Source organism: Dicentrarchus labrax, unplaced genomic scaffold (genome assembly GCF_905237075.1).
Source record: "Dicentrarchus labrax unplaced genomic scaffold, dlabrax2021, whole genome shotgun sequence".
Lineage (NCBI taxonomy): Eukaryota > Metazoa > Chordata > Actinopteri > Moronidae > Dicentrarchus > Dicentrarchus labrax.
This window is the reverse complement of record NW_026136706.1, coordinates 27,406,533-27,694,890: the sequence shown is the minus strand read 5'-3', so window position 1 is coordinate 27,694,890 and position 288,358 is coordinate 27,406,533. Positions and strand designations below refer to the sequence as shown.

The 288,358-nt window shown below is 40.6% G+C and overlaps 4 protein-coding genes across 29 annotated transcripts; 2 read left to right on the top strand and 2 right to left on the bottom strand.

Annotated features, from left to right (window-relative positions):
• The first annotated feature begins 27,341 nt into the window (after positions 1 to 27,341).
• Positions 27,342 to 31,812, top strand: LOC127365846 (coiled-coil domain-containing protein 106-like). Its single transcript, XM_051404385.1, has 5 exons — positions 27,342 to 27,435; positions 27,822 to 27,911; positions 29,923 to 30,114; positions 30,303 to 30,446; positions 31,544 to 31,812. Exons 2-5 carry the CDS (start codon positions 27,824 to 27,826, stop codon positions 31,810 to 31,812), a joined length of 693 nt encoding a protein of 230 aa, XP_051260345.1. The 5' UTR covers positions 27,342 to 27,435; positions 27,822 to 27,823.
• Positions 31,813 to 51,045: 19,233 nt separating this feature from the next.
• rubcnl (rubicon like autophagy enhancer) lies at positions 51,046 to 134,835 on the bottom strand. 20 transcript variants are annotated; one of them, XM_051403242.1, is made up of 18 exons: positions 134,791 to 134,835; positions 134,073 to 134,133; positions 127,939 to 128,085; positions 127,281 to 127,665; positions 125,819 to 126,057; positions 105,786 to 105,883; positions 104,985 to 105,342; positions 102,455 to 102,500; positions 102,223 to 102,328; positions 101,560 to 101,696; positions 100,707 to 100,771; positions 100,315 to 100,354; positions 99,059 to 99,136; positions 97,792 to 97,912; positions 97,577 to 97,638; positions 95,526 to 95,679; positions 90,690 to 90,780; positions 51,046 to 51,381 (listed from the first exon to the last, which is right to left on the bottom strand). In XM_051403242.1, exons 1-18 carry the CDS (start codon positions 134,794 to 134,796, stop codon positions 51,287 to 51,289), a joined length of 2,289 nt encoding a protein of 762 aa, XP_051259202.1. In that variant the 5' UTR covers positions 134,797 to 134,835; the 3' UTR covers positions 51,046 to 51,286. The 20 variants fall into 20 exon arrangements, with proteins under 20 accessions (XP_051259202.1, XP_051259203.1, XP_051259204.1 ...); XM_051403243.1 differs by lacking the exon at positions 90,690 to 90,780 and adding an exon at positions 52,595 to 52,685; XM_051403244.1 differs by lacking the exons at positions 90,690 to 90,780; positions 95,526 to 95,679 and adding exons at positions 52,595 to 52,685; positions 57,437 to 57,590.
• Positions 134,836 to 136,387: 1,552 nt separating this feature from the next.
• On the top strand, positions 136,388 to 273,755 carry lrch1 (leucine-rich repeats and calponin homology (CH) domain containing 1). 7 transcript variants are annotated; one of them, XM_051403234.1, is made up of 20 exons: positions 136,388 to 136,796; positions 181,783 to 181,927; positions 192,143 to 192,269; positions 194,979 to 195,084; positions 204,599 to 204,735; positions 205,737 to 205,867; positions 210,310 to 210,397; positions 211,720 to 211,825; positions 216,403 to 216,518; positions 225,976 to 226,046; positions 226,415 to 226,501; positions 227,433 to 227,510; positions 228,137 to 228,173; positions 228,995 to 229,111; positions 231,588 to 231,660; positions 233,020 to 233,142; positions 251,870 to 251,979; positions 252,475 to 252,612; positions 252,857 to 252,934; positions 269,296 to 273,755. In XM_051403234.1, exons 1-20 carry the CDS (start codon positions 136,571 to 136,573, stop codon positions 269,407 to 269,409), a joined length of 2,208 nt encoding a protein of 735 aa, XP_051259194.1. In that variant the 5' UTR covers positions 136,388 to 136,570; the 3' UTR covers positions 269,410 to 273,755. The 7 variants fall into 7 exon arrangements, with proteins under 7 accessions (XP_051259194.1, XP_051259191.1, XP_051259197.1 ...); XM_051403231.1 differs by lacking the exon at positions 269,296 to 273,755 and adding an exon at positions 256,254 to 268,259; XM_051403237.1 differs by lacking the exon at positions 269,296 to 273,755 and adding an exon at positions 254,789 to 256,247.
• A 2,846-nt stretch (positions 273,756 to 276,601) lies between these two features.
• LOC127365382 (acyl-CoA-binding protein-like) lies at positions 276,602 to 285,405 on the bottom strand. Its single transcript, XM_051403428.1, has 4 exons — positions 285,247 to 285,405; positions 281,769 to 281,886; positions 279,834 to 279,896; positions 276,602 to 276,942 (listed from the first exon to the last, which is right to left on the bottom strand). The coding sequence occupies exons 1-4, from the start codon at positions 285,259 to 285,261 to the stop codon at positions 276,869 to 276,871; spliced, it is 270 nt and encodes an 89-aa protein (XP_051259388.1). The 5' UTR covers positions 285,262 to 285,405; the 3' UTR covers positions 276,602 to 276,868.
• Between the last annotated feature and the right edge of the window lie 2,953 nt (positions 285,406 to 288,358).

The window sequence follows — 288,358 nt, the reverse complement described above, 5'->3', positions numbered from 1 at the left end:
CAGCTGTGAAGGTCACTCATCCATCGCTCTGGCTTCGTGTCTCACTTTGTGCGAAAATATCAATGACAATTGCGTGAATGTTTCTTGCTTCAGTTAATGCTTCAAATGTCAATGATGAAAGTGTTGCTCATACAGTACGGGTTGTCTTTTTGTTATGATACAATTAGTCTTGTGTTACAATAGTGCGTACTCTGCAGGAGATCAGTCTGAGAATTATTAACTGTCTGGAGTTTCTACCCAGGGCATAAAAAGAATATGATAATGATTCATCCCTCCATTCTTTGTCTGACCTTTGGCAGTGAAGGCCAAGTGCTGTTGTGGAGTTTCAGGGTGGCCTGTTTTACAGCCATCCTGCTCCACTAATCGTAATTAACTGTCAGCAGCTGCACGCTGGTTGTCATGCAGAAGATGCCTGCATCTCATTAATTTTAAGTCGAAATGCAAATTTTCATCTCATGTAGTAATTTATTTCATTACCATTTGGGTCTAAAGCAAACGTGACAAAAAAAAAATATTGTGTAAGCCATTATGAGAAACCATATAACAATATTTGCACTTAATATCTCAAAATATTGACTATTGACTATTTTTTACATTAATTATTTTCATTATATATTCACAGAATCCTTTTTTTCCCCCACATTGGCGGAACCGTGTTTCCATACGTGACAGTCCTAGACTCATGAAGCACAGAATATTATACACACGTGGACAAAATTGTTGGTACCCTTCCATTAACAAAAACCCCCCCAAAAAAACCACAAAGGTCACTGAAATAACTTGAAACTGACAAAAGTAATAATAAATTTAACTAAAAAATTAACTAATGAAAATCAGATATTGCTTTTGAATTGTGGTTCAACAGAATCCTTTTAAAAAAAACAAACTAATGGAACTGGCCTGGACAAAAATGATGGTACCCTGAACTTTATTTTATATTTTGAGGCAATCACTGCAATCAAGCGATTTCTGTAACTCTCAATGTGACTTCTGCACCTGTCAATAGGTATTTTGGCCCACTCCTTGTGAGCAAACTGCTCCAGCTGTCTTAACTTTGAAGGGTGCCATCTCCAGACTTCATGTTTCAGCTCCTTCCACAGATGTTCAATAGGATTTCGATCAGGGCTCATAGAAGGCCACTTCAGAATAGTCCAATGATTTTTATTAGTTAATTTTCAGTACATTTTTATTTATTACTTTTGTCAGTTTCAAGTTATTTCAGTGACCATTGTGGGTTTTTCATTCTTTAACGCAAGGTTACTAACAATTTTGTCCACGTGTGTAACTGAAACTGTTTCTGTACATATGTTCTTGGTGTCTGACTTCAGGCCTGCAGCAGCCGCAAGCAGACAGGGTTAACACAGGGTTAAATGTGGCATGCTATGGTAGACTAAGCCGTGCTGACATGAAGACAATCTGCTGAACAGCTGACCCGCAGCGCTACTGGACGACAAGGCTTTGATGCAGGCCATCTGATCAAAGAGGTGCAGAATTTATGAGATTTTCATCTCATCTTTCAACATCTTTCACTGTGTGACCAATAGATTAATCAATGTAGCTGAAGTGTTATGCTAAACATCAAATCCCAGCATCCCAGCTAGCAAAGACTTTTTTCTGTTTTAAAATATTTATCCCTTGAAGATTCTGATTAAAAAATGACAACAAAAAAAGTACATGATTGTTCATCTTGCCTGCTAATGCTTAATGTCTAAATCTGTATGAATAAAATATACTGCTCAAACACCTCTATCACTGCTCAGTTCTGATGTCTGAAGTTTAAAGATAGTGAGCTCAGACCAATAAAATGATACAAGTTCCAAGACTATATTTAAAGAGTTTATTTTCCACTTCCACATTGCCACCATTAACATAATGGACATTCAGTGCTATTGACTACATTAAACGCCAGTCAATCCACATCCCTCCCAAGCTGTCTGTTTTACAGGAAATATGCATATGCAGAAGCAAATAGCAGTCTGCTAGCCTTTCCATGGGGACTTTAGGACAAAAGGCTAAAACAAAAAGCCCTGGGATGCTACAAGTCCCATAGAGACAGAGTGCTACACGTCATACTCTGAAAAGCATGGGGAAAACAGTCAGTGCCACAATATGTAACCAAGGGTTGAGACGCTAACCGAATGCCTGCAGCTAGCTAAAAATATTAAATTTAAGCCTTTCAAAAGATTATTTTTGTACTCTTTGCTTACCAGAGAGGAAAATATTGACAAACTTAACATTGTCAGTTTATCTATCATCGTCCCTTTCTCCTTACCATGATTGTTTTTGCATTTCTACTATACTATGATATTTACTATTATTTAATCTGATCAGGTGAGATCAGAATTTTATTTGACAAAGCTCAAAACCAGACTTTGAATACCTTTAAACTCTACAGTTTTAAAAAAAAAAAGCTTGCCGTACGTACGTGGGCATGTGTCAGGATCCTTCAGTCTTCCCATTCTCGCTGCTGATGCCTCAGGTCTGTATCCACTTTTGTCTCCTTAAAGGCTCAGTTTTCTGTTCAGCATCGTATAAAAACCCTGTATTGTCAGAAATGGAATATAATAGTATGTTTCATGAGTGTATAACCAGCTGAATATAAGAATTGTTGTGTTTTTGTTACCTTAGAATGAGCCAATTGTTATCTACAGAGGGAGCAGGTTGCCTTCCATGGAGTCCACCATGTTTCTACAATAGCCCAGAATGGCCAGAAGAAGATGGGTGGTAAAGAGAGAAGGACAGGGACAAAGGTGCACAGCAACAATAATAGCAACAACTATACAAGTAGAAATGACTAATGATGATGATGATGGTGACAACGATAATAACCACAATGATGGGGGGATGAATAATAATAATAATAATAATAATAATACTATAAGTAATATTGGCAGCAGCTCTTAAATGTGGAGAGGGTGTCTGCCTCCCGAACCACAACTGGAAGCTGGTTCCACAGGAGAGGAGCTTGGTAACTGAAGGCTCTGGCTCCTGTTCTACTTTTTGAGACTATAGGAACCACAAGTAGCCCAGCATTCAGAGAACGTAGTGTTCTAGTGGGGTAATAGGGTACTATGAGCTCTTTAAGATATGAAGGGGCCTGACCATGAAGAGCTTTATAGGTGAGGAGGAGAATTTTAAATTCTATTCTGAATTATATATACAGGAATACCGGAGAAACATTTTCCTAGTTCCTGTCAGTACTCGTGCTGCAGCGTTCTGAATAAATTGTTGCGTTTTAATGGACTTATTGGGGCAACCTGATAATAAAGAGTTGCAATAATCCAGCCTAGAAGTAACAAATGCATGGATTAGTTTTTCTGCATCTGTCTGTGACAGGATGTGTCGGATTTTTGTTGTTGCCTAAGTGAAAAAAGGCAGTCCTACGAGTTAGTGGGAGTTGAAGGACATATGCTGATCAAAGATAACTCCAAGATTCCTGACGGTGGTGCTAGAGGCCAATGTAATACCATACCATTATTTTATACTAATATCAACAAGACATCGACTGCTAAATATTTATTTACTGAGGTCAAAGGTAAAGCTGTGTGCTTAGTTTGTGGTACACAAGTCGCTGTCTTCAAGGATTATAATTTGAATCGCCACTATGTGACCAAACACGAGGAGAAATACAAGAACTTGTCTGATCAAGAGCACACAAGGGAGTCGGATGCTTTGGTAGCTCAGCTGCAAAATCAACAAGGACTTTTTAAACTTTGCACATCCAGAGATATGCTGTCAAAACAAGTTATGTCATGGCTAGAAAAAGTAAACCGTTTTCTGACAAAGAGTTTATTAAGGAGTGTTTGTTGGACTCTAATATGCCTGGAGAAAAAAAAGAGCATTTGAGAACGTGCCCCTCTCCCGACGTACTGTAACGAGGAAGATTGAGGACATCGTGGGAAATCTGGAGCTCGGCTGAAGAACAGAGCAGTCAACTTTGACTATTTTTTTCCTGGGTTTGGATGAGAGCTGTGATGTACATGACACTGCCCATCTACTCATCTTCTTACGTGGGATAACTGCAGACTTTAAAATCACGGAGGAGCTGGCAGCCATGCAGTCAATGAAGGGACAACAACTGGGAGTAATTTGTTCACGGAGGTAAATGCATGTTTGGACAAGTTGGGACTGAAATGGGACAAGCTGGCAGGTATGACAACGGATGCTTGTCCAAATCTGACGGGGAAAAATGTTGGACTTTCGAAGAGAAAGGAAAAACCCAATATATATCATATATCCTGGGTTTTTCTGTGTGTTTTTATTAGAACATATTTTCAATATGTTCTAAGGTTTTTAATAATAGTTTTTCATCTTTACTGTAAAAGATAGGGAGGGCTTAGCCCTGTTAGCCCATATATACCAGCCGTCCCTGGTCATTAGTAACTTTAACCAGAGCTGTCTCTGTGCTGTGATGAACTCTAAATCCTGACTGAAAATCCTCAAATAAGCTGTTGCTATGTAGAAAGTTACACAAATGTTTGGCGACTACTTGCTGAGGGTTATAGGAATACAGGGCTTAATAAAGCTGTGACTCTCTTTGGGGATTATACCACAGCTCTGGCCTCCTATATCTTAATACATTCTTTTCTAGAGGGGCAATACAAATAAAATCAGAGTACGGGCCAGGAGCGCGGTACACTATAACAAACAGAACTGGCTGCAGTGTTTTCCAGGTCGGGTGAGAAAGACTAAGACTTATAATTTAGTTTAGGTTTAGGATTATTTAATACATTTAAATTGAAGATTGCTGCTACCCCACCTCCTTGGCTGGTGTCTTGGGGAATGTGAGTATTATTATGACTGGGGGAGTGGATTTATTTAGGCCAACATATTCTTCATGGCACAGCCAGATCTCAGTAAAACAGAGTAGATCACTATCATTATCTGATATTAATTCATTAACTGGAACAGCTTCAGAAGACAGAGACCTGATGTTTAATAGTCCACATTTAATTATTTTATTTTGTGCTACTGTAGTTAGTACATATGTCAATATGCTCTTGTGTCCGCCACAAACCATTGGTGAAACGTGAACCTTTTCACTAGCGCCATCATGAGGCCTCATGCTAAAGGTCTCGACAACTATTAGATGTATTGCCATGAAATGTGGTTTACTTCACTTTATTTTATCTTTTAGAACCTGGGCATGATTCCTGAAGCTCTGGGTAAAGTGGGTGATTTGACTTACTGACTGCAAACACTGGACTTTGATCATATAATGTTCTTTTTGTCCTTTTTTGTTAGCGTCTAATTTAATCTAGTAAAGAATTTGTCATTTTACCTATACTTTCCCCAATAATCTCTAAATCTCGTTTGGCTGAAAGCTGATCTTTGATGTTGACTTGTACACCTGATGAAGTGTGTGTATAAAGAGATTTTGAGGGGCTGGTATTTCACATTCAGTGAGTTACACTAAGCATCACTTATTGTCTGAACCTGTGAGGGATTCAGCTTCAGTGATTTCAAAGAGCTTTTGATCTCTGAGGCAAAGATGGTTCAGTCAAGGAGACAGCCATACTTATCCCCAAATGTCCTGATTCTGTTGTTTGCTGATTGATTGTTACAAATAACTCCAGAAATAAAGTTGCTTGGTGTGGACTTTCTGTGGACAAGAAGTCCCAAGAAGTTTAAAGGAATGTTTCAACATTTTGGGAAATGTGTTGTAGTATGTAACTTTTTCTTGCCAAAGGCTAGATAAGAAGATTGATATAATTTTCTCTGTCCATCCATATGTGAATCTTCAGCCAGTAGCAGGTATTGTTAGCTTAGCATAAAAACTGGAAACAGGGAGAATCAGCTACCCTGGCTCTGATCAAAGGTAACAAAACCTCTAAAGCCATGAATCAGACACTGTAACATACCTTGTTGTTAAATGTGAAACTAACGTGTGAAATAACCTGGGTGGTTTCACGGGTAATGTGCAGAACTATTTCTTGGCCGACACAGTGACTTCCTGGAGCCTTGCCATCACCATGAGGCTTTCATGTGGTTTACATTTGGGTTTCAGAGAAATATCTATTATTATTATTAATTGTCATGAAAATCCTCATGACTTTTAGTACAGACATTCACGTCTATACCAAATGATGCTCTGACTTTTAATCCATCATCGTTTAAAACTTTTTCTGGAATTTGTCCAGTACTATGGTTTATTACCAGAATACCTCCAAAACAAATCTCTATAAACACATGTCTGGATGAAATCAGAATCTGTTCGCAAGGGACCACGAGTTTGTTATTGGAAACGTTCTCGTTTCCCGCCCATAGTTGATTAATATTGACCAATTACTTTTGAGCAGGCTTTGTTTGCATGCAGGTAAACAGTCTGTATGGAGAGCAAAAGAGGCATAACACGAAATATAATCTCTGAACCCATTGGCTAGTGTCTGGCAACAATTTGCTTTTAAAGACAGAAGGGAATAACCACCCAAACAACCCGGACAGTGACAGACAGGAGTCCCAGTGTGAGACTGTGCAGGCACCAGAAGCATATCACATCATAACCAGTCTGTGCAGCTGTGATGGATGTGTGCTCAGTCTCCCTCCTAGGGCTGTGTCAGCTCTCCAGCCATTCTCAATTTATGCAGTTCCAAAACTGTTTACAGACCCCAGTATGCAGAAATATTCAAATACACTAGGCAAAAATAACACATTTGTACCACAAACTACATGGGATTACCATACAGTGGCCATTTCGGCAAAGTAGAGACTTGTGGGTACCCATAGAACCCATTTTCATTCAGACATTATGAGGTCAGAGGCCAAAGGAAATGTTTTTTAAAAAATAAAAAAATAATAATAAATTTAGCCTTTTTTTGCCTTATTTAATCCCTTTCCCACTTTAAAATGGACAGTATCTGAAAGACAGTGTGGAGTGAAAGAGGGAAGAATAATGGGTGGCACTTGGGGTAGCCAATCAGATTTCAGGGGTGGCCACCCCAGGCCCCCCCTCTGGAAATGGCCCTGCTCCTCCCTTCTTCTGGTGACCTGGTTCCAATGACTGAGTTCACTGGGAGGATCTGGGTGACACTTTGTCTTCTAAGTGTGTGAATCTCATGGCTCATATCCAGCCATCACAGTTGCTGAAGCAAATTGGATTATGTTTCTGTGTTCAAAGAGGAAGGTGGGCGTTGGAAGGCATGAGCCTACAGGTATACAAATTAAAAATAAACAACAGAGCTCAAAACTGTAAGACATTAACTCTAAAGTATGTGAGAGTCCATGAGGTCAATGGGTCAGAGGGGGGCTGTAAGTTAACAGGTTTAAGTTCAGCCTGTTAATATGAGCACAGCAGGAGTCTCCTGCAGAGTGCCAGTGAAGAAGCTTTTTGTTTGGGAGCTTGACCTGCATTGCACTTTATCGGTTGCAGCTGGCCAGCCAATCAGATGAGCCGTTCAGTGTGGAGTCACAGATGCAACATCCAGTCCCTTTCAACACTGCCGCATGTTGCCAGGGTTATTTGTGCCCTGCAGGGGGTTGAGGTGGAAGTAGAGCAGAAAATGTTAACGGAGAATAGACAGGCAGTAGATCTGCCACCTGAGAGCAAACATCACACAGATACACACGTTGTTGTAGAGCAGTAATGAGAGGCGGAGAGGTTAAAGGAGTTCAAAAACCAGCAAGTAGATTAAACTGAGAGAGCAAAACCATAAAAATGATGGAATGCCACATGGTCCCATACAATTACAAAACTTCTCCCTTCCTCACCTGGCACATTTCATAGAGGCCATAAAGGAACCCACACTGTCGCAAGTCCCAATTAGGAGTTAATGCACTTTTACTTTTGTATTTTTTTTCAAATGTACATGTAGCAGAATGTAGAAAATTACAGTCGAATTTACAGTAATAGTAATATTAGTGTTATGTTTTGAAAAAATTTACATTTTTGCGAGGGGTAACAACAGTGAGCAGGAATAAGAAACTGAACTAAAAAGTCATTTTAAAATTGGCCACATTTGTGACTTATCTTGTGATTCAACACAGTCTCAATCCCAAACACTATACCTTGGTCAGTGGCCCTCTGCTTTAAAATAAGACACTGTAGGTGTAGGTGCTGTGCACCTGTCTGTCTGTCTGTCTCTCTCTCTCTCTCTCTCTCTCTCTCTCTCTCTCTCTCACCCCAACTGGTCGAGACAGACGACCACCCACCTAGAGCCGGAGGATCTGTCCTAGGTTTCTGCCTTTTAACAGGCAGTTTTTCCTTGCCCTTGTCGCCAAGGTCTTGCTCATGGTGGTACTGTTGGGTCTCTGTAATTAATGTTATAAAGAGTTCGGTCTAGACCTGCTCTATTTGAAAAGTGTCCTGAGATAACTTCTGTTATGAATTGGCGCTATACAAATAAAATTGAATTGAATTGAATTGAATTGAATTGAATAGGGTATCCCTCTATATGATTTCTGGACATGCCCATTGTCAAAGTCAGGTGACGTAGTATAAAGAATAAGAAAGTCTGCATATGGAGGTGGTGGAGTATATGGAAGGCTCAAACAAACACAGGACTTTATCTGAGGAGACCGTTGCTTGTGTCCAGTGTGAAACCAAAAGAACATCAGGTGTATAATATAACTTACAATCTTTTGTTACCTAACCAAACTGCAACTGTTAAACAACATTAACCTTGGAAGCTTGATTTTGAAAGTCTATTTGCATATTTATTATTGCTACCTCGAGTGGAAGTTACAGATATTATGACCCCTGTACATCCAGAAATGACACTAGAGTTCCGGAATGTATTTGTATGCAGAAGTCATGTTTAAGGCTTGCTGCTAAACAAAACGCTTGTTTTCTGTCCAAAAATTGGATAAACACCGACTTTTTATGAGAAAAATGCAAAAGGAGTGACCACAATGCACCAGAAGAGAGGAAAAGAGGAAAAAGAAGGAGAAAGAAAGAGAAAGAAGGAAAAAAGATAGAGTTGGAAGAAGGAGCTCAGAAACAGAGCATCAAGCTGAAGAGAAACAAACAAGGAGAAAACAAAAAACAAACAAAGAAGAGGACAGGGGAGACTGAAGCAAGTAACAGCAAACTACTGGACACTGACATCAGTAAGTTTTTGCATTTATTACTATAAAACAAGTCCCAACTGAAACACTCAAGCTAATAGCTAACAAGCTAACACTGGACTGTGGTTACCTAGCAACGGCATCAATAACAGCAGTAGTGCTGTTTTAAACACAAACACAGAACCTCGAAGATCAACAGCTGTATCATGATGTCTACACACTCTGAAGCCATTGAACATCCCCCAGCTATCAAAAGCAAAACTGCAAAAGGAAAATATAAACAAACAATACTTCGAGAAAGACCAGAAATCCTATTCCTGGACCATTACAAAGATGAAAGGTCCTACAATTTAATCTTCTGGACTGATGAACCAATCGCCTGGCTGAATGTGTTCAGATCTCATTACCCAGCAATAAAGAGAACAGGTATTTGTAATGGATGGAAAATAAGTGTACTCGAAGAGAATGACTCTGACACCATCAGAATAACAGTAAACCTGTTCAAAAATGGAACTGCCATGATACAAGGCGACCTGAGACAGTTTGAACTCGACTTTCCTGCTTTGAGACTGAGTGCTGATAAGGAAAAGGAGATCCTCACAAGCATCGCTCCAGTCCTGGGAGCCAAACCCCCCTGTTCTGTCCCTGCTCCAGACAGACAGCCTGCAGATGCTGACACTGATCTTCTCCTGCTACAGCACTCTGAGGCCCTGGACATCAGAGAGCAGCTGGACCAACAGCAGCCTACTTCTCCTACTGTCAGTGACTTCCAGGCAAAGAAAGAACAGAACAATGTCAACTCACAGCTGAGAGTGTTTCAACAAGAACTAGCTTGTCAGAGAAGACAGCTGGACCATCTCAGTGAGGAGGTGAAGGAACTTAGGAAGGACAGAGACAACTGCAGAACTGAGTTGGCTACTCTGAGAGAAGAGCTACATGAGAGGGACAGAACAGGGCTCAGTCTACAAGCCAGACTGAACTCCACACAACCCCCTGTGCTCACCTTTCAGACCCAGACCACATCTAGCCAAACTCCCACTACACCTGCTGAAGTACAACAGGGCCCTTTCCTCGAGGACTCACCCCCTCTCACCCAGCCTGGTGCAGACTCTAATCCCCCCCCGTACCAACCAGCTGCCTCCATACACACATCCCAAGCCAAGACGCCAGTCACACCCCTGCACCTTTCCAAAGCCCGGCCTCTAGCCAGCCTCCAACTAGGAACTCCAGACCTGAAACCACCACCGCAGCTCCACATCCAGACCCAACAGCTGAGACTGAACAAACACACACAGGCAAAAGGGCTGACATTATCCTCCTTTTGGACTCTAATGGAAAGTTCCTGGATGAAAATACCTTATTTCCAAGACATAGAACGGAGAAGATCTGGTGCCCCAACACCAGGAGAGCCCTGGAGCTGTTAACAGTGCCTGAGCTAGGCTCACCTAGCCACATCATCATCCATACAGGCACCAACGACTTAAGGTCCCAACAGGACAGACTGGCAGACTCTCTGAGGGGAGTCATTGAGCAAGCTTCCACCAATTTTCCTACCAGCAAGATAATCATATCCACACTGCTGGACAGGAGAGACTTCCACCCCCACACCATTCACAGAGTGAATATCAGCCTCTCCAGGAACTGTGCCCTCAAACCCAACGTGTTCTTGGCCCACCACCCGACTCTCCACCTGGACTGCCTGTATGATAACATACACCTACACAGGAATGCAGTCCCCATCCTTGCTGGGACCCTGAAGGATGTTGCCCTTGGAAGGAGCCTTACTACCACTCCAAGGGGTAACCACACAACGCAGACCCCACGCAGACCGCCAGGACCTCCTCGACCTTCAAGACCATCCAGACCTCCACCATGCTTCCACCCCCGGCTGTCAGAGAGGATGACCAGGCCACCAAATCCACCGCATCACCAACATCACAACCCACAGCCCACCCCACAGCCAACACAACACTGGCTTCTGATACCCAGCCAGAGAGCCCCCCAGCCTGGAGGTCCTATACCCCCCTTCCTCCCAACGGCAGAACCAAGACTACAGGAGCAGCAGCCTATTGGGCTGAACTATGCTGCAGCGGTGAGAAGGACCACAGCCCCACCCCCCTCTGGTGAACTCATAGAAATATTACACATGTTAAACCTGCTCTGCTCTCGCCTGATGTAGTTACATGGTGGAAGAGCAGAGACACCACAATAATTAATAGTTTAACATGTTGTATATCATTTTAAATGAATAGTAATATAAGGACAATTCTTAACAGTATTTCACACATGATACACTCTAAAATGTCACTCAAAGTTTAATATTTTATTCATTTACCTCTTTTCGTCTTTTTACACTTTTCATTTATTACCATTATTATTTTTTAATATCTAGTTTATTATTATTATTTTTCTTTTAAGGTGTTTGTCTAATTTTTGAACGGATCACACTTAGAGATGAAATCGTTTACAATAACATGTTGGAACATTCAAGGTCTGAGATCATCAGCTTTTGGTTTAAAGAGCAGAAATTCCGATTTTAATAGAGAGTTAAAAGACTCTGACATCATAGTTTTACAGGAGACATGGTGCAGAGAAGATGTTTCCACTGGTCGTCCTCACGGCTACATTGAGATTATTATACCATCAACAAAACATCCCACAATAACCCAAGGCAGAGATTCAGGATGTGGTGTAAATCAGAACTGAGCCAGTCCATCACAGTTATTAAAAAAGAAGAATCTTATATATGGTTGAAAATTAACAAAAAGATTATTTGTGCTGAGCAACATGTCTACATGTGGTCCATCTATATACCTCCATCAGAATCCCCCTATTACAACCCAGATATTTTCTCTGTTCTTGAGGAGGAAATTAACCATTATAAAACCATGGGAAATGTATTACTCTGTGGGGACTTGAACGCTCAAACAGGGGAAAGAGCTGACACTATGAACACCCAGGGAGACAAACACTTACCTGGAAGCACCTGCTTCCCCCTCCCTGAATGTCCTACTAGAAAGAGCTTTGACAAGCTTACTAATACAAGCGGTATGCAGCTTTTACAGCTCTGCCGTACACTAGGTCTGTACATAGTCAACGGCAGGCTACGAGGGGACTCTCTGGGTCGCTACACTTACAGCTCAGCTCTTGGCAGTAGTATGGTAGATTATTTCATTAAAGATCTAGATCCAATGTCTCTCAGAGCTTTCACAGTCAGCCCCGTCACACCCCTCTCAGACCACAGCAAAATCAAACGTTCTATCTGAAAAGGGCCCAGTCTAACTCTGGAGCCCCTACTGCCTGTGAACTGTTTAACAGCACATACTCATACAGATGGACACCTGACAGCATGGGGGCGTACCAAAAGGCACTGGAAAATCAAAACATATATGATTTAACTCATTTATTTCTAATTGAAACATTTCCCCATAATAATTCTGGTGTAAATTCTGCTGTTGACAAAATCAATTCAATTTTTCATCATTTGGCTCTATTGTCTAATTTGAAAGCCTCCAAACCAAAATCTCAACAAATGAACAATGACAAATGGTTTGACACTGAATGCAAAAACCTATGGAAAACTTTAAGGAAATTATCAAATGAAAAGCATAGAGACCCAGATAACCACAACATACGCTGTCAATATGAGGCCACTCTGAAACAATACAAGTACACCCTAAAAACAAAGAAAGAACAACACAGCAAGAACCAGCTCTGTGAAATTGAGGAATCCCTCGAATCTAACCAGTTCTGGGAGAAATGGAACAACCGAAACAAAACCCAGCAGGATGAATTGGCGATCCAAGATGGAAATACTTGGATTAATCACTTTAGTGAATTATACAGTAATATTACAAAAAATTATGATCAGTACAAGATATTCATGAAATGGAAAACTCTGGAGGCGGTGATAAAAAACAACCAAAACCCTCTAGATTACCCAGTAACAGAACAAGAATTAACAGAAGTCATCCAGTCCCTGAAAGGAAAAAAGGCTTGTGGTATTGATGGAATCCTCAACGAAATGATCAAATACTCAGACCATAAAATCACATTGGCTATACTAAAACTATTCAATACTATTCTGTCAACTGGAGCTTTTCCAGACATCTGGAACAAAGGTTTAATAACCCCAACTCATAAATCCGGAAATAAATATGATCCAAATAACTACAGAGGAATATGTGTCTCCAGTAACCTGGGAAAAATATTCTGCAACATCATTAATAAACGACTTGTCAACTTTCTTGATGACCACAATATTCTGCATAAATGCCAAATTGGCTTCTTGCCAAAATGCCGCACAACGGACCATATATTTACCCTCCAGACTTTAATTGATCAAGAATTAAAAATTAAGAAAAGAAAGGTATATGCATGTTTCGTTGACTTCAAAAAAGCCTTTGATTCCATCTGGCACGAGGGCCTTTTCTATAGGCTACTTGAAAGTGGCATTGGAGGAAAAACATATGATCTGATTAAGAATATGTATACAAAAAGTGAATGTGCCGTAAAGATTGAAAACAAACAAACAGCGTTCTTCTCCCAGGGCCGGGGAGTGAGGCAGGGATGCAATCTCAGTCCAGTTCTCTTCAATCTATATATCAATGAATTAGCGAACCAACTAGAGCGTTCCACGGCACCTGGCCTCACCCTGAATGACACAGAGATCAGAGGTCTGCTATATGCAGATGACTTAGTGTTGCTTTCACCTATTAAAGAAGGTTTGCAGCAGCACCTTAATCTCCTGCAGAGATTTTGTCAGACCTGGGCCCTGACAGTAAACACAGCAAAGACTAAGATAATGATCTTTCAGAAACAATACAGAAATCAGGTTACACACAATTTCTATTTAGACACCACTAAATTACAACATACAAAAAACTACACTTATCTTGGCCTCAACATTACATACACAGGAAACCTCAACATGGCTGTGAAAGATCTGAGGGAAAAAGCAAGGAGAGCTTTCTATGCAATAAAGAGAAACATTAAAATCTATATTCTAATCAAAATCTGGCTTAAAATTTTCCAATTTGTACTAGAACCAATAATTCTATATGGCAGCGAAATTTGGGGACCAAAACTAAATAATGAATTTGACAAATGGGACAAAACAATCATAGAATCTTTCCACACCGAGTTCTGTAAGAGCATCCTGCAGGTGCAGAGAAAAACACCAAATAATCTGTGCAGAGCGGAACTCGGCCAATACCCCCTCCTACTAAAAATACAGAAAAGATCAATTAAATTTTACGATCACTTAAAATCAGTTAACCCCCAGACATACCATCACAAAGCCCTAACATACCAGGAGCTGAAACCAGAGAAGAGTCCCCTCAGCCAGCTGGTCCTGAGGCTTTCTGCAGTAACATGTCCCCAACAACCTCAGGACAGCAACACCAACTCAAGCAGACCAAACCAAATTATCAACAATCAAAAAGAAAAATATATTGAATACTGGAAAGAAACGACCAAAACACAAAGTAAGTTACAATGTTATCTGACCCTAAAAAGAGAATTCAAACTGGCAAATTACCTGATCACAATAAAATGTCCTAAATTAAGAAAAATGTTGACAATGTACAGACTGAGTGAACACAGCCTGGCCATAGAAAAGGGTCGTCACAGACAGAACTGGCTACCAGAAGAGGAGAGACTCTGCTCCCAGTGTGACAGAGGACAGGTAGAGACAGAGCTGCACTTTCTAATCTCATGCCCTAAATTCAAAACTTTAAGAGAAAAACAAACAACAAACATTTCCCAAATATACCCCGAATTCGAATTATTATCAGACACACAGAAACTCCCCTATTTACTGGGAGAAATGCCAAAAAGTCAAATTATTGCAGCAAAAAATGTCTCCTCATGCCACAAACTGAGGACGACCAGTGGAAACTCAGATAAATTTATAAAATAATTGATTGTTTTAGTTGTAGTTGTTTTTGTTGTTGTTGTTGTTTAATACACACACACACACACACACATTTAAATTTTAATATATTTTAATATTATATATATTATATTTAATAATTTGTTATTACTGTTATATTGACAACAGACTACTTGTTTTAACTGTAGTCTGTTACTTTACTACTGTTTTAATTGACTGATTGTGACTGTGATTGTGATTGAGTCAATCATAGTTACAGTATTACCAACAGTATAGATTATTGATTATTATTAATTTATTGTAAATATTGTTTTCCTTTATTGTTATTATTATTATTATTAATTCCAAACGCTTGCTTTGGCAATATGTACAGTGGTACGTCATGCCAATAAAGCCATTTGAATTGAATTGAATTGAATTGGATACATACAGTTGGGAGTGAGAGCAAGGCTTCGCTTGTCCCCTGTCTGTATGTGTGTGCGTGTGTGTGTGTGTGTGTGTGTGTGTGTGTGCCACTGTAATAATTATTAGTGAGAGCTCTGATCCCGTTATTAGGAGATAATCTCTGCTTGTTGCCTTTATCCAAAACACAGACTAGCCCTGGATTGGAGGAATGATAGCATATTAAGCTTTAGGTTAAAGCTTGTGAGGAGAATTTTGATGTCATATGATTTAGATTGTAGGACAATTAGGGACAGGGCCAGTTAAATCTTTCACACAAAGGCCTTTGTGTCATTGTAAAAACATGAACATTTTCCCTCTCTCTTAAAAATCAGTTACTCCAGATTCACTTTTTTTTTAAATTCCTCTATTGTAATGATACTACGAGAAAAAGAAAGTATATTAAAAAAGGTCAATGACATATCTTACTAGCTTGTCTGTCGGATCAGACCACACGGGCCAGCCTTCACTCCCCACGTGCATCAATGAGCCTTGGCCACCCATGACCCTGTCTCCAGTTCACTGTTTTCCTGCCTCATCTGTGGATGGCTCTCTCACACGATGAGCCTTCAGGGGTCACAGTGGCCTGTGGCCTCCTAACAGCTGATGGAGGAAGCTTTGTCTGACCCAGGTTCAGTCAGAAGGGGTGGGCAGGAATCCGGAAGTTCCTGTAACCCAGCAGGGGTGCTTCATAATTGGAGTGTCCTGTTGATTTTAATGTAGTTTCTACTATTCACACTTCAAAGGCTTATCCCTGTTCAAAGTCCAGGATAGAGAGGGGAATATGAGACTCTCACTTTCTTTAAACACAAACATAAATATGTTATAAATATAGCCATTGGCTATTAAGGAGTCATACATCAATCATTAGCTAGCTTGTTACATCTGAAAGCTAATGTTAGAAAAACACTACCTAAATAGCTAGCTAACTTACATAAATTATTAGTTCACTAGTTAGCGGTTTGCTAAACTCATTATGTTACTATATATATGTTGTTTCTGTAAAATGTAATTTAAGATTTTAGTCTTTTCAATATAGACAAGCCTAGCACATAGCATTTCCTCAGCATGGCAAAGTCATGACATACTCTGCCTCTGATTGGCTAGAGCTTCTTGTCTTCATTGGTTTAGTTGGTTAGGTTTAGGCGTGAAGAGTGAGATTGGTTAGGGTAGGAATGTCAAGGTACACCAATCAGAGGCAGAGTAGGGCAGGTCATAACTTCTCCATACTGGAAAGAAGAAATTACGCGTACAGGAAAGGTGAATGTTAGCCAAGGTTATATATATATAGCCAATATATATACATATATAGTAGTGCTGTCAGTTAAACGCGCTATTAACGGCGTTAACGCAAACCCTTTTTAACGGCGTCAATTTTTTTATTGCAAGATTAACATTATTTTCGGCCTAGCACACAACATGCTGTTGCAACAACTAGTAACGTTAGAAAAACTACAACACCGGATCTAGCTAGACTGGAAACAAAACAACAGGCACGCCGCACACACTTGTTTAAGAGTAGTAGTACGTTTTGAGTGGATGGCGAACGCGAGACGCCGAAATGGATGCCAGTAATATTCTGAATGGAAAGTTTACTTTTAAAAAGTTGCCAAATGGTTCCATTGATAAGACCAAAGTGATCTGTGTGTTTTGTCGTTGTGAACTGAGCTATCATCGCAGCACGTCCAGTCTGAAATACCACTTGATGGCCAAGCTGATGCGAATTCTCCATCCCCTCGTCAAAGCCAGGCGACAATGGATGACTTCAGACAGAAGCACATGGATACCACAACTAAGAACAAACTTACTGCAGCCAAAGCTAAATGGATTAAATGAGGGAAAAATAATGGGACAAAAAGAAATCAAGGGACATTTAGAATAGATAAAAATGTGAGATTAATTGCAATTAATTGCGAGTTAACTATGACATTAATGCGATTAATCGCGATTAAATATTTTAATCGTTTGACAGCACTAATATATAGTGAAGTAGTATATAGCAAATTATGGTCCAATTTAATTTATAATAGATGACAAAGCAGTGTATGCTTTTGGGCGGGGCTACCTTCTGATTGACAGGTAACTCTCAGTGAGTCTGTCCAGCGCAGCGCACGAAACTCAGATCAAACTGTCAAACTAGACAGTGCTAAACAAATACGAAGCAAGATTCTGTTACTGCATTGCCTCTTTCTCGTTTCAGAAACTTATTTTAGTGTACTGTTTAGCTGTAATACGAGACTGTGTGTGACCAGGTGAGCCACCATTGTTTTCCGGCTACAGACTGCGCAGCCAATGAGCACAGATCAATTACATCAGACATCCGCTGGCTTGCGCTGGCTTTGTATAACTATCATGGTGGTGGCCAAAACAACGAACTCAAGCTTCAAAACGGTACTCCACAAACCAATGGGTGTCGTCACGAAGCCTTGAGTTTGGCGTTATGGTTGTCAGCATTATGGATTGCCAAAGCCAGCGAAGGTGCAGACCCTCACACACACACAGGCAGATGAACCCTCGTGTATATGAGATGTAAGTATTTTAGCCAATGAGAAATAAGAATTTTCTGTGACAAAAGTTAAATATAGTGGATAATTCTGTGTGATTGCAGATATGAATGGGCCCTAACACAGTTGAGCACTACAGCTACTAAGCAGCCCTACAGCTGTTTAGTACGAACAAGGTGGATTTATGTTCTTCATGCCTTTAACTCATTCATCAGTTTGCTTGACAGCCTCCAGCATGCTAGAACACCACTGCTCCTGCTACTCTTCTCCTACAGGTTAGCTATGTGCTTGTCACATGAAGTGTTTTGGTTGTTGACTGAGACATGTCTCCACATATTAGGTTCTGTTCTATGACAACATTATGACTTTATTCGTGAATAGTGCCCTTTTTGTGACATGTGATTGTCTCTTTAAATGATGTCCAATGGGCAACATGCAAATAAGCGTTGGGCGGGCAAATTACAGGCGGAAATGGGCGTGGCCTATACCGGGAGATGCAGCTCCATTCACCGAATGTGTGGATATAAGGTTTTTGAATGTGCAACAAACGATGCGGGAGTTATTAAGAAACTAAAAAGTCACACACTTTTCTTAATAGTAGCGCCACCTAGTGGCCGACCCGAAAGCGACGCAATTCAAATTCAAATTTTTCACCAGGCCCGACAAATTGAGCTTTCGAATATGTTCAGAGGGTGAAAAATGCCGTCAAAGGGGTCAAAAATAATAATTCTAGCGAAAACAATAGGGACCTTCCAGCAGATCGCTGGCTGGGTCCCTAATAAAACAGGAATGGTTTTCAGGCTCTGGTAGCATTTCATTTCAAAATGGACTGTCTTTGCAAAAGGAGACAAGGTTAGAGATGCCGTCCCTCAGAGGAATGTCAGCTCTCATTTGAGTGTGAGGTGGTGGAGTGTGTGTGTGTGTGTGTGTGTATTTGTAGACACCCCCTGGCATGAATAAAACACACTGATCCTCAGCCAAACCATCAGTCTGACACGTTGCCACCCCTCCCTCGTCTCCTCTACTGAAATGAAAATGATGTCCTGATTTCACAAACATGTTCGGCCTTGTAGTTGTTACAGGAAGTGAGGAGCAGCCAGGACAGAGAGGGATGGCGTAATAACTTAGTTTCTCTTGAGGAGGTGTGGAGGCAGAAATGACTATTTTTTATTAATCATTTTGATTTCCTGTGAGTCAGTCTTACAGCCATATGGCAAAATTAGATCGTTGTTCTTTGTTTTCAGAACTTGAATTAAAATGTTATCTAAAGTTTTGGTTGGTTATTCATATATATATATATATATATATATATATATATTCATATTGATTCTATTGTTTAGCCATAGAGACTACTATACACAAATAACATAAGACCACATTGTTTAAATTGTTATAGCGTTAAACCGGTCAGACAAAAGCCACAGTATGTGCGCAGGGAACTCCACGTACTTTTGACTATATACTGTAAGAGATTTGTTGCAGATCATCTCCTCATTAACTGATAATGAAAACAGTTGCTCATTTACACTATAGTAGCAGGTAGTAGTAGTAGGTTACACTATAGTAGTTACTGTGTGTGTGTTTGCTGCAATAGAAAAGATAAAAAAAAGTAATTTATGTAACATTACTTCAGGGTCTTCTTGCATTCTTCACAACACTGTTGATGCTAATGATTATGCTAGCTAGTTAGCAGCTATCAGGCTAAAGGCAATTAAAATCGCTTAATACCAGATGTCTCCCAGATACATTTCGCAGCTGTGGAGCTGGAGGCTGATCAGATTAATTTTGTTTTCTCTTGTGATTTTTTTTCCGCAATGAAAAAAAAAGAAAAAACACATTAGAAATAATGACTACCACAACTACAATACTAATAGAAAAAGTTCTGCAAGTTCTAAACCTTACTATGGTATGTAAGCATTATATTAGATTTTTATTATTATATATACTATATATACTTAACATAGTTATTGTGCAGTTAAATTGGCCAAATGACTGTTTTACTTTTATTTCTGCTATAAATGCTATATTACTGCTGTATTAAGGTGTATGTTGCATTTTACTGATGGAGATGTTTATGGTTATGCTTTTTTTACATACTGCATATACTTTTGGTACTTTTGGCCACAGTGCACTACATTTTGGCCTTGACCTAAAAATGACTTAATTCTAGGCCTACAACAGTTTTGCTTTTTGCTGCAATAACGTTGATAACCACTGTTGTAATCCCCATTATCTCTGACTGAGGTTTTAGGTTGTGGGGTTTCAGGTTTTGTCAAGCCAGTTAATGCAAAGAAACCCTGGCTATATCCAACTTGCTTTGTAATACAACCCTGTGAATGGAATGTATGACAGACAGTTTTGTAATGCCGTGAGTTCTGTGGTAAATGAAAAGTAGAAGTGGAATGATTCATGCAGTGAAAAATACATGTGATATGCGATATATGTGATATACTGTATTTGATGTGTCTACCAAGCTTCACTGTGATTCTGAGCTGTTGCTGAGCCTCCTGCCTGTTAAACAGCCTGATTCTCCAGTTGACAGCAGGTAGATGGAGGAATGTGCAGCAGCAGCTCCAGACATGTTGAGATAAACACAACCACACAGGCCAGAGCGGTGTGTTTGTGTGTACAGTGTGTAGCACATCCTGGCGGTGTGTTTGAACATTGTTTTAATGATTGTGTTTTTTTAGGTTTCACTCCAACCATAGAAGTACATCAGACTGATACAGGTCATTAGCACGAGTGCTAGACTGCTTCAGTATGTCTACGCAGACATGTTTTTGTCCCATATCTTTGTTTGTATGAAGAAGAAAAAACCTGCCCACATACTTCATTAAAATATGTAGAAACATTTAAATCTTATGATGCTGAATTTGTTCATTTTTGTTTGGATCAGGTTCCCAGCATCTGGGCCACAACCCAAAAAGTCCTCTGAACATTTAGAATCTATGTTGAAAATAAAGACATTTAATGTATGAGACAGACACACTTTAACAAGACAACACACTGTGAACCACAGACTTTATTTCTGCAGAAAAGAATGAATGTAGCAAGGCAAGCTTTGACTCAAACAACCCATAACACTCCATTGGTTACCATGTTTAAGCATATTCACAAAGTCTCGGTTTTAGTCCTTTACTGTTGTAATGGTCCTTGTCAAAAAAGCTGATCTTAAATTTGTGTCCACTTTTCGTTTCAGGCCAGAAAGCCTGATGACATGTGTCGACACAGTAAACAAACATGGAGCTGCTGCTCTCTTCCAGCTTGCTCAGACTCAGGCTAAATGTACGACAGACTAGGGGGTGCTTCAGTCCAGATTACGTGCTCAGACAGGAGACAGGGCTGCACGTAAAAGAAAATTGGTGGATGCGTTGTTGTTTTCTCTTTTATTGAAAAAAGGTTAAAAAAAAACAGAACAATATTTACACATTATTTACAAATTACATTTTCAGACATAAAGAGGAAACCATATCAGTGAAATGAACTAAAGATGTATCTAATAATTTTCTAAATGTAATATATTCACAACCATTAAATCACATTTTTACAACATAAACTCCATTATATATCCTGCAGATACTGTGAAGATTATGTTATTGTTCTGTTTCATACTAATTTTTGCTTTTCCAAAGAAAGCTGGGAATCATGTTGTGCAAACTGTTTAGATCACAACTGAGCAAAGAGAGAATGTGGTTGATTTTAGAGACAATAAAAGTATTTATTACAACAACCTTTCCTTTTAGATTCAGGCCACTAGCCCTACTCTAGTTGCATTTATCCTGCCTTAATGTCCTCCTAGTTCTTTTATCTAAGTGTAGTTTTCTTTGTGTTTTGTTTTTTTTGGGGGGGGCTAAGAAGTAGAACTTCTCTGATGTATTTTCTCTCCTTCTAATTAAGTGTTGTATATACATATGTGCAGAGTGCAGAGAGGGAAATGTAGAGACCTCTATGGCAGAGAGAATCACAACAGCAGTGACCATTATTTACAGTGGAAAAGGTATTTATCCAGTAGTGTAGTGGTGCCTGAAGAAGTTGGTATATTTTTAATTTATGCCCAATCAGGATCATTCTAAAATTAACATGAGCTACAGAAGAGGAGCCAATTTTGCATCTATACTGGCCCACAGATGGATGAGAAATACATTATTCCATACACCTGAAAACTGGACAACTATAATTATATTACCAAAAAAATCAACTCACAAAACACTACTGAATGATGCAAGATTTAGATAGATAGATAGATAGATAGATAGATAGATAGATAGATAGATAGATAGATAGATAGATAGATAGATAGATAGATAACTTTATTAATCCCACAATGGGGAAATTCACTTGTCACAGCAACATTTGAGTAAAATAAATAGGCTTCAGATATAAAAAACAGCAACATTTGCCAACAGCAGGACCAAGGTCTTATTGTCTCTGGTGGTGCATGTGAATACAATCTACACTAATATTGATATTTGCAAACTAAAAACTATTTTACCCAGTGTCAGTTCTTCTGTGAAGAAATCCCTCCAGGTGCAGGATCTCCTTCTCTTGTTTTTTTTTTACGTTAACCAGGTTTATGCCGACTTTACCAAAGTGAGCAATTGTTTTACTATGCCAGCCCAAATTGAATGTTACATGCTATAATGTTGGTAACAAGCACATCTGAAATAAACTTTGAAACCATGATGGTGGTTTGGTGTGCCGTTAGGCAGCCCTGCTAACAATACATCACATTTATCATGGATTGTCCTACAAATACAGTTTAGTTGGTGGATTATATGAATGCTGAAAGCACTTTTAGCCCATTTTAATTACAATATATATAATAACACTTAGATGGTGATTGTGATTTTTTTCATTTAAGGCAAAAACAAAAATTGCAGTTTGACTAACAGCTGGGGTGTGGCTCTAATGTAACATTAGCTAAAGCTCACGGACCAAAAGCTGATTTATAACATTGTAACAGAACCAGATAGTGATAGTTTTCACTCGTATGTGACTTTGTAAAAAAGTGTAAAAAAGTGAATACAAACTTTTTATTTGACTTGACCTTTCCCTTTATGAACAAGGATGATGCACTGCTTCATGAGTAGTAGGGTGCCAACAGGAGACGACACAGCGGCTGGGTAGATGTGGGAGAAGAGCAGGGACGGTCTTTTCTCTAATGTGTCAATCATCGCTCTGGGTGACCCAACCGCTAACCCAGCAGCTGGGTTACACAAAAACTACCCAGCAAAATGTCCCAACAGCCTCAACCCCGCTTTTGGGTAGAAAAAAAAAAAAAAAAAAATTAGTGTGTAGGCTGCAGCTGTTACTACAATGTGTCAGATACATATCACCATGTAGGTCAATGTACCTGGTCAGACTCTGTATGAGAAGATGACCAATGTAAAAGGGCTTTGATTGGGACCTTCCTAGTAGCTAGCAATTTATCTTACTAGCTAGCTAACAAGCTAGTATACAACAGATTATGTCAACAGAAGCAAAGTTCTGTGGAAATAAATAAATATTTTTTTAGATTTCGGATACAGATCACATTCCTTTATGTTTTACATTCTAGGGTTTCTTTCATATGACACAATTATGTCCATAGTCAGCTGAAAGCAAACATAATAGTTCATCAGCTTGCAAGTGCTATTATCACAGCCACAATAACTTAGTCTTCAATATGACCTTTGATCGTTCATTCCCGATTCCCGAAATGATATGTATTTTTCTCTATAAACACATATGTATATATTTTTCATCACTGGCAGGTGAAGTGGTGCCACACACACAACTTTAGCATCTGTAAAAGGCACTGCCTTGCATTTTGTTTACCTCTTGGACATCTGGCTCTTTGCCTCTTCCGAGTATTCCTTCTTATTACAGAAATTTGCAATAAGTTGTAATCAATACATACAGCTGACAATGGGTAGAGGAAGTATATAAATATTGTTTATATACAGAGCGACAAAAGGAATTTCACTTACAATTTTAGGGGAGATTTTGGATACAGTGACTATGTTTACATGCACATTAATTTCCCACTATTATTAAGAATATGACAGTATTCCACATTTTATGAGGGTGATGTAAGCAGTATATTCCATTTGGATATTCAGTAACCCTTCCTTTTACAGTCCCCTAATTACCAGGTATTTACCAGGTAAATATATGGTAATTCATAGCATCTTCTTGTGTAATTACCAACCAGTATAAGAAGGTAAATACATGGAAACTACAGCTGAAGTACAAAGTATTTATCTGGTAAAATATTTTACAGTGCACTGATTACCAGGTAGTAACCGGGTAAAACATAGAATGTTCTTGCGTAATTTACACTAGTAAAAGAAGGTCAATACAGGGAAACTACAGTCAAAGTACAAAGTATTTACCTGGTAAAATATACTGAAATTACAGTGTATTATTGGGTAATTACTGCTGGTAACAAGTAAGTTAATACTGAGAAACTACAACTGAAACACGAAGAAAAAAATCTCCACTACTGCCCATCTTTTCAACTGAGTACCATGTAGTTAACAGGTTTAGGTTGGTAATTACTCAGATATAATTGTATAAAATATGGAATTGTTTCTATTTAAGTTGAACATTTTTTCCCGTATTTACCTGTTATCATCCTCTGCAGGAATGGTTTTCCTCTGCTGCCGTGGCCCAGTATATCTTCTTAAATATTGGGTACGTTCTTGCATATGGTTTTAGAACTTACCCAACATGTACGCTGAAACTGTACTGTAAAAGGAAGCCTTGCTTGTTTCCATGCTATTAACAGGATCTTGCTATACAATTTGTAATAGATTACTCCCTTTTCCATGCAATCAACACAAACTTGAACCACATATGTTCCTGGACATTATCAAGTAAAACATGTCAAATTATCCAGTAAGTAAGCTGAACCTGTACTGTAAAAGGAAGCCTTGCTTGTTTCCATGCTATTACAATGTTCTTACTAAATCCTTTGTAATAAAACATTCCGTTGTCTATACAGTTAAATGAATTTGTACAATATAAGTTCCACAATATTACTAAGTAAAACATGTCAAATTACCCAGTTAGTAAGATGAAAATGCACTGTAAAAGGAAGCCTTGCTTGTTTCCATTCTATTAACAGGCTCTTGCTATACAATTTGTAATAGATTATGCCCTTTTCCATGCAATCAACACAAAGTTGAACCTTAAAAGTTCCACAACATTACTAAGTAAAACATGCCAAATTACCCAGTGAGTAAGATGCAACTGTACCACACAAAAAGGAATGTTTAATACCAAGATATAACAAAGGCACAGTGGAAAGTAACAAATTGTGCTAAAGTTTACATGGTTGCAACCATGAACAATCAATAACAATTAAGAAATTAATATAAGGTTAGAAGTTGTACCTTGTGTAATTTATGAGATCATGCTTTTTTCAGTTTTTGAAACAAGAGAAAGGATTGGAAGGTTGTTACACTTTGTAACATGCTCTTATGTCTTATGCTCCTTTCCAAGCCAGTGGTTCCATTCTATGAACCGTAAGTTCATTTTTAAGGCCATCTCTGTCAGGTTTCTCCTGTATCTGTAGATGCCTTCTTTGAAACTTTGCCATGCCCGTTCAATGTGCTGTGTGTGAGCACCACTTCCAGGGTGTACAAAATGTCCTATGGTGATTCACCTGATAGTGAATGTATCCTTCACGTGACAATCTGTTGTAGGCACGCCAGGAATCACTAATCACCTCACTTCCAGGTCTGATATATTTTCGGATTATTGCAAGTAATTGCATCCTGGATCGATTTTCCACCAGCTTTAAGACAGGACGTCTACGGGACCTCTTCACTTCCAGCATTCCAAAGACCCACGAGCGTCTTCGCCAGGTAGGTCCATGTCGTCCACGTCCATACTGAAAATAAGCAAAATGTCATGCTTTTATGAAATTCATCTGAAATTATAGTTAGACTCACTTCAGGGCTGTCTGATTCACCCCCATGTGCTACCTGGCATATGACATTTCATAGGGCTAGTGTCCAAATCCAAATTTTTAGGTGTCATATTTTTCTAAGCAGACTTAATTATATGTATTTGTATGCTATGCAATAGACATATGTAATGCAGTATTACCAGCAGCATTGAGGCTGATCAACAGGACCTGATTCTAATCTTAGATTAATATAGATAAATTTGGGTGGAGTATTTTACTCTATGAAAACCTGTTTCCAATGTATTTATAGTACTGTAGTAATTCAGATGTACTGTACTTTCACAACAGAAATGACTATTTTACTTACATAAACAAACCTTACCTTCTGTTTGTGTCTGAATTTACTCTCATCTATTGCTACAAAAGCTCTCCTCCCTCCAATTCTCATTTTCCGTCTTCTTTCCAGTCACCTAACTGCTTCACCACAGATTTCTCGCAACAGCGTAGTTACTCTGGTCAGTGATTTGCTGCTTCCACATACTCCATCCTCTATCATGTCTACTTGTCTCTTCCTCAAGTCCTGTGACAAACTGAGACAAAAATGACTAAATATGACAACTATCAACATATCATCAATTGGGTTTTTCTGAAACACTTAAACACAACAGTGTAAGACAGACACAGAGAGAGAGAGAGAGAACCTAACCTGTGCATAAGTTTCATCCATGATGGTAATGGAATATGTGATCTGGAGAAAACTGAGCCCTCTCTGATGGACCTCGTAATGGCCCTGCCCTTGTGAGTTCTTCTTCTACAGCACCTGTACATAACAGTTTGTCATAGTATCGCCATGGTTACACTTATATATATTTTTATACTAAAAAAATTATAATGTTAAATGAATAAATAAACAAACAAATAAATAAATAAATAAACCTACATAAAGATAGCTCACATAAGTTAATTTTGTCTTCTTTCTTTCACTATTATAGTCTGATATAAAAGAAACAATAGCTAGAGTAAAATCTACATGAAGATAATCTGTTAAGATTTGATCAATTTAAATGTTACAATATAATATAATGGCATATTGATCCTTACTTACCACCTATATCCATCCTTGGTTGTGTTGGTTCTTTTGAATTTCATTCTGTTGTTGCACACAGGGCATCGTTTCTTCCTTGCCAACAACCTCTCCGTCTGCATCCATCTTATTAACTTTTTACCCCCTTGCGCTGTCTTCTTAATTAATGTTCTTGTCAATGTCATATTATATTAGGCCTACTGAAATATTCACACATTAAGTGCTCTGTGCGGGCATTGTTCTTCTTCTTTGCTTTTTTATGGCAGGGGGGCACCAGCTTTCCGGGTGTATAACCGCCACCTGCGCGGGCATTTTTGTACAAATTTCCACCTGATCTCTAGGAACATACCATTCTGAACTTGGTGTTAGGGGGAGGGGGAGTAGGATAGCGCAAAAACAGATAGTGTTAAATCATTAGATCGCGGTAATACCAAGTACACGTTTACTGTTAATACGCAACTACTCTTACCAACTGTTTAATGCCATTTAATGGACTATTCCATTCATTGGCTCCCCCCATAGTGGGTCGCCAGGTAGAAAGAGAAGGCGCCGGCGGAAAGTGGCAAAACACATCACGTTTTCATACTATCGTGGCAAGAAGAAGCATTTTGTCAAGGTATTTTGATAATGCAAGATAAGTTAACTGTTTTGTCTCGAGCGAAAATTTAGTCTCCAGCAAGGGCTGGCTCAATTCTCCGCGGTGTTTGAGGCTACTGCTCCCTCAGACACCGGCAGGTCAGTGGCAGCTGCCACCGGAAGTGCTACTACTATCTACCGCTGCCACGAATAGAGCCAGCCCTTTCTCAAATTTAGATGCATAACGTTATTCCTTTATTGTACTGCATTTTGATTACCGTAACTGATGTTCATTAAACACAACAGAGAACAAACGTTACCAGAGCAGTGGATTCTCTCCATGGCTCTAAGCTCCTGTTAGTAAGTACAGTCCAAGTTCTAAAACAGACTAACTAGTCTTTCTTTCTTTCAAACTTTTACATTTAGTCATGCCATTGACACGGGGTAAGAGACAAACTAAGTCGAAACAAACCAGCAACCCACCAGATGATGACATGCTGCAGTCTGGTAATGAAGGTGACTTAGTTTTTTATGGAAAAGGATGTAAATACTACAAAAGTATTTTATGTTTAGCTTTTGGTTGCAGGAAGGGTTTTTCCTGGCTCAAAAGGGGTAATTGGTGCTGCCCCTGTCACGAGGGGTAGTGCCCTCGGTTGGCATTTACTGACCTGTACTATCCAGTATATCCAGGCATGGTCTGAAAATAATAGAATAATAATACACAACTAGAAAATTCCTAAAGCAATTTTGATTGTGCCTTGCTCTGGCCCATATGTTAATACCATGTCTACGTGCTAACCGCTAGCTCTGTGCTAATCGCTAGCTAAGTGCTAACCGCTAATCGCTAGCTAAGTGCTAGCTTTGGTTAATGTGTTTAATTGTATTATGCTCCTGAAGGAGTGCTAATGTAAATGAAGGAACAGCTCATAGTAGGGTAAAATATTTAAGGTGTATTGAACTTATTTTGTGTAAATATTAAAATCATTCAGCTTTAAATTGTTTGCTTGTTAGCCACCTTCTAATTAACTTTAGCTAGCCAGCTAGCGCTAGATTATTAATGCCATGTAATCCTCCCTATAGCATATTGATAACCTGTCATCCTCCTTAGCTAGCGCTAGCATATTAATGTCATGTCATCCTCCTTAGCCAGCTAGCTAAAGCTAGCACACATAAACACATAAACCAAAGCTAGCACTTAGCTACGTGCTAATCGCTAGCTAACCGCTAATCGCTAGCTACGTGCTAATCGCTAGCTAACCGCTAATCGCTAGCTAACCGCTAGCTACATGCTAATCGCTAGCTAAGCGCTAATCGCTAGCTAAGTGCTAGCTTTGGTTAATGTGTTTAATTGTATTATGCTCCTGAAGGAGTGCTAATGTAAATTAAGGAACAGCTCATAGTAGGGTAAAATATTTAAGGTGTATTGTTCTTATTTTGTGTTAATATTAAAATCATTCAGCTTTAAATTGTTTGTTTGTTAGCCACCTGCTAATTATCTTTAGCTAGCCAGCTAGCGCTAGCTTATTAATGTCTTGTCATTCTCTGTAGCTAGCTGTGTGTGTGTGTGTGTGTGTGTGTGTGTGTGTGTGAGCAGGCTTTGGTTGTCATGGCAATCAGGGGAGCCCACAGCAGCTGCGCGCTCTCTCTCTGTCTCTAACTCCTCAGAGAGACAGAAAACAATTAAAACGAATCCCCTCAAAAGGATGGCCAGGAACGACCGAAATGAAAACCGAAAACACCGTGGGCGTCGTCATCTTGTTGACTATAGCGCTACCGAGTTTCAGTGGCTAAAGTTAAAAAATGTGACCTGGGGAGATTGAGAGAGAAGAGGTTCAACGAGCATCTTTCAGGATTTGTCCTCTAAAATTAACATGGGAGTAGATGGGGCCGTGAGAGGGAGTTGTTGGCGCATCAGTGCGTTTCCCGCCAAAACTATTTGTCTGACAGCTTCAGCAGTAGTATCACTGCGACCCCAACGGATTTACCTACGTTTCTATCTATAAATTATTTCTGTAGAGTGAGATTTGTGGCCATGACAGCAGTTTACAAATTTATTTTTCGACAAATTTTTCCCTTCTCCCCACACTCTAGCGATGATGTCACGCACTCTGGCGGTTTTTTTCAGTTGGAGGTTCTCGCAATACACACCCATTCATTTTTTGGACCGGTTTTTGGCGATTTACCGGCAAACCGTTTGGCGAAACGCTTAGAAAAGTCATAGCACACCATTCCCGGCCGAGCCGCACGTTTTGATACCTTTTTTGTGTATGTGCGAAAAGCTGCGGGAGAAGAAGCGCCCAAAACGTACGGAAGAATAATAATAAGTATGGGGAAGAGTAGTATTGTGCTTGCTTATGCAAGGCACAATAATAATAGAATATAATATACTGCAAGTAAAAACATTAAGTGTATAATGGCCGCCCGGTGTAAACCTTTTATCATGCACACTCCTCTGGTTGATAATTAAAACAGGTTTTGGAAATACACTAACAGCGAGCACCTGCCCTTGTCTTTGCATCTTTTTTAGTGGAAGAGATTGCACAGCCATCTGCTCCAACCACTGCCCCAACCATGGCTAAGTTTAAGGAGGATTATAGATTGCTAAAAGAGGAGAACCGCCTTCTGAAAGAGGAGAACCGACTTCTGAAAGAGGAGCGGGATTTCCTTAGGCAGAAAGGTCTCAACCCAGTGAAGACCAGACCCTCAACATCTTCAAAAGGTATCCAGACAGTGTTCTTCCCAAAAACAACATGGAAAGCTATTTCTATAGTCTAAATGAGTTTTGTATCCATATCATACAAATAATATAAATATGCTACAATAAGATAATTTTTTTCAAGCGCAAAATCAGAAAAGATAATTATTAGAAAAAATAATTATTTCATCATTTTTGTTACTCTGTTTAAGGGTCCGACAAAAGGAGGCGCATGGATTCCTCAGACTCTTCAACATCTGACTCTGAGTCAGACTCCTCCTCTGAAGAAGAAAAGAGGAATAAGAAGAAGAGAAAGAATAAGAAGAAGGAAAACCCTGCAAAATTTGGAAAAAGAGGTAACTTTCATCATTATGAAAAGGATAGCTCACAATCATCTTATATTATACAGTCATATTAGGCTTGTACGTTATCATAGTTCAGGGTATTGCCAAGGGCAGGGTATCGTGAACAACTATGATGCAAGCTGATTTTCAATATTGACCATGTCCTACACAGAATTTAGTACGATTGCTATTTGTTATAAACACTGTATATTAGTTAAACAGAACAAGAACAATTAAGGCCCACAGAGATCTTCAAAGTAAAGTCAGAAATGTTTTAAACCCACAGTTTTTGAATGCAAATTATTATTTTTTTAAAACTTCAAATGGCCTTTTCTGTTTTATATTTTTCCGATTTCTTGTGTTGATCCGGGACCATCTGTATTGATATGTGCTTCAGTATGGAGTCGGTGGGTGGCTAATAGCTTTTCGCATGAAGCCTTCAGATTATTGTACATGTTCCAGGTGACAAAAATGGACCTAGTTTAGTCTATGGAACATTTTCATCTCAGTGTTACAATCTTTTATATTCATAAAGCATAGGGTTAGTTCAGGCAGGCCACAACGACACGCTCTATATCAGCTGTCAGCAGCAAGCAAGCCTAGCCCCATCAGCTGATCACTCAGCTGACTTCACCAATGCTCCTATTGGCTAAACACTTTCAAAGCTCAGTATTTAAACTGCTCTCGCCTGGCTTCTCTTGCTTCTTCCTCCACTAGCTGACTTCAACCCATCGCCGCCCCCAGCTCCCCCTGTTGTGCTTTCCGCCTGTTCATTGTCATTGCTGCTGTCTGCTCTGTCTGGGTTTTGCTGCTGCACTCCCTGCTTATAGTTTCAATGTATCACCCTCATGTGTTGACTGATTTTCTTTGGGGAGAAGTTCAGTGCCAGCGTGCACACACGCAATAGGCTGGGCCTATCATAAAGCACTATTTATTGAATTAATCACTTTTATAACAGTAGAGTGAAGGAGAGGAGTGCAGAGACTAGATTATGTACGTTATTTACCTCTCTAACTCTAGAATGTCCTGTTATGTAAAACCAAGATTATTAATGTTTGTGTGATTATGATATAATGTTAATAGATCATATTTTATAATCTGTCTTGTAGTTCAGGGTCCAGAGGACGTCGTACACCGATACAGAGCTGTTCTAAAAGAATTTCGGTGTACAAGGAGCATCAGCCTCAGCTGTGAAACGCTGAGTGTTGACAGAAATACAATCGCCTTAATGGCAATCATTGCAGAGGTGTGGATTGCTGCAGAGGGTGAAGATTTCGGGCTGCTGCCAGAGTTCACTGAGGAGGACACTTTAGGAAACTACGCCAAAACCTGCAAGACCTTCCTGGAGGGTAACAACCCGCTTGAAGAAAAAATTTAACAAATGAAAAAAAAGTCTGAGCTGCTACCCATAAAATGCAAATTTAGGAAGTGAGGGTTCACATTACTACTTTCCCTATGGTAGGGAGTTGAAGGGTAGAAGGGTTGTTGAAAGGTAATATGTTTTTGAGTTTGTCTTTGCCTACTTTCCAGTCGTAAAGCTTGTGTACGGCAGCATACTTTATTTCAGATTTTAAACATTTTGAAGAGTTCTGTTTTTGTTTTTCTGTTTAAGTGTTGTCTTTGAACCCCGAATCTTTAGTAATAAGTATATATTACTTAACAATGTTCATGGTAACTTTGGTACATCTTGTTACTTTCCACTGTGCCTTTGTTATATCTTGGTATTAAACATTCCTTTTTGTGTGGTACAGTTGCATCTTACTCAGTGGGTAATTTGGCATGTTTTACTTAGTAATGTTGTGGTTTGTGTTTGTGTTGATTGCATGGAAAAAGGGCATAATCTATTACAAATTATATGGCAAGAGCCTGTTAATAGCATGGAAACAAGCAGGGCTTCCTTTTACAGAACAGGTTCATCTTACTAACTGGGTAATTTGTCACGTTTTACTTAGTAATGTTGTAGAACATGAATGATACAAATTAATTTAATTGCATAGACAATGGAATATTCTATTACTAAGAATTTAGTAAGAACATAGTAATAGCATGGAAACAAGCAAGGCTTCCTTTTACAGTACAGTTTCAGCGTACATGTTGGGTAAGTTCTAAAACCATATGCAAGAACGTACCCAATATTTAAGAAGATATACTGGGCCACGGCAGCAGAGGAAAACCATTCCTGCAGAGGATGATAACAGGTAAATACGGGAAAAAATGTTCAACTTAAATAGAAACAATTCCATATTTTATACAATTATATCTGAGTAATTACCAACCTAAACCTGTTAACTACATGGTACTCAGTGGAAAAGATGGGCAGTAGTGGAGATTTTTTTCTTCGTGTTTCAGTTGTAGTTTCTCAGTATTAACTTACTTGTTACCAGCAGTAATTACCCAATAATACAGTGTAATTTCAGTATATTTTACCAGGTAAATACTTTGTACTTTGACTGTAGTTTCCCTGTATTGACCTTCTTTTACTAGTGTAAATTACACAAGAACATTCTATGTTTTACCGGGTTACTACCTGGTAATCAGTGCACTGTAAAATATTTTACCAGATAAATACTTTGTACTTCAGCTGTAGTTTCCATGTATTTACCTTCTTATACTGGTGGTAATTATACAAGAAGATGCTATGAATTACCATATATTTACCTGGTAAATACCTGGTAATTAGGGGACTGTAAAAGGAAGGGTTACCGGATATTCCTAATTAGGCCTTATTCCGACTGAAGCATTTTCCGATTAAAACACAGTATAAAGTTTATGGTAAGCTCTGGAAAAAAAGGTTGAGTTGAGATGCATGCATGCATGCATGCAAAAAAAAAAAAAAAAAACAGGCCACATTTCTGTACAGAAGGAGAAACATGCCTACTTTTAAACATTATGAAAGACTTGAGAAGACTTGGATACCAGAAGGTTTACAAATATGCACTAATATCAAAACGCCAATAATATACAGCACAAAGCTTGCAGATGAAGTACTAAACACATCCCCTGCAAGAGTTGCACAGTAATATGGGCAGAAACATATTAGAAATACGACTACAAGAATACCAAGAGTCCTGGCTGCTTTCAGCTCAGATTTTTTTGTAGTTAGAGTCACTTTTGTCTTACATCTTTACAACAAAAAACACTGTCCTTTACTGTCTTATCTTTGATTCACGTTCAGTTCTGCATCTTTTAAGGGATTTTCTTTCCAGTTGATCTTTACTGTTTGATTAATAATTGTTCTTTAATGTTTAATTAAACAAAGGCACAATAAAGCTACATTTCTGATTGAGTCCTTGGATGTTACTACTGTTTTAGGTTAGACTTATTTTATCTGAGCAATTCCCACATGCTTTCAGAGTACATGAATTCAGTATATGGCAAGAGGAGAGATTCAGAGGAAGGACTAGTGACATGGGATTTTCAGCATCAAGTTTTCAATAACATGAACTGTTTTAATGCAATTATATAGTATAACATCCAACTTTACACAGGTTGAATGATTTAGCAAACCACATTTCATAGTGATATACTGTATATCAGATGAACAAGCCAACGTCAAAACGTATGTAACATGTAAAGAAAAGACTTAAATAAAGTAAAAGTATCTCAAATTTGTACTTAATTACAGTACTTGAGTTAAAGCACTGCATTACATTCCACCACTGGTGACACATTGACACAAAGGCATATGCAAAGCACCCAGTAGATTCAAATGACTATAATTAGGATTATGACCAAATAATATATATATATATTACCGCCCCCCACACAGACACACGGGCATGGGCCTGCAATCTACAAGTGCATGACCATAAAGTAGATTTTTTGGAGGATGTGGTGGCATATTAGAGGTTTGCTGCCTGTTGAAGAATGCTCTTTATTATTATTTATGTGGTGCATCACTTGACTGTATTCTTTAAATATGTGTTAGTGTTAGGCAACATGGGCCAAGTGAGTGCCCTGCTGTGGGTGTATGCGATGTTGGCATGTCCGTGGCGAGAGGACCATTGTCTCATAATCTGCCTATAGGTAAAATAAGGTCTACACTAGCCCAGATCCCAAATGATGAATGTGATTAGGAAAAACATCAATACCTTGAAGGTTCTACCAAACATATAAGCAAAAAATCCAAAAACTTGAGTTCATCCAGGCTGGAGTCTCAAATGGTCTCAGAAACTACACCTGAAAGAGGCTGGCACCAAACAGAGGTGAGAATTAAACTTTGTCCTAGAACAAAATTAAAGACATTATTGGAAAGGCCTCGTCCTGGTGAGTAACATATGTCAGTTTGAAGATTTTAAGTGTCTCCTACTGTGAAATATATTGACCTCTGAACCTTGACCTCAGTGCATATTGGAAGGCTTGTCATTCAGCAACAGAAGAGGCTACAGACATGGGACCAACTGTTTTAGAAAGCTCTTGACTTCAGCTGTGTGACTATATTCATATAAATATAGTCACCAAGTGGGGGCACTGTCATGTATGATCAAAATGAATTTTCACCAATTTAACAATTGCATATTTACAATCTGATCACATAAATGTGTTTCCCACCCCTTTAAATCTATCAGTATAGTGTTAATTTAATATTTACAATTTCCATTTTGTACCATTAAAAACAAAAACTACAATTCCCTTGTGCAGCTTGATACAAATAAGCACCATGTTTGTAGTTCTTCTGGTTTGCAAAGTATTGTTAAGAATAGGGTAGTAAAAAGATATATTTAATGAATATATTGAACATTAAGTGCAGCCGAATTAGTAATTACACTCCATCTATGTGATTAATTTTAAGAAAAAGTAAAGATGTTGGCTTATGTCAGATATACTAACTGTTATTCTATAAATGTGGATTTGGGTTAGCTAGTTCTTCCGGTTTTCAAAGTAGGGTTGTAAAATAGGGTCATAATATCATACATCTATTGAATATATCAAACATTTAGTGCAGCCGAATTAGTAATTACACTTCATCTAGATGATTGATATTAAAAAAAAGTTAATATGTTTATTTCACATAGTTTTACAGCCGCTTCATATATTTTTTTTCTGTTTTCTTTTTTGACTTCTTTTTTAATTTACATATATACATATTTTTAAATTCTCTTTACTGAAATACTGTTTCTTATGTTTTATGATTTAAAGTGCAAGCGACGAGAAGTGACGTCATTCACCACGTCTCGTTCGCGGTACTTGGTAACGCGGGTACTGTCCTCGCGCGGGAAACGGAGAGAAACACAGGTTTAGAAAATCTTTAGTAGAAGGAAGAAGCAGGTAAGAAACACAGTTAATGTTTTGAGTGTGTACCTACAAATGTAAACTATAAAACAATATAGTTTGTATATTTACAGATGCAGCAATATTACTTTTGTGCTACACACAGGTATAACACATTAAAAACATTTCAATGTAACATCAGCATTTAGCTAATGCATGCTATGTTATGCACATTATGCTGGTCAACGGGAAATTGGTGTGTGCTATCGAGATTGCTAGCTGTATTTAGACAGCCCTTGCAGTCAATTGTAACTTAGTTCTTTTTATGTGTCACACTCTTATTTGCTTTTCCATTCATCTTGCTCTCAAAGTCATGACGAAGCCCAAAGCAAGAAGCTGTCCCTATTGTGGAGCAAGCATCATGCCAATCAGAAGACCTGTGCCAGCTGCTGTGTTTGCCTCCTGCAAAAAAAGTCATTCAAAGAAAAAGAAAAGGCAGTGAGTATTGACTTTGATGTGTTGTGTGTGCGCATCCATTGTATTCATTAAAGGTTGTTGAACATAATGCCGCCACTTTATATGAGCCACCCCTAACCTTAAATTTAGCTAAAGATTCAAAATCAGTTGGCTCATTATTGACATATGGGCTTGTGGTCCAAATAGCATTTTTTTTCTGATCAATAGCACATTTTTCACCAATGAGGAGAGAGCTAGGCCCGGTTCCAGAACCAAATGACTTCAGGTGCATCTCAAATTAGTGGTGGTACCCTAGTAGTTACAGTGCGAGCTGCCAACAGCTATTAAAGTAGAATAGTGTATGATGATCCAGAGTTGGGTCCCAGATAAACAGATTATGCTGAACACAGACGAATAAAGTTGTAGACAGCAGTAAGTTAAACAGGGTGTCAGTCATTTTCAGCAACAGTTTGCTTTACGAGTCAGAAGGACACCCATACCCTCAAACTCCAGTCCTCAGAGGAATCATGGCTAAATACTGTGACCAGTGCAGTGCAAACACAGTTGTATATCATTAATTACTAAACTATGTGACCATGTATGAGGTGGGATACATTCGAATTCCAAATAAAACAGTCTTTGTCCGAAATAATCATATAATCAATCAGTTTATATATTATTATATTAACTATTTATGGGAAAATCATACTTCATTTGTCATTGGCTGCAGATTCATGGTGAGGTGTGTTCATGTTGTGACTGTCTGAACCATCCAGACATTTCCTGAGACGAAGATTTCTATTTGTTGAGCTGTTGCTATCATGTTTAACTGATTAGCTCAGTTGTTTCAGAGCTATGAGACCAGTGATGTGACAAGCTGGGAGAGTATTTATTAATCACCACACCCGCTGACCTTTATTAATCTTCATCCAACTCTTTTGCTGATTGAGCTGCTGGTGAGCATGAAGATGCCCAAGCAGTCCATGTGCCAGACCACCTTATGCTTGGCATTAATATGCAATTTGAACTGAAAGTGCAAAATATTAAAATGAGGGTGCAATGCATGTGTTTGCATCTCCGAAGAACTAAACTAAAAAGAAATGGAGGGAAAACTTGTTTCGGCCATGTCTGTCTCCTGAGCTTTATGATATTTCAGACAGAAACTATAATAACAGAGACAGTGAACTCTCTGTTAACAAGTGCTTCATCCCAGCACTCCACAGAACCCTGTCCACACTTTTCTGTCAGAAAGAATGTTATATGTACACACACCTACAGTTCATTAGAAAATTCTCAAGAAACCCTTGAAAAAGATTATAGACATTAGCAAACACTGGTGCACACATAACATTCAAATAAAGTGAAAAAATTGTAACATGTCAGTGTGTAATAATAATGCCATGTTAACATTTTGTGTAATTTATTGTGCACATTTCAGGTGAGCAAGCTTGCTGCCTTGGGCTACAACCCAATTTTGTTCATCAGAAAGAAGAAGAAGGGGGTGAACACAGTAAATGCTGAAATGATGACCTACATGTGCCCTGGAGGGGACGGGCCTGTAAAACCCTTCTTAGAAAAGATGAGCAGGGCATATAAGTATTTTATTAAAATTAAGGCAAACATCTGTTTTTATGATTTATGCTTTGGGATATTCTGTCATTGTGAGTAATATTTATATTTATATTTTTTCAGATTCTCAAAGGATGCAATTGCCAGAAGCTCCCAGCCCATCTCCAACTCCACAGTCTACCTCCTCTCCCTCCCAACCCTCTTCTCCTCCTCATCCTCCAGACTCTTCCACCTTTCTCCCATCTACTTCTCATCCCCAAATGGACTATGAGGAGGAGACTTACACCCTAACCCTCGTCCCTGTCCAGCCTCCAAGCACCGCCTCAGCATCTCCCTCTCAAAAAACCATGACTGAAAGTGAGTGTTAGCATTAATCACCTTCTGCCATATTTTAAGTAATGTGTCTAAAGTCATCCACCTTTGTCACAGGTGTGTCTGCACAGTGCTCCTGCTCTCCCAGACCTACTATCTCCCTGACCAGTGCAACAGGTGAAGGGAAGAAAAAGAGGAAGAGAGGTATTTTTAGTTTTTGTGGTACAGCCTACTCATCAAATTAAATGTGCAATGCAATTCCTTGATAGCAGCATGATAATATTGTTTGTGTGCATGTAGACACAATGAACCAGACACATGCAAAGAAAGATGCAAACAGAAGACTTTTTGGAGAACAGTTTTTTTTCCCTAATCCCTGTTATTATCAGTAACAATAAAAAAACATAAAGGATTACTCACTAACTTGTCCTCATCTACAGGTAGAAGATAAATTATTCATGAGATAAAACAAAAACTAATGTGGACACATATGAGACAAGATGGACACTTTTTCTCTTCTTCTATGCGTCAGCATTGTACAGCTCAACTCTACTCTATTCACTTTTGGGTCCTCGACTTCCTTTTCCACTGTGGATAGAACTTTGGATGGGACCCCCCCTGTAGGCAGAGGTGATTGTCAGAGCAATGAAGTTGGGAAACAAGCTTTACTTTGGTCTTGAGAAGCTGCAGCCTTTATTTATTGACAGACTCTAAGCTACACTGTACATTTACTGCCACACTGACAACACACTACGCACATAAACAGCTACGCTACTCATAACAGAGGATATGAAGCCATGTTCTGGACAAGTCTGGACTTTGTCAGTTGACCACAGCATGGTGTTGTGGGCTGCCATTTTTGAGTGAATAAAAAAAACGTAACTATTAATGATAGTTTGGCTATTAAAAAATCTAGGCTTTATGCAGGATAACTGTGGTGTGACTAATCAGTGGTTGGCAGTAATGTCACACCACCTTTTAGTGTCAGCTCAGCTAGCTTGGAACGTTGACCAAGGTGTACCAGGTACTATCCTCAATAAAAATCAAAGAACAGTAAATAGGTGAGATATCATGATCAAGAAGGTGGTTCACCCAGGGCGAAGCTCAGCCATTGCTTCGGTTGTGTGGAAATGCAGCTGTATTCACCTGGGGGATGTCAAAGTCTGTTTCTAAATGTATTCTCCTTCTTTCTTCTTTTCTTTTTTTTGCATAATTTTAGGCTGCTGATAATGTTAGAAGCAAAAAATATTTCACTACATGAAATAAAAGAAACAACTAAAGGAAGTAAGTAACTGACTGAGTGAAATAGCAGTTCATTTAACAGTGGTTGCTGGAATGGCTAACACTTCTTTTTGTCTGTGTTTCTGTGTGTGTGTGTGTGTGTGTGTGTGTGTGTGTGTGTGTGTGTGTGTGTGTGTGTGTGTGCAGAGAAGAGAAGAGGTAAAAGTGAGCTGGCTGCCTTGTTCCTCATGGTAAGAGCTCAGAACTTTGATCCACATTAGCTGATTTTAAAGCTGTTAGCTTTTTTTACAGTATGCTTTATAAATATATATGTACTTACTTCCATACTGGTTAGTACCAGGCTTCTGAAAAAACAATCCTAAGTCATTTGTTGTTCTATGATACCCCATTCATATAAACTAATATTGTGGTATATGCAATGATCTTACACTTGTTTGCATTCATTCTTTTTTTTCAGTGGCAAACCTTGGGAAGACACCTGGGAGCCTGCCAGCAACTTTATAGGCTCCATTTAATGTTTTTGTTTGTGTGTCTTTAAGACACCTGTATGTTGAATGTTGTTCTCTCTCTGTCTCTCTCTCTCTCTCTCTCTCTCTCTCTCTGCATGAATAAAAATTTGTTCATTTGTTTTATTTCAGTTCAGTTTGTTTGCCTTTTTCATTACATTTTGAATGTTTCTTTCACACACTCATCCACATCTCCTTTAGTTTTTAATATGCAAGTCATATATACAATGTTTTATCATAAGCAATGAAAAAAATATACATAGGGATGTGTAAAAACATCAGTATGTACAGAATCAATGGAGCAGGAGTATATGCAGTCAGTGTTTGAGTGAAGAAGACTAATAAATATGTCCATGAATATTTGTTCATGTATGAACAGTGTTGCAATTACTGTCTGTGATGTGCCATGTTAATTAAACTTAAATTATATTTATATTTAACATATTCATATTTCGTATTTAATTATATTTAACGACACTGGCAGTGGCTAAAGTAAACCAATGTGACACACATACAGGAAATTACTAAAACCGCTCTGTCGTCCAATGGTTTGTATATTTGAATGTTTTTTCAATAATTATTTTAAGAAGAAATCTACAACAAACGCAGAGGAATAAAAATGAAACGCATTCATGATTGTGCTTATAAAATCCTGTGATTTGATGAATAAAATATGCTTCATCTATACAGAATATTAGATTATTGGCCGTTTGGGTTACATAAAACTCTCAGTTTACAGTTTCTAGCTGGTAGAATTTGTCTGTTGTCTGTGGACAAATAAAATATTAGCAGAGGTTCAGTTATAAGTATATAATAGATAATAAACATTATAATAAACATGAAACGTTTCTCTTCTGGCTTTATTTTGACAGTGCCACGGTCTCATATCAGCCGGTCCTCCGCTCAGCCAAACACAAAGGTTCCGGATTTAAAATTAAATTACGAGCAAACTCTGAAATGTACGTTTTTTATTTTTAAGATCGTCATTGAGCAGTTACATAAAATAACACGAATAACATTACAGCTCCGATGCAATTATTAAAACAATATTCACGTGTTTCAGCGATAAGACGCCCATAGCAACTGCATAGCAACCATAAACAGAACAGACACCATAGAAGCCTGAAAAAACGAAACATCATAGGCATTCATTCAACAGAGATTATGGAAATAATGTACACATTTCCCGCTAGAAATGTTATCACAACAATTCTAATGCCAAAAATATCTTAAAATGTTGTTTTTCCACTGAAAATAAAAGAAAATGCAGCCATTTTGAATTTTTCCGCAGACAGAAATCTGACAGTCACGTGACTGCTCTGCTCGATAACACACCTTCTGTACCTGCTGGGCTTGAATAGCATTGGATCAGCCAGATGAATGGGTGATAACTGCCTCCTGCACCTACTAGGTAGAGTAGGCCCCTACTGGCCCATATCTGTGGGATGATTGTATCAGGATTACGCTTATTCAATGGTATGATAACAGTCAAATCGGGTGGCGACAGCCAGAGAGAGCAGGAGGATGTTGGTGGGTGCGTGGAGCTGCCTGAGGAGGGGAAAGAAAAGTCAATAAGTCATCTAAATGACAAAACAACAATATCTTCTGGTCATCTACATTTATAAATATACAGTTGAGATAAACAGACATTTAAGTTTTGTTGTGCATTAAACAGTCAGCAACAAAGAATATAAAAGTCAAGTGTGCCAAGGAGCAAAATTATTCAGTACTGACACTAGTACTTGTGAATCTACAGTAGCTGTTCACATTTTTAAGCTACAAAGATTGGAGTTAGGAGTAAGGAGTTATTCTGTGCCTGAAGTGGGAGACTGAGATGATGACAAGCAGGTTGAGAGCCACAGTGAGCAGACAGATGGACGACAGCACAATGTGAAGGAGCACAGCTTCAGACCAAAGAGACATGGGCTTCCTGCAGGAGGTGTTGAGGACTTGTGGAAAGCAGAACTGCCTTCCATCCTCAACCTCCATCCTCAGAGATGTGCAGATAGCTGCAGCTATGGCAGTGTTGTGCACAAAACTGAGTCATGTAACTGATTTATCTCTCTCATATTCTTAGTTCCTCCCCTCCTCTTTTACTATCTTCATCCCTTTGCCTTTTTGCCATCATGTGCATCTCCCTTTTCTCTCTCTCCTATCTCCCCTCCTACTTCTCTGTGTAAACATTGCTTATGTCGGGCTCCATGTCGTAGGATGTTACAGTGGTTTAACTGTATTAGGTTAATCAATTAATGGTTATCAACATTTATAATTATCAAAAGATAATAGAAAATGACTTTAATTAATATTAAAGGTCCACGGGTCACCACCCTTAAATAAGGGAAACGATAGCCAATAATTGATTGATCAGTTTCATTAAAATACACTAAACTATTAATTCAGAAGTCAGATTAATAATTAAATTAATAACTACAACCAAAATCATAAATAAATAGCTAAAGTGGGAGCTTTGGAGTTCTGCATAGAAGAGGTTGGTATCACTCACTCTTATACTAAATTAAATAGGCCAGCATATATAAACACAAGCATTTATAAAAGTGATGTAATAAAAGCAAACAGAGGAAAATACACTATATACAATCTAACTTAAAGGAACTAAACTAGAGGTAAAGGTGTGAGTCTGTGTGTGTGTGTGTGTGTGTGTGTGTGTGTGTGTGTGTGTGTGTGTGTGTGTGTGTGTGTGTGCGCGCATGGGGGGTTGCGCGCCAGAAAAGGTGTGTGTCCTTTGTCCTCTGACCAGATGTCTCAATGTATGAAACACTTGTTGGTGAGAGATAAAAAGTATGGAAAAGCGTGAGGGTTTGAGTTCCCTCTCCTTGTGTGTGTGCTACGATTTAGGCTGAATATGTGTGTGTGTGATTGTAGATTAACGGTGCTGTTAAAAGGGAGTTTGTGGCATGCAAAGACGGGGTCTGTGTGAAGCAATACATTAAACCAACATCACCTTAGTTCTGTCTGAAAGACTACAGTTACTACAGTAACCCGAGTTAATCAGAACAACAACACAATACAATAACCATAATAACCTGAATAAAACACATCAGCAACATTAACAGTAATTAAACAGTCCTTGTTTAGCCGTTAACTCTGTTAAGCTATCTGTCTATGCCAAGTACATTTACAGACGGTCCAAAGGAAGATGAAGAAGAGTTGCGGTGAGCTGCATGGATCAGCTGGTGGTCCTGTGAGCTAGGTAGGTAACTTTAATTTTCACAGGGCTGGTAGCACGCTGTGGCTCTATCTGAGGAGGCGTTTTGGACCTTGGCAGGTTGGGCTGCGCCAAGATCCAAAACTTATTGCCTTATCACTTATCACTTTGTCTGAAGGATTCAGCTGGATCTTCACAAATAATGACAAACTCCTGTACGTCATCCATCTTCTAGATTACTTTCTCATCAACATCTTCACCCCCATCATATGGTCTCTCTCTGGCTACCACTTTTCATGAACCTGGAGTTCCTCTTTACCCGAGGGTCCCTACACATCCCTGTAATTTCTCAGCATCACCCATGAGTCCCTCTCATTCCAAGCATCCCTGGCCACTGAGAATATTCATCAAATTCCCTTAGTCATTTCAAATTTCCTTCTGGCTCACAGATGCACTAAACGTCAACTTGTCTCGCTGCTAACCTCAACTGCGCCATCTGCATCATCCCCCAAGGTCAATCCTTCTTGTCACACCTCCTTTCCATAGCCTCCTCTGTCCCATCTCTCCATGACCATGTTACGCTAGATGAAGCATGTAAGATAGATCTACAACAGTGGTAGAGTCTCATTTTCCATCTGGCATTGCTTGGCTTTTTGCAATGCTCCGAGTTGACCACTTCTGCCCTCAACTACTACCCTTGTTGTCATGCAATGTCCGACATTTCCATTAAGTCTTCTGACACTCTCATCTACCACCTCAAATCTAGCAAGACCAACCAGTCTGGTCTACCTACACCCATCTACTTCCTTTAACTAGACTCATAGCTAAGCACATTCAAACCCATACAAGACTAAATTAACTCTAGGGGGCTAGCTACCCAAGCTTCCCTCCAGCGTGTCTCCACAGAGACAGGACATTCCTTTCGCATTGGAGACTCCTCCACCACTTCAGCTTCCCCACTCTGAACCTTAACTCCCACGTGGTTCTCTCCAATCTTTTCGCCGACGGCCGACACAGTCCATCTCCACCCTCCTCCATCCGTCCGTCCGTCCACAACACTGATTTCTCCCTTCATACCTAGCCTTTCCTTCCCATACCCCTTCATATCTCGAACCCCAACCTTTACACAACATCCCTTATCCCCTATCTCTTGACCCTTCATCCCTCAACCTTCTCTCCATCCCCTTATCCCTCATCCCTCCTACAGTCTTGGTTCACCTTTATCCATTATATGCAATAAACCATTCTAATTCAATATGTTCATTGGTCTTTGTTAGTGAATCTAAATAATGTGTTTTTTGACAGCATTTGACATCAGGCTGTGGTAGCTGGAGTGGCAAGGCATTTTAGATCTAGATCCGCCCCAACCACAAATCCAGCGTGGTGATAGATCTTCTCCCTAGCTGACATTGGTTAAGGTGTACAGGTGTACATGGGATCAGTGTTTTGTCTTGAGAATATCATATAGACAACTTTGTTTTACTGGCATTCAACACCATTTTAAAACAAGCCAAAGCTTGTTGGATTGAGTTAAATGAGCAGCCTGTAAACATAAGAGAGCTTGTCTGTATGAGGGCGCTGAGGAATATAGTATTGTATCATCAGCGTAGATCAAAGATGATTTTGACTTTTTTCTAATTCCATAATAATATCGGTTTTTTTTATATATATAAATGTATACAAAGTGAACAGTAGAGGTCCCAGAATAGATCCCTTTGTTTATCACTAGGAAGGGTGATTTGACCTCATCTGCTACTACACCAGAAGTAATGCAGTGGCTAAAGTGAAGCTGTTGGGCAGCAACAGTAGATGAGGCAGAGCCTTAGAGAAAAGGGGTGCATTTAAGATAGGATGAGTAACACTAGTTACATAGGGATTATGGGGGGTTGTAGGGTTGGGAAAGAGAGGTGGAACAGAAAAAACAGGAGAAAACAATGGATTTAAGCCAATGGCACCACCATGGATGGCTGTTGTGGGTGCGGTCTATGATGGCCAGTTTCCTGGTGGGAGGAGCTGAGGTGGCCAAAGAAGATGGAATTGAAAAAGTAGAAGCAAGAGAAGAGGAAAGGATGTTGGGATGCAGGGATGCATGGGCTTGGCATTGATACAGTTTGTATCAATATGAAAATAAACAAAACTTTTCACATGTAGTACTTATGTAGACTATAATAGCAACACAGTAGAAATACAGTATATTATGGCAGGATAGCTATAATTCAATTCAATTCAATTCAATTTTATTTGTATAGCGCCAATTCATAACAGAAGTTATCTCAGGACACTTTTCAAATAGAGCAGGTCTAGACCGAACTCTTTAACATTCATTACAGAGACCCAACAGTACCACCATGAGCAAGCACTTGGCGACAAGGGCAAGGAAAAACTGCCTGTTAAAAGGCAGAAACCTAGGACAGATCCTCCGGCTCTAGGTGGGTGGTCGTCTGTCTCGACCAGTTGGGGTGAGAGAGAGAGAGAGAGAGAGAGAGAGAGAGAGAGAGAGAGAGAGCGACAGACAGACAGACAGGTGCACAGCAACAACAGTATTGGCAATGGCAGTCAAGCAGGACCATGGCAGGAGGCTCCACCAGGATCCATGAGAACCTGCGAGACGAGAAAGCACAAGAACTCCGGGGAAGAAGTGGAGTTAGTAACATGCATTAAAGGGACATGAATGAGTGCAGAAAGAGAGAGGAAGAGAGTAGCTCAGTGCACCATGGGAAATCCCCCGATAGTCTAGGCCTATAGCAGCATAACTAAGGGATGGTTCAGGACTCACCTGATCCAGCCCTAACTATAAGCTTTATCAAAGAGGAATGTCTTAAGCCTACTCTTGAATGTGGTGAGGGTGTCTGCCTCCCGAACCACAACTGGAAGCTGGTTCCACAGGAGAGGAGCTTGGTAACTGAAGGCTCTGGCTCCTGTTCTACTTTTAGAGACTATAGGAACCACAAGTAGCCCAGCATTCAGAGAACGTAGTCTTCTAGTGGGGTAATAGGGTACTATGAGCTCTTTAAGATATGAAGGGGCCTGACCATGAAGAGCTTTATAGGTGAGGAGGAGTATTTTAAATTCAATTCTACATTTTATAGGGAGCCAATGCAGAGTAGCTAGTACAGGAGAGATGTGATCTCTTTTTCTAGTTCCTGTCAGTACTCGTGCTGCAGCGTTCTGAATTAATTGGAGCGTTTTAATGGACTTATTGGGGCAACCTGATAATAAAGAGTTGCAGTAATCCAGCCTTGAAGTAACAAATGCATGGATTAGTTTTTCTGCATCTGTCTGTGATAGGATGTGTCTAATTTTTCTAATATTACGTAATAATAATATTACATAATAAACTCACATTATACTGTAGACTGCCGGAATGAATTGTTACAGTGAGTTACAGTAGTGGCATTGCAAAATAACAGGAGGAGGCTAGCATTTACCCACACAATGATGATACAGCAATGAAATGATGACATATTTTACCCAAAAGGTCAACTTCACTGTGACATCATAATGTCCTCAAAAAACACTTTTTCGTTATTCAACAACCTAACTCAGACACAGAAGAGAGGATTGTGACCATATTTCACAGTTGGTCAGAAACTTTGACTGAAAAAAATAGGTTTTTAGCCATAATTTAAGAATGAACAGGGCAATCCCAATTCAATTCAATTCAGTTTTATTTGTATGGCGTCAATTCATAACAGAAGTTATCTCAGGATACTTTTTAAATAGAGCAGGTCTAGACCGAACACGTCATAGCATTATTTACAGAGACCCAACAGTTCCCACCATGAGCAAGCACTTGGCGACGGTGGCAAGGAAAAACTTCCTTTTAAGAGGCAGAAACCGCGACAGACCCTTCGGCTCTAGGTGGGTGGCCGTCTGCCTTGACCAGTTGGGGAAAGAGAGAGAGAGAGAGACAGAGACAGACAGAGAGAGAGAGACAGAGAAAGAGAGACAGAGAGGGAACAGAGGGAACGACAGAAGGACAGAGACAGAGACAAAGGTGCACAGCAACAACAGTATAGTAGTAATAGTAGTGACCGATGATGAACATGAAGAAGATGATGGCGACTGTAAAATTGCTCGGAGGCGAAGGCAGGAAGGAAGGGATCTTGAAACTGTTCAGTCAGTCCAAATTTCTTTATTTCCCTTTTTTCCAAGCAGTGGATCAGTGCATCTTATTTACAGTGAGGATCAGCTTGGCCCAAACTGAAGAAAACAACAAGCTAACTAAAAAAACAACTTAGGAAAAAGGAAACTAGAGGTATGAAAAATAACCTCAACTCTGCTCAGGGCTATACACCTTTTAAACTGGGGCCTCTGGCTGCTCCCAAACCGTGTGGCCTGCTCACCAACATCCTCAAAAGTAGCCCCCCCTGGAGAACCCTCAACTGCTGCTTATATCCTATTACCACAGGAAGCAATTAAGAAAACAATTAACCTTTAGCATTAATTTATCTAATACCCAATAGTTAAGTTTTATAGGTCAACAGTAGAAAGAATTCACTACACATATCAAAAGAGTAAAATAGATCCCAACTGTTCAAAATAGCAAATCTCCCAAACGCCTCCTAAATCTCCCCCTCCATCTATACTACACTTCCCACACACATTCCCCCAGGAACCTGACCATAAAAGGAGTCCACCTGGGCGGGGACTGGTTTGCCAGTTCCTGGGTCCAAATCAGAAGATGGCCAAGTGCAATCATGTTTCAACCCAACATCTGAACTAATTACCAAACCCCAGACACCTGCCGGCTAGATGGTATGTAAAACGTGGCTGAGGTGGACAAGCACTCTATGTTGTGTTACATTTAAGTTACAGGTCACGGGGCATCCCCATGACAACGACGACGATGACGACAACAATGATGGGGGACAATGAGCAGCGATTATAGTAAAATAATAGTAACTGTAGTAATAATAAATCAGTGATATTAGCAATGGGAGTCAAGCAGGACCATGGCAGGAGGCTCTGTCAGGATCCATGAGAACCTGTGAGATGAGAAAACACATAAGAACTCCGGGGAAGAAGTGAAGGTTGTAACATGCATTAATAGGACATGAATGTGTGCAGAAAGAGAGACAGAGGAAGAGAGGAGCTCAGTGCATCATGGGAAGTCCCCCCGATAGTCTAGGCCTATAGCAGCATAACTAAGGGATGGTTCAGGACTCACCTGATCCAGCCCTAACTATAAGCTTTATCAAAGAGGAACGTCTTAAGCCTACTTCAGAGAACGCAGTGTTCTAGTGGGGTAATAGGGTACTATGAGCTCTTTAAGATATGAAGGGGCCTGATCATGAAGATCTTTGTAGGTGAGGAGGAGGATTTTAAATTCTATTCTAAATTTTACAGGGAGCCAGTGCAGAGAAGCTAGTACAGGAGAGATGTGATCTCTTTTCCTAGTTCCTGTCAGTACTCGTGCTGCAGCGTTTTGAATTAATTGGAGCGTCTTAATGGACTTATTGGGGCAGCCTGATAATAAAGAGTTGCAGTAATCCAGCGTAGAAGTAACAAATGCATGGATTAATTAATTAATTTCATCGGGCTTGATCGATAGCTATAACTGCGTATCATCTGCATAGCAATGAAAGTTAATGGGGTGATTCCTAATAATGTTGCCTAAAGGGAGCGTATATAATGTAAACAGTATTGGTCCATGTACAGAACCTTGTGGAACTCCATGACTAACTGTGGTATTTATGGAAGATTCATCGTTAACATGTACAAACTGCAAACGATCTGATAAGTATGACTTAAAACAGCTAAGAGCGGTTCCTTTAATGCCAATTTGATGCTCAAGTCTCTGTAAAAGAATATTATGGTCAATGGTGTCAAATGCAGCACTAAGATCTAATAATGCAAGTACAGAGACAAGTCCATTATCAGAAGCAATCAAAAGGTCATGTGTTGTAATGTGTGGGCACTGAACAAGTGCATGACAGTATTTCCTTCGTTATTACTAAATGTAACTGTAATCTTATTGTCTTTTTTCTGTAACGTTAACAGAATATAGTTACCTTTCCTTTTGTATCCTAATTACGTAACTCCATTATAGGGATGCACAATTCATCAAAATATTATCAGAATCACTCATCAATCATGATGAAGGTAAAATTTGTGACCAACAGCATTATAATGAAGTACTTTGGAGCTGCAGAGATACCCTGGCTTACAAATCTTCTCTAAAATTGTGATGCAAAAAGGATCATTTCCACAATAATCATTAATCATATTGCAAGTCCTTCTCTGTTACATGTTTTCCATTAGTACTGACTATTCACTAACAAAGACCACGGCAATGAACGTATGGAATTTAGAACAATTTTTTTGCATGTAATGAATAAATGTAAACTGATGTGGTGTACTGTAGGAGGGATGAATGGATCGGGAAAGGGTTGAGGGATGAAGGGATGAGGGTCGAGGGATGGAGGGTAGGGGTCGAGAGTTAAGGGATGGGGGTAAGGGTCGAGGGTTGAGGGCTGAAGGGTTGAGGGATGAAGGGATGAGGGATGAAAGGAAGAAGGGAAGAGAGTTCAGGGATGAAGGGTTGAAGGTTGTGGGATGAAGGTTGAGGAATGAAGAGGTATCGGAAGGAAGTGTGAGGGAAGAACAGATGGAAGAAAGGTGGGTTTGTTGGCAGATTGATGAATGGATGGAGGGAAAGGGTTGAGGGATGAAGGGATGAGGGTCGAGGGATGGAGGGTAGGGGTCGAGGGTTAAGGGATGGGGGTAAGGGTCGAGGGTTGAGGGCTGAAGGTTTGAGGGATGAAGGGATGAGGGATGAAAGGAAGAAGGGAAGAGAGTTCAGGGATGAAGGGTTGAAGGTTGTGGGATGAAGGTTGAGGAATGAAGAGGTATCGGAAGGAAGTGTGAGGGAAGAACGGATGGAAGAAAGGTGGGTTTGTTGGCAGATTGATGAATGGATGGAGGGAAAGGGTTGAGGGATGAAGGGATGAGGGTCGAGGGATGGAGGGTAGGGGTCGAGGGTTGAGGGATGAAGGGATCAGGGTCGAGGGATGGGGTAACGCTCTAAGGATGCGGGGTAAGGGTCGAGAGTTGAAGGGATGAAGGGTTGAGGGATGAAGGGATGAGGGATAAAGGTTGATGGTTGAGAGTATTGGAAGGAAGGGCGAAGGATGAACAGATGGAAGAAAGGTGGGTTTGTTGGCAGACTGATGAATAGACGGAGGGGTTCGGCAAGATTGTAAGAGTGGGTTGTGAGACTGAGTGGGGGAGCTGTCTCTTCGTATATATTGTAGAGAGCCCCCCAAAACCGGTTTTGTGTGGGTACGATAATCTTAATGATGGAACGGGCGAATGTGATGAAGCTGAGTGGTGCAAGGACGTTGAGCAGAAGAAAACGGAGACCAGATTGTCCTTCTGGGGAGTCATTTTCTTCGGCGAGGTTTTCTAAATGGGCGAGGTCGACGTGTATACCTAACTAATCTTACAATGATGACTGAAATAAAACTATTAACTGTTGCAGGGGCTTCCTTGCTTACCTGGACTGAATAAAATTGAATTGAATTGAATTGACTGAAAGGTGAACTGGTATTTTAATTGGACATTAAAAATCCGCTTGTGTATTTTCACAGCCGAGGGACGGCCGGAGAGATGGTGAGGTGAAGTCGGGTCGTGGTGGCTTTGCCCGAGGCGGCTGGAAGGATGCCGAAGACCGAAGACTCCCCTGGAGTTGTTGGTGGATGAAGGCTAGAAGCGTCGGGGCACGTGGATTGTTGAGCGGAGCCGAGGTGGCTGACGGGAAGGAATGGTAGGCGAAGAAGAGGACTCTGAGATTTTGGGAGCTTCCTATTCAACTTCAAAACATGTCACTGTCTGAAGGGTTGAGGATGAGCTTGTTCTCTCTGGTTCAAGGTTTTCATTTTTTTGTTTCTGCCGATCATGTGGAAACTGAATCGAGTGGGGAGTGGATGGATAAGGTGTGCTTAAGTAAGTGCGAGGCGTGGTTGTTCCTGAACCTAGTTATAAAACTTCATTTATACACAGTATTTGGCAGGCTATTTCTACCACTGCCAGTCTAACCATCAGTGTTATGCACACTGTGGAACACCATACATACAACACATATTCCTACATTCATGCAAAAACAAAAAAACAAACAAACAAGAAAAAGACTGCAAACAAAATGAAATGGTTTGCATAGAAACACTCTCCCACCAGTTTTATTTCCACAGGAAATGTTTAACAACATTTAAATGTTTAACATTGTGGGTTTGTATTCCCTGGTGTTAGCAATGATTATTTAGGTGAGCACTAAGACAAGATGAGTATAGAAATTAAAATACATTTCATGTACAACAGTGTCATATGTAAAACTGTGGTGAAGGTGATGTGAATCAGGAGGTGAGTTGCAGTTGGTCAGATGTCGCACTTCATGGATCTTTACGTTTTTTGCGTGATTGGATCCGTGCACATTTCGGACACTTCTTTTCCAAAAAACAGTGTTTGTGAAAGCAGGCCCTGCATGCTGTTAAAAGAGAAGCACTATTAATACAGCACTATTTATTACTGTAATGGTTGTGTCCCTGTATTACGCTGTGAATATAACAGCAAAGCCTTCTAAACATGTGGGACCAATGACAGTGGCCGCCCTATCTAGAGCCAGTGTTTGGTTTGTCTGTTCTGGTGTACTGTAGAAACATGGCAGTTCAACATGGCAGACTGTAGTAGAGGACCCCCTCCCTTTGTAGATAAAAACTGCTCAATCTAAGGTAACAAAAACACGATTCTTATTTTCAGATGATTATACATTAATGAAAACATAGCTATCAATATTATATTCCATTTCTGACAATAGATCCTCCTCAGTGTTACACACTGCACCTTTAATCTGTCAATAACTGATTTTTGGACACAGATACTTACAGGCAGTGGAAGCAAGCTGCAAACAGAACACTGACATATCAGTTTAAATTGATATGGGTGAACCATATCCAGCAGACACAGAGCGACATTAGCATTTACGCTCATGAATTTAAAGCTGCAGTAGGTAAATATAATTTTTGTTATACACACTGAAACTTTCACTATATGCTGACAGTATATAGTCCATGAGACAGATAATCTGTGAAAAAATTTGCTTCCTCTGGCTCCTCCTAGTGCTCCTAATGGTATTTGTAAGAATCTACCAGGGCTAAACGAAAACAATCAATTAAAGCTGAGAAAGATATAAAGATGCTTTGGGTGGTGGCTTGAAGATAGTTGATTGTTGAGTCTTATTCCCAGGGTCAGTATTTGACGATTTGGGAATGAGACTCAACAATCAACCATCTTTCTTGGCTCTGATTGGTTGTTTTTGTTCAGGCCCGGTAGATTCTTGCAAAGGCCACTAGGAGCACTACAATGACATTTTTTCACAGATTATCTGTCTCATATACTACTACATGTCAGGATGTAGTGAAAGGATATATCAAAGTTACCTACTGCAGCTTCAAGTCTAATATTACTGTTTTTGGTCCCCACAAACATCTGAGAAAAATATCTGGTTCTTGTAGTTTTATTACCCACTTCCTACTGTAATATTAAACCTGTCTGAATTAAGCTTTTATCTACAAACAAGCATGCAATTCCTGCCCATTTGCCTTAATTTTACAGTATATGTATACAGTTTAGGACATCTGATATCTTGCACATACTGTATCATCTATTTTATTTAGTAGTCAACATCTGTCAGCTCTTACCTGGACAGCGCTTACATATGTCACTCTGAAAAGGAAAGATGATGTCTCTTTCTCGGCAGAACTCGCAGATAAAACCTCGGGCCAGACACAACTGTGGAAAAAGTCAGAAATAATTGTCAGAATTAGAGGTTTGATTCCACAGAGTGCAGTGATAGCAGGAGTCCCTCCTCTAAAACAAAAATGTCCCAGAGTAATATAGTTGAAGAACAAGCTATGGATGTGTCATTTTAGAGATACAGCCTATGATCATCATGATCATTAGGAACTGTTTGGATGAAGTGAAAAACAGACAGACAGAATCCCAATGAGATTAAGAGGTATGTTACCACTGGCATATTTTTCAGTGACCCTATAGTAGGCCATTATTTAAAAGATCTTTGCCAATAAGCACACCCAGAACCAAAGGGACATCTTGGTAAGGGGTGATTGTTGTGAACCACCCCAACATTTTCTATCTAACCTACCATGTGGGAATTTCCAGATGTGTAGTGGCATTTTTTAAGCATCGGAGGGCACCCACAATGCATGCATATCTGTGCACGGACTTGTTGTGAAGGCTATATAACTACTGTTCCTATGGTGGTAGGTTTACATACATTAGTCACGATCCAATAGGCTAGGCTATGAAAAAAAAGTTTAACAGGCTGGCTTTGTAATGTTTCTTTGTGAAGGGGATGTCAGAAGAGCCTGCAGCTACCAGAACCTTTTAAGGCGGAATGTTTTCTTGCATGTTAGTTGATGCACAAGTTGTTGTCATTAAATAATCAACACTTTAAAAAGAGTTATTCAGGGCGCCTTCTAGCTGCTTTAGCCTTTAGTCTACCCTTGCTGCTTCCTCTGCAAGCCGCTTTCCAACCCACCTCCACTCAGCTCCTCCTTTTATGCTGTATCCGATTGAATATCTGTTGTCACTGATGTTTGCTCTGTTCTGTACCATGGTGGGTCTTTGCTGCTGCTCTCCTTGCCCTAAGCTGTCCATGTACAGTGGTATGTAAAAGTTTGGGCACCCCTCTGAGAATTCATGATAATTTGCTCGACCTTTATAAGAGAAGATCACAGCAACAAGATTTGTTTTCCTACAGAGATGTAGACATTTGAGTGTTTTCCAGACCGAAATTCTATTCTATGTAGCATTACATAGTTTTATTATAATAAAATAAAATGTAAAAAATGGGATGTACAAAAGTTTGGGCACCCTTTTAATCGCATTAATTTCAAGACCTGTAGGGATTTATAGCTGAGAGGTTGCAGCACAAAATTGCTTTGATTAGCTTGTGAGACCTTCAATTACAAAGACAGGTGGAACCAATCATGAAAAAGGCTGTTTAACATAGGTAATTGCTGGCTGTACTTGTCCTAGGTTCTTTCTTAGAGTATGGCAACATGGGGGCCTCTAAACAACTCTCCACTGACCTAAAAACTAAGATAATTCATTATTATGAATTAGGAGAAGGGTACAAGAAATTATCTGGAAGGTTTGGACTGTCTGTCCCCACAGTCAGAAATGTAGTGCCGAAATGGAAGGCCACAAGAACAGTCCTTGTGAAGGAAAAATGTGGTAGGCCGAAAAACATACAGGAAAGGCACAGGCGAAGGGTGGTTAGAATGGTCACAGACAAGCCACAGACCACCTCCAGAGAACTACAAGAACATCTGGCTGCTGATGCTGTAGTTGTTCATCGCTCCACAATCCAGCGTACTTTGCATCAGGAAAAGCTCATTGGAAGGGTGATGCGCAAAAAGCCTTTCCTGAGTGTTCATCACAAGAAGAGTCGTATGAGGTATGCAGAAGCACATCTGGACAGGCCAGAAGCATTTCTGTGGTCAGAATACTGTGATCAGATGAGACTAAGATAGAGTTATTTGGTCAGAACAAGCGGAGGTGTGCATGGCCAAAAAAACACACTGAATTCCATGAGAAGAACTTATTGCCTACTGTGAGGGGTCCATCATGTTATGGGGCTGCGTGGCTAGCACAGGTACTGGAAACATGGTCAAAGTTGAGGGCCACATGAATTCCTCTCGGTATCAGCAGATTCTTGACAAGAATGTTCAAGAGTCGGTCAAGTTGAAGCTACGCCGGGGTTGGATTTTTTCAGCATGACAGTGATCCTAAGCACTGTTCAAAATCCACCAAGGAATTCATGAAGAAGCACAAGTACAATGTTCTGGAATGGCCATCCCAGTCCCAAGACCTTAACATCATTGAAAATGTATGGATTGATTTGAAGCAGGCTGTCTACGCACGGAAGCCAAGAAACCTGACTGAACTGGAGGCGTTTTGTATGGAGGAATGGGTCAAAATACCACCTGCCAGACTTCAGGGACTTGTCTGTGGCTATAGGAGGCGTCTACAGGCTGTTATTGCAGCAAAAGGAGGCTCTACTAAATATTAATGGAATTATTTATTTGGGGTGCCCAAATTAATGCACATGCCTATTTTTGTTTAAATGCACATAAAAATGTTTCTGTTGGACCAATAAAAATGATTTCACTACTGAGATGTTTCTGTTTCCATAAGGTATAACATATGTTAAAATGAAGTTGCTGCTTCAAAAGCTCAGCAAGTGACAAACTGATGCAGTGATTTTCCTAAGGGGTGCCCAAACTTTTGCATACCACTGTATGCACATAGAAGGGCAGGGAAGACCCAGAACAGAGCCATACCGCCAAATATAACATTCTGCATTTGGAAATAAAGTTTTCTTTTGACAAATGTGACCTGGCTGAACAGGGTTTGTGAAAGCAGGCCCTGCATGCTGTAAATGCGTGAAAATGTACATCAATTTCGACCGGATTATGTGAACTGTGAATATTCTATTTCCTCACTTGGAGAAAAAAGTGTCATTCCAGTGCGCTCCACAGGACTATACCTACAGGAATTTCCCTTGTTTGGTCTACATCTGTGCCCAGTGTAGATTTATGATTAGAGGAGGTGATTTGTACATCCGGTAACTGAAAAAAATTCAACATTAAGAACAGGATCTCTTGTAGAAACTTAACTTAATCAGATAAGATTGAAGTTCTGGTTATTGTTAATGGTTCTGATCATATTTCTAACCCTCCACCTCAGACCACTAACAACAAACAGGAAACCCTCAGCTAGAAACTTGGGAGTTGTTTTTGTCCAGTACCTTGAACCTTGCTTTGCCAGCACAGAGTATAATCCCAGTATTTACAAATTTAGAAATATCGCCAAAATCAAACAGATGCTCTGCAAAACATAGCTGAACAACTTCTCCATGCCCTTATTTCCTCCCACCTAGACTACTGCAAATTACTATTTACTACCTGAAGGACTACTGTCAGTTCAGAATGCAGCAGCAAGACAACTCACACACACTTAATGTAGGGAACACATCTCTTCAGTCCTGACTGAACTACACTGGCTCCCCATCCGCTTTTAAAAACACACCTATACAGGCTGGCATTTGTATGATATTTTATCATGTCAACTGTTTTTGTTGCTCTTTCATATGTTGTTGTATTTTCTGTGTTGATTGTTGAAATCTCTATTTTATTTTATGCTATCTTTGCACATATTATATTGTATGGTATTGTATTTTGTCAAGCATCTTGTAACTTGAGAGGTGCTATAGAGTATATAAAGTTTATAACCAAATATGTGGTCTATCTATTGAAATGTCCTTGTGTGTTAACATATACAGGTAAAACTAAACAGGTGTGATATCTGTACATAAAGGTATACAATGGTACTTCCTTTTTTTTGGTGATAAGGACAGGGGAAATCTATTACATTCTATTACAGGGGGAAATCATAATGGCCAGATGTGGCCACGATCTATGCCAAAATTTAAAAACAGTTACATGAAGTCCCAAATCTTGTCCAAAGCCATGTTGTACAGTGCTATTGGGCCCTATCTTGCCGATCTGAAACGCAAGTATCAAACGCAAAACGCAAGTAGCTTTGTGGGCGGATCTCGGGCGCTGTTGCTATTATGTCGGCGGGATAAATGACTCTTGCGCCCAGCGCAAATCTAAAATGGGTTGGTCTGAAGTAGCTACATTAGTCATAGGTGTGGTTTGGGCGTAACGTGTAATAAACCAATCAGAGCGTCATCTCACATTCCCTTTAAAAGCAGGTGCGCTTGTTCCATGGCTATTATATTGCTATTATAACGGCGGTTTTGCCAGGCGCACGCCAGGAGCGGTTCACAGCCGAGGAGACCGACGTTCTCGTCATGGCCGTAAAATACAGAGAAGTGGCATTATTGACATGAAATAAATGCAACACAGCCATACAATAAATCAAAACAATGTAGCGCAGCTTCCAGGAAGAAGACCCTGGCCTCGGGAGCAGTGCGCCCGGGCCGAGCAGTGCGCAAGGGCCAGCTGAGGAGGGAGCAGTGCAAACACCAAGGTGCAGAGGATCCAGACCCACTACACGCCGGAGGACCACCCGTTCCTGCAGCAAACCGGGTTTGACATGCTGGAGCGGGAGCTGTCCGGGATGCGGCACAGTATTAATGCCCGTCTTGACCGGGTGGCGATGTTGCTGCTGCCTCTCAGGCGCATCCCCTCAAGTCTGCGCCCTTAAAATAGCATCTGAATAAGCGCCACTGACTTTAGACTAGGTTTTTCCTGGTCTGTGGCGGAATTGTTATCTGAAACAGCAAAATAGCACCAGGGAACGTTTGCACCGGAACACGCCTCCTCTTTTCACTGAACCGCCCCCCCGGAGCGCAAGTTCATTCCCTAATTTAAGGATGTGCGTCGGTGGAGGGAAAATTCCAATGTGCGTCGAGTGCAAAATAGGAATTATACAAGCGCCAGTGTACAAAGTCAATTGCGCTGAGTGCAAGATAGAGCCCTTAGACTCACTTCACAATGTTCAACGTGATGGATGGAGGAGTGCAGCAATGCCTTAGCCTGCAGCACAAGCTGACCCTTCTTCACCCTCAGGAGGTCCTCCATGGAGAAGACGAGAGGCTGCTCCATCAGATGAGCAGGAAGCTGTTCAAACTCAGTCATCACCCTGGGACACAAACACACACACATCAAAACTTTCTTGATAATAATATAACATGTTTGTAGACCTTTGGCTGCATTATTTTGGTTGAACAGTGCATTTGAACTTGAATGTCAGAGGGGAACTCTAACTTCAAATAGTTTCATTTGTTCTAAAGATCTGGTTATTAATGGATGGGATGTACTAGTTGCAATGGCTTCAATTTGGAAGTAATTGCCCTTGTTGTGCCCTCACCACATGCCCTCACACAGAGTAGGCTTAAGACGGTCCTCTTTGATAAAGCTTATAGTTAGGGCTGGATCAGGTGAGTCCTGAACAATCCCTTAGTTATGCTGCTATAGGCCTAGACTATCGGGGGATTTCCCATGGTGCACTGAGCTCCTCTCTTCCTCTCTCTTTCTGCACTCATGTACCATTAATGCATATTACTAACTTCACTTCTTCCCCGGAGTTCTTGTGCTTTCTCGTCTCGCAGGTTCTTATCGATCCTGGTGGACCCTCCTGCCATGGTCCTGCTAGATTGCCATTGCCAATACTGTTGTTGCTGTGCACCTGTCTGTCTCTCTCTCTCTCTCTCTCTCTCTCTCTCTCTCTCTCTCTCTCACACTCTCTCTCTTTCACCCCAACTGGTCGAGGCAGACGACCACCCACCTAGAGCCGAAGGATCTGTCCTAGGTTTTTCCTTGCCCTTGTCGCCAAGTGCTTGCTCATGGTGGTACTGTTGGGTCTCTGTAAATAATGTTTTAAAGAGTTCGGTCTATACCTACTTTATTTGAAAAGTGTCCTGAGATAACTTCTGTTATGAATTGGCGCTATACAAATAAAATTGAATTGAATTGAATTGTTAGAGCAAAGTAAGTCAGACAGCAGTTGCTGCAAACTGATGTTTTTGTCCTGTAAGCCTGAGATCAGCCTGACCTGACAAAAAAATGGGCCTTTGACATAACAATTGATCATTTTAATTTGCGTAGTGCGGACAATGACTGATGCCACTTCATGACGTCCCAACAGAAAGACTAGCCTTCCATGTCAAATTCCATTACGTGTTATGTGATCCATGTTCTGTATTGGCCAACTGTCACGAACCGGACAAAATTCACACACATCACCAACACAGCGGCCAAGATGATCGGACTCCCCACACCCAATCTCACAGAACTAAACAACAGGGCCATCTCACGCATTGCAACCACAATAGAACTGGACATTACACACCCACTCAACCAATATCTCACCCCACTGCCTTCTGGACGGAGGTACCGAACATTAAGGTGCAAGAAAGCTCGCTATGGGAAAAGCCTGATCCCTGCAGCTATTGCTGCTTTAAACAAAGGGGCGCGCTGAGTGTGTAACCTGTCATGTATTATTTATTTGATTGGGTTTTTTTTTTTGGTTTTTTTTTTTGTTTTGTTCTGTAGATTTGTTAATTGTGGATAGCGTGTTTCTTTGTTGAGTGTATGGTGTTGCCTGCAGGTGCAGTGATGTGAACATGAATTTCCCCCTTGGAGGACAATAATTTGAATTGATTTACTGATAGAGCACAGAATGCACGAAGCAAACTAGCTTAATGGAGTGTTTTACTCTAGAATATCTGACCTGTCTGCTCCACTCCTCAAAGGGACAGTTCATGAGGATATGGACTTCATTACTCCGCTTGTCGAATTCCACAGTGGCTTCAGCAGTTGCAAGCATTCTACTTGACTAATTATTGACCCTCTCTTGTACCTTGCTTACAATACTATAATTGGAATCCTTTTATTATATCTGTACTATATTTTTTTTAAAAATGCATTGATTGTTGCATTGTCATTGTTAATATTTTAAATGTTAACAAACACTCAATTCAGTATTACAACATTATCTGCATAAACAGTAATATTTAATCCAAGGTTTGTACTAAATGTTCTGTACCTTCCAGAAAATCTGCAGGCCTTCAGCAGCTTCTTGACACCCAGCAGCTGATCCTGGAGCTCCTGAAGGAAAGAGGAAGGAAGGAAGGAAGGAAGCAAATAAAGGATAAAAGGAACAAAGGTAAAGTCAATAGAAATAATGGAATTAAGTGATATGATATATGATATTAAAATAATAATAATAATGATAATAATAGTAATTGAGTATTAACTCACCCTGAACTTGTCCAGCTCCTTCACTCTGCTGTACAGTGTCTTACCAACGCACCTCAGGTCAAACAGAGGCTGATGCCAAACTGAATCCAGCAGCTGTTTGGAGAATTCACTCACAGGGTACCTGCAATATTCATATCATTATGACACATCTGATCAACAGTCAGAGTAAACAGTAAACATCTGTCTGTGTTCCAGCTGAGGTCACTGAATGGTGTTATATGAATCATCATACCTTTAATATGATTGAGAGTAGCAGTAGAATTAATATCTGTCTGTCTGGGAATTTACTTAATGTATCATTACTTTTATTAGCCTTCGTTTTTAATCTAATGCTCTAATTTATTTTTCTTTGTTTTTTTATTTGAATTGAAAATTATGTTATGTTATTTGCTAAAAAAAGGTCAACATTGTAAAACTTGTTACCAGAAAGTTATTGTATTCAAAGTTTTTTATAGCAAGCAGGACACTAGTTTCAGTAGTATAACTGCTATGTTTATTATTACTATTAAAGCTGCAGTAGGTCATATTTGCTGAAACGTTCACTATATCCTGGCAGTACTACATGAGACAGATAATCTGTGAATTTAAAAAAAAAAAAGGTATCTCTGGCTCCTCCTAGTGCTTCTAATGGCATTTGCAAGAATCCACCACACCCAAACAAAAACAACCAATCAGAGCCCAGAACCCCACCATCCTGTGCTGGGGAGGAGACATCAGGACTTATGGTGCCCACAAGCTGAGCAAGCTGGTGAGGAAGGCCAGCTCAGTGGTGGGGACAGAGCTGGACAGTGTCATTTATAGTTTTATATTTTCTATTATATTTTGTAATATTCTAATTTCTGATACAATTATATGTACACTGTACTCTTTTTATTGCACTATATTCCCCAATGCAACTGTGTTTGAATTTCTCCTACGGGGATTACTAAAGTTATATCTTATCTTATGCAAATGTCATCAATAAAAGTACTGGGACAATAAATCAAATGCAGCTTTCCAGGCACTGTGTGTGTTTAAGAAAAAAGAAGCACATATTTACTGCCATTATGCCAGGGTTAGCTTGTTTGACCTGTCTGTGTTATTGGAATAAAGCTGAACATCATGAAACATCACAACCTATTGTCCTATTAACCTATTATTGATACAAAATAAATAAACAAAATAAAGAGTTAAAAAAAGGATTAAAATGTATGTATAAATAAAAAAAAGTGATAAAACAGATAGATAATAATATTAATACTAGTGGTACTAGTGGAAGTTTTATTACCTGCCAAAGTCCCAACAAGACAGAACCCGACCAGGAATCATAGCCTCAGAGCCGCTGTGGCAGCAGTCACAGAAATACCTGCCACATGAATTAGAATTAATATGTAACTTCATCTTTTTGTTAAGACCATCAACCAAGGTTATTGTAGTTCAATAAAACTAAACTAAAAACTAAAACTAGCTATGAAAGAAACATCTTAGGTAACTGAAATATACATAAAAACTAGACTTTAGAAAACAACAAAATCTAACAACAATACTCACCCCAACTGGTCGAGGCAGACGACCACCCACCTAGAGCCGAAGGATCTGTCCAAGGTTTCTGCCTTTTAACAGGCAGTTTTTCCTTGCCCTTGTCGCCAAGTGCTTGCTCATGGTGGTACTGTTGGGTCTCTGTAAATAATGCTATAAAGAGTTCGGTCTAGACCTGCTCTATTTGAAAAGTGTCCTGAGATAACTTCTGTTATGAATTGGCGCTATACAAATAAAATTGAATTGAATTGAATTGAATTGAATTGAATACTCTGTACTTACAAAACTAACTAAAGTAGATTAAAGTATACAGGAAGTGTCTTTAGTTTTAGTGTTTGTCAATTTGGTCAAATTTGTCAACAGAACGAGCATGAGGAGGCACTGGTGCATCTGTTTATTGAGTCTGTCAATGTGTTTGTATTGTAATACCTATTCTGACAAATATATATTATATAATAAATAATAGGTCTTAATAATAATATTATAATAAAAAAAAACAAATAGGGAAACTAATACAAACTAAACCACAACTAATCTGAAACAAGCAAAAAGAAAAAAAAAAAGCTAATGAAAAATAAAAAATTATAATAACTCATCAATACAGTTGTGTATTTTCTTTACTGTTCATTGTTTTTTATTTATGCTGGCAGCCTGGCAGCGGAGATGTCAGCTTGCTGTTTGTTCCACCTTTTTGCAATATACTGTAATATATCAGCAACTATCAAATTAATGACCATGAAATTTTGTATAGATATTCATGGTGATCCTCTGACTTTTCCTCTGGCGCCACCATGAAGTTGACATTCGTGGTTTTTGGTTAAATATACTATTGGATGGATTGCCACACTTATACTCAGTTTTGTGCTAAATGGCAAATGTTAAACTAAGATGATGAACACAGAAAACATTTTATCTGCTAACCATCAGTATGTTAGCATTAACATTGTGAGCCTGTTAGCATGCTAACATTAGCATTTGGCCCAGCCTCAAAGTATTTTATACGTACCTGCCGAGGTATTCACAATATCGTAGTTTCTTGATGTACTCTGGTGGCAGAGAGAGAGGCAGAACTTTCAAGGGGAATCTGACCCGGTGGCAGACATTAAGAATAACTAGATAGAAATATATATATATATATATATATATATATATATATAATATCTTATTTTCTGTTGGTCTTGTTTGTTGATGTAGCTCATATAGAGACATCAGTATTAGATTGAGGCTGTTTCATAACCAGTTAAAAATGCTGTTCTAATTCTGACATCCTGCAGATACAGCAGAATAGATATCAAAACACATTGTTTTCAATAATTCACTTTTCCTGACCCTTAACACTTGAACTGGGGAATTAATTTATTGCAGAGTGTTGCTATACACAACGCCACCCTATAAAGTACAAAATGTTTGGTGCTCTTTACAATCCAATACTCACTGGGCTCTACCTCTGTCCCACAGCCTGCACATAGGAAGTGCTGCAAAGCCACTATTGCACTGCGTCTGGATGAGGAAACAAACAGTCAACTGTGAATTTACACACACACACACATATATATATATATATATATATATATATTAGTGCTGTCAAATGATTAAAATATTTAATCGCGATTAATAATGTCATAGTTAACTCGCAATTAATCGCACATTTTTATCTATTCTAAATGTCCCTTGATTTCTTTTTGTCCCATTATTTTTTCTCATTTTAATGCTCTTATCAACATGGAAAAGTGGCTTGCTTTGTGCAAATGTTATTATTGGCATATACTGTAGTGTTCAATTTCACACTAACATCATCCATTGTCGCCTGGTTTTGACGAGGGGGAGGAGAATTCGGATCAGCTGTGTGCTTGGCCACCAAGTGGTATTTCAGACTGGACGTGCTGCGATGATAGCTCAGTTCACAACAACAAAACACACAGATCACTTTGGTCTTATCAATGGAACCATTTGGCAACTTTTTAAAAGTAAACTTTCCATTCAGAATATTATTGGCATCCATGTCGGCGTCTCGTGCTCGCCATCCACTCAAAACGTAACGTCTACTACTCTTAAACAAGTGTGTGCGGCGTGCCTGTTGTTTTGTTTCCGGTCTAGCTAGATCCGGTGTAGTTGTTGCAACAGCATGTGAAAAAAACTACAAAGTGTGCTAGGCCAAAAAGAACGTTAATCTCGTGATAAAAAAATGTACGCCGTTAAAATGGGTTAGCGTTAACGCCATTAATAACGTGTTTAACTGACAGCACTATATATATATATGTGTATATATCAGATGCAACGAAGACCTGGGGCTTGGTTGAACAGTGAAGATGATCTGGAAACGTGGTGGGGCCCAGCTTAGTGATCCTCTCATCCTGGTCCTCAGTCTGATCTCCTCTGTTAGGCTGTCACTGCTCACCGCCATGTTTCCGGTACCTGGCAACTGCCAAAGATGAGACAAAAGGCTGTCAGAGAGCAAAGGTAAAAAATATTATACAATGAATTTTATTTTATTTTTTGTCATATCAAGCTAAGTTTGTCTGTCAGCAGTGGTAAACACATTCCATGGTTCCAGCTTCACAAATGTGAATAATTGCCACTTTCCTTTTAATTATTTTGATTTATTTTTAATAATTTTGGACTGTTGGTTGGACCAAACCAATCAGTCGATTAATGGTGAAAATAATCTGCAGATTAATTTGTCCTATACAACCAACAGTAAAATCCTGCAGTAATAATAATCATGACAAAATGTGACAGTCACTGTCAGCCTCTTTTTCTTTGGCATTAAGTACTTTAGTTTTGAGCATTTTACACTCAACATTTAATACTTTAAGTAAATTTCTTGATTATACTTACATACTTACAGTGAAACTTACAATAAAAAACAATAAGTTATAGAGTCTCCATCACACTAAATTAAAACAATTATAAAGCCATAATTTTCATATTTGGTTGCTGTACATGTTCTCACCTCCTGTAGCGAGCTATGGAGGCTTTGCCCACCATGTTGAGGCTGGTTGGAAGGAAGCCAGCTCCTCCTGAACTCCAGCACCAGCTGCTGGGCCAGCCACTCTGCACTGCATTATGGGAGACCACAGACTGACTCAGGGATCACACAATCAGAACAAATGTATAGATTTGGACACATAGATACGTTTAGACCTTAACTATAAGTTATTTATGGTTTGTTTGTGAGTTCTTACTTTCTGGGAGAATCTCTCTGTGTCAGTGTAGTGTCTACTCCACTTTCTGGAATGAAAACGCATAAAATGATATTCAGGAATGTATTAATTATTGTTTACCTAGAGAAAAATAATTCCTACAGTTAGTTATAATACATTCCCTTACTCATTCGTCAATGTTAGAGTCCACATGAAATAGAAATCAGAGTGCTATTTGCTTATGTTTTTTAGTTGCTAACTAACTAATGGCATCCCACGGTTGGAATGTTTAGCAACAAGTCCATCTGGAAACTCCCCTCTGTACCGCTGTCATTAAATTGTCCTCTGTCTGTCTGAGAGGCCATGTTTACTGGGAGACTGCTGAGCCCCGTATTGTTGCATGCTAACAGCAGCTCCTTTAGCAGTTAGCTGAGTTGAGGCAGATCAGCCAGAAGACCTCAGATAGAAAACAAGAAAGTATTTCTTCCTTAAAATATGATCCAGTTTTACCCAAATCCCTAATAAAGTTATGTTTTTGTACGGTAGAGAGAGCCATGCTGTTGCTACCTTGCTAACTAATTAACCTTAGCTCTTTATTGCTTAAAGTGGAAGCGTGACGAGTGAATGTCTTACTATTATTGGTTGAAATTGGTTGGTTAGCGCTTAGGTTTTAAAAAAATATTTCATTTTGATATAAAAATACAGTTGTTCGTTTTTTGGCATACATTGTTTAGTAGGGATACAGTACGACTAGGTTAAAAAGGGGGTTACACAGGCATTTTTCATTTCATTTGGACTTCAATATGCACTTTATCCCAGATATTTCATTTGTAATAAAGTGCTGGTACATAAAAATACTGTCTTTGCCTGGTTCTGTTGCCGGCTAATGGCAGATACAGCTAGGATGATTATGAACCAAGTGTGAACCTATCGTGACGTCACCCATTGGTACCTGTAGACTCAAGTTTGGCGACTGGCCACTGCCATGACAGTAAAACGGAGCCAGTGCGAGCCAGCGAACATGACATACTGCAAGTTGGTCTACGCTCACTGGCTGAGCAGTTCATATGTCAATTATAAGGTAGCCCCGCTGAAAAGCATAACAGCTTTATCGTCTATTTTACTATAAATGGGACCATAATTGACTAAATGAACATCAAAATGTATGGAAGCTGTTAAACTAGCGACGGAGACCCTAAACTCATCAGCAAACTGATTACTGAGCTCATAAATTAAGTGAGAAGTCGGCTCATTCTCCATTAAAGTGAATGGGATCGCTGTGTTATTGCAGCCAATGGAGCTCCCTCTGCTGTAATTTACATAGAATGCAGGTTTTGAGACACTTTCGCGTTAGCTTCACTTTTCAGACCCGGAATCTCTTTCCATTAAATATACTGTCAATGTGATGAACACAGTTAACATTGTAACAGCTAACCATCAGTATGTTAGCATTAACATTGTGTGCATGTCAACTTTGAGGACTTGCTGACTAATATATCCCACCCACTGACAGGTGCCCTGGTAACCAGTGCTCAGTGTTATTCACTTCACCTCTCAGTGGTCATAATGTTGCCACTGATATATATATACATATTTATATTGCTAATAATATTGTTATTATTATTATTACTATTACTATTACTACAGTTACTATTATTACTATAATCACTGTCATCGTCATCATCTTCTTCATGTTCATCAGTATCACCATCAGTCACTACTATTAGTGTAGTTATTGCTGTGCAACTTTTGTCTCTTACGTCGTCACCTCTGTCTCTGTCCTTCGGTCTTTACCCCATTCTCTCTCTCTCTCTCTCTCTCTCTCTCTCTCTCTCTCTCTCCCTCTCTCTCCCCCCCAACTGGTCGAGGCAGACGACCACCCACCTAGAGCCGGGGTCTGCCCGAGGTTTCTGCAGCTTAAAAGGCAGTTTTTCCTTGCCACCATCGCCAAGTGCTTGCTCGTGGTGGGAACTGTTGGGTCTCTGTAAATAACTTTCGGTCTAGACCTGCTCTATTTTTAAAAGTGTCCTGAGATAACTTCTGTTATGAATTGGCACTATACAAATAAAATAAAATGTCATTGAATTGAATTGAATGTAGCCTGAGAAGAAAATTTCTGGGACAAAAAAAGTCAACAAAGATGCTAGAAAACGTTTTGCTATGAGTGCAACAGCTGAAGGAAACTCAGATGAATGCATCAATATTTGTTGGGATTTCTATGTTGCTCGGTCTGTTGGTCCAAACTGAAATATATCAACTGAATGGATTGCCATGAAATTTGGTTCATACATTAATGTTTCCCATCAGGATGAATCCTCATCAGGTCAACATTTTGGACAAATATATTCCTAGGAATATAGGACAAATACAGGATTTGAAGAGTGAGAGAGACATGTCCCCCCCATCCCCCACTGAAATGATCCAAGCAGTTATTTTGGAATTTGGGGGATTTAGATAACAAAACAAAGGAGTGTGTCTTTAAAATATACTTAACACATAAAATACTTTATTTTACTTCCGTCACTCTCCTTTATTATATTTATATGTAGATATAATTCAAAATAATTTTACCTTCGAATCCACTGTCAGTGGAGAGGACAGAGAAAGTCTTTGGTGGATGTTCAGCTTCGTCATTCCTGTCTTCCTCCTCTTCTTCATCCTGTGTGTGTTGGTGCGTGTGTACATAAGAGGAGTGTGTGTTTCTGTGTGACGTCTTCATGTTTTTATGTGAAGGTCTGCCCTCTCTACAGGTCTGTGTGTGCCTGCATGCTCTGTGTATGTCCTCTGCCGAGCTTGTGTGTCTGCACATCTTGCACTTTGTGTGTTGGTGCACGTCCATCATGGGAGTCCATCGATCAGAGCTCAGAGTCCATTTTACACCTTCCAGCACCTCCAGCACCATGTCCACCACAATGAAATGAGCATTTTCCTGCACACAGTCATTCATACAGACAGTGGCAAAACAGCTTGTTATCATCATACATTATTATTATATGCACTGCTGTTTGGTGATGTATGGTTTAGCTTTGGGTACGAAAAAGTTGCAGTGATTGGTTAAACTTGCAAGGCCGCAGAAATTACAAAGATTGGTTGAATTTGCTGTTAATTGTTGTGATTGCAACTTCCTGGAGGGACTGATTTGCCTTTAAAGCAGAAATGGGAACACCACAGTAGAGTACAAGTTCTGCCTTCCAGCTGTGAATCATCCAAGAAACATTTACAAGACCAACCGCAAACCTTAGCTCCACAGAAATCCAGTTATGGAAAGTAATTAAGTTACATTTCCTTAATATTGCGATACTTGGATTAGGTTACGTACTGCATTTTTAGCTCCCAAACCATGGAACTGGAAACAAAAGTAGATAACACACCTTTTCCACCTCACAACTGGTCTTAAAGGTGTCTGCAGAAAATTCTGGGATACTACTGCAGCTTCTCTCTTTGCTGTCTTGTGTTGAGGCGGGGAGGCCTGAGAGAACATACACACACGTAAAAAGAGTACAGCTTAATTTAACAGTGAAATCAACATTGAATCAAATGTATTCCTCTGACAAGCTGAAAAACTCTCTCTGCTCTCGACACAACAGCACTCAGCGCACCACTGCAAACAAAGTCCTGCATACAAAACTCCAATAAGAAGTGTAATCTGTGCAAAAGATTTACAAATCACATCACACAGACAGTTCATTTAGGTTACTCAGGCACGGGCTGTAGTGAAGCACCAACTACTGCAGAGAGAAACTCCCTCAAGACAGCAACAAGGCAAAAAGATTACAGAGGGTTTGTTATTTTAGACTTCATTCTGTAAACAGTGTCTGTGTTTTGAACGAGACTTGTGTGATGTTACTGGTTGTTAATACGCATTCAGAAAAATTACTGCTTTTTCTGTTAGCATTTAATGGGCTATTTTATTGTATCTATAACTCGCCTTGAATTTGTCTCTACCACAACAGAAGGTCTTGTCAAATTGCTGCGGTAAAGACATGTTGCAGAAATTACGTTTTTGCTAGTATTGCAGAAGAATGCAGCTGGCAAAGGTCTGCTGTGTTAAATTTGATTATTAGCATAAACACACACTAATATTAATTAATTTTTTAAATGTAGTTCAAAATTCACCATTGCGGTAAAATCTGACCTGCCCAGTCCACAGGTAACCGGGAACATCGGGGAAGGTCTCATTTTCTAATTTACATTACAACCTGTTCCAAGTTGTAAAATGATCAGAATCAGAATCTTACATATTAAACTTTTACTTTGATTGTAAGCCCTTCTTCCCAAAATATGTGATTCATTTGATTATATTGAAAAATGTCACTTAAATAAGCCAATATTTTTAAAACGGTTCAAATTACCTCATATCAAGGATAAAGGGAATGCTTTTATCATTAAACCAAGATTAATTAATTATAGATACATTGAATGCAGTAGAAAAAAGGCAAAAAGTGTGTACAAAGACACAATTTGTTTTTATGTTCATTTAATATGTTGTTGTAAATTTGCTCCGGGTACTTGCTCAAGTACTTGAGGTTTCTTGTTTCTTTTTTAAAAATTCTATGTTATTCCAGAGATTGGAAACCAGGTGATCTAGAGCGGCTCCTAGAAACAGCACATTAAGCAGTGAGCTGATTTGTAAGTTATGTTACCCCTCACCTGTCTCATCAAGTCCACCAGTATTTGTTTTAGTGAAGTAAGAAGTTATTTATTCCGTGTTTTGAACAACAAAACTTGTACGATGTTATACTGTGGTGAAATAAAACCGATTTTTTTGTTGTAGATATATAATTAATATTTAAAAGAACATGCTTTATTTCATCTTTTTTCAATGTCAGATTGTAAATGCATTTTGTTGATAAAGTTTAAAATGTAAAAAAAAAAGATTGATGTGAACATTCTTTGATGATGTCACAGTTTCAGGAATTTGATGATGTCACAGTCCAAGTTTAAAGGCAGCGGCATGTGATGATGTCACAGCTCAAGATCAAAGTCGTGGAATGTGATGATGTCACCAAGTGCCTTTTATGCTGGGTTCTTTGAAACCATTAATATGTATATATACAAGAGCCAGTGTACACTCAGCACATCGTGAACACTTGAGATACTTGAGCTGCGCTTACTCAACGCTCAAATACACACGAAATAGAAATGTTTAGCAGAAAGGTAGGAATACCGAAAGATGCGAGTCTCTTCAAGGCCCGGTGGGAGATGCAGCTGGCAAAAACAGAGGAACATTTGTATTTGCATGCTGCAGAGGTGGCTGGCTCTCAGGGACAGTCTCAAATAGACAAAATGCAGACCAGTCACCAGAATAGCAGGGTCTATGAATTCAGCAGTGCCGATTTTAGGAAACAAATCGATAGGGATAATGGGGCACTGATAAAACTGGAGAAAAGGAAACAAGTCATGGCTGAAAATCGTAAGCATGACAATATTATGCAGTCTAGATGGGAAAATTGTCTGAAGAAGGATCAGGAGATCCTCCTCAAGAGAAGCCTCGAAAAGCAGTCTGTGGCACAGTATCAGGTGAGTCAGATGAAGGAAAGGGAAGTGCTGAAACAGGAAGAGAGACTGCAGGACCAGAGAGATGGACAAATGCTCCGGAGGCTCGATGAACAACATGCGCAGGAACTAGCAAATCAGGCAGAACAACAGAGGGAGTCAAAGATGAGGAATTTGAAGCAGCGACTGGATGATATCCATGAAAGACACCTCTATGCGGAGAAACAGAGGGAAATAATTAGGAGAGAAGAGCAGAAAGCCAGACTTGCTCAGATTGAATCTGAGCAAAAGCTGCTCCAAAGAAAAAATGAACAAGTAGAAAGGTTCAGGAGGCTCCAGGTACCCAAACAGATTGTTTATGACAAACTGGCAGCCTCAAAGAAGAAGCAGGCTACTGCTGTGGCTCTAATGGAAGAGCAGAGGATTGTCAAGTATGTGGTTGAGAGAGAGGCTGAACTAGCAAAGCAGAAGAAGGAGAGGGGGGAGACAAGGGCTGCAGAGCTTCAGTCTGTTTCAGCCTACAGAAAGACAGTCATAAAGGATAAAGAGCTGAAGAAAAAGGCAGAGCAGCAGAGGAGTGTGGGCTTTCTTCAGGCTGCAAAAGAGGCTGACAGGTTGTCTCTAGCTGAAGAAAAGCTGAAGGCTCAGAAGATCAGAGAGGAGAGACTCAAAGTAGATAAGGTCAATGTCTCTTTGGCAGGTGAAAAACATGCCAAGCTTCAGCAGCAGAAAAGGGATCAATTTTCTGCAGAGAAGAGTGCAGAATCAACTGCTGTGAAGGGGTCACACCTCCAGCAGGATGTTCAGCCTGAACACAAGAAGCTAGGGAGAAAACAGCGTCAGAGGCTGCAGCTCAGCGTTGAAGACCCCAATAAGATAGCCTTGGGGCAAGTCCTCCTCCCACCCATTTCCAAAGCAGCTAAAGACATTTTAGCTGCCAACAACGCAACCAGGAAAGGGTTTGGGAAATTCTTTAGTGGTGAGGGGTCCAGTTACCTCTCTGCAGATACCAGTGAGCCACTGCTCAGATATTCTAAGGCTAAACCTCAGAATATTAAACTGCTTCAGGGTCGCAACAAACTGGAGCCCATACAGACCAGGAATAACACTGTGAGACAAACCTGCCTCCCCTCTGCACCGATCTTCATTATGCCCCAGTACGCCCCTGAAGAGTCATCCACCGACCTCCCAGCCATCCGAATTACAATCAAACGGAAGCTCTAAAACAAGTGTAGGGTTACTATGATAAGTCACAACAGTACCATTTGTTGGTACAACAGTGGTTTAACTGTATTAGTGTAATCAATTAATTTTGGTTATCAAAGTTTATTAATTATCAAAAGATAATAGAAAATGACTTTAATTAGAATTAAAGATCATCTGGGCCAACCTTAAATAAGGGAACGATAGCCAATAATTCAATTCAATTCAATTCAATTCAATTTTCTTTGTATAGCGCCAATTCATAACAGAAGTTATCTCAGGACACTTTTAAAATAGAGCAGGTCTAGACCGAACTCTTTATAACATTATTTACCATGACCCAACCATGAGCAAGCATTTGGGGACAGGGGCAAGGAAAAACTGCCTTTTAAGAGGCAGAAACCTAGGACAGATCCTTCGGCTCTAGGTGGGTGGTCGTCTGCCTCGACCAGTTGGGGTGAGAGAGAGACAGAGAGAGAGAGACAGACAAACAGACAGAGAGAGAGACAGACAAAAAGACAGACAGGTGCACAGCAACAACAGTAGCAACAACTACACTAATAGTAGTGACTGATGATGATGAACATGAAGAACATGACGACGACGACGACAACAGCAATGATGGGGGACAATGAGCAGCGACAACAGCAACAACAGTAACCGTAGCAATAATAATACTTATAATGATAATAACACTAATATCAGTGATATTAGCAATGGCAGTCAAGCAGGACCATGGCAGGAGGCTCCACCAGGATCCATGAGAACCTGTGAGACGAGAAAGCACAAGAACTCCGGGGAAGAAGTGAAGTTAGTAACATGCATTAAAGGGACATGAATGAGTGCAGAAAGAGAGGGAGAGGAAGAGGAGCTCAGTGCATCATGGGAAATCCCCCGATAGTCTAGGCCTATAGCAACATAACTAATTGATTGATCAGTCTTAAAAAAATACACTAAACTATTATTTGAGAAATCGGATTAATAATTAGATTAATAACTATAACCAAAATCATTATTAATAGTTAAAGTGGAAGGCTTTGGAGTTCTGCATAGAAGAGACTGGTATCACCCGCTCTTGTACGAAATTAAATAGGCCAGCATATAAAAATACAATTAATTAGATACCATACCATGTGCGTCTGTATTCAAACCCATTTTAGGACACCATGTAGGCTCAGTGGTTAGCACTGGTGCCTTACAGCCAGGTTTTGGTTCAGGCCAGACTTTTTTGTGTGGAGTTTGCGTGTTCTCCACATGTGTGTGGGTTTACACCGGGTGCTCCGGTTTCCTCCAAAAAACAAATATGTACATGGTAAATAGAGCAGGCAGACACCCTCTCCACATTTATGGGTAGGCTTAAGACCTCCAAATTCCTCTATGATAAAGCTTATGGTTAGGGCTGGCTCAGGTGAGCCCTGAACCATCTCTTAGTTACGTTGCTATAGACCTAGACTGCTTGGGGACTTCCCATGATGCACTGAGCTCCTCTCTTCCTTTCCCCTTCTTTCTGCACACATTCATGTCCCATTTATGCATGTTACAAACTTCACTTGTGCGTTTTTAATTCTCGTAGGTTCTTATGGATCCTGGTGAAAATAACTCAGAAAAAACTAAACTCTTGTACTTGGCCCCAAAAACCTCAGACACTCACTGTCTAAAGACTCTAAATGACATTGCCTTGGCTTCTAGCACCACTGTCAGGAATCTTGGAGTTATCTTTGATTAGGACATGTCCTTTAATTCCCACATATAGCAAACCTCTAGGACTGCCTTTTTCACTTTTCACAAAAATTAGACACATCCTGTCACAGACAGATGCAGAAAAACTGATCCATGCATTTCTTACTTCTAGGCTGGTTTAATGCAATTCCTTATTATCAGGTTGCCCCAATAAGTCCATTAAGACACTCCAATTAATTCAGAACGCTGCAGCACAGGTACTGACAGGAACAAGGAAAAGAGATCATATGGTAAATGGACCTGTACTTGTATAGCGCCTTTCTAGTCTTCCGACCACTACATGCCACATTCACCCTTTCACACACATTCACAAAGTGATAGCAAAGCCCATCGAACAGAAACGAATGCATTCATACACATTCACACAGCATTAGGGAACAACCCGCTCTGCCTCTACGCCACAGCCGCCATATCTCTCCTGTACTAGCTTCTCTGCACTGGCTCCCTGTAAAATTTAGAATAGAATTTAAAATCCTCCTCCTCACCTACAAAGCTCTTCATGATCAGGCCCCTTCAAATCTTAAATAGCTCATAGTACTCGGGCGACTGTGGTGCAGAGGCAGAGTGGGTCGTCCACTAATCGGGAAGAATCGAAGTATCCTTGAGCAAGATACTGAACCCCAAATTGCTCCCGATGCTGTATATTGGTGTATGAATGTGTATGAATGAGTTAGTTTCTGTTCGATGGGCTTTGCCATCGCTATGTGAATGTGTGTGAAAGGGTGAATGTGGCACGTAGTGCAAAAAGCGCTTTAAGTGGTCGGAAGACTAGAAAGGCACAATAGAAGTACAGGTACATTTACCATTGTACCAACAACCTTCCGATTAGGGGACGACCCGCTCTGCCTCTGCCTCTGCACCACAGCCACCCAAGTACTATGAGCTCTTTAAGATATGAAGGGGCCTGACCATGAAGAGCTTTGAGATGAGGAGGAGGATTTTAGATTATATTCTAAATTTTACAGGGAGCCTGTGCAGAGAAGCTAGTACAGGAGAGATATGGCGGCTGTGGCGCAGAGGCAGAGCGGGTTGTTCCCTAATCAGAAGGTTGTGGGTTCGACCCCCGGCTCCTCCTGCCACATGTTGAAGTATCCTGAGCAAGATATTGAACCCCAAATTGCTCCTGCTGTGAATGTGTATGAATGAGTTAGTTTATGTTTTTTTTTTTTTCTGTTCAATGGGCTTTGCCATCACTATGTGAATGTGTGTGAAAGGGTGTATGTGGCACATAATGTAAAAGCGCTTTAAGTGGTCGGAAGACTAGAAAGGCACTATACAAGTACAGGTACATTTACCATTACCCTATTACCCCAATAGAACACTACGTTCTCTGGATGCAGGGCTACTTGTGGTTCCTATAGTCTCTAAAAGTAGAACAGGAGCCAGAGCCTTCAGTTACCAAGCTCCTCTCTTGTGGAACCAGCTTCCAGTTGTGGTTCGGGAGGCAGACACCCTCTCCACATTTAAGAGTAGGCTTAAGACGTTCCTCTTTGATACTGCTTATAGTTAGGGCTTGCTCAGGTGAGTCCTGAACCATCCCTTAGTTATGCTGCTCTAGGCCTAGACTATCAGGGGATTTCCCATGATGCACTGAGCCCCTTTCTTCTTCTCCCTCTCTTTCTGCACTCATTCATGTCCAATTAATGCATGTTATTAACTTCACTTCTTCCCCGGAGTTCTTGTGCTTTCTCGTCTCGCAGGTTCTCATGGATCCTGGTGGAGCCAGCTGCTTGACTCCCATTGCTAATATTACTGATATTATTGTTATTATTATTATTACTATTATTATTACTACAGTTACTATTATTACTATAATCACTACTCATTGTCCCCCATCGTTGTTGTCGTCGCCATCATCTTCTTCATGTTCATCGTCATCAGTCACTACTATTAGTGTAGTTGTTGCTACTGTTCTTGCTGTGCACCTGTCTGTCTCTCTCTCTCTCTCTCTCTCTCTCTCTCTCTCTCTCTCTCTCTCTGTCTCTCTCCCTCTCACCCCAACTGGTCGAGGCAGACGACCACCCACCTAGAGTGAAGGGTCTGTCTGAGGTTTCTGCCTCTTAAAAGGCACTTTTTCCTTGCCACCGTCGCCAAGTGCTTGCTCATGGTGGTACTGTTGGGTCTCTGTAAATAATGTTACAAGGAGTTTGGTCTAGACCTGCTCTATTTGAAAAGTGTCCTGAAATAACTTATGTTATAACTTGTTATGAATTGGTGCTATACAAATAAAATTTAATTGAATTGAATTGGTGGTCCCTGCTGCCATGGTCCTGCTTGACCCACACTGCTTATATTATTAATTATCATTAGTCATGTTAATATCATCATTATTATTAGGGACCGAGCACTAACAAAAGTGCAAGGACCCTCTTGTTTCACTAGGAATTATTATTATTATTATTATTATCATTATTATTATTATTTTCTGCCCCTACAAACGCGTATTTGGAGGCTTACACATGCTCAAAAACTCATGGTGAAAAATTTTATATTCTATGTGTCAATTTTGGGTTGGCCACTAGGTAGCGCTATTGTCAAGAAATGTTATTTAAGCTAATAACTCCCACGTCGTTTGTCGCACATTCAAAAAACTAATATCCACGCGTTCGGTGAATGGAGCTGAATCTCACCATATAGGCCACGCCCACTTCTACCTGATTTTTTCGTGTTCCTCCTACACACTTTGTCTGATTCGCACAAAAGTTTTCATGTAGCATCTGTGAAGTTTTCATGTAGCATCTGTGGACTGTCCTTATAAAAAAGTAATTTAAAGAATTTTTATATTTAAAAAAATAAGCATGTTATAAAATTAGAAGTTCCTGTTGGTTTTTCATCAAAAAAGGAATTGACACCAAGCTTGGATCCATAGTTCCCCATGTCTTCCTTAGGCATCGTGCACAATTTCAGGCCATAGCCACAAGGTGGCGCTCTTTTAAAATGAAGAAGTTTATATCTCAGCATTGGCACGTGTGATTAAAATGAAACTTGGTAGGATGCTTGCCCATGGCTCCCTGAGGCTCACTAATAAATGTGTCAACAATCCGCCACTAGGTGGTGCTCTGGTGGCAGGGTAAATCACTCTGCGGAGACCGTAATAGTTATGAATATGTAATTCACGGGGCACATGTACACTGGTGCCTGTAGCTCACATTCCAACTTAATAGGAAGTTTTTCCTTGCTGCTGTCACCAAGTGCTTGCTCAGGTTAGTCCTGAAGCGTCCCTTAGTTCTGCTGCTATAAGCCTCTCTTCCTCTCCATACACATTCATGTCCCATTAATGCATGGTACTAACTTCTTCCCTGGAGTTCTTGTGCTTCCTCGTCTCACATGGATCTTGGTGGTGCCTGCTGCCATGTTCCTGCTTGACCACTGCTATTCATTACTCAAAATATCATCATCATCATCATTATTTTTATTAGTCATTTCTACTAGTATAGTTTTTACTGTTGCTATTGCTGTCTTTCTCTCTCTTCCCCTCTCTCTCTAACTCCAACTGGTCGAGGCAGACGGCCACCCACGTAGTCTGCTCAAGGTTTCAGACTTAAAAGGAAGTTTTTCTTGCCACTGTCGCCAAGTGCTTGCTCATGGTGGGAACTATATAAGGACTACACGGATTCTGAAAGGGATGGACAAAATGTAGTTGCTGACACTGTTCTGTCATGCCCCTTGGTGTCTCATACAGACACACAAAGTATTCTTTAGCATCCTTTAGAGACGTTTTATATAAAAATGAGCAATAATGATAACAATAATTGATAAAAAATAAAACATAAAATATCCGCACTTACATTTTCATGTCAAATTATTTTCCAGTGTTTTTTAGTTTTTGAGTCATGTGACTACCACCAACCACGAATTGGTGCTATACAAATAAAATTGAATTGCTTTGAATTGAATTGGTGGTCCCTGCTGCCATGGTCCTGCTTGACTCACACTGCTTATATTATTAATTATTATTAGTCATGTTATTATCATCATTATTATTAGGGACCGAGCACTAACAAAAGTGCAAGGACCCTCTTGTTTCACTAGGAATTATTATTATTATTATTATTATTATTATTTTCTGCCCCTACAAATGCACATTTGGAGGCTTACACGTGCTCAAAAACTCATGAAACGCAGCGCACATATCAGTTTGATTACCGTTCAAACACAGAAAGATACTATGTTTCAAGCATATTAAAGTCACTAACTGGGTGAATCCTAAATGTTACAAAATGTGTTGACCTGTCTGCCTGGTTAGAGCAAAGCACTTCCCCCACCCTGGACACAAAGGAAACCTCACAACACATTCCAAAGGCAATCGTTTTTCTCAGGGTTGTTATATGTGTAATAATTAGTTGAGACCTGAAACATAGGTCAAGGATTGGCAAACCAATTGTGGTCAGTACTATTACATGTTCATGTGTGGAAAATGTTTATATTTTGTGCATAAATGTCTGACTGTTTTTTGCATGCATAGTACAGGCCTACTTTAATTAATAGTTGAGATCTCAAGCTAAATCATGGCTATAATGTAATAAACGTCTATGTGTGTGTTTTAGTGTATTTAGATGAGAACATGGACCTGTTCCTGAACCCACTGTGGACCCTGCAGTTCCCTAGTCCTCTGTACCAGCATGAAGCTGACCCCACAGCATACTATGCTGATGAGGACCTATCGATCAAGGTCAACCTTGTTGAAGCTGGTAAGATAATGGAAATAATCATCATAATATAATCATAAGAATAACATTAGTAAGGATGTTAATGTTATGCTTACTGACATATTGCTTTTTGTGTGTTATAGGCAGCTGCCCTGAGGCACCCTCTGCCGATATTCCCACACCTCTGCCCATGCGGAAGCATGAGTTCTTCACAAAGGAGCACACGCTCTTCATGGTGGACCTGATGAGGCTACATCTGGAGAGGGAGGTAGAGGGTCTCCCAAAGTCTATGAAGGACCTCAACAGCCGACAGGCTTGGCCGGAAGAACAAGAAAGAGCTGTGGGCAGATATGGCTACAAAACTGACAGAACAGTATAAAGAAACATTCTGCCCTGACAAGGTGGCCAGGAAGTGGTGCACCTTATTGGAGGGATACAAGAAAGTGAAAGATAACAACACCATTACAGGGAAGGGCCCCATGCGTTTCCAATTCTTTAAAGAAATGGATGATCTGCTTGGTGCCCAACATGATGTGGTGTACCCTGTTGTGGGAACAAAAGAGGGGCTGGATGGACAGGAAGCAGTGGTTCGCAGTGAAACTGTCACTGCCTCCACATCCACAGCCACCACCTCCAACACCATTGTCTCTGCCACCACCTCCCACACCACTGCCACAACCTCACACACATCGACACACAGCCCAACAACGAGCACAGCATCCAACTCCACACCACCAGAGACACCATGTACCACCCCAAGGATGCCGCGTAAGCGTCCAAAGGATGATGACCTCCTGACTTTCCTCCGGGAAACAGAAATGGCCAGCCAGCACCACCACCAGGAGACCATAACCCAGATGAGGTCTTCCCAGCAGGGCTTGAAAGCCTGATGACACGATTGCTGGAGAAATTTTGAGTGTTATTTGGACAAAATTAGAGGATCTGATCCTCCCTCTATTTCTTTATAGTTTGTTAAGTTGTATATATATATTTTCTTTTTATTCAATGTCTTTATAGTTTGTTAAGGGAAGTTGTATATATAATATATTTTGTATTCAATTCATTTAGTATTTTTTATTGCTAATAAATATTTACTTGCATGTTACCCAAGCCTTAATTTATTCAAAACAAAAACTCAAAACCATACTGTGGGCTACAAAAAGGTGAAGCACTCAATTTAGGGAAACCATTTTTATTAGTACACACAGAATATAAAAAGTAAACATCAATTACAATAGAAAGTGCAAATGCATAGTAAGAGTAAATGTATTTAGAAGCTTTCAACCCTGAAAATGAGTCTACTCATTGTGATCTTCCTACCTTGGGCAGTCATATCGGTGTTCTGCACATACGTCTGAAGCAGCAATACACATGTTGTGTAAGGAACAAGCAGGCATAATGATCATGACCACAGTGTCAATGCAGCTGTTCTGTAGGTCACATAGACGCCTCCATTTGCACTTCATTCTTCCAAAGGCCTGCTCTACAATGACCCTCCCCGGCTGATCTTCGAATTGTGCTGATGGTCTTCCACCGTTAGAGCCCCATTATCACGTTTCGGAGTTCTGATGAGTGGGAAGGCCTGGCCAATGTAGGCATTCTGGCGTCATGCACCCTGCCTGGTGGATGAAGCGGGCCCTCTCATCCACAATCCCCTGAAGGAGTACAGAGTAGTATGCCTTGCGGTTCATGTAATCCCCTCCTCTTATGGCAGGCCTCTGGACCCCGATGTGGCAGCCATCAATCGGCCCAATAACCTCATCAAGGCCACAGCGGCGGTGAAAGGCAGCAGCAGAGGCAGCTTTCTCACAAGCATTTGGCCATGAGATAAAGGTATTCCCAATGCCTGACATGATGGTCAGCACTTTCCTGATGATTCCGTGCGCTGCTGACTGTGACACATCAAACTTGTCAGATATCTCCCTGAAGCTGTTTTGATTGGCCATATACCACAGGAACATTAGCAACTTCTTGGTATCAGGCACCGGAGTCCTTCCTTGAGTTTGATCGCTGTGTAGACCGTTCTGCTGCAACTTTGTCAAGAGGTACTCAAACTAGTGTTTTGAGATCCTCCAATAACGAGCAAAAGTGTCATCATTCCAGTTGAGCATGATTTCCCACTCTGTTCCCATCTTGAGAATGATTTGTTGTTTGGAGCGCAACACAGTTGAGATCAATGCCCTTATGAAAGACCTACAATTAATAAATGTTGTCTAAAATCTATTGATTTGTTATATTGTTTTGTTTTTGAAGGCAGTGAAAAAGGGGTTTCTTGATTATATTATCAATAGATCTTAAGACCTTTTCAGAATAGGCATTCTAAACATATATAACATATAGCTAGAATCTAATTAAAGTGGGATATTCCATACATCATCCAGTTGAGGCTGCGCAATCATCTATCTAACAAAGAAAGCAGACTGGGGGACCTTTCTTTGTTACAGGTTAACGTATCCTAGTACAGCCTTCTGCTTAGAAAACCTTTGTTCAGAATAAAGTTCCACTAATATCTTTCAACATCTTAGGTACATCTAAAAATGTATGTTACACATAAAAAGCCTGTAACGTTAGCAACGGAATGTTCTATTAAACAGCGTTTACAACATTTTCATAGACTACTATCAAATAAGCTGAAACATGAACTTACATTCTCCGCTTTCTATCATCTTCTTCCATATTTAGCTGATGAACCACACACTTGGATTGTAGCTCTCTGAACTCTTTAAGAGTTAGCACAAGAACGACTTTCCTGGATGCATCCATCTTTTCTCCGACTCGTCGTGTTGTGTGCCAAACAGAATGCAAAAATCCGCGGTTATTCGTTTTCCAACACGGATGTGACGTCACTCTCGAGCTGCAAGTCCCGATTACAAGACAAAAAGAACGCCCCATAAGTCAGTTAACTCTAGCTGCTAGAGCTAACTAGATAATAGCCCGAGCTAATTAGCTAACAGCACCTAATACTACTGTTGCCAACAGTTCATCTGGAAACCCCATAAATAATCTCAGTACCACTGTCCCCAACTGGTCTCGTTGTGTTCACTGTGAGGCTGCTGTGTCCCGTTCAATCACACGCTAATGACAGCTACAGCAGCAGTTAGCCCAGTTAAGGCAGAGCAGTTAGAAGACGTCAGAGGGCAAAGCAGAACATATTTTCTCCATAAAATGTGATCCAGTTTTACTCACTGATAACCAGCACTGTCGTATAGGGGGGAAAGGTGATGACAATTCTAAGGGCCCACAGCCCATTACGGCCCACACACAGCCCCCAGTTCAGAGGCAGGCCAGGAGTAGGAGCAGCAGAGCAGGGGCCCAGGACATCAAGCATATTTTATCTAAGAATGGTGAGAGTAAAACTACCGAGGGCGGCTGAAACGATTACTTGTTCATTAATTTATTGTCTGTAACCGCCTACCTTAGACGGGGCGCAGGGGCTGGAGCCTACGTTAGCTAGAATTGGATGAGAGGCGCGCTGGACAAGTCGCCAGTTCATTGTAGAGCAACGATTCCTAGTGTAGCTAATTAAACGTTACTAATTTGGAGGCTATCTACAACAGACTGTGTGTTTCACACATATTATCACTGTTGGACAGTGCTCCAGTAAGCACCCACTCAGTTACAAGGCTGCATTGAATTGTATTATGACGCATTCAAGTTCTACTCAGTAATTATCAGCATTAGGCGAAGGTCAATTACGTTATTATATGTTCAAATGTGGTCTTGTGAAATGTTGTTATTTGTGGGACGTTGGTGAATAGCCTAAATACAAAAAAAGTTAAATGTTCAAAGATTTTTTGTTGTTGTTTTCACAGCAATATAAAATAAAAGACACCATAATAGCTGACAATAACAAAGTAAAAAGACAGTTTAGAGTTTTGGACAGTTTACACTGACTTTGGGATGGTTTAAAATATCTTTTTGCCTGACAAGGGTGACATTACTATAAAGAGCTTGCCCTCCACATACAATGGCAAAGTGAAGCTGTCTGCCTAGAGCTATTGTACTGAGAATCAGTTTTTCCATGAAACATAACATTTAATGTTTACAAAAAGCAATTTATAATGGAACAATAAACCTTTATGCTCTGCTGCTCCAGAATCAGCAGTGGCCGCTTTGTCTGAGTTTGACCCAGCAGCAGACGCTCACCCCCAGCAGTCCAATGATGCCTTTGATGGTGAGTCAGTGATGTAGACACTGGTTAGCTGTTTTGGTTTAATAGTGAACTACTGTACCACTGGCAATTACTAAGACATTAATCAACCCCTAGGCTATTTCAATTATATAATCAATAGCAAAATATAGGCTACATTTTTTTATAACTCAATTTAAGTCACTGTTGCTGTTGACAGAGCCAGGCCCATGTCCCCAAAGCCAGGCTACTTCAGATAGTGAAGGGAATTGTGAAGCAGATCGAAGCTGTTGCAGTCACGAAACTGCTGAAGATAGTCAGAGCACAGGAAGTACAGAAAGACAGGAAAGAGAGAACAAAGAGGAAGAACATTTAACATGCGACCCAGGATTATGGCCAGAGAAGCTCACAGACCACGATCGTGAGATTATTGTCAAAAAGCTAGCCACAGCCACTCAGACAGACCTGGCCTTGATAATGCCAAATGATTCGGAAGGAAGGAAATTTCCAGAGTATTTAGAGAACATAAAGTCAACAAATGGACGGGAAAAACAGAAGAGGGACTGGTTAATGTACAGTGAAAGCGCAAGGGCAATATACTGTGTGCCATGCATGTTATTTTCCTGTGATGGCCTAAAAAAACGATCAGCCAGTGTACTTAACACCAAAGAAGTGTAAAAAATATCAGATCTCAAATGGCGGAGAATGTACAACAAATTCCCTGACCAAGAAGTTTGTAAGGCGCACAAAACCTGCTACCTCAAGTGGAAAAATCTGAGATATTCTTTGATGGAAGCAAAGGGGATAGTCATCTGCAACAAGAAATCCAACTTGAAGTTGACAGAAACAAAGCTATTCTTGAAAGAATATTAGATGTCACCCTTTTTCTGGCCTCAAGAAATTTGCCATTCAGAGGGAGCACAGATACGCTTGGTGATGTACGGAATGGTAACTTCCTTGGCTCTGTAGAACTTTTAGCCAAGTACGATCCTCTGTTGAATGATCATCTGAGAAAAGTGAAGGAGAAAAGACCAAGCACCAGAGTGACCCATTACCTTAGCCCAGAGTCTCAAAATGAGTTCATAGAACTCTGTGGAGATAGTTTTGAAAGAAATACTGAAGGAAAGGGAGTGTGCAATATATTACTCATTAATATGTGATGCAATTCTCGATGTCTCCCACAAGCAACAGAATGTAATTCTGTTGAGATATGTTGTTCAGAAGGAGAATGATCAGTGGGATGTAACTGAACGTTTCTTGCAGTTTGAAAAATTCAGTGGCAAGACTGGCCATGAAATATCAGAGATGAGAGTAGTGTACCGATGTTTCAACATTTTTCGGGCGTTTGAATCGCTTGTACAATATCTTCAGTGCCAGCCCAGAGAGATGGGCCATTCTCAAAGAAAAGACTGGCTGCTCCCTTCACCGCATGTCTGATACCCGTTGGAGTGTCCGAGTAGCGGCTGTTAAACCAGATGCAAATCACTTACCATCGCTCATAGGGGCCCTGGATAGCATCCTTGCTAGATGCAGCTTGACTAATGAAGTCAGATCAGAGGTCACTGGTCTGAGGAGTTATTTTACATCTTTCAAAGCCATCCTTCTTCTGACTGTCTGGAAAAAATACTGCAGTCCATTGAAGATAGAAACATAATTCTGCAGTCAGGCAAAATTACACTGGATGTGGAAGCAGCCAATATAAAGGCATTGAAGGAAGAAATGCTGGTCTTTCGCAACGCATGGGATGACTTCCTTGCAGAGGCCTCCCTCATCACAGAAGCCACAGATGTGGGCGGCTGTGGCCCAGAGGCAGAGCAGGTCGTTTCCTAATCGGAAGGTGGTTGGTTCGATCCCCGGTGCCACATGTCGAATTATCTTTGAGCAAGATACTGAACCCCATGCAGTGCATCGGTATGTGTATGAATGAGTTAAATTCTGTTTGATAGGCTGTTAAGTTAAAGGGTGAATGTGGAACATAGTGTAAAAACGCTTTGAGTGGTCAGAAGACTAGAAAGGCGCTATACAAGTACAGGTCCATTTACCGTGCCACAAGTGAAAGAGAAAACATTTTGCAGATGAGAGTCAGAAGAAGAGGGAAACCAACAGGAGACAGAATCAAATCTGTTTTGAAACAGTGTTTTCTATGTGGCCTTACATAACATCAGGGGCGGAGCTAGAGGGGTGGTCGGGGTAGCACTAGCCACCCCTGGAACCTGATTGGACACCCTGGGTGCCACCCCAGTTGATTGACAGGTCACTGCACGTCACGTCGAAAACAGCAAGATTTTTACTGCAAACAGAGAAGGCAGAATAAACAGATAACAATGAAGAGGAAGGGAGTTATTTCCAACTTTTTCATCAGGCACAGACAGACCCCAGCCCAGATATCAGCAGCATGGGGAGCTCCCAACATGAAACTAGCCAGGCAAGTCATTCATTAATTCTCATACCAATGGCATCTTTATTTGATCATTGAGCTTGGGTTGAGTCTTGCGTCTAGTGTCCGTGATGTGCAGCCTTCTCTTTGTTTTGCCAAGACACCGACTTTTCCCACGGGTGTTATTCATTTTCTGAATGAATGACGGAAACTGAAAAGTGAAACTTATGTCCATTTCCTCTGGCCGCTCCGGCAACAGGTTAGCTCAATTTGTCGAGCTGGCGACCTATGAACTGAGTTGCTGCAGCGCCATGGGTTTGAATTTGACTTGCGGTATCCCGGGTTTTTCCTTTATTAGGCCTAGTATAAAGCCATGACCACCCTCTGGCCACCTCTCGTATAAAAGTCTAGTTCCGCCTCTGGATAACATCATCTCTGGCTTGGACACCCGCTTTCAAGCCATTGCAAATATCTGTGATGAATTTGCAGCAATATTGAAAATCAAGGATTTAAAAGATGATCAGATTCACTCAGTTTGCCATTCATTAACAAGCAAATACAAACAGGATCTTAGTGCTAATTTTGAAAGTGAAGTGCAACATTTGAGGTCTGTCTATAGTGCCACATTTCAGACTGCCGTTCTCCCCTTGAACTGCTGAATTACATCCATAAACGGCGGCTGTGGCTCAGAGGCAGAGCAGGTCGTTCCTCAATCGGAAGGTTGTGGGTTCGATCCCCGGCTCCTGGTGCCACATGTCGAAGTATCCTTGAGCAAGATACTGAACCCCGAATTGCTCCCGATGCCGTGCATCGGTGTGTGAGTGTGTATGAATGTTGTTTCTGTTCGATGGACTTTGCCATCACTGAGTGAATGTGTGTGAAATGTGAATGTGGCACGTAGTGTAAAAGCGCTTTGAGTGGTCGGAAGACTAGACTAGAAAGGCGCTATACAAGTACAGTTCCATTTACTGATGACTGCCATCATGTTTGTCTTTCAGATATTAACCTTTGGGCAACTTTGGATAGAGATGCGTCTGAAGCCAGGAGGGCCACAGCAGATGCCACAGTAGAGGTGCAGCGGTACATGGTTGACCCACTCTGAAGATCCACTAGATTACTGGTCCAAACATCGAAATGTGTACCCTCATTTGTATATATTGGCGAAACAATTTTTATGCACACCAGCAACAAGTGTTCCATGTGAGCGAGTATTCTCCAAATGTGGAGAAATCGTGAGCAAAAAAGAAAGAGACAGAGAAAGAGAGACAGAGAGGGAACAGAGGGAACGACAGAAGGACAGAGACAGAGACAAAGGTGCACAGCAACAACAGTATAGTAGTAATAGTAATAGTAGTGACCGATGATGAACATGAAGAAGATGATGACGACTGTAAAATTGCTCGAGCGGCGAAGGCAGGAAGGAAGGGATCTTGAAACTGTTCAGTCAGTCCAAATTTCTTTATTTCCCTTTTTTCCAAGCAGTGGATCAGTGCATCTTATTTACAGTGAGGATCAGCTTGGCCCAAACTGAAGAAAACAACAAGCTAACTAAAAAAACAACTTAGGAAAAAGGAAACTAGAGGTATGAAAAATAACCTCAACTCTGCTCAGGGCTATACACCTTTTAAACTGGGGCCTCTGGCTGCTCCCAAACCGTGTGGCCTGCTCACCAACATCCTCAAAAGTAGCCCCCCCTGGAGAACCCTCAACTGCTGCTTATATCCTATTACCACAGGAAGCAATTAAGAAAACATTAACCTTTAGCATTAATTTATCTAATACCCAATAGTTAAGTTTTATAGGTCAACAGTAGAAAGAATTCACTACACATATCAAAAGAGTAAAATAGATCCCAACTGTTCAAAATAGCAAATCTCCCAAACGCCTCCTAAATCTCCCCCTCCATCTATACTACACTTCCCACACACATTCCCCCAGGAACCTGACCATAAAAGGAGTCCACCTGGGCGGGGACTGGTTTGCCAGTTCCTGGGTCCAAATCAGAAGATGGCCAAGTGCAATCATGTTTCAACCCAACATCTGAACTAATTACCAAACCCCAGACACCTGCCGGCTAGATGGTATGTAAAACGTGGCTGAGGTGGACAAGCACTCTATGTTGTGTTACATTTAAGTTACAGGTCACGGGGCATCCCCATGACAACGACGACGATGACGACAACAATGATGGGGGACAATGAGCAGCGATTATAGTAAAATAATAGTAACTGTAGTAATAATAAATCAGTGATATTAGCAATGGGAGTCAAGCAGGACCATGGCAGGAGGCTCTGTCAGGATCCATGAGAACCTGTGAGATGAGAAAACACATAAGAACTCCGGGGAAGAAGTGAAGGTTGTAACATGCATTAATAGGACATGAATGTGTGCAGAAAGAGAGACAGAGGAAGAGAGGAGCTCAGTGCATCATGGGAAGTCCCCCCGATAGTCTAGGCCTATAGCAGCATAACTAAGGGATGGTTCAGGACTCACCTGATCCAGCCCTAACTATAAGCTTTATCAAAGAGGAACGTCTTAAGCCTACTTCAGAGAACGCAGTGTTCTAGTGGGGTAATAGGGTACTATGAGCTCTTTAAGATATGAAGGGGCCTGATCATGAAGATCTTTGTAGGTGAGGAGGAGGATTTTAAATTCTATTCTAAATTTTACAGGGAGCCAGTGCAGAGAAGCTAGTACAGGAGAGATGTGATCTCTTTTCCTAGTTCCTGTCAGTACTCGTGCTGCAGCGTTTTGAATTAATTGGAGCGTCTTAATGGACTTATTGGGGCAGCCTGATAATAAAGAGTTGCAGTAATCCAGCGTAGAAGTAACAAATGCATGGATTAATTAATTAATTTCATCGGGCTTGATCGATAGCTATAACTGCGTATCATCTGCATAGCAATGAAAGTTAATGGGGTGATTCCTAATAATGTTGCCTAAAGGGAGCGTATATAATGTAAACAGTATTGGTCCATGTACAGAACCTTGTGGAACTCCATGACTAACTGTGGTATTTATGGAAGATTCATCGTTAACATGTACAAACTGCAAACGATCTGATAAGTATGACTTAAAACAGCTAAGAGCGGTTCCTTTAATGCCAATTTGATGCTCAAGTCTCTGTAAAAGAATATTATGGTCAATGGTGTCAAATGCAGCACTAAGATCTAATAATGCAAGTACAGAGACAAGTCCATTATCAGAAGCAATCAAAAGGTCATGTGTTGTAATGTGTGGGCACTGAACATGTGCATGACAGTATTTCCTTCGTTATTACTAAATGTAACTGTAATCTTATTGTCTTTTTTCTGTAACGTTAACAGAATATAGTTACCTTTCCTTTTGTATCCTAATTACGTAACTCCGTTATAGGGATGCACAATTCATCAAAATATTATCAGAATCACTCATCAATCATGATGAAGGTAAAATTTGTGACCAACAGCATTATAATGAAGTACTTTGGAGCTGCAGAGATACCCTGGCTTACAAATCTTCTCTAAAATTGTGATGCAAAAAGGATCATTTCCACAATAATCATTAATCATATTGCAAGTCCTTCTCTGTTACATGTTTTCCATTAGTACTGACTATTCACTAACAAAGACCACGGCAATGAACGTATGGAATTTAGAAAAATTTTTTTGCATGTAATGAATAAATGTAAACTGATGTGGTGTACTGTAGGAGGGATGAATGGATCGGGAAAGGGTTGAGGGATGAAGGGATGAGGGTCGAGGGATGGAGGGTAGGGGTCGAGAGTTAAGGGATGGGGGTAAGGGTCGAGGGTTGAGGGCTGAAGGGTTGAGGGATGAAGGGATGAGGGATGAAAGGAAGAAGTGAAGAGAGTTCAGGGATGAAGGGTTGAAGGTTGTGGGATGAAGGTTGAGGAATGAAGAGGTATCGGAAGGAAGTGTGAGGGAAGAACAGATGGAAGAAAGGTGGGTTTGTTGGCAGATTGATGAATGGATGGAGGGAAAGGGTTGAGGGATGAAGGGATGAGGGTCGAGGGACGGAGGGTAGGGGTCGAGGGTTGAGGGATGAAGGGATCAGGGTCGAGGGATGGGGTAACGCTCTAAGGATGCGGGGTAAGGGTCGAGAGTTGAAGGGATGAAGGGTTGAGGGATGAAGGGATGAGGGATAAAGGTTGATGGTTGAGAGTATTGGAAGGAAGGGCGAAGGATGAACAGATGGAAGAAAGGTGGGTTTGTTGGCAGACTGATGAATAGACGGAGGGGTTCGGCAAGATTGTAAGAGTGGGTTGTGAGACTGAGTGGGGGAGCTGTCTCTTCGTATATATTGTAGAGAGCCCCCCAAAACCGGTTTTGTGTGGGTACGATAATCTTAATGATGGAACGGGCGAATGTGATGAAGCTGAGTGGTGCAAGGACGTTGAGCAGAAGAAAACGGAGACCAGATTGTCCTTCTGGGGAGTCATTTTCTTCGGCGAGGTTTTCTAAATGGGCGAGGTCGACGTGTATACCTAACTAATCTTACAATGATGACTGAAATAAAACTATTAACTGTTGCAGGGGCTTCCTTGCTTACCTGGACTGAATAAAATTGAATTGAATTGAATTGACTGAAAGGTGAACTGGTATTTTAATTGGACATTAAAAATCCGCTGGAGAGATGGTGAGGTGAAGTCGGGTCGTGGTGGCTTTGCCCGAGGCGGCTGGAAGGATGCCGAAGACCGAAGACTCCCCTGGAGTTGTTGGTGGATGAAGGCTAGAAGCGTCGGGGCACGTGGATTGTTGAGCGGAGCCGAGGTGGCTGACGGGAAGGAATGGTAGGCGAAGAAGAGGACTCTGAGATTTTGGGAGCTTCCTATTCAACTTCAAAACATGTCACTGTCTGAAGGGTTGAGGATGAGCTTGTTCTCTCTGGTTCGAGGTTTTCATTTTTTTGTTTCTGCCGATCATGTGGAAACTGAATCGAGTGGGGAGTGGATGGATAAGGTGTGCTTAAGTAAGTGCGAGGCGTGGTTGTTCCTGAACCTAGTTATAAAACTTCATTTATACACAGTATTTGGCAGGCTATTTCTACCACTGCCAGTCTAACCATCAGTGTTATGCACACTGAGAAACACCATACATACAACACATATTCCTACATTCATGCAAAAACAAAAAAACAAACAAACAAGAAAAAGACTGCAAACAAAATGAAATGGTTTGCATAGAAACACTCTCCCACCAGTTTTATTTCCACAGGAAATGTTTAACAACATTTAAATGTTTAACATTGTGGGTTTGTATTCCCTGGTGTTAGCAATGATTATTTAGGTGAGCACTAAGACAAGATGAGTATAGAAATTAAAATACATTTCATGTACAACAGTGTCATATGTAAAACTGTGGTGAAGGTGATGTGAATCAGGAGGTGAGTTGCAGTTGGTCAGATGTCGCACTTCATGGATCTTTACGTTTTTTGCGTGATTGGATCCGTGCACATTTCGGACACTTCTTTTCCAAAAAACAGTGTTTGTGAAAGCAGGCCCTGCATGCTGTTAAAAGAGAAGCACTATTAATACAGCACTATTTATTACTGTAATGGTTGTGTCCCTGTATTACGCTGTGAATATAACAGCAAAGCCTTTTAAACATGTGGGACCAATGACAGTGGCCGCCCTATCTAGAGCCAGTGTTTGGTTTGTCTGTTCTGGTGTACTGTAGAAACATGGCAGTTCAACATGGCAGACTGTAGTAGAGGACCCCCCTCCCTTTGTAGATAAAAACTGCTCAATCTAAGGTAACAAAAACACGATTCTTATTTTCAGATGATTATACATTAATGAAAACATAGCTATCAATATTATATTCCATTTCTGACAATAGATCCTCCTCAGTGTTACACACTGCACCTTTAATCTGTCAATAACTGATTTTTGGACACAGATACTTACAGGCAGTGGAAGCAAGCTGCAAACAGAACACTGACATATCAGTTTAAATTGATATGGGTGAACCATATCCAGCAGACACAGAGCGACATTAGCATTTACGCTCATGAATTTAAAGCTGCAGTAGGTAAATATAATTTTTGTTATACACACTGAAACTTTCACTATATGCTGACAGTATATAGTCCATGAGACAGATAATCTGTGAAAAAAATTTGCTTCCTCTGGCTCCTCCTAGTGCTCCTAATGGTATTTGTAAGAATCTACCAGGGCTAAACGAAAACAATCAATTAAAGCTGAGAAAGATATAAAGATGCTTTGGGTGGTGGCTTGAAGATAGTTGATTGTTGAGTCTTATTCCCAGGGTCAGTATTTGACGATTTGGGAATGAGACTCAACAATCAACCATCTTTCTTGGCTCTGATTGGTTGTTTTTGTTCAGGCCCGGTAGATTCTTGCAAAGGCCACTAGGAGCACTACAATGACATTTTTTCACAGATTATCTGTCTCATATACTACTACATGTCAGGATGTAGTGAAAGGATATATAAAAGTTACCTACTGCAGCTTCAAGTCTAATATTACTGTTTTTGGTCCCCACAAACATCTGAGAAAAATATCTGGTTCTTGTAGTTTTATTTCCCACTTCCTACTGTAATATTAAACCTGTCTGAATTAAGCTTTTATCTACAAACAAGCATGCAATTCCTGCCCATTTGCCTTAATTTTACAGTATATGTATACAGTTTAGGACATCTGATATCTTGCACATACTGTATCATCTATTTTATTTAGTAGTCAACATCTGTCAGCTCTTACCTGGACAGCGCTTACATATGTCACTCTGAAAAGGAAAGATGATGTCTCTTTCTCGGCAGAACTCGCAGATAAAACCTCGGGCCAGACACAACTGTGGAAAAAGTCAGAAATAATTGTCAGAATTAGAGGTTTGATTCCACAGAGTGCAGTGATAGCAGGAGTCCCTCCTCTAAAACAAAAATGTCCCAGAGTAATATAGTTGAAGAACAAGCTATGGATGTGTCATTTTAGAGATACAGCCTATGATCATCATGATCATTAGGAACTGTTTGGATGAAGTGAAAGACAGACAGACAGAATCCCAATGAGATTAAGAGGTATGTTACCACTGGCATATTTTTCAGTGACCCTTTAGTAGGCCATTATTTAAAAGATCTTTGCCAATAAGCACACCCAGAACCAAAGGGACATCTTGGTAAGGGGTGATTGTTGTGAACCACCCCAACATTTTCTATCTAACCTACCATGTGGGAATTTCCAGATGTGTAGTGGCATTTTTTTAAGCATCGGAGGGCACCCACAATGCATGCATATCTGTGCACGGACTTGTTGTGAAGGCTATATAACTACTGTTCCTATGGTGGTAGGTTTACATACATTAGTCACGATCCAATAGGCTAGGCTATGAAAAAAAAGTTTAACAGGCTGGCTTTGTAATGTTTCTTTGTGAAGGGGATGTCAGAAGAGCCTGCAGCTACCAGAACCTTTTAAGGCGGAATGTTTTCTTGCATGTTAGTTGATGCACAAGTTGTTGTCATTAAATAATCAACACTTTAAAAAGAGTTATTCAGGGCGCCTTCTAGCTGCTTTAGCCTTTAGTCTACCCTTGCTGCTTCCTCTGCAAGCCGCTTTCCAACCCACCTCCACTCAGCTCCTCCTTTTATGCTGTATCCGATTGAATATCTGTTGTCACTGATGTTTGCTCTGTTCTGTACCATGGTGGGTCTTTGCTGCTGCTCTCCTTGCCCTAAGCTGTCCATGTACAGTGGTATGTAAAAGTTTGGGCACCCCTCTGAGAATTCATGATAATTTGCTCGACCTTTATAAGAGAAGATCACAGCAACAAGATTTGTTTTCCTACAGAGATGTAGACATTTGAGTGTTTTCCAGACCGAAATTCTATTCTATGTAGCATTACATAGTTTTATTATAATAAAATAAAATGTAAAAAATGGGATGTACAAAAGTTTGGGCACCCTTTTAATCGCATTAATTTCAAGACCTGTAGGGATTTATAGCTGAGAGGTTGCAGCACAAAATTGCTTTGATTAGCTTGTGAGACCTTCAATTACAAAGACAGGTGGAACCAATCATGAAAAAGGCTGTTTAACATAGGTAATTGCTGGCTGTACTTGTCCTAGGTTCTTTCTTAGAGTATGGCAACATGGGGGCCTCTAAACAACTCTCCACTGACCTAAAAACTAAGATAATTCATTATTATGAATTAGGAGAAGGGTACAAGAAATTATCTGGAAGGTTTGGACTGTCTGTCCCCACAGTCAGAAATGTAGTGCCGAAATGGAAGGCCTCAAGAACAGTCCTTGTAAAGGAAAAATGTGGTAGGCCGAAAAACATACAGGAAAGGCACAGGCGAAGGGTGGTTAGAATGGTCACAGACAAGCCACAGACCACCTCCAGAGAACTACAAGAACATCTGGCTGCTTATGCTGTAGTTGTTCATCGCTCCACAATCCAGCGTACTTTGCATCAGGAAAAGCTCATTGGAAGGGTGATGCGCAAAAAGCTTTCCTGAGTGTTCATCACAAGAAGAGTCGTATGAGGTATGCAGAAGCACATCTGGACAGGCCAGAAGCATTTCTGTGGTCAGAATACTGTGATCAGATGAGACTAAGATAGAGTTATTTGGTCAGAACAAGCGGAGGTGTGCATGGCCAAAAAAACACACTGAATTCCATGAGAAGAACTTATTGCCTACTGTGAGGGGTCCATCATGTTATGGGGCTGCGTGGCTAGCACAGGTACTGGAAACATGGTCAAAGTTGAGGGCCACATGAATTCCTCTCGGTATCAGCAGATTCTTGACAAGAATGTTCAAGAGTCGGTCAAGTTGAAGCTACGCCGGGGTTGGATTTTTTCAGCATGACAGTGATCCTAAGCACTGTTCAAAATCCACCAAGGAATTCATGAAGAAGCACAAGTACAATGTTCTGGAATGGCCATCCCAGTCCCAAGACCTTAACATCATTGAAAATGTATGGATTGATTTGAAGCAGGCTGTCTACGCACGGAAGCCAAGAAACCTGACTGAACTGGAGGCGTTTTGTATGGAGGAATGGGTCAAAATACCACCTGCCAGACTTCAGGGACTTGTCTGTGGCTATAGGAGGCGTCTACAGGCTGTTATTGCAGCAAAAGGAGGCTCTACTAAATATTAATGGAATTATTTATTTGGGGTGCCCAAATTAATGCACATGCCTATTTTTGTCTAAATGCACATAAAAATGTTTCTGTTGGACCAATAAAAATGATTTCACTACTGAGATGTTTCTGTTTCCATAAGGTATAACATATGTTAAAATGAAGTTGCTGCTTCAAAAGCTCAGCAAGTGACAAACTGATGCAGTGATTTTCCTAAGGGGTGCCCAAACTTTTGCATACCACTGTATGCACATAGAAGGGCAGGGAAGACCCAGAACAGAGCCATACCGCCAAATATAACATTCTGCATTTGGAAATAAAGTTTTCTTTTGACAAATGTGACCTGGCTGAACAGGGTTTGTGAAAGCAGGCCCTGCATGCTGTAAATGCGTGAAAATGTACATCAATTTCGACCGGATTATGTGAACTGTGAATATTCTATTTCCTCACTTGGAGAAAAAAGTGTCATTCCAGTGCGCTCCACAGGACTATACCTACAGGAATTTCCCTTGTTTGGTCTACATCTGTGCCCAGTGTAGATTTATGATTAGAGGAGGTGATTTGTACATCCGGTAACTGAAAAAAATTCAACATTAAGAACAGGATCTCTTGTAGAAACTTAACTTAATCAGATAAGATTGAAGTTCTGGTTATTGTTAATGGTTCTGATCATATTTCTAACCCTCCACCTCAGACCACTAACAACAAACAGGAAACCCTCAGCTAGAAACTTGGGAGTTGTTTTTGTCCAGTACCTTGAACCTTGCTTTGCCAGCACAGAGTATAATCCCAGTATTTACAAATTTAGAAATATCGCCAAAATCAAACAGATGCTCTGCAAAACATAGCTGAACAACTTCTCCATGCCCTTATTTCCTCCCACCTAGACTACTGCAAATTACTATTTACTACCTGAAGGACTACTGTCAGTTCAGAATGCAGCAGCAAGACAACTCACACACACTTAATGTAGGGAACACATCTCTTCAGTCCTGACTGAACTACACTGGCTCCCCATCCGCTTTTAAAAACACACCTATACAGGCTGGCATTTGTATGATATTTTATCATGTCAACTGTTTTTGTTGCTCTTTCATATGTTGTTGTATTTTCTGTGTTGATTGTTGAAATCTCTATTTTATTTTATGCTATCTTTGCACATATTATATTGTATGGTATTGTATTTTGTCAAGCATCTTGTAACTTGAGAGGTGCTATAGAGTATATAAAGTTTATAACCAAATATGTGGTCTATCTATTGAAATGTCCTTTTGTGTTAACATATACAGGTAAAACTAAACAGGTGTGATATCTGTACATAAAGGTATACAATGGTACTTCCTTTTTTTTGGTGATAAGGACAGGGGAAATCTATTACATTCTATTACAGGGGAAATCATAATGGCCAGATGTGGCCACGATCTATGCCAAAATTTAAAAACAGTTACATGAAGTCCCAAATCTTGTCCAAAGCCATGTTGTACAGTGCTATTGGGCCCTATCTTGCCGATCTGAAACGCAAGTATCAAACGCAAAACGCAAGTAGCTTTGTGGGCGGATCTCGGGCGCTGTTGCTATTATGTCGGCGGGATAAATGACTCTTGCGCCCAGCGCAAATCTAAAATGGGTTGGTCTGAAGTAGCTACATTAGTCATAGGTGTGGTTTGGGCGTAACGTGCAATAAACCAATCAGAGCGTCATCTCACATTCCCTTTAAAAGCAGGTGCGCTTGTTCCATGGCGTATTGCTATTATAACGGCGGTTTTGCCAGGCGCACGCCAGGAGCGGTTCACAGCCGAGGAGACCGACGTTCTCGTCATGGCCGTAAAATACAGAGAAGTGGCATTATTGACATGAAATAAATGCAACACAGCCATACAATAAATCAAAACAATGTAGCGCAGCTTCCAGGAAGAAGACCCTGGCCTCGGGAGCAGTGCGCCCGGGCCGAGCAGTGCGCAAGGGCCAGCTGAGGAGGGAGCAGTGCAAACACCAAGGTGCAGAGGATCCAGACCCACTACACGCCGGAGGACCACCCGTTCCTGCAGCAAACCGGGTTTGACATGCTGGAGCGGGAGCTGTCCGGGATGCGGCACAGTATTAATGCCCGTCTTGACCGGGTGGCGATGTTGCTGCTGCCTCTCAGGCGCATCCCCTCAAGTCTGCGCCCTTAAAATAGCATCTGAATAAGCGCCACTGACTTTAGACTAGGTTTTTCCTGGTCTGTGGCGGAATTGTTATCTGAAACAGCAAAATAGCACCAGGGAACGTTTGCACCGGAACACGCCTCCTCTTTTCACTGAACCGCCCCCCGGAGCGCAAGTTCATTCCCTAATTTAAGGATGTGCGTCGGTGGAGGGAAAATTCCAATGTGCGTCGAGTGCAAAATAGGAATTATACAAGCGCCAGTGTACAAAGTCAATTGCGCTGAGTGCAAGATAGAGCCCTTAGACTCACTTCACAATGTTCAACGTGATGGATGGAGGAGTGCAGCAATGCCTTAGCCTGCAGCACAAGCTGACCCTTCTTCACCCTCAGGAGGTCCTCCATGGAGAAGACGAGAGGCTGCTCCATCAGATGAGCAGGAAGCTGTTCAAACTCAGTCATCACCCTGGGACACAAACACACACACATCAAAACTTTCTTGATAATAATATAACATGTTTGTAGACCTTTGGCTGCATTATTTTGGTTGAACAGTGCATTTGAACTTGAATGTCAGAGGGGAACTCTAACTTCAAATAGTTTCATTTGTTCTAAAGATCTGGTTATTAATGGATGGGATGTACTAGTTGCAATGGCTTCAATTTGGAAGTAATTGCCCTTGTTGTGCCCTCACCACATGCCCTCACACAGAGTAGGCTTAAGACGGTCCTCTTTGATAAAGCTTATAGTTAGGGCTGGATCAGGTGAGTCCTGAACAATCCCTTAGTTATGCTGCTATAGGCCTAGACTATCGGGGGATTTCCCATGGTGCACTGAGCTCCTCTCTTCCTCTCTCTTTCTGCACTCATGTACCATTAATGCATATTACTAACTTCACTTCTTCCCCGGAGTTCTTGTGCTTTCTCGTCTCGCAGGTTCTTATCGATCCTGGTGGACCCTCCTGCCATGGTCCTGCTAGATTGCCATTGCCAATACTGTTGTTGCTGTGCACCTGTCTGTCTCTCTCTCTCTCTCTCTCTCTCTCTCTCTCTCTCACACTCTCTCTCTTTCACCCCAACTGGTCGAGGCAGACGACCACCCACCTAGAGCCGAAGGATCTGTCCTAGGTTTTTCCTTGCCCTTGTCGCCAAGTGCTTGCTCATGGTGGTACTGTTGGGTCTCTGTAAATAATGTTTTAAAGAGTTCGGTCTATACCTACTTTATTTGAAAAGTGTCCTGAGATAACTTCTGTTATGAATTGGCGCTATACAAATAAAATTGAATTGAATTGAATTGTTAGAGCAAAGTAAGTCAGACAGCAGTTGCTGCAAACTGATGTTTTTGTCCTGTAAGCCTGAGATCAGCCTGACCTGACAAAAAAATGGGCCTTTGACATAACAATTGATCATTTTAATTTGCGTAGTGCGGACAATGACTGATGCCACTTCATGACGTCCCAACAGAAAGACTAGCCTTCCATGTCAAATTCCATTACGTGTTATGTGATCCATGTTCTGTATTGGCCAACTGTCACGAACCGGACAAAATTCACACACATCACCAACACAGCGGCCAAGATGATCGGACTCCCCACACCCAATCTCACAGAACTAAACAACAGGGCCATCTCACGCATTGCAACCACAATAGAACTGGACATTACACACCCACTCAACCAATATCTCACCCCACTGCCTTCTGGACGGAGGTACCGAACATTAAGGTGCAAGAAAGCTCGCTATGGGAAAAGCCTGATCCCTGCAGCTATTGCTGCTTTAAACAAAGGGGCGCGCTGAGTGTGTAACCTGTCATGTATTATTTATTTGATTGGTTTTTTTTTTTTTGTTTTTTTTTTGTTTTGTTCTGTAGATTTGTTAATTGTGGATAGCGTGTTTCTTTGTTGAGTGTATGGTGTTGCCTGCAGGTGCAGTGATGTGAACATGAATTTCCCCCTTGGAGGACAATAATTTGAATTGATTTACTGATAGAGCACAGAATGCACGAAGCAAACTAGCTTAATGGAGTGTTTTACTCTAGAATATCTGACCTGTCTGCTCCACTCCTCAAAGGGACAGTTCATGAGGATATGGACTTCATTACTCCGCTTGTCGAATTCCACAGTGGCTTCAGCAGTTGCAAGCATTCTACTTGACTAATTATTGACCCTCTCTTGTACCTTGCTTACAATACTATAATTGGAATCCTTTTATTATATCTGTACTATATTTTTTTTTTAAAATGCATTGATTGTTGCATTGTCATTGTTAATATTTTAAATGTTAACAAACACTCAATTCAGTATTACAACATTATCTGCATAAACAGTAATATTTAATCCAAAGTTTGTACTAAATGTTCTGTACCTTCCAGAAAATCTGCAGGCCTTCAGCAGCTTCTTGACACCCAGCAGCTGATCCTGGAGCTCCTGAAGGAAAGAGGAAGGAAGGAAGGAAGGAAGCAAATAAAGGATAAAAGGAACAAAGGTAAAGTCAATAGAAATAATGGAATTAAGTGATATGATATATGATATTAAAATAATAATAATAATGATAATAATAGTAATTGAGTATTAACTCACCCTGAACTTGTCCAGCTCTTTCACTCTGCTGTACAGTGTCTTACCAACGCACCTCAGGTCAAACAGAGGCTGATGCCAAACTGAATCCAGCAGCTGTTTGGAGAATTCACTCACAGGGTACCTGCAATATTCATATCATTATGACACATCTGATCAACAGTCAGAGTAAACAGTAAACATCTGTCTGTGTTCCAGCTGAGGTCACTGAATGGTGTTATATGAATCATCATACCTTTAATATGATTGAGAGTAGCAGTAGAATTAATATCTGTCTGTCTGGGAATTTACTTAATGTATCATTACTTTTATTAGCCTTCGTTTTTAATCTAATGCTCTAATTTATTTTTCTTTGTTTTTTTATTTGAATTGAAAATTATGTTATGTTATTTGCTAAAAAAGGTCAACATTGTAAAACTTGTTACCAGAAAGTTATTGTATTCAAAGTTTTTTATAGCAAGCAGGACACTAGTTTCAGTAGTATAACTGCTATGTTTATTATTACTATTAAAGCTGCAGTAGGTCATATTTGCTGAAATGTTCACTATATCCTGGCAGTACTACATGAGACAGATAATCTGTGAATTTAAAAAAAAAAAGGTATCTCTGGCTCCTCCTAGTGCTTCTAATGGCATTTGCAAGAATCCACCACACCCAAACAAAAACAACCAATCAGAGCCCAGAACCCCACCATCCTGTGCTGGGGAGGAGACATCAGGACTTATGGTGCCCACAAGCTGAGCAAGCTGGTGAGGAAGGCCAGCTCAGTGGTGGGGACAGAGCTGGACAGTGTCATTTATAGTTTTATATTTTCTATTATATTTTGTAATATTCTAATTTCTGATACAATTATATGTACACTGTACTCTTTTTATTGCACTATATTCCCCAATGCAACTGTGTTTGAATTTCTCCTACGGGGGATTACTAAAGTTATATCTTATCTTATGCAAATGTCATCAATAAAAGTACTGGGACAATAAATCAAATGCAGCTTTCCAGGCACTGTGTGTGTTTAAGAAAAAAAGAAGCACATATTTACTGCCATTATGCCAGGGTTAGCTTGTTTGACCTGTCTGTGTTATTGGAATAAAGCTGAACATCATGAAACATCACAACCTATTGTCCTATTAACCTATTATTGATACAAAATAAATAAACAAAATAAAGAGTTAAAAAAAGGATTAAAATGTATGTATAAATAAAAAAAAGGGATAAAACAGATAGATAATAATATTAATACTAGTGGTACTAGTGGAAGTTTTATTACCTGCCAAAGTCCCAACAAGACAGAACCCGACCAGGAATCATAGCCTCAGAGCCGCTGTGGCAGCAGTCACAGAAATACCTGCCACATGAATTAGAATTAATATGTAACTTCATCTTTTTGTTAAGACCATCAACCAAGGTTATTGTAGTTCAATAAAACTAAACTAAAAACTAAAACTAGCTATGAAAGAAACATCTTAGGTAACTGAAATATACATAAAAACTAGACTTTAGAAAACAACAAAATCTAACAACAATACTCACCCCAACTGGTCGAGGCAGACGACCACCCACCTAGAGCCGAAGGATCTGTCCAAGGTTTCTGCCTTTTAACAGGCAGTTTTTCCTTGCCCTTGTCGCCAAGTGCTTGCTCATGGTGGTACTGTTGGGTCTCTGTAAATAATGCTATAAAGAGTTCGGTCTAGACCTGCTCTATTTGAAAAGTGTCCTGAGATAACTTCTGTTATGAATTGGCGCTATACAAATAAAATTGAATTGAATTGAATTGAATTGAATTGAATACTCTGTACTTACAAAACTAACTAAAGTAGATTAAAGTATACAGGAAGTGTCTTTAGTTTTAGTGTTTGTCAATTTGGTCAAATTTGTCAACAGAACGAGCATGAGGAGGCACTGGTGCATCTGTTTATTGAGTCTGTCAATGTGTTTGTATTGTAATACCTATTCTGACAAATATATATTATATAATAAATAATAGGTCTTAATAATAATATTATAATAAAAAAAAACAAATAGGGAAACTAATACAAACTAAACCACAACTAATCTGAAACAAGCAAAAAAAAAAAAAAAAGCTAATGAAAAATAAAAAATTATAATAACTCATCAATACAGTTGTGTATTTTCTTTACTGTTCATTGTTTTTTATTTATGCTGGCAGCCTGGCAGCGGAGATGTCAGCTTGCTGTTTGTTCCACCTTTTTGCAATATACTGTAATATATCAGCAACTATCAAATTAATGACCATGAAATTTTGTATAGATATTCATGGTGATCCTCTGACTTTTCCTCTGGCGCCACCATGAAGTTGACATTCGTGGTTTTTGGTTAAATATACTATTGGATGGATTGCCACACTTATACTCAGTTTTGTGCTAAATGGCAAATGTTAAACTAAGATGATGAACACGGAAAACATTTTATCTGCTAACCATCAGTATGTTAGCATTAACATTGTGAGCCTGTTAGCATGCTAACATTAGCATTTGGCCCAGCCTCAAAGTATTTTATACGTACCTGCCGAGGTATTCACAATATCGTAGTTTCTTGATGTACTCTGGTGGCAGAGAGAGAGGCAGAACTTTCAAGGGGAATCTGACCCGGTGGCAGACATTAAGAATAACTAGATAGAAATATATATATATATATATATATATAATATCTTATTTTCTGTTGGTCTTGTTTGTTGATGTAGCTCATATAGAGACATCAGTATTAGATTGAGGCTGTTTCATAACCAGTTAAAAATGCTGTTCTAATTCTGACATCCTGCAGATACAGCAGAATAGATATCAAAACACATTGTTTTCAATAATTCACTTTTCCTTAACTGACCCTTAACACTTGAACTGGGGAATTAACCCTATAAAGTACAAAATGTTTGGTGCTCTTTACAATCCAATACTCACTGGGCTCTACCTCTGTCCCACAGCCTGCACATAGGAAGTGCTGCAAAGCCACTATTGCACTGCGTCTGGATGAGGAAACAAACAGTCAACTGTGAATTTACACACACACACATATATATATATATATATATATATATATATATTAGTGCTGTCAAATGATTAAAATATTTAATCGCGATTAATAATGTCATAGTTAACTCGCAATTAATCGCACATTTTTATCTATTCTAAATGTCCCTTGATTTCTTTTTGTCCCATTATTTTTTCTCATTTTAATGCTCTTATCAACATGGAAAAGTGGCTTGCTTTGTGCAAATGTTATTATTGGCATATACTGTAGTGTTCAATTTCACACTAACATCATCCATTGTCGCCTGGTTTTGACGAAGGGGGAGGAGAATTCGGATCAGCTGTGTGCTTGGCCACCAAGTGGTATTTCAGACTGGACGTGCTGCGATGATAGCTCAGTTCACAACAACAAAACACACAGATCACTTTGGTCTTATCAATGGAACCATTTGGCAACTTTTTAAAAGTAAACTTTCCATTCAGAATATTATTGGCATCCATGTCGGCGTCTCGTGCTCGCCATCCACTCAAAACGTAACGTCTACTACTCTTAAACAAGTGTGTGCGGCGTGCCTGTTGTTTTGTTTCCGGTCTAGCTAGATCCGGTGTAGTTGTTGCAACAGCATGTGAAAAAAACTACAAAGTGTGCTAGGCCAAAAAGAACGTTAATCTCGTGATAAAAAAATGTACGCCGTTAAAATGGGTTAGCGTTAACGCCATTAATAACGTGTTTAACTGACAGCACTATATATATATATGTGTATATATCAGATGCAACGAAGACCTGGGGCTTGGTTGAACAGTGAAGATGATCTGGAAACGTGGTGGGGCCCAGCTCAGTGATCCTCTCATCCTGGTCCTCAGTCTGATCTCCTCTGTTAGGCTGTCACTGCTCACCGCCATGTTTCCGGTACCTGGCAACTGCCAAAGATGAGACAAAAGGCTGTCAGAGAGCAAAGGTAAAAAATATTATACAATGAATTTTATTTTATTTTTTGTCATATCAAGCTAAGTTTGTCTGTCAGCAGTGGTAAACACATTCCATGGTTCCAGCTTCACAAATGTGAATAATTGCCACTTTAATTATTTTGATTTATTTTTAATAATTTTGGACTGTTGGTTGGACCAAACCAATCAGTCGATTAATGGTGAAAATAATCTGCAGATTAATTTGTCCTATACAACCAACAGTAAAATCCTGCAGTAATAATAATCATGACAAAATGTGACAGTCACTGTCAGCCTCTTTTTCTTTGGCATTAAGTACTTTTAGTTTTGAGCATTTTACACTCAACATTTAATACTTTAAGTAAATTTCTTGATTATACTTACATACTTACAGTGAAACTTACAATAAAAAACAATAAGTTATAGAGTCTCCATCACACTAAATTAAAACAATTATAAAGCCATAATTTTCATATTTGGTTGCTGTACATGTTCTCACCTCCTGTAGCGAGCTATGGAGGCTTTGCCCACCATGTTGAGGCTGGTTGGAAGGAAGCCAGCTCCTCCTGAACTCCAGCACCAGCTGCTGGGCCAGCCACTCTGCACTGCATTATGGGAGACCACAGACTGACTCAGGGATCACACAATCAGAACAAATGTATAGATTTGGACACATAGATACGTTTAGACCTTAACTATAAGTTATTTATGGTTTGTTTGTGAGTTCTTACTTTCTGGGAGAATCTCTCTGTGTCAGTGTAGTGTCTACTCCACTTTCTGGAATGAAAACGCATAAAATGATATTCAGGAATGTATTAATTATTGTTTACCTAGAGAAAAATAATTCCTACAGTTAGTTATAATACATTCCCTTACTCATTCGTCAATGTTAGAGTCCACATGAAATAGAAATCAGAGTGCTATTTGCTTATGTTTTTTAGTTGCTAACTAACTAATGGCATCCCACGGTTGGAATGTTTAGCAACAAGTCCATCTGGAAACTCCCCTCTGTACCGCTGTCATTAAATTGTCCTCTGTCTGTCTGAGAGGCCATGTTTACTGGGAGACTGCTGAGCCCCGTATTGTTGCATGCTAACAGCAGCTCCTTTAGCAGTTAGCTGAGTTGAGGCAGATCAGCCAGAAGACCTCAGATAGAAAACAAGAAAGTATTTCTTCCTTAAAATATGATCCAGTTTTACCCAAATCCCTAATAAAGTTATGTTTTTGTACGGTAGAGAGAGCCATGCTGTTGCTACCTTGCTAACTAATTAACCTTAGCTCTTTATTGCTTAAAGTGGAAGCGTGACGAGTGAATGTCTTACTATTATTGGTTGAAATTGGTTGGTTAGCGCTTAGGTTTTAAAAAAATATTTCATTTTGATATAAAAATACAGTTGTTCGTTTTTTTGGCATACATTGTTTAGTAGGGATACAGTACGACTAGGTTAAAAAGGGGGTTACACAGGCATTTTTCATTTCATTTGGACTTCAATATGCACTTTATCCCAGATATTTCATTTGTAATAAAGTGCTGGTACATAAAAATACTGTCTTTGCCTGGTTCTGTTGCCGGCTAATGGCAGATACAGCTAGGATGATTATGAACCAAGTGTGAACCTATCGTGACGTCACCCATTGGTACCTGTAGACTCAAGTTTGGCGACTGGCCACTGCCATGACAGTAAAACGGAGCCAGTGCGAGCCAGCGAACATGACATACTGCAAGTTGGTCTACGCTCACTGGCTGAGCAGTTCATATGTCAATTATAAGGTAGCCCCGCTGAAAAGCATAACAGCTTTATCGTCTATTTTACTATAAATGGGACCATAATTGACTAAATGAACATCAAAATGTATGGAAGCTGTTAAACTAGCGACGGAGACCCTAAACTCATCAGCAAACTGATTACTGAGCTCATAAATTAAGTGAGAAGTCGGCTCATTCTCCATTAAAGTGAATGGGATCGCTGTGTTATTGCAGCCAATGGAGCTCCCTCTGCTGTAATTTACATAGAATGCAGGTTTTGAGACACTTTCGCGTTAGCTTCACTTTTCAGACCCGGAATCTCTTTCCATTAAATATACTGTCAATGTGATGAACACAGTTAACATTGTAACAGCTAACCATCAGTATGTTAGCATTAACATTGTGTGCATGTCAACTTTGAGGACACTTGCTGACTAATATATCCCACCCACTGACAGGTGCCCTGGTAACCAGTGCTCAGTGTTATTCACTTCACCTCTCAGTGGTCATAATGTTGCCACTGATATATATATACATATTTATATTGCTAATAATATTGTTATTATTATTATTACTATTACTATTACTACAGTTACTATTATTACTATAATCACTGTCATCGTCATCATCTTCTTCATGTTCATCAGTATCACCATCAGTCACTACTATTAGTGTAGTTATTGCTGTGCAACTTTTGTCTCTTACGTCGTCACCTCTGTCTCTGTCCTTCGGTCTTTACCCCATTTCTCTCTCTCTCTCTCTCTCTCTCTCTCTCTCTCTCTCCCTCTCTCTCACCCCCCAACTGGTCGAGGCAGACGACCACCCACCTAGAGCCGGGGTCTGCCCGAGGTTTCTGCAGCTTAAAAGGCAGTTTTTCCTTGCCACCATCGCCAAGTGCTTGCTCGTGGTGGGAACTGTTGGGTCTCTGTAAATAACTTTCGGTCTAGACCTGCTCTATTTTTAAAAGTGTCCTGAGATAACTTCTGTTATGAATTGGCACTATACAAATAAAATAAAATGTCATTGAATTGAATTGAATGTAGCCTGAGAAGAAAATTTCTGGGACAAAAAAAGTCAACAAAGATGCTAGAAAACGTTTTGCTATGAGTGCAACAGCTGAAGGAAACTCAGATGAATGCATCAATATTTGTTGGGATTTCTATGTTGCTCGGTCTGTTGGTCCAAACTGAAATATATCAACTGAATGGATTGCCATGAAATTTGGTTCATACATTAATGTTTCCCATCAGGATGAATCCTCATCAGGTCAACATTTTGGACAAATATATTCCTAGGAATATAGGACAAATACAGGATTTGAAGAGTGAGAGAGACATGTCCCCCCCATCCCCCACTGAAATGATCCAAGCAGTTATTTTGGAATTTGGGGGATTTAGATAACAAAACAAAGGAGTGTGTCTTTAAAATATACTTAACACATAAAATACTTTATTTTACTTCCGTCACTCTCCTTTATTATATTTATATGTAGATATAATTCAAAATAATTTTACCTTCGAATCCACTGTCAGTGGAGAGGACAGAGAAAGTCTTTGGTGGATGTTCAGCTTCGTCATTCCTGTCTTCCTCCTCTTCTTCATCCTGTGTGTGTTGGTGCGTGTGTACATAAGAGGAGTGTGTGTTTCTGTGTGACGTCTTCATGTTTTTATGTGAAGGTCTGCCCTCTCTACAGGTCTGTGTGTGCCTGCATGCTCTGTGTATGTCCTCTGCCAAGCTTGTGTGTCTGCACATCTTGCACTTTGTGTGTTGGTGCACGTCCATCATGGGAGTCCATCGATCAGAGCTCAGAGTCCATTTTACACCTTCCAGCACCTCCAGCACCATGTCCACCACAATGAAATGAGCATTTTCCTGCACACAGTCATTCATACAGACAGTGGCAAAACAGCTTGTTATCATCATACATTATTATTATATGCACTGCTGTTTGGTGATGTATGGTTTAGCTTTGGGTACGAAAAAGTTGCAGTGATTGGTTAAACTTGCAAGGCCGCAGAAATTACAAAGATTGGTTGAATTTGCTGTTAATTGTTGTGATTGCAACTTCCTGGAGGGACTGATTTGCCTTTAAAGCAGAAATGGGAACACCACAGTAGAGTACAAGTTCTGCCTTCCAGCTGTGAATCATCCAAGAAACATTTACAAGACCAACCGCAAACCTTAGCTCCACAGAAATCCAGTTATGGAAAGTAATTAAGTTACATTTCCTTAATATTGCGATACTTGGATTAGGTTACGTACTGCATTTTTTAGCTCCCAAACCATGGAACTGGAAACAAAAGTAGATAACACACCTTTTCCACCTCACAACTGGTCTTAAAGGTGTCTGCAGAAAATTCTGGGATACTACTGCAGCTTCTCTCTTTGCTGTCTTGTGTTGAGGCGGGGAGGCCTGAGAGAACATACACACACGTAAAAAGAGTACAGCTTAATTTAACAGTGAAATCAACATTGAATCAAATGTATTCCTCTGACAAGCTGAAAAACTCTCTCTGCTCTCGACACAACAGCACTCAGCGCACCACTGCAAACAAAGTCCTGCATACAAAACTCCAATAAGAAGTGTAATCTGTGCAAAAGATTTACAAATCACATCACACAGACAGTTCATTTAGGTTACTCAGGCACGGGCTGTAGTGAAGCACCAACTACTGCAGAGAGAAACTCCCTCAAGACAGCAACAAGGCAAAAAGATTACAGAGGGTTTGTTATTTTAGACTTCATTCTGTAAACAGTGTCTGTGTTTTGAACGAGACTTGTGTGATGTTACTGGTTGTTAATACGCATTCAGAAAAATTACTGCTTTTTCTGTTAGCATTTAATGGGCTATTTTATTGTATCTATAACTCGCCTTGAATTTGTCTCTACCACAACAGAAGGTCTTGTCAAATTGCTGCGGTAAAGACATGTTGCAGAAATTACGTTTTTGCTAGTATTGCAGAAGAATGCAGCTGGCAAAGGTCTGCTGTGTTAAATTTGATTATTAGCATAAACACACACTAATATTAATTAATTTTTTTAATGTAGTTCAAAATTCACCATTGCGGTAAAATCTGACCTGCCCAGTCCACAGGTAACCGGGAACATCGGGGAAGGTCTCATTTTCTAATTTACATTACAACCTGTTCCAAGTTGTAAAATGATCAGAATCAGAATCTTACATATTAAACTTTTTCTTTGATTGTAAGCCCTTCTTCCCAAAATATGTGATTCATTTGATTATATTGAAAAATGTCACTTAAATAAGCCAATATTTTTAAAACGGTTCAAATTACCTCATATCAAGGATAAAGGGAATGCTTTTATCATTAAACCAAGATTAATTAATTATAGATACATTGAATGCAGTAGAAAAAAGGCAAAAAGTGTGTACAAAGACACAATTTGTTTTTATGTTCATTTAATATGTTGTTGTAAATTTGCTCCGGGTACTTGCTCAAGTACTTGAGGTTTCTTGTTTCTTTTTTAAAAATTCTATGTTATTCCAGAGATTGGAAACCAGGTGATCTAGAGCGGCTCCTAGAAACAGCACATTAAGCAGTGAGCTGATTTGTAAGTTATGTTACCCCTCACCTGTCTCATCAAGTCCACCAGTATTTGTTTTAGTGAAGTAAGAAGTTATTTATTCCATGTTTTGAACAACAAAACTTGTACGATGTTATACTGTGGTGAAATAAAACCGATTTTTTTGTTGTAGATATATAATTAATATTTAAAAGAACATGCTTTATTTCATCTTTTTTCAATGTCAGATTGTAAATGCATTTTGTTGATAAAGTTTAAAATGTAAAAAAAAAGATTGATGTGAACATTCTTTGATGATGTCACAGTTTCAGGAATTTGATGATGTCACAGTCCAAGTTTAAAGGCAGCGGCATGTGATGATGTCACAGCTCAAGATCAAAGTCGTGGAATGTGATGATGTCACCAAGTGCCTTTTATGCTGGGTTCTTTGAAACCATTAATATGTATATATACAAGAGCCAGTGTACACTCAGCACATCGTGAACACTTGAGATACTTGAGCTGCGCTTACTCAAAGCTCAAATACACACGAAATAGAAATGTTTAGCAGAAAGGTAGGAATAACGAAAGATGCGAGTCTCTTCAAGGCCCGGTGGGAGATGCAGCTGGCAAAAACAGAGGAACATTTGTATTTGCATGCTGCAGAGGTGGCTGGCTCTCAGGGACAGTCTCAAATAGACAAAATGCAGACCAGTCACCAGAATAGCAGGGTCTATGAATTCAGCAGTGCCGATTTTAGGAAACAAATCGATAGGGATAATGGGGCACTGATAAAACTGGAGAAAAGGAAACAAGTCATGGCTGAAAATCGTAAGCATGACAATATTATGCAGTCTAGATGGGAAAATTGTCTGAAGAAGGATCAGGAGATCCTCCTCAAGAGAAGCCTCGAAAAGCAGTCTGTGGCACAGTATCAGGTGAGTCAGATGAAGGAAAGGGAAGTGCTGAAACAGGAAGAGAGACTGCAGGACCAGAGAGATGGACAAATGCTCCGGAGGCTCGATGAACAACATGCGCAGGAACTAGCAAATCAGGCAGAACAACAGAGGGAGTCAAAGATGAGGAATTTGAAGCAGCGACTGGATGATATCCATGAAAGACACCTCTATGCGGAGAAACAGAGGGAAATAATTAGGAGAGAAGAGCAGAAAGCCAGACTTGCTCAGATTGAATCTGAGCAAAAGCTGCTCCAAAGAAAAAATGAACAAGTAGAAAGGTTCAGGAGGCTCCAGGTACCCAAACAGATTGTTTATGACAAACTGGCAGCCTCAAAGAAGAAGCAGGCTACTGCTGTGGCTCTAATGGAAGAGCAGAGGATTGTCAAGTATGTGGTTGAGAGAGAGGCTGAACTAGCAAAGCAGAAGAAGGAGAGGGGGGAGACAAGGGCTGCAGAGCTTCAGTCTGTTTCAGCCTACAGAAAGACAGTCATAAAGGATAAAGAGCTGAAGAAAAAGGCAGAGCAGCAGAGGAGTGTGGGCTTTCTTCAGGCTGCAAAAGAGGCTGACAGGTTGTCTCTAGCTGAAGAAAAGCTGAAGGCTCAGAAGATCAGAGAGGAGAGACTCAAAGTAGATAAGGTCAATGTCTCTTTGGCAGGTGAAAAACATGCCAAGCTTCAGCAGCAGAAAAGGGATCAATTTTCTGCAGAGAAGAGTGCAGAATCAACTGCTGTGAAGGGGTCACACCTCCAGCAGGATGTTCAGCCTGAACACAAGAAGCTAGGGAGAAAACAGCGTCAGAGGCTGCAGCTCAGCGTTGAAGACCCCAATAAGATAGCCTTGGGGCAAGTCCTCCTCCCACCCATTTCCAAAGCAGCTAAAGACATTTTAGCTGCCAACAACGCAACCAGGAAAGGGTTTGGGAAATTCTTTAGTGGTGAGGGGTCCAGTTACCTCTCTGCAGATACCAGTGAGCCACTGCTCAGATATTCTAAGGCTAAACCTCAGAATATTAAACTGCTTCAGGGTCGCAACAAACTGGAGCCCATACAGACCAGGAATAACACTGTGAGACAAACCTGCCTCCCCTCTGCACCGATCTTCATTATGCCCCAGTACGCCCCTGAAGAGTCATCCACCGACCTCCCAGCCATCCGAATTACAATCAAACGGAAGCTCTAAAACAAGTGTAGGGTTACTATGATAAGTCACAACAGTACCATTTGTTGGTACAACAGTGGTTTAACTGTATTAGTGTAATCAATTAATTTTGGTTATCAAAGTTTATTAATTATCAAAAGATAATAGAAAATGACTTTAATTAGAATTAAAGATCATCTGGGCCAACCTTAAATAAGGGAACGATAGCCAATAATTCAATTCAATTCAATTCAATTAAATTTTCTTTGTATAGCGCCAATTCATAACAGAAGTTATCTCAGGACACTTTTAAAATAGAGCAGGTCTAGACCGAACTCTTTATAACATTATTTACCATGACCCAACCATGAGCAAGCATTTGGGGAAAGGGGCAAGGAAAAACTGCCTTTTAAGAGGCAGAAACCTAGGACAGATCCTTCGGCTCTAGGTGGGTGGTCGTCTGCCTCGACCAGTTGGGGTGAGAGAGAGACAGAGAGAGAGAGACAGACAAACAGACAGAGAGAGAGACAGACAAAAAGACAGACAGGTGCACAGCAACAACAGTAGCAACAACTACACTAATAGTAGTGACTGATGATGATGAACATGAAGAACATGACGACGACGACGACAACAGCAATGATGGGGGACAATGAGCAGCGACAACAGCAACAACAGTAACCGTAGCAATAATAATACTTATAATGATAATAACACTAATATCAGTGATATTAGCAATGGCAGTCAAGCAGGACCATGGCAGGAGGCTCCACCAGGATCCATGAGAACCTGTGAGACGAGAAAGCACAAGAACTCCGGGGAAGAAGTGAAGTTAGTAATATGCATTAAAGGGACATGAATGAGTGCAGAAAGAGAGGGAGAGGAAGAGGAGCTCAGTGCATCATGGGAAATCCCCCCGATAGTCTAGGCCTATAGCAACATAACTAATTGATTGATCAGTCTTAAAAAAATACACTAAACTATTATTTGAGAAATCGGATTAATAATTAGATTAATAACTATAACCAAAATCATTATTAATAGTTAAAGTGGAAGGCTTTGGAGTTCTGCATAGAAGAGACTGGTATCACCCGCTCTTGTACGAAATTAAATAGGCCAGCATATAAAAATACAATTAATTAGATACCATACCATGTGCGTCTGTATTCAAACCCATTTTAGGACACCATGTAGGCTCAGTGGTTAGCACTGGTGCCTTACAGCCAGGTTTTGGTTCAGGCCAGACTTTTTTGTGTGGAGTTTGCGTGTTCTCCACATGTGTGTGGGTTTACACCGGGTGCTCCGGTTTCCTCCAAAAAACAAATATGTACATGGTAAATAGAGCAGGCAGACACCCTCTCCACATTTATGGGTAGGCTTAAGACCTCCAAATTCCTCTATGATAAAGCTTATGGTTAGGGCTGGCTCAGGTGAGCCCTGAACCATCTCTTAGTTACGTTGCTATAGACCTAGACTGCTTGGGGACTTCCCATGATGCACTGAGCTCCTCTCTTCCTTTCCCCTTCTTTCTGCACACATTCATGTCCCATTTATGCATGTTACAAACTTCACTTGTGCGTTTTTAATTCTCGTAGGTTCTTATGGATCCTGGTGAAAATAACTCAGAAAAAACTAAACTCTTGTACTTGGCCCCAAAAACCTCAGACACTCACTGTCTAAAGACTCTAAATGACATTGCCTTGGCTTCTAGCACCACTGTCAGGAATCTTGGAGTTATCTTTGATTAGGACATGTCCTTTAATTCCCACATATAGCAAACCTCTAGGACTGCCTTTTTTCACTTTTCACAAAAATTAGACACATCCTGTCACAGACAGATGCAGAAAAACTGATCCATGCATTTCTTACTTCTAGGCTGGATTAATGCAATTCCTTATTATCAGGTTGCCCCAATAAGTCCATTAAGACACTCCAATTAATTCAGAACGCTGCAGCACAGGTACTGACAGGAACAAGGAAAAGAGATCATATGGTAAATGGACCTGTACTTGTATAGCGCCTTTCTAGTCTTCCGACCACTACATGCCACATTCACCCTTTCACACACATTCACAAAGTGATAGCAAAGCCCATCGAACAGAAACGAATGCATTCATACACATTCACACAGCATTAGGGAACAACCCGCTCTGCCTCTACGCCACAGCCGCCATATCTCTCCTGTACTAGCTTCTCTGCACTGGCTCCCTGTAAAATTTAGAATATAATTTAAAATCCTCCTCCTCACCTACAAAGCTCTTCATGATCAGGCCCCTTCAAATCTTAAATAGCTCATAGTACTCGGGCGACTGTGGTGCAGAGGCAGAGTGGGTCGTCCACTAATCGGGGAAGAATCGAAGTATCCTTGAGCAAGATACTGAACCCCAAATTGCTCCCGATGCTGTATATTGGTGTATGAATGTGTATGAATGAGTTAGTTTCTGTTCGATGGGCTTTGCCATCGCTATGTGAATGTGTGTGAAAGGGTGAATGTGGCACGTAGTGCAAAAGCGCTTTAAGTGGTCGGAAGACTAGAAAGGCACAATAGAAGTACAGGTACATTTACCATTGTACCAACAACCTTCCGATTAGGGGACGACCCGCTCTGCCTCTGCCTCTGCACCACAGCCACCCAAGTACTATGAGCTCTTTAAGATATGAAGGGGCCTGACCATGAAGAGCTTTGAGATGAGGAGGAGGATTTTAGATTATATTCTAAATTTTACAGGGAGCCTGTGCAGAGAAGCTAGTACAGGAGAGATATGGCGGCTGTGGCGCAGAGGCAGAGCGGGTTGTTCCCTAATCAGAAGGTTGTGGGTTTGACCCCCGGCTCCTCCTGCCACATGTTGAAGTATCCTGAGCAAGATATTGAACCCCAAATTGCTCCTGCTGTGAATGTGTATGAATGAGTTAGTTTATGTTTTTTTTTTTTTTCTGTTCAATGGGCTTTGCCATCACTATGTGAATGTGTGTGAAAGGGTGTATGTGGCACATAATGTAAAAGCGCTTTAAGTGGTCGGAAGACTAGAAAGGCACTATACAAGTACAGGTACATTTACCATTACCCTATTACCCCAATAGAACACTACGTTCTCTGGATGCAGGGCTACTTGTGGTTCCTATAGTCTCTAAAAGTAGAACAGGAGCCAGAGCCTTCAGTTACCAAGCTCCTCTCTTGTGGAACCAGCTTCCAGTTGTGGTTCGGGAGGCAGACACCCTCTCCACATTTAAGAGTAGGCTTAAGACGTTCCTCTTTGATACTGCTTATAGTTAGGGCTTGCTCAGGTGAGTCCTGAACCATCCCTTAGTTATGCTGCTCTAGGCCTAGACTATCAGGGGATTTCCCATGATGCACTGAGCCCCTTTCTTCTTCTCCCTCTCTTTCTGCACTCATTCATGTCCAATTAATGCATGTTATTAACTTCACTTCTTCCCCGGAGTTCTTGTGCTTTCTCGTCTCGCAGGTTCTCATGGATCCTGGTGGAGCCAGCTGCTTGACTCCCATTGCTAATATTACCGATATTATTGTTATTATTATTATTACTATTATTATTACTACAGTTACTATTATTACTATAATCACTACTCATTGTCCCCCATCGTTGTTGTCGTCGCCATCATCTTCTTCATGTTCATCGTCATCAGTCACTACTATTAGTGTAGTTGTTGCTACTGTTCTTGCTGTGCACCTGTCTGTCTCTCTCTCTCTCTCTCTCTCTCTCACTCTCTCTCTCTCTCTCTGTCTCTCTCCCTCTCACCCCAACTGGTCGAGGCAGACGACCACCCACCTAGAGTGAAGGGTCTGTCTGAGGTTTCTGCCTCTTAAAAGGCACTTTTTCCTTGCCACCGTCGCCAAGTGCTTGCTCATGGTGGTACTGTTGGGTCTCTGTAAATAATGTTACAAGGAGTTTGGTCTAGACCTGCTCTATTTGAAAAGTGTCCTGAAATAACTTATGTTATAACTTGTTATGAATTGGTGCTATACAAATAAAATTTAATTGAATTGAATTGGTGGTCCCTGCTGCCATGGTCCTGCTTGACCCACACTGCTTATATTATTAATTATCATTAGTCATGTTAATATCATCATTATTATTAGGGACCGAGCACTAACAAAAGTGCAAGGACCCTCTTGTTTCACTAGGAATTATTATTATTATTATTATTATCATTATTATTATTATTTTCTGCCCCTACAAACGCGTATTTGGAGGCTTACACATGCTCAAAAACTCATGGTGAAAAATTTTATATTCTATGTGTCAATTTTGGGTTGGCCACTAGGTAGCGCTATTGTCAAGAAATGTTATTTAAGCTAATAACTCCCACGTCGTTTGTCGCACATTCAAAAAACTAATATCCACGCGTTCGGTGAATGGAGCTGAATCTCACCATATAGGCCACGCCCACTTCTACCTGATTTTTTTCGTGTTCCTCCTACACACTTTGTCTGATTCGCACAAAAGTTTTCATGTAGCATCTGTGAAGTTTTCATGTAGCATCTGTGGACTGTCCTTATAAAAAAGTAATTTAAAGAATTTTTATATTTAAAAAAATAAGCATGTTATAAAATTAGAAGTTCCTGTTGGTTTTTCATCAAAAAAGGAATTGACACCAAGCTTGGATCCATAGTTCCCCATGTCTTCCTTAGGCATCGTGCACAATTTCAGGCCATAGCCACAAGGTGGCGCTCTTTTAAAATGAAGAAGTTTATATCTCAGCATTGGCACGTGTGATTAAAATGAAACTTGGTAGGATGCTTGCCCATGGCTCCCTGAGGCTCACTAATAAATGTGTCAACAATCCGCCACTAGGTGGTGCTCTGGTGGCAGGGTAAATCACTCTGCGGAGACCGTAATAGTTATGAATATGTAATTCACGGGGCACATGTACACTGGTGCCTGTAGCTCACATACCAACTTAATAGGAAGTTTTTCCTTGCTGCTGTCACCAAGTGCTTGCTCAGGTTAGTCCTGAAGCGTCCCTTAGTTCTGCTGCTATAAGCCTCTCTTCCTCTCCATACACATTCATGTCCCATTAATGCATGGTACTAACTTCTTCCCTGGAGTTCTTGTGCTTCCTCGTCTCACATGGATCTTGGTGGTGCCTGCTGCCATGTTCCTGCTTGACCACTGCTATTCATTACTCAAAATATCATCATCATCATCATTATTTTTATTAGTCATTTCTACTAGTATAGTTTTTACTGTTGCTATTGCTGTCTTTCTCTCTCTTCCCCTCTCTCTCTAACTCCAACTGGTCGAGGCAGACGGCCACCCACGTAGTCTGCTCAAGGTTTCTGACTTAAAAGGAAGTTTTTCTTGCCACTGTCGCCAAGTGCTTGCTCATGGTGGGAACTATATAAGGACTACACGGATTCTGAAAGGGATGGACAAAATGTAGTTGCTGACACTGTTCTGTCATGCCCCTTGGTGTCTCATACAGACACACAAAGTATTCTTTAGCATCCTTTAGAGACGTTTTATATAAAAATGAGCAATAATGATAACAATAATTGATAAAAAATAAAACATAAAATATCCGCACTTACATTTTCATGTCAAATTATTTTCCAGTGTTTTTTAGTTTTTGAGTCATGTGACTACCACCAACCACGAATTGGTGCTATACAAATAAAATTGAATTGCTTTGAATTGAATTGGTGGTCCCTGCTGCCATGGTCCTGCTTGACTCACACTGCTTATATTATTAATTATTATTAGTCATGTTATTATCATCATTATTATTAGGGACCGAGCACTAACAAAAGTGCAAGGACCCTCTTGTTTCACTAGGAATTATTATTATTATTATTATTATTATTATTATTTTCTGCCCCTACAAATGCACATTTGGAGGCTTACACGTGCTCAAAAACTCATGAAACGCAGCGCACATATCAGTTTGATTACCGTTCAAACACAGAAAGATACTATGTTTCAAGCATATTAAAGTCACTAACTGGGTGAATCCTAAATGTTACAAAATGTGTTGACCTGTCTGCCTGGTTAGAGCAAAGCACTTCCCCCCACCCTGGACACAAAGGAAACCTCACAACACATTCCAAAGGCAATCGTTTTTCTCAGGGTTGTTATATGTGTAATAATTAGTTGAGACCTGAAACATAGGTCAAGGATTGGCAAACCAATTGTGGTCAGTACTATTACATGTTCATGTGGGGAAAATGTTTATATTTTGTGCATAAATGTCTGACTGTTTTTTGCATGCATAGTACAGGCCTACTTTAATTAATAGTTGAGATCTCAAGCTAAATCATGGCTATAATGTGATAAACGTCTATGTGTGTGTTTTAGTGTATTTAGATGAGAACATGGACCTGTTCCTGAACCCACTGTGGACCCTGCAGTTCCCTAGTCCTCTGTACCAGCATGAAGCTGACCCCACAGCATACTATGCTGATGAGGACCTATCGATCAAGGTCAACCTTGTTGAAGCTGGTAAGATAATGGAAATAATCATCATAATATAATCATAAGAATAACATTAGTAAAGATGTTAATGTTATGCTTACTGACATATTGCTTTTTGTGTGTTATAGGCAGCTGCCCTGAGGCACCCTCTGCCGATATTCCCACACCTCTGCCCATGCGGAAGCATGAGTTCTTCACAAAGGAGCACACGCTCTTCATGGTGGACCTGATGAGGCTACATCTGGAGAGGGAGGTAGAGGGTCTCCCAAAGTCTATGAAGGACCTCAACAGCCGACAGGCTTGGCCGGAAGAACAAGAAAGAGCTGTGGGCAGATATGGCTACAAAACTGACAGAACAGTATAAAGAAACATTCTGCCCTGACAAGGTGGCCAGGAAGTGGTGCACCTTATTGGAGGGATACAAGAAAGTGAAAGATAACAACACCAGCACAGGGAAGGGCCCCATGCGTTTCCAATTCTTTAAAGAAATGGATGATCTGCTTGGTGCCCAACATGATGTGGTGTACCCTGTTGTGGGAACAAAAGAGGGGCTGGATGTCCGAAGACAGGAAGCAGTGGTTCGCAGTGACACTGCCTCCACATCCACAGCCACCACCTCCAACACCATTGTCTCTGCCACCACCTCCCACACCACTGCCACAACCTCACACACATCGACACACAGCCCAACAACGAGCACAGCATCCAACTCCACACCACCAGAGACACCATGTACCACCCCAAGGATGCCGCGTAAGCGTCCAAAGGATGATGACCTCCTGACTTTCCTCCGGGAAACAGAAATGGCCAGCCAGCACCACCACCAGGAGACCATAACCCAGATGAGGTCTTCCCAGCAGGGCTTGAAAGCCTGATGACACGATTGCTGGAGAAATTTTGAGTGTTATTTGGACAAAATTAGAGGATCTGATCCTCCCTCTATTTCTTTATAGTTTGTTAAGTTGTATATATATATTTTCTTTTTATTCAATGTCTTTATAGTTTGTTAAGGGAAGTTGTATATATAATATATTTTGTATTCAATTTTTTATTCCATGTTTCTCATTTAGTATTTTTTATTGCTAATAAATATTTACTTGCATGTTACCCAAGCCTTAATTTATTCAAAACAAAAACTCAAAACCATACTGTGGGCTACAAAAAGGTGAAGCACTCAATTTAGGGAAACCATTTTTATTAGTACACACAGAATATAAAAAGTAAACATCAATTACAATAGAAAGTGCAAATGCATAGTAAGAGTAAATGTATTTAGAAGCTTTCAACCCTGAAAATGAGTCTACTCATTGTGATCTTCCTACCTTGGGCAGTCATATCGGTGTTCTGCACATACGTCTGAAGCAGCAATACACATGTTGTGTAAGGAACAAGCAGGCATAATGATCATGACCACAGTGTCAATGCAGCTGTTCTGTAGGTCACATAGACGCCTCCATTTGCACTTCATTCTTCCAAAGGCCTGCTCTACAATGACCCTCCCCGGCTGATCTTCGAATTGTGCTGATGGTCTTCCACCGTTAGAGCCCCATTATCACGTTTCGGAGTTCTGATGAGTGGGAAGGCCTGGCCAATGTAGGCATTCTGGCGTCATGCACCCTGCCTGGTGCATGAAGCGGGCCCTCTCATCCACAATCCCCTGAAGGAGTACAGAGTAGTATGCCTTGCGGTTCATGTAATCCCCTCCTCTTATGGCAGGCCTCTGGACCCCGATGTGGCAGCCATCAATCGGCCCAATAACCTCATCAAGGCCACAGCGGCGGTGAAAGGCAGCAGCAGAGGCAGCTTTCTCACAAGCATTTGGCCATGAGATAAAGGTATTCCCAATGCCTGACATGATGGTCAGCACTTTCCTGATGATTCCGTGCGCTGCTGACTGTGACACATCAAACTTGTCAGATATCTCCCTGAAGCTGTTTTGATTGGCCATATACCACAGGAACATTAGCAACTTCTTGGTATCAGGCACCGGAGTCCTTCCTTGAGTTTGATCGCTGTGTAGACCGTTCTGCTGCAACTTTGTCAAGAGGTACTCAAACTAGTGTTTTGAGATCCTCCAATAACGAGCAAAAGTGTCATCATTCCAGTTGAGCATGATTTCCCACTCTGTTCCCATCTTGAGAATGATTTGTTGTTTGGAGCGCAACACAGTTGAGATCAATGCCCTTATGAAAGACCTACAATTAATAAATGTTGTCTAAAATCTATTGATTTGTTATATTGTTTTGTTTTTGAAGGCAGTGAAAAAGGGGTTTCTTGATTATATTATCAATAGATCTTAAGACCTTTTCAGAATAGGCATTCTAAACATATATAACATATAGCTAGAATCTAATTAAAGTGGGATATTCCATACATCATCCAGTTGAGGCTGCGCAATCATCTATCTAACAAAGAAAGCAGACTGGGGGACCTTTCTTTGTTACAGGTTAACGTATCCTAGTACAGCCTTCTGCTTAGAAAACCTTTGTTCAGAATAAAGTTCCACTAATATCTTTCAACATCTTAGGTACATCTAAAAATGTATGTTACACATAAAAAGCCTGTAACGTTAGCAACGGAATGTTCTATTAAACAGCGTTTACAACATTTTCATAGACTACTATCAAATAAGCTGAAACATGAACTTACATTCTCCGCTTTCTATCATCTTCTTCCATATTTAGCTGATGAACCACACACTTGGATTGTAGCTCTCTGAACTCTTTAAGAGTTAGCACAAGAACGACTTTCCTGGATGCATCCATCTTTTCTCCGACTCGTCGTGTTGTGTGCCAAACAGAATGCAAAAATCCGCGGTTATTCGTTTTCCAACACGGATGTGACGTCACTCTCGAGCTGCAAGTCCCGATTACAAGACAAAAAGAACGCCCCATAAGTCAGTTAACTCTAGCTGCTAGAGCTAACTAGATAATAGCCCGAGCTAATTAGCTAACAGCACCTAATACTACTGTTGCCAACAGTTCATCTGGAAACCCCATAAATAATCTCAGTACCACTGTCCCCAACTGGTCTCGTTGTGTTCACTGTGAGGCTGCTGTGTCCCGTTCAATCACACGCTAATGACAGCTACAGCAGCAGTTAGCCCAGTTAAGGCAGAGCAGTTGGAAGACGTCAGAGGGCAAAGCAGAACATATTTTCTCCATAAAATGTGATCCAGTTTTACTCACTGATAACCAGCACTGTCGTATAGGGGGGAAAGGTGATGACAATTCTAAGGGCCCACAGCCCATTACGGCCCACACACAGCCCCCAGTTCAGAGGCAGGCCAGGAGTAGGAGCAGCAGAGCAGGGGCCCAGGACATCAAGCATTTTTTATCAAAGAATGGTGAGAGTAAAACTACCGAGGGCGGCTGAAACGATTACTTGTTCATTAATTTATTGTCTGTAACCGCCTACCTTAGACGGGGCGCAGGGGCTGGAGCCTACGTTAGCTAGAATTGGATGAGAGGCGCGCTGGACAAGTCGCCAGTTCATTGTAGAGCAACGATTCCTAGTGTAGCTAATTAAACGTTACTAATTTGGAGGCTATCTACAACAGACTGTGTGTTTCACACATATTATCACTGTTGGACAGTGCTCCAGTAAGCACCCACTCAGTTACAAGGCTGCATTGAATTGTATTATGACGCATTCAAGTTCTACTCAGTAATTATCAGCATTAGGCGAAGGTCAATTACGTTATTATATGTTCAAATGTGGTCTTGTGAAATGTTGTTATTTGTGGGACGTTGGTGAATAGCCTAAATACAAAAAAAGTTAAATGTTCAAAGATTTTTTGTTGTTGTTTTCATCAGCAATATAAAATAAAAGACACCATAATAGCTGACAATAACAAAGTAAAAAGACAGTTTAGAGTTTTGGACAGTTTACACTGACTTTGGGATGGTTTAAAATATCTTTTTGCCTGACAAGGGTGACATTACTATAAAGAGCTTGCCCTCCACATACAATGGCAAAGTGAAGCTGTCTGCCTAGAGCTATTGTACTGAGAATCAGTTTTTCCATGAAACATAACATTTAATGTTTACAAAAAGCAATTTATAATGGAACAATAAACCTTTATGCTCTGCTGCTCCAGAATCAGCAGTGGCCGCTTTGTCTGAGTTTGACCCAGCAGCAGACGCTCACCCCCAGCAGTCCAATGATGCCTTTGATGGTGAGTCAGTGATGTAGACACTGGTTAGCTGTTTTGGTTTAATAGTGAACTACTGTACCACTGGCAATTACTAAGACATTAATCAACCCCTAGGCTATTTCAATTATATAATCAATAGCAAAATATAGGCTACATTTTTTTATAACTCAATTTAAGTCACTGTTGCTGTTGACAGAGCCAGGCCCATGTCCCCAAAGCCAGGCTACTTCAGATAGTGAAGGGAATTGTGAAGCAGATCGAAGCTGTTGCAGTCACGAAACTGCTGAAGATAGTCAGAGCACAGGAAGTACAGAAAGACAGGAAAGAGAGAACAAAGAGGAAGAACATTTAACATGCGACCCAGGATTATGGCCAGAGAAGCTCACAGACCACGATCGTGAGATTATTGTCAAAAAGCTAGCCACAGCCACTCAGACAGACCTGGCCTTGATAATGCCAAATGATTCGGAAGGAAGGAAATTTCCAGAGTATTTAGAGAACATAAAGTCAACAAATGGACGGGAAAAACAGAAGAGGGACTGGTTAATGTACAGTGAAAGCGCAAGGGCAATATACTGTGTGCCATGCATGTTATTTTCCTGTGATGGCCTAAAAAAACGATCAGCCAGTGTACTTAACACCAAAGAAGTGTAAAAAATATCAGATCTCAAATGGCGGAGAATGTACAACAAATTCCCTGACCAAGAAGTTTGTAAGGCGCACAAAACCTGCTACCTCAAGTGGAAAAATCTGAGATATTCTTTGATGGAAGCAAAGGGGATAGTCATCTGCAACAAGAAATCCAACTTGAAGTTGACAGAAACAAAGCTATTCTTGAAAGAATATTAGATGTCACCCTTTTTCTGGCCTCAAGAAATTTGCCATTCAGAGGGAGCACAGATACGCTTGGTGATGTACGGAATGGTAACTTCCTTGGCTCTGTAGAACTTTTAGCCAAGTACGATCCTCTGTTGAATGATCATCTGAGAAAAGTGAAGGAGAAAAGACCAAGCACCAGAGTGACCCATTACCTTAGCCCAGAGTCTCAAAATGAGTTCATAGAACTCTGTGGAGATAGTTTTGAAAGAAATACTGAAGGAAAGGGAGTGTGCAATATATTACTCATTAATATGTGATGCAATTCTCGATGTCTCCCACAAGCAACAGAATGTAATTCTGTTGAGATATGTTGTTCAGAAGGAGAATGATCAGTGGGATGTAACTGAACGTTTCTTGCAGTTTGAAAAATTCAGTGGCAAGACTGGCCATGAAATATCAGAGATGAGAGTAGTGTACCGATGTTTCAACATTTTTCGGGCGTTTGAATCGCTTGTACAATATCTTCAGTGCCAGCCCAGAGAGATGGGCCATTCTCAAAGAAAAGACTGGCTGCTCCCTTCACCGCATGTCTGATACCCGTTGGAGTGTCCGAGTAGCGGCTGTTAAACCAGATGCAAATCACTTACCATCGCTCATAGGGGCCCTGGATAGCATCCTTGCTAGATGCAGCTTGACTAATGAAGTCAGATCAGAGGTCACTGGTCTGAGGAGTTATTTTACATCTTTCAAAGCCATCCTTCTTCTGACTGTCTGGAAAAAATACTGCAGTCCATTGAAGATAGAAACATAATTCTGCAGTCAGGCAAAATTACACTAGATGTGGAAGCAGCCAATATAAAGGCATTGAAGGAAGAAATGCTGGTCTTTCGCAACGCATGGGATGACTTCCTTGCAGAGGCCTCCCTCATCACAGAAGCCACAGATGTGGGCGGCTGTGGCCCAGAGGCAGAGCACGTCGTTTCCTAATCGGAAGGTGGTTGGATCGATCCCCGGTGCCACATGTCGAATTATCTTTGAGCAAGATACTGAACCCCATGCAGTGCATCGGTATGTGTATGAATGAGTTAAATTCTGTTTGATAGGCTGTTAAGTTAAAGGGTGAATGTGGAACATAGTGTAAAAACGCTTTGAGTGGTCAGAAGACTAGAAAGGCGCTATACAAGTACAGGTCCATTTACCGTGCCACAAGTGAAAGAGAAAACATTTTGCAGATGAGAGTCAGAAGAAGAGGGAAACCAACAGGAGACAGAATCAAATCTGTTTTGAAACAGTGTTTTCTATGTGGCCTTACATAACATCAGGGGCGGAGCTAGAGGGGTGGTCGGGGTAGCACTAGCCACCCCTGGAACCTGATTGGACACCCTGGGTGCCACCCCAGTTGATTGACAGGTCACTGCACGTCACGTCGAAAACAGCAAGATTTTTACTGCAAACAGAGAAGGCAGAATAAACAGATAACAATGAAGAGGAAGGGAGTTATTTCCAACTTTTTCATCAGGCACAGACAGACCCCAGCCCAGATATCAGCAGCATGGGGAGCTCCCAACATGAAACTAGCCAGGCAAGTCATTCATTAATTCTCATACCAATGGCATCTTTATTTGATCATTGAGCTTGGGTTGAGTCTTGCGTCTAGTGTCCGTGATGTGCAGCCTTCTCTTTGTTTTGCCAAGACACCGACTTTTCCCACGGGTGTTATTCATTTTCTGAATGAATGACGGAAACTGAAAAGTGAAACTTATGTCCATTTCCTCTGGCCGCTCCGGCAACAGGTTAGCTCAATTTGTCGAGCTGGCGACCTATGAACTGAGTTGCTGCAGCGCCATGGGTTTGAATTTGACTTGCGGTATCCCGGGTTTTTCCTTTATTAGGCCTAGTATAAAGCCATGACCACCCTCTGGCCACCTCTCGTATAAAAGTCTAGTTCCGCCTCTGGATAACATCATCTCTGGCTTGGACACCCGCTTTCAAGCCATTGCAAATATCTGTGATGAATTTGCAGCAATATTGAAAATCAAGGATTTAAAAGATGATCAGATTCACTCAGTTTGCCATTCATTAACAAGCAAATACAAACAGGATCTTAGTGCTAATTTTGAAAGTGAAGTGCAACATTTGAGGTCTGTCTATAGTGCCACATTTCAGACTGCCGTTCTCCCCTTGAACTGCTGAATTACATCCATAAACGGCGGCTGTGGCTCAGAGGCAGAGCAGGTCGTTCCTCAATCGGAAGGTTGTGGGTTTGATCCCCGGCTCCTGGTGCCACATGTCGAAGTATCCTTGAGCAAGATACTGAACCCCGAATTGCTCCCGATGCCGTGCATCGGTGTGTGTGTGTATGAATGTTGTTTCTGTTCGATGGACTTTGCCATCACTGAGTGAATGTGTGTGAAAGGGTGAATGTGGCACGAAGACTAGAAAGGCTATACAAGTACAGGTCCATTTACCATTTAAACTTCAGCTCCAGAGCATTTTGGTGAAGTATGTGTTGCAATCCGAATCTTCTGCACTTTACCTGACTGTCGCAGGTAGACAAAGGGCATTTAGCAAACTAAAACTACTTAAAAACTATCTCAGATCCACAACAACCCAAGAGAGGCTAAATAGCTTTGCTAGACTTTCAATTGAAAGCTAAGCCGACAGTTGGATTTCAAAGAGGTCTTCAGGGAATTTGCCAACAAAAAGGCCAGGCGTTGGGCTTTCTGATCAGACTGACAGGGATATTGCACCATGCAAGCTAGTTAAGCTGTGAACAAACAAGCCAATTTAAACCTAAATTGAGATTAGATGAGGCTTGTTGTTGTTTTCAATATTTATTTTACAACAAAGTATTTCATGTGCTGTTTGTTTTACCTGCACAACATTTAAGTTAAATGCTACATATCTACCTTGGGCTCCACTTTGTGGACTATCTTGAGCCAGGGCACTTTAAGGTTTTTTTGGGGTTTTTTTGCATATCAGTGCTTCATTGTTAGTAAATACAGTAAAATACCCACTACCTATTTGTGGTTAATTGAAAATGTATTTGCAATCAGAGGTGTAATAACGTGTTTTTAAGTAGCTTGTTATGGGTACTATAGCATGCAAATCAGAGAAATGTGAATAAGACAACTTATAATACATAATTTACATAATAATACACTGACTCATTGTTGAGTGGTTAATCGTAAAAAAGAAAACAAATTGGGTGTATTACACGAGGCACCGTCAAGAACACTGAAAAACAGAAAAACAAAGAAAAACATCATAATACACAGTTGTAAAAAATGTGGCAATGAAAAACCTGGGGTAGAGGGGCCTGGGGTAGAGGTAGCCCTGTCAATGATTGCAACCATAAACTGCACTGACACCATCCTTAATTTTATCAGTCAACCAGGTTTCTGTTATAATTTAAATGTTTGGATTGGGTTGTTGGGCCTGGATTCTAATGGAGTCCATCTTTGGTATTAAGCTTCTCACATTCATGTGGATTAATCCAAGACCTCTGCAGCTTGGGAAACATTTTCCCAACAGGTTTTTTTTCTTGACCAAGATCCGTGGCTCTGGTCTGAAACAAGCTTGCGACTTGGGCTTAGTTCCAAGTATAATTGAGGAAAGTTCCTCACATAAAACTGTCAGAAATACAGGTAGAATTTGTCCATGGAAGAGTGATATCAGAGCAACATTTGCCAATCATCCCGGATACTGGATACCTGGATATACCTAAGGCTGATTTTTGTTGGGCCTGGGCCGTGGCAACAGATGTTAAACTCAGAATAAGTTAATTCTTTTTCTTGAGTTCCTCCTGCAAGCAGAAAATGTCATCTGTGACTGTGAGAATGAAAGCTGGCAAGTGAAGTCACATACACAGCAATCTGACTACACAACAAGTTTGATGTGAGCAGGAATTTGTGCTTTAGAACTGCCATGAAACAATCAGAAAATAACATTTTAATTATTTGATTTGTTGCTTTGTTGTTGCTAACGCCGCTCCCTGTCTTTATTCAACCTCCCTTTTTGCTCTTTCTGCCTGTAAATAGTAAATGGACTGTACCTGTATACCACCTTTCTAGTCTTCCGACCAGTCAAAGCACTTTTACTACCTGCCACATTCACCCATTCACACAGTGATAGCAAAGCCCATCAAAAAGAAACTTAACTCATTCATTCATCCACATTTACACACCGATGACACAGCATCAGGAGTAATTTGGGGTACAGTATCTTGCTCTAGGACCCTTAGACACACAGCAGGGGAGGAGCCGGGGATCGAATCCCCAATCTTTCTATTAGTTGATGGTAAATGGTAAATGGACCTGTACTTGTATAGCACCTTTCTAGTCTTCCGACCACTCAAAGCGCTTTTACAGTACGTGCCACATTCACCCTTTCACACACATTCACTCAGCAAAGCCCATCAAACAGAAACTAACTCATTCATACACATTCACACACCGATGCACAGCATCGGGAGCAATTAGGGTTCAGTATCTTGCTCAAGGATACTTGGACACGTGGCAGGAGGTGCCGGGGACCTTCCAACCAACAATCTTCCAATTAGGGGACGGCCCGCTCTGCCTCTGGGCCACAGCTCATCACCTGCTCTACCTTATAGCCGCCCCTAAGAACACACATTCAAGTGGGTAGCCCTAATGTAATAGAGATGGTAATGGCATTTTTTAAGAACCTATACAACCCTTTGACCTGGTCATTGTAAAACCATACACAACTGTTAAAGAGGCTATTATATGCATATAACCTTTAGCCCTGTTTCTAACTACACTCTATGTCCAATTAAACAGCGGGATGTTGAGACATGAGTCTGTTTACTGCCCCAGAACTCAGGAATGTGTAACTGTGACGCTCCAACAGGGATAATACTGTACTACATCTTCAAATCTTTACTCTTTTCTGGATTTAGCAATGAGTGATGGTTGCGTTGAGTCCATTCATAGATGATTTGAGTAGTCAAGCTAGCGTATGGAAAAGTGCTACAGTAAAAACATTAGAACTTTGCTGGAATAACCTTGGGATGCCTGGGTTACTGTAGCAGCACCACCTTGCTGTTCTGTTCTTATAGACACAGTAAATTGTTTTGTGAATTGCTCCCGATGCTGTGCATCGGTGTGTGAATGTGTATGAATGTGTTAGTTTCTGTTTGATGGGCTTTGTCATCGCTGTGTGAATGTGTGTGAAAGGGCAAATGTGGCACGTAGTATAAAAGCGCTTTGAGTGGTCAGAAGACTAGAGGCTCTATACAAGTACAGGTCCATTTAACATTTACCATTTAAATACACTAGTAATAATTAGACATTTTCTACCTGATGAGTGAGAGGTATGACAGCTGGTTAGGCTCTGCCGTCTGTGCGCCTCTGCCAATCCCTGCTGTCCACTGATGGGAAGCTGGAGTCCAGCAATTAATAGGCGGTACAGACTTGAAGAGACAGAGCATGACTTCTTGTCTTCCTGGACCTGGGCTGAGTGGTGATCTGGGTTGGATCCCAGATCCTCCACACTGGTGACTGCCAGGCAACAGTGCTGATCCAGAGGAGATGGGATGCTAGAAGAAGATGTTTCACTTTAGTTAAAAGAAAACAGATATAGATAAAAATTTAAAGATCAAATGGAAAACATACATAAACCTGTCCTGCTGATAATCTGGCATACTGTGCATTTTTAATATTACATTTATTGCTAACAATTGGCCCATAAAACAGGGGCAACAGTCCATTGCTTCATTTTCCATGATGACACTAGGCCCAATCACATCTCTTACTGGGCCGTTTCTTGCCATTCACAACCAAACATCTGTTAAAGAAGGAGGGCGTCAAGATGTACAAGACCGGGTATGAAGAGAAGAAGAATCTACATGCATATGCCACCAAATCACAGATATGTTTGCTGCAAGGGCTGCAGCAGTGGCTTCAACTTGTCTGTCTGTCTGTCTGTATGTCTGTCTGTCTGTCTGTCTGTCTGTCCCCAACTGGTCGAGACAGGCAACCACCCACCTAGAGCCGAAGGATCTGTCCTAGGTTTCTGCCTTTTAACAGGCAGTTTTTCCTTGCCCCCGTCGCCAAGTGCTTGCTCATGGTGGTACTGTTGGGTCTCTGTAAATAATGTTATAAAGAGTTTGGTCTAGACCTGCTCTATTTGAAAAGTGTCCTGAGATAACTTCTGTTATGAATTGGCGCTTTACAAATAAAATTTAATTGAAATTGATATTCAACATCTACGACGTCAGCAGTGCTCGTGTAAAGTCTAAGGAGGAGGCTACCATGGCCACTGCCAGGCAGAGGAGCACAAAAAGGAGCAGGGGAACTGAGGAACAGAGTGAGCAGTAGGAGGAATAGTTTAAGTGATAAGAAGGAAGTAGCATGCAGGGAAACAGAGACCCTCAAGGAGGGCGCAGGCAAAGCAGTGACCTAGGTCCATATAGTATCATATTATTATTAAAATCATTAAGCTAAGGCTTACCATGATGAAGATGTGTGTAAAGGCTGTATAATAGGTTACATCTGTAGCTCTACTGCCCTAAAATGTATGGGTGCTTATGTATTAGCCTATATGGTACATGGAAACAGTACGCATAGGATGGTGTTCTGTTTGACTGATTGTGAAAAACATGCCAGGACGAAATGTAATATTTAAAAGATGAACACAAGGTGATTTCTTTAGTGTTGACTTGGTAACACGCAAAAAATATTTGACATGAAGTGCACTGATGTAATGAAAGCAAACCATATCGAAGGCTAGCATTTGGTAACCTTTAATATATGTAGTTACCTTGACGGAGCTGATGTGTCAGTGCCCCCTCCATGCCATGATAGGGGCCTGTGGCGTCTGGAGATGACTGGACTGCTCCTGGGAAGAAGGAATCCTTGGTCCTCTGGATGTAAGAGAGACTGGTCCTCTTTGCTCCCGTTGTCAGCCTTTGGAGGTCTGATATTCCCCTTTCGTCCAGCCTCACCCTCCTCGGTAGGACTATTAGGAGGTTTGTCAATGGTGTACAAAGCAGAGCTGGAGTGTTGGTTCCAATGGGAGTGATGGGATTGTGTGACAGCCACCCGATGTGTCCTCTTTGTGATTTCTGCTGGTGACAGAAGGAGAAGTGGGATTTGTCCTGAACCAGTCGACTGGTGCTTTTGGGGAAAAAATTCTTCTGGAGTGGCTTATGGAGAGAAGGAGGAGACAGACATAAGTCACACATGTCGTGTCATACATATTTTATATGAGGGATGAGAGGGAGCTTATTAGGTTTTTTTCACCTAGATTTCTCAAGTTGATTTTATCATTTGAGCTGGAAGGCTTTTAATGTGAATTATCTTTGATCAAGCACAGCAGGTATGTAAAATTTATGTTTTTGCTTTAACTGCAGTCTTAAGAATCCCTAGAGGTGCTTCAAAGCTCTGTAAAGCTATTTTGAGAGTGTGGTGGGTCCTACCTGTTGCTGTCAGAGCTGTAGCTACAGATGTTGGTGACTCTGAGTCCACACACCAGCTGACATTTCCAGATCTCTGGAGAGAGGAGGACATGCCCCTGCAGCTTCCCATCTGTATAGAATAGGGGAGATTTCCCAATGACAGAAGCTCTGGTGCAAACGTCGTGGTGCAAGAGTTGGTTGATGAGAAGACAAAAAGCAACTGTGGCAGTGAGTGAGGATTTTTCACTGACTCAAAGAATACAAAATTAAACAAATAAGTATATCTTCAGGCAGCTGATCAATACCAGTCTGTTTGGAGATGTGTGCAGGAAGTTTTATTGTTGCTGCTGTACTCACTGGTAGCTGTTCATAGAGTCTGATCAGGATCATAAAACAACATAAAGACTAAAGTTTAAAGATTACTGCCCTCATTAGGGCCAAGGATAAGATCAGACCAGTCGTGCCTTGTTTATCTTGTGCCCCTATGTTTGAAAAAACGAAGCAGAACTGCCCTCCTGCTCCTATGGTAGATAAAACATGCTTAAGTTCCCTCTAGGATCCAGTGGAGAAAACGTGATCTAGGGTGCTGTTTTACTATAAATGTATCACAACTTTCTGCATGCTAATCATTGACAGTATATCTAATGGACAGAGCTTCTGGGTCTGAAAAGTGAAGCCAAGAAGTGTCTTTAAACCTGCATTCTATGTAAATTCCAGCAGGGGGAGCTCCATTGGCTGAAATAACACAGCGATCCCATTCACTCTGATGGAGAATGAGCTGACTTGATTTATGAGCTCAGTAAACAGTTTCCTGATGAGTTTATGGTCTCAGTCGCTAGTTTCACATCTTCTTCAATACAGCATGATGTTCATTTAGTAAATGATGGTCCCATTTAGAGTAAAATAGACAATAAAGCAGGGTATTCTTTTGGGCGTGGCTACCTTATGATTGACAGGTCAATCTTAGTGAGTCCGTCCAGCACAGCACACCAAACTGCTGATCAAATATGAAGCAAGATTCTGTTAGTGTTGTCTATTTCAAATTGTTTCACAAACATATTTTAGTGTACTGTTTACGTAGCTTTAATACGAAATCAAGCGAGCCGCCATTGTTTCCTGCTACGGACAAGTCAAAATTGCGCAGCCAATGCATCTATGGGAAAGTTCAAAGAAAAATGTTTGTCAGAGATGTTTCATACTAAAGTCCCCTTATTTGCCAAACTTTGTGTGCTTGGAATATATCCTAAATACTTTATACTAACAAAAAGGACTAAACTCAGACTTTGAACTATGCTGAAGAAGAAGTAATACTTTATTAATCACCAATGGGGAAATTGTTTTTTTACTCTTACTTTACACACACAGCCCTGAAATAAAATCATGTGGAGAGATGGTGGGGTGATGGACTGCAACGCTGGGGCATTCCGCAAGTGGTTATGGGTTCGATGCCTTGCTCAAGGGTACCTCGGCAGTGCACAGGAGGTGAAACTGGCAACTCTCCAGCTGCCAGTCCACACTCCATATTGTGCTGGACTTAAACCGGCAACCGTCCAGTTCCCTAGCCAAGTCCCCACAGACTGAGCTACTGCCGCCCCAAAGATTATGGATGCACCATCATTGAGTATGTGGATAAGGGAGCTTTCGGACTCTATTGGTCTGGAAAGACTGACTTACATCACAAAGGGCAGGCGTTAAGACTTTGTTTAGCTGTGGGAGCCTTGCATGAATATAATTAAAGATATAAACAGAAGCTTTTCCTTAAATTACAGTGTAAACACTAAAATAGAAAAAAGTTGTATTCTATGTGTATTCTATCTGATATTGATGCAACTTGAGTGCAGTGGCGGCTCCTGACAAATATCTCAGGGGGGGCAACTGTTGCGATGATGGCTGAGATGACCCGTTCAGTGAGTAAAATAATAATAAATAAAAGTCAGATAGCTAACTTGACAGTGTTACATTGCATTGTTTAATTTGGTTTTCCTGTTCAACCATTAGATGGCAACACCAGACATGAATTACTTACATGTTACATACTGTACAGTATTTTTGCATAGCTATATCAAGTTAAATGTCTAAAACACAATAAATTTGGTTCCACAATAAAACACTTCCACGTGGCCATCAGTAGATACATTGTCATCTACTAGTTTGCCCACGAAATCACTGTTAGCACAGTCTACAATTTATAGCCATCATGGATGCCATAGCTATAACCAAATCAAATCAAATTATACTATCATCAAAACTGTAATTAATCAAATCTTTCCAGAACATATTCAGTATATATTTGGCTGGCAATTTGTAATCAATACAACTATTTACAGGGGTAGCAGAACAGAGCGTTAGCCACTTCACGACCCTGCTCGTACCAGTTCTGGGAAAATCCGCGACTGTATGCTTTCCCCGCTTTTGTTGACACCTGCTTGATATTTAAATTGGGTCTGGGTGGTCCCAATTCTTTAATAGCCAATTTCTCAACATTGCTTCGAGGACTGAACGGTAATTCCCTCAATGAAATGATGGAGTATGACGGAATTACGTTGGGGCAAGCCCTCCCGGAGCCCATAGAAATGAATTGTAGGGTCCAACATTTGATTAAAAGGATCTCAACATGTAAGTCTATGAAATCGCCCCAAGGGGGCGGGGCTGCCTGTTGGAAAGTGACGTTCAGTCACAGCGATATTCAGGCTGCTGATTGGACAATAATATTAAGACCTTTATATACAGTCTATGATAAAGACAAAATAAAATAAAAAAATATTTTTTCTCTCTTTTTTTGTGGGGCTGAAGGAGGGCAGTGCACTATTGCCCACTGTGTGTATATGGGTGTGTGTCTGTGTAATGTATGTATTTGTAGTGTCAAACTCTTGTCTTGTTAATGTCTTTATTGTTGATGGGATGTTAAAAAAACAAGAAAATGACAATAATCATTGTGGGGGGGGGGCCCTAACAGATGTGTTGATTCCATGAGAGAGGATGAATTTGGCCCTTTGTTTTATCATATGAAAGTAGGTGTGCTATGTAGCGCATCAATTCGACAGCTTGTTCACACCCCAAACGGCCACACTATGGTGATTCACACAGACCTCGAGAGTCGAGGTGTGGAGTGATGGGCTGCCACGTTAGCAGCGCCCCATGAGCAGTTTCTTTTACTTTTCAAAGTAAAAGCACCAGATACTTTGTTTTACAAGCTGTAGATCCAATACGAAGCAAGCAATCAATACACAATCTAATAGAAAAGCAGTTAACTTAACGTGAACTTTTGGAGATGAGAGGTTTTAGAAAAGTTTGTAATCACACCTTTCAAATCCATAATGGCACTCCCACTGTGAAGCAACACAATCACAGATTTGTCAAGAAATGTCACACAGATCTGCAGTTGTGCAACTCAGAATTGTGGACAATGGGGCACCCGGTTGCTGCAGCGGCCCGGGTTCGGATCCGACCTGCGGCCCTTTGCTGCGAGTCATCCCCTGTCTCTACCCACCTTTCCTGTCAATCTACAGCTGTCACTATCTAATAAAGCCAATAAAAGGCAAAAAAAAAAACTTAAAAAAAAAAAAAAAGAATTGTGGACAATGTGTTTTACTGTGAGCATTTTTTTTTCTCAAACAAAAGGCCACAATTTCATTTGTCATTAATAGTATTTTTTGGTGCTTTTTATTGCCTTTATGAGAGCGACAGCTCAAGATAGACAGGAAGGGGGGGGCAGAGAGAGGGAGCCACACAGCAAGGGGCCGCAGGTTGGATTCAAACCCTGGGCTGCTGGAGGAGGGACTCAGCCTTGGTACATGGGTCCCCAGCTCTACCCACTGAGCTAAACAGGCGCCTGTCATTAATAGCATTTTCCACTCACAAATTACAAAATTTGAGTGCCCTGCCTTGTACTACTGACATTTAAATTGTATGAGTGAAAAAGTGTGTTGCTGCAGAGGCGAGGGGCCCCGATTTTAAACTTCTGCTTTTGGTTTTTAACCTCAGCCTGGGAACACACAACTGTCTACTGGGGGATTTCAGGCTGGATTCTTTCAAATCTCTAAAACACAACGCAGGTATTCAAATTCAATAAATGTGGGTTCTTATTTCTTTGCATAAAATAAAACTTCTTTGAGCTGAGCTCTTATAATGTTTATGTGTCTTGACTTGAATATAAACTTGAACGTAAACTCTTGTACTTGTTCTAACCCTATTTCCCAGACAGTATAATGTGACAGTACACTCACAGTATCGTCACGGTTTCATATCACAAGTAATATTACAGTGAGAAACACCCCACTTCAACCACACTGACTGAGAAAATCACCATATATTTGTTTGGTAGTTTGTAAATGGTGAATGAACTGTACTTGTATACCACTCAAAGCACTACATTCTCCCATTCACATATGGTGTGATGACAAAGGCCATCAGAAACAAACTAATACTCATTCACACACACACACACACACACACACACACACACACACACACACACACACCCCAATGCACAGCATCCTGCTCAAGGACACCTTCGACATGCAGCTAGGAGCCAGGGATCAATCTGCCCACATACTGATTAGTGGATGACCCACTCTACCTCTGAGCCACAGCCGCTGATGATCACAGCTGTGATAACTGATTTTCCCATCTTGTGCCATCATCAGGTAAAATTTTGTATTATCTGTAGAACTTCTGACATTCCCATCAGCCTCGGCTGTACTAGTGCGCAAACACACAAAACTAGGATAGTAAATATGTAAATATTATACCTGCTAAACATCAATGCTAGCATTGCCTCAAGCTTTTAGCCTTGCAGACACATTTTGTAGCAATGACTGTGATGGGAGCAAAGTGAGTATGTTATGAGGGGTGGAACATTTCAATATAACACACACCAAAGGCCTCACTAGCACATGAGGGGTTACACGGGAGTCATGTGGTGTGTGTTTCATTTAGGTGATGTTAACAAGTTAAAATGATTCCCTATGCCACATCTATGCTGTACTTTATGCTGCATGATCACATACACTACACCAACAATACTACACTACTCTAATGTCCTCATAAAGGTGAAAGTTAAGTAAGAAAACCGTTGTTAATGATGACACCAGTGGCCATTAAGTGAACTGCAGTCAGCGTCCTGTTGCGCGCTGGCACTCGTACACAGTGTGTAGCAGCAAGTGAGCAAGCATCCTCTTGGGCATCAGACAAATGTGACATACAATAGACTGAATGCTGGAAAATGAATTACATTCATTCATTACATCATATTTAGAGTAATGTTACTATCTGCAGGTTCCTATGCTTGGACTATTGACTACTACTAGTGAGTCCTGTCACCATACAGCAGTAAAACGCATTTCATACAGAATTTGCCCACATTAGCAAGCAATCTAATGTTATCCTGCTAAAAGCACAGTCAGACAATATTTTCACAAGCTTTGCAGTAATGGTAGCTTTGACTTTGGTGTATGTGTTGGGGTGGTTATTGGTCGTTCTCTGACTCCATTTATGAGCTAACGTTAGCTAGTGTTGTGCACAGTCGACACTGTAGGGAAGCAGAGAATGAAGGCAGTCTGGAGAAATTAACGTCAGATCTTTTGGATTTTCAGTGAAATATATATATATATATATATATATAAACACATATAATCAGTGAACAGGCAGCAGTGAAAGTTGGGGAAGGTCTAATTTTGAATTCACGTTACAACCCCCACCCTTCACTGGCAATAAAAGGTGATTAAAAATTTCAATTCTTCAGAATCTTACATATTAAACCTTTAATAATAAAAGTATCCTCTGGTACAGGCTACTTTAGTCATCTGTAACTTGTACAACCATTGTGTTTGACCTTTTTATATATGTCAGATAAATCAAACAAAGCTTTGAGAGATAAAAGAAAAGCAAAAAAATAAAAAAAGTTTTATTCCGTTTTTTAAAATTTGGTTTAACATGTAGCCTAAGTATAAAGTTATTGATCTTACTCAAGAGGCTCATTTAAACCACCTAACAGAGCTTCCTGTGTGCAGTACAGAAATACTCTCTGATTGTGAATGATAAAGTACCAACATGTTTCCTATTTCAGTAAAAGGACTAGAGAACAAAGCAACACCTACCTGAACGCAAACAGGTAAAAACATATCAAAAATCGGATAATTAATCAAGCTACTCACCATTTTGTCCTAAACTGAAGCAGAGGCTGAAGGGACTAAAACGACCACGATCCACCGAAAACTGTAACAGAGAAAGGAAGAGAGGCGGTTGGTTATCAACACTTCCTGTATTTACCAGTGGTTTGTACTTTCCGTGGCTAAGCAGTCAGCAGTGTTTCTCCTGAGAGAAAGGCCTGAACTAATGAAAATGAAGTTAGAATTACAATTTCATTTGCAATGTTTATGAATTATTTCCTTTTTATTTTATTTTCTATATTTTTCTATTTTAAACGACTTTAAACAAAACACTATTTTCAGTGACAGGCAGTTTACTCATTCTGCACCATCTAAGCTTTTATTTTTTAAATCCATCACACAAGTCCTAAATAAATTCATCCTGTGGACAAAAAATCCTGTGGTGATTTTTCTGAGGACCACAATAGGCTTGGTATAAATGTACTCAAAAGAAAAGAGGATGTGAGAAAATATAACTCAAAATAGACATTTAAAAGAGTGACTTTTCCAGTACATCCACATCCTCACAGACAAAAACACAGCTAGTTACTGTACATGTTAAAAGGTTATAACACTGCATCTTCCTCAAAGAGGGAAAAAAGAGGCTCGTTCAGCAGAAATATTTGCCATAAAGCGTCTCAGCTCAGCGACTGATGGCTGTCACGTCAGCTGGCAGCTGATAGAGAAGAAAGAGGAAGTCTAAGTATCAGTGGGTTTGATTTACCTTCATGTTTCACAGGAGAAAAAGTAGAAGCAGCTCAGATTCAGTCTTTCTGAGAGGAAATGTGTCCATGCACAAAAAAGCTGACAGTAGACATGCTTCATTATAGACTTGAATATGTAAAGTAAATGAAAAAAAAAAATACAAGTAATGTTGTTGTGTTTTTACATACTAGAAGACATCAGGAGAGGTCACCCAGCCCCAAAAATAAACTAAACCTGACTACAGTATGTACTTGTAATGTAAATGTCTGGAATCTGAGAGCTGAGAGCTGCGAGCCGAGATGGACGGTAAATCAGAAAAAGGAAAAGAGAAAACAAACAAACAAAATCACATAAGGTAACATTCAGGGCTTGCACATAAATAAAAACAGACACTGATGAGGACAGTCAGTATGTGTAACAATATCATTATTACCTCTATTATGACTGTCCTCTGACTGTATGGATCCCTATCAGCACCGGGTTGATGTCCAGGTGGCAGAAACAGTAAGACTTTGTAAGAGCGTCAGTAAAACTTGGACTTTTTTACTCAAGAGCAGCATGCACTGATTCTGTCCAGCAGATGTCGCCATTTACTGAGTTTCCACTGCGGTTTTCATTTCCCTGCTTTTATTTATTTATATATTTTTTTACAGCCGCACAGTGCAGTGCGCAGCCGCAGTGAATGAGCTGCGTCAAGTGAAAGAAACGCAACTTACACCGGAAACACAGAAGGCTTGTCTTCAAAATAAAATATGCATTTTAACATAAATTAAAATCCTTTCAAGTTAACCGGTTTTAAGGGTCCAAAATAAAAATGGATATTTTAAAATGTATTTACTAACCTAATTTTAGGGCACATTTCTGATCAATGAGTGAATCAAAGCAGAGGCACAAACTGGGGCCATATATTATCATCCCACACAACAGTAGCTGATAATTATCTTTTTTTATCCTGAGAAGATAGGTGGGTTACTCACACACAATGGTTATAATGCAAATCAAAGGAAGCACGTGTCTACCTCCTGTGTCAATAATATTGTAATGTGAAAAATAAAAATGTTTTAAAAATGTAAAAATTGTGAATCTAAATGTCAACACAAATTCAATTCAATTCAATTCAATTTTATTTGTATAGCGCCAATTCATAACAGAAGTTATCTCAGGACACTTTTCAAATAGAGCAGGTCTAGACTGAACTCTTTATAACATTATTTACAGAGACCCAACAGTACCACCATGAGCAAGCACTTGGAGACAAGGGCAAGGAAAAACTGCCTGTTAAAAGGCAGAAACCTAGGACAGATCCTCCGGCTCTAGGTGGGTGGTCGTCTGTCTGGACCAGTTGGGATGAGAGAGAGAGAGAGAGAGAGAGAGAGAGAGAGAGAGAGAGAGAGAGTATTGGCAATAGCAATCTAGCAGGACCATGGCAGGAGGCTCCACCAGGATCGACAAGAACCTGCGAATGAGTTTATGTTTGTAAATATCCAGTACAGAAAGTGCAGTTTGTGTTAGTGAATATTTAAAAACTTTAATCTACTAGTCGATATTTTATTTTGAAATTTCAAGATCGGATGTCGCACCGCTTCTTCATCTTTGGCGCTTCCCGCACCGCGCAGACGGGGAGACTAGGCGGCGGCGGCGAAAATCGGGGAGGAAACAGTACGCACAGCACAGCACGCCTGAAGTCGGTGTCCCGCTGTTTGTCCGAACGTTAGCTAACCCCGCGCGCTCTCTCGTTCGCTCTCTCGGATATAACCAACGCACGCACCCGGAGGACAGCGGACAGAGGGGGGAACATTATGGCGACGTTGGGACCGGAGTCGGCTCGTCCTCCTCTTTCCCAGCTCGTTTCTTCTCAGTCGATCCAGAGTCACATCGGCAGCGCCAACCTTCCGCCCAACCGGGGCTTGGAGCGGGCGCTGGAGGAGGCAGCGGCCAGCGGCGTCCTCAACCTCAGCTCCCGAAAACTGAAGGAGTTTCCCCGGACAGCCGCCAACCACGACTTGACGGACACGGTGGAAGCAGGTAGGGGTCTCTCTGGCATCTCTCCCGGGTTAGCCCTAAAAAATAGAACCGGGTAACACCGGTGCTGGGCGGTAACGACCCTATGTTACAGCTGCGTAGATACTTTGATCATTGCTCTTTAATGACAGTGCTGCCATTTCCGTTACTTGTTTAAAAGAGTGGGTTTACTCATTGAGCCACACTGGGAGTTGAACCCCCAACCATGGTGCTGTTAGAGGGTTTCCTATTGGCTCATTTGTGTTACTTTAACCTGAATGAACCTACATACACAACTTGTGCTTCATGTGCTCCGGATGGACTGTTGAATTGAAGTCCTCCATGGAGTACTGGTGGACAGTTGTGTGCTCTGTCACTGCACACAGGGCTGAAGACACTCATGGATAAGGTCCTTATGTTTCCAGCTTGCAGTAAATCTGCAGTATCTGAGTGTTCAGAGGGCCTGCAGTGGAATTCCCCACCACTTCCTTTTAATCCATTTACAGCTGTAAACAGGCATGGAGAGCAGGGTGCACCCAGACTGAGTCCGTCTGTGCTGTTTTATTGACAGGAAAAGAGTTTACAGATCTTTTAGAACCCAGTTTAAATTATATTTCCTAGTGAAAGGTGTGTTTTTGTGCAGTAATCGGGGTTCTTATGTGTCCTGGACATTAAGAGACTAGTTTTCCAGTCATGTAAACAACAGGACATCCTGGATATAATCGACATTGTCCTGGATAAATGTAATTGTATTTTAGCCTCTTCTGTGGTATAATTAATGTTATGTTGAGAGGAAATTATAATCAATTCAGAAAGTGGGAAAATTGGTTGTGGTGAGAATGGCCAAGCGTGCCACAAAAGCGAGTGTCCCTTAAACAATGACCACCTAGCTGACCACTGTTTGTGAGTAAGTCAGTAAGTGCTGTCCTGTATTGACAAGAACATGGTTTCTCAGGGTGAGTGGTCACCCTAAGTAAAAAAAAAAAAAAAAAAAGATTTCTCAAAGCACAGGTCGTTGTTTATATCAGTGGTTTCTCCGCTATAAAGAGGCTGGTGTTGGTTTGGTCCCCTGTACACAGTGCGCTGTAACAATATGGTCAAACCATCAATCCATCAACAGTGTGCTAATACATGGGAAACTGCACTGGATTGTTTTTTCTTGTCTTTGGTATGTTGAATTCATGAAACCATGTGAAGCTGTTAGGTCTGAACTTTGCTGACTGTACACATTAGTGGCTCTGTCAGCTCGCTGTACCTGTTCCCATAAACTTTCATTCAGGACCCGGAGGATTCTTGCAAATATTTTAGACGATGTAACAGTGAAAAAGTCCACTGATCTGGATGGAGTCTACTCTCTTCACAGCAGCATACATATCAAGGTGAGCTGTGTTGCAGTTGGACTGGAAAGTCTCAATGACGTTCTGTCTCTGTACTTCACTCTCTAACTTTGTTTATATAAACTAAAGAAGAAATGGGGCTTACATAACCACAGTGAATCACGTTTACAGAAACACACATAGCAGCATGAAGGAAAACAGTGGAAAGGGCAGCAAAGTAAGAGTACAGGGTTGTGTGTGTTTGCATTCATACTGCTGATTGCTGATTTTCTGTTGGTGTTTTTTGAATCCCAGAAACGATCAGATTAAAAGCGACGTTAGCTCAGCTTGTTTCTCTGATAACTTAAGATCCAGACATCCGATGACTAAAATCCTTCGTGGATGGTAAAAATGTGGCTTCAAACTGAGAGTTGGTGTCCCCGGTACAGATGCTGATGAGTCGGACTGCATTTGTCCAGAATTACAATGAGGCTCAATGGAGAGCAAGAGATGGCGATAAAAAGAACTGGTTCCAAATGTTCTGGCCCATCTGATTTGTATGCCTCCAAGCTTATCAATTAATTTGTATTTATGCCGGCATGTTTTTCTGACAGTAGTGCAGTGTTTCCCATTCATTACCTAGAATATGGCAGCCCACGGTCTAATTTGTTCCACCACTGTTTCCTAATGAACCCAAAATATTTTTACACTTTTTACACATCTCGATTAAAAAGTATTTGGATTCACTAAATAAAATGAATTATATCACCTCCGGAGAGAGAGAGAGAGAGAGAGAGATAGAGAGAGAGACACAAAGAGAGATACAGAGAGAGATACAGAGAGAGAGAGCTGGGACCTGAAATGACAATGATGCAGGATGAGGGTTTTAGTGTCCAGTCAACAATGTCAACAGAATCAGTAAAAGGAGTAAATGACAAGTCTCAAACTTGCCTTTGGTAGTGAGTGACAATGTATATTCAGTGGCCACTCTAAAGTCTACTTTTATGATGGCTATCATGTTCAGTTTTTGTTGACACTGTCATAAAAGTGTTAATAAAATATACTGTATGTTTTGCATTGAGTTCATTACTATTTAAGATAAGGTACTCGACTACCCTATATTCCGAGTTGTTTTTATTATTTTGACCAAGTACAAAGAATTAGAAGTATTGAACCACTTTTAAGGAAACATATTATTAAATGTACACATTTCCAACAATGTAAAAAAACTGACCATTATGAATACACAGGCAAACTCTTGTAGATTCAAGTGATGAGCCAGTGGTGTTCCAGTAGTTTGATCATATAATATACTACTCACTGAAAAAGTAGGATACCCTGCAACCTCAACCCCATTGTTCCACCCTTGGTGTGGAAGAGGGTCAGAATTCTGGTAGTGTCAAGATGCAAATCATCCTGGATCTAAAAGACAAATAATGAAAAAACCTTTAAAGCCACAATTTTACTTCACTCCAGTTTACTTAAAAAAAACTAAAAATTAGTACCTAAATCATAATTAATCACCTCTGCAAGTAGGAATGTTTATTCCTAAATTTGTGCACTAATGCAGTCAGTCAGCTAACTAGCTTGTTAGAGGGGAACATATTATGCAGAATGCACTTTTCTAATGTTTGTTCACACATATTTGGGTATTTGGGTGGCCTACCAACGCAGAAACTGAAAAAAGCATAGCACCACCTCCCCTCTGACTAACCACCGCCCACAGACAAGAGCTGCCTTTGCTGCTGTCCGCCATTTTTGCCCTGCAAGCCCTGGCTGTTCTTGAAAGCTAAGTGCTGCAGCTGCCCTGATGTTTGCTGCAGGGACCAGCACAGAAGTTTGCACGTCCTCCCATCATCAGAGGAAGATACATTTTTTATTTCGGACTAATTGTTTACTTTTGAAATGGGACTGAAATGTTCTCACAAGGACTACAACTACTTTCTCAAATTAGTACCAGCTCATGGACCGATACGGACTGTCTGTCACCCAACTTCACACTTGGAAGCTCTAAGTTTTTCTCTATTTAATGTTGTTTTACTGTTTATTGTGTAGGTTAGCCTGCTGGACTTGGCATTAACATGCTGTGTAGCTAATGTGGCTAACATTGTAGTCACACAGGCTGGGCTGATGTCAGACTTTCTGTTGTAATATGAGGAACAGTCAGAAGCCTTGTGAGAAGCTAGAAGATACCAGGAGTAGTAGTTTGGATGATGGTGATTGTTTTTCATGTTGCATTTGTGTAACTTTCTACTGATGTGCTAACGTTAACTCAGCCAGCTAGCTGAAGGCCTTCTTCTCTGTTCAGGTGTGTGTTTTGCTGCATGTAAATTCACGTGATGGACGAGCACCGGAGATAAAGACAGAGCTATGTGTAAGGCAGAAATGTTCAAACTGCAGGAATTCATTTGTTTATTAAGGCTGTGTAACTTTGATTAGCACAGAGAAGCTGTAGTGGCTCTGTTCATGAAGTAAAACCGTGACTAATATAAACCGTTAGCGTTACTGCAGTTACAGTAATAGATTACTAAGGAGTATTACTAAGTCCGATGTCGGACTTTATGTTGTAATATCAAGGGAGAATCACAAATTGTGTAACTTTCTACTGACTGCTACTGTTAGCTAACGGAGCATTAGCTTTGGCTTTATACTGAAGCCCCTCCAGTGTGTGTGTGTGTGTGTGTGTGTGTGTGTGTGTGTGTTGCTGCTGCTGCATGTAAGTTCACTTGATAAATGAGCACCAAAGTTAACAATAGAGCTGCAGTGAGAGAAATGGTCAAACTGCAGGAATGAATTTGTTTGGTAAGATTGTATAACTTTGATTAGCACCGAGCAGCGTGCTAGGCCTCGTCTGTGAGCTCACTGTTGCAGGTTACTATAGTTACTGAGTCTGCTGTGTTACTTTATGTTGTAATTTTTATGTTACTTTATGTTAGCCTAAATGAATCCACCCCCCCAGTCATATTAATACTCACATTCCTCGAGGCACAGGCCGAGGAGGTGGAGTGGCAGCCATATATGATTCGAGCGTTTTAATGGACCCTAAACCTAAACTAAATTATAATTCATTTGAAAGCCTTTCTCACCCAAACTGGAAAACACTGCAGCCAGTTCTATTTGTTATAGTGTACTGCGCTCCTGGACCGTACTCTGATTTTATATCTGAATTCTCAGAGTTTTTATCAAGTTTAGTCCTTAAATCAGATAAAGTAATTATTGTAGGTGATTTTAATATTCATGTTGACAATGACAGCCTTAGTAATGCATTTATATGATTAATAGACTCCATTGGCTTCTGTCAGAGTGTAAATAAACCAACTCATTGTTTTAATCACACTCTTGACCTTGTTTTATCATATGGCATTGATATTGAACATTTAATAGTCTTCCCACATAATCCTTTCCTATCTGACCATTATTTAATAACTTTTGAATTCATACTATTAGATTATAAGCCATTAGGCAAAACTTCCTACAGCAGATGTCTATCTGACAGTGCTGTAGCTAAATTTAAGGAGGAGATTCCTTCAGTGTTTAATTCAATGCCATGTCTGAATTTAACAGAGTCCTACAATAACTTTAGTCCCTCTGAAATTGATAATCTTGTCGATAGTGCTACAGGCTCACTACGATCAACATTAGACTCTATCGCTCCTATAAAAAGGAAATTATTAAAACATAGGAGACTAGCACCTTGGTACAACCACCAAACCCGCCAGTTAAAGCAAATAGCTAGGAAATCTGAAAGGAAATGGCGCTCTTCCAAATTATCAGAATATCGCTCAAATTGGCAAGATAATCTTAAAATTTAAAGAAAGGCCCTCCGTAATGCCAGAGGAGCCTATTACTCAGCACTCATAGAAGAAAATAAGAATAACCCTAGGTTCCTCTTCAGCACTGTAGCCAGGCTGACAGAGAGTCACAGCTCTATTGAGCCACATATCCCCATAAACTTAAGTAGCAACGACTTCATGAGCTTCTTCTATAATAAAATTATTACTATTAGAGAGAAATTTATCACCAACTGCCATCAACAGTTATCAGTGGCTCTCCAAGTTCAGGGACTTCTGTCAATGTAAACTTAGATATATATTTAGACTGTTTTTCTGCTATCGATCTTCATCAGTTAACTTCAATCATTTCTTCATCGAAGCCATCAACCTGTCTATTAGACCCGATCCCAACTAGGCTGCTTAAAGAAGTTGTTCCCTTAATTGGCACTTCTTTACTGGATATGATTAATCTTTCTTTATTATCAGGATATGTACCACAGTCCTTTAAAGTAGCTGTAATTAAACCCCTTCTTAAAAAGCCCACTCTTGACCCAGGGGTTTTAGCCAACTATAGACCGATTTCTAACCTCCCCTTCCTCTCTAAGATTCTGGAGAAAGTAGTCGCCAAAGAGTTGTGTGAATTTCTACACAACAATAGTTTATTTGAGGATTTTCAGTCAGGATTTAGAGTTCATCATAGCACAGAGACAGCTCTGGTTAAAGTTAATAATGACCTTCTGACTGCTTCTGACAATGGACTTGTCTCTGTACTTGTATTATTAGATCTTAGTGCTGCATTTGACACCATTGACCATAATATTCTTTTAGAGAGACTTGAGCATCAAATTGGCATTAAAGGAACTGCCCTAAGCTGGTTTAAGTCATATTTATCAGATCGCTCGCAGTTTGTACATGTTAACGATGAATCTTCAATAAATACTACAGTTAGTCATGGAGTTCCACAAGGTTCTGTACTTGGACCAATACTATTTACTTTATATATGCTCCCTTTAGGCAACATTATTAGGAATCACTCCATTAACTTTCACTGTTATGCAGATGATACGCAGTTATATCTATCAATCAAACCCAATGAAATTAATCAATTATCTAAATTACAAACATGTTTTAAGGACATAAAGTCCTGGATGACCTGCAATTTTCTGATGTTAAACTCTTAAAATTCTTGTTCTTGGCCCCAAAAACCTTAGAGACTCACTGTCTTAAGATATAGTTACTCTAGATGGCATTAACTTGGCCTCTAGCACCACTGTCAGGAATCTTGGAGTTATCTTTGATCAGGATTTGTCATTTAACTCCCACATAAAGCAGACCTCTAGGACTGCCTTCTTTCATTTACGTAATATTAGAAAAATTAGACACATCCTATCACAGACAGATGCAGAAAAACTAATCCATGCATTTGTTACTTCAAGGCTGGATTACTGCAACTCTTTATTATCAGGTTGCCCCAATAAGTCCATTAAAACGCTCCAATTAATTCAGAACGCTGCAGCACGAGTACTGACAGGAACTAGAAAAGAGATCACATCTCTCCTGTACTAGCTTCTCTGCATTGGCTCCCTGTAAAATGTAGAATAGAATTTAAAATCCTCCTCTTCACCTATAAAGCTCTTCATGGTCAGGCCCCTTCATATCTTAAAGAGCTCATAGTACCCTATTACCCCACTAGAACACTACGTTCTCTGAATGCTGGGCTACTTGTGGTTCCTATAGTCTCTAAAAGTAGAACAGGAGCCAGAGCCTTCAGTTACCAAGCTCCTCTCCTGTGGAACCAGCTTCCAGTTGTGGTTCGGGAGGCAGACACCCTCTCCACATTCAAGAGTAGGCTTAAGACATTCCTCTTTGATAAAGCTTATAGTTAGGGCTGGATCAGGTGAGTCCTGAACCATCCCTTAGTTATGCTGCTATAGGTCTAGACTATCGGGGGATTTCCCATGGTGCACTGAGCTCCTCCCTTCCTCTCTCTTTCTGCACTCATTCACTTCTTCCCCGGAGTTCTTGTGCTTTCTCGTCTCACAGGTTCTTGTCGATCCTGGTGGAGCCTCCTGCCATGGTCCTGCTAGATTGCCATTGCCAATACTGTTGTTGCTGTGCACCTGTCTGTCTGTCTCTCGCTCTCTCTCTCTCTGCCTCTCTCTCTCTCTCTCTCTCTCTCTCTCTCTCACCCCAACTGGTCGAGACAGACGACCACCCACCTAGAGCCGAAGGATCTGTCCTAGGTTTCTGCCTTTTAACAGGCAGTTTTTCCTTGCCCTTGTCGCCAAGGTCTTGCTCATGGTGGTACTGTTGGGTCTCTGTAATTAATGTTTTAAAGAGTTCGGTCTAGACCTGCTCTATTTGAAAAGTGTCCTGAGATAACTTCTGTTATGAATTGGCGCTATACAAATAAAATTTAATTGAAAATTGAATTGAATTAATATGAGGGACAGTGTGACCGTTAAGCCTTGTTAGAAGCTAACAAAGTACTAGTAGTAAGTTGTGGTTATTGTTTTTCATGATGCTTCATGTGTAACTTTCTACCTATGTGCTAACCAGCTAGCAATAGCTTTGTTGTTATTCCAGAGCGATTTTTCTGCTCGGCTAAAGTGTGTGTGCGCTACTGTAAGGATAGAGCTACCGTGAGAGAGAAATAGTCAAACTGCAGGAATTAATTTGTTTGGTCAGATTGTATAACTTGGAACACAGTACACAGCACACAGTAGCTGCTGCTCGCTACGCCTTGTCTGTGATCTCACTGCTGCAGGTTACTATAGTTACTAAGTCTGCTGTCGGACAGTGTGATCAAGCCTTGTTGGAAGCTAACAAGGGAGTAAGTTATGGTAATTATTCTTCTTCTTCTACGGACGTGCCAACGTTACTTTGGCTAGTGCTAGCTTTGTTGTCACCCTGAAGCCGTTCTTCTGCTCCGTTCAGGTGTTTGTGTGCTGCTGAACGTGAATTAACTTGATCGACCAGCACTGGAGTTAAGTAATACTGTGTAGCTTTGATTAGCACCAAGCAGCTGGGGTTGCTCGCTAGGCTGTTTGTGGAGTCAAACTGCGACAAATAAACATTTTCTAATCCATATATTTAGTGTTACTGCAGTACTGCTATTACTGACGATACAAGTGCAGGTCCAGGGTAACATCTCCTCCTCATATAATCTCCTATTGTATTATAAACAACACTGATGCTCACTGCTAAATGTCTGTTAGTGCACCGGGAACTTATTATTTATGAGCCTTTGGTATGTCACAACATGAGTTACAGTCACAGTAAATGTCCGTGTAGTCCGTTTCTTCATCAATAATGTCATAAATAAATTACCTGTTATGAATATAGCACTGTGTGTAGCTGCTGCCATTAGCTAGACATTTGTGTTGGTAACCTCATTGTTTCAACAACACACCACTACCGTTAGCTGCAACAAGGGACCCACCAGAGACACTGCTTTATTATTTTATTTTATAACTTCATCAGGACAGTCTGGGTATCCAAAGGAAGAAGCGTTAAGATGAACACTCAGTGTTTCCCACAGGCTTTTGTGAGACTATGGTGGGTGGATGTCGGACCCCCTAGGGGGTTCCAGGGGCATGCTCCCCAGAAGATTTTTTTTTACATTTTAAAGTTAAATGCATCAATCTGGTCCACTTTGAAAGCAAAATTAAGAGGCTAGATCCATGAAGAACTGTGTGCTCTTGTAAACAATTTAATCATAAACACATTGGTTGTATAGATACAAATGGTGAAAACACAAAATCAAGTACAGCATACATCTGAGCCATCAAAGAAATTAAGCAAAAGTGGTTACCTGTGTTGAACTAGTTTATTTTTTAGCAAATAATAAATAATTAAACTGTAAGCTAAATTGTAATATAAAATTAAAGCTGCAAGCAGCGTTGGGCGGGACCTCGCACTCCACGCAACTAGGGGCGAGCTGCGGCCGCGTTGCGTGCCGTCGTAACACATGCGGACCACAACATGAAAATCTTCCTGTTGCCAGTAGGTGGCGCTATCACTATGTCTGAATATTGTCATGTACACGTGTTCAGGGCGGGACTGTTATCAAACACGTGAAGTTTAATTGAGATTGGATCATGTACGCTGAAGTTATGAGGATGTGTTCAGGGTGGGACTGTACACTGAAGATATGAGTACTATCTGTTTGATGGCCAATCGGTGGAATTCGACATGTCGTCACAGGCACACGGTTAAACATACAGTCACAAAAAGCACAACTTTTGATAACCAATGTGTGTAGATTGAAGTGATCGAATTTGAAGTCAATCTGATAAAATCTGTAGGAGGAGTTAGTTAAAACAGAAGCCCTTAAATGCCGGAAATAGCATCACAGTTTGACATTTGAAATCAAAATGGCTGACTTTGAGGGCACGCCACGGACACGCCCTTTTACACACAGTCATAAATAGCGCAACTTTTAATCAGCACCATTTTTTGACTGTACTGTACTTGAAGCAGATCTGATAAATTCTGTAGGAGGAGTTTGTTCAAATACAACACAAAAAAATGCTGAAAATCATTGCAAAATGCCAAAAAAATGGCATCACAGTTTGACATTTGATTCAACCTGGCCAACTTTGAGGGGACGCCACGGACACGCCCTTTAATGTACATGCACAAATAGCACAACTTTTAATCAGCACCATTGTTTGACTGTACTTACCAATTTTGAAGCAGATCCGATAAATTCCTTATGAGGAGTTCGTTCAAATACAATGCAAAAAATCACAGAAAATGAGCACGGAATTCACTATGGCCAACTTTGAGGGCATGCCACGGACACGATGCGGGAGTTATTAGCCTAAACGCACTTTTCATGATAGTAGCGCCACCTAGTGGCGGACCCATAAGTGACGCATAGAATATCAAATTTTTCACCAGGCCTGAGCACTTTGCCAAATAAAATTTACTTTTCTTATATGTTCAGGGGGGCAAAAATGCAATCAAAAGTGCTAAAAATAGGGAAGAAGAAACGAAGCAAAAACAATAGCAGATGTGTAGGTTTATTCTCTGTTACATTAAACAAGGAAACTTCAAACACACAGAAAGAAATGTGCAATATCCTTTGTTACAACTTAAAACATTTGTTTTATTAAGTCAGTTTTAGCCCCATCAGCTTCCACAAAGTGGAACTAACCTCCTCGTTAAGCTAGTGGTACTGGATAGGCTATGGTTGTGCGTCTGTTGTCACCACTAGTGTTTAATGTCTGACCTGCTCCCTTACTGACAAACACGTCAGTTATTTTACAGCACTTCGCTGCATCTGTGGCCAGTGCTTTTAGCTTTTTAAGCCTCTTCCTCTCTGCTCAACCTTTCCTCTTGGGCTGTCGATCTCGCTCCATTTTTCAAGCATGTAGAACTACAGGTGAGGGAGGAGGGAGAGAGGAGGGGGACGGGGGCGCGACTTGCTGTGTGTGTGTGTGTGTGTGTGTGTCTGCCTGCAGTGCTGTGACAGAGAGCCTCAGACAAAGAGAGGAGGGGGTGTGTTTGTGCCCAACGTTGCTGCTTAGTCTGTGTGAGCTTCAGCGAGGCAGATACCCTAATGAGCCGCACGACGGATTGTTTTTTTTTAAATCAAGCGCGACCCGAACCGAGCCTTTGGTCCCGACCATCGGCAATGTTTTAAGAGCGGCGAAGAAGAACTGTGTCAGAGCTAACGGAGCTAACCAGTAAATAGATTCCTATTTCTAATAAATTACGTGGTATCGGATCGGTGCCTGGACTCCAGTACTCGCCGATACCGATGCCAGCATTTTCGGCAGTATCTGAGGCATCCCTGATACTGGTATCGGAATCGGAACAACTCTAGTTACAAGGCTCGCGGGGGCTCTCGTCTGCGGCGCCTTTATAAATGTTAAGTTAACTTACGTTGTTGAAGCCGCTGGTAATAACCAGGCCTGTAGCGACACGGCGACGTCAAGACAGCCAGTCAGCACCACCGAAGTGCGCAGAGCCCAAGCTGCGCAGGGGGCTTGGGTGGTTGGCTGGCGCCACCAGGGTGCGCGGAGCTTGGGCTGCGCGGCGCGCTGCACGGGCATGAGATTGATTTGGCCAGCGTTGGTGCTTGCTATATGTTGTCTCCTTCGCGAGTGGCAAAGAGGTGCCTCCGTTTCAGAGAGAGAGCTAAGATGCGTTGGTTAGCCTAGCACCATTAAAGTGCACAGTGCAGTCGACTAATCACTAAAATAATCGCCCGATTAATCGTTTAATAAATAATCGTTTACCCCCAGCCCTAGTAATAACAAAGATTCTCTATATACATTTATACTTTCTGAACCGTCTCTGGTAATAACATTAACGTTAGATGATTAGCTAACGTTAGCTAGCTAGATATAACGTTACATACTTTTTCACGGCAAGCAGCCGGATATATCAGTCGACATAATGGAGACTGACAGCTAACATCGCTAGCTAACGAACGTTAACGTTAATTATCAATAATAAACTTTTGCATTAACGTTATCTGTTTGCTGTCATACATTGATCAGGATAAAATTGTGTTTGAACTAGTGGATACTGTAAAGTTTGTTAACGTTTCTTACCTCAAACGATGTGGTGTCCTTAAATGCCTTGATGTGTCGGATGCTGTCACGTAACGTTATATATTCCTTTGCGCGTGTGTGTGTATGAGTGTGCACGCGCCGCGTACAGCGGGGGGGGGGAGGGGCAGAGCCGACTGACTGGGAGTGAGAGATGCTTTGCCGAAGCAGCGGCGCGAAACACAAGTTACAGATCTTTTATGTTATTATGAGAAGTGTTCATTCTGAGACTGTGGCGGGACAAATAAGACCGTGGCGGCCGCTAGAGGAATTAATGGGAAACACTGAACACTGACTGCAGAGCTCCATTACTAGCTGACACTTCAGTATACAATAGACTATATACCTTGATGGAGGACATGATCTGCACAGCTCACATAAAAGTTATAGCTTTGTTACTTGCAACATACACACAGTTTATTTTTCGGTGTAACTGGAATATGAATGAAACATGAATAGTGTTTTATTTTTAAGAAGAGTTTTGGTCATTTTTAAATTCAGTAACAAGTGTGTCTTTATATAAATAATAATATATATGAGTGATACAGTAATATAAATGATAGAATATTCAGTATATATACACAGTATTTTGAAAGGGGTTGTAACATAATATTTTACAAATATCTGAAGGGCAACTTTGTAATAATACTTTCAATTTAAAATATCAGACTATGAAATATGGATACAGTACATTTTACAGTTGGTTACTTAGCAGTTTTTAAACCACATAAACAAGTTACTTTATTAGATGAGTAATTCCCTCAGGTATGTTGACATGTTGCACAGGATAAAGTAGGGCTGGGTGATATGGCTTAAAAATAAAATCTACGATATTTTCACACCAAACCCGATTTACGATTTTAATCAATTTTTTTTGTAGACTGTTTTTTTAGCGGGTGTTTGTGGGCTGCGGTCCTGTAAATCTCGCAGAGGGCAACATTTCTCCCACTCGGCTGCATGCCTCTGCTTGAGGTTCTGGAATAAATTGGTCGTACTGCTACCTTTTGGTTACAACAGCTTTCAAACTAACTTTGCAGTGGGTCGTGGTTTGTTCGCTGTCGGACGCCACAAAACCAAACCAGTTCCAAACAACCGACAACACTGTGCCTTTTTTGGGGACGAGCTCATCCTGGCTTGCTGCCGTGTTGTGTTTATCTGTGAAGAGGCGGGGGGAGGGGTCAGCGCACTCTGACCTACGGGAGCCCAAAGGGAGCGCCGGTGTTGTGGAAGTTCAAGAGAAAACTTTTTGCAACTCGATTTTAACTAAAAATAAATCGTCTTTAACTACGAATTGGAATTAATCGATAAAATCGATCTATCGCCCAGCCCTAGGATAAAGTATTCCAGGCAGGTTTCTGCCTTATGGTAAGTTTCCATGGTCTCAGTAAACTAATGTGTATAAAGAATATAACAGATGGGAGGTTACAGTAATTATTATACTATTACTCTGATTACTTTGGTACATTTACTGGGTGTTTCTTCACTAGAAACAACTGCTTGACTAATGTTGTTAATATTATGTAATATATAATATGTTTAACTTCACTGGGCTGTGTAGACTGTAGGTCACTGCTCACTGCTGTACCTGTAAAGACAAGCATAAAACACAGTGTTGGTTCTCATAATTAAGGTACACTAACCTAACATTATGTTATAGAGAGAGATTAATAGCGTTAGCAGTATTTACCTGAGGAAAACGTCACAGAAAGCTGTAATCCTGATTGTTGATGTTGTTCATTTCTCTGTGATTTCAGGTCAGACTCCCGCTCTAACATGTCTGCTGGTGAAGTTTTTGCTTTAGAAGCAGTTATTGAATTAATATTGACGGTAGAAATGCAGCTAAACTCAGTAGCATTGAAGAGCTACCTGCCAAAACACCGGCAACGCTGAGGCGGAACTGGGAGGGGCCGGAGCATCATCTGCGTCATAATGCTGACCAATGAGGGCAGACTGGGCTTTTCAGGAGGGGGGCCTTAAAGAGACAGTAGCTAAAACGGAGCATTTTACACAGAGGCTGAAAAGAGGTGCTCAGCTATAGGCAGTATGAGAAAAATAATGTGTTTGTTTAACCTTAAAACATCTAAACCTATTGTAGTAGAGCCACAAAATACAATTATAATCCTGAAAAGGGGCATAATATGTCTCCTTTAAAGTGGGTGAGGAGTGGAAGTTCAGGCTGATAACCAGGAAAATAAAATTAGATTAGCTGGTCTTAAAGGCATTATACAGTATAACGTTATGCAGTAGTTGGGAAAGTCATATAAAATTGTGACATTGAGCCGGCCACTTCAGTCCTTGCCAGGCTCTCAAGACAGCAAACTGACTTGATTTGGACTTACAGCACAGTGTGTTTTGGCATGTTGCAAATTGTTCATTAACTAACAATAATTACAGAAGTCTTACCTTTTGAAAAATGATGACCCCTGAAATGTGTGCAGATAATGACTGCCTCTGCTTAAAATGCCTTGGGCGGAAGTGTAAGGTGATTAAAACCAAAGACTTCCAATTTTGGCATATTTGACTTTCCTTTATAAAATATATTTAAATTCTACTGAGTGATTCACAGCTGATTTGATTTGTCATTAAGCTGTAAGACATTAGACAGGCCTCTAACTAATGCCACACTCTTACTACTGGTGACTACTAGTCACTGACAGCTAATATCTGTAACAATTATCTGTTCGCTTTCATAAAGCCCTCCAAGAAGGAGGATGTGACAGCAGATGTGAAATATATTTATTGCTTTCTTTCTCCTCTCCGTTAAGATGCATCACAGGATGCATCTTAACCAGCACAGCACTCAGCTTTAGCTGTGCACATTTACATTATCAGTGAACATGTAGTCACTTGCTGAATTAAAATCATGCAGTGATGCAAAACTCTGCAGCTCTCAGGGTGATCAGACTCAATAAATCTAAGCTGCACACCTATATATTCAGATGTGCCAAACAGACTTCTCTGGACAAAACAACCAAAGAAATATCAAAAAGCTGTGAAGAGCCAGCATGTCATTAGTGAAAGGAGCACATGGCCTATCAGATGGTTTACATGCTGGTCAAATGGTAGTAAACAGCTGTGTCCTGTGTGTTGAAGATTGTCTCTGATCACACGAGAACTGTGATCAACCACCATGAAATGGAATTAGATGCGAAAGAACAGAGTGAGTCAGTTTGAAAGAGGAACACGTGGTGGACACACTCATGCACGCACACACATTTTACAGAACTGTGCTGAGCTGCACACTGGAGTAGTTTGTCAAACACACCACATGCATGCACACGTACATTTGATAATGCAAGCACATACCCTGTGTGACGACACACTGTGGTTGAGCCTAGTTTCATATCAGCAGCCACACAAGCCTCAACTTGTAGTGAAACACAAACTGGAGCTGCTTTCCTTAAACTTCTTCTAACCAACACCTTTTGCAGCTAAGGGTTGGGTTATGCTAGGAAAAATATGTACCATATAATAGGTGGAATGTAAGATTGTTACAGAAATTGTCAGATGCAGGCCCCCAATTCCACATCAGAAATTTGCTGGAGGAGGGGGTTTCAGATGCTTTTTGATGACTAACCTAAAGGCAACACAACTAGCAGCTAACACCGCTCTCATACTTAATCAACCTGGCTCTGTCTTACCAAGCAGGGTCACCACTTCAGCTGGAAAACAATGGCTAAGTTTCCATCCAAGTGTAGTGCAAATTTGAACAGAATTTCCACAAACTGGGCAGAAGAAAATGTGAACGAATGTGTACATTTCCATCCACTACTGTCATGCATATGTTAGGATGTTAGTAAGTCCCATTTCCATTGCACTTTGTCACTTTTGTTTTATTGATATACCAAGTTTTTCACCTCAACTGTGCACAAAAAACACCGCCAGCTCCACAACCTGTGATTACAGATATATTGTGTGCTGCCTCGGAGCTGCTGTAATTCACCTTGGTACTGTATTCCATGTTGTCAGACAAATAAACTTTTAATTCACTGAGTTAGATCTTGCTCTACTGTTCTGTTTGCTCTCACTTGTTCATTGGATTAGTGTGTGTACTCTGCTGCTAAACGACTATTAAATTGTCAAAAACTTAACTTTTTCATAATTTTAGGTGTTTTACTCAGCTTTTATTATGCTCAAAATGAAAATGCCCTTAAAAACAGGTGGATGACACTTGCAATATGCATTTCTGCTTCTTTTGAGTGCGACTTCTAGTTAATTGGTAGAGCACCATGCTGCTGTCTGTGTTTTGGCGAACCACATTTTGGAAAGGGTCTTTGGGTCTATTTCAGATCCACTGTAACCATCTCCAGGTCCCTTTTGGATTGGGGTTCTTTCTTTGGAAGATTAATTTATGATGGGTTCAGGAGTTCTCCTCGGGCCTTTATTGGGTTTGGTGTAAAATGGTGTAAATGACTTTTTTCAGGTTTTTTTGGGTGGACTGTATGAAAGGTGATTTCTAAACCAAACCAGCCAGTCAGGCTGCTCCAATTGCAGAGCCCAACTGAAGATTACTTTTGGTATCAATATCGATGAATCTGTCAAATAGCTATGTTTTTCTCAATTAATGGAATTATTGAAATATAATATTAATATCTAATTATTAGAAAATTTTAAATGCTCATCACATTTCCCCCCTGTCCAAGTTCTTGTTTCGCAAAAATCCTGAACCCAAAGATATTCAGTTTAATATAAAAGTTGAAGGATTCCGTAAATATGGAAGATCTGAAGGTCCGTTGGTCTGTGTGCATTATGAAATTGCAGTTGCGTGTCTTAATTTAAAAAAAAATTGCCTGCAGAGGTCTTAATCTACCTGGGCAGGCCACCCAGGTAAAGTCTATGTATTAGAACTGCTGCTGGAATTTCTACTTGAATAACAGATGAATCAAATATCGGGCTGAAACTGACTGTTATTTGCTTAATCAGTTTGATTAACCACTTCATTAAAAGCAAAGAGTAAAAAATGACCATCAAAGTTTCATAAAGTCAAATGTTGTGTCTAATCAACAGTCCAGATTGCTGGTTCAGTTCACTCACACACACACTCACACTTACATCACATAAAACAGACTATAGCAATAAACGCTCACCAAAGAGAAGCCAGAGTTACAGATTTTTGGGCATGCTAAACAAGCAATTGATCAAAATGTATTCATTTTTTGTAGATTACTTGATTACTTAATTACTTAATTAACTACTCATTTGATCGTCAGTCATGTAAGTGTTGGTTTATGCTCTACTTCATGTTGTTCTGCTGTTGCTGCTCTATTGTACAATACAGAAAGTGACCTCCTATAGGGGATTTACACTGTGTATGCGCACATGTGCGTGTTCATGTCCAGTAGCTGCCAGTGTTCCCAGCTCCAGACAATACACATATCTGCAGTGTTTGGCAGTTTTTCAGTGGACATAAACGTGTCACACACACACACACACACACACACGCAGTTGAGCTTTATATTGTTGTTTGTATGTTTATGAGTCATATTGACAGAAACTACATCCTGTGTGTGTGTGTGTGTGTGTCTGTGTCTGTGTTTGAACCACGCAGAGCAAGATTACATAAGATTCCATGTTTGTGATTCACATTATAACCATCTGCAGGATTTTCTTCGATCCTGACTGATCTCTGCTTACATCACTCACACAAATCCAGATAAAAATAGATTTTATACCAGAATCTGCTTCTTTTTTTCCTCCCACTCACTCAAATTATACTTTCTGTCCATTACCAATTTGGCTTGATAGTGATGCTAGAGGAGGTCAAAGATGGACTAAATATTTGGAAGGACCAACATGCCGTGGTTCCAGCACTGTACCACACCTTCCCTGATACGCCTCCCACCCTCACTTCCTCTACCTCACTGCTCTTCATTCCATTTAATTTAAACATGCACGCGCGCCACACACACACACACACACACACACACACACACACACACACACACACACACACACACACACACACACACACACACACACACACACACACACACAGAGGAAGCTGTGGATTCCAAGGAATGTGATGTGGTGTTGGGTTAGAGGACGGTCTATCCGCTCAGTGTTTCCGCCACACCTGAAAATAATGACCGCTTGGACAGAAGCACGCGCACACTGACACATGCACCCTCTTATTCACACTTGTGAGGACACATTACATTAACTACATTAGAGTTGTTGTTGTTGTTTTTTCTGATACAAAATGGACAACAACTTAAAAAAAAGAATCACACAGACTTTCATAGTGTCCTTCAGCAAGATACTGAACCCCAAATTGCTGCGTGAAGGGTTAGTTACTTTCTCGATCCTGCCATCAGTGTACAAATATGTGTGAATGTGACATCTAGGGTACAGCACTTTGAGTGGTTGGAAGACTAGAAAAGTGCTATACAACAGTCCATTCACCATTTTTGGGCTGCTTTGAGATTGTCTATAAAGGTGGAGCAATGACTGCAGAGATGCTGTTCCTCTCACCAGTACAGAGACAGGAAGTGACCGCTCCCCTACTCATTGTTTTCAGGAGGCACCAGCTCAGATCTTTTCCTGTCAGGGAAGCTGAGGGCCCTCAGCCCACAAAACTGTACAGCTACATTTGACATTGCATTGGGTAAATGGCTGCATTTGTATATTTTTACAATTCAAAATTTGCCGTTCTTATACACACTCATACACCACAAATTACCATGCAAGGCATTGGCCTAACCATCAGGAGCAGTTTAGGTTATCTATTGGAATGTGACATTTTTCTCAGTGAAGTGAAAGTCAGCAGGATTCATCCACAAATATCTGTACTAAATGAAATGCCAATCCATCCAATAGTTCTCAAGACATGTCAAGAAATGTCAACAGGCTAGTGGCACAACAGGACACGTTAGGGGATCAGTAGGCTTTATTCTCTGGGGACCATAAAAGTCTGTATAAAAATGTCATTAACCATCCATCCAATAGTTGTTAAGGGGTGGTTGTTACCCCTGTTTCTGCTCATAGATAGTCTTTAGATCAGATGATGACAACAATGCTAACTCCATCTCCTGATGACACCTGTGATATGCAGTGGAAAGCTCCAGAGAGAGCTAGTAAGTTCCCCAGTAATGACGATATGAAATATGTACCCCTCCCCCAAAGACATATATGCTTTAGTCCATCTTTCTGTGTTGAGAGTGACACTGCGTCTGTTCAGAAAATATCTTTGTAGATCAGAAGAGGTCATGACTTTACTCTGAGACACCAGATCACTCTGCGAGATCGCTGAGCCCAGCAGCTGACTGTGGGGCTCTTTACACACTAAACCATGAAGATGACATTATACATTACATCACGTTTCTGAACATTTCTCATATATTCACTCTAGACTGAGCTCACTGGCATCTCAAACCTGTCTGTGTTGCCACTACTGCAGCGTAGGGATGTGTTGAGGTCATATCTGTTTGTGGGTGTTTGTGCCCAAATGAGGTCTTTTGAGACTTTTTTCCGTCAGTTTCTCATCTGCTGCTGCACGCTGCACAGATCAGACTCTCTGAAGTCACTATGTGGAGCAGAAAATAGAAACACACATTCAAAGACCGCAGAGCAGACTTCTCTCTGGTGATGTAAACCTGTACAGCACATGGACTGTTGGTTGGGTCAGTTCCAGAGTTTACCCATGAATGTTTTTCTAACAACAGTGCATGAGTTCTAATTTTGCTCTGATTTGCTCTAATTTTACAAGACAGCTTTAGAGCTTTCCTCTTGCGACATCGTTTTCAAACATTTCATTTGTCCAAGACTTTAGTTTTACAAGCAAATACTGCAGAACTAATGACATTCCTCCCAGCCTGTCGTACTGTCTACTGTGTCTGAGGGCTACCACCTAAACCAGATGATTCAAATAATCCTTTATGGTGATAGCAAACTGCCTCAAGTTGACTGTAAATCACCTGCTTCAGGTCTAGTGCAGACTACACACATTTTGTCATGATTTGTCTGTCCTAGAGAAATATTTGAGATCTGAGACAAAACCCGAGTTAACACTGAATTTGTGCTCTCCAACTTGAATAGTCTTGTATTCATCACTACCCATCTGAGATCAGACATGTTGTTTGTTCATCCCGGCCTGGGACAAAAATGTCTTGTTGTCAAAATCCAAAATGTCGGGTGCCCGGTTAGCTCACTTGGTAGAGCTGGCGACCATGGACCGAGTCCTGCAGCGGCCCAGGGTTTGAATCCCACCCTTTCCTGTCTATCTCCAACTATCGCTGGCAATTAAAGGCAATGAACAGAGCTTGTGTCTGTTACTGAAATTTAAAAACTGCCCACTGGTGACAGCTGGACACATTTTTTGCCTGAATTGTTTAATTTAACCTCTTGTACAGCTGCTTGTGTTTAAACCACCTTTTTGTTAAATTTAAACAGTCACCAGAATTGGTGCCTCTACAGATGCTTGGATATTCTATCAGCACTGGTTTTAAGAGATTTCAAACAACACCCAGTGAAAGTGGCTTATTGCAGCCTGTTGTGATGGTGAGTTTTCTTTGGTCCAAACTGAAGCAGGGAAGTAGATTTTTTGGTTTGTTTAAATTCAAACTGATTAATTAACCCTTCCTAAGTCCTGTGTCTTTTGGAAACCTGGTCAACTTTGTCCTCTCCTGTACTTAGATATGCTAAGTGCTAGACTCATCTGTGTTGAAAAGAAGACTACATTTGGAAGATGATTAAAACATAACAGACATAAATATATTCACATCTTGAGTTAGCTAATGTTAGCAAAACACTCAGTAACTAATCTACATCAGTCGTTAGCTAGGTAATTTGCTAGTGTTTTAGCTATCAGCTGTAACTTGCTAACTTACGATTAATGTAGATTAGCTAGCTAGTTAGCTAGTGTTTTGCTAACATTAACTAACTTAAGATATGACTACCGGTGTGTGTGTGTGTGTGTGTGTGTGTGTGTGTGTGTGTGTGTGTGTGTGTGTGTGTGTGTATATGTCACTTTTATCCTTTAAGCATCTTAAGAATGTGATTGTTTATTCAACATAGATAGCCTAGCACATAGCATATCTAAGTACAGGAAAGGAGGAAGTTGACAGAGGTTCTGACTGAGGCTTCCTCAACTGTTATTGGAGCATAGAGCAAAAAGGGGCGGGACTTAAAAAGGGTCAATTACACCCCAACCACGGGACTCACAGGGAGTTTGTTTATTAAACAAAGTTTTGGTAACCGACAATACAATTTACCTCCTCTCCCTTTCTTTGCAATAGGATCTGCATCCATCTCCCTCTACCCATAATCCCCTTTGATTTGTGTTTGTTTGTAGTGGCTTTAGAGTGTGTTCTTACTTTCAATGAATCACTCTGTTTCTCTCTTCTCAGAGGACTCAGATTCATGTTTCTATGCTGTCTTATGGTACAAATAATCTATCTTCTACAGTTGACCACAGTCAAACAAAAACACCTCAGAATAGAAAAGCTCAACAATAAATACAATGTAATAACAATAAGTAGAGTTCAGTTTCTAGATGATATGAAATGATTGTCTCAAAACAATTCAAACAAATAAGGTATTGGTGATTCCCAGTGTGCTGTAATAAAGCTGCAGTGAGTGTTTCTAAATCTGAGCTGTACAGTTTGTGTCTGTCCTGATAGACGCCCAATCCCTTTGAATAAATAAACAGGAACAGTCTCTCATCCTCCAAATGTAGGCCAAATTCACCCCCAACACACACACACACACACACACACACACACACACACACACACACACACACACACACACACACACACACACACACACACACACACACACACACACACCTCTATCTCCCACTTAAATCCCCCTGGCATTATACTGGCATCCAAACATCTCTCTCACACACTCACTCACACACACACACCCACACACACACACACACACACACACACACACACACACACACACACACACACACACACACCCGTAACTGGTTCACCATGACAAGCACACACACTTTCCATACCACTGTCCTTCAGGCTAATCCTAATACACCATGAAGCACACCATGCCACCATACATAAATAAGTGTTCACATATGCTCATAAAGACACACACACACACACACACACACACACACACACAGACACACACACACACAGAAAGCAAGATTAATCCATATCCAGACAAATAAAAACTCTGGTATTAAGTCCTATGAAGTCAATCTATATGTCTAAATGTAATGATTCAGTGTCTGGCAGCCTCACCTGCTCAGGTGTAAATCACCCTGTGGTATGTGTGTACATATAGTGTGTGTGGCATTGTAATTTAACATTCATATTCATGAGTTATCAAACATTGGACTGTTTCATTACCTTTCTTTCTTCGAATTGAACCATATTTATTACATCTACTTTTGCGATGGAGCAGTGCTTTATAAGTGGATCCCAACTGGTTGTGATTAACACTTTAACGTTGGCTTCACTTCACAGACCTGGGAGCTCTGTCCATTATATATACTGTCAGTGGTTGGATCCTGTTTTGTTTGTATTATGCAAATGCATGAGTGATGCAATACACATAGGGTTGCAAAGGGGCGGACATTTTCCGGTAAATTTCCGGAAACTTTCCGGAAACTTTCCATGGAAAGATAAGCTTGGGAATTTTGGAAACATTCCAATTTGGAAACTTTCATGGGAATTAATGGAAATTATGGGAATTTATGGGAATTTATGATAATTAACTGGAAAAGTTTTTCACGATGTTGCTGTGCGTGCAATACAATGTAAAGTTTTGTTTTCGAGCTGGTTTGCTAAATAGGCTAATATAGCTAACAATAACACTAGCCTGCCACTGCCCCTGGTGACAGCACTTGTTGAAATTGAAATAGGCGAAAATGGCAATATATTATTGAAATGTAAGACTTGCAATAACGGAATTACTTGAAATGTTAGTGTTTCTGTAGAAAAACATTATTATTTCACATTGAGCTTGTTAAGATGATCCACAAGCAATAACAAGACAGCTGCTGCACTTCTTTCCAACTCGTAATGCCCAAAGACAAACTGGAACACTGTAAGTGGTACAAGCCAGGCGATTATGTCACGTTCTCGCGTCAGAGCAACTCGAGCGGGGGATTTACGAGACAAATAGATAGCACCATAAGTAGTAGCCCAAACCATCAACCTTTAGCTTAACATATGATGGTAGCTAGCATGCTTCCTTTGTTATATGCGTACAATACAATTAACCCAATAGGTTAATAGCAATGGGTTATGTATTAACCCCCCGAAAAAAACTCCCATATTTGAAAAAAATAAATGTTGGCAAGTATGTAGTAGCCTATGCTGATTACTGCGTGTCACTGACGAATATAGCGAGGACATTCAACTGAAGCTGCATTAAATCAGGTTGTTTTAGGCAAGATTATCCTGCAAGATGTTTCTTTTCAACTACATGTAAGTTCCCAACAGTATTATAAAAAGCAATATTAAAAATATCCAGTTTATTCCCATTAATTCCCATATATTTACCGTTAATTCCCATGGAAAGTTTCCAACTTTGAAAATTCCCGGAATTTTGCAACCCTAAACACACATCCCTGATGCTCTTCTGTGAAATAGCACCTATCTTTTCACAATTTTATCATGGGTGGGGTCTGTTTTAGGTGAGACTTTTGGTATAAAACACTGCAGGAAAACTTGCTTTTTACTGTGGCTCCATAGCCAATCAAATCTCTCTAAGGTGCCAGTGCCAACCCACGCTGTGCCCCACCCTGTACTATTAGCCAGAATAATAAAGCTGCAACACAGTGGCAGGAATCAGTTGTCTGTGTGTGTGTGTGTGTGTGTGTGTGTGTGTGTGTGTGTGTGTGTGTGTGTGTGTGTGTGTGTGTGTGTGTGTGTGTGTGTGTGTGTGTGTGTGTGTGTGTGTGTGTGTGTGTGTGTGTTTGATGGCAGTGTGTGTGCGTGCGTGTGGTCACTGGAGGGGATGGCATGCTCACAGAACACACACACACACACACACACGCACACACCACCACACACACACACACACACACACACACACACACACACAGTTTAGTGATATGCTGACAGCAGAGAAAGATGTGGGTCAGTAGTGGGGGTCTTGTTGTATTTGATGATGATGGGCTGTGTGTGTGTCTGTGTGTGTGTCTGTGTGTCTGTGTGTGTGTGTGTGTGTGTGTGTGTGTGTGTGTGTGTGTGTGTCAGTCAGCAACAGGCTGGTGTATGTTGATAGTGTGCCTGGTGGGTTGCCAGTTTGAGGAAACTCCCCCTCTCTAACCCTGCTGGCTCTCTTCCTCTTTTTCCTCTCTGTTTCTTTTTTCTGACTTTCTATTTTTAAACGTGACATTTTTTCCTCAATCTCTCCCACTGTTTTTCTCTTTCTCCATCTGTCTTGTCTGTCTTTACTGTAACATCAGTGATTTATATCTCAACCCTTTTTTATAGCAAGCTTGACTCTTTTCTGTTCTCCCTGCTGTTTTGAATTTAATTTACACCCACTTATCAACTGTGTATTACTCTGTCATCTGTATTTTCTTTACTCTGCTGATTCTATTCCTTTTTTATCTTCTGTTTTTCTAGCTTTTCTTAGTGTTGTTTCTAGTCATTTTATGCTTTATGCCTATCTCTGTGTGTGTAAACTCTGTACACCTCTACTTGGTTACATATGGAATAAAAATTAGAGTCCTCGCAAGGATTATGTCAGTGTGTTTTATAAATTACATTGCATAAGAAAAACAAAACTTTTGTCAGCTCAGGAAAAAGAGTGGAACTCACATTATGTGCACTCTGGTGGTCGCTGCCTGTAGACATTCACTGGATGTCCATCAGAAATGAAAATACTTTTGTTTGTGTAGAAATCAATATTTATCTGTGTGAGCCCTCATTACAATCAGCCCAACCCTCTTAATCTACTGTACTACTAATCCCTGACTGTCTGCTAGTCACTGGGTCAGACAGACAGGGAGATCACTCACACACACACACACACACACACACACACACACACAAACACAAACACACACACGCACACGCACACAGCTTTTGTGCGAATGCCAGATGAAATCACTCTGTTGGGAGGGTAAATTTGAGATGTTCGCATTGCACGGTCTGCATCTTCTCAGCATTTTGCATGCAAAACTACAATGATTGGTCAAATTAGTGGAAAACATGCAGTGATTGGACAAAATTGCAAGGTTGCGCAAGATTCACAGAGATTGGTTAAATTTGTGATCACAACTTCCTGGAAGGACTGCCCAGGAGAAGTCATAGTTTCTAGTGTTCTCCTCAACAGCGCGTGGGACACAACAGCCGATAGCGTTTCAATGTTGATTAAATCACACACACACACACACACACACACACACACACACACACACACACAAACACACAGTGCATCAGGTGGTTCTGAAGGTTTAGTCTGCTGTTACCGTTGTCCTGATTGACACTTTACTCATATATACACACTCACACATTCACACTTACACTGACATGTTAAAAAGGCTATGAATTGGCTCTTGGTTATTCCATATGAGATCTCTTTGTATGAGGACATGCGGAGTAATCTTTGTTGAATATCAGTGTTGTTTGTGTTTAGACGGTTTAATAGCGGATGAGACAGGAGACAGAAGATGTCCTGTGTTGATCGATCGGCCACGGTTATCAACTGATATTTGTTCTAAGTAGTTTGATTAGTGGACTGTGTAAAGGCAGGTAGCTTCACCTGTCTGGCAGTTGTAACACTTGTGAGTGATGTGTGTGACAGTTTGGTGGAACTGTGGCAGGCATACATCAGTGAAATATTTGCACCCAGGCAGAGGCTAGCTAGGAGTTCTCTGTCCCCTTCGTCTTCCACAATTCACAGCAGTGCTTATGAATTTCATTATTTTTAGGGCCCGAGCACTGACCGTACGAATGCCCTATTGTATCTGTAGGAGTTCTTCTTTTTCTTTTTAGGGCCTGAGCACAAATCGTGCAAAGGACCTATTGTATTTGTAAAGATTATTATTATTTTAGTCACAAATTAATCACATTTTTGAAGGCCTTCCCGTGCTCGAAAACTCATGAAATGCTACGCACATGTCAGTCGTGGCTAAAATGTTTTATTTTTTTCTAGGGGTCAAAAATTTTTTTTTTTTTCTAGGGGTCTACTATGAGCATGGCAAATGGCCCTTCAGGAGCCCATAAACTGATAGTAGATCTTATCCAGATGAACAAAACATCCCATGGGCACCATATCGCAAACCCAACACGACGTCCATTTTGGATTTAGCAATTATTTCTTGTGATTTGCACACGTTCTATTTGAACAAACTCCTCCTAGGGAATTTACCGGATCAACTTCACTTTAAAGTTGTGCAATTTACGACATTCCATGCTCGTGGTGTGGCGTCCGGTTTTGACGATTCGCCATGAAAAGGAAGTTGTCATAACTTCAATGTACATGTTCCAATCTGAATAAAACTTCACGAGTCCCGCCCTGAACACGTCCACATGGCAATATTCAGATATAGTGATAACGCCACTGGCAACAGGAAGTAAGCTCTGCGTGGCAATTTTGATCAGATTTATGTGAAATTTTCATTTTGTGGTCCGCATGTGTTACGCCAGCACGTGACGTGGCAGCATAGGAGTGCGAGAGCCCCTACATCACTGCTTGCAGCTTTAATGGCTGATATTTTTTTTTTTGCTTTGGTGCTGTCCTTACTGTAGGGCTGCTGTCGTTGTAATGTCTCTGTTACTGCCAGCTGAGTATCTGGCCTCTCTCTCCCTCTCTCTTTCGCACCTGATATAAGGCACCAAGGAGGCGTGGGGGTAAGATGGCAGCTTCTCAGACCAGCTTGTTCATCAGTGTTTTGATCCAGTAGGGTGTTGGTGCTAGCACTGCTAAAGTTAGCCACCCTCAACAAAACAAGATAGCATTGATTACCGTCCCAACACACAGATGCTGGCATCCTGCTCGGTCTATTATCAATTATTAGGGCCCGAGCACTGACCAGTGCAAGGACCTATTGCATCTGTAGGAGTTCTCTGTTATTTTGTTTTGTGCCCCTTCAATCACATTTTTGGAGGCCTGAACATGCTCGAAAGCTCACGAAACTTTGCACAAAATTCAAACGTGGCAAATATGTACGTATTCTTTTGTACCCATGCACGGTGGCGCCAAATGGCTACAAAAAATAAACTTTTAAACATATTTTTAACAGTAGTGAAACATCTGAGAACAAAAAGTGCACACTCAATCAAAACAAAAAAATTAAACTAACAATAAAACATTGTGTGCAAAATTAGATACTGTAAAATGTGATTCATATAACCTATTAATCAAAATATAATATTCAAAATAAACAAATAAGGTTAAAATTCACCCCAAGTGAACAGAATAATATATTCTACTTCACACAAATATCACACTTCAATCACAGTGCAGTCTTTCTGGCCTTCCTTGCCGCAAAGTCATCAATAACCTTCTCATAGGAAATCTGACACCAACCTCATGGTTGATACTGATTGTGGCCAGACCACTGAGGCGTTCTTGAGCCATGGTGGATTTAAGGTATGTTTTCAGGAGTTTTAACTTGGAAAAACTCTGCTCAGCTGAAGCTACCGTTGTTGGTAACGTTGTGCTTATCCGTAAGGCAATGCAAAAGTTGGTATTTATTTCTGTGAGCTGCTTTTTGTGTATGATTTTCAACAACTCAAGGGTTGTCATGCTCTTTGATGGCAAGTCAGGTAAATTTAACAACTCTTGAGCCAGCTCCTTAGCACATAGGGAGAACACACAAGAGCAAATACATTGACAGTGACAAACATTCACTGACACATTAAACTCACCTGAGGAAACCGGAGCAGCTGAGGTGCATCGCTGTTCCTGGTCTGATGATTCAGCTGTAGGTGGTCCCAAATATTTTAATAGTGAATCTAAAATGATATAACAAACAAGTGTATTATCAACATGGAGTAAATCATTTCCGTTTTTCAAATGATATTATTATTATTAGTTGCTAAGCATTTTAATTTTGACATTCTTTTTACATAAATTCACTTAGGATGTGTCTGAAATCACTCACTCATTCCCTACTCCCTAGTCACTACATAGGGAGTCCAACATAGTGGACTATATAGGGAGTAGTGAGTGATTTCGGACACAGCCTTAGTCCCATACGCTCACAGCTCTATGTGCATACCTCTCTTCATAAACATACTCTACCTGTATACATAATTTATTATTACTATGCTCAACTTTTTTGATACAATATTCCATCAGTATGTAACTTACACTTATCTCTGTTCATCAGTATATAACATATGCTCATCTTTTGCACCTCTGTCCACATGTTGATATCCTCATCTGCATATGAGGCACTGACTCACTCAGCACTTTATTAGTTTGCACTCTGGTTAGATGTAAAACTGTATTTCATGGTACTTGAACTTGACAGTAAAGTTAAAACTAATCCAAAACTGAATCTAATCTAATTTTGCTATATGGACAGTAATAATAGACTTTTCACATCCACTCAATTTTTTATTTCATAGCACACAATGATAACAAAGTGCTATATACTGTAGCTAGCATCAACTTGTATAGTGTTTTTCTCGAAAAATATCCAGCCAGTCCAGGCCAACCCAGGCCAGCAGTCTGAACCAGTCTTATGACAGTCTTATTATGACAATATTGCGTCCGACTGCATGTTAATAACGACCAAATCTAGCCGAACGAAGCGGGACGTCACACGCCCTCACTGCTACTTAACGTTAGCTTACTAGTAAGATGACATGATGCTACTGCTAGCTAGCATGATTATATCGTGAATGCTCTGTGAATTTAATAAATATATAATCAAAATTATGTACCTTTCTCTTTTGCACATTTCTCCTGCTCTTCTTTTCTGCGCTTTCGAAAGTGCGCCCCGGATTGCTTTTGCCGTTTCGCTTTCCATGGACTTTTGCTGTAACCATAGTAACCCGTCGACACACAGCCGACCGACCGACAGTGCATCAGTGTGCACGCTAGCATGTTGTGACCGTGATGTGTAACAGCAAGGTCACGTCAGAATTGTCATTTCTTTTACTTAAGTTTAATTTATTTTTGATGTCAAAGTATTGTTGTAGATAGAGGGATGGCAAAAACAGTTGGAAAAATAAATAGACACTATAATTTTAATTTTTAATTTTTTTCTCCCCGTATATTTGGTGCCCCTCACTAGGTGGCGCCTTAGGCAAGCGCCTATGTCGCCTGTAGGAAGGACCGCCACTGAGAGTCATGTCGACATGATAATATTAAGATATAGTGATAGCGCTGCCTACTGGCAACAGGAAATATCATGTTTTATACTTAATAAAATTACAATTACAGGGTTTCTATTTTAACAAACTGCTCCTAGGGAATTGAGTGAGCATTTTTCTTGTGTTTCTTTGCTCAGACAAATGAGCAAGTTAACTTGTTTTTGATGGCTGTGTCACTGGTTTCTACTGGTCTCAGCTTGGGACCCACATTTTCCCATGCTCATTTAGTATTTTTACCCCAATAACGTCATAACTGTGGAAAATTAACACTTGAACATTGTGACTACCTGGGCACCCTGGTGGTGATAATGTTATGCTGCCCCATACCAACAAACTGTGATGCACTGTGTGTTCTGACCCCTTTCTATCAGAACCAGCATTAACTGTTTCAGCAGTTTGAGCTACAGTAGCTCGTCTGTTGGATCGGACCACACGGGCCAGCCTTCACTCCCCACGTGCATCAGTGAGCCTCCTTCCTTGGAGCACTTTTGATAGTTACTGACCTCTGCAGACCGGGAACACCCCACAAGAGCTGCAGTTTTGGAGATGCTCTCCAAAGACATCTATATATGTCGATTGCTTTGACCCACCAGTTGAAACACCATGAGTTACAGTACAGGAACGTGAGAATTTGGGGATTTTGGGGATCAGTGGTGCGACTCTAATCACAGTCCACCTGTCACCAAGTGTGTTTCTTTGTATTTAAACCGGGGTTCAGAATGTTGTCCCCTGGCTGTTGAGATTAAAAACATTAGTGTATGTTGATGGGAATGTTGTTGAGCTGAGAATCCACATCAGAAGCAGGTGTCCACGTGTTCAGTCAGTGAGTGCACTGTAGTGCATCCATTCAGTCCACAGCAGAACTGAAAGGATACTAAAACTGTCCTCACCAGCTTGAGGAGACTCAGGAATGTATTAGATAACTAGTTCTCAAATAGGCTCCATGGGGAGTATACAGGAAAGACGTGCATTGTTTGTTTTTGTCCTATCCACGTTCGTAGTAGGTGCCTTTGGACACTAGGCATGGTAAATGGACCTGTACTTAAAGCGCATTTATACACTTTCACACACCGATGACACAGCATTGGGAGCAATTCAGGGTTCAGTATCTTGCTATGTTTTCAGGCTTCTTCGTTGTCAGCATTGCCTATTTGCACATTTGAAATCAGGGCTGCAATAAATGGTTACTGTCAATTCATAAAATGACAGAAAATGGTGAAACATGTTGATCGAAGTTTCCCAATGCCCAAGGTGACGTCCACGTTGTTCTGTCCACCACTCAGATATATTCAGTTTACTGTCACAGAAGACTTAAGAAAGCAGAAAACATTCACATTTGAGAAGCTGAGAAGATGATCAGTTAGTTTTTATTATTATTAGAAACTTCGACATGCACCGTTAGTGGACGACCTGCTCTGCCTCTGGCAGCTGCCCCATGTAAGAAAACATGTTTATTTGGTATCACAACAAGTGTCACATCATCATGAGTTTAATAGTTTTTTTAATTGAATATGATACAGAAATGATCATACCCACTCAGTGACCCAAACTAACACCTGGCAAGCATCAAATGAGAGTAGATTTCACGTTTTTCGAGTTAATATCAGGACACACTGGTGGCTAAATGTTTGGGCCAAAATAGTCTTGTATGTCATGATTTTAAAGCTATCGCTTTTGTATCCATTGAGTTAAATCCTGGAGCCTGTGACCTTGCGCATTTTCAGAAATCTAACTGGGAAACTGAAACTATAGCTTGTTGTCATAGAAACAGATCATAAGATTGTGATGTTTATTGTAACTTAACTCATCCACACACTGCTCCACTCACCGGATCAGCTCCAGCCTCTGCCTGTGCGTCGCACAGCAGCCTTCAGTATTACAGGCTGTTACTCATAAGTTGTAACCAATCAAATAGTGCTGTGGGCAGGACATTGAGCAAGGGTTGTAGAGTGTAGTATTGTTATATAGTGTAGGCCTATAATTATAATCTATTATATATTTTTATCACATTGTGCGTTCCTAACATGCAGTAACATTTGGCCCTGATTTGTCTCCATGAAGCAGCTTTAGTAAAGTTGGTGGTGGTTATTATTGTAACTTTAGTGTTTCAGTGTCGTATCAGAGCTGGTTGCTGACAGCTGCAGCTACTGAAACAAACAGGTTATCATCATCATCATCATCATCAACATCAACATCAACATCAACAACATCATCATCATCATCATCATCATCCTCATCATCAGCACAAACTGAGTCTTAGGCAGCCAGTTTTTGTCCCTGGAGCACCCTGGGCATCCTGGCCTGACTCCACCCATCTGAGAGCCGGCTGTTTCCTTTGTAGTCAGCAAGTGGCGACTTGTTGTGGATTATCTGTACGTTTGGTATCCATCACCACCAAATGTAAGAAAACTGCCTCAAAAGTGGTGTTTTCATATGTTTTCATTCATGCCTGTAAACGTACACATGTGAGTACTTATGAATGCGTGTGTGTGTGTGGTTCAAAGCCTGTCATTACTGTACTGCAGGGAGGAGTTTCACCTTTTCCTGCATGACCAGAGGATGCAGCTGCAACACGCACACGCGCACACGCACACACACACACACACACACACACACACACACACACACACACACACACACACACACACATAGAGTCAGTATATACTTACTTTAGATCTTTAGGCAGACACAACCAGACGACCTGAATTTAGAATTGATGAATTGATTGATGAACTGAAGAATTTAGATTTGAACCATGAGAACCACAGGAAGAACTCATGCAACAAATGGCTGACATGAAGAGTCAGCAGTTTAGGTTCACTACAGACCTTTTATGTGTAGTTTGTGTTCTTGTATGTTTATTGATTCAGCTGGAATCAAAAGAACAAAAAACCTCAAGCAGTATACCACAGGACAGGTGAAATAATTTTATTCTATGCTACATGATGCAGTGAGAAATGTTAGACTCTTGTGCTGCTTAAGTGAACAGTTTAAACCGGGTTTTACCACAGGAAGTTGTTGGTTGAGGTGGTAAGCCACTGAGCTCTTGACGCGTCTCGTCTCACGATCCGTTAGTAAATGACTGCCTACACAATGAACACACCCAGCAAATATGTGAGATTTGTTGCATGAAATAAAGCCTCAGGCCCTTTATTATACACAGATGGAGTTTCACCCTCATCCTCTAACACCACCTAAGCTACTGTTTCCAGGATAATTGAAATGCTCGCTTGTGCTTATCTCGTGAACTTTGTCGTTACTCTTCACCATTATCTTGCGAGTGCCTGACTGGTACTTATCAGATGCAACTGTCTAAAGAGGAGAAGGAAGAGAATAAATGAACCCGTTGCTTGTTTTTGTTTTAAACGCTGATCATATTGAAAGTAACTAAATTTAAACCAATTTTAATGACTTTTTTCCTTCTTTCATTTCCTCTCCCTTCCTTCCTTCCTTCCTTCCTTCCTTCCTTCCTCCCCTCCCCGTTGTCCTGCCGTAGTGTTGTTAGATGACAGAACTCTGTGTTAATGAGTAGGCAGGAAACATTCTTGTGTCTCAGCTGCTCAGCCTCCACATTCCTGCACTGTGTCTGAGTGTTTATACAGTACAAGTCTTTGTACAACAATCTGAGGTCACACAGTTTGCATTGCTGCTCACATCTTGTTCTTATGCACATCAATGATAGACCGTATAAAACACGGACAGAGTCTCCTAGACGTCACCTATAGGTTTCTGAATAGCTCAGTGTGGTCAGCTCTGGCATTGCCAGTTCAGAAGTCCTGACTCCGTTGGGTCCAGGCTAATCCAAAAATCCACCCACCTGTCACACCCTTAATTACGCACCACGCTAAGCCTTAATATCATTTAAATAAATAATGAATATAAAAATTCACCCTCTGTACAGTTGTCATGAATGGGGAAATTAGCAAAACTGTTTTTTGAGCCAGACCTTAAACATAGTTTATTTCCGCTATAAAGTTGGGCATTTTAATATGGGGTCTAATGGAGATTGATTCACTGCTGGAGCCAACCTCAAGTTGCTGTTAGAAGAGCTACAATTTTTGGCACACAAAAAATCTAAATTTGGTTTGTCACTATGGCTAAAGGCTGTTTGCCCATTGTATCCCCACAATAGAGTTAAACTGGATGAGCAGAAATTCCAGTGATCATCACAATTGTGAAATTAAATTTTCATATTGTCCCCTGCCTACCAAGAAGTAGTTTAAAGGTCCACTGTGTAGGATAATGTGACATATAGTGGTTTAGTTTCATACAACCCCTTTGCTTCACCCTCCTATTCCAAGTTCAAAGGAGGAACTACGGTGGCTGCCAAACACCTGAAAAACACGGTGGCTTTCTAGTCTTTCATCCACTCAAAGTGCTGTACACTACATGCCACACTCACCCATCCATTCATTCATTCACTGGTAAATGGACCTGTACTTGTATAGCGCCTTTCTAGTCTTCCGACCACTCAAAGCACTTTTACACTACATGCCACATTCACCCTTTCACACACATTCACTCAGTGATGGCAAAGCCCATCAAACAGAAACTAACTCATTCATACACATTCACACAGTGATGGCAAAGCCCATCAAACAGAAACTAACTCATTCATACACATTCACACAGTGATGCACGGCATCGGGAGCAATTCAGGGTTCAGTATCTTGCTAAATGTTACACACTGGACCTCACTGTGTTGGTCAGCAAGACAAATTAAACTATAATAACCAGCATGCAAAGGTAGCACCTTGACACCAGCTCACTGACCCACCTCACGACCCCGATGAGATCACTACCGGTTTGCTTAGAGAAGGGAGTGTTGTTGTTAACACAGGAACCCCCACGCCTGCTTTACAGGGTGTGGTGTATATGTTGTTGTATTGCCTGGAGTTGTAAGGAAATCTGATTAACAAACAGTGTTCTTTTTTGAACTAGCAGCAAGGCCTCAGGGTGGAGATTGGTCAAGGTCCTTTATGTACACTTGAACCTACAGAGGAATTGAAATCCAACATTAGAAGGCAGTGGAGGGGCTTGAAGTCTGAAATTCACAGGAGGTACGAAGCTAAAAAAAGTGGTGGACAAAAGTTGTTTTGACAACAGCTCACATTTATGTTGAGAGAATGATTGTTAGTTGATCAGAAAATATGATCCATGTGAATTGCACCAACTGATCAACTGTTCAGTTCTATGTTTACTAAATAAAAATGCACAAATAACTAAACTTAAGCGGATTCCAGCACACAAACTCGTTCTTACTTTCTTATTGGGTTCATATCAAAAAGAATAACAGCACCTGTCATTAGGAGCAAATCCTGCTTGTAAATCTTAACATGTTATGAAACGTTATGATCGACATTTTGCTGAAACGTGATTCTTTAGTTTAGTTCCTTGTTAACATTGCCAACCCAGAAGTTAGCATCGTAATGGTTCCTTTGACAAAAAGCCACTGGGATTGTTTCCATTGGATTCTGGATTATTATATTATACTGTCTAGCAGTTGGATGTTTAAATATAAAAATTGATAGAGTGGTTTGGAGAATTGATACAATATCTTAAAAAATAAATATTGCGGTATATATATATGATTTTTTCTTACACCCCTACCAAAAGACCCATTCAAAAATCCACTTGACTTTGAGGAGAGGAAACCGAAAGTGCTAAAATGCTAACTCAGTTCTGGGTTTTAGGACCTGCAGCACAGTTACATATTACTGTCTTCACTAGCTAAGATATCTCTTACATTTTATTGCTGCAACCCAATTCAGAAACTTGCTAGTTTAAAACTGGCTGGTGGTTAGGAGGGACACAGACTTAGTGATGGTTTTACAAATAGCTGGTGCAACTCAGTGCTGAGCTCTGAGGAGAGATGGGGAACTCACTTATGTTCCACATTGTAGGCTCACCAACATGGTACAGTACTGTACATGAATGTGCAGTAAGCATGGAAGCTGACTGTTAACACCACATCTGTATGCAGCAGCAGTTGAGGATAAATGCTCATTCATGGTCATCTTTATGAGCAGCTGAAGATCAGGGAGAATGCAGAGACTGAAATCTTAAGGAGCCTTACTGCCTGCTCTGGTTGTTTATCTCTGCTGCCGCCTGATGCTGCAAGTTGAAGCAAGTTATCTGGAGGGAATTTGGCCTTAAACTCCCACACTAACTCAGCTCATGTCCTCTGAAACATGACACAGCTCAGTGAGTTAGAGACTATATGGAAGCATCCCGAGGTTAGAGAATCGGAGTGGGTAATGGGCGTCAATTCCGTCAGCTGCAGCTGTTGACGTGTCCGCAAACATATTTTTATGTACAATTTCAATTTTATTTGACTCCGTATGGTCTGCTGGTAGTGTATTTGTTTCATTCATTCAATTTCAGTGTATGTGTTATTAGTTGGTTTAAGTTCTTTTTTTTTTTGGCATATGGCTTTATTTGACAGTAGAGAGAGAGGGGATGACATGCAGGCAACAGCTAGTTTCGAACCCTTGATACGTGGTATATATGAGAAATGGCATTTAGCAACAACTGCAGCAACTATTGTTTTGTTGTAGATGTGGAACTGAAGCACATGTTTGTGCTTGTATGAAATATGCAAAAATACCATTATCATGAAACATTACACGGCTAGAAGAGTGCACTCTGTAGGACGCAGATCTCTGCCAGGTGTATAGGGGCATGTGGGTGGGGAACAGGGAGATCAGGGCAGACTGGGTGTCCAGTGTGTATGAAAGCAGTGGAATGAAGGGATGACATTATGCAGGTTACATTATCAACATGCAAATCTGGACACAAACAATTCCAAACACCGATGATATGAAAATGTCAATTTCAAAGGGAAAATGTTGACAAAAGTCCGCCATCACAAATGTGACCACCACATGTTACCTAGTGGAAACAAGATTGTAAACTGAAGCAGTTGTTGATCACTCGCCGTCCCTGCCAGCTGGGTAAAAGGAGTGAGGAGGTGGGAGAAAACATTCACACCTATGGGCGGGCAATTAAGAGTCACCAAATAACCTGCATGTCTTTGGACAGTGGGAGGAAACCCACACAGACACAGGGAGAACATGCTCCAAACAGAAAGGTCTCTAACGTCAGTTTTCTGAGCCACTGCCTTTTATCAGGCTCTGTTGAACTACAAAAATCTTTGGTAAGGTTCGCTAACTGCAGACTGTCTTTGTCAACACCCTCAGTGTCAGAGTGAATGCCTAACCCTGCCTCACATTGACATGCTTTTATTGTGAAGCATATACAGGAAGTGATGAGTAACAGCAGAAGCTTAACACAAACTGATTGGTGACATTTGGTCGATCCTTAATAAGCTCAGTAGATATTACTACACAGCTGTGACTGAGATTTGTGCTGAGCTGCACATTTTACTGTACAGTTAACAGCAATAGTGTATAGCAGTATATCTGTGGTATAATGGATGTGCAGATGTATCAGGCATGGTCAGTAGAAGTAGTAGTAGTAGTAGTAAAAAAGTGTGTGTATGTGTGTGTGTGTGTGTGTGTGTGTGTGTGGTAAATGACCTTAGGGCAGTATCATCACTTGTGTCACCTTACATGACATCATGTGTGAACACACTGAAATGTAACCTGATAGATGTGTTCTTAAAGCATATCTTTGTGTGTTTAAGTGTGTGGGTTAGTGTATCTCAATGTTTTTCATTAAGGTCATTATCACATTATCAATTCAACTGTGTGTCACGATTCTCCAAATCCACAATTTTATTCTATTTTAAGTTTAAAGGAGCTGTAATGATATAATGTTGGAAAGCTTTACATTCTGACAGCTATGACTGATAAAGTGTTGAGTCAGATGTAAGCTATAATATTATTCCACCAGTCAACTGGGAACTGCAAAAAAAAACAAAAGTCACTAGAGTTTCCTGTATATTCTTATTTTACTAAGTTTACTTACTTAAGTTAGTTTTGTAAGTACACAATATTGTTTCAGTTTTTCATCTGGTCTAGTTTTTATTTGTATTTCAGTTAACTAAAATGTTTTTTCACAGCCAGTTTTAGTTTTTGATTAGATTTTTTGTTAACTATAATAACCTTGGTGGGAAGAGAGTCTCTCCAGTGCCAGCATGTTACAGTCACAGAAAAGTGCCTAATGCTGTAAGGTGTAGTTAACTTACTTTAATCAGAGCTAATGTGGCTAGATAAGCTTAACAGGTACTGAAAGGCAGCGTGTTGTGTTTGCTGTCATAGGAGAGAAATAAAAAGTCCCTGTTCATGCAGTGTGCAAAGAAAGAAACATACTTACCACAAATGTTACCATCAGAAACACCGAGCTAGCTGCTAGCTGCTAGCTGCACCGTAGCTACGTTGGACAGCGAGTGTCAATCACAGAATTGCGATAGATCTCTGACCCTGTGTAGAGTGGCCATGGGTAAAGTTATAAAGTGCAGTGTGTGTGTGTGTGAGTGTGTGTGAGCACATTAGTGTGCACATGCATCTTTAAGAAAGGGGGGAGGAGAAAAGGAGGCACGAAGGAAGACTGAGGAATGATATTGCATTACAAATTAATTAAAAAGTGTGAATGAGTGGGATTTAAGACTAGGAGACGAAGAAAACAACAATCTCATTTAGATCGCTACAGAATCAAAATCATGACACCCCTACACACAGACACACAGACACACAGACACACACACGCACACTGCCAGTAACAGAAGTGTGTAGCCAGTAGCTGAGTCAGACTGCTGCTGTTTGCTCACAGGATGAAAGTGGGACTGACTAGCTCTTTGTTTCTTTACCACACGGTTTTAAATAGCGCTTCCTGTGACCGCGTGACCCATGATGCAACGCTGCCTGTGCTGTTGATGCTCAGATGCAGCTGTGATTGAGCACATTGTGCACATTTTTCACTGTTTACTGACAGAAACACTGCTGCAGTTTAAGTCAGATTTGTTTGAAGCTCACAGTCTGGTTGGTCTTTGATGTAACATTCAAGTACTGCTCAAAGTACAAATGCATTTCCATCTATATTAGTTCTGAACCAGTGAGTCATTCCTTATATTGGTCTATCAACAGCAAAAACACCAAACATTCTCAAATGTCACAGTTTGCTGCTTCTCTTTGTTTTATGTCTTTGCACTGTTGGTCAAATAGAGCAAACCATGTCACCTGTCCCCTTGGGCTCTCTGAATTTCAGTTTCATGAGATTATGTTGAATGCTGAAATTAACAAATTCCATTCTGAGTTAGGTGTTGTTTTCTCAAGGTATGAAGAGTGATGGGCAGGGGAGAAGTATCCTCAGTGGATCTGTTGGTTCTGTATGAAAACTGGTTACAGTCCAGGCTGGCAGGGATAGTGTTCTTTATGTGCTGGAGAACCACGTTCTCAAAGCACAATGGGAGTGGGTGCCACAGGGCGGTAGTCGGTTGGACTAGATACTGCAGACGATGGTGGCTTGAAGCAGAAATGTTAGTAACGACATCAACTAGCTGACTGGCACATGTTTTTAGTAGGGCTGCCACAGACTAAAGATGTTTTCAGTGGTTAGATAAATGTGTGTGCGTGTGTGTGTGTTTATATATGTATATATGTGGATATATAATGATGAGGATTCAACTTTATTGTCATTGTAAGTACAGGTACAAAACAACAAAATGCAGTTAGCATCAACCAGAAGTGCAAAGTAATAAAGTGCAGAGTAATTTACAAATGTACAGAAATATGTGAAGAAAAAGTAATAATAACATTCTAGATATATGAATGATTACTGGCAAGACATTTACAGTATGAGATTGAGACAGTTCAGTGGGAGTTCAGGGGGGTGTGGGGTCTCCTCGACCCAGAGTTTAGCAGGCTGACAGCTGATGGGAAAAAGATGTTCTTGAGCCTGCTTGTTCGGTAATGGAGAGACCTGTAGCACCTCCCAGAGGGGAGGAGGGATAAACAGTTTGTGTCCTGGGTGGGAGGTGTCCCTAGCAGTGCTGCTCGCCTTCCGCAGACATCACTTGCTCTGGACAGCCTCAATGGTGGGGAGAGGTGAATCATTGTCAGTGATGAGGCCAATCACTGCTGTGTTGTCCGCAACTTCATGATGGTGTTTGGCTGGGGGTAAACGATTATTTATTAAAAGATTAATCGGGCGATTATTTTATCGATTAGTCAACTAGTCTAACAACTAATTGGACGATTAATCTAACGATTATTTTTCTGTTGCTTGATTAATAAAAACCATAATGTATCTCAAATAAATACCCAAAAATTCTTAATAATATACTTTATTAAACAACAGTTTTGCACAGCAAAAAATCTTCTGCTTTACACAAAATAAAATAAATAAAATAATTTTACTGTTATACAAAATGAAAGGCCAGCCTGTTTACTCTTTCACAGTACTGAAACTTTGTTTCATTTTCCTTCCACCATTGGAGTGGGTTTTTGTCCTTTGGAATGGGTTTCTCCCCAAAGTACACAAGCAGCTCATTCCTGACAGCATCTTCCCTCTGGTCTTGGCCTGGGTCTTCATCTTCCAGCTTCTCATCATCATTTGTGCCAAGCAACGTGTCCAGAACAGTCTTTGGCTTCTGTCTGGAGTGATCTGGCTGGTGGTCACTGTCATCTTCTTCGGGCTCTTCCCTCCCTTGCACTCGTCTGGCTTCAAGTGCAAGGGCCTGAAGTTTGATTTTCACCTTCAGGATGTTGTCTGTGGGCAGGAACTTGAGTTTTCGGAATCTCGGATCAAGGGCCGCAGCGAATATGCACACATGTTTCCCGTCTGTAGTCTCAATCTTCCATCTGAAAAATATGGATTTGATTTGCCCACTTAAGATCAAAGAAATTCAAGGTGCTTAGAGAGAAAGATAACAGTAGAATCAATAGCTCTACATGATAGAATGCCAATGGGAAAACATTGAAAGATGCAAACTGGGAAAGCTTTATTAAAATATTCAGTTCACTATAAGAGATTTAAAGAGCTGAATAATTAAACTAACCTTGAAGCAATCTCTGCTGTGGCTGCTGTTTGGAAGGTGGCGATGGGAGCAGACTCAAAGGCTGTCTGCGTGGACTTCTGTTGGCCTTGGCTTGCTCGAAGGCCTCAAGTGCTTGCTGTAGCTCCTCCAGGAGGCTCCACTGGTCAGCTTTCATATCCAGGTAGTGCTTTGCTGCCTTGGTGACCTCTGGGTCTGAGAGGGTTGCGGTTACAGGCCACCGCTGCTAAGGAGGCATGTGATCATACAGTAAGAACTATTCCATCTAACAGCTACATCCTGGGTCAACTTGTGTTGAGCTGTGCCCATTTGCTCTTGTTTGAGTTTCAACTTCAGGGTGGCGACATCGCTGCTATGGAAGTACCCGGCGAGGCTCCTTGCTGCCCCAAGTGCCTTGTTGATCCGGGGATCTTTCAGAGCATGGTTGACGATCAACTGGGTGGTATGGCCAGCACATCGAAGTGAGGCAACGCCATGCCTCTCCTCAAGGATTCTAAGGGCTTTCACCACATTAGCTGCATTATTGTGGACAATCGCCTGGACATCATCACAGAGAGAGAAGTCAAACTTCTCGGCAACCTCTTCAATCCAGTGAGCGATGTTTTCTGCAGTGTGTCGGTCCTCAAGGGGCTTTGTGTACAAAACGAATGAGACCATCTCCCAGTTGTCGTTGATGTAGTGGCAGGTCACTCCGAGGTATGCCTCTGTGGCAATACTTGTCCAGGCATCGTGGTGAGTGTGATTTTTGAGGACCTCTTCTTTAGGTCTTTCTTCAGATCTTCAAGAGTACATTGATATGCCTTCTCCAACTGCTTTGTGAACCACCACCTGGAGGGACATTTGAAGCCTGGGCAGGCATATTCGATCATGTCTATGAAGGCTTCACCCTCAACAAAAGACAAAGGCCTCATGTCTTTGACGATCACCTGTAAGATAAAGAAAATTATTATTAACAACATGAACATAGTACCTTTCATAGAGCCATATGTTGCTTACAATGTAAGAAGAGTAATTAGTAGACAATCCAAACAAGGACACAAAGAAAAGGGCCAAGTTAACTGAAGAAACACCCATAACCTAGCTAATAAATATAGGAAAATACAATACAAAAAATGGGCACAGCCATTCCATCCTAAGAGATGCTCAAAGCAAGCAACAGTGAGCTAATAATTACTTACTCTCAAGATCCTTTTGCTCAGTTTGGCTGCCTTCTGTGGAGTGCATTGCGTCTCTTTCCCAAGATAGGACGGCAAGGTTCTTTGCTTTGTCCTAGAAAACACAAAATCAATGCATATTAGAACAACAGCTATGGCAGTGGGGCATTTTAAATCTACTCTTAACCTCATTGCAGTGCTATGCTATGATTAGTTTATTTGAATGCTAATGTGGCCACACACACACACACACACACACACACCTGAGCGGAGCAGGACAATGGCTTCAGAATAACAAAGCTAGCGCTAGCTCAACGAGCTAACAGCTGATGAGCCGCTACAGTTTGTTCACTCGGAGGTTTTCTGTTCTTTCTAACAGCGACACAAACATATTACTGACTGAGCACTTTAACTAAATACAGACCAACATAAAGCCAATTACCCCCGGTCACAAAACCCACAACAGTTACGGAGTTACAGACCCCCCCCTCCCCCTCCGGCACGAAGCTTGGTGATTCACGGTATAAACTACGTGTGAATCTCTATAAAAATATCAGCAGGGGAGAATATGGAGACATCTGCACCAGCTGGTGAATAAATTAACCTCACCTTATAAGTTTCATCTTCATCTTGCAAACAATAACTACGTTAGCATCACTGAGGCTCCTGCAGCTAACAGTGGTTAGCATGTGCTAGCATTACACGAACAATGAAAAACAGCATAAACTCTTAAAAATACTTCCAGTTCCTTCCTCTGCCGTCTCTCCACAGACAGTTGGTACAATCCCTCTTTCAGGAACAGTCTTTCAGCCAGTCCAGTGTTGTACTGACCGAGGTTGTGAAAACAGTCCGACACGAAGGTTCAGACACGTTCCGGTTTTTCTGACTCTAACCGGACATTGCCGTAAAAAAATACTTTACATAAATTTACATAGATTTGCATATGTAATTTTTATTTTTTATTTTTTTATACTCGCAATGGCGGAGCTCCGATAGTCAACAGGAAGTAAAGTGAGGTGGGTGGCAACAGGCAGAGCATTTGACGTCACAAACTACCCACTTCTGAAACTTCTCTCACTTCTCTCCTATATTCTGACTGAGGCAGCCCACAAAAACATGACTGAGTCATTTTTTTTCACACTTTGCTGCTGATAGGCCCTCCAGAGTCCCAAATGTACATAATCAAATGATTAAAAAGTTGGTTTTGGATAATATGTCTCCTTTAATCTTTTCAGCTAGGCTAACCAACTCATCTTAGCTCTCTGTGCAGTTTGTTCGTGCTAGGTTAGTAGCTAAAGTTCACGTTAGCTAATGTTAGCTAAGATAGCTGTGTTCTGCAGCCGTAAGCCAGCTACCATTCAAGCCAACATTAGATGATATCTAACGTTAGCTAAAGACAGCTGTCTAGGTGCCAGTAGCTAGCTAACGTTAATGTTAGCTACTAACCTAGCACGAACAGACCGCACGGAGAGCTAAAATAGTTAGCTAGCACCACCGAAGTGCGCAGAGCTCAAGCTACACAACACACCACACAAACATGAAATTAATTTAACCAACATTAGTACTTACTTGTTATTGTCTCCATCACGAGTGACAATGGGGTGCCTCCATTTCAGATGTTCCAACATTGCTGTTGTGCTCGTGTGGTATGCCAACTCCATTTGGCAAAGAGCGCAAATAACGGCACCTTTCCGTTTGGGACTAAACTTGAAGTATTCCCATACCTTTGATGATTTAGGGCGCGTTTTTTTCGGACATTTTCTTTTATTGGGACTTTGTTGACAAAAATGTGAGGAGGTTGCTGTTTCGTCCATTCTGCAATGTTTTTCCCAAGTGTGGCGAGCTGTGGCGAAGCGTCGACGCAAAAATATGACGTTGACGTATTTTTGACGTTGACGCGTCGCTACAGGCCTAGTTGGAACCATGTACAGGTGCGCAGTCGTGGGTGAAGAGGGAGTAGAGGAGGGGGCTCAGCACACAGCCCTGTGGGACACTGGTGTTAAGGGTTAGGGTTGAGGAGGTGTGGTTGTCTGAGCAGATTGGGGTCTGTTGGTTAGAAAGTCCAGTATCCCGTTGCAGAGGGAGGTGTTGATGCCAAGGTTGCTGAGTTTGGTAATCAGACCGGAGGGGATGATGGTGTTGAATGCTGAACTGAAGTCAATGAACAGCATTCTCACATAGGTGTTACTGTTGTCCATATATGTATGTATATGTGTATATGTATATATATATATATATATATATATATGTATATGTGTATATGTATATATATGTATATGTGTATATGTATATATATGTATATGTGTATATGTATATATATGTATATGTGTATATGTATATATATGTATATGTGTATATGTATATATATGTATATGTGTATATGTATATGTGTATGTATATATATGTATATATGTATATGTATATGTGTATGTATATATATGTATATATGTATATGTATATGTGTATGTGTGTATGTATATATATATATATATACACACATACATGTGTATATGTATATGTATGTATGTATGTAGATATATGTGTATATATATATATATATATATATATATATATATATATATATCCAGTGTTTGGATATAAACATGGAATACAAAAATACAGAAAAACTCTCCCATGACTGTTGCCTCCAGAGGAAAGGAACTCTTGATGTGTTCTTGCTCTTGCAAAACAAATGTGTTTTTAAGAGCTTTAAGAGTTCAGCCTCTCTAAAACAATGTGGGGTAATTGGCCTGACATTTCTCTGCCTTATTTGGCAGCTGCTGATAACCGAAGTGGATATTGTTGTTCCCGAGCTACAGCAGGATGTGATGTCACTAATCCCAGCCTTGAGCAGCTGACCCTCTGCCAAATACCAACCTCCCTGAGTCTGACGGCAGTCTTACCTCAAATAAAAGCCTCTGTGCTGCTGTGTCTGTGATACTGAAGTGTTGATTTTGCTTGCAGCTCGTCAGTTAGTTTATTCTAAGAAATAAGCTTGTTTTTCCACTGGAAGAACACTCTTTCCAGTTGATTAGGTATACCTTGCTAAAACTAATGGGCCAGATCAGTCAGAGATACATCGCTAGAGGCGCAGCCTCCTTGACAAAGTGCGTCAGATGCGTCTATGGAGCGGCTGCATGCACAACTGGGCGATCAAGATTAACAAGATTGATCAAAAATGTTGATTAGATTAGAAAAAAATGGTTTTCAAGAAGCATGACAAAAACCAGACTGAAGAACAGTTTCTTTCCACACACTATCACTCTGATGAACAGTTAACTTCAGTCATACAGTGTCAGTAACACTAAAATTACTTACATAAAACTTCTAAATGGTGTATTTGCACTTTAATGCACAGATACGCATCATCCATCGCTGTCCAATATAAATCCTGCATGCTGTGTCCACCCATTTTACACTCAGTATTTATGTTCTTTGCACTATTTGTATTGATTTAAATATTGTATATTTGGTAAGGCTGTTCAATTAATCGACATTTTATCATGATAGGAAAGGAAAGTGTAACTGAGGACTTCCTTGCAAAGGGTTTTTGACAAATGTCCACTAAATGCAGCATGTTTCTGAAGTTTAAAAAAATAATTTGAATAATCGTGATTTCAATTTTGACCCAAATAATTGTGATTATGATTTTTTCCATAATCGAGCAGCCCTAATATTTGGTAATTGTTGCTTTTTAGATGTACACCTTTTTTTCAACTATTTCTATATATGTTCGGTATACATGATAATATCGGCACGTCATCGATACCGGCCGGGATAAGCTTTCAAATGAAAGGCATTTATGATAAATAGGGAATTATTTTGGACAAAGGTCTGGTCAGCACACCTTGATAATTTGTTTGATGGTTGAAGAATAAAGTATTTCAACTGTTTGAAGGTCTTTCTCTTCTTTTCTTACTTTAAAAACATGTTTTGTTTTGCTCAAGCAGACGTATATCTGTTGATTTTTAATGTGGATTCTCTCTCTGCAGACCTTTCAAAGAACAGACTGACTGATGTCCCCTCAGAGGTCTGCCACCTGGTTGCCTTGGAGACACTAAACATGTATCACAACTGCATCAGGACCATCCCTGACACCATCATCAGCCTGCAGTCACTCACCTCCTTAAACCTCAGGTACATTCACACACACTTGGTGTCACAGTGTGAGAGCTTGAGCTGAGGTGCTGTCCGTTACTCTCTCTCCTGTACCAGGGAGGATTTGTGCATTTTAAGAGGGTATTGCATTCTGGGTATGATGCAGCAGTGCTGCAGAGTCTAGCCTGTGCAGTAAGTCTGAAACAGTACTTTCTGAACCGATGCAGATTTTATGAGCAGGATTACCAGTAAGCTTTGTCTGTCAGTAGTATGTGTAGCATAATTGTAATCCTGACTGATGCTACATCACGACTGTTCATGTTAAACTGACAATATACACAGTGTACATACATATACAGGATATGTTCACCGCAGGCTTAAGTTAGTACTCTTAATAATAGAATAGTAGAATACTGATATTAATTATGGTCAAAACTGGGAAAATACTCAGAGACAAGTTGAAATGAACCAGAATTATCCTTTTATTTGACCCCACATTGGCGGCCGTAATGCCATGTTGGTCATGTTTTTTTAGCTGTGAAGTATGTACCCTGTGCGTGCGTGCGTGCGTGCGTGCGTGCGTGCGTGCGTGCGTGCGTGTGTCTGCAGTCAGATTTGTGCCCCCACACTGGGAGCGCAACATCAGACTAAATCAGAGTGACGATGCAGAATTAAAGCAGTGTTATTGTCCTTTAATGTGAGCAGACTGTGTATTGTGTGTGGGCTTACAGTCGCCATGCTTCCAGTGTTCTGCCCTCTGAGCTGTTGTACAACTACGTGAGCCATTTTGTGTGTGTGTGTGTGTGTGTGTGTGTGTGTGTGTGTGTGTGTGTGTGTGTGTGTGTGTGTGTGTGTGTGTGTGTGTGTGTGCGTGCGTGCGTGTGTGTCTTTTACCAGTGCTACGCTGTTGGTGGGGGCATGACTCTGTGTCTCTCTCTCGCAAACACACACACACACACCCAGTCTGTCCTGTAAACAACAGGAAGGACAGTCTGCCTTCCTCTCCAGTACATACATTTTGAAATACCTCCTGTCTGTCCTTAAGAGTGTAAGAAATTTTTTCCAGAGGTAAACAAGAAGTTAGTTCCCTAAACCGCAATAGCAGGTTTACCAAAGATTTTCCATTATAAGGCTATTGTCCGTTTTGCTTGTAGAGAACACGTTTATAAAAAAATTTTCATGAAGCTTTATTCCATGTCCCTCTGGATATAGACCTAGCAGAAAGATCCTAGGTTCCAGATCTAATCTAATTGAGAGAATCTCCTGTACCGACAGTCTAACCTCCTCCCAAAACTCCCTCACTCTTGGACACTGCCAAAGGCAGTGAAATAAAGTGCCCTTATTTACCCCACATCTATTGCAGGTGTCTGGGATATTCAAATTAAATTTGTTTAATTTTGCTGGAGTAATATACACCCTCATTAACCAATAATATTGTAAGAGTCTTAGGCGTGTATTACCTGACCCTTTCTGGGCTGCTTTACATGCGTTACGCCAATGTTTCAATGATAGTTCCTCCTGTAGATCTGTTTTCCATGCATTAAATTTAGACTCAGAAGAGTCAGGAGAGAAGTCTCTCAGTAAATCATAAAATTCAGAGATGATGCCCTTTCCAAAAGGATTTTTTGTAAAGATTTTCTCCAGTATTGTTAGTGGGGGGCAAAACATATAATGGGTTTGGTTTGTTTTGATAAAATTCCTTAGCTGAAGATATTTAAAAAAATGTTTGCGAGGGATGTATATTTTCTAATTAACTCCTCAAAGGATAAAATATTCCCATCGTTACCATAAATATCTTTTACTTGTTTTACCCCTCTAACTGCCCACAATTTGAAACCAGCATCGGCTCTCCCTGGTCTGAAGAAGTTGTTGCCCCAGATTGGGCTGAAGTAAGAGACGGAGGGGGGGTCTTTTAAGTATTTCCTAACTTCTTGCCAGACTCCAATCCATGTTTTTAACTATAGGATTAGAACACAGTATTTTGAGTTTTTTAGGTTCATCTGAGAATAGATAAGTATAAGTATAGATAAGTGGGGAATGGGAGTATGATTCAATATCCTTCCATGTTAAGGGTCCGTCTCTGGTGAAGTAAAACATAAACATTCTTAACTGTACTGCCCAAAAATACCACAGCAAATTAGGGCATTGTAACCCCCCTCTGTCGTAGGGTAGATATAAAAGAGACAGACGCAGCTAGGGCGTTTATTATTCCATATAAAATTATTGAAATTTTTTTTCATTCTGGGGAAAAAGTCTGAAGGAGGCGGCAGGGGGATATTCTGAAATAAATATAAAAGTTTAGGAAGAATGTTCATTTTAAGTATATTAATTCTACCAATCAGAGAGATAGGAAGACCGGACCATCCCGCGATTGATTTGGATATAGATGCCACCATTGGGCTGTAGTTAGCTTCCACTAAGTTTTCCAGTTTAGGAACAATTTGAATTCCCAGGTATGTAAAGGAATCCACTGTTCTAAAATGACGAACATGAGTGGGTGGATCCGACCTCTCCCTTGATTTGAGAAGCATTATAGAAGATTTGGAATTATTAATTTTATAGCCAGACAATATGCCAAATATCTTAATTAGGTTCAGGAGGGATGGAATAGACTTATCTAAATTTCTAAGGACAAGAATGACATGGTCAGCGTAAAGAGCTATTCGATGATCAGATTCTCCAATGCCTATACCCGTAATTCCACTATGTCCTCTCACAGCAATGGCAAACGGTTCAATTGCAATTATGAAAAGTAAGGGGGACAGTGGGCAACCTTGTCTACAGCCTCTTTTAATTTTTATCGGTTTCTAAATGTTGTTGTTTGTAGTAATTTCTGCATAGGGATCATTGTACAAAAGTTTAACCCAATTACAAAAACCCTCCCCCAGGCCGAAGCATCCAAGAACCTCAAATAAATAAGTCCACTCCACCCTATCAAAGGTTTTCTCAGCATCTAATGCTAAGAAAGCCGTGTCCGATGCCCCCCTCAGGTTGTGTAAGATGTTCAAGACCCTCCTCACATTATGAAAACCATGCCGACCGATCATAAATCCATTTTGATCTGCCATTATTAGACCTGGTAGCATAGGTTCTAGTCTTTTTGCCAGAATTTTACATAGAATCTTCAAGTCTGAATTCAGAAGGCTGATCGGTCTCATATTTTCACACTTATCATTAGCTTTACCCGGTTTCGGGAGAAGAGTAATCAGGGCACCTCTCAGGGAGGAAGGAGGTATCCCATTCTGAAGGGATTCTAGAAACATTTCCAAGAGGGGAGCTCTAATTTTTGATTCAAATTTTTTGTAGATGTCTATGGGCAGGCCATCTGGGCCTGCTGCTTTTCCAGAATTCATGCATTTTATTGGTGCGGAGATTTCTACCACTGTCAAGCTCGCCCCTGATGCTGACCCTTCACATTTCTCTAATTTCGGGAAGTTGAGACTATCTAAGAATGCCGATGAGCTCTGGTCTGCTAGCCCTCCAATTACTTCAGAGCTGTAGAGTCTTTCATAAAAAACCCTAAATTTATCATTTATGGCCACGGAGTCTGTGATGAATTCCACCTTCTCAGTTGTTTTAAGCGCCAAGCTAGAATCTTGCCTGCTTTTTCTCCTTGATCAAAGATACTTTGTTTAAGTTCTAAAAGGTTAGCAGCAGCCTTGGAAGCCGAAATTTCATTGTACTGAGCTCTCAATAATAGAAGGTCTTGATGAATCTTAGAACAGGGGTTGTTAAAGTAAATATCCTCCATAATTTTTGCCTCTAAAAGCGCAGTCTTTTGTTTGGCTTTTTTAGATTTAGAGCTAGTAAAGTTAATTATCTGGCCTCTGAGGAAGGCTTTGAAAGCCTCCCATCTAGTGCATGCTGAAGTCTCATATGTATTAATCATGAAATACTCATCTATTTGTTTCCAAGAAAAGTTATTAGATCTGGGTCCTGGAGCCATTTATGTTGAAATGTCCATTTGGGGGATCACGTAGCTGTCCTGGATCAACATAAACCGGGTTATTTGTGGTGTGGTCTGAAATTAGAATGCTGTCATAATTACAGTCCTTGATTTTACCCATTAAGCTGGCTGAAACTATAAAATAGTCAATACGTGAATACGTATGGTGAGTTTTGAAGAAGCAAGAATACATTGCCACACCGGGGTTTCTATCTCTCCAGATGTCCCTCAGATTTAGATCCTTAATGAACTGGTGAATAATTGCTCTGCTTTTACTGTGGGATAAATCTGAATGTGTTAATCTGTCTATTTTGGGGTCGAGTGTACAATTAAAGTCCCCTGCAATAATGTATTGGCCATTAAGTGAAGCTAAAGTCAGAAATAAGTTATTGAAGAAATTTGGGTCATCACGATTTGGAGCATAAATATTAACCAAATTGAGGCATTCAGTGTAAAGCGTACCTTGGATTATCAGAAATCTGCCAAATTTGTCTGATAATACCTTAGTGACATTTAGTGGAATGGACCTATGAACCAAAGTCATGACCCCCCTCGCCTGGGAATTGAAAGGAGCTGAAAAAACTGTCCCCCGCCACCTCCTTCTTATCCTAGAATCCTCCTTCACTGCCAAATGCATTTCCTGCAGAAAAAAAATATTAGACTGTATTTCTTTTAATCTCCCCATTACTTGCTTAACTTTTTTGAGTTTTTGCAACCCTCTGCAGTTCCAAGAATAAAATTTAATTACTACCCCACTGGACATAATATCTAACTAGAAGTAGACCACTCATGATGAAGTCTCTAGCAGACTAAGTGACCACTCCACACTCCCTGAGGAATGGTCAAGTGTCGCTATCCACTCCATCTCTAAAGTGGTCTCCCCCTCCGCTTGTCAAAAGGAAAAAATAAAATAAAACCAAACTATTATCCATTACTATTGTAAGAGAAAGCAGAAGTAATGAAGGCCATCTCAGCAGCACAATTACAGGTAGAGGTGGGCGATATATGTCGTTTGCGATAATATCGTCATTGTTGTTTTGACGATGTGCAAATTTCCATTATCGAGTATTTAAATGACTTCGACAAAAACAATGAAACGCCCGCGGAAACTCCTCAGATCCATTAATACACGGTGCAGCAGCGCGCTCTACAGCATGGCAGGATTCAGTCACATGACTAGTGGGCCTACGTGATCACATGACGTGATCACGTGACCTCTCGCTAGCATCCTCCTTGCAACAGTTTAGCAGCGCGTTGCGATGGTAGAGAGAAAATGCAAGCACATCCAGTCCCTGAAGGTACCGGTGCTTCAGATGATTTAGTGCCGAGACGTGGGTCCTATGGGCTTCAGCGTTCAGAGCGCTAAGCACCTTCAGCGGTAAAAAGATGTCAGCGGAGACGTTTTTTTTAGCGCAGCGCTCAGAGTGCTTCAAGTTGAAATCTGTTCAACTTTTAACACCGCTGGGCGCTCGGAAAATGAGTTTTTGAGCTCTCTGAGCGCTGTAAACGCGTTTCGTGGACACAAGTCCAGCTCAGACAATTCTAATCACATTTTAAAGGATATCGACTGATTATCGTTATCACCAAAATCCCAAAAAATATTGAGATATTATTTTTTGCCCATATCGCCCAGCCCTAATTACAGGTGGCAGGAATATGAAAGTAAAGTGAAAGGTAATAAATAAATGAGAAAATAAATAAGAACCAAAAAAAATAAGTAGTAAATACTGTAGATGGGATGGGTTTTTCAAAAATATTTGCCCAAATAATAGTAAATATTATACGTATATACATGCATCCTAAGTATTAAGTGAAATTTAAATTATAAATAATGTTAGCGATTTTTCAGAAAATAAGATTTCTTGTAACTATGCTAGAGGCTATGCCACCGGAAGAAGAAATGTAAACATAGTCTCACCCCAGTTGCCTCCTGGGAAATTGAGTCCAGATCTCGGCCGGGAAATTTAGAAAATGCCAGACCAAACTCTTACAAACTACACAAGTTATGACTCTAACAAACTTTTAAGAGTGCAACTGTGAGACCCACTAACTCTTCCCGAGTTGGGCGACTTATGCTGAAACAAAGAAACTCATACATTACCGATTGTCAGCAAAATTAACGTTTTCACAAGCACTGCTTGCGTTAGCTCCGGCTGCCAACGCAAGCTAAGTTGTTATGCTAGCAGTAAAGCAATGAAGTTATCCCATAACAGCTACTCATCACGTCTTTCCTCCTCTTGAATGCGTCTGATAAAGTCCTCCACGTCGGATGGTTTATCAAAAGACCGTGTGTTGCCGCCGTGGGTCAGCAGCAATTTTGCAGGGAACCGTATTCCATTTCTTATTCCCATATATGCCTTGTTTTTCTTGTGTATCTCAGACACTAGGTCGGGGTAAAACCGAACCGCTCTGTCTTTGTAGAATATCAGTTTTTTGTTTTCGGACCGCATTCAGAACTCTCATCTTGTCTCTGTTGTTCATAAACTTCATAATCAGTGTTCTTGGGGGTGCGGACGGGTCGATCCTCGGTCCCACACGATGGGCTCTCTCCAAAATTAGTTTTTTATTGGAAGAAGTTAAACCCACGGCCCCCGGGATCCAAGCCTCGAGGAAAGAGCAGGCATCATTGCCCTCCGCACCCTCTGGGAGGTTGACCAGCCTTAGGTTAGATCTTCTAGATCTTGCTTCTAAGTCGACAATCTTGTCCTCCATGTCTTTGTTTTTATTTTCGAGGCTGCGGACCCTGGCCACTAGGCTGCTGACAGCATCCTCTGTTTCGGAGATGCGAGTCTCTGCACTCTTAACACGTTCCAAGCACTCACCAACTTCTTTTCTCACTCCTTCAATTGCTGTCAGGACTCCATCAAACCTGCTGCAAAAGTCAGTTTTTAAGTCACTGATAGCTTCAAGAATTGGCTGGGTAGTAGCTCCTTCAGCTATGGTTCCATTAGCATTCTTCTCCGCCATTGGGCTAGCATTAGCTGTAGTCGCACCACTCTGTTTAGCCGGAGTAAATTCTATTTTAGGCTGTGAAGATTTGCCACGACCTTTACCCCTGCCTTGTGAAGCTGCCATCAAGGTGTTTTTAGCAACTCTTCGGCTTACTCTTGGTGTCAAATAGTTTAGTTTATCGTAGAAAATTCGTCAAAGTTTTGCGGAGGGGCGAGACCACCGTCCACCTAGCGCGCCGCCATACCGGAAGTCCTATTTATCTCTATTTTTGCTTGTGGTTCTCAGCAAAGATAGACAGTGAAAATGATGTAATAGTAAATGGGGCGTTACACTGTCACCTTTGACTGCCATAGTGTAAAGTCACAACATGCAACAGGAATTTAGACTTTACTCAAAGCAGAAGTGCAGGGTTTGTATCTGTATGAGGCAAGTTTATATACAGTCCAGATTCAGAGTCAGCAGGAAAAGGTTGGCTTCAGTTCAGCCCACCAGATGCAGACATTTGACAAACTAAGATGAAATACAGTAGCACAAGTCTCTATCGAGTGTCTGTTTATCTAGCATAAGTGCAGCATTGGTACTGAAAGTAACACATATAGAGATGCATAATAATTATCAGAGCAGATAAATTATTGGCCGATAATGGGAAATGTATATTATTAGGGACCGAGCACTAACAAGTGCAAGGACCCTTTTGTTCTTCTAGGAATTATTATTATTTTTCTGCCAGCATGACTGCATATTTGGCCCCCGCAACATGCTCAAAAAGTCATGAAAATTTGCACAAAATTCAAACGTAGCAAAACTACCGATATGACATTGTCCCCGTGCACGGGCACCGCCAAACGTCTGAGCCACGCCCCCCAGAATCAGCCCCCAAGACACGTAAGCCTTGTATTTGAACGAACTCCTCCTAGGGAATATATCGGATCTGCTTCAGAATTGGTCAGTACAGTCAAAAAATGTTGCTGAATGAACGCTGTTCATTTTCTGACTGTACGTTGAAGGGCGTGTCCGTGGCGTGCCATCAAAGTTGGCCATTTTGAAGTCTGTGGTCTTGTATTTGAACAAACAAACTCCTAGGGAATTTATCAGATCTGCTTCAAAACGTGACAGTTCTCTTGAATAATGTTGCTGATTACAAGTTGTGCGATTTGTGACTGTACGTTGAAGGGCGTGTCTGTGGCGTGCCGTCAAAGTTGGCCATTTTGAACGAATGTCACACTGTGATGTCATTTTTGGCATTTCAGGGCTTCTATTTTAAGTAGTATCACTTTACGAAGTATCACGTTTTATACTTTCATGTTCTACTCCTAGCAGGATGATCAGACCCAGCTGAAATGTACTTATAAAATGCAAAACACATTTTTGATTATATGTGATGACTGCGGTGAGGTCTGTAGCGTGGTGGGAAATTTTGACGTACCGCCACAAAACACGAATTTGCTATAACTTGAGTGTACATTGTCCAATGGGCTCCAAACTTCACATGTCTGATAAGAGTCCCGCCCTGAACACGTCTATGTGATAATATTCAGTAAAAGTGAGAGCGCCACCTAGTGGTGAAAGGAAATGTCATTTTTTTATACTTCCATGTTCTACTCCTAGTAGGATGATCAGATCAAGCTGAAATCTAGTCAGAAAATGGAAAACATGTTCTTGATGATATTTCTTGATTGTGGTGAGTTTTTGTTACAGGGCGTGTCCGTGGCGTGGCGTCAAACTTTGATGTACCGCCAGAACACACAAAGTTGCTATAACTTGAGTGTACATTGTCCAATCGGCTCCAAACTTCACATGTCTGATAAGAGTCCCGCCCTGAACACATAGTGATAGCGCCACCTAGTGGCAACAGGAAGTAAGTGCTGCGTTGTCCTGATTTACGTGAGATTTTCATGTCGTGGTCCGCACGTCTTACGACGGCACGTGACGCGACCGCAGCACGCTACGAGTTGCGTGGAGTGCGAGGTCCCGTCCATCGCTGCTTGCATCTTTAATTTTGGATTGTTATGCAAAACAATTGATAGGCTTTATGGTCTCAGAAAGTATGCTTGTGATGTTTAAAAAATAAAAAAAAAACAGACAAACAAATTAAAAACAATAGCGATGCCGGTTAGATATGATTAGAAGAAAGTTATGCACAGGTTATGAACTTATTTTTAAAATACGAAAATATGAAATTATCGATGATCTAATTGGCCACGAGTAGTGGGTAATTATCAGTTATAGTATTGGCTAGAATAAATCTATATCATGCATCCCAAAATACATATCTTTGTCATTATTACATGGAAGGAATAACCCAGGAATCTACTGCCTTTCCATCAGCTACACATTTGGCTTACCTTTGAAACATTGGAGAAAATATTTGGCCGAAAACTAACCATATATCCCGAACTGATTCACAGGATCTGGATTGTGGCTGATCCAGTTTTTAATACGCCAGGTCTAAAATCTGATTCATTCCTGATCCCTTGTTTGTTTGCTCCGGGTACAGCAGCTGAGTTAGTTAGAGGTGTGTGTCTGTTTAATTGTTCTGTGTGATAAAAAACAAAGAATATGTGTTGTTCATGTAGTGCTTCATGTGTAATCTGATGTATCTGTTTTATATTTACCACAAATCTGTTGTTGAATGGTCCTGTAGCTATATGCTACATTTGAATATTTGTTGTTAAAGTATTCATATGTCTGTCTCTCTTATACATATTCCTCCTACTGTTTAAAATAATTGATATAAATTTGAATTTGTTGTCTGGGTAAATTGTTTATTTAAAGCTGCAGTAGGTAGCTGACTCCTCCTAGTGCTCCTGTGTATTTGTAAGAATCTACCGGGCCTGAATGAGAACAACCAACTGTAACCAAATTTAAAAAGGAACAATGATGAGTTGACGAACAGCAATATATACCACTGTTACCTCGACAGTAAATGGTAAATGTACTTGTGTAGCGCCTTTCTAGTCTTCTGACCACTCAAAGCGCTTTTACACTACGTGCAACATTCACTCAGTGATGGCAAAGTCCATTGAACAGAAAGTAACTCATTCATACACATTCACACACAGGAGCAATTTGGGGTTCAGTATCTTGCTCAAGGATACTTCGACATGTGCCATCAGGAGCCGGGGATCGAACCCACAACCTTCCGATTAAGGAACGACCCACTCTGCCTCTGAGCCACAGCCGCCCCAAGTTAACTTTGATAACAAGTGAAAAGAAGTTGCTTTGAAATTGTTTGTTATATTAGGTTCAGGTGCCATATTATTGTTATATGGCACCTGAACGATTACTATGTCACATGATGATAGTGTATTGCTTTAGTCCTCCATATGAATGAGTCAGTGATGCTTGTGTTGCAGCCGGAACCAGCTGGGCTCTCTGCCGGCCTGTCTGTGCGGTTTACCTCTGAGAGTCCTCAACGCCAGTAACAACAAGCTGGTCAGCCTGCCAGAGACCATCGGACAGCTGCACAGCCTCATGGAGCTGGTAGGACTGTTATTACTGAGTCTTTCACTGTGGCACCGTGTTACTGTCTTACTGCAGGTGGTGTGTGTGTGTGACAGAGTTGTGTGTCAGTCACACGCAGGGATTAGAAATAACATTACTACTACATTACTATTTGTGTGTGTCAGATAGTATTACATAGGTTTTAATACTTGCAGTGGTGGAAGAAGTATTACTTAAGTGAATTTAGCAATATCGCACAGTAAAAATACTCCGTTACAAGTAATGCATTCAGCCCTGCATTTTACTTAAAGGATCAGCTTGTAGGAATTAGTGGCATATAGCAGGGATGTTGCAGACTGCAACCCACTGAATACTACTCGTTTTTCAAGCCTTTACAGAGAGTGACCATAAAACACGTAAAAGGCCCTATCTAGAGCCAGTGTTTGGTTTGTCCCTTCTGGGTTACTGTAGAAACGTGACAGTCTTGGTGGATTCCGCCAGAAGAGCGCCCACTCCCTCCGTAGATAAAAAGAACTCATTCTAAGGAAATAAAAATGCATTTATTCTTGGTTTCAGGTGATTATACACTAATGAAAACATACCTGTAAATATTATATTTTATTTCTGCCAGTTGATCCTCTTCAATGTTATACACCGGACCTTGTACAGTACAGTACTAGAGTAAAGTTAGTTAGTTAGTTAGTTACTTTTCAACCACTGCTTACTTGTATACAGTAGCTTACTTGAGTTTACAGGTAGCAGGCTCCTGTGTTGCTGAATACAGATCATTAAAATCTGCTTCCAAATTAAATGTACAAACAGATTTTCTTGCCATATGTTGTGATGCTTAGCACTAGGGATGTGCAGGATAAGTCGACTAGTAGGTTAAACGTTGCTAATCTCACTAAACATTTGGTTACTGCAGTTCTGTAGGATGCTGAAACTGAAGCACAGAGAAACTATCAATCACATTATAAAGCAGCCATCAGCCTTGCTGCATATGCTAACTGACAGGCCCTGTCTGAGGCCAAAAACTCAAAAGGCATCACGTATCAAGCTCGTCCATATGTTGTCCATTTCCAGTCCAGTATCCCAAAGCATTTTCTGACATTTAAATGCCGATAATGTAATTGACTGCCCGTGTCGAATGTGTAAACTGTTTAAATGTACTACACCATGATATATACTCATATCCGAATATAAAATTACATACACTTAGGGTTGCAAAATTCTGGGAATTTTTAAAGTTGGAAACTTTCCGTGGGAATATATGGAAATTAAAGGGAATAAACTGGATATTTTTAATATTGCATGTTATAATACCGTTAGGCTATAACAGGGAACTTACATGTAGTTGAAAAGAAACATCTTGCAGGATAATCTTGCCTAAAACAACCTGATTTAATGCAACTTCAGTTGAATGTCCTCGCTATATTCGTCAATGACACGCAGTAATCAGCATAGGCTACTACATACTTGCCAACATTTATTTTTTAAAATATGAGAAATACTGAAAAACATTTTTTCTTTTTTTAGGGGGGGGGGTTAATACATAACCCATTGCTATTAACCTATTTGGGTTAATTGTATTGTACGCATATAACAAAGGGAGCATGCTAGCTACCATCATATGTTAAGCTAAAGGTCAGTGGTTTGGGCTACTACTTATGGTGCTATCTATTTGTCTCGTAAATCCCCCGCTCGAGTTGCTCTGATGCGGAACGTGACGTAATTGCCTGGCTTGTACCACTTACAGTGTTCCAGTTTGTCTTTGGGCATTACGAGTCGGAGAGAACATGGTGCACCAGTGCAGCAGCTGTCTTGTTATTGCTGGACGTTTCCCTAGAACACGAGAGCAAGCTTGTGGCTCATCTAAACAAGCAAAATGTGAAATAATGTTTTTCTACAGAAACACTAACATTTCAAGTAATTCCGTTAATGCAAGTCTTACATTTCAATAATATTTTGCCATTTTCGCCTATTTCAATTTCAACAAGTGCTGTGGCGTTTTTCTCGAGCCACCAGGGGCAGTGGCAGGCTAGTGTTATTGTTAGCTACATTAGCCTATTTAGAAAACCAGCTTGAAAACAAAACTTTACATTGTATTGCACGCACAACAACACTGTGCAATGCATAAATTGGTGACCGGACTAAAGTAGCAATGTAAATAAGTGTGTAAGAGCATTTAAAATCGACATTAAAACGACCAACGTAGTACAAATACAAAGAAAATACATTTCAATATTGTATGAATTACTCAACTTTTCCAGTTAATTCTCCTAATTTCCCATTAATTCCCATAATTTCCCATTAATTCCCATGAAGTTTCCAAATTGGAATGTTTCCAAAATTCCCCAGCTTATCTTTCCATGGAAAGTTTCCAGACAGTTTCCGGAAATTTACCGGAAGATTTTCGCCCCTTTGTTTTAGCCATATCACACCACTAGCATCAGATGAAATGAATTAAATCTATGAATGTTTGAAAGCTACCAGCATATTGTCTTCTGCAAACATTCAAGTAATTCAATACTTGAACTCAGTGCTGTGTTGTCAGGGAGGGAAACTGCTGACTGCTGTTATTTAACACTGTTCTCTGTGTAGCCAGAGGTATTCAAGGAAGTGCTGGATTTAATTAGGCTCTCTTAAACTTCAATGTAATTTTTACTTGAATCATATTTTAATTTATAATGATATGCATCCAGACTCTTTGACAGCTGTGAACTTGTGTTGTTCTTTTGCCCTCTGCAGGACATCAGCTGCAATGAGATCACGGCTCTTCCTCGCCATATCGGCAGACTCAAAGCTTTGCGAGAATTAAATGTACGCCGAAACCTTCTCTGTGTCCTGCCAGAAGGTGAGTTTCTGTGTGTTAAATTTAGCCCAGATGAGACTTTTTGCCATTTCATGTCTGAAACAACATGTATTTTCCTGTCTGCCTGGGCAAATGTGGACAGCACAGACATGTTTTATTACGGCCTAAAGGTTGGTGCGATTTGGTTGGAAAACCTTTTTTCTACTTTGTGTGTGCAATTCAGATGAAGTTACCATTTACATGTTCTTTAGGTGGATTTATATCAAACAAGCCCTTATTATTTCAGTTTTTAGTTAATCCCACTTTACCTTTGTATCTTTCAGAAAAGGGTTGTGTACTTCTAGAAGGCCATTTTATTCATTCATTTCATGCTATGATTTTATTGTCCGTTATTGGAAAGTCAAGTGTGGCTAGCATCTGATTTGAAATTAAACACAGAAATAGAACAATCCTTTCTGTATAGGCGATGGGGAGGTGCATTTGAGGCAACAGAGTCATCTGTATGCACTGCCACAGCCACACCCATCCGAGTCCCCAAAATATCCTTAACCCTCAGTATGACCGAAGAACAACCTCCAATCCCCAAAGGTCTGAAATAAGTCAGTAAGATCAGTGACAGCCACAACGCTCTGGAACTCATCTGGAGAGACACCACCCAGTCTGACTGACCGACTGCTGGTTGGCTCAAGCTAGAGACAGACAGGCTTGTGACGGAAGAATTGCCAGTTAAAGTCACCAGACCAGCTGGAAAAAGTAGGCATTGAAAATTGTATGAAATATTCTCTCTGGTGTTAGTATGTGATACCAAGGCCTGTTGAGGATCGAACATAATGAGAATTATAAGAATATAGCAATTATATAAACTGGACACCCCAGGGCTTCTAATTTGAAATAGATACAGGAAGTTAGTTTGTGTTAACAGCGTAACGCAGTTACATTAGCACGGCAAACGGGAGCGGATGAAAACAAGGCTTCATACTTCTGCTATGTTTCCGCCTGTGCTGAAAGACAATAGCAGGTTAGCTACCTCGCTAACACAGCAAACAGATGTGATAAGCATGAGTGATGTCAGGGTTTTCAGGGACAGGCTTGTATCAGTTATTTTGAGAGATGATGCGGTTATTGTCTATAAACTCTCCTGCAATGTATTTCACAAACTAGCTTTTTCTAACATATGTGCTTACAGTATGGGCTCTACTTTCTGGTGTGACCAGCCAAAAAGACAAATAACATCTTTAATCTGAGAACCTACAATGTAAAGTTGAGAGTTTTTTTTTTTTTTCCTCTCTCAATGGGCTGAACCGTGGTGATAAACAGCAAGTATTTTCCAGAACCTCACTGCACCCTGATTATCTTTACCCGTTTCGACGTTTCACGTCTTTCTAGAGTTGTTTTTCTGAGAATGATTAATCACACTGCTGCGGCCTGAACCTCCTGATCTACACTGAGTAGAACAATTTCTAACTGAATGTTTGTTCTTTAACAATTAGATAAGCAGTCTTGGGTCACTCATATGCTGATTTGACCTCGTACTTCTTCTTTCCTGCTGACATTTGTGGCTTACAATACTCCAATGTCTGAAAGAATCCATTTTAAAGCAGATATGAAGCCTAAACACTGCACAGAAATTAAGCTGTCCTTGATGCCTGTAAAGAGGCAGGAGCATTAAAAGTGTTTCTTTTTTGTCACTCTTCCAACATGGTGGTGGGTCTATGATAAACATGGAGTCAGGTCTGTTGCTATTTGATCTGAATGATGAATGACTGCAGACACTTTTCCGAATTATTCATCCAGCTTTGTCCCTGCATCTCAACTCGCGCAGTCTGTTTGGATTTATGCTGTATTTTCCTAACTCTGCATATGCTTGTCCCTCATTATTACAACCGTCTCCTGGATTGATTGATGAGCTTTGATCCTGCTCAGCAGCTTGATGCCACAGTGACAGGGAGGCTTGCACTGAGCAGACTGGACGGCAGCCTGACAAAGGGAGGGGTGTTGTTTTTGATTTAATCTGTCGAACTTGTGCAGACTTCATTGCCGCTTTGGAGAGCCCCTGAGATAAGACCACCGTGGCTGTTTTAGTGTTTTTTAAAGGTCGGCCAATCTTGGGGTGGCCGGAGTATAATGTTAGAGAGTTAAACTCAAATCTGAAGATCATGTCTGCAGACCTGATGGAAAAATACTCCTCAAAGCCAGAATCCTCACCATGGCAGCAAGATGCTTCAGTCACAACAATGGCAGCACAAAACTTACATTAATAACACAGAGCCGGTCACTCTTTATTACTAATTACTCTCCCTAAATGCAGCTTAATTAAGTTTTTATTTTTACAACCTTCAAATGAGGCTGCAAGAATCTTGTAATAGTTGAAAACATGCCCAGCTTCATTCCTCAGTCGTTTGATAAGCAGCTAATTATTGTTGTCCATTGTATACCTTCAGCATTCAGCTAACAGGACAAATACAGATGATCACAATATTTCAACTTCACTGACCCTGATATTATGTTTACAGCGTGACATTTACTGTGCAGGAAATGTTTGAAGGATAAAACATGGAGGAGACTCTAAATCTGCTTCAAATTAGATCTGGTATTTGTGTCACAACAGCCAGCTTAGATAAACAGAGATGTTTCTAAAAAGCCAGTGGTTATACTGTTCAGAAAACATAAGCAGTCCAGATGGTATGGTTATGTAGTAGTTTTTGAAATTAAAACTTTACTTAACCACATGAAGGCCAAGAGGTACATCCATAATTTATTTGTTGGTGCTGGGTAGCCATTATCTGCCCTGAAAGACAAAACTATACCTGCACACCGCTGACTCAGGTTGTTTGTTCTTAACGGATGTGACATGTCCAACTAACAATGAGTTGTCAAAGTTCTCTCAATGACACAATGTTTCTAGGGCTGCCCCTGACTAAAGGTGTTTCTAGTCAACTAGTAGTTGTTGAATAAAGCCAATAGTCGACTAGTTGTTGCACGTTTGTGATATTAATTTAATTATTTAAATAAATACATATATATAGAAAAAGCTGTGGAAGACTGAATATTAAGTTTATTTCAACACAGTGTAACGTCACACAAGTCACTTTGTTTAACTTCCAACTTTACTAAAACAAATACCGGCAGACTTATCAATATGATGGATGGCTTTATAACGTTAAAAGTTAGTTACAAATTAACTTGCTAAAAACTCACACTTTTCACGCCTCTCCTGTCGCAGCCTGTCTTCATCCCCAGAGAAAGGCTCTAGGGATGACGCCGTTGGTAGGTTTGCTCAGGTATGCTCTGTTAAGGCTTTGATGTTAGGCTGACTTGTCCTCGAGTGACACTAGCAAAATCAAATGTTCTGGTCCAGAATGAAATATCTAAACAATTACTGGATGGGTTGCCATGAAATTTGGTCCAGACATTCATGTTCCCCATCAGGATGAATTGTCATTTTGGTGATCCTCTGACTTTTCTTCTAGTGCCATCATCAGGTCAATATTTGAATTTGTCCAGTACTTCAGTTTCCAACCAAATAGAGTGCCAAAAATTCATTTTGTGTCGTTTTGACAGATCACTTTAAAATAAATGTAAACATTTTGCCTCAGTGGCCTTATAGCAGGAATGATCATGTTTTTGTACATAGTACAATATATTTTTATCCAGTTACCAGAGGAATGCTTTCTGGTGTTGGCCTTCTCTCCCTCCATCATGGCTGCTCAGCTGACATTATTACCGCCTACAAGGAGTTTTAATTATGAGACACTGTCAGTAAGAGTCTGTAATGATCACTTTGTCACAATTGATGGGCTCTTTTGTGACACATCGATGGCAGTCTGCTGGCTATGACTCCCTAAATGGTTTCTTCCCTCAAACCCACACATCAGTTTGTACTGTTTGTCTGCACGTATGTCTAAGGAGCTGAATGTTATAGGGATCAAGTAAACACACACACACACATCTACTCTAGCAAAGTAGATAATTGTTTCAGAGCGCCTGAAACAATCAGGAAGGAAAACATCAAAGGAGGCACACAGACACACAGAAAAGCAGCAACAACTAATAAACTAATCATGTTTGCACTATTTTTGGGTATCAGACTCCGCTTCTGCTGTAGCTGTAGTCAGCTTTGATTCAACACAATACCATTCTTAAGCCCGGCCCCTTTTTGCTCTGTGCTCCAGTAACAGTTGAACAAGCCTCAGTGTCCTTTCCTGTACGTAGTTATGCTATGTGCTAGGCTAATCTATGTTGAAAAGACAACCACATACTGAAGATGGTGAACGAATATACATATATATATGTCGCTTTATTTATATATATGTGTGTGTGTGTGTGTGTGTGTGTGTGTGTGTGTGTGTGTGTGTGTGTGTGTGTGTGTGTGTGTGTGTGTGTGTGTGTGTGTATATGTAGGTAAAAATAAACCTGCACACCGCTGACTCAGGTTGTTTATTCTTAATGGATGTGACATGTCCAACTAACAATGAGTTGTCAAAGTTCTCTCAATGACACAATGTTTCTAGGGCTGCCCCTGACTAAAGGTGTTTCTAGTCAACTAGTAGTTGTTGAATAAAGCCAATAGTCGACTAGTTGTTGCACGTTTGTAATATTAATTTAATTATTTAAATATATATAGAGAAAGCTGTGGTAGACTGAATATTTGGTTTATTTCAACACAGTGTAACAACACACAAGTCATTTTGTTTAACTTCCAACTTTACTAAAACAAATACTGGTGGACTTATCAATATGATGGATGACATTATAACTAACAATTACACAGACAGACACACAAAAAAAACTCTTAGGGCCCCCTGGTAGTCACATGGCTCCATAATATAACTGGTAAAAATACAAGAATTTCATGTAAAATATCACTACTTTTCTTCAAAATGAAATGCTGACATTACTGAATGCATGGTTTTATACTATAATGGCAGTGAGATTAAAAAATTTGGTTTTAATGGATATCAATGAGGCATTTTTAGCCACAAAGGTATCCAGAGGGAGTATCTGGCACCACATAAAAAATACTAATGCAATCAAATCAATTTTGTAGCTAATCTTTGAAATATCCAAGACTCTTATCACAACAAAAGCCCCATCCCCTTACTATGTTTTTTTGGTAATAAATAATTCATAATTCAAATAAATAAACTGGCAATTCAATGGTTAAAATCCTGAAAATGATTTAGTGAGATTTATGAAAAAAAAAAGCTGAAAAAACATATTGATGTATGATGATTTAATAGCTACGGAGCCCCTAAAATCCCCAAAAGGATTTTATTTTATTTTTTTATCTTGTGCGCACATGTAAATTTTATATATATATAATATAATATATATTATATATCAGCTGCGTGCATCTGAAGCCGTTAAAGATGCATATGAATTTATAGTAAATTATCTATACATGCACACAAGATAAATAAATTGTTGGCATGTATACAAGATAAAAAAGATTTCCTTTTGGGGACTTTAGGGGCTCAGTGTTGGATGTGTTAATTTTTGCCACGAAGGTGTCTAGAGGGTGAAAAATGCTTCAAAAGAGTATAAAAGAAAAATTTTGCTAAAAAGAAAAGTTCTTGCAAAAAATCATGGCACAAGCTGTAACACAGCGAAAATGATCACCAAATCAAAAAAAAAAAAAAAGTTGAGAAAAATTTACTAAAAAGCCAGAGGAGGGTATAAGGGTTAAGTTCTGGCTATATATTCATATACAGTGGGTACGGAAAGTATTCAGACCCCTTTAAATCTTTCACTTTGTTTCATTGCAGCCATTTGCTAAAATCAAAAAAGTTGATTAATTTTATTTCTCATTAATGTACACTCAGCACCCCATCTTGACAGAAAAAAACAAATGTAGAAATTTTTGCAAATTTATTAAAAAAGAAAAACTGAAATATCACATGGTCATAAGTATTCAGACCCTTTGCTCAGTATTGAGTAGAAGCACCCTTTTGAGCTACTACAGCCACGAGTCTTCTTGGGAATGATGCAACAAGTTTTTCACACCTGGATTTGGGGATCCTCTGCCATTCTTCCTTGCAGATCCTCTCCAGTTCTGTCAGGTTGGATGGTGAACGTTGGTGGACAGCCATTTTCAGATCTCTCCAGAGATGCTCAATTGGGTTTAGATCAGGCCTCTGGCTGGGCCAGTCAAGAATGGTCACAGAGTTGTTCCGAAGCCACTCCTTTGTTATTTTAGCTGTGTGCTTAGGGTCATTGTCTTGTTGGAAGGTGAACCTTCGGCCCAGTCTGAGGTCCTGAGCACTCTGGAAGAGGTTTTCTTCCAGGATATCTCTGTACTTGGCCGCATTCATCTTTCCTTCAATTGCAACCAGTCGTCCTGTCCCTGCAGCTGAAAAACATCCCCATAGCCTGATGCTGCCACCACCATGTTTCACTGTTGGGATTGTATTGGGCAGGTGATGAGCAGTGCCTGGTTTTCTCCACACATAACGCTTAGAATTAACGCCAAAAAGTTCAATCTTGGTCTCATCAGACCAGAGAATCTTATTTCTCATAGTCTGGGAGTCCTTCATGTGTTTTTGGCAAACTCTATGCGGGCTTTCATATGTCTTGCACTGAGGAGAGGCTTCCGTCGGGCCACTCTGCCATAAAGCCCCGACTGGTGCAGGGCTGCAGTGATAGTTGACTTTGTGGAACTTTCTCCCATCTCCCTACTGCATCTCTGGAGCTCAGCCACAGTGATCTTTGGGTTCTTCTTTACCTCTCTCACCAAGGCTCTTCTCCCATCTGAATACTTATGACCATGTGATATTTCAGTTTTTCTTTTTTAATAAATTTGCAAAAAATTCTACATTTCTGTTTTTTTCTGTCAAGATGGGGTGCTGAGTGTACATTAATGAGAAATAAAATGAACTTTTTTGATTTTAGCAAATGGCTGCAATGAAACAAATAGTGAAAATTTTAAAGGGGTCTGAATACTCTCCGTACCCACTGTATATGTGTACCATCATCATCACGCACTCAGTCAGTCTTGTTGAATCTTGTCTCACAATCATCACATTTGTTTTCTTCAGTATCAACACAGTCCAATGAGTAGTGTTTGTTTCCAGGGTTACAGAGCAGATAATAGCTAATGTGGCATGACTTGTCATGGTGCAAACTTCCCAAAAGGTGTTCAGTATAGGCTAAAATAAACAACCCACAGCTACTAACTGAATCCATGACATTTATATTCTACTTCTTGTCAGCATCCATCAAAGCATTATGTGAGTTGTAGTATCAAAATAATAATAAAATTTTAAATAGATAAAAAATGAATAACATAGGTGACCAAATACATTAGTATAATCTTTTTTTATGTTCTTTGGATGCATTTTTTGATCTTACAAAGGCTCAGAATGTCCCATCGACATGTTTCCCGGAACACAATCCACTAGTCATTCTGATATTTGCTATTTTTGGTATCTGTTTTGAAAAGACTTAGAGGAAAATACAAAAACAATTTGAAATGGCATGTTACATGTGATTACTCTGCTAAAAGCCTGTAAATAAAGGGAGTAAAAACCAAGCAGAGAGTGTTGAAATGGTTAATCAAACTGTGGTAAGGTGTTAAAATGTGTCAGTATTAAGTGTGTGTACTTAAGCGCTGAATCAGCTATACTTCAGAAAATCATATGTACTATATCATCAGTACTAATCAAGACAGTGATACATTTTTCACTAAAATGCTGCTGGCTGGGTGTCAGCAACCGTTCATCGGTGTTATCCATCTGAATTTGATCTTGTTCAGTGGGCACGTCCTTTTAAATAAAGCTGCTGAGAGCTTCAATTATAACTTTGAACCAGGAGAAGTCAGGGGTCAGTGCGCTGTAATTTTAGCTACCAACGTTTCTGTAGTAACTATGCCTGTCAGGAACTTTACTGTAATTTATTGTACTGCTGCACATTTTGCAGATTTTACACAGACACACAAACTGACTCGCACACACGGAGACAGTTATTTTATGATCTTTATGTGTAAAGATCACTTTTTGACAGCTATATCGAAATTTTAGATTTATTTTTAAATCAGATTTGAAGTTGTGCGTTGATTGAGCTGTATCTCCGGCTATTACTGTCTGATGTATGCTGGGGGGAGAGTTTGTACTTTTGGATGGAGCCAGGCTAGCAGTTTCCACCCGTTTCCAGTCTTCAGCTAAGTGGAGTAGCTGCCTGCTCCAGCCTAATTTTTAACGGACAATGAACCTTCTCAGTTGGGAATAAGTTTATTTCTCAAAATGTTTAACTGTTTGTTTGAAATGCGATCCCTTCTTCCTTTTGGGACTTTTTGTTTTTCCTGCTGTGCAGCCTGAGGCCACTGCTGAAGATGCACTTTGTGAGGAAGGAACAGTTTTCCAGGAAGTTCAAGTGTCCGTGTCATGGAATCTTTCAGATGTCTCTCTAGAATCACATGGTTAATGCCACTTGTGCTTGTGGTTAAGACATGTCAAACAAAAAGTTATATTGTCAGCTGATAGCATCCATTTTCAGTGTGGCTCATTTAGTGAAACCTCCTACTAACTTTTTCAACTTATCTGGTAGCTAGTGAGCAGCTGTGGCGCAGAGGCAGAGCGGGTCATCCCCTAATCGGAAGGTTGTTGGTTCGATCCCCAGCTACTGGTGCCACATGTCAAAGTCTCCTTGAGCAAGATACTGAACCCCGATGTGATGTATGAATGAGTTAGTTTCTGTTTGATGGACTTTGCCAAACTGAATGTGTGTGAAAGGGTGAATGTGTGTGTAAAAGCGCCTCGAGTGGTCGGAAAACTAGAAAGGCAGTATATACAGTATAGTACATTTACCAGACTTAAATCCCCTACAAAGTTTCAAGTTTCAATTAATGTTGATTGTGGCCACCCCTGTGGATTATTATTTACTATTGTGTAGCCTTCAGTACTTGGTCATCAATATACATGCAGACTGCATTAATCTTGAACATTAAAAATTCTGTTTTCTTGTTGAATTAGAATTAGAGCTCAGGGGCCACAGTTGAGCACAATTAAGGGAGGCATTTATTTCCAGGTGTTTTAGTTCTAATGAGGAATGAAGTTCACATGAAGAGAAACGGTGAGACTCTTTGTCTGCTAACAATTACAAACCTCTGAAAAAACCAAAAGCAGCATTGTTTTGTGTGATGGGAAATATGTCGGCTGTGTGTGTGTGTGTGTGTGTGTGTGTGTGTGTGTGTGTGTGTGTGTGTGTGTGTGTGTGTGTGTGTGTGTGTGTGTGTGTGTGTGTGTGTGTGGATTTAAAATCCCTTTTAAAACATTGGAGCCATAAAGCTACATATGTAGTAAGAGTTTAAGATTCTTGTAATTAATTGCTCCAACATGCGAGCAAGAGCCTCAACATGTGCTGTGAATGTCATGCTGTGGTTGTGGATACGTAATGTCAGTGTCTAGTCTTCAAATATTATACAACCTATACTTTTTCAAATGTAATTGCCCAAGAAAACATTTTTACATTTGGGCCAGTTAAGCCTCACAAGGAGGGATAACCAAATGTGTTTAACTAACAGATTTGTGTGTGTGTTTGTGCGTGTGTGTTCTTCCTGCAGACCTGGCTGAACTTCCTCTGGTGAAGTTTGACTTCTCCTGTAACAAGGTGTCGACCATCCCAGTGTGTTACAGGAACATGAAACAGCTTCAGTCCCTCCAATTAGAAAACAACCCACTGCAGAGTCCACCTGCACAGGTAGCACACACACACACACACACACACACACACACACACACACACACACACACACTGACCTTATGTGACCTGCCCCTTTGCTTGTTTGCTCCATTTCCTGTTTTGTCTTATATAACGTCTGGTTGTTATTATAGTAAACACAAGTAAAATGTCTTCCTATGCTCTGGTGCTAAGTTATCAGTAGAATTTTGTTGTTTGTATGTATGCATGTATGTATGTATGCAAGTATGTATATACAGTATGTTTAATTGACAATATGGAGCAATTAGCTTACAATGATAAGCCCATGCCATAGATAACTGTGTAACAGTTGTTTGGATAAGGAAATATTGTACTGACACACATTTTGAATAGCCATTCAGATAGCTTATGTTATGGTAAATGGTAAATGGACTGTACTTGTATAGCGCCTTTCTAGTCTTCTGACCACTCAAAGCGCTTTTACACTACGTGCCACTGTCACCCTTTCACACACATGCACACAGTGATGGCAAAGTCCATCGAACAGAAACTAACTCATTCATACACATTCACAATTTGGGGTTCAGTATCTTGCTCAAGGATACTTCGACACGTGGCAGGAGGAGCCGGGGATCGAACCAACAACCTTCCGATTAGGGGACAACCCGCTCTGTCTCTGAGCCACAGCCGATGTGATGATATGATATGTTATCTTATGATATGATACTATATCCTGACAGTAGTACATGATAATCAAAAGTTTTACCCATAATATATATAATAGTATCATAGTGGGCAGTTTGCTATACCTGATAAGATTTCAATTATACACTGCATAATATTTTTATAGAGAGCTGATATCAAACTGTGTGTACCATCGTCTCAGAGACTGAAGGACCAAAGACACTCTGGGAATGTTAAGCACCAGCTGCAATAACTAAGAGTTGAGTGACTCAGCAGTCAGGTTGGTGTCTGTGTGACCGCAGGTCAAGATGATAGAAGAAGAGAAACTTCATTTGAATCTTTATTTTCCCTTTCAGATCTGTATAAAGGGTAAAGTTCACATATTCAAGTATCTGAGCATCGAGGCGTGTCGCAGTGAGAAGATGCCCGACTCTCTCTACCTGCCCGTCATGGAGAGACTCAGCCTATCGCGACCCACCACCGGCAGGTCAGTTACTGTAGCAATTCAAATATCACTCTACACTAGTGCTGTAGTGTCGTCTGTTTTTATACAGGTATCACAGCAGTTGTTTTACCACAACCTTAATGGGAACACTGTAGAATTCAATTCTGGCACATAGAAGACCAATTGCTTCATGATTCATTGAGCCTTCTGGCAAATGAAACATGAGCACCATTTCAATTTCCCAGTCAGCACAGGCAGAGAACAAACACACACTAAATTGATTTCAGTTATTTTTATACGGTGTTGATGAGCAAATCTTTCCAAACAATTCATAGACAATTGACCCACCACTTTTTGCTCTGTGCTCCAATTACTGTTAAGCGAGCCTTGGTCAGAACCTTGATCAAGATCCTCCTTTCCTGTAATTGCTATTTTTGCTGTATGCTAGGCTAATCTATGTTGAAAAGACAACTACATTTTGAAGATAAGCTAACCAGCTGCTGTTTATAAGGAGTTCGGTCTGCTCTATTTGAAAAGTGTCCTGAGATAACTTCTGTTATGAATTGGCGCTCCGTGTTCAACAGGCAGTCTTCTAATCTAACTCTGGGCAAGAAAGAGAAGAAACATATTTCCAAAAATGTCAAACAATTCCCATGGTGCATTTCAGAAACCAAAATAGATGATGCAGGAATACCTTACTTTTCCGCTTCAGAATGACCACGCCCCAAAACGCTTTACGGTCAAAGGGTTAGGTAATCAAAGCTGATGCGTTGCATAATAAGCTCACCTGCCTTCTAATAATGAAAACTTCTTGTAAACAACATAAAATAACGTAGGAGGTGGAGATTAAAACCAACCTGTTTTATTCTTCTCTCAGCTCATAGTAAAACAGCGCTTAATAAAAAAGTGATATAATCAGTTTGCAGTATCAACCGAAACAGTGACAGATGTCCGAAATATGAGATTCAATAAGGTAGTCGTATATGTCAGGTCCGTCCACTCTGATGGAGGTAGACTGAAAGGAGTAGGACACACAGACTGACATAACATAATTGTCTGACTGGCCATAGGATTCTGGCACCTAATAGCTAAAAAGCAATAGAGTATTCTATTTTATGCTATTAAATTGACAACAACTTCAGAATTTCCCATCAGTCAAATTAGAGGGACTGCTTTCTTCTAAAAGAGAGTGGGGCATGATGCAAGGTCAAAGTACCTTGATGGGCTGCTCTAATCTATCCAAGAAAATAAAGAAATATCTGAATCATGGAGTGTTATATTTATTCCAGAAAATGTGGTGTGATGATCACTGCCTTTTAGCTGTGACCAGTTCACTTCAGCAATGTAACAGGAGATGGTGTCCAAAGCCAACGTAATAAACCTGCCAGCCTTGCCTAACAAGCACACCAGCCACAGATGCTGACACAGTGTAAAATCAAAGCCACCATCAGTAGCAGTGGTGACATTATCATAGTAAAATATTCTGCAATTTACCAGCATGTTATTTGCTTATAAATGCTCCTTATAAAGTTCCTTGTAGCTGGCCACCAGAAGCATGTTACATCACATCAAAGCCGTTTATTTGGTTTAAATGACATTATACTGTGTGGTGGGATGGTGTCTGTCTGTGTTTCTCAGACTGCAGCCAAATCCTCCATTAGTCAGCTGAAACTGATCCGTCCTCTGGCTCCCTGCTGGGTCACACTGACAGTCTGTCTGCCATCAGTGTTCACTGCAGAGCCACTGAGATATTATTTATGGTTACTGGAGGAATGTAGGAAGACATAAACAATGGAGGGAATGAGGAGTAAATAAATGCATCAAACTAAGAAATATCATATGAAAACAAATAGAGAATGGAGGAATGAAGGACTGTATCTGGCTAAAAGATCACAGGAAGAGATGGAGGAAAGTGGCTTTAAAGAAAAATGTAGGAGCATATACGTAGGAACAAAGGAACAGTTGTAGAAGTGTAAGAATGGAAGGAATACACAAACTGCATGGACAAGAATGAACTAAGAAATGAACGACTGAAGGGAACAAACAAAGGAGGAAAGTAAGTGGGAGTGGAGTAAGGGATCTGCAAAGTAAGTGAAGAGAAAAGTAAGAAAGAACAAGTGAGAGTGGTTAGAGCAGGGTGGGCCGTGGTGAAGGCAGAATCAGATCAGTTCAATCTTAAAACCGCATAAAAGGTTTGTGACTGTGTATCCATGGCTTGGCCCTGAATTTTGACGTATGGCCATGAAACAGGAAGTCATAACTTCAGTGTACTTTGTCCAGTCCCTCCCTAAAAACATCTACATACTAATATTCAGTCATAGTCATAGCGCCACCTACTGGAAATAGGAAGTAAGTCTCCTGTGGCCATCATCATCTGATTTACGTGAAATTTTCACAGTGTAGTCTACACATGATGCTGGTGCCCTGATACGTGTGGACCGAAAGGGGGCTTAACATTGCTGCTTGCAGCTTTAATCATTATTTACCTCCCATCAGCCTGTTTAGTGCTAATTAAAGTATGCTAGCACACCAAACTAATTATGGATGGTGAAAACGGTTCTAACCCCGGCTGGGGCAGTTTGCATGTCCTCCCTGTGTCTGCGTGCTGCAGTTTCCCCCACCATGGTAAATGGTAAATGGACCTGTACTTGTATAGCACCTTTCTAGTCTTCAGACCACTCAAAGCGCTTTTACACTACATGCCACATTCACCCTTTCACACACATTCACTCAGTGATGGCAAAGTCCATCAAACAGAAAATAACTCACTCACACATACACATTCACACACCGAGCATAGGGAGCAATTTGGGGTTCAAATTGCGGCATGGAGGAGGTGGACGACCTGCTCTACCTCTGAGCCACAGCCACTCACAGAAAAACATGTATGTTAGGTTAATTCTCCAGCCAGTGCCCTTGACCAGGGTACTGTCTGTGGCTGATGACCAGATGAACACAGACTAAGAAAGGCCTTTTGACTGAGGGGAAAACACAAGGAAAAGAGAAAACAAAGCTTTGTAAGAAAAGGGGAATGACGGAAGAAAGGAAGTACTGAAAGAAGAAGGAACAGGAATTGAGAGGATTAGAGGAAGAATGAGATGAAACAAACAATAAATAAAAATAGAGTGGAAAAGCTGAAGACCCTCTGTAGATCAGATGAAACTAGGCCTCAGCTCTCAGAGGATGTTGTGCTCTATAATGTCTGCCCACATAAAGCGCTGTCAACACGTGGGCAGGAAGAATGGTTCCTGTTCTCCTGAAGAAAACACACACACACATACATTCAACATATACTTCTATAACCTTTTTTCATGGACTTTCTCTCCTTCTCAGATTTTCTTCTCTTTCTCTTCCCTTCCCTCCCTTTCCCTTCTCTGTCTTTTTGCTTGTTTATCTTCTTACCGGCCCCTTTCTTTTTCTGTCTTTATTCGTCTTTCTTTTACTTTTGAAGCCTTTGTGTGTCTCTCGATTCTTTCCCGATCCTCATTTTTACCTCCTTATCCTCTTGGTCTCTTTCTCTCCTGTCCCCTGTTCCCTTCTTCCCATCACATTTTTTTCACTGTATTTTCTCTTAATTTCCTAATTTTCTCCTCTCTTACTCTAAAGCTGTCTGTTTATTTCTCTCCCTGTGTACTTTCTCTGTAAGTTTGGTAAGTTTGTTTCAGTAGTCTTTGTTTTACAGAACTTGTAAATTCTGAAAGATGAACGATATGGTGGAGTAAGGGTGTCTCTCCTGTCACTCCAGAGGATGCTGGGAACTGATTGATGCTATTTTTAAAACTCCACTGAGACAATAAAAGAAAACCACAAGAGAGAAACAGTGAAGCTCAGTTTACAGACTGTTTGTCTGCAGGTGGCAGGTCATGGGTCAGAGGTCACAGGGTTTTTTTATGGAGTTTATTATGAAGCAGCTCTGTCACTGTTGATCGAGTAGAAATTTATTCAAAATGCAGGAACCAATGATGCTGAGGGGAGGAGTGGGAATATTGTTCACAGTAGGTCCATTTAGTCCTGGCCTATGTGTGTGTGTGTGTGTGTGTGTGTGTGTGTGTGTGTGTGTGTGTGTAAGCAATTACAACTCACATTATTGTTCAGCTGCTCAGAGACTGCCATAGGGCTGCGTTCACACTGCAGCTGAAAGTTGCCCAAAAGTACTTTGATCTTGTCATTGACTGATAGTTGAAGTTGAACTAGTAGTAGGTTAGCGTTGGTGGATATGTGTGCATTTTTTCCCCCTTTTTTTCTAGTCTTTTCAGTACATGCCGGTTGATTCAGAAGGATGAGCTGTATCAGTCACACTGACAAATACTATGTGAACACAACAGTCAGAAATTACACAGCAGTGTGAACACAGCCTGTCAGAGAGAGAGGGGCATTAGAAAGAGAGACTACTCTCTCTCTCTTACTGTGGCTCACTTGCTCTCTAGCTCACACACGCACGGTGTGTGTGTGTCAGATGTGTGACCTGTGTTGTGTGCGTGCAGTGTGGAGGACATGGAGCAGCAGAAGAAGCAGGACAGCGACTCAGGAGTCGGCAGCGACAACGGAGACAAGAGACTGTCTGCTACTGAGGTATTGAGTGTGTGTGAGATTCTGTGTGTCTATGTCCTTTTGTGTAATTGTATCTATATGCTATGTTGTCTCACCTTTAGAAAACCTCTCCTTTGGTGTCTCTTTCGATCTCCAGGTGTTCAGCTCTCTTTTAACATCATTTTATTCTGTCATATGTACTACATCATTATATTTGTAATGTACATCATTATACTTAAAATCATTCGTTGGACACTGAAGATCCACCTTGTCAGTGACTAATTGTCAGTGCAGTGATATAACAGCTGATTATTTTTGTTAAATGGTAACAGAAAAGGCAGTAATAATCCTGAATGTGTCAGAAAAACCACGCTTAGTTCATTTATTTCAACACAGTTGTTCCAAACACGGAATAAATCGCTGCCATCTTGACTAAAACAAATACTGGCAGACTTATTAATTTGATATGATTAATCAGCTCGCTACAAACTCACTCCTCCCCTCTCCTGTCCCTTCCCAAACCGGCTGTGTCTAGTCCTGGTCGGAGCTGCTGTAAATCACCTGGCCTCTGAGGGTGTCAGAGGCTGTGTTTGGTCCCAGCCTCGTTCACTCGGAGGCTGATGAGCCTGTTTTCCCCTCTCCTCACTTTGGCCATGTGCTCATTCCAGCCCATGTTCCTCTCATTCTCCTGGCAGTCCTAAGCTCCGAGTGGTGTAAACAAACCTCCCCTGCTACTTTGAGCTTGCAGTCCAGGTACAGTCAGCTGATAGGACCACAAGCAGATTGGCAGCAGCTCGTACAGTTATGCAGTGCTGTGTTACAAGAGAAAAGGTTTGTGTTGCAACAGTCTCCTGATACTGATACAAAACGCAGGTCTCGTTTTACGTTTTTTTTTTTTCTGCAAATATCCAACTAATGAAAAGTGCTTCAACTAAGACTCTTCACGTCGACAGTTTACTCGACTACATTTGTTTCTCACTCAATAAAATTGTGTACATTTTACATGAGCAGTATCAATAAATATGATGTTAGAATGCTGTTTGGAGCTGCAGCTAATACTTTTTTTATTATTGATTAATCTGTCAATGATCTGATGAATGAATAATAATAATAAATAATAGTCTAAACTATATATGGCAGAAATTAAATGAAAAATGGCCATTGCAATTTCCTGGAGCCCAATGTAATGTCTTTTTGTGTCCGACCCAAATATTCAGTTTACAAGGATATCAAACAGAGGGACAGCAAATCCTCACACTGGAGAGGCTTGCACCGGAGAATGCTAATAGATGACTATAATGATGACTCAATTATTTTGGTTGTTGATCAGCTGATCAGTTTGTTGTTGTTGTTGTTTGTTGCAGCCATCAGATGAAGACAGCCTGAGTCTCAACGTGCCGATGAGTCACATCACGGAGGAGGAGGGAATCAGTAAAGACGACTCGAGTGAACACATCTGCTCCCTAACAGGTACACACACACAAACACACACACACACACAGCTGATGGTAGACAGGACGTGGTGGTTTTACAAAATAAATGTTTGATTATTTTCTCTCAAACAACTAGTTGATTAATCATCTCATAGGCAGTATATTAATACATCTGTCCTCACAGTGGAGCTGATTCATTATTTGTACTGAAGAATATTAGTAATATTTGATTATAGTAATATTGAGTAATATTACATATTCAGTTTAGGTTTGCTTGCTAGAACAGGAAATTTGAAGTAATACAGACTCTGTTTAACATCTATTGCAACATTTAACTATCAAATGTAAGGTCCAGTGTGTAGAATTTAGTGGGATCTAGCAATGTAATTATAGATTACAACACACTCTTCTCACAATCCCATTCACCATTTTCCCCCCAGGATAACAAAGTCATGACCCGCCTTATTCTACCTCTGATTGGCTAGTACTCGCTGCCTTCGTTGGTTAGGTTGGTTAGGTTTAGGCACGAGGAGTCAGATCGGTTAGTGTTAGAGAATGTCAGGGTAAGCTAGGTAAGAGGCAAAGTAGGGTGTGTCATGACTTCACCATCCTTGAAAAACAAACAAAAGTCACCTTCAGAGTATGAAAAACTACGGTGTCTACAGAACATATGAAAAACACCAAAGGCCCTATCTAGAGCCATGTTTGCGCCACAAAAATATCCACTCAAAAACAGCTCAGCCCAGCAACGTGCAGCTTGATTGGCATTCGCCAGAGAACACCAGAATTGGCAGGTCTGCCATTGGCACCCCGTTCTCTTCACAGATGAGAGCAGGTTCACACTGAGCACATGTGACAGATGTGAAAGAGTCTGGAGACGCTATGGTGAACATTATGTTAGGTGTTTCTATTAGGTACCAGGATGAAAATTCTCAAAGCCATTGTCAGACTTTACGCTGGTGCAGTGGGCCCTGGGTTCATCTTGGTGCAGGATAATGCCCGGCCTCATGTAGCCAGAGTGTGTAGGCACTTCCTGGATGACGAATGCATTGATGCCATTGACTGGCCCTCACGTTCCCCAGACCTGAATCCAATTGAGAACCTCTGGGATGTTGTGTATTGGTGCCTCCGACGCCGCCAAGTAGCACCACAGACTTTCCAGGAGCTCACTGATGGCCTGATCCAGGTCTGGGAGGAGATCCCCCAGGACACCCTACGCCGTCTCATCAGGAGCATGCCCAGATGTTTTCAGGAGTGCATACATGCATGTGGGGGGCATACACACTACTGAGTCACATTATAAGTTGCTGTGATAAAATTCATGCAGTTTGGATCAGCCTGTGATTTGAATTTTTTACTTTAATTTTCTGTGTAATTTGGATTCCTGCCCTCAGTTGGTTGGTGATTTTCGTTTCCATTGACCGTTGTTACATCATTTTTGTTCTAAATTACACAATGTTGTACAGTTAAGATTTTGAACTTGAATATTTTGTTCATCCAGATCCAATGTGTGATTCAAGTTAGGGCTGGGCGATATATCGATATAAAAAATATATCGATATATTTTAAAATGTGATATGGAATTAGACCATATCGCATATATCGATATAGTTCAAATTTGCGCTGTGATCCTTGCTCCAAGCAAGCTGCTGACCCGGAGCTCTCTGCACTGCTCCCACGCCCCCGCCACCACCCCTCCTCTGTCAATAACGTAATGTTTGTGTTTATACCCATAATTTAGACTGTAATGTTGTCAGACTGTTAGGTAAGCTAACAGCTGAGTAATTAACTGATGTTACAGGTAACTTAACGTGCTAACGTTACGTTAGCTAACGTTAGCTAGCTTTAACTTGTTAAGCTCGGCATGATTCATGTCAGCTAAACACGTTAATATTGAGTGTGGTTTTAGTCGGGATGGGTGCTTGTTCTGTTAACAGGCAGCAAATCTTTATCATACCATTAACGTTATGTTACTAACGTTACAGACACTTTTTGCTGAGTCAACCTAATGTACAGCTCAGTAATAGCGTTAACTTACGTTACGTTGTTATAACGTAATTGTACTTGCTTGTGTCATAACGGTAGCAGTTTTGGCGAGTGGTAACAGCCTTACTGCCTTCTGAAAATATTAATTTAAAAGTTATAATGCAGCCTAACTAACAAACACACACACACACACACACACACACCGAACACACACACACACACACTGTATATAACTAATATAATGTTCATAATGTATATATCTTTCATATTGTGTATTGTCTGAATATTTTGACTTATTGTATTTTGATGCTTTGCTTTGGCAATATTTTTTTAAAAAAACTTTCATGCCAATAAAGCCCATTTTATTATTTATTTTGAATTTGAATTGGGAGAGTGAGACAGAGGGAGAGCGAGCGAGAGAGAGACACTGAACAATTACTCTCACTTTGCGGAAAAAATATCGGGATATATATCGTATATCGATATTCAGCTTAAATATATCGGGATATGACTTTTGGTCCATATCACCCAGCCCTAATTTAAGTGTTCTCTTAATTTTTATAAATCAATTCTGTCCAAGCCTGACCTACAGCAGCAGTTTTGGGCCCAAACCTGGCGGGTCGTGTTTGGTCCAGTCGTTATGTTATTTTGGTACCTTTTCCATTAGTTGCCCAGCCCTGCCATCTGATAGTTTCAGGCCTAATATTTATGAAGTCGTCTTCTAACAGGAACCATTGTGCACTTTGCTCCTCTAACAACCATGAGCCATCAGCTGTGTGTCTGCAGTGTCTCCCAGTATCTGGGCTGTTGAACTCCATTAGAGAACAGCAGCAGCTCCCCAGACGCACAGTTTAAATAGACTTTAATCAGCCTTAATCAGGTCAGAGATGATGGTGGGTCACATTAACTCAGCTGAGATGAGTGAAAAGAGGGCCTTCTGGCTCATCTTTTTCTTACAGTCTCTATGGGTAAGGCTTGTCTACTTTTCAAAAAAATTAACAAGATATAAGATATAGATATATAAATATAAAACACTATATGCATTATAGAAGTGTGGTGTGCAAACAAAAAAAAACAGTGTTTAACTGTGCATGTGCAGTTACTGGAAGATAAGTTTGTACGAAGAAGTTATGCATAGCAGGTTAAAGTTAGCCGTCATTAATCAGCAGAGGTTGGAGGTACTGGGTGCTGTGGAGTCTGATGGCTGATTGCACAAACGAGACTCCAAACCGCTTTGAGGCTCAAGGCTGGATTAGTCTGTGGCTGAAAATGCTCCTAAGCCTCCTCAGCTCAGCGTAGAGAGGATGAGAGGGGTTGTCCATGATGGCTTTCAGCTTCCCTCTCATCCTGTTCTCAGTCACAGCCTCCACACTGTCCAGCTCCATCCCCACCACTGAATTAGCCTTCTTCCTCAGCTTGTTGACACCGCAAGTCCCGATGCCTCCTCCCAAGCACACTACAGCAAAGAAGAGGACACTGGCCACTACAGACTGGTAGAACATCCGTAGTAGCCGAGTGCACATGTTGAATGACCTGAGCCTCCTCCGAAAGAACAGCCTGCTCTGTCCTTTCCTGTAGAGGGCATCAGTGTGATCCGTCCAGTCCAGTTTGTTGTTAAGAAGAAGATATACTTTATTGATCCCCTAGGAGAAGTGTTACCCCAAGGAACTTGTAGTCCAACATCTCTACCCTCTCCTCCCTTATTGCAACTGGGGATGGGGGTGTGCTGGAAGTCCATCACTAGCTCCTTGGTTTTTCCTGTGTTGAGCTGTAGGTTGTTTCTGACGCACCATCCAATGAAGTTCTGTACTCCTCCTCCCTGTCATTTGTGATACAGCCGACAATGGAGGAGTCAACCAAGAACTTCTTTTGGTGGCACGCTCCCAAGTTGAAGCAGAAGTCAGAGGTGTAGAGGGTGAACAGGAACGGTGATAGAACAGTTCCTTGGGGTGTACCAGTGCTGCTCATCACCACGTCTCACAAGCAGCTGTGCAGCCTGACGTACTGTGGTCTGTCGGTGAGGTAGTCTGATTAAAGGTTTCATTTAACCAGACTTCCAGAGGTAGTTGTCTCCTTCAAGAAGACACTGATCACTGCAGATGCAGTGAGGACAACTTAGAAAACACAAATAAGTTTCTGGTTGTCCCTTAAAGGTCCTCTCCAGACATCTTTTCACAAGTTTAACTGCAGGACACAAGATGTCTTCTGCTTTACTGTAAAGTCCATTCTCAGTGTATGTGACCTTTAAGTTTCCACATTACACTTGTGCAAGTTTCATACTGGACACTGATTGGCTCAAAACAAGTTGAGATGTCACCAAACCCAGCAGGCACATCCAGGTGTTAAACTGAGGTTCAAGGTGAGAACTGAGAAGCTTTCCCTCTTCAGCAGATGAATGTGAAAAAAATTCCCCCATATTATAATAAAAACTAAAACTAATGGTGACACTAATGGAAACAAAACTTTTTAAACAATAAAAACTAAACTGAAATGATTTAACCCACTCTGGAAACTTACTGAATTGAAAACAAAAATTAAAAACTAATAAAAAAAAATAATTCTGCTCCATAGTAAATAGCGTTTGATTTCAGACCATGACATTCACAGTTCCCGTTTCCTCCATTGCAGCAGACCCAAACTCCGACTCGGTCCGTCTGATTGAGGAGAGCCCTACGGAAGCCCTGAGGGACCAGTTCAGCTACAGAGACTCTGCCCTCAGCACTCGCTTCGTCAACTACATCAAGGCAAGACTCCATGTTCTAGTGCCGCATACTGTTTATTATTAAAGATGGATGCGGTAAATGCTTCACTTCATGAATAATGCCACACTAAAGTCTAGTTATGTAAAAGTGTTATGTGTCACTGCACTACTTTATTCCACTGTTAGACTGCTTGAAGCCTGTGTCCGTTTTAAAGGAGCCTAAAGCCAAATGTCACTTTGTCAGTTAAAGCAGCAGTAGGTAATTTAAAAAAAAAATCCTGACAATAGTACAGCAGACAGATAATCTGTTAAAAAAATTTTTTTTTTTTTTATTATTGAATTATTGAATAATCAATTATCCGATGAATTAATTAATAGTCTAAACTATATAATGTCATAAATTAGTGAAAAATGCTCATCACAATATCCCGCAGCCCAATGTAATGTCTTTGTTATGTCTGACCAATAGCCCAAAACCCCAAATATTCAGTTTACAAGGATATCAAACAGAGGGACAGCAAATCCTCACACTGGAGAAGCTTGCAACACAGAATATCTGCCTCATGTACTACTGTCAGGATATAGTGAAAGTTTCAGTGAATGACAAAAAGTTATTTTTATAAAAGTTACCTACTGCAGCTTTAAGAAGAGTTAAAAGTTGTCAGTTGATTTGGTAAATGGACCTGTACTTGTATAGCGCCTTTCTAGTCTTCCGACCACTCAAAGCACTTATACACTACGTGCCACATTCACCCTTTCACACACATTCACTCAGTGATGGCAAAGTCCATCGAACAGAAACTAACATTCATACACATTCACACACTGATGCACGGCATCGGGAGCAATTTGGGGTTCAGTATCTTGCTCAAGGATACTTCGACATGTGGCACCAGGAGCCAGGGATTGAACCCACAACCCTCCGATTAAGGAACGACCGGCTCTGCCTCTGAGCCACAGTCGCTACCATGATTTGAAGGCCTAACAGTGCAGCGGTTAGACTGTCTTGTTCTAAATGGTTACTATTACGTTTCCACTTATGTAGAAACATTAACACTGACAACCAACAAAGAAGAACCCAGGAAGACGTGAGACAGTCAAAGAAATGGGATTTATTTACAATATTTAAGTGAAAAGGTAAACAACGAATGTAGGTTTGAACAATGTGGGGGGAAGAGGGACCTGTGGGGTTTTGCCAAATAAAACAAAGTACAATCATAAAGGGCCTACCTCAACCTTATCTGTGTGAAAAGAAAAAAGGAAACGAAAAGCCTGACTGTTTTGCCCAAAAAAAGCATCTAAAAATAATAAAAGTACAACAGTGGCAACAACACATAACCTGGTGTGACAACAGTTTCTTTCTACGTGTGTAGATGTAGAGGGTACCCCTAGTCCCAGCCACAAACCTTCCTGCCCAACAAAGCAAAGTCAGAGAGAGAGCAAAACAAGAGAGAGGCTTTTCAAAGGTCACTCCATCTCTGATTGGCCGGAGTGTGAGCCAATCCACAGCTCTTTTCACAGGCTGGCAGCCAGTCTTCCAATCTTCCACCTCTCACCTGCAGGACTGGGGAAGAGAGAGAGAGAGAGAGAGAGAGAACGAGACACACACACAAATCTATACACGTAACAGTTACGTCACAGTGAGCCTGTGAGTCACTGTGGAGACTCAGACGTGACCAAATAAGGACCAAACCTAAAACAAGGGGACAACAACAATTTCTAAAACCTGACAGTCCAGAGTTAGGACCAGGAAGCAGAGCTGTTGTCTTACACACTTCTCTGCGCTTTCTTCAGAACAGTCACCCACCCAAAACCCCATAGAGACTGTGTCTGTCCCCCGACCACCTAAATTATTTAAATTATTTAAAGAAATAAAAACAAGAGGAGTTGAACATAAAAACCTAATAAAAATTAAAACCAACTCCTCAGTAGCACAAAATAAGAGAATGAAATGTGGATTGTTAAATATCAGGTCTCTGTCCTCTAAAGCTGTTTTAGTGAATGAATTAATATCAGATTATGATATTGATTTACTTTGTCTTACTGAGACCTGGTTGTCCCACGAGGAGTATGTTAGCCTAAATGAATCCACCCCCCCAGTCATATTAATACTCACATTCCTCGAGGCACAGGCCGAGGAGGTGGAGTAGCAGCCATATATGATTCGAGCGTTTTAATGGACCCTAAACCTAAACTAAATTATAATTCATTTGAAAGCCTTGTTCTTAGTCTTTCTCACCCAAACTGGAAAACATTGCAGGCAGTTCTATTTGTTATAGTGTACCGCGCTCCTGGACCGTACTCTGATTTTATATCTGAATTCTCAGAGTTTCTATCAAGTTTAGTCCTTAAATCAGATAAAGTAATTATTGTAGGTGATTTTAATATTCATGTGGATGTTGACAATGACAGCCTTAGTAATGCATTTATATGATTAATAGACTCAATTGGCTTCTGTCAGAGTGTAAATAAACCAACTCATTGTTTTAATCACACTCTTGACCTTGTTTTATCATATGGCATTGATATTGAACATTTAACAGTCTTCCCACATAATCCTTTCCTATCTGACCATTATTTAATAACTTTTGAATTCATACTATTAGATTATAAGCCATTAGGCAAAACTTCCTACAGCAGATGTCTATCTGACAGTGCTGTAGCTAAATTTAAGGAGGAGATTCCTTCAGTGTTTAATTCAATGCCATGGCTGAATTTAACAGAGTCCTATAACGACTTTAGTCCCTCTGAAATTGATAATCTTGTCGATAGTGCTACAGGCTCACTACGATCAACATTAGACTCTATCGCTCCTATAAAAAGGAAATCATTAAAACATAGGAGACTAGCACCGTGGTATAACCACCAAACCCGCCAGTTAAAACGAATAGCTAGGAAATCTGAAAGGAAATGGCGCTCTTCCAAATTATCAGAATATCGCTCAAATTGGCAAGATAATCTTAAAATTTATAGAAAGGCTCTCCGTAATGCCAGAGGAGCCTATTACTCAGTACTAATAGAAGAAAATAAGAATAACCCTAGGTTCCTCTTCAGCACTGTAGCCAGGCTGACAGAGAGTCACAGCTCTATTGAGCCACATATCCCCATAAACTTAAGTAGCAATGACTTCATGAGCTTCTTCTATAATAAAATTATTACTATTAGAGAAAAGATTAATCACCAACTGCCATCAACAGTTATCAGTGGCTCTCCAAGTTCAGGGACTTCTGTCAGTGTAAACTTAGATATATATTTAGACTGTTTTTCTGCTATCGATCTTCATCAGTTAACTTCAATCATTTCTTCATCGAAGCCATCAACCTGTCTATTAGACCCGATCCCAACTAGGCTGCTTAAAGAAGTTGTTCCCTTAATTGGCACTTCTTTACTGGATATGTTTAATCTTTCTTTATTATCAGGATATGTACCACAGTCCTTTAAAGTAGCTGTAATTAAACCCCTTCTTAAAAAGTCCACTCTTGACCCAGGGGTTTTAGCCAACTATAGACCGATTTCTAACCTCCCCTTCCTCTCTAAGATTCTGGAGAAAGTAGTCGCCAAAGAGTTGTGTGTCTTTCTACACAACAATAGTTTATTTGAGGATTTTCAGTCAGGATTTAGAGTTCATCACAGCACAGAGACAGCTCTGGTTAAAGTTAATAATGACCTTCTGACTGCTTCTGACAATGGACTTGTCTCTGTACTTGTATTATTAGATCTTAGTGCTGCATTTGACACCATTGACCATAATATTCTTTTACAGAGACTTGAGCATCAAATTGGCATTAAAGGAACCGCACTAAGCTGGTTTAAGTCATATTTATCAGATCGCTCGCAGTTTGTACATGTTAACGATGAATCTTCAATAAATACTATAGTTAGTCATGGAGTTCCACAAGGTTCTGTACTTGGACCAATACTATTTACTTTATATATGCTCCCTTTAGGCAACATTATTAGGAATCACTCCATTAACTTTCACTGTTATGCAGATGATACGCAGTTATATCTATCAATCAAGCCCAATAAAATTAATCAATTATCTAAATTACAAACATGTCTTAAGGACATAAAATCCTGGATGACCTGCAATTTTCTGATGTTAAACTCAGAAAAAAACGAAATTCTTGTTCTTGGCCCCAAAAACCTTAGAGACTCACTGTCTAAAGATATAGTTAGTCTAGATGGCATTAACTTGGCCTCTAGCACCACTGTCAGGAATCTTGGAGTTATCTTTGATCAGGATTTGTCATTTAACTCCCACATAAAGCAGACCTCTAGGACTGCCTTCTTTCATTTACGTAATATTAGAAAAATTAGACACATACTATCACAGACAGATGCAGAAAAACTAATCCATGCATTTGTTACTTCAAGGCTGGATTACTGCAACTCTTTATTATCAGGTTGCCCCAATAAGTCCATTAAAACGCTCCAATTAATTCAGAACGCTGCAGCACGAGTACTGACAGGAACTAGAAAAAGAGATCACATCTCTCCTTTACTAGCTTCTCTGCATTGGCTCCCTGTAAAATGTAGAATAGAATTTAAAATCCTCCTCCTCACCTATAAAGCTCTTCATGGTCAGGCCCCTTCATATCTTAAAGAGCTCATAGTACCCTATTACCCCTCTAGAACACTACGTTCTCTGAATGCTGGGCTACTTGTGGTTCCTATAGTCTCTAAAAGTAGAACAGGAGCCAGAGCCTTCAGTTACCAAGCTCTCCTGTGGAACCAGCTTCCATTTGTGGTTCGGGAGGCAGACACCCTCACCACATTTAAGAGTAGGCTTAAGACATTCCTTTTTGATAAAGCTTATAGTTAGGGCTGGATCAGGTGAGTCCTGAACCATCCCTTAGTTATGCTGCTATAGGCCTAGACTATCGACTATCTAGATTGCCATTGCCAATACTGTTGTTGCTGTGCACCTGTCTCGCTCTCTCTCTCTCTCTCTCTGCCTCTCTCTCTCTCTCTCTCTCTCTCTCTCTCTCTCTCTCTCTCTCTCACCCCAACTGGTCGAGACAGACGACCACCCACCTAGAGCCGAAGGATCTGTCCTAGGTTTCTGCCTTTTAACAGGCAGTTTTTCCTTGCCCTTGTCGCCAAGTGCTTGCTCATGGTGGTACTGTTGGGTCTCTGTAATTAATGTTTTAAAGAGTTCGGTCTAGACCTGCTCTATTTGAAAAGTGTCCTGAGGTAACTTCTGTTATGAATTGGCGCTATACAAATAAAATTGAATTGAATTGAATTGAACACAAAGAGCTGTAGCAGGGTACTGAATTTCTGTACCTTTATGCTTCGTACCAAAATGCTTGAGACTGTTTCCTGTCATATGAGTGGGCTCCCAGATCTGAAGTACAATGCATATTACTGATAGGAAGGATGGACCAGAGTACGGAAAAGAAGACCCAAGTTTAAATTAAAGCTACAAGCAGCGTTTGGCGGGACCTCACACTCCACGCAACTTGGGGCGTGCTGCGGCAGTGTCGCGTGCCGTCGTAACACGTGCGGACCACAACATGAAAATCTGCCGTTAATCAGCTCAAAATCGCCACGCAAAATCGCCACTTCCTTTTGCCAGTAGGTGGCGCTATCACTATGTCTGAATATTGTCATTTACACGTGTTCAGGGCGGCACTGTACACTCAAGTTATAACGAATTCGTGTTTTGTGGCGGTCCATCAAAATTTCCCGCCACCACACAGACACGCCCCCTCACCACAGTCAACACATATCATCAACAATGTGTTTTGCATTTTATAAGTAAATTTCAGCTGGATCTGATCATCCTGCGAGGAGAGGAACGTGAAAGTATAAAACGTGATACTTCCTGTTACCAGTATGTGGCGCTATCACTATGTCTGAATATTGTCATGTAGACGTGTTCAGGGTGGGACTGTTGTCAAACAGAAGTTTCATTGAGATTGGATCATGTACGCTGAAGTTATGAGGACGTGTTCAGGGTGGGACTGTACACTGAAGATATGAGTACTATCTGTTTGATGGCCAATCGGTGGAATTCGACATGTCGTCACAGGCACATGGTTAAACATACAGTCACAAATAGCACAACTTTTGATAACCAATGTGTGTAGAATGAAGTGATCGAATTTGAAGTCAATCTGATAAAATCTGTTGGAGGAGTTAGTTAAAACAGAAGCCCTTAAATGCCGTAAATTGCATCACAGTTTGACATTCGATTCAACCTGGCCAACTTTGAGGGAACGCCGCGGACACGCCCTTTAACATACAGTCACAAATAGCACAACTTTTAATCAGCACCATTTTTTGACTGTACTGACTAATTTTGAAGCAGATCTGATAAATTTCCTAGGAGGAGTTCATTCAAATACAACGCAAAAAAACGCTGAAAATCATTGCAAAATGCCGAAAATGGCATCACAGTTTGACATTTGATTCAACCTGGCCAACTTTGAGGGCACGCCACGGACACGCCCTTTAATGTACATGCACAAATAGCACAACTTTTAATCAGTACAATTTTTTGACTGTACTGACCAATTTTGAAGCAGATCCAATAAATTTCCTAGGAGGAGTTCGTTCAAATACAATGCGAAAAATCACAGAAAATTACCAAAAAAATCAAAACGGCTGACTTTGATGCCACGCCACGGACACACCCTTTAATGTACAGTCACAAATAGCGCAACTTTTAATCAGCACCATTTTTTGACTGTACTGACCAATTTTGAAGCAGATCCGATAAATTTCCTAGGAGGAGTTCGTTCAAATACAACATGAAAAAATCACCAAAAATGCGCCCGGAATTCACTATGGCCAACTTTGAGGGCACGCCACGGACACGCCCTTCAACGTACTCGCACAAATAGCACAACTTTTGTTCAGAACCATTTTTTGACTGTAATTTTGAAGCAGATCCGATAAATTCCCTAGGAGGAGTTCGTTCAAATACAACGCGAAAAGTTCGCCGAAAGTGAAAACGAAAATCAAAATGGCCGACTTCCTGTGGGGTTTCGGGTATGGGTCCAAAGGGCTATTTTGGACGTCCCAGCATGTTACACGTGCCTACCGAGTTTCTTAAAAATCTGTGAAACGTTGCGCCGGGGCTGCTGTTTTTTTTATCCTGTAGGGGGCGCTACAAACACGATTTTTGGTATGTGAGCTTCAGGCACCACTCTACATGTGCTCTGTGAATTTCATATTCATAACTATTGCGGTCTCCGCACAGTGATTTACCATGCCACCAGACCGCCACCTAGTGGCGGATTGCTGACACATTTTTTAGCAAGCCTCAGGGAGCCATTGGGAAGCATCGTACCAAGTTTCATCTTAATCACACATACTGTTGTAGAGATATAAACTTCTTCATTTTAAAGAGCGCCACCTTGTGGCGATGGCCTGAAATTGTGCACGATGCCTAAGGAAGACATGTGGAACTATGGACCCAAGTTTGGTGTCAATCGGACATACCAATGTGGAGAAATGGTCAATTTAATTTTATAACCTGCTGTTTTTTTGAAATATCAAAATTCTTTTTTATTATGAGGGTCCTCAGATGCTACGTGGAAAAATGTTTGTGAATCAGACAAAGCGCATGGGGGGAACACGGAAAAGTAGTTTACGGACATTTTGCGCTCTAGCAGAGAAAAATTGAATGTGCGACAAACTATGCAGAAGGTATTAGCCTAAACACATTTTTTATGATAGAAGCGCCACCTAGTGGCCAACCCAAAAGCGACGCATAGAATACCCCCATTTTCACCAGGCCTGACAACTTTGCCAAATAAAATTGAGTTTTCGTATATTTTCAGGGGGGCAAAAATGCAGTCAAAGGGGGCTAAAAATAATAATAGGTAAGAAGAAGAAATCGAGCAAAAACAATAGGGACCTCCAGCGGTCGCTGGCTCGGTCCCTAATAAACTGGATTTTTTTTCATAAAGATACACTAAGATAAGATATTCCTGTATTTATCCCCCTTAGGAGAAATTCAGGTTGACACAGAAGCAATAGGGCAAAGTAAAGCAAAGAACAAACAATATCACAATAAAACTATTACTAATATTATTAATATTAGAAGATATAAAACTGTAAATGAAAGTATATACACTATGCATTGTTCAAGTAGGACATGGAGTGCAAAATATGAGCAGAAAGTTAAACTTGACTAAAACTAAAAAACTGAAACTAAACTAAAACTACTAAGTGGAAATTAAATATAAATAGTGCGAAAGGCTTGTGCGTTGTTGGTAGAGTTTTAAATCAGTCTTTGTCTGCGGGGGTTGGAGGTACTGGAGGTACTGGGTGCTGTGGCGTTGTGGAGTCTGATGGCTGATGCTACAAACGAGCCTCCAAACTGCTTCGAGGCTCGGGGCTGGGTCAGTCTGTAGCTGAAAGTGCTCCTGAGCTGCCTCAGCTCAGTGTAGAGAGGATGAGAGGGGTTGTCCATGAAGGCTTTCAGCTTCCCTCTCATCCTCTTTTCAGTCACAGCCTCCACACTGTCCAGCTCCATCCCAACCACTGAGCTGGCCTTCCTCACCAGCTTGCTAAGCTTGTTGGCACCCCCAGTGCCGATGCCTCACCCCCAACAGACCACCACAAAGAAGAGGACACTGGCCACTACCACTGAAAAGTGGACTCACCTGTTATTTTAGTATTAACTTCTTTCTTTAATAATGGCTGTTTTAACAGAGATAGAAACAGGACCCAAAAGAAGAAGAATGAAATGATTAAGACTTCCATTTAGTTAATGTCCCCACAGTGCTGCATGACAGTGGAGAATACTTTAGTTACCTATTTTGAATTTGTTTTCCTGTCCAGAAAAGCCCAAGATCATTACTGAACCACGGAGCTGCAACTGGGCTCGAAATATTTTGGGAACCTGTTTTTCTTTGGGCCCTTTGCAATCTACTCGGTTTAAACTGTGATTTTCCGGGCAATAGTGTGTTCAGCTGATATTGAATACTGCTAACCCTACACCAAACTTCTGTTTCTGTTGTGAAGTTTTAAGAATAACATTACTAAAGCAACAGGCCTGTTAATTCCAGCTTGTTAGAGGCATTATTGTGCACTGAAACAGAAGACTGTTCCTGTTTAAATCTGCACAGATTTTGATGCAAAGCTTTCAGTTTTCTTAACCAATGACTGCCGATTTCTTATGATTTGTCTCTTTCTGCACTTTCAGTTGTAAGTCTGGTTGAACCATTGTGCAGCATTTTGTTCTCCATGTACAAAATATTACTTTTTGCAAACCCCTCATACAAAATAACATCTATTTGTAAAGGGGACTTTCTACAACTTAAAAAATATTTGTCCTCTCAGCCATCTGTCTGTACCCAGACAAGGAGAGGGTGGAGGAGAAGAGACAGAGTTTGTTACAGGGTCCTTATTGTTGTGTTTGTGTACCAGGGGATAGTCATAACATCTCTGAATGTTGGCCAATGGCTGAGCGAGTCTGTGGATCAGGTGACAGCTGCTGTGTGTTTTTGTGTGTGTTTGTTTCCATGTGTGTTTCTGTGCAGGGTCGGACAGCAGCAGACTTGGACGAGCCCCTCAGGATAGAAGAAGACTCACACTGGCCAACAGAACAAATGTAAGTTCATTTATTTCTGTCTGTTTTTCTATGAATCAGCTTTTTTCTGGGTGGGAGGTCAGACATTACAATAGAACAATACATTATAAACAAAACAAAGAGAAAATAATTTATCGAAAATGTATGTATGTAAGGATTAGGCAGGTACAGAAAATACAGTTTCAACATTTCATACAAATAAAATTAGTATTAATGTGTATTTAATGTTCTATAGTTTCCATTGTATCAACACTGTATTGTATTGGTTGAGAACATTCAGGGAGTCATGGATTAATGACAAGTGTGCCTCACATGTAACTTTCACAATAATCTCCCCTGTGAGTGCAGCATATCTGCATTACTCATAATTTGTGTCTTTGGGGTTCCAGGTCAAAGGTCACAGGGGGCACAGAGCTCCACATTGACATGATCAACCAGTTGAAGGAGGCTGTGGAGCTGCTGCAGGACCCCAGCAGGTGAGAACCAGCACAGCACCTGAGGATCACAGAGTGGAGTTCAGTTAGAGCAGCTTTTGGTCTGAGTGTCACAGTACCAAAACTGTGCTATTTGACATTTTTATGTTTCTTGTCTCATGCAACAATTAGAATGTTATCTTACTGCTAAAACTAGTAGTAGAAACAAAATCCAGTATAAACTAAATATATTGTATATTAATTTTCATAACAAATAGCATTTTGTACTTAACACTTAAGAATAAAAACAGTCAGTGAAGACTTCCACCAAAGTTTTTCTTGAAAACTTATTACATTAAACTTTTTACACATAATCATTTTCAGCACGTCAGCTTGTTCTCCTTGAGGCCCAGTGGAAATGGGTAAAAAAAAAATGCCCCTATTTCGCAGTGCTAAGGAATCCTTAAAAAAATTGTGGATTCATACCAGCACATGTCACTTGCTACGTGGCACATGTCACTTGCTACGTGGCATCACATTTAATCAAAATCTGTAGGCAGGTTTTAAAGCTGTTTTTAAAGCTTTTTAAACTTTTTGTCATACATGAGACAGATAATCTGTGAAAAAATCAGGTTCCTCTGGCCCCTCCTAGTCCCCCTAATGGTACTGTGGCTGAATGAAAACAACTAATCAAAACCGATAAAGATAGTGTAAGTCTGATTCCCATTTTACAACCTGGGAATGAGACTCAGCTATTTTTCTTATACTACTGTCAGGATACAGTAAATGTTTTAGGAAATAGGACAGTTATTTATAAAAGTTACCTGCTGCAGCTTTAAGCTAACACACTGCCAGAGGGAATATAAAAAAAAATAAAAAATCTCCCTTGTCAAATGACTTGTTTTGTTTTTTAGCCCCACCAAGCACACAAGAACTGTAGATAATCAAAGAAAGAAGAGAATCTAATTCATAATGTGGTTGTTCTGTGTATCAGAGTGAATACAGAGCAGGACGATCCGTCTGGAGTCCAGCTCTACCCAGTGGAAATGGTCACAGTGGAAGAGTCACTTAAGTAAGCAAGTTTCTGTCTTCTCACCCCAACTGGTCGAGACAGACGACCACCCACCTAGAGCCGAAGGATCTGTCCTAGGTTTCTGCCTTTTAACAGGCAGTTTTTCCTTGCCCTTGTCGCCAAGTGCTTGCTCATGGTGGTACTGTTGGGTCTCTGTAATTAATGTTTTAAAGAGTTCGGTCTAGACCTGCTCTATTTGAAAAGTGTCCTGAGATAACTTCTGTTATGAATTGGCGCTATACAAATAAAATTGAATTGAATTGAATTGAAAAAATTCTGTCTGTGTGTGAGAAATAAATAATACTGTGGTCGTGGGAAATACTAATTTCTGTTTACCAGGCAGCAGTCTAGTAAAATATGGGGACATGTCAACCCTAGTTCTGGTCAACAGTTTAACCACTGTTCTAAATCAGTTCTAAAGGTGTGTTGAATTGAATGTAACCATAGCAACAGGGCTTCTGTTTCAGGCGTACAGCTTTGCCTTGTGAAGTTTAAGATTTAAGATGTAAGATTTACTTCACCTCTCCAGCTACCAGTCCACACTTTATACTGTGGTCTGTGGGACTTGAACCACTGGTTCTGTGGTCTGCAAAGTTAATCTTAAGCTTTCTTTTTCTTTTCTTTAGTGGGCAGGACAGTGATGACGGCTTCACCACACAAAAGGTACACAACTTTAGAACTTCTCTTACTTTTAGTCGAGACACCACTAAACAATAAGCTGTCATCAGCATGGCTATTTTAATTTACCCCTTAGTCCCACCCCTACTTACTCTGTGCTACAATACCAGTTGAGCAAGCATTAGTCAGAACCTTTCTCCTTTCCTGTACTTAAATATGTATGTTCTAGGCTCATCTATGTTGATAAGACAGGGGTAGGACTTAGCAACGGGTCAGTTGCTTTTAGCATGACTTGGTAAGAAACCCCCCCCCTCCCCGTGGCAGCAAACCAAACACAACAAACAACCACAACACTGCAACCCAAGCTCATCCTCGCTTCTCATCGCCGACTAAAGTAACGCAACCAGTCTCATACACCTAAAAATAAAACTTTTCACAACAAACCCACAAGACTTTTGAGCACTTGTAGCACTCCCTGGCTGGTTTGTTGTGGTCCTTGTGATCAGGTCCTTGAGCATACAGTCATAAATATTATGGGAGATTAGCTGTGACCAAAGGCATTATCCCCTCCAGGCTTATGCCTGCCAGAGATAACAAGTATCTGCAATCATTGCTGTTGATTATAGCCTCTATTTTGTACAACCACTGGGGGGTGCTGAAGGTGAACATTTTGAAAACCTTCACAGAGGCTGTAAATCTAACAGCTGTGTGTGTATATATATATATATATATATATATATGTGTGTGATAGAGATCAAGTAGTCCCTAAACAATTTTGTGTGTTTGTCCATAGAAATATAAAGCCTATAAGTATATAAGTAATAGCAAGTATTTAAGGTCATTTAAACGTTTGATGCGTTCTGTAGCAGCACACGAAGGAAGGTGGCTATGAGTTCCAGAAGAAGAGACAGATGATTCTAGAGAAGGCCAAGTTTGAGGCCCAGCTTGCATGCCGGGAGTATGAATGGCATATGTCAATCAAGGTAAACCTAGCACCAGACCATGGATGTCTCGTCCCTCAGAGCGAACGCACCAAACTGTCCTCAGTTGTGTTCCTTAGTAAACTGACGGGCTTGTGTGTCTGTTTGCTGTGTGAACAGGGTGGGAACATGTTTATTTACTGTGTGCATCACGTCCCAATGTACCACCATTCACTCTAAAGTCATTCAACAAATACGGTTAAATAAAGCGTTTGCGGAAATAGTTACAACACGTAGCTCTGTTTAAAACCACACATTTTTGTTTATACATTTCTGTTTGTGTACAAGTTAAACAAGTTATGGCATCTTAATTAGTGAGTAGATGTATGGGTAGGTGATGTTCTAACTTCTCCCTCTGCTTCCAGTCGTTATGCTAAGCTAGGCTAACCATTTCCTGGCCACAGCTTTGTACTTAACTCACAGACATGAGATATAATAAATATATTGTGTAATAAAAGAAAGCAAATAAGCCGATGAACCAACCCTTCGCATAGCAGTAAACATTACAGCTTAAACTTCAGTCATCAGTGATTTACAGAAACAAGAGAGAGAGAGTGTTAGGTTAAAAAACCACAGGAACAAGACTGCTTTGTTTGAAGAATGTCTCCCCAGATGGGTCTAACAATGTTCTGAATTAAAAGAATGAACACACATACAAACTGTATCAGCCTCTAGGAAAAAACCCACAAAATGAGCAACACACACTTGGTCAAGGACCTGAACTTGCTGACTTGTTATGACTTATAAACAGTCCTTTAGAATCATTTTTGACTTTGGTTAGTTTTGGATGACAGGCTGGCCTCGAAGTTACAAAACCATTCTGCTCTGTTGAAGACACTGAATCCTTATCAGCTACCTGGTATTAACCCATGATCTGTGTCTGGATTCATTATCTGAGTGTGCAGGCCTTTTCATTTCCTCCTAGTATTAACAAGCACACTCGTTATCTCCATTCTAACTGCATTGTGATTAAATGAAAATGGCCACTTCAGTGATTGGCTGTGGAGATGGTATGTTCTCATCAACTCCTAATGATGAGGAGTTTTGGACCAGTATACAACTGATTTTCCAACAATTTTCAGGATTTATATACTTAATTTAGAGTTTTGCCTGTTGAAAAGTCAGTTTCAGAACAGGACACCATAGTGGACACCTACTTAGTGATATTGTGTATCGTGAGACTTGCTCATGGTGGTACTGTTGGGCCTCTGTAAATAATGTTATAAAGAGTTCGGTCTAGACCTGCTCTATTTGAAAAGTGTCCTGAGATAACTTCTGTTATGAATTGGCGCTATACAAATAAAATTGAATTGAATTGAATTGAATTGAATTGAGAGTAACTTTCACTTCAAAATAGAGCTCATATCCCCACTATAGTGACTGTTGAGCATATATTTGGTAAATATATATATGTTAGTATATTATATATGTGTTTCCACATGTTCTTATTACATTCAAGTTATGTGGTTATATTGTGTTTGTTGCTGCTAGCACCTTTAATCTCATGTCATATTACATTGAATTTAATACAATACTGATATGAGGGGGTCAGTTGTATATAACGGGTGGTCATCAGCATAAAGGGATAGTTTGTGTTCACAATTTGCTTTCAGCAATGGAGGGGTTGGAACTCATGGCAACGGCTAATGGCGAGAAGGCGAGAGCAAAGAGCAAGCTTGGACATCATGGCTGACTAACTCGATTAGGAGGAAGTTAGAGAGAACATCATTTGTTAGGATAGATGTCAGTAACATCTTTAAAAAGGCTTTAAAATACTCTATTGGGAAGCCATTTGGTCCAGGTGCTTTATCATTCTGTTGAGAATTAATGTTTTGGAGCTCTTCCTTTGCTGATAAGTTACAACCAGTGTTAATCACAGTGAAGACAGGTGACCCAAAGAGAGCTGGAGCTTGTTTCGTGATACAGGTCCCCGGCTGATATCAATGCGAGCAAGACCCCATCCAGCTGTGGTCTCACCAATCTAATTTCATTCTCATATCAATGCATTCTGCAGGCATTTACACATGTATTAACATAAAATGCAGATACAGATCAGATATTAATACATGTGGAAATAGGGTCCCTGTGAAGGGGGAGAGATAATAAAAGATCCCCCTGCAAAATATTTTTTAACAAGCCTTGATCACCACTTAAATTCTGTTAAATTCAAGAGTCTCTTAAAGAATGCTGACACTGAATCAGTTTTTGTCTGCTGGTTGCATACGTCGACAGAGGAGGGAGAGATAGAATGGCAGGCTGCTACCTTCAAGCCAATGCGGAGATTACCCTTAGGTCACTGAACTCCTGTTTAAACTTTTTGTGTTCATTTTCTCTCTGTCATTTGTAAGTCTGTGTGTCTTTACAAAGTGCTCTGACATGAAGCACAGGACAGATCCACAATCTGTTTAATAATTTATATGTTCATTGTTATTAAATATGAAACTACTTCACCATGTTGTTTCCATTTCTGCCACTGCAGCGAGATGACAGATCTCCAGCCAGTGGACCTCCATCCTTCTCCAGCCCGGTGTTTGGACTGAAGCCCCGATCAGGTGTGTTAAGAGGGTGGGTCAGACACGTGGGCTTCCAGATCCCCAGCTTTATTCACGGCCTTTTTTTTAACAGTGTGATTGTGAAAACAGTTTCTACTCATCTACGTGATCATACTGATGTGGTGTACATCAAATATGGTTGCTCAGAAAAATACAGTCTGTTGCAGTTTTTCCAAAGAATTTGCACTGTCAGTAGCTCTGGCCGAATTGAAACCACCACTCATAGCAGCATGTTATCGCAATGACCTGACTAATGTCGGGGAGTTTTAAAAATGTATATAGACAAGATGTCTCCTCCTTCACTGTAAAGTCCATTCTCAGTGGATGTGCACTGGTGGCTTCAAGTTTCTACATCACGCTTGTATTTATGTATGTATTATAGATGTGATATAATACACAAACAGATTTTCTATGACCACAGAGAAACTTTCCACTTTCAGCAGATGAATGTGAAAACATCCTTCTAGTGTCAAACTCTGCACAGACAGCATTCAGACAGCACACTGTGGGAACAACAACAAACACTGATTTCTGACTCAAGGGGGACTTATATCATGAATATTTAATGTTACTGTTACTTTGCCACTAGGAATAAGTGACTATAATAGTGTATTTGCATTTTCAACAGAGTTCCTGTAACAGCTTTTATGAATGTGTACCTGAAAAGTGTTTCCGTGTAATGGCGATCCAGGACTGTGATATGAACATATCCTTTCTGGATCAGGACTGTTCTTTATTAAATTCGGAATGAGCCCAAACTGAAGCAGCAGCGGCGTTGAATGCAGCTTCATGGTCACTGCTTATCTGCTGTTTGTAGAATTGTGGCAAACTTAGTCCCATACTTTTATAGAGTAAGCAGCCATCCAGCCTTTGTTTGCTAACTCCTAATGAAGCTAACATGATGCTAACAGCATGTCCAGGTGATCTGTATTGTGAAATGCCACTAATCTTGATTTTTGTTTTTGTGCTGTTTTGTGTTATGTGTTGTCATCTCTCGGTTTTCCCCCTTTTCACATTTTCCCTTTTCTGATTTATCTGTTTGTTTGTTTGTTTTGATTCCTTTCATTTCTCCTCTCGCTGATCTGCTGCATGACTTTTGATGTTAAAATCATGAACTCATCTGATCTTACCTGCCTGCATTTGTGTCTCTTGTATCAATAACTGCCTCCCATTGATTGCCTGTCTTTATTCCCTGCCAACCAATCTTTCCGGAACTTTTCCTGGTGACATTGGTGTTTTCGGGGGGGGGTGTTTATCGTGGAATGAACTTTCTGTACTTTGATTCACCATGGTTCCCCACCTTCCTGCACTACACACACCACGCCCACTTCTCTGACCACTCCCACCTCCTGGTTGTAGCCCCGCCCTCACTGCCCTGCTCGCCCCCTCCTTCCTGTCTTGACCCCTCCCTCCTCTCACAGGCCTCATTCCTCCATAGAGATACACCTCGTAGCCATGACGTCGGAGGCATGCACAGCCGTGGTAGGTCCCGCCTCTTTCAACTAACCAGGCTCAGAGGATTACACTCACACACCTAGACTTTTTCTTTCTGTTTTCCGCACAGAGGGATTCACAAATGTATTTTTGTGATTTATATATAAATGACTCTCTCCACCAAAATATAACTCAACTAAACAACAATAATTTGTGAATCCTTAATTTTCGAATATTCGGACCCATCTGATTCTCTATTCCACCAAGGGTTTGTTTTATCTGCAAAGCAAAAGAAAGATTGGTGTTTTTTACTTGAGTTAGAGCTCCAATCAAGAAACTCACCAGAAGCATTCAAATTATCCACTGCTCAATGACTTTTCTCTTTAAAATAGTAGTAGTACATGAGACATAATCAGTGAAAAAATCTGGTTCCCCTGACTCCTCTTAGTGCTCCTAATGGCATTTACAAGAATCCATCGGGCCTGAACAAAAACAACCATTTGTACATTTGACGTACATTGATTTTTTTATTTGGCCCATGTTAACATGAGAGGGGGCAGAGTTTATGACCTATACTGCAGTCAGCCACCAGGGGGCAATTGAGATGGGGAGCTTTCAGGTCGTCCATCTTTATATATGTCAATGGTTGACACATGTACATCATGCTGATGAACTAGCATCAACTTGGTAACAAGTTTGCTAAATATGAAATGCCAAATTTCAGCATGTAACATTATGATGCTGAAGTTAGTGTGAGTCTAAGACAAATCATGCAACAATCATAAGCAGACACAATGTTTTGAGATGTCTTTAATTGCCTTTTCATTTAGGTCATGGCACAGTGGCATCCTCAGGACAAACTTTTTTTACATTTTGTAAACTAGGGCTGCAACTAACAACTAATTTGATAATCGATTAATCTGTCGATTATTACTTCAATTAATCGATTATTAATCGGATAAAAAGACAAAAACTAAATTTCTATACTTTCCAGTATTTTATTCAAAAAACAGCGTACTGGTCTTCTTGTTCCATGTTCTTTCAAACAAATAAAACAAAGCAAATGTTACAAAAATTGTTTTTTTATAAATTTTTTTTTACATTTTTCCTCAACACAAAAACCTTTTAAAGTCTTCCATTTAAAAAGGAGCCAAATGAATTGAACAAACAAACATAAAATAAATAATAATAAAATGTATAAAGTTCACTTCAGTTTGTAGCTGAACGGTTTCTGATTCAGATTTCTGAACTGTTCTTCAGCTAAATCACCTCCCTTTTCTAAACTGAAGACTTGAACAGGTTTTTGTTTTAAGAACAAATGGAAAGGCCTGCTATGTGAAATTTGTCAAAACATATATAAATTGTGTTTTTGTTGATAACTGTTAAAAACCGTTCAGCTACTAACTGAAGTGCACTTTATACATTTTGTTATTATTATTATTCATTTTATGTTTGTTTGTTAAATTCATTCACCAAAAATAAAACGGAAATGTAACTAATCAGATCAGAACTGGATCAGATATTGTTCAAGTTTCTGTTGTGAAGTAATAAAGGATTCATTTTAGACTGCCTCTGAATAATAGCAAGATATATTCCAGCAACTCCATAACGTTAGTTATACTAAAGTGTCTCTCCAACCTAAATAGATTTAAATAGCTTTATTGGTGGCCCGGCTACATTGATCCATTATGAAACGGACTGGATATATTTCTGTCTGTTACGTTTATTTTGAAATTGGTAACCTTGCGTTTTCTCCATCAAAACAGAGTCAAATCTGCTGGAGACCAACACATTATCAGCCCCGAGTTGCAACAAAGGGATACTCAAACAAAAGAGCTGGCGTGCTGAACTCGTGCATGCCTATTGCGACCCAAAACAACACAACAAATGAAGTCGTCGCACTCTTTCAAAGGTTTACTCCAGGCAAGGTAGATGGCGTCGTCATGTTAGCTGCACACGGCATGGCATTGGCTGGCTTGGTGCCACCACCAGAGACGTTGCCGCAGCGCATGCGGTGCATCCAGCGCATGCGCATAAGGTAGTTCCAACGAATCGATGACTAAATTAATCGTCAACAATTTTTATAATCGATTTAATCGATTAGTTGTTGCAGCCCTATTGTAAACATCGACAGGATAGTAAAGTTGTTCCTCAATTTCTCATCCCTCAAACAATTGTAATAGCAGGTGTATAATGAACACTGCTAGTGTGGTTGTAAATGTTAGTTATTTACCTTTTCGCTCCCCAATGTTATCTGGCACACACCCCAGTGCGTTGCAAGCTTTCCGACACTAGTTAATTTTATGAGTGAGCAAAGGTCTGTCTTTGCTCCAACTGCCATGGTCTTGCTGTTTGCTGTTGCAGCGATAACACATTTCTTTCCCTTTCATTCTCCCTCTGAAACGCTGTGTGTTTCGACATGAGCGGTTATGTATGAGTGTGATAACATTATGATTAATGGTCCATAATGGGTTCTAGCCTCAGGGAGAGTGACATCACCAGGAACTGACACGCTCACATCATCACTGCTACTGACCTAATTAACAACCTATCACCACCCTGTGTGAGTGTGTGTTGTGTGTGTGTGTGTGTGTGTGTGTGTGTGTGTGTGTGTGTGTGTGTGTGTGTGTGTGTGTGTGTGTGTGTGTGTGTGTGTGTGTGTGTGTGTGTGTGTGTGTGTGTGTGTGTGTGTGTGTTGTGACGTACATATGTGTGTAGTATCAGGAACACCATCAGTGTTTTTAAGCTTGTGGTCACTCGCCATTATTTGTGCGTACCTGGTGTGTGTGTGTGTGTGTGTGTGTGTTCAGCCTCTCAGCCCAGTAAACAGGCTCCATCTGACATTTATTTATCATTATACAACACAATATTGTACAACAAAATAAACATGCTACACATAGACAAAGATTATTACATTTATATAACAATAACATAAAATAAATTAAAATAAATAAATAAAACAATATATAGAGTTATTTATAGACATATATACATACACGTTTACAGCCAGGAAATAATTCTGTAGGTCATATTTTGAATTTGCGTCTGAAATGTATGAAATGTTTCATCTTCACATAAAAGAAACTGCACCCATCCACTTGATGAGTATGTTGATGGAGCAGGTCTCTTGAAGATGTGGGCACAACAGTCTCTGATTTCCTGTTGTTTGGTCAGCCTGAGTTCCATTTCGTCAAAAACCAGACATTAGCCAGGAGCAGCCTTAAGTCCAAGCTGGACCAGCATGCCAGCAGCCAATCCTGCTCTCTTCCTCTCCTCCTGGGGTAAAAGCACCCACTGTGGTGGACTGGTTCCATCCAGTTGATCTGGCTCGGTGGGTAGCCCACGCTTCTTTTTCTGATGACTGTAGACCATTTCTGTCACAGGTGATACATGTTTCAGAAAAAAAGCCAAAAACAGATAAGGAGTTGGAACAATTTTGGTTTAGCCTTTAAAAATCAAACCCAATCAGACATCATTCAATGATGTAAAAATAAAGCTGAAAAATACCCAGATCAAAACAGAAATATAGCAAGTTCAAAGGAGCTACTGGCCGCTGCATATATATGTGTTATCCCTCAAACTAAAGAGGGGAGAAATAATCATATTAGATGTGTGTCTCTTGCGCGAGCTTTACTCGAATGAGAAAAGACCGCGAATTCTCCAGGTATGTGGGCGGAGACTAAAGCAATCGATCTCAGAGTGCAGGACTGAGACCAGACTGACACCAGTCTGTAGATCACAGGTTAAGATTGGAAATACTTTAAATATTAGAATTTTAACACGTTAGAATTAAATAACAATGAAAAATAAACACTTAATAAATTTAATAAACATTCAGCTTTCCTTTACCCCACAACAGTCTAAAGCGTATCAATTCCCAACTTGTCACACTCTCCCCTACAAAATAAATATTGTCTCTACATTAAATCAATCAAACAATGAGAACTTGACACTGGAAATCCTCTTCTGTGAGATAATACGTAGGTCACAGTTCAAATTCGTCAGGTCATTCTAATACGTCAACAATCCATATTCACAGTCCCAATCTGTTGACTGGCTGCTGTATAAACAGTCCATAAAGTGCACATATTAATCAACATTGCATCAGTTTCAATGATCTGTGCAGTCTGCAAACAGTCCATGAAAACCGTCCATGAAACAGTCCATAAGTAGTTCATGGTTCTAGTCCAGCATGTCACCTCTGTAAACTCAGGTTTGCTGGGGTCCATACATACAGGGTGGCTGAAAGTAGTATGGCTGCAAGGGTGGCCACCATGGTACCAGTCCTGGTGCAGGATAGAAAGGTAGCTGCGGCTGTGGCTGGATGCTATGACAGGACGGGATACCCAGCTGATCGTAGGTGATGCGTCGTGGCGGGTGTCTTTCTCTCTGTGGTAGCTGATAGGTCAGTTCCTCAGGTTCAGCAACACTTGATGCAGGAGAGGCATCTCGAGAATCAGACGGATTCTCACCAGGTAAGTTCATCTCCTCAGCCTCAGGCAGGTTTTCAAGTGTGATGAGCTCCTCCAACTGATCACCAATGAGAGGCTGTGCTGGGATGGCAACAGGGACTGCTACTACAGCTGGCTGTGTCACTGGTTCAGGCTCATGTCCAGACTGTCTCTCATTAGTTACTGCTGGCGGTGTGCAGACCAGAATTGGCTCATAATGGAAGTCATATTCATCTCCACTGTCTTCATCAAACTCTGCAGGCTGTGACACAGACTCATGCCGTCTTTTCTGTTTACTTTTGTCATTTTTAGTTACTTCTGGTTGTGTCCCAAAAGGTAAGTGGTGACAGGACATGAGCAGGTTTCTATGCAGGACCCTGGAACGTCCATTACCCTTTTCTGGTCTCACTTAATAAATTGGCAGATCAGATCCCAACTGTCTCACTACTGTGTGGACTGTGTTTTCCAAGTAGTCGCGGAGTTTACCTGGTCCTCCCCTTGGTGTCAGGTTTTTTATCAGGACCCACTCACCTGGCTGTAGCACTGAACTCCTTACTTTAGTATCATAATACCTTTTACTCCTTTCAGCAGCTTTCTGAGCATTCTCATTTGCAATGGCGTATGCTTCCTCCATGCCTCGTTTCCATCTCTCCACATAGTCTGGCTGACTGGAACTTGACTCTGTGTACAGTCCAAACAGCATATCAACAGGAAGCCTAGGTGATCTCCCGAACAGAAGATAGAAGGGTGAGTAACCTGTCACTTCACAACGGGTACAGTTATAGGTATACACAAGTTTGTTCGGGGACTCTTTCCAGTTCGATTTCTGTGTTTCAGTCAGTGTTTTGAGCATTTGCAACAATATTCTGTTCATACGTTCCACTTGACCATTTCCCATCGGGTGATACGGTGTTGTTCTGGACCCAGCCATGCCACTGAGTTGAACAACTGAGTGAACAACTGATTTTCAAACTCTCTCCCTTGGTCATGGTGAATGCGGGAGGGAAACCCAAACTTGAGAGCAAAGTCATTGAAGATGAGGTTTGCAGCAGTTTTTCCTGACTTTGATGTGGTGGCATACGCTTGCACAAAACAGGTGAAATGGTCTGGTCCACAATGACAAGGATGTACTCGTATCCCCCTTTGCAGCGGTCGAGATGGAGAAAGTCAATACATACTAATTCAAATGGCTGTGTTGTCACAATGTTTGTCAAGGGAGCTCTAACTTCATTCAATTCAATTCAATTTTATTTGTATAGCGCCAATTCATAACAGAAGTTATCTCAGGACACTTTTCAAATAGACTAGGTCTAGACCAAACTCTTTAAAACATTATTTACAGAGACCCAACAGTACCACCATGAGCAAGCACTTGGCGACAAGGGCAAGGAAAAACTGCCTGTTAAAAGGCAGAAACCTAGGACAGATCCTTCGGCTCTAGGTGGGTGGTCGTCTGCCTCGACCAGTTGGGGTGAAAGAGAGAGAGAAAGAGAGAGACAGAGAGAGAGAGAGAGAGACAGACAGACAGACAGACAGACAGACAGACAGACAGGTGCACAGCAACAACAGTATTGGCAATGGCAATCTAGCAGGACCATGGCAGGAGGCTCCACCAGGATTAATAAGAACCTGCGAGACGAGAAAGCACAAGAACTCCGGGGAAGAAGTGAAATTAGTAGCATGCATTAATGGAACATGAATGAGTGCAGAAAGAGAGAGGAAGAGAGGAGCTCAGTGCACCATGGGAAATCCCCCGATAGTCTAGGCCTATAGCAGCATAACTAAGGGATGGTTCAGGACTCACCTGATCCAGCCCTAACTATAAGCTTTATCAAAGAGGAATGTCTTAAGCCTACTCTTAAATGTGGTGAGGGTGTCTGCCTCCCGAACCACAACTGGAAGCTGGTTCCACAGGAGAGGAGCTTGGTAACTGAAGGCTCTGGCTCCTGTTCTACTTTTAGAGACTATAGGAACCACAAGTAGCCCAGCATTCAGAGAACGTAGTGTTCTAGAGGGGTAATAGGGTACTATGAGCTCTTTAAGATATGACATCATGGCATGGCTTTTTCTGCTTGAGACAGGTGCAAGCTTTAGTAACATAGTGCTCAATGTCAGACTGCATATAGGGCCAGAAGAAGCGTTCACGTACTAGAGATACTGTGCGGTCAGCACCTTGGTGTCCCATGTTATTGTGCAGCTCCTCCAGCACTTTTCCTTTGTACTGTTCTGGCAGGACCAACTGTTTGTGGGCTTTGGTTTTCCTGTACATAATACCATCACTCTCTAGCACGGGATGGATGCATGGGTCAGATCTTTGTGCGTCTTTTAGCTCATCTTTTGGTATGGGACTGACTGATGCAGTGGTTACCTCGCTTTCGGCAGAGACTGACATACATACTGCTGAAAACGGCAGGGTTGTTTCTTGAACCTCAACTGCTTGGATTGTGGCAGCGATAACGTCAGGTGGCAATTCTTGAGAACATTCTCTCATTAGTGACTCTGCATCAAGCGACATCCTTGACAAAGCATCTGCATCACTGTTCTCTTTCCCTGGTCTGTACTTTATTGTAAAGTGAAAATCAGCCAATTCTGCAACCCACCTGGAAGTGGTTGCGTTCACCTGTGCAGTAGACAGGATATAGGTGAGTGGGTTATTATCACTATACACAGTGAAGGTCGGAGCATAGTATAAATAATCCCGAAACTTGTCAGTGACTGCCCATTTTAAAGCAAGAAACTCTAACTTGCCTGAATGGTAGTGGTAATTCTTCTCAGCTGCTGTCAACGAGCGGGAGCCATAGGCAATGACTCTCAGTTTGCCATCTTGTGTGGGTGGCTGAAAGGCGCTATACAAGTACAGGTCCATTTACCATTTGTTTCTGATACAGTACTGCTCCCAAGCCTTGATGTGATGCATCAGTGTGTACTATGAACGGCTAAGTGAAATCAGGGAACCCTAACACTGGTGGATGGAGCAAACAGTCAATCAGCTGTTCAAGTGCCTGTTGGTGCTGGTCAGTCCAATTGATTGGCTTGTTTGAGGGCACAACATGACTAATTTTCTTTGTTTTTGGTTTTCTTGTGTTTTCAGGGACCTCATTTGAATCTGCCTTCAGTAGGCCGTACAGGCAGCTGGCCTTTCTGGAGAAGTCTTTAATATACTGCCTGTAGTAGGTAAGTGGACCAAGCATTTTTCTGAGCTGGCCCACATTCTGTGGTCTGATGTCTTTCAAGGCCCTAACTGCTTCAAAATCGGCTGGGTCGACTCTGCTGCCCTCTGCAGAGACTATTCTGCCCAAATAACGGACTTCAGGTTTAAAGAGGGCACACTTACTTGGTTTGAGTTTGATGCCATACTCTCTGAGACGTTTCAACACTTTTCGCACATCATCCACATGTTTGACGAAACTTTTGCTGAAAACCAGTGTGTCGTCCAGATAAGGAATACAGACGTCATCCGGGAGCCCTTCCAAACATTCCTCCATACAACGTTGGAAAGCAGCAGGGGCGTTCATGAGGCCGAAAGGGATGCGTATCCACTCATAAAGTCCCCATGGGGTAACAAAAGCTGTCATTGTTCTGCTTTCTTCAGCAATAAATCCCTGGTGGTAAGCCTTCCCCTGGTCCAGGAGAGAGAACCAGGAATTACCACCCAGACTGTCCATGATGTCTTGGACCCGAGGGATGGGCTGGCGGTCAGGATGAGTCTTCCTGTTCAGGTCTCTGTAATCGATACACACGCGAAGGGTGCCATCCTTTTTCCTCACACACACAACAGGTGAAGAATATGACAAGTTTGACTTCCTGACCCAGCCCTGTGCTATTAGGTCGTGGAGGTAACCTTTCATTTCCTGGTACAGTGGCTTAGGTACTGACAGGTATGTGCGTTTGACTGGTTCTGGATCTTTAAGAAAGATGGTCATTCGCAGTCTTTCAATACAGCCAATATCATTGTCTGATCTTGAGAAGGAATGACACTCTTCTCTAAGCATCTGTTTAACTACCTGTCTCTGCTCTTCATTCAAGTGACTTACATCTACAGGTGGATCCCACTGTTCACTAGCATTACACGGGGTCTGGATGCTGGTGTGGTTCACTGTAGCTGAGGTTGAAGTTTTTTTTAAAATCTGGGCAGGTAACACAGTCATGATGGTTTGTACTGTACCAATTATTGTGCGTCCTGGCAAAACAATATCATGGTCAGCTGGGTTAGCAACATCAACTGTGATGACTGGGAAAGCACCTTTCTTGACTCTGACCAGTGTATCATAGAACTCAAGACCCTCTGGCCACTGGGGGTTCATATCTGGCTGAAACAGCATGGTCATGTCATCTTTAAAAGGCCGGGCAGCTTCACGACACTCGATCTGAACACTACTGTGCTTTGGTACTGCAACCATCTCTTTCTTTGTTTTCATTGCATACTCATCTACCTGTTCTGCACTAACAGCCTGTATAAAAGCTCTCACTTTTTTTCCTTGAGACTTGGGAAAGCTTTTCTCACGGCACTGTACTGTTTGGTCTTATCAGTATTTGCCAGGATGTGCTCAATGACATTAAAACCGATGATGGGATGCGACAGGTGAAAGCCTTTCATCACAAGCACTGGAGAGACAGACTTTTGTTTGGTCCATTTCTGAGATGAGCTGGAAGGTTGTCTCAATCCATCCCAGGTAAGGCATTTCAGTTCCATTTGCTGCAATCAATGTCAGATCTTTAGGTGAGTCCAGGAATTCTGAAACGTCTCTCAGTCTTAAACTCGGTAAGTATTCCTCTTTCCACTTTGCATCAATAATTGACACCTGGGACCCTGTGTCCCATAAAATTTGGAGTTGGTGACCATTTAGATAGCATTCAACAAGGCACTGTCTGCCAACTAGTGAAGTGACTTTGTGCAGCTGGCCGACTGGAGCTAAGAGTTGCAAATAATGTGCACTTTTGTCTTTGCAGGGAGATTTTCCATTAGCATTGTCAGTTATCAGGTGAGTAGATTTCCTTTTATGTTTATGTTCAATGTTGTTTTTGACATGCTCTGGAACAATACAGTGTCTTTTTACAGGATGAGCATTTCTTCAGTTTCTTTGGTGAGGCTTCCTTGCCACAATTTGCACATTTCTGGGACGCTTTACTGGCTACGGTTAACACTCGTCCCTCAGTGGTAACCCCCTGCCATTTAAAGGGGCCTCTCTTGACGGTCTGACTCCTCTGATTTTACATCCAGCTTGGAAATGTTCTCCACTCCCACATCGGTAGCAGCGTGTACAAATTTAATCTGATCTGGTCTGCTGGCAGACAAAGCACCTCCGTGGGACATGAGCAGAGTGGTTGGTGTACAGGTAAGGGGCATACTGGGGCCGTGTTGGAGCTGGTGCTTGGGGCGGGCTCTGGCTGCTATAATACTGCTGCTGGGAAAGTGGCTGGGCATAGGGCTGGGGCTGAAATGTAGGCTGCCGTAGGGTCTCTTTAATCTGGGCGATTTCTGCACTGAGACCCTTAAGAGAAGCAACGCCTGTCTTAAGTTCTGCTAACTCTGCCATCAATTCAGGTGGCACTCTTATATTAGCTTCTTTCACAGCGCACTTTGTAGATGGATGATCTTCTGACTGGACTACACTTGCACTTGTAGCTAGCTGTTGGGTGCTATACTTCTTTTTGTTTCTTCTCTCTGCCTCGTTAGCACAGGCAATGTTTAGCCTCTCTAACAAAAGCTCATCTGAGGTTTCAGTATCTAGCAGGAGGGGCTGCATTTCTATCCTGATGCTGTCATTCCGGAGACCAGTAAGCACTGTGTGTAAACTCATGCGCTGGACTAGAGCTGGGTCATACTTAAGTCCTGATTCTGACTCTTGGGATGCAAATAATACTTTCTGCCTTAGATCTAAAACTCGCATTACAAAGCTCTGAGAGGTCTCCTTGCTATGCTGTGCTTCTGATGCTAGCTGTTTGTAAAGCTCTGTGGCGCTCTTTTCTTGGAAGTGGGAACACAGAATGCATCTCAGTGTGGGAAGAGTCAGGTGAGGTTTTCCCTCCAAATAGCTGCGTTGTTGCGAGCCTGGAGAGATAGCTCTGATTACAGCATCTATAATCTCTATCTCGGGATAACCCCTGTTTAGTCCATTCTCAATCTGATGAGCAAGACTGGAAAATGTCAGCTTATCTCTCTGACCTGGTTCTCCTATTTGTCCGGAAACTTTGAAATTTTTATGCTGAGCACTGGCTAAGGATTGAATGCTCACTGGAGAGCCTGCGGTGGCTTGGTGCAGGGAGTCATTAACAAGGGCATTGACTGTAGTAGTCTGCATCATTCCCAATATTTGTGATTGGCTTGCAAAGCTCAGTTCATCCATTTCTTTCTGTGTCTCTGTCTTCCGAATGTGGTGTTCAACATGTGTCATCTCGCTATCACCACCACCCTTGAACATCTCTGCAATTTTGTCTTTCAGTAGCAACAACTCTGACATACCGTCGTCTTCTAGCTCTGCCACTTCCTCTCTTTCAAGGTGCTTAAGAATGTGAGTCACCAATGAAATGCAGGATTTTCCATTAATATCAGCTCTTTGTGCGCCTGATATGCTCAAAAAGTCACAGATTCCCAGTAAACTGTCTCTAGTTAGGGTCTGCAACACTCCTACTACCTCTTCCTGCAGTTCTTCCAGGGCTGACATGTTGACAGTGCAGGGGCCTTTAACTGCGCAGGAGTTGACACTGAACTGGTGGTTCCTTACTGTCCCTGATGAGCTCTAACTGGCATCAGGTAATGTGTGCTCGACCACCAGTTTCCAGTTCTCCTTGAACAGCTACACTTTCCTCACTGCAGCCTGCCTGGGTGTACATTGGGGATTTAGCTGGTGCAGAATTCAGCGTACAGGCTGTGGACACTGGACATCTGAGCAGCAATCCCAGTGGTGCCTCCAAAATGTTATCCCTCAAACTAAAGAGGGGAGAAATAATCACAAAAGATATTAGATGTGTGTCTCTTGCGCAAGCTTTACTCGAATGAGAAAAGAGCGAAGAGCGCGAATTCTCCAGGTATGTGGGCGGAGACTAAAGCAATCGATCTCAGAGTGCAGGACTGAGACCAGTCTTTAGATCACAGGTTAAGATTGGAAATACTTTAAATATTAGAATTTTAACACGTTAGAATTAAATAACAATGAAAAATAAACACTTCTAATAAATTTAATAAACATTCAGCTTTCCTTTACCGGAAACTCCTCACATCCACTTAATACACAGTGCAGCAACGCTCTCTACAGCATGGCAGGATTCAGTCACACGACTAGTGGGCCTACATGATCACATGACTAGTCACGTGACCTCTCGCTAGCATCCTCCTTGCAACAGTTTAGCAGTGCGTTGTGATGGTAGAGAGAAAATGCAAGCACCTCCAGTCCCTGAAGCTACCGGTACTTCAGATGATTTAGTGCCGAGACGTAGGTCCTATGGGCTTCAGCGTTCAGAGCGCTTAGTGCCTTCAGCGGTAAATATTGAGATATTATTTTTTGCCCATATCGCCCACCCCTAAGTGCTGATGCTTCCATGCAGGGCAGTGTTAGTGAACAGTTCGATGAATATTAAAATAATGTGACCATATGTCATGAAGACCTGGGGCAGATTTTGAAACAATGTGTTGAACTGTGCTCTCCAACGCCATCATCCAAACACCAAATGAGGGATATCTTTTTGAAGAATGGTGTTCATCACTCCAGCAGATTTGAGCATCCATCACAATGAGAACTAAAGGTGGAGGTACCAAGATATTTTATGTTAATTACTCCTTTCATTCATCAGTAAGTACTCATACAATAGTCTCATAGCATAATCTAAGTCCCAATGACCCACATAAATGTTTAGATCACTGCAAACACGTCATGTGCGTTTTTCATTAGGAGTTATTATACAGTGAGGTCTGCACCATCACAGCTAACCAGGACACTCTGCAAATCAAAGTGGGCGAGGTGGCAATTTCAGAACCTTCCAGCCAAAAACAAACAAACCATCTTTAACTATCTGCATGGCTCAGTACTAGTAGGCATGAGAAAATCTTTTTTTTTCATGATTTGGATGAATCGACCCTTTAATAACTACTGCTGAGGTGCTGTGAGCACTGGCTAAAAACAGAGGTGTGAACATGAAGCAGGTTGTTGTTTCGTCTGCTTCAAGCTTTAAAAATACAACATTAAATCACTGCTCAGAGCTCCCTGCACGTTGCATGACCTCAGAAGAATTGAACCTGCCACCAAAAGTGGCAGCACTCAACAGAAACTCATACCTCATAGATCTCCGGACAGAAACCGACAATCCCCACTGTGAGAAAATGTCTGTTTCTCACACTCAAACACACACAGATCAGCTCTCTAATCAGATATTATCTGTCAACTGTACCGTAGAGAGAGAGAGGGCTAAAGGCCTGCGTCAAGGTGTTGCTGTAGAATCTGTGGCAGGAAGCAGTAACCATGGTAACAAAGAGACTGTTCACACTGGAAATAGCTATGGTGGATAACAATAAGCTAATGCTTCCATTATGAAATACCATACAGTTACTGTCACTACACCTCACCTCTAGAACCACTATGAGCTTTGGCTTTTAGAGAAATATCTCAACAACTACCATGTTCCCCTCAGAATGACTTATAATCACGTTGGTAATCCTTTCATATAATCTAGTGCCACCACCATCTCCTGGTGTACACAACCCTAAACACTAGTAAAACGGGTAAGACTTGATTGTTGTTGTTTTTTTACCCCACCAATTCAGTTCAATTCAATTCAATTCAATTTTATTTGTATAGCGCCAATTCATAACAGAAGATATCTCAGGACACTTTTCAAATAGAGCAGGTCTAGACCGAACTCTTTATAACATTATTTACAGAGACCCAACAGTACCACCATGAGCAAGACCTTGGAGACAAGGGCAAGGAAAAACTGCCTGTTAAAAGGCAGAAACCTAGGACAGATCCTTCGGCTCTAGGTGGGTGGTCGTCTGTCTTGACCAGTTGGGGTGAGAGAGAGACAGCCAGACAGACAGGTGCACAGTAACAACAGTATTGACAGTGGCAATCTAGCAAGACCATGGCAGGAGGCTCTTGAATGTGGTGAAGGTGTCTGCCTCCCGAACCACAACTGGAAGCTGGTTCCACAGGAGAGGAGCTTGGTAACTGAAGGCTCTGGCTCCTGTTCTACTTTTAGAGACTATAGGAACCACAAGTAGCCCAGCATTCAGAGAACGTAATGTTCTAGAGGGGTAATAGGGTACTATGAGCTCTTTAAGATATGAAGGGGCCTGACCATGAAGAGCTTTATAGGTGAGGAAGAGGATTTTAAATTCTATTCTGAATTTTACAGGGAGCCAATGCAGAGAAGCTAGTACAGGAGAGATGTGATCTCTTTTCCTAGTTCCTGTCAGTACTCGTGCTGCATCTTAATGGACTTATTGGGGCAGCCTGATAATAGGGAGTTGCAGTAATCCAGCCACCACATTCTTCGACCCACCCTGCTCTGCCTCTGATTTGCTAGTGTAAAATACAAACAACAAATAAAATACAATAAAATATGTATGTATAACAAAAAATAGTGTTTAATAAAACGTATACTAGAAACTAGTATGGAAGCCTATTTCTGATAATGAAAAAAGGATTCTCTAGGTCAGTATAACTTCTGACTTTGAGAAACTTTCCCAATATCATTTTCATTTACTATGTCATTATTTTTAAATACACATTGTCACATTGGAATAAATGGGCCTCCATAAAAACAGTTATAAAATTATAAAAAAAAAAAAAAGATAAATCAATAAGAGGGATGAAAAATAAAATATTAATAATAAAGTTAAAACTGATACAATAAATTAACAATAACATTTTACAATATTTTTTTTATCACAAATATAATAACATAAGTAAACATAAATAAAGTACATAATGTCAAAAACATTCCTAGTTAAATGCCAGACTGAAGAGGTCTTGAGTTTACTTTTAAAGATTGGAACACTACCAGCTGCTCTCAGATCCTCCAGCAGAGTGTCCTAGCAGCTTGGAGCATAAAACCTAAAAGCTGCCTCCCCAAGGCTTTTAGTCATGCACTCTGGACTAACAGACTCATTCCAGAGGATCTAAGGGGCAGCTCTGGTTTATACGCTGTAAGCATGTGAATTTATAGCGGTGCAAAACCTTACAAAATTAGCTATACAGAGGTGTGAAAGCAACCAGATGTGGGCAGGTGTGGTTTATTGTACTTTTCTGTGATGTAGCGTTGAACTGTACTGTACTGCACAACGTGTGGAAGGAACATGTACACCAGATTCCACCACTAGTTGGTAGCACAAAGATGATCATTTGAGTGGGTGTTTGTCTTTAACAAATGCATGATGATCATGAATGTTAATGCCAAACTCTGCAGGCTGTGGGTGTGTTGGATCGCGATCTTGTAAAAGACCATCTGTGGTTGTATTTGTGAAGGAGTGACCTGGTATATGAGCAAGTTCCTGTATTTAGCAAGCCAGGAATAGATTGTTTGTGAAAAAGACGATAAAAAGACCCACAAGCGCCAACGCAGGGTTTTAAAAATATCTCCCAAAACCTTTTAATATCCCATCAGAGGAGCAGACACAGAGATAAGACGCTGCAGGCTCAGACTGATGGCAGGGAGAAGTTTAGAGAGTAATTTTACAAGCTCATTCAGCAGGTGTAAAATGACTTGACACAAAAGAGGGAACTAGAGATAAAACCATTTGCCCTTCATTATCGCCCCCTTCCCCTCTGTCCCCCACAGGCTGCATGTCAATAACTGACTCATAAAAATGCAGTAATTTCCTATAATTAAAATATAGTTTTTAGCTTTAATTTTACATAAAGTCTTGTTTTTTTAATATTTGATTTATTATAATACAAATAATCAGGCTAAAATCTGTAGAAGAGTGCTGTTATTATTATTTTAATCGGAAGTTTAAAAGTTATAGAACTGTAATTAAAGTCACCATCAGTAATTACTGCTGTTTTCAGTGATAAAAACATTATTTATTCAACGTTTTTGTTGTTAAAATGTCCAGAATTATACAAGATATCTGTCAATTAACATACAAATCCATGTAAAATTACAGCACAAATAAAAAACGTTTTTGTACTGTTAATTGTCAGTAAGTTTTTACATAATTTTAGAAATACATTAACTGTATTAAACTTGAATTTAACCTATTTAATAAACAAAAGAAAAACATTTTATGTGGAAAAAAATGATTTACAGTTACAGATTTCACATTTTACATTAGACCTGTAAATTCACAGGCCATATTTTGATGGATTTAAAAAATGCTGTTAATGTATAGTACATAAACCTGGACACATGAATAAAATTCCATAAAGTAAATAATGTGCAGATAGGGCGTGACTTTGAACATGGACAGGATCAGGTCTTTAGGCCCTCAGGGATTCAGGGTACTGGTATGTGTTTGAATATTTTTTCTATTAGAGACAAATAACACGAGGAGACTAGAGAAAACGCGCAATCATCAGCGAGCACAGAGAAGAAACACTACTTGAAGGACCAGTGTTTTGGATTTAGTGGCATCTAGCCGTGTAGTTGCATATTGCAACTACCTCCCTTCACCCTCTTCTTCCAAGTGTGTAGGAGAAAGTACAGTGGCTGCAGTAAAAGCCAGCGCCCCTATCTTGAGCCAGTGATTGGCTACTGTAGAAACATGGCAGTTCAACATAGGGGAATCATTGGAAGGCGAAGTGCCGTCTCTAGATAACAACAGCTTATAACGAAAATAGATCCTCCTAAATGTTACACAGTGGCCCTTTAAATGATCTGTCTTTATCAGTGAGGAGCAGCCTCTTTGTGTTCTTGAAGGTGAAGGGGCGTTGTCAAGTAAATACTTTGTTGTGCATGCATTACACTGCTTCCTAACTGGAAGTGAGTAAATTCTAGCAGCATGTAAAAATGTCCAGATATACTACAAGTGCTTTTGTTAGCCTTGTTCCTACATTGTAGAGAGGGCAGTTATTCAAATCAGTCATTTCTGGCAGAAAGCGAACCTCTCCCATGTACCCATGTTGACTGCTGACCTGTCTCTCCTAGCCAGTCCTCCACGCTTTGTTTTAGCAGGTTGGAGGTGTCTTAAATTGCATTCATAATCTTAAATTTAACGTGTTGAAAGCTGCAGAACCCTAGAGGACTCAATGTGTATGATTAATTCCAGCTGGAAGGAGATTATGATTTAAGAATAAAACCTCTTATAAATATTGCATTTTTGTTGCCTTTAGAACATTTCCAGAATATACACTTTTTGTGAAAATGCTGTGAGGATTGTAAGCTGTAGAGGTTCCACAGTGTTAAAACTATGCCTGTTTTTCACAGAACCCACTGTAGGGACCCTGTAGCTCTCTCCTGTGGTCACTCAGTGGAACTACATAGATACCAGCTGTGTTCAGCTGTACAAGGCAGATTTATGGGTGTGGAAAATGGGGCACTGAGGGGGTGAATGATTCATCCTTCAGCAGTGAGCGTGTGTGTATGTAGACTTCATGTGTATGGGTATGTGTTTTGGTTCAGTGTGTGTGAAGAGGCCAAGTGTGTTCCTCCCACACACTTCTTCACTGCTCTTCTCCCTGATCCTGTTATTTTACTTTTACCTGATTCCACTTATTCATTTCTGTTGCCATTGAGCTGTTCCTCTGGTTCTTATAAGCTGTGGAAAAAAAATAATTTGATGTTATTTTAAATTAAACATATTTAGGGAAATACATTAATAATCTTGATTTTCTTACCCAGCGTCAGATGAGAAGATCAAGAGCAGTATCGATCCTCTTATCTAGCAGATATCCCAAAATGCCAAACTTTTCCTTGAAGCAGGTTTTATTGAAAGAATAAAACAAGAGCGGCAAACTGTCTGTCTCTGTTTTAGTCTTGCCTTCCCAGAGAAAGTTTCATGAACCCTTGACTGTTTCTCTGTGTCGTTCTGCTGCATGTATTGTGCCTTGCTTAAAGGCACTAACAGTAGATTGTAGTTTTTGAAGGAGGGCACACTGTAAAAAAAAATTCAAAGACTCAACATGTCTTGCCAAAATAACTGTTGAAACAGATTTGTGTTGCAGAAAGCTGAAACCATTGGCAGAAAATAATGAAGCGCATTTTCTTTTAGTTCTGTACTTGAGTAGACAGAGGTGCTTTACTTGAATATTTCCATTTTATGCTACTTTGTACTCACCTGTTTGAGGGAAATATGCTACTTTTAGCAAAATTAGTAAAAAAAAAAAGTCAATACTTTCATATACTGTAAATACATTTTACTGATCATGCTTTAAGTGTTGAATGGGATGTACTTTAAGTACTTCTATAGGACTTTTACTCTGTAGTATTGGTACCTGTACTTAAGTAATGTGTATGGATACCTCTTCCTCCCCTAGGTGAAGTAATCTCGCACGCACGCACGCACGCATGTGACGCTAAGATGTTCATCACAGCTTTTAGCTTCAGTGTGGTTCATCAGACAGATGAATGACAGACGTAATCAGACAGACGTAATCACTGAAATGGATTTGAATGTACAGTCAGTCAGTTTGCTCTGCAGGCCATTACACCGGAGTGGTGAACTCTCTCCACATGATCGCTCATGTGACAAAGCCAGATCTAAAAGTGCACCAAGCTCTGACTGCATGAATGCATGGGAATGTTGCGATTATGTAAGCTTTCTGCATCTTTTATGGTAGAAAGGCTTTTTCTGTGTCACTGAATATCTGAGTACATATGTGGATGTACAGGAAGTCAGTTTCTATATGGATGTCCACTTTCTGTTATTCTTATGTTCTGCATCCAGCTGCTGATTCCGGCGAACCGACCACACTGAAGCTAAAAGCTGTGATGAACATCTTAGCGTCACATGCGTGCGTGCGTGCGTGCGTCCGTCATATCTACCTTACACCGCTGAACTGAAAAACACTTAAATAAAGCACTCTGAAGTTTTAGGAGGGCTGCTGAACAGTGGAGTCAGCTGATGATACTGTCCCCCATTCAGTGTAAATATTGTAGAAAGGCGTGTGTGTCAGGATCACCTGTAGTATTTCTAGTGAAGAATCAGACTGAGCTCCTGACATCAGGAAGGTCTAGAAGCAGTCATGATCTCTCAGCTCCAGTATCAGCTTGTCTAACTCTCCTGGTCTTGACACTTTTTCCTCCTCAGCAGTCAGGGAGTAGTTATGGCCCGAGAGGGAGAGGTGTTTTAGAGCTGTTGTGGTTCTTCTTAGGTTAATGTGCTGTTGCCGTCTCAGTCTAACACTGTCTTGTTGTTGTTGTTGTTGTTGTTGTTGTTGTGTTTGTTGCAGTGTTCCTGCGGAGCCACAAGAGTCTGGAGTCTGTTGATCCTCAGTTCACCATGAGGAGAAAGATGGAGCAGCTGCGAGAGGAACTGGAGCTTATGGAGCAGCTGCGAGATGTGAGACACTCTTCCCTCATCATTATTATCAATCATTAGAGTGTATGATTACAGGAAAATTCTGTCATTTCGGAGTTCTGTCCACCAGTTAAATTGGTTATGACAACAACGTATTCACCACGCTTCTTTCTGAAATATGACGATGTGACATCAAGACAGCCGAAACCAACAGATGATCACACAAAAAAAGAAACACATATTTATTATATTACACAATATTTCAATCTGGAGGCTGTGGGGACTTTACCGTGCTGGAGGTCCAGTATTGATGCGTTTTACATCAACGGGCAATATCTTTGTCTATGTGGCAGTGCAACTCTTGCGTCATTTCCTGTTTGTGCAAAACTGTTAAAAACATTACTGTATTATACAATAACTGGAATAAAACTGTGCATTGAGAGGTATTCGAGTACACAATACAGTATTGCAAACTATTGTTGTAGATTTTATGGACTGCCATTGTGCTACCTGTTTATATTGTTGTTTACTCCTCAGAGCATCGAGAGCAGACTGAAGGTTGTCCTTCCTGAGGACCTTGGGTCATCTCTGATGGACGGCGTTGTGCTCTGCCATCTGGCCAATCACATTCGCCCGCGCTCTGTCGCCAGCATCCACGTTCCCTCGCCTGCAGTGGTACGTCTCAGACTGTCAGCCTGACCTCTGACCTTTCCCTGAGATTAAGACTAAGTGCATAAAGTCTAACACTCCAGAGCTTTTTATATAGGATTTCTTTATCTTTATCTCTTTCTCTGCTATCTTTAAACAAGTTGCTCCTAAAACTGCCGATCAGGAAAATGTAAAAATAAATTCTGATAAGTTTAGTTTAGGAAGAGAACACTCTGTATGAATCAGTATTTGTGTGACTCTGTGCTTCCAGCCCAAACTCAGCATGGCCAAGTGTCGGAGAAATGTGGAGAACTTCCTGGATGCCTGCAGAAAAATTGGTGTACCGGAGGTAAGAAAAGGCCACTATACAATAACCCCCACCCTGTTAATGCTCTGACAGCAGTTGCGCCTCTATGAACTGGGGGTCGTATTCAAGTTTCTGCTCCAAAACCCACCACCAGTAAATATTCTGATATGATATGATACACTGAAGACTTCTGTTGAAAACTTTTGGCAAACTGAAAGATCTTCTATGCTAAATGTCAATTAGAACATGTTTATTGGAATTGATGTAAATGGTGTAGACCACACTGTCACAGCACAAGTTTGAGCTTTCCATCCTAAAGAGTTGTTCTTGTTAAATCAGCTATTGCTGAAGACACGCAGCTCATGACAGTTATGGTACTTTAAAACCCTTGGCACACGACTTCTCAGTGCTAACATAAACTAGTCAAATCTGATCCCATTGATCTGATACCAATCTCGTTTAGATTCAGTGTGACTGACTATTCCCAAGGATTTCATCATCTCAGATGTCTACCGAAAATATACCTCCATGAGTGTGTGTAAGGGATGGGACGATATACGATAAGTATTTTGAGACTATTTCGTGTTATCGAGATAATCATCAATATTCTCAGAAGTAACTTGAAAGAAGCTGTCTAGCTCGCTAATTTACAGTCCAATATTGATTTCCTGATTTATTTGTGAATTATCACAAGGGGGAGCCTACATCATTCCAAAAACCTAACCCTGTCACCATGGCTGAAGGCTTCCCCATTGTATCCCCACAACAAAGTTAAACCAAATGTGTAGAAATACTCCAGATTGCAAACTAAAGAATGACAAGGAGATAAGGTGCCTATCTGAGGTGTCCTATCTGTGGTGTAACCACCAAAGTATTTTTCTTAACAAAACATAAGGTAAAGTGTATTTTTGATAATTATCGCGATAATATTGTGAATTGCAATCGTTTTGGCCATGTTCATTGTGACATGAAATATGTTTGTCGTGCCATTCCTAGTCCCTATTCTAGGGAAGAAGGTACTCGTCCTAACAATCATAAAAATTATATTCCTTCAGTATTACAGTAATCCAGTGATAGTTGATAGTCCAGTGAACCATGGGTACACTGCAAAGAGGAGCTTCTAACAACTAATTCAGAAGACTTTTAATGGTGCTAGTTGGTAAAAAATCGTGGCTAAAAAAATGGGTTCAAGTTGTTGCCCACAACTAACTCACTGAATCCAACGTTATACTTCCTGATTACATTTCCAAAGCATCAATCAGTTGTTATACTGGTTTGTTGTTTATTAATCTATGGAAAGCTGTGGTTCTATGGCATAACCAGAGTGACTAAACAAACTACACAACCCCTCTGCAGCTGAAAGACATTCTGTTAGTCAGTCCAGGGATACCCAACCTGAAAACACCCCCAGTTCATATACAGATATACAGATAATGTAAAAGGAACCGTGAAGGTGTCCTGCAAAATAACTCTTCAGTCTCTTGAACATTATATTTGCTGGTTCTGAGGAATCAATTTGTTCACATGAATGACAATTAACATCAACATTAACAGCTGCATTATCTTCTAATTTATGTGGGTAAGTGAGGTACAAACTGCAGTTGAGGCTTTTTGCAGGACACCAATGTAAACCAGATCTGGGAGGAAGGCTGATGATATGTTTTTAACAGCAGCAGATCTAAACCTTTTTGTCAGCTGATCCTCCTGAGATCAGAACTGACCCAAATTATGTTTCTGTCTCTGAAATTCAAACTTGAGAACCCCTCAGCATTTTCCCAGGACTGGTTTAATGTTCCGACTTCCCTCCTGTTTGTTCTCATGCCTTTTAATGGGGGTTGTTAATGTCAACATTTAATATTGAATCATCACCGCTGTCATCGCTGCCTGTGGCTTCAGCTTCCTCCATCATGACAGAAGAACAAAGCAGCTTCAGTCTGAAACAGAGCTGTTCTGGGTACGTGTGCGTGTGCATGTGTGTGTGTGTGTGAGAGAGAGAAACTGCACATTTCCCGAAATTTCTAACTATTCCTGTAAAATGACAATAGGAATCAACAGAAAAAGTGTTTTTAACACTTACAGTATAGATACAGGGGCATCAGTGGTAGGAGACATACACTTTGTGGTTATTACGTTTTTAGGTCACAATTAAAAGAACATTCCGAGAGCTTCTTATTTCATAACAGTGCAGTATTTCCTGTTGAAACCAGATGAATAGGGAGAGAAACACACAGATGGCACTAAGAGACACAGGTAGTTTAACTGGTTAAAAAGGGACTGTTTAATCACACTGACAGCTGGTTGCTGGGTCTACAATGATAACATCATTTTGTTCATACAAAAAAAAAGTAAGGTCCTGAAAGAGAGAAACTATTATTCATTCTAATTCTGAGCCGTTTACCTGTACTGACTGGTTGACCTTTGACCTCCGTCTCTGCTGTTGCTTGCTGACTGTTTACAGCCACTGTGTGGATGTTGCTAGCTAGCAGGCTACCTGTAGCCTGAATGCTGACTATGCTTCTGCAAGCTAACGTGCTAAAAGCTTCACCTAGCTAAAGAGCTACTAGCTTCTGTGCTGGCCTGCTGCGTTGTTGGCTAAATGCGCTGGCTCTCCCATCAGCCACTTCACTCCTCATTACGGTCTGCTTACTGGGAGAGAAGAGAGCTCCCCTTTCAGAAACTTTCCTCATCCTCTCAGTAAGCATCCCTGCTCGTTGCCATGGTAATGCCTGCCTGCCCGCCCCCATCCCTCCTCACCCTCACCAGCTCACACTCTTGTCTGTGACCTTTGACCTTGTGTCCATTGGTTAACCCCCTGCCTTTTCTTTCTCTTTTTACTTTCTGGCTGGATCGCACCATCCTCTTTTTCCTCTTCTCTCTCCTCCTCTCAACTTCATCAACGTTTCCTGTTTTGTATATTCTTTCACATTTCATATTTACGTTTTCATTTTCTTCTCGGTGATTTCAAACTGCCTCTGAACTTTGGTTTTGGTTTTTCATTAATTTCTCTTGTCATCATCCTCTTCATCACATATCATGTCCTCTTTTTTCCTCTCTTGGTTTAACGTTTTTGCACTTTACATACAACTTTTCTTCCTTCCTCCTCCCATCTTTATTCCATCTTCATTTCCTAATTTTTCCCTTATCCTCCCCTCATTTCCCACATCCCTTATTTCATACTTCCTCCTTACTTCCCTTGTTTCCACCTCTTCCTTATTCCCTGGTTATTTTCTCTATGCCACTTTCATCCTTCTTCCTTCTTTCTTTCCTTTCTTCCTTCCTTTGTTATTTTATTCCCACCTCCTGCCCTTTGTTTGACCCTCCCACCCTTCCCTTTTTTCCGTCTTTCTAACGGGGGCGCCAGTCTTCCCTCTGTTCACCTTATGACATCATCCAGTGCCGCCTGCAGCCGGTTCGCGCCACAGTTGAGGCGCTGGTTGCCTTGGATACAACCTCTCTGGACAGGAAACAGGAAAAGGCAATCGCGACTCCAAACCCCACCTCCTCTGGGGGGTCAAAGACTCCCTCATTGGTTTCTGTTACCACTCAAACTCCGCCTGCTGCATGGCAAATCTGGGACCTTATTGGCTCAAGCCTGCTTCACGTCCTCTGCCTAGTTCTGCTATTCTTGGCCTATAGTTGGAGTGAGCTAACGTAACCGTTCCTGTCCGTCACCTGCCAGCTCCGTCCTACTTCTGCCCAGTCTAGTCCTCTTTATTTTTGCTGCGTTTATGTCACATGGGGAAAAAACCACATGCAAAAATAAACTACTGTTGATGTTCGTTAGTGTCAACATTTTTGTGAGCTCATAAACTTTACTGCACATCAACAAATATAGTATAGTGATTCATTAAAGAGTAACTACATCCAAAAATGTTACTTTTCTCAGATATAATACAACAGTACTTCTCATTTTGTTAAGAGTTCCCAGTGGATAAACACATGGGCCCAGTAAGACATGTCTTTAGTATAAAAAGATTATATGCTCAGTATAAAAAAAGGATTTGTGGAGGCATAGCCAATGATTTTTGCAAGATTATGATCAGGTCCATAATGACATATAAAAGATGGACGTTGTGTCCCCACTTCCTCCCACTGTACAAAAATGAAGCCAAAATATCCTGGATACAGCTGCTGCCATCTTTCACCACTCTGAGCCAGAGTCTGCGATGTAGCGGTCGGGGTCACTGCCGCAGTATGGAAGTCCCGCCCATATCCTTGGCAGACTTAATCGTGAGCATGACTCAGTTGTCATGACAATCAATCATGACAGGAAACCCCCTTTTTAGCTTCAAATAATAGAAAAATGAACACTTGAACATGGATCAGCCTGATAAGTTTTACCTAAAATGACAGAAACCCTCTTTGGTCAAATTTATTTGACTTGTACTTTGATTTTGTTTTGTGTTTGTCCCTTCTGCTAACATGGGGGCAGCAGGCTTTATATACTGCAGTCAGGTACCAGAGGGCGAAAGAGATGTTTTGGCCTCACTTTAGGAGAACTGTCATTTTATCCATTTTTATATATGTATGTTTCAGAGCTAGACTTCCCAAACACTGGTAGGAAACGCCCTAGCCAAGCTACAAGACCCACATAGAAATTCTCTCAAGGAGACATAAATGCTCCTCTAGCGGCTGTTAAAGCTCCATCACACTCCCTGTGTTTGGGACATGAAAGCCTGACAGTAGTTGCTCATTGCAGGTCAGCTCTGACTAAAAGAGGCCGAGCAAAATATAAGGGTGTACTTACTCTTTATGTTATACACTAAACCAGTGAAAATTCAAAAACTACTTTCATGACACTTCAATTGTCCCGTCTGGGATTAATAAAATTGATATAATCTAATCACCAGAACACAAAATCATCAGTTCATCCCATGTGGTATGAATGCACCTCTCCTCAACTTCTGCTCCTTGTTTTTTTCTTCTTCTTGCCCTTTTAGGAAAAACAACTCACAGACGTGTTTGTGTCTTTGCAATAAACAGAGACTGAAAGCAGGACATGTGGAACAGCAGGTTACTTAAAGTCACTCATGTCTTATGAACATGCTGTACAGCAGGGATAATTTGATCTGTGCAGGAATGAGAGGACTCATAACACTAGGATCAAATTCTTGTTTTGTTCATCTGTTAAAAACTATGAAAAAACAAAAACATGAGGCATATTAACACCATGTTGGAAGAAGAAAATGAAAAATTGTGCCAGTATTGATGTCTCCTTGAAAAAACAAATTCAGTGTTTGTGTTCCGATTTTTTATGTATTTCTATATTAATACTGTGCACAGTATACAGTTTGCTGAAATGTACCAACAGCCATTTGGCACCATCATGGAAGTCTAATGAACTAGTAACTATAACTGGCTATAGGCAGTCTTTAAGAAATTATAACAACTGGGTGTCAATCCATTTAGTAATTCTTTAAACAAAAATAAATGGTTTTAAATTGTTGCCAGTGTAGATTATGATGACTGGCTGTGTTTACATGCGCATGATATAAAAAAAATCACAGTAGTCACAAGTCACAAGAAAGTCTGAAGTCAGTACACTCAAGTCTGAAATTTGTGAAATTTTGGTATCATATATGTGTGAAATTTTGGTATCATATATGTCAACTGGTGCTCAGCAACATAACATCAGTTCTTCATGGCTACTGCAACTTGACTCGATGCTGCTGGATCGGAATAAATAGCGTTAACGTTGTTGATTCAGGAAATTAATTGATCGGCGGCACACTTATTAAATAACATACTTTTTATTTATTGGGACCTGGGGGAAGGTATTAAGTATTTTTGAGTCACAAGTCCAACTGATGTCAAGAGTCATTGGTTTTGAAATCCAAGTGGATTTGCAGGCCTGTTTTAATTTTGTCAAGTGGAGTCTGAAGTCATCAAATTTGGGACTCCATTCTGATTCAAGTTCAATTCATGTGACTCCAGTCAACAGCCCTGATACTAAGCCACATAAATTGCTGAAGATACACCCTCCACATTATTTTTCTGTGTGACTGGTCCCTTGCGGCTGCATCTGCAGCGATGCTTCACTCGAGAGTCGAGGTCTTGTCCATTCTCACCGCGAGACAAAGGCATCTTCCAGCAAAAGAGGACAGTGAAAGGATCTGTTGGTAGTCATATCCACATATTTCACTACAGTTTAAACTTTTCAAACCTTTTCAAAGTAAAAGCACTGTTGTAATCTTTTATTTAACATGACTTCACTTTTGAAAGGATCTCCAGAAGTGAGCGGGTTGAAGGGCGGTATCTTTCCTCTGCTCTCTCTCTCTCTCTCGCTCTCGCTGTCTCTCTCTCTCTCTTTCTGTCTCGCTCGCGTTCTCTCAGGTAAACAAACCAACCACACAAGCTTTCTGATTACCACTCTTCAGATTTACGTTTAAACTATATCGCATTGTAAATTAAATGATAGGAACATTTAGATTGTTCGTGCACATTATTCAGGGCAAAAGTGTATAGGGAAAGATAGGGCTGGTAGCAGCAGCAGCTCTGCAGCAGCTGACACGCTCTTGATCTGAACGCCACAGGTGTGGGAGATGCCACACGCTGCTGGTTTTTTACACAAACGTTTGGGAAGTCGTCTCTTTGGAAAAGGGCAGGTGATTTGATGAACCCATCTATCACTGTCTATCACGGGCAAACTTCAACCAATCAGATGGTAAATGGACTGTACTTGTATAGCGCCTTTCTAGTCTTCCGATGACATGGCACATTCGCCCATTCACGCACATTCGCCCATTCACACACATTGGGAAAAACCTTCAGTACTAATCTTTGCTCTTCTTTCAATGAAGAAATGCTCTCCAGTTCTGATCAAATTGATGCTAACAACATCTACGCTAACCTCTTTAGCAGCCCTCATTGTTGTTATCAAGCCAAAATTACTTCCCACAGACCCAGACCCAGATTGGTCTGATCCACTGTGGTTGGACACAAACACATAGCTTAAAGACTGGCAAGATGGATTCTTACGTGATTGTGATTTTGCGAGTCCAGCTGCCTGGCAGTGTTACAGAATTGGACCAGAATGAACTAACGTTTGTTAGACGGTTAACTTAACAAATACTGTGGTTGGCCAACAAACAATCTAAATAAAATATTGAAATGGGTCCTTTAGATGTTGGTCAGACAGAAATTATCCATGCCCACCAAATTATTCTGAGAACGCTGTGTTCTTTACTGCTTTAAAGAATTCAATCAGAAGTTCTGAAGACCTTCAATATGGCTGCCAAATGGTAATGCTGAAGCTGCCGTTTTATCACTGATGCACTAAAAACATGGTTTTCAGTGATGCAAACAATTCAATTCAATTCAATTCAATTTTATTTGTATAGCGCCAATTCATAACAGAAGTTATCTCAGGACACTTTTCAAATAGAGCAGGTCTAGACCGAACTCTTTAACATTAATTACAGAGACCCAACAGTACCACCATGAGCAAGCACTTGGCGACAAGGGCAAGGAAAAACTGCCTGTTAAAAGGCAGAAACCTAGGACAGATCCTCCGGCTCTAGGTGGGTGGTCGTCTGTCTCGACCAGTTGGGGTGAGAGAGAGAGAGAGAGAGAGAGAGAGAGAGCGACAGACAGACAGACAGGTGCACAGCAACAACAGTATTGGCAATGGCAGTCAAGCAGGACCATGGCAGGAGGCTCCACCAGGATCCATGAGAACCTGCGAGACGAGAAAGCACAAGAACTCCGGGGAAGAAGTGGAGTTAGTAACATGCATTAAAGGGACATGAATGAGTGCAGAAAGAGAGAGGAAGAGAGTAGCTCAGTGCACCATGGGAAATCCCCCCGATAGTCTAGGCCTATAGCAGCATAACTAAGGGATGGTTCAGGACTCACCTGATCCAGCCCTAACTATAAGCTTTATCAAAGAGGAATGTCTTAAGCCTACTCTTGAATGTGGTGAGGGTGTCTGCCTCCCGAACCACAACTGGAAGCTGGTTCCACAGGAGAGGAGCTTGGTAACTGAAGGCTCTGGCTCCTGTTCTACTTTTAGAGACTATAGGAACCACAAGTAGCCCAGCATTCAGAGAACGTAGTGTTCTAGTGGGGTAATAGGGTACTATGAGCTCTTTAAGATATGAAGGGGCCTGACCATGAAGAGCTTTATAGGTGAGGAGGAGGATTTTAAATTCAATTCTACATTTTATAGGGAGCCAATGCAGAGTAGCTAGTACAGGAGAGATGTGATCTCTTTTTCTAGTTCCTGTCAGTACTCGTGCTGCAGCGTTCTGAATTAATTGGAGCGTTTTAATGGACTTATTGGGGCAACCTGATAATAAAGAGTTGCAGTAATCCAGCCTTGAAGTAACAAATGCATGGATTAGTTTTTCTGCATCTGTCTGTGATAGTATGTGTCTAATTTTTCTAATATTACGTAAATGAAAGAAGGCAGTCCTAGAGGTCTGCTTTATGTGGGAGTTAAATGACAAATCCTGATCAAAGATAACTCCAAGATTCCTGACAGTGGTGCTAGAGGCCAAGTTAATGCCATCTAGAGTGACTATATCTTTAGACAATGAGTCTCTAAGGTTTTTGGGGCCAAGAACAAGAATTTCGGTTTTTTCTGAGTTTAACATCAGAAAATTGCAGGTCATCCAGGATTTTATGTCCTTAAGACATGTTTGTAATTTAGATAATTGATTAATTTCATTGGGTTTGATTGATAGATATAACTGCGTATCATCTGCATAACAGTGAAAGTTAATGGAGTGATTCCTAATAATGTTGCCTAAAGGGAGCATATATAAAGTAAATAGTATTGGTCCAAGTACAGAACCTTGTGGAACTCCATGACTAACTTTAGTATTTATGGAGGATTCATCGTTAACATGTACAAACTGAGAACGATCTGATAAGTATGACTTAAACCAGGTTAGGGCAGTTCCTTTAATGCCAATTTGATGCTCAAGTCTCTGTAAAAGAATATCATGGTCAATGGTGTCAAATGCAGCACTAAGATCTAATAATACAAGTACAGAGACAAGTCCATTGTCAGAAGCAGTCAGAAGGTCATTATTAACTTTAACCAGAGCTGTCTCTGTGCTATGATGAACTCTAAATCCTGACTGAAAATCCTCAAATAAACTATTGTTATGTAGAAAGTCACACAACTCTTTGGCGACTACTTTCTCCAGAATCTTAGAGAGGAAGGGGAGGTTAGAAATCGGTCTATAGTTGGCTAAAACCCCTGGGTCAAGAGTGGACTTTTTAAGAAGGGGTTTAATTACAGCTACTTTAAAGGACTGTGGTACATATCCTGATAATAAAGAAAGATTAATCATATCCAGTAAAGAAGTGCCAATTAAGGGAACAACTTCTTTAAGCAGCCTAGTTGGGATCGGGTCTAACAGACAGGTTGATGGCTTCGATGAAGAAATGATTGAAGTTAACTGATGAAGATCGATAGCAGAAAAACAGTCTAAATATACATCTAAGTTTACATTGACAGAAGTCCCTGAACTTGGAGAGCCACTGATAACTGTTGATGGCAGTTGGTGATTAATTTTTTCTCTAATAGTAATAATTTTATTATAGAAGAAGCTCATGAAGTCATTGCTACTTAAGTTTATGGGGATATGTGGCTCAATAGAGCTGTGACTCTCTGTCAGCCTGGCTACAGTGCTGAAGAGGAACCTAGGGTTGTTCTTATTTTCTTCTATTAGTGCTGAGTAATAGGCTCCTCTGGCATTACGGAGGGCCTTTCTATAAATCTTAAGATCATCTTGCCAATTTGAGCGATATTCTGATAATTTGGAAGAGCGCCATTTCCTTTCAGATTTCCTAGCTATTTGCTTTAACTGGCGGGTTTGGTGGTTATACCAAGGTGCTAGTCTCCTATGTTTTAATAATTTCCTTTTTATAGGAGCGATAGAGTCTAATGTTGATCGTAGTGAGCCTGTAGCACTATCGACAAGATTATCAATTTCAGAGGGACTAAAGTTGTTATAGGACTCTGTTAAATTCAGACATGGCATTGAATTAAACACTGAAGGAATCTCCTCCTTAAATTTAGCTACAGCACTGTCAGATAGACATCTGCTGTAGGAAGTTTTGCCTAATGGCTTATAATCTAATAGTATGAATTCAAAAGTTACTAAATAATGGTCAGATAGGAAAGGATTATGTGGGAAGACTATTAAATGTTCAATATCAATGCCATAGGATAAAACAAGGTCAAGAGTGTGATTAAAACAATGAGTTGGTTTATTTACACTCTGACAGAAGCCAATTGAGTCTATTAATGATATAAATGCATTACTAAGGCTGTCATTGTCAACATCCACATGAATATTAAAATCACCTACAATAATTACTTTATCTGATTTAAGGACTAAGCTTGATAGAAACTCTGAAAATTCAGATATAAAATCAGAGTACGGTCCAGGAGCGCGGTACACTATAACAAAAGCAGCTTTGTAAGGACCATGATTTAAAATGTGTAGTTTCAGGGTGACTACAGTTGATGACTTGAAGGTGGATTTTCGTGGTTGTTCCAATATTTCAGATAAGCACATGATTCCTGAATGGAGGTGTTTAGTGGCTCACCATTATAAAACTGCACAAACACTATAATTCTTTTCAAATGTGTGACTATCAAGTGGTGAGGAACAAACTGAAGCCATATTACAATAGTTATTGATTATTTAAGACAGTTAGATGTTTTTTTTTAGAATTTTGATTTGCCTGAGTTATTTAAAATGGTTATTTGAGTATATTTTGAAACTTAAAAAAATGTGTATTTTAGTTATACATTTATTTTTTGTCCTGCACCGAAATGAGATGACTTTTAATGTACATCAACTACTACTGTATCCTAATATGCAATCTGACTGTTTCTGGAGAACATTTGAAGGGCTAGATAGACACTAGATGAGCTTATGAAGTTAGATATATCTTAGTCTTGCGGTTTGATACACAGAGGATTAGAATGTCGCTCTGTTTGTAACCTTGAGAGGATTTAAATACTGAGGAATGTGGATATTTGCTATGCCCACTGCAACTTTCAAAAACATAATAATTGCCTGGCCATGTGAGCAGCTGATTGGCTGATGGATTAATTCACAGAAACTAAATTAATACAGATGTGTTGGCCTTTAATTATTGGTGTCAAAAGAAAATTTTATTTATGATATACAGAACACTAACCAGTGTAAGCTGAGTAACTACAATGTTCATTTTTGTTACTGTGAATGTGAATTACTCATGTGTTCTGTGAATTAATTCTTGCAGTAACTTTCAGTTGTTGACACATTCTCTGCACAGATTTTCTAACTTTGTGCTGATGTGAATGGATTTCATGTATGATATTTGTTAAAGACTGAGGTAATAAATGCAGTTAAGGGGGGGATGTCTGTTCTACGGAGTCATTGTTTGAGCCGACTTCAGGTGAAAGCTTGAGGACATGCTACCCACTGTCTTTTTAAACGTCATAACATAAAGCACCTTGTGTAACTCAAGTGTATGAAATGTGCTATATGAATAAACTTGCCACGCTTTAAAGAAATTTAATTTTATGCTAATTTGCTTTCTTGCTGCGAAATAGCTGAGAAGATGGATACCACTCTTGTATCTTGCCGTTAAATATGAAGCTACAGCCAGCAGACGGTTAGCATCCTGCACATAACCCCTTTAACTCTAGGTGGAACACAGGAAAGTGTTAATTAGTAACTTTTAGAGGTGATTGTTGTTTGTTTTTATTTTATTTATTTTTTTACCTTTGGACAGAGCCAGGCCACCTGTTTCCAGTATTAATGCTAAGCTAAGCTAACCGTCTGCTGGCTGTAGGTTCATATTTAATGTACAGACATGAAAGGGGTATTTATATTCTCATCTAACTCTCGGCCCGAAAGCAAATCAGCATGAATGCCAAACTGTTCCTTTCACAACATAATCCAGAACTCTACAGCACTGATTCCCAACCTTTTTCCTTAAGGGACCCTTGTTCATTGAGTAAACTGACTAAGTGACATATTTTATGGATATTTTACATTATATCCAATGCATAACAATAACTGTAGAGAACAACTGATAAACTGTACAATGAACCCAAACAGTGAACACAATATCTGCAGGATGTTTGTGTAAAATGAGAGATTTGGATGATTTTTTGTAACATTCACACACACTTAATCACCTTCTTTTTTGACAAATACAGTGTTCCTGAAACTTGGCCATTGTTCTAGTAGCTCTTTGGTTGTTTTAACAGCATATTTTTCTAATGCACAATGAGCCTTCACAAAGAGTCAATATAGCTTGTGTTCAGGTCTTCAAAGCTTAGCTTTCCCATTCCTTCCAAGGAGAAACTACAGGGGCCATGAAATATTCAATTTTATATTCCATTTCTGCCAGTAGATTCACCTAAATGTTGCACACCACAGTTAAATTAAAAAAAACTATCTATCTTTGAAAATAACATTTTCATTTAGTTTTCTTCACAGAAATGCAAATGTGTATAATATTATAAAAAATAAAAAAAACTCTTGGGGTGGTATCTGTGTCATCCTCAAGCTCGGGTCCTCTACCAGAGGCCTGGGAGTTTGAGGGTTCTGCGCAGTATCTTAGCTGTTCCTAGGACTGTGCTCTTCTGGGCTGAGGCTTCTGAGGTTGTTCCTGGGATCTGTTGGAGCCACTCCCCCAGTTTGGGGGTCACTGCCCCGAGCGCTCCTACTACCACGGGGATCACGCTCGCCTTGACCTTCCACATCTGCTCCAGCTGTTCTTTCAACCCTTGGTACTTTTCAACCTTTTTGTGTTCCTTCTTTCTGATGTTGGCGTCTGCTGGTATGACCACATCTATCACCACCGCTTTCTTCTGCTCCTTGTCTACCACCACTATGTCTGGTTGGTTGGCCAGGACCTGTTTGTCAGTCTGGAAGCTGAAGTCCCACAGCACCTTGGCCCTGTTGTTCTCAGCCACCTTCTGTGGTGCGGCCCATTGGGATTTGGGTACTTCTATTCCATACTGGGTACAGATGTTCCTGTACACTATTCCAGCCACTTGGTTATGTCTTTCCATGTATGCTGATCCGGCTAGCATCTTACACCCTGCTACTATGTGCTGGACTGTCTCAGGGGCATCTTTGCATAGTCTGCACCTTGGGTCAGATCTACTCTTGTAGATCTTGGCCTCTGTGGCTCTTGTACCTAGGGCCAGTTCTTGTGCTGCCATGATCAGTGCCTCTATGCTGTCTCTGAGTCCAGCCTTTTCCAGCCATTGGCAGGTCTTCTCGATATCAGCCACTTCTTCAATTTGGCGGTGGTACATGCCATGTAGGGGCTTGTCCCTCCAGGTTGTCTGCTCCTCTTCCTCCGCACTCTTATTGGGTTTCTGTTGCCTGAGACATTCACTTAGCAGTTCATCCTTTGTGGCCATTTTTCTGATGTACTCTTGGATTTTTGATGTTTCATCCTGGATAGTGGCTTTGATGCTCACTAGTCCTCGGCCTCCCTCTTTCCGCTTAGCGTACAGTCTCAGGGTGCTGGATTTGGGGTGAAACCCTCCGTGCATTGTGAGGAGCTTTCTTGTCTTGATATCTGTGGCTTCTATCTCCTCCTTTGGCCAGCTTATGATCCCAGCAGGGTATCTGATGACCTGCCATTCAGCTGACTTTTCAGGACCTGCCTTACTCTCTCTGGAGGTATTTGGTTGTGGTTGACTTCCTTGCGGCTTCCTCATGGTTTCCATTAGCCTGTGGGATACCAAGGTACTTGTAGCTGTCTTGGATATCACCTATGTTGCCCTCTGGTAGGTCAACCCCTTCAGTTCTGATCATCTTGCCTCTCTTTGAGACTATCCGGCCGCACTTGTCAAATCCGAATGACATCCGACCAGTATCTGGTGCTTGGCTCCTCTGGTGTTGCTACCAATTCCCTTCTGAGCCCCGCTCATGTATTGAGCTACGTGCTTACTCGTCTTAGCCGCGATGATGCCTGACAGGGCCTTCCATGTTGTGGAGAGACAGGTTATTGGCCGGTGGCTGGATGGGATGGGTCCCTTCTTAGGGTCCTTCAGGATTAGGACCATCCTGCCCTGGGTTAGCCACTCTGGGTGGCCCACCCAGGAAATAACATGAACCAGCTGCTAAGGGATGTTCATCTGTGCTGCTAGGCGTTCATGGAGTGCTGTTAGCTTCTTCAGCCAGTAGGCATGGATCATATTGGGGCCTGGTGGTGTCCAGCCCTTCATCTTTGACACTCTTTCTTGGATGTCTGCCATTGAGATGGTTACTGGTTCTTGTTCTGGCAGGTTGCTGTGGTCTGCTCTTAGGTCCACTAGCCATTGGGCATCTGGGTTGTGTGATGCCTCTTTTTCCCATATGGCCCTCCAGTATTCCTCCACCTCAGCTCTTGGTGGGTCTGACCTGTTGTTATTTCCTCCCTGCCACTGAGAGTACACCTTGGCTGGTTCAGTGGAGAACAACTTGTTTATTCTCCTGGCCTCTGCCTCCTTGGTGTATCTCTTCAACCGGTTGGCCAGTGCTGTTAGTTTCTGTTTGGCAGTTTCGAGTGCTTCAGGTATGGAGAGCTTAGTGTATCTCCTGGGTTTATTCACCGTGTTGCCCCTCTGCAGCTCATCCTGTATCCAAGAATTTCTAGGATTACTGTTGCTGTACTGTGTATCAGCTTATTGGTCTCAGTGATGGTTCCCATGGGGATTTTTCTTAGTGCAGCATTCACATCCACTAGCAGATCTTCTGCAGGTACTTTACAAGTCAGCTTCGGTATTCGTCGTGGGTTCCAGGTTTCTAATTGGGCCATGATCTTCATTCTCAGCTCTTGTACTGAGGCTGTTGGTATTTGTTGTGGCTTGGTACCCAACCTCTGATTGTGGGGGTGATGGTGGCATCCCCCCGCTGACCTGTCGTCCTGGCGCCCCCTTGCCATAGCATCATTGTTGTATCTTATCGATCTCTAGTTGTGATAGGAGTTTTCGATTGCAGATGTTAGAACACTGGGCTAACAGCTGTTTCGTTGTTAGCCTTGATTGTGGGTTTCGACGTAACCAATGGTCCCACATTCGTTGCATGTATCCCTTCTCTCTGGGGTTGCTCATATAGTAGCATTCTAACAGTTCCGTGTTTTCCGCCCTTGTCCATCTATGTCTTGTTCCAGTAGTAATTTCTTTCTTTCGCTAGTCAACGGGGCACAGAGTAACATGAAAAGAAATCGCTTTTTATACCACTAACAAGACTCAAAATAGCACCACACTTACAAGGTAGCATAATGAGGACCCCTATGTATAAACCACAGCATTGAGAACTTTGTAAGTGTACTTTTATTAGTTTATTAAAAAGATAGTTTAGAACAACAGTAGCGTTCGTGTATACAAGCGGGCGCTATCTTGGGAAAACAGTCAGGGGTTAGGTCATTCATGCAGATCAATGATCAAGACTTACAGCTGATGATGTGAACTAAAACAAACATAATTTGCTCAATATATCAGAAATAATCGCACCGATGTAAAACACAACTTGTCTAGTGTACTTACTCAGTGGACAACTGTCCATCTGGTCCCTCCGGTATGAGTCGCTGCCTCCAATTTATTTTCAGGACATGGAAAAAAGTACAGCTCTGTTTATCAGAGAGGGGAAATCTGTACTGACTGTACAAAACACTGCGTCTCTTGGGTGTCCCGACGCAATAGGTCCCACTCCGTGCAACACAGGCACTCCTCTTCGGTGGCCATAGCTTCACAATGTCCGCAGGTACACCACCAGTTTCCCGAAGTACGAGGCTGTGTTGCGGCATTGACTACCGGTAGCTCTCTCTCTCTCTCGTAGCCCTTTCACGGAGCTCCCGCAGCTCTTCGTCTGTGCTTTCTTCCAGCAACAGCATTTCACGCGAGATTCACTTCACATCTCCGTGGAAACGTTGCCAGAAGAAAGCACTGAGCGCATAAGAGAAGCACTGAATGCAACAGAGATTAGTGCTTCCACAGGATACACACTAAAGAGATGGCGGATTATTCAACTGAATTTGAAGACATCGACAATTTAATTCACTTTAATGGACGTCCTTATCTTTTCGAGCCGGAATATACAGACGAAGAGCTGCGGGAGCTCCGTGAAAGGGCTACGAGAGAGAGAGCTACCGGTAGTCAACGCTAAGATTTTCCCTTCTTGGAAGCAGTATGTAGCAGTGCGGACCTGGTATGAACTTGATAAAGTCTCAGTAGAAAGGATTTGTTTGCCCTTTTATTTATTTTTTCAGCAATAGTGAAGAAGAGACAGTGGGAGGTTTTGTGCATGCAGGCATTACAGAAACACATCTTACACATATAAGCATTGTGCCTAAATCCTCTGCTGCCCTTGTCCCTCTTCTGCCTCTATATCTGCTCCTTCACTCCTTACCTTTCTCCTTTCCTCCGTCTGACTCTGGTCTCCCAGGACAAGCTGTGTCTCCCTCACCACATCCTGGAGGAGAAAGGCCTGGTGAAGGTGAGCGTCACAGTCCAGGCTCTGGTGGACGAGGCCTCCTCCAAGCACACCCTCCTGACATGAGCAGCAGAGCTTCAACCAACTGACACGTACAACAAACACACACCCGAATGGAGAGGCTGACTCCATATCACATAATTCCATGACACACCTCTGTGCTCATTCTGAGTGTTTTTATTATATTTAAGGATGCTAAATGGTATTAAGGGATCAGAACCAGTCAGACATGGATTGGTTAACAAGTTCATGAGAGGAAACTGTTGGATGGAGTAGGAATACAGTTTAATGCCAAGCAGATAGACTGGTGGAAGAGCCAAAATGAACCAGCTTTTGACTGGTTCTATAGATGTTTAAGATGTTAGTTTCAGGGGGATGTGAGTGAAAATTCTTCAGGTAACCACAAGAGACACAAACTGTCAACTAAAGGGCATGATCTACAACTCCACTTTTTTCCCCCCTTTCCTTTTTTTTTTTTTTTCTGTAGAAATTCTTACACTGGCCGGTACCAAAAAATATAAAGCATTAGTAGGGCCACTGTGAATGCCTTTAAGAATAAAGTCAAAATATTTTGGGAAAAAAATCATATTATGAGAATAAAGCCGTATTTGGGCCTTTAAAAAAGGACCAATATTACAAGAAAGATTGAGATTGTTGCAGCCTAAAATGTCTGATTTCACCACAGCTTTACCAAAAAAAATGTGATGCATGAGAAACTTTTACTGTTTTTTTAACGAAAATTGGCGTTTTGCACAGGGGACTGCTGTGATTTGTGAAACTCACAGGAAACTACAATGATTGGTCAAATTTGCAGAAAAGTTGCATAGAATTCACAGGGATTGGTTGAGTTTGCATTAATTGTTGCAAAGGCAACATCACAACTTCCTGGAGGGACTAAAACATTTTCCAAGAACATTTGTAATATTAGTAGTAATTTTATTACAAAACTTCCTTATATTTGAGAATAATGCAGTAGTATTACAAGATGTGACTTTATACTTGTAATGTTATAACTTTCCTCTTCAAAAGTATGATTTGTTTTTCATAAAATGACAACTGTATTCTTGTAATATGACTTTTTTCTTGAAATAACAATTTATTCATATAATATTACATATTTCAAAATGCTGACTATTCCTAAAAATCTGCATTTTTTTAGCCCTAATACTCGTGTACAAAGATAGACGCAGGGACCTGCTGATATTTTGCAGTATTAGCTATTTTCTGGTGTTTTCCTGCTGAGCTTTCAGGTGAAGTGTGGACTGAGGATTTTAGTGTCTCACTTTCAGTTCCCTGAAGAGAATAAAACCTAAATTCTGTAAAGCCAAAAGTCTTAACATAGAGGGGGACCACTTTTAACCACAATTTCTATTTAAGATATTTATAATATAAGAGAAGCTGAGATAAGGTGTTTGAAATGTTATATACATTCAAAAAGATAAATATCCCCAAAATATTTTTCTCTAATATATTTTAGGTATATTGGTGTATGTTTTCTAAAAGTTTTACTATGACTTTGTTTGGAGCTCTCTGCATGTCCCTGAACCAGGTCTCAGTCTACATACCACTGTGGGGATACTACTCTGTTTATCAAGCCTCTCTGTTTGTTTTTTTATTTGCTCTTTTCTCACCTCTTACGGAGGGAAACGACTTCAGCAGTTAATGTTCACTTTGGATGTGGTTTCTTCATAATATTCAGTTTGCTAACAAAAAAAAGTCACAAAACAAAAGTTAAACACCAATCAATCACTATGTTCAAGTGTGTGTGTGTGTGTGTGTGTGTGTGTGTGTGTGTGTGTGTGTGTGTGTGTGTGTGTGTGTGTGTGTGTGTGTGTGTGTGTGTGTGTGTGTGCATGCGCGCGCAGGGAGGGAATTGCCAGTTGGCCTTTTGAATGATGTGGTGATGAGACCTGGTACAAACCAAGACTAAAGGGGCAGTAAGTAAATTTTGATTTTTATCGACTTCTACTGGCAGCTACAACAAATTGCAGCTTTCAGCAGCTGAAAGTGTTTTAACCTCTGAAGCTGGTTTGGTCTTTTTGTTTTAGCTGCATTCATTGATTATGACCACTAGGGGGCAGAAAATGGTGCTTTATGTGTGAGAATGATTAAACCAGATCTACAATTTTCCCCCCTTTCCTGTATCTTATGAATTTTAGTTTGAGTCATATTATGCAAGATAGCTTGTTGATTCATGATGTGTGTGTCTGTATGGACTGGACGTATATTACAGGAGGAGCAGAGGTAACTGGGGCTGCAGTTATTAATCACACATATGCCTCCTGAGCGGTGGAGCTAACCCCGCCTTCGGGCTTGAGTTGTCCCAGATTTTTCCAGGAAATTGGATTGTTAAACATATTTAAATTTTAACTGGTTATGAAACAGTCTCATTTCTTAAGGGGGCTCTCCATAAAAATGGGGAATATTTGAATTTCACTGGCTAGAAGTTAGTTTTACAAAATGTGGATGGGACTCCCCAGAGGGCATCCAAACTGTTTCGGGGGAAGCTCAGTTAGTGGGTGTGAAAAAAATATTAGTTATCAAAAGGATTTCACATGGAATTGATGGTTCAGAGATACAGTAGCGTTGGTGCATTTTACTGGTTTTCCCTGTGTCAGAAACTGATCTGAAATATTGTTTTATGTACTACTGTCAGGATACAGTAAAAGTGTCAGCATATATGACAAACAGTTGTTTTTAGAGAAATTACCTTCTGCAGCTTTAATGTGAAGAATTGTTGAAATATTTCAACATGTTAAATAAAATAAAGAGCCTGTGAATAATCTTTTCACTGGCTTAAAGTTCTTAACCAACAGTTTAGGTTTTGTCACATATTTACTTACTACCCCTGTAAAAGCCAAATCTTGGCCGGTCTTGTGCCGTCATTCCCCTAAACGCCATAAGGAGACCATACCAGGTGTCTAACACTTGTGAACCAGCAGGCTTGAATGAATTAAGTTTCATTTCTGTACATATTACAGCTTGGTATCCAAAGCTTGAGCTACTTAAAGATTTAGCAGTAAACACAAATAAATAAGTAAATAAATAAATGCTTCAATTCAATTCAATTCAATTTTATTTGTATAGCGCCAATTCATAACAGAAGTTATCTCAGGACACTTTTCAAATAGAGCAGGTCTAGACCGAACTCTTTAAAACATTATTTACAGAGACCCAACAGTACCACCATGAGCAAGACCTTGGCGACAAGGGCAAGGAAAAACTACCTGTTAAAAGGCAGAAACCTTCCACTGGATGGATTTGACAGTTGCCAAAACAAACATTAACACCCTTGTGATAAAACTTTAGCTGAAATATTTATTTTAATGTTCTATAGCCTGTGTACAGATTATTTATCACGACATCTGAAAAGCAGTGATGAGTTATGTGTTTGTCTGTTTCTTCATGTACTGTATATTTCACCATGAAACACTCACAGCAGCAAACCTTAAGCGCCCACACTTTTTAATCAGTTTCTGAATAATGCACAATATCATATATATGATTAAAACATGTATTTCAACACTATGGGCAGCTTGATTATGTATTGTTCTATATATGAGCTAGTGTTATCGGATAACTTCTATTTTTGTGCAACTAATTGTCTTCCTGACATTTCATTCATTCCTGAAGTGAAATCTTTTTGACTTCATGTAGAACGCCTGCTGAAACAGTCCAACCCATAATCATAACTGATTCATTATCACAACAGTGGGCAAGAATAATATCAGGATCAGGTCAGCCACCAAGGTGCAAAGAGCTAGAAAATATGGATGTTTGTAGATGGTAGTAGTTCATAATGTGTGTAAATTTTTCTTCATATGACTCATATCCACAGTTCTGTACACATCACATCGTCAGTGTTTTGGGAAAAAGAAATAAAACCCAACTAGCTGCTTCCCCAACAGAATGTGCACTTTAAACTTCTATATTTATATCTTTGTTCTGGCAACTGAGAAAATCTTCATCATCACCTTTAATCTGAACAGAGAGTAGAACTTTGACAAATGTGACACTGATGTAAATTGTGTAAATGTGTGCTAAATAGAACGTAAAGCAGTGTGGTTGTTTTTTAATTTAATTTGTACTCATTTTTTGTATATACATTGTCCAGAAACGGCCTGTACTCACATTTTTGTACTTTTCTGACTGGGAGGAAATGTATTTTTTATGTGACTTCTTTTTGTTGAAACTCTGATGTAACATAGCCTTATCGCTCTCTCTTTTTGGAGACAAAAGACTGTTTTACAGCTTTTGACTCTTTGTGAACCTCTGTGTAATTCGTTGTACAGCAACTCCATTTTACATGCATGAAATGTCCCTTTAATGTCGCCTTAACTGCTGTGAATACTGTATATACTGCACTGTATTTCTCATCACTTTATCAGTAAAGACGTCAACTGTCTAAACAATTTGACCTTTTTTGGATCAGAATCTGCTAAATCTGTTGATGTTAAAGGTAGAGCTTTGATCGAGCCCAAAAGAACAGGCCCAACCTAACCCGAGCCCCAAAATATCCTGTGTGCACCCAGTGGCGTATCCAGGACATTTTTACTGGGGTGGCCAAGATGGGACACGAAGCTAGCGTGGGGTGGCCATGGCATAGCGAAGTTTAATGCGTATACGTAAGCAGCTGACCACGGTTTGAATCCCGGTCCTTTGCTGCATGTCACATCCCCTCTCTCTCCCATGATTTCCTGTCTCGTAACTGTCAAATAAAGGTGTCTATGCTGGTAAAAAAAAAGGAAAAAAAGTCATATTCCATTTCCACCTATCACAGTCCTCAAGTATCTCTGGTTATTTTAACATGTCTATTTTTAATCAGTAATTATGTTCAGGATAGGGTACACATTTTCTAAGAGCCATTTCCTTGTAGTGGATTAAAGTCCTCGTCTCTTCACAAGTTAGAGTAGCAAAATTCAACTGCTCTTAACTCATCCTATAGAATAACATTTATCAGTCATCAGCTCATCATCCGTGTCACCTGTATTGTTACCTGTGTTTGCTTTACTAATTGAGGCGCCATCTTGTGGTTACACAAAAACACAGCAATCCAGGCAACAGAACAAACCAAAATGCTTAAAGATAGGACCTTATTAAAAAGTGTATCTGTAAGCAAAAGATAAACTAAGCTTGTAAGGAAAAAAACAATAATATTTGTTGTTCTTTACATGCTTAGTTTATGTTATTATTTAGCTTAGATATAATTTGTTGGAGATACTGGAATTTGAATTTTTTTGGTTTGTTGTTTGCCAGGTGTGTTTTTATTTAACCACAAGATGGCACTTAAATTAGTAAAGCAAACATAGGTAACAATACAGGTAACACAGATGATGGTCTGATGACTGAATAATGTCATTCTATTGGATGCCTTGTGATGTATGAAAATGTGCAAAAAGTGGTTTTCAACCCAGACAGTATTCATGTCCAAGGCCCTGATGAAGGTATAAATTGAAACGTTGGCTTTGATTCAGCATAAATTAAGACGTTTATTTAAATCAAACAGTTAAGACTTAGAATCATAAATGGTTAAGATGCTTCTTCATAAATTAACTTGTGATAAATAAACAATTGTAACATAAACCAAACAAATCTTAACTACAAACAAAGTATATACTATAAAGTAATGTTATGTAAATCTTCAAACTCTCAATTCAATTCAATTCAATTTTATTTGTATAGCGCCAATTCATAACAGAAGTTATCTCAGGACACTTTTCAAATAGAGTAGGTCTAGACCGAACTCTTTAAAACATTAATTACAGAGACCCAACAGTACCACCATGAGCAAGCACTTGGCGACAAGGGCAAGGAAAAACTGCCTGTTAAAAGTCAGAAACCTAGGACAGATCCTAGAGAGAGATGCACAATAGAGGATTCTAATAATAGTAACAAAGTGCAACAGAGGTAACAAGTTCTTGCTTTATAGGGTATATATATATATTTATTTTTTTACACTCACACAATCATACATGCATGCATACATACATACGTGTGTGTATTTATGTATTATGCACATTTTATTATGGTTCTTCTGTCTTTTACAACTGTTTTAACCATTGTTCTTGTGTAGTGATGTTTCAGACAGTTGTAATTGTATAACTGGAGTGACAAACAACTTGAATGTGAGCCTACATGGTAAATTCAAACTATCCAAGCATGACTTACCATCCTGTGCAGGAGGAGCTGACTGCTCTTCATCACTACTGCTGGTAGAAGCTGTGGCTGGCTCTGACTCTTTTCTTTTTTTTGAGGAAGAAGCTCTGAATATCTCTGCTTGTCTTCATAATTATTCTCTTAATATCCCTGGGAGAAATGTAATTCAATCACTCAATGCTAATAACTTATCTGTAACATGAAGAGGCACCCCAACCAGACACTGCTTTTTCATAATGGGTCATAAGCCTAAAAGGTTAAGAACTACTGGTTAAACCAAGCGTTTTATAATCTTATATTTTTTATGTAGTCTTAATCGGTACAGCTGTCAGATAAATGCCATGGAGTGAAAAGTTAAATATTTCCTTCTGATAGTAGTGGAGTTGCAGTATAAAGTCCATAAAATGTATCTTCTCAAGTTTTGGAACAAGTACAAACATTTCCAACAGTGCAGTTGGGGGATCAGGGATCATACAGAAAAGTACACAGAGTGGCCCCTTTCACTTACTGCACTACCTGATGGAGCTGGAGCTCAGTGCAGCTACTTTACTTATAGATGGGTTCTCAAATGATTACAGTTCCACTGAAATTACATCATTCCTCTAATGCATTTGTACAGCCGCATCGAGCTCTGTGCTCACATTAGTCAATCTCAAAAAAATACAACCGTGACACTGGTCTTTGGTTGAGGTAGTAGTGAGGCATCCCAGATACAGTTCATTAATATATATAAAAAAGATCAGCTGCTATAAATAAAATAAGCTAATCTGATGACCATTACTGGATTACTTAGTAACACTGAAGCTTCATTTTAAACCATCAGATTTGTCCATTAAACTGTAAAAAATGACAGTATGAAGATGCTGCAGAAACCTTTCTATAGGCACTGAGGTGGGCAGATGATGAAGCAATTAACATATTTTATCATGTCCTCATAATACCGTGTACTGGCAAGAACCTGGCAATATTATATGTATGTGTATACAGGCCCTGATCCAGTTCTTAGAATGTGCAGTTAGATGACGGTGTTCACTGTCAGAGGATAAGATACGGTGTCAATAATACAAACATTCTGTGTAAAATGAGAGCACACAAACACAGCTCTTAGAGAAGGCTTTTATATTGAAATTACAGGACTCTGTGCAGATACACATGATTGAAAACATTAACTAAAGTATGCTGATGGAGGATGGTCTCTATCAGTGGTTTTTGCAGCTTCAACTCATTGGGACCATCAGCGGTCCACCAGGCAGTCACATGCTGTGTAAGGACACGCTCCCTGGGTTTTAAGGCGTTCCACAGTGACGGGGTGAGGGCCGACTGGTGCTGGTCTCAGCGCTCTACAGCGGTTTGTGGTTCTTGGGTGACGTTAAATTCCATACTTCTGCTTCAGCTGCTCCACTAGTCCAATGTACTCGTTCATGGCATCCTCTTTGCTCTTTCCTGACAATTAATGACAAATCAAAATGCATTCAAGTTTATACATAAACACAAATGAATGAATAAATGAGCACTGCTCCTTTATTTACTTTAATCACTTCCACCTGGTGTGCAATTAAACAAGATATTAAACAAGAATATACCGGTAGATGTTAAAGAATATTTTATTGTAACTACTTGAGTTGAGTCAGGCAATTGTTTCTCTGGGTTGTACCAACACTGTGCTCACCAGACTGCACATTTACTCAAAAGTAAATGGCTGCATTTATGTCAAAAGGAAGTACAGAGATTTGACTACTGACAACAAAGTATGAAGAATATGAAGGAAAATCGGGAATTGGTTTAATAGTTGTTACAGCACAATCAATACAAACTTTGCCCATAAACTTTATACAAGTAACGCTAACTACATTAATCCAATCAATTTTTAACACCTGTCAAAAAATAATAAATAATAATATTTAGATATTTTAAGGACTTGGCATTGTAAATTGCATTTTAGACTTTTAAAGTCCCTGTGGCTTTAGGAACCTATGCACCTTTACACCAGTAGCTACTCTGTAGCTGACCTGTGCCTCCTCAAAAATCAAACTTCATGTCTGTTCCTGATGCTGGGGGACATTGTTGAGAGTGAAGACAACATGATAAAGTAATGGATGGTAAATGGACCTGTACTTGTATGGCGCCTTTCTAGTCTTCCGACCACTCAAAGCGCTTTTACACTACATGCCACATTCACCCTTTCACACACGTTTATTCAGTGATGGCAAAGCCCATCAAACAGAAACTAATTCATTCATACACATTCACACAGTGATGGCAAAGCCCATCAAACAGAAACTAACTCATTCATACACACTCACACACCGATGCACGGCATCGGGAGCAATTCAGGGTTCAGTATCTTGCTCAAGGATACTTGACATGTGTGCAGGAGGAGCCGGCAACCAACAACCTTCCGATTAGGGGACGACCCGCTCTGCCTCTGCGCTACAGCCGCCCCTGTTGAGGAATGACTTTGTAGTCTGCTCAGTTCACATCTCTGTCTTTAGTGAAGAAAGAACAAACACAGCTGGTGCACAGCAGCAGCACAATGTGGATAAAGGAATATAAACAGTTACTGTAGGGAATATAAAGTGTGGTAAGGCCTGATAACATGATACACTGGTAAACTGTTGCAGTAGGTATCTACTGCTGAACTGCTGTAACCCTTTGAGTCCACCGAAGATGTAATAAAGCCAAATTCCTCTCCAGTCAGCCTGACTATGTTGAAATCACTCACTGAGACTGCAACAGTCAATGTGATCAGAGCTCACTGTATAAGAGTGAAAACTGGCAGCTCAGTATCCTTCAGACCAAGACCAGATACAGATACATAGTGGACACATACTCCACTACTGAAAGTGTGTGAATATGAAAAATGATTTGCTTGCACCAGTGACTGACTGTGCTAAAGTCGCTAAACTCTGATGGTAACAGCGCTGTTATCTCTCCTCCTACTAACAAAGCCCAGTGTATTCAGCTAGAAGCTTCTCATTTGTACTGGTTTAAGTGACCAACCATATCAGTTTTCGATCATTTACGTCAATTCCTGAGTAACCTGACGGCAGGCCAAGAAAAAACTTGGCTGGAGTCGGGTCTGTATCGGTACCCTGTAAACACCCAACTCCAACATTCTTTACTTATACTTACATCTATGTCATATCAATAACTAAACCACAATAGTTAGCATTATAATTCTGAGTCAGAATTCCTTTAGAATTTGGATCAAGTAGTTTGTGAAAAGTAAGATGTACTGAATTTAGAAAGCTACACATTATTTCAATTTGTCAGTCAAACCGCATTAAGGACAATCTAAGTATGTGATCAAACTCAGTATCAGCAGGTATTAAAAGATTAGGGCTCACTCTTATATTTCCAGGCTCTCTGATAAGATGGTTTGTGAGTTGAACTTTGAACTATGACAGGATGCACACAAATGGATCAGGGGTTGGGCTTCAGCTCAACCGGAGATAACCCTGAAATCTTTCCATTCACACTGTCAATCTGCAAATGAATGCAGTGGAAGGGAGAACTATACGCTGACTTTATACACAGTAGTACAAGATTCTTTGAGTACCTGATTAGATGGGAGGGATGGGAATCAAGAACTAGTTCCAAATTGTCCGATCCCTCGGAAATGTATGACTCCAAACTTATCAGTTCCTTTTATTGATGCCAGCATGTTTTTCTGACAGTTGCAAAACAATAGTGTCAAACTTGTCTATGCTGCTGGAAACTTGCAACAAGGAGCAGTCATGGGGGAAAGGGAGAAATGGTCCAGAGCCTGGCTGCATTTCACAAAGAAAGATGTAATGTCTATAAAATAATCATTTCAACTAATGGTGCAAACACCAGCAATATACTGAACATATTTCTACCCTACATGGGCTTAAACTTTAGGAAGGCCATGTATTTAACACTCTGCATACAAGTTATACTGCTTGCAACTGAGCAGCACGTCTGTTACTGAGGGTAAAGATACGTTTATAACATTAGCATTGTTTTTCTTTGACTAAGAAAACCTAAATGAAAGCTGCGCAAATATTAGGGATAGAGATCGAGAACCGGTTCCAAATTAAATAGCAGTTTAACAGCGAAGCTTTGTCACATCTGAGTTACATGCAGGCCTTGTTTCTACACTGATCACACTCAATACAACTGTTGCACTGGTGATCAAAACCTGTGTAGGCCTACTTTTTTTCCCCACACAGAAAATTGATGAAGAATCAATGGGGAATTGATAAAGAATTGGATCAATAAGCAGAATCAATAATGGCATTGGTATCAATAAAGTCTCCCTTGTGAAGAAAAAGACTTTAAGGACAGAACCATCTACATGACTGAATGTGTACCTTTCTGCTTCTCCCAGGCGTCCCATTTAGCTTTCCCAGTGAAGTCAAACATCCCTGGACGATCTTTAGACAGAGGGAAGACAAAGTCAGATGTAAGTGAACAGGTTTAAAGGACAATTCCGGCGCAAAATGAACCTGGGGTTTAAAAATAACTATCTTTTTAATACTTAATAAAACTGTCTGTACACTTACAAAGTTCTGAATGCTTCGGTTTATACATAGGGGCCCTCATTATGCTACCGTGTAAGTGTGGTGCTATTTTGAGTCTTGTTAGTGGTATAAAAAGCGATTTCTTTTCACGTTACTCTGTGCCCCGTTTGCTAGCATTATAAGCTAATTAGCGGTTTGTGCTAAAACCGGTCACAGTCGATTAACATGTAAACATATCCCAGAGAACGGACCAACTCAGTACACATGTGTTATTAACCCCAGGTTCATTTTGCGCCGGAATTGTCCTTTAAGGAAATCAAACAAGTTAGCAGAAACAGGGCTCCAGAGCACGACCAATTTGGTCGCACATGCGACCATAATTTTTAAGAGTGCGACTAATCATTTTTCTAGGTCGCACTGGTGCACCTGACGCTGCCCGGGTGAAAACATAAATTTATTTCACAAGCGCATCATCTCTCTGTGTTCTCCTGTGACCGAACTCAAACACTCATGGTAGGATCATATCGTGTTCTAAACCAATAAGAGACAGAGCTCGGGCGGGTCTTTGCCTCTGATTGGCTGTGGTCTTGTACCGCGTTAAATTGTGTGTGTTTAAAAATTGCCGATCCCCGGTCCTAAGTTCGGCGACAGCATCAGACTCAGAACCAGAGGAGGAGAGAACCGAGTCTGGGATAGAGCCCGGCTCCGAGACCCAAATTAAAAAGGCCAAAATATATTCCTTCAGACAGGACTGGCTGAGACAATTTCCCTGGCTGAGGTTCAACAAAGGACGTAACGCAATGCACTGCGTGTACTGTCAGGAGTGCGGTCAGAATATGGCCGGAAATAGTGCATTTGGGAGCGGGTCAACAACGTTTCGTATCGAACTTTTATTTGGAAATGTTTTATTTTGCTTAGTGTTTCAGTTTGAAATTTAGTTTCAATTTCAGCTCAGTGAAGCACTTTAAACACTTTATTTTTCTTTTTATATATAATTGTGCTTCAAATAAAGACAAGCATTTCTCTACACCTTATTCTTGTTTAAAAATCATTCACATTATATCAAAGTTATGGAGAGCAATAAAAAGGTGACCTTATGGCATTAAAGGCGACGCAATGAAAAATTTGGGTGCACCTACATTTTGTGCTGGTGCACCTAAAAAAAAAAAAAAAGTTAGGCACACCAGTGCAACCAATGCAGAAAGTTAGTCTGGAGCCCTGAGAAACGTTCTGCACTGAAGGTGTAAAGCATGTGAGGTGGGAACAGGAGTCAGGTTGGCTCGTCACTAGAGGAAGAGGCTCCCTAAGTGGGTGCCAGGCCGAAGGGTGCTGCAAGATTCTGAATAATGTTCACCACAAACAAATGAGGAACCATGAACTAACTGTTTATATTTTTAATGTTTGTATCAAAATGGAAGGAATAAGCATTTCGCCATATGTAAAACTTATTAAAAAATCTGTTATGTATATGTTTATTAATATGTTTGTTTGGTACAGACCCCAACAAATCTCACATGCAAAAACAATCACTCCCACACTAATTATGAATCCTATCAAAAGATCTGTCAAAATAATCGCAATCTGATGTTTTTACCACATCATGCAGCCCTACTTTCCAGCAGACACTTTTTACAGGTGCACACCATCAGAGCAAGTGATGGAAGATTGTTGTGTACAGAGGTCAGAGAAATTTTCCCTACGGTCTGAAACCATTGACAGCTGAGAAAAACAATCTACAGCGAGAGCATATATGACAGCAGTGACTGTTTGCGGCAGGAGTCTCACCTGTGTTGACATCGCCCACAGAGGCCTGCTTGAACAGGGAGTAGACCTGCAGCATCTCCTCATCTGCCGGCTTCGCCTTCAGCTGCTTCACCTCAGCTGCTGCTGTGTCAAATTTAGCCTGCAGAGGAGAGGACAGCTTCAGAACAATACTGATCACATTACTACATTAATATATATATATATATACGATTTGACAATAAGCTACATCAACACAACAGTACGTGGAGTTAAACTGGACAGCCCCAATAACCTCTGAATAGTTCTACTTGTTGTTAAATTGAAATGTGAGCGGCAGCCAATGGGGGTGCATTATGTTGGCAGGATCATTTAAAAGGCAACCGGGACTACATTGTGCGTCTGCCCCATTTCTGATACCGTGGCGGCAGAAATTTAACAGCGGCGGGCCGCTGCACCAAAATCAACATAGAAGAAACACTGTATATATACATACACACACATAAACACACACACACACACACACACACACACACACACACACACACGTGTACATACATATATACATACAAATAATGTTATTATATACACATAAATATGTACATTTATATGTTATTCAGATATAAATGCAGGAATAGCTATTAGAACTCAAGTGGCGAACTAGAGTGAGTCAATGAAGTGATGCGAGTTACTGAAACAAAGTTATTAATCTGTATTCTCTGTGTAGAGTAGTGTTGTCACGATACCAAAATTATTGTTTCGATACCGATACCAAGTCAAGAATTGCGATTTCGATACTTTTTCGATACTTTTCTGTAGCAGAAGAAAATGGAATTATTTAAAATATGATGGTGATAAATTTGTCATAACAGAGGATCTAAATAGTTTGTGTGATAGTAACAATAACTTGTGACTAACTTAGCATCTCTATATGCAGTGGTTATAGTGATAACTGCTAACATTTACTTAACCATAACATTACCATAATTAATAATAGGAAATAATGAGTTAACCTAATGTTATTTAAGCTGTGATATATGGATTAATATAGGCTAATGTTTCCTGTACTTCAATGTCTGATTTCTTTGATGGTTAACTTTATATTTGAGTCCATCATTTCTTACAAGGCGTTTCACAAATACACCTCCTCCTCTGCGGTCTGTGCTCTTTAAATGCTGTAATAATCTAATAGAAATAAATCAGTGACAAACATGCACATGCTCTGATTATAATCATATAGCCTATAGATCATTTTAGCTGATGTTTGTGTGCTTTATTTTAGCAGCTTGCAAATGATTAACGTTATCTGTGAAAGTTGCGTTTTCAGAGATGTTGAATTAGCCATAGGCAGGCTGTTGGTCAGCCATGAGGATAATGCCCATAGTCAGCCTACTATTTCTCTAGATAGCCTCGTCAAACTACGGTGGTGCAAAATAGTGACTTCTCACAAAATAAAAAATATCCATAGCCTACTCATTTGACTTATTTAAGGGCATGAGCGTGGTCGTGTTATCTTTCACATACTAACCTCGGTCTTTAAACTCCTTGTACAACTCAGCGTGCTTGTCGGCCAAGTGTTTCTCCAGGTTGGAGGTGTTGGCTCCCTTTGTTTACATTTGTTTGTAGCACTGACGACAAACAGGTCTCGACTTATCGGTAGCTTTGCCCTCACTGTCAGCAAGGTAGTACTTCCATATTTCACTCCTCGCGTCATCTTTTTCTACCAGTCGTGGACCGGCGGCCACAGTATCACTTGTGCTCGCACATGCAGCCATCTCGTTACAGTGTTTGTCACATGACAGCTGCAGCTTCTTTGCTGCATGCGTGAGGAGAAAAAACACAGACGTCCATAGGGAGGCACTGGAAGCACGCGTTGCACACACCAACATGAAATACGTCTCTTACAAATCTGGAACGCGGTCATTCTCAAAAGTATCGATACTAATAAATTTAGGAATCGTGACGTTTTTAATTTCCGAGAATCGCGATACTTTTGAAGTATCGGTGCACCGTGCAACACTAGTGTAGAGTGAAAAGAAATGGAGGACAATGGTTGTTAATTCTGACAGAACATAGAATTGCGGACATTCAGGAAAAAAGTTCCTTTTTGAGCCCTGCTGGGCGTATTACATCAGTAGTTTCACATTTTGAGTTTGGAGGAGATACTGACAGTGAATAGGGTCAATTTGAACTTTATCCACCTCTGCTGAGCTATTGGCACTTACTCATGCAGAGCAGATCTCTTTTTACCTGACCCTGCATCACATGTGCCTTTTGTTTGTTAATTACTTTATGAGCATAGTTCCAAAATAAATATACGTCCACTGCTGCAATATCCTGTCTCTGATAAGAGAGGCTGGTAAAACAATCTGGACACAAACTGATTTTAGGCACCGCTTCACATGTCCCTGATCTCCTTCCACCCAGACTGTGAATCTGGAGATGAATGCAGTGCAACTGAAAGGAGGCTAAAGCCTTCACAAACAATGAGCCCATTGATTTAGTTGGACCCCTATAAACACGGCAAAACCCCACTGGCTTACTAAAATGATTAGAGGTTTGGATTAATAATACAGATTTTTTTTTCTCTGCTTATTGCCAGAGAAGCACTACATATGCAAATTATCTCAGGACACTTTTCAAATAGAGCAGGTCTAGACCGAACTCTCAAAACACAGGATAAAATAGAGCAACCTGCACTGGAAACATTTCACAGCTGCTGTTAGATCTAAGTTCACACTTTAGGCCAAAGTGAACAAGAAGAATGTTGAAACATCTGTGAGGAAACTTCAGAACACTTCAACAGAAATACAGCTGGATCAGTAAGAGGAGCAAACATGTGGTTGTGGAGACATTGTTACCAGTGTGGACAGGAGTCTTTCCCACCCTCAGGCAGTGTCACTAGCTAGATGGCTGTAGGGCAAAGGTCAGGGAGGAGACGTTGAATGCAAACACTATTTCCACATAGTCCTAACCTCTGATACTGCTCAGCTGTCAGGTGGACTATGTGAACGACTATGTGAACTAACATGTGACCGGGCATGCAGAGCTGCATATCAGCGGCCATGTTGATCTTCTTTTGATGCCCGATTTTCGTTTATAACCTTCAATTGTAGCCCACCTGCCAATACTAAAGGGGGGGTAGCTATCACATAATATTGTACTATCGACAGATATTATAAACCAAACACAGAAGCTGTTAACATTTAGCATAAACTGTTTTATGTATGCACAGATAACGGTAGAGCAGAGTATGAAGAATCAAGTCCCACCACTACCTCACTAGCACAGCTAGCTAGCTAACAGCAAACAGGAACAGTGTAACGTTACACCAGTGTACCGGTTAGAAACAATACTATTTTGTTTAGTTCCCATGTGCTCATATGCGGAACCAACGGCTCGCTGTAATTCTGTTAGCTCGCTATCGAACAGCAGCTAACGGCTTCCTCTGTCGCTTATTTCACGGTACGCAGCGGAATATAGAACAGCTCTTAAATTAGCAGCCAACTACTTCCATACACACCTGGAGGTCAGCCATCTTCAGTTACTGCTCCGACAAATCGGGATAACCGCTCCGCACACAGACGACTGGATGGATGGTGAAGAAACCAAGTCCGCTGTCCCTCCCACCGTGCAACTACTGCCGGTCGACCCCCGCCCCGCCCCCTCCAACACGCCCTCCTCCTCCTTCATACTATTGGCTGAATCAAAGACTGACATTATATTGCGGCCTTTCATGAGGTGGCGTGAAATATGCACTAATCAAACATATCATAGACAGTGTTTCCCAAACTTTTGCCTTAAGGGACCCCGTTTCAACCGCTAAGTAAACTGACAACCCTTGCTTCAGTGACATAATATTTCTTATTATATTCAAAACTGTACAATGAACCCAACTAGTGAACTCCTGAGTTGCTTTCACACAAAGCAAGAGGTTTGTGTGAAAGGAGTGATTTGGGTGAATTCTGAGAAAATACAATTCTCTGTCTGTATTATGTAATTTTAAAATCAGTTTTAACAATCATACAGACTTTTTTTAAACTCATTTTTCTTTCCTTAAAATCAGGAAGGCTTCATGACCCTCTGTGAGTGAAGAGGCTGTGCTTAACAAAGTCGACATCCAATTCAAGTGGCAGTAGCAGGGTGATGTATAGTGGCTGCGTCCCCTGTGTCAGGTGACAGAGATAATAGCAGCCACATCCTCTCAGCGGAGAGAGTCCTCCTGCTCTGAGATAACAAGGTCAGCTCGTCACTGTGTCTCCGCAGCTCTGCAGACACCCGATCTGTCGCCCTGCGGCTCTGGAGGCTTTTGGACAACTTTGAAAGCCTTTTACTTCAAGAAAACAGGGGAAGATGAGAGCACTAGATCTGGGAGTAATGGCAGGAGAGGCTCCATTAGTCTCCACACCACCATGTTTTGAGGAATCACTGGTGTTCATGCTTAAAGATCCCCTCAAGACATATATCCAATATTATCCACTTTTACATATGGTAATCACTAGTGTTCATTACTGTTTAACATCAATTAACACATTTGGAACATGATTGGTGGTGTTGATGGAGGGGTAATTGAGGTCATCTGATGGGACTTCTGGTTTTATGTCTATGAAAAAAAAAGGTTGGTAACCACTGCAGTAATCCATCCATACAGCTGATTCAGAACCCCTGCTGCCAGACCAAGAATGTGGATCACATGAGTCCAGTACTCAGATCTTCACACAAGCCTCCTGTGTGTCAGACAATTGAATTGGAGCAGGTATGTTAAATCAAGGACCAAAACCTGTCTGTTTGCCACTGCATTTCATTATATTAGATATAAGATAAGATAGACTTTATTGATCCCCCACTGGGAAATTTCGTTTGTTACAGCAGCTCAAGATACAACACAACATAAGAGATAAGAAAATACCATAATACAAATATAATAGAAACAGACAAAAACAGGTATGAGAGTTATGTACACTATATACACCTTATTATATACAGATGGGAATGATGGGACATTGCACAGTAACTTAACGTTACCTCCAGAAAAACGCGATTATGCGATCGCATAATTCAATAGATAATCAGCCAAAGTCCGCATATTTTTGCGGGGGCCGCATTTTTTCAAATACGCCGCTCTGATTTTCACGCAAAATATGCGGGGCTTGCATGATTTCATAACCCATGCATTTTCGTCGCAAAAAAGTCACATATATATAGCAGAAAGTTGAAAAATGTTGCGTTTACGTTACTTCACTCAAGAGCAGCCATTTTCCCCTGTTGCCATGGGAACGTTATGAAGTGACGTAATTACACGACGTGAACATCCAATCCAATCCAATCCAACTTTATTTGTTAAGCACTTTAAAAACAACCAAAGTTGACCAAAGTGCTGTACAGGAGAATAAATAAGACATCATAAATGTAAACAGTGATGATGATGATGATGATGAAGACCACTGTGAGGAATATAGACAGTGATGGTGATAACACTGGAAAGTTCCCGTGGCAGATAACACGGACGAAGTCCGATGGCGACGAGCTTGATGTCCGGGCTGCAGACGCTCTTTCACACAGACGTGCCCGGCGTTACACCACATGTTGTTTATGAGCACGGACAGTCCCCCTCCTTTCTTCATGCCGGTCGCGGTGGTGTCCCTGTCGGCTCGAACCGTCTGGAAGCCGGGAATGGTGATGATGGAGTCCGGTATCTGCTCGATGATTGCAGGGATGTAGAGTTTAAAGCTCCTCTTCTTCATCCTCCGGTTAACCCCCGCTCTGCAGCCTCACCGTCTCCTCCTCAGCTCCTCCGGTATGGAGGGTCTCTCTCCGGTCAGGATGCTAGGGGGCCTCAGGGCGATCATCTGGTCGCGGGTGAAAACAATGCGACTCCCCGTTGCCATGGAGACCAGCGTAAACAAAAAATAAAAAGTGCTCAAAAACGCCAAAAAAGTATTTAGGCGACATGAACAAAGTAGTAAGAGAGTAAGAAAGTAAGAAAAGAGTTCAAAATAGCAAAAACACACTAAAACTACAACAATGAAAGGAGCTGCCATGACAGGCTGCCGTTGTCGCCGGCGCCATTCCATGGAATCCATAACCAATCATCATCGAAAAGCTGCAAACCCCGCGATGAAAACCTTACAGTTGTAAGTATATTAGTAGTATGTAAATTTACGTTACAGTAAGAGATTGCACTTTGTGCATTGGAAGCACTTATTTTAACAGAAGATGTCTGTTTTGTATAGCTACCTCTGTAAAACAGGAAGCACACATTTTATTTTTATTTTTTTTATTCATTTTCACAGAAGTTGTAGCATATTCCTTTTGTAAAGCTACAGAACTTGTTTGACTCATCAATGTTTTGTAAGTTTGAGCCATGTGTTTATTAAGGTCTGAAATACAACAAGATGAGAACTTAAATATTCCCAGCACTTTCTGTGATGTAGTATGCTTGCTTATCATAGGAAGTAATAAGAAATGACTATTTACAGTAAGGTACAAAGACTAGTGAGATCAGGGTGTTGGGGGAATCACTTTTTTTTCTCTTTTTCATCAAACCGCAGTTTTTGCAAGTTCCCGCAATTTCATCGCATAGAATTGCATAAATATCCCGCATATTCCATCGCATTTTTTAAGAAAACGTGCCG

What these genes read in the sequence shown, in the direction of transcription:
- LOC127365846 (XM_051404385.1), top strand. Translation starts at nt 27,824, where the DNA reads ATGCCATTGACACGGGGTAAGAGACAAACTAAGTCGAAACAAACCAGC. An exon ending in GCTGCAGTCTGGTAATGAAG is followed by an intron (nt 27,912 to 29,922) that starts GTGACTTAGTTT and finishes CATCTTTTTTAG; the next exon opens with TGGAAGAGATTGCACAGCCA. An exon ending in ACCCTCAACATCTTCAAAAG is followed by an intron (nt 30,115 to 30,302) that starts GTATCCAGACAG and finishes ACTCTGTTTAAG; the next exon opens with GGTCCGACAAAAGGAGGCGC.
- rubcnl (XM_051403239.1), bottom strand. An exon ending in CACTGACAGTGGATTCGAAG is followed by an intron (nt 102,501 to 104,984) that starts GTAAAATTATTT and finishes TTTTCATTCCAG; the next exon opens with AAAGTGGAGTAGACACTACA. An exon ending in CAGAGAGATTCTCCCAGAAA is followed by an intron (nt 102,329 to 102,454) that starts GTAAGAACTCAC and finishes CCCATAATGCAG; the next exon opens with TGCAGAGTGGCTGGCCCAGC.
- lrch1 (XM_051403231.1), top strand. Translation starts at nt 136,571, where the DNA reads ATGGCGACGTTGGGACCGGAGTCGGCTCGTCCTCCTCTTTCCCAGCTC. An exon ending in GACGGACACGGTGGAAGCAG is followed by an intron (nt 136,797 to 181,782) that starts GTAGGGGTCTCT and finishes CTCTCTCTGCAG; the next exon opens with ACCTTTCAAAGAACAGACTG. An exon ending in CTCACCTCCTTAAACCTCAG is followed by an intron (nt 181,928 to 192,142) that starts GTACATTCACAC and finishes CTTGTGTTGCAG; the next exon opens with CCGGAACCAGCTGGGCTCTC.
- LOC127365382 (XM_051403428.1), bottom strand. An exon ending in TGTGGGCGATGTCAACACAG is followed by an intron (nt 279,897 to 281,768) that starts GTGAGACTCCTG and finishes CTCTGTCTAAAG; the next exon opens with ATCGTCCAGGGATGTTTGAC. An exon ending in CGCCTGGGAGAAGCAGAAAG is followed by an intron (nt 276,943 to 279,833) that starts GTACACATTCAG and finishes ATTAATTGTCAG; the next exon opens with GAAAGAGCAAAGAGGATGCC.